At 40.7% G+C, this 243,793-nt stretch overlaps 4 protein-coding genes, 1 non-coding gene and 2 pseudogenes across 14 annotated transcripts in view; 3 read left to right on the top strand and 4 right to left on the bottom strand.

The window, feature by feature from the left end:
- Positions 1-1,993: 1,993 nt before the first annotated feature.
- On the top strand, positions 1,994-23,048 carry CCDC28A (coiled-coil domain containing 28A). Of its 2 annotated transcripts, none has more exons than XM_039467815.2 (6): positions 1,994-2,364; positions 4,601-4,800; positions 9,121-9,284; positions 14,187-14,341; positions 18,123-18,145; positions 20,701-23,048. In XM_039467815.2, the coding sequence occupies exons 1-6, from the start codon at positions 2,089-2,091 to the stop codon at positions 20,771-20,773; spliced, it is 891 nt and encodes a 296-aa protein (XP_039323749.2). In that variant the 5' UTR covers positions 1,994-2,088; the 3' UTR covers positions 20,774-23,048. The 2 variants fall into 2 exon arrangements, with proteins under 2 accessions (XP_039323749.2, XP_003926918.3); XM_003926869.4 differs by having other exon boundaries at positions 1,999-2,364; positions 22,484-23,048.
- A 2,794-nt stretch (positions 23,049-25,842) lies between these two features.
- On the top strand, positions 25,843-144,270 carry ECT2L (epithelial cell transforming 2 like). Of its 2 annotated transcripts, XM_074397386.1 has the most exons (21): positions 25,843-25,997; positions 45,653-45,821; positions 47,326-47,438; positions 73,019-73,181; positions 78,173-78,425; positions 80,219-80,387; positions 82,517-82,655; positions 87,265-87,430; positions 91,340-91,468; positions 100,267-100,359; positions 102,824-103,006; positions 107,363-107,466; positions 115,784-115,870; positions 120,553-120,767; positions 122,626-122,773; positions 125,737-125,810; positions 125,917-126,073; positions 127,706-127,771; positions 130,409-130,497; positions 140,901-141,073; positions 143,500-144,270. In XM_074397386.1, exons 2-21 carry the CDS (start codon positions 45,720-45,722, stop codon positions 143,625-143,627), a joined length of 2,751 nt encoding a protein of 916 aa, XP_074253487.1. In that variant the 5' UTR covers positions 25,843-25,997; positions 45,653-45,719; the 3' UTR covers positions 143,628-144,270. The 2 variants fall into 2 exon arrangements, with proteins under 2 accessions (XP_074253487.1, XP_074253486.1); XM_074397385.1 differs by lacking the exons at positions 127,706-127,771; positions 130,409-130,497; positions 140,901-141,073; positions 143,500-144,270 and adding an exon at positions 109,998-110,123 and having other exon boundaries at positions 125,917-126,266.
- LOC120363184 (large ribosomal subunit protein uL18 pseudogene) lies at positions 84,407-86,656 on the top strand (annotated as a pseudogene).
- Positions 96,697-96,803, bottom strand: LOC120363405 (U6 spliceosomal RNA). Its single transcript, XR_005578961.1, has one exon. It is a non-coding gene; the product is annotated as a U6 spliceosomal RNA (small nuclear RNA).
- Positions 118,369-120,648, bottom strand: LOC141584255 (small ubiquitin-related modifier 2 pseudogene; annotated as a pseudogene).
- Positions 144,271-146,666: 2,396 nt separating the features above from the next.
- Positions 146,667-226,953, bottom strand: REPS1 (RALBP1 associated Eps domain containing 1). Of its 8 annotated transcripts, none has more exons than XM_039467566.2 (20): positions 226,650-226,953; positions 192,154-192,277; positions 189,434-189,630; positions 189,157-189,310; positions 188,457-188,581; positions 187,810-187,972; positions 187,470-187,533; positions 185,257-185,411; positions 172,818-172,939; positions 169,132-169,212; positions 162,695-162,782; positions 161,545-161,646; positions 158,660-158,732; positions 156,964-157,082; positions 155,755-155,819; positions 153,468-153,653; positions 152,300-152,395; positions 149,406-149,554; positions 148,251-148,356; positions 146,667-146,938 (listed from the first exon to the last, which is right to left on the bottom strand). In XM_039467566.2, the coding sequence occupies exons 1-20, from the start codon at positions 226,800-226,802 to the stop codon at positions 146,870-146,872; spliced, it is 2,391 nt and encodes a 796-aa protein (XP_039323500.1). In that variant the 5' UTR covers positions 226,803-226,953; the 3' UTR covers positions 146,667-146,869. The 8 variants fall into 8 exon arrangements, with proteins under 8 accessions (XP_039323500.1, XP_039323501.1, XP_039323502.1 ...); XM_039467567.2 differs by having other exon boundaries at positions 158,660-158,729; XM_039467568.2 differs by having other exon boundaries at positions 169,132-169,209.
- Positions 226,954-242,714: 15,761 nt separating this feature from the next.
- The window catches only part of LOC101050323 (small ribosomal subunit protein uS8-like), a 3,451-nt gene continuing 2,372 nt past the window's right edge, over positions 242,715-243,793 (bottom strand). Inside the window, exon 2 of the mRNA XM_074397090.1 lies at positions 242,715-243,114. Within this exon, the coding sequence (XP_074253191.1) occupies positions 242,715-243,114 (400 nt within the window). The remainder of the gene's footprint in view (positions 243,115-243,793) is intronic.

Raw genomic sequence — 243,793 nt, 5'->3', positions numbered from 1 at the left:
GCCCAGTCTGGGTCTCAACTCCTGGGTTTAAGCTATTTGTCTGCCTCAGCCTCCCAAAGTGCTGTATTACAGGCATAAGCCACTGTGCCTGGCACTTAAGGACGCTTTTCCTTCCGATCATTCCATGGCTGGCTCATACACTTCATTCTTATCTCTACCTCAAAGCTGCACTTTCGGGAAGGCCTTCCCTGATACTTCATCAGTACAAACTCCTTTTGACCTTAAGCTGTTACTTCAGGACTCTTATGTCACTAAACGAAACTATTTTATTTGCATTATTTATATGTCAGTCTCTCATATCAGGAATATAAGATCTCTGACTATAAAGTTCTTGTATGATGCATCTTAACCTCCTATCACAGGGTCTAGCTAATATAGTTATTTAAAAAAATAGGTATTGAAAACCTGAATACCTATTTCTGAATATCTGAAATATGTACATTTGGAAGGGTTCTTTCCTGTGTCCCTACATCATGCTGCAGGTTGTAAACACAAATGCTACAGGGCTCAGATGGGTACTAAAGGCAAAGAAAAACTATAGCACTTGAACTGATCTAAAGGAGGCAGATGCTTTTCAGCTTGAACCATTGTTGCCAGGCTACAATGCAGATCTAACGTGGTCAGATCTTCCCATTAATTCATGAGATGCTACAGATCCATTTTTTTATTCTTTCAATTTTAACTGTTGGCAACCAACTGGAAAAAAAGTTGCATGTGAATCACCAGTTGCAAGCTCTGTTCATACAAGTAAGACAATTCGAGATTAATTAAAAGGAGAAACTGGGAAAAGATACTGAGAAGACTGGACAGTGGTATGTTTAATGGGGAACAATGGGAAACAACCTAAACATTCAGCACTACGGGGATTCTGAAATAATTTGTGGCAAACTTATTTGATTAAGTCTAGCTGTATTTATCAATGTGGCTAGATCTCAAAAACACAGAGTTGGATAAAAAAAATCAAATTGCAGATCAATACACAAAATATAATAGCATTCATGTAAAACTTCGAATGCCCAAAACCATTCTACATATTGTTTATAATACATAGTAATAGTTTAAGTATAGAAACCTAGATTGGCAAGATACATATCAAATTCATGATCCTGGTTGCCTCTCAGGGTGGTAGTAGAGTGGAACTGAGAATATGGGACACCTGCCTTATCTGTAATGCGCTATTTCTTTCATTCATAAATCTGTTCGTTCTGGATAGTGGGTGTCTAAGTGTTCACTATGTGCTTTTCTTTTTAAAACATTTCAGAATTTAAAAAAAAATTCGCGGGTGATAGAACAACACCCTATCCTAGAAGCCAGGAGACTGGAGTTGTCTTTGCTCTGCCTTTTCTAGCATGGATACAATCTCAAGATATAGTTTCCCATTAGCTAATGTGGGAGGAGTATGTGGTGTTCCTTCAGTCTCTTCCATCCAAGGCCCTGTAAATCTAAAACCTTCCCACCTCCCACTCCCACACTGGGAAGGCTACCCAGACCAGGCAATGAAACGTGGATTTCTTCCCTCCTTTAAGAGCTCTTTCTCTCAGCCTGCAATTCCTTCTCCAGAAGCTGTAAGTATAATGGAAGTAGAACTGTCTTTGGCGACAGGGAGACACCTGCATCAATGAGACTTTCTCAGCCTCAAATTCCCCATTTCTAAAAGGGGGATTATAACACCTACCCATAAAATTGTAGAGAGGTTTAGATATAACGTTATGTCTAGGGCCCGACCAAAGCAGCTATTAATAGTGATAACAGACTCTCATTTAGGGGCTCAGCATCGTCGTCGCTGGACAGAATCACACTTTTCCCACTGTCTTGGAGCCTGTTAGTTTAGCCGCGAGAAGTCCGGACAACCAATGGAAAACAATCAAGGAACAGTTGAAAGGCGACACTCTGGTTCTGCCTTCGGGTTTGCTCGAACAGCATTCTGGGAATTGTAGTTCATGGGATCTGACACTTACCGAGGGGCGGAGTAGCTTCCGGGAAGGATACTGCATTTCCCGTTTCTACGTCCACTGCACCCGTTTATTGCGTCTTGATTCTGGGTCACAGAGCCTAAAACGACACTCCCAGCCATGAGTCTTCCTTTCTATGCGCGCCGGAGTTACAGCTGAAGGCAGGACAGAAGAAGCAATGAAATGCCAAGGGCGGAGACGCAGGCGACAATGGGGGAGCAGGAAAAGGCGGGGCTTCCGCCTGGGGCATGGACACTCCGCCTCCTCACGTCACTTCCGTAAACAAAGGGAGCTGCGGAGGAGAGGGTCCCGGGATGTGACCGGGACCCTACTTGGGGTTGCGGCGGTGGCGTCTGAAGCTGTCGGGTCTTTGCGGGTTGCGGAAGGGGGCCCCAATCCCCTTCTTCTTCAGGTATGTAGTGGAAGCAAAGAAACTTCCGCAACCTGCCCCTTTAGGCCCTTCCCACTGCTGTGGTCACTGCTGGGTACCGGGCAGTGAAGGGTCAACGCTTCGGCAGATTGGGGAAGGGGAATGAAATGATGTCAAGAGGGATCCCCAGTGGTCCTGCTTGGAGGCAAAATCTGGCACTTAAAACCAGCGTGTGAATAAGTAACTATGAGCAGTTTACTTAAGCCTTCTTTACAACATTCTTTGCTGTTTAATATACAAGAAGGGTTTCGGTGCTCTTGTGACAGATGTGACTTTCCAAAAACGAGTAAATCGCGAGTGCTGGCTCCCCAGAACATTGTGGTTTAGACCAACATTAGTTTACTTGCATTGCTTTACTTCCTAGATGTGTTTTTGTTTTTGTTTTTTTTCTTGTACCACCTACTGTGTATTAGCATCGTTAAATTTCAGGCCAGCGTGTTTATGCGTATCGTAAGTTTTTACAGATCCTTGCCTCTTCAGAGAACTAATAACCCATTGTATCTATTCAGTCATCTTTCAAAGTTCTATTTAATTTGTGCTTCATGTTGAGACAACCCCACAATTACTGTTCTGCTACCAAAAATGCTTTTTTTTTTTTTTTTTTTTTTTTTTTTTTTTTTTTTTTCTCTGAGACGGAGTCTCGCTCTGTAGCCAAGCTGGAGTACAGTGGCGTGATCTCGGCTCACTGCAATCTCCGCCTCCCTGGTTCAAGCGATTCCCCTGCCTCAGTCTTCCGAGTAGCTTGGGCTACCGGCGTGCACCACCACGCCTGGCCCATACTTTGTATTTTGGTAGAGACAGGGATTCGCCGTGTTGGCCAGGATGGTCTCGATCTCCTGACCTCATGATCCGCCCGCCTCAGTCTCCCAAAGTGCTGGGATTACAGGCGTGAGCCACTGCTCCCGGCCCAAAAATGCTTCTTAAAAGAAAAATTGTTAGCCGAAGTTTAAGTGGATTTACAGTTGGTATCTGGGATTACAGACAGGGCATTGGAGCCTTTCCCAGAAAGCTCTTCTTTGGGGGTATTGTAGCTTCAGTTGTGATTGTCTAGCGTCAGCCAATTTAAGGTCAGTGGTTTCAATTCCAGTGCCAGTGGCGCTGAGTCCAGGAAAAAGCAAAAAAAAAAAAAAAAAAAAAAAAAAAAAGTATTTTCATTAAATTTCTCAAATAATTATTGTAAGCGACAGCAATGGGTTTGAACTTTTTGAATGGTCATGGCATGCTTAAATTAAACACAACATGCAAAATATGGCCTAATGTTTCTTAAGACAATTTACAGTCTGATGAGGTAGATAGCCATGTAAATTGTTCATCTTATGATACATGAAATAATGAAGAAAAATTTAACATTATGCACAAATAATACATGGAAGGGTATTTTAAAATAGATGGAAGGTAGAAAAACAGAGCTGATTAATACATAAAGTAAGGGGACTGTATAGAGATAAACAGGAGGCCTTACACATATTGCCCATGGAAGGGCCCTCTGTAACTTCACATTATTAACTTTTTTGATACGGACAAAACCAAATATATATCATAAAATTCATGTTTGTAAGGAAATGGTTAGAGAAGGCGTATTCAAAATAGGCAACAAACAAGTTTGATTTTCTAGAACTTCACTTGATTACCAAACTATAATCAGTATTAGCCCTAGCTAGAAACAGTTTCTGTTAAGTGGTTGAACTAAGGCTTCTAGTTGCTTTTTAAAATGCTAGCAAAATCCCCCTGACAATTTTACATCTGTTTGAATCTAGTTGGTTCTTCTTGAGCATACATTTTGGAAGAGAGACCTAAAGGCCATCTGAAGCTTGAATCAGGCTGGGAATATTACGTGAATCATTTGTTTATTGTTTACATATTGTTCCCCTTGTAAAATGTAAGCTTCTTGAGGGCAAGGGCTTTGTTTCGTTCAGTGCCGTCTCCCCAGTACCCACAATAGGTCTGGCTTGTGGAAGAGAATCAGTAAATATTTGTAGGATGCGGGAATAAAGAAATGGCAAAAACAAACAAAGAAAAAACTTGTCTACCAGACAATTTGCTGGGGGCTTATGGGTACATAGTAGAGTAGATTAAACCTAAGAGACCCATTTTCTAACTTCTTCTTGTGTCCTCTGGAATTCGTGATCCTCTTTTGACCCATGAAATGGGTCTTTGAATTTCTTCCATGTTTGTATACTATAGCATACATATATAATTGTTGTATTTCCTTACTTAGGTCTTAAGAAGCTGGCCGTGGTGCAATAAGGAACTTAAAACAATGGAAGAACGGAAAGTGAAGAGGAGGAGTCCTAAGTCTTTTAGTGCCCACTGTACTCAGGTTGTCAATGCCAAAAAAAATGCCATTCCAGTGAGTAAAAGCACAGGGTTTTCCAATCCTGCATCACAGGCAGCTTCACAGCGGCCAAAGTTAAAAAGGTGAATTCTGTTCTTTTTACATGTTCACAGTAAAATGTCGCTAAAGTAAATCCTGACTCAACTACTTCTTAAAACATTTTTTTAGTCTTATCTTGACTTTTGAAACAGTTGAGGCATCTATTATGTGTGATTTAGAGAAAAATATAAGAAAGTTACTGTGTATAGAGATTAGAAAATGCAAAATGAAGTATTGGTTTGAAGGCCCTTACTTTGTCTCATATGAAAATATACAAGAAAACTTGTTGACTATGTTGATGAACTAGTCAGAAATGGGAAAAGTGAAAACGTGAAATAAAGTCAGCAGGGTTTTTTGTTCTCTCTCTCTCTCTCTCTCTCTCCCTCTCTCTCTCTCTCTTCACTAAGCTGAGTGTTTGTGCCTTGGTAGTTTTTTTAAATTTATTTTTAATTTTACATAGGTATATATTTTAAATATGGGGTCTCACTGTGTTGCCCAGGCCAACCTTGAACTTCTGGGCTCAAGGGATCCGCCTTCCTCAGCCTTCTGAGGGGCTGTAACAGCAAGTGTGTGCCACCGCACCCAGCTTGCAGTTTTTATTTCTAAAAAATAATGATGTCATTGTTTTGCATAAATAATTTCTGGTTTTTATAAAAATTCAAACACAGGAAAAAAGAAATTCAAAATGCAAAAATTCTAACATCTAGAAATAATCGTTATTTGTATTTGGCAAACATTATCTGCATCCGGGATATTTAAAGGAAATAGAAGTGACAAGTTTATATTATATGTTACTGTTACATATATGTAAGTATTTTGTAGTATTAGGTATTTGGAAGGAAAGATTATAGCTTTATAGAAAAAAGTGTCATATAATGTCAATCTTTTTTTTTTTTTTTAAGACAGAGTCTCACTGTGTTGCCCAGGCTGGAGTGCAGTGGCACAGTCTCAGCTCACTGCAACCTCTGCCTCCCAGGTTCAAGTGATTCTGCTGCCTGAGCCTCCCAAGTAGCTAAAGGTGCTGGTTACCACGCCTGGCTAATTTTTTGTATTTTTAGTAGAGATGGGGTTTCACCATGTCAGACAGCATGGTCTCGATCTCCTGACCTCATGATCTGCCCGCCTTAGCCTCCCAAAGTGCTGGGATTAGAGGCATGAGCCACCACACCTGGCTCCTCTTTCTAATTATTAAATAAATTTACTCACATCCAAACTCATCCTGCTGAGTTAGTTAAGGAAATGCCTGTTGCATTCTGTAGTTGCTGGGTTTACACCTAATAAGAGATGAGATTACTGCCTTGATGATAATCTCTCTTTATGGAAGCAGAAGGGATATAGCCAAAGCCAAGAGAACATTTGGAAGAAGTATTCCAATGAGCACCAAATGATAAACAAGAGTTTTGAGGGTTTCCTTTTAATAAAGTTTCAGAATGAAAAGGGGTTTTCCTCATGGAGGAGTTTAATTTAAAGTCAGATTTTGAATAAGTTTATAGTTGGTAGAAAAAGAAAACCAAGAGATTTTTTTAAATAATCACTCTTTTCTCTATATTTTTAAAAGCAGTTTCTTTGTGTCATTGTCGTTTTTACTGGTGGTTTAATTTCCACACCGTCTTCTAGATGTAGGCTTCCTGAGGCCTGGGACTATATGCATCATCGTTGTGTGCCTAACAGCACTTACAGTGGGGCTTTGCACATAGTACAATTTCATTATGTGCTTTTGTATTGTTGAATTGTGTTAACATAAAGTGAGAGTGTGACATAACATTGAAGCAGGAATAAACAGGTTTTTATCTTTTGTGTTTGTTTTCTGAGAGGGTTTTCAAATGATGTACTAATGTGAAACCTTTACTTGGAGAACACTTCCTAATTTGAGAGGAAAACATACATTTGTCATGCTGAAACCTCACACTCTGTAATAGTTTATCTCAGATTTTAAATGTGAATATGAATCTCTCAGGGATTTTTTTTAGAATACAGATTCCACATCAGTGTGGGATGGGACTTCAGGTGAGCATTTCTAAGAAGCTCACAAGTGAGGTTGCTTCTATGGGTCATGGACAGCACTTTTAGTAACAAGGTATTACATAATGTATGTAATATATATAAAATGCAGACCTTGCTTTGGGAAGAACTGTTATTGACCTACTGTCAACAATGTACATATGCTAAAATGTCTTTCACGTTAGGAGTATTAGTTGCTTTGGCTGGGTGAGGTGGCTCATGCCTGTAATCCTAGCACTTTGGGAGGCCAAGGTGGGTGGATTACCTGAGGTCAAGAGTTCAAGACCAGCCTGACCAACACGGTGAACCCCCGTCACTACTAAAAATACCAAAAAAATTAGCCAGGTGCTGTGGTGCACATCTGTAATCCCAGCTACTCTGGAGGCTGAGACAGGAGAATCGCTTGAACCCAGAGAGCAGAGGTTGTGGTGAGCCGAGATCATGCCACTGCACTCCAGCCTGGGCAACAGAGTGAGACTTCATCTCAAAAACAAACAAAAAAGAATATTAGTCTCTTGTGTGCCCCCTCTCCTGCCTTCCCTGGGCGTGTGTGTGTGTGTGTGAACACACACACACATACACACACACACACACACACACACATGCCCTATTTATCTTATCCTTATTATGGTGAGGACAGCTGTGGGAAGATGTCTTCATTCAGCATTATGTTAAGTCGAGTACTGAATATACTTCCGTGTCAGGATTTGTAGTGTGCATTGTCTTATAAAGATAAATTACTCCTTCTCCCATTTTGGCTATTTAGCCCCTACTTGTTCTTTAAGGCTTCTTTCACTTATCACTTGTAGGAGGCCTTCTCTGGTTGGCCCCAGGCTGAGTGAACTGCTCTTTCTCTCTCTTCCTATATCGCAGTGTGTGTAACATCATCACTCAAATATTTGAGAGCCTGGTATATGCCAGACACGTGTAATAAGGACTGATTTAGTCTAGGGGTTCCGAAAAGGCCTTCCTGAGGAAATAACATTTAAACTGAGATTTGAAGATGTGTGGGAGGCATCCTGGCAAAGATGGCAGTAAGTGGAAGGATGCTAATGTAGGCAGGGGATTAGCATGTAAGAAGATAAGAGAATGGATTTCTAGGAAACTAAAGAAATTCAGTGGCTAGAGCATAAACAGGGAGAATAGGGTTTCTTAGGGATATAAGATTATATCTAGCAGGCAATGCAAAGCTGCTACTGAAGCTTCTTTTTTTTTTTTTTTTTTTTTTTTTGACACAGAGTCTTGCTCTGTCACCCAGGCTGGAGTGCAGTGGTGTGATCTCAGCTCACTGCAACCTCCGCCTCCTGGGTTCAAAGAGATTCTCCTGCTTCCACCTCCTGAGTAGCTAGGACTACAGGTGTGTGCCACCACACCTGGCTAATTTTTGTGTTTTTAGTAGAGACAGGGTTTCGCTATCTTGGCCATGTTGCTCCCCCGACCTGGGCCTCCCAGAGTGCTGGGATTACAGGTGTGAGCCACCATGCCCGGCCTACTGAAGCATTTTTAATTAAGCAAATTATATAATCTGACTTTTCTTTTTAGAAATGGACTTGGCTGCCCTGTGGGGAGAGAGGGAGATCAGGGATCACTCACAGAGATAGGGAGACTGGTTGGGAAGCTGTTTGGTTAAGAGATGGAATGGTGGCAGGGGAGAAAGAAAACTGGAGAAATTTGATGTTTTGTGGGTAGAATTGATAGGACTTCATGATTGCATGTAGGAGCCTTAGGAAGTTGGAGGAGTCAAGGATGATAACAAGTTTTTAGCATTCCATTACATGGTGATCATGAATTTAAATATCTTCCCTTCTTAGACTGGGCATTTGTGGATAATGTCAGCTACAGAGTAGGGACCCTATAACCACTTGTAGAACCACTGATAGTTCAAGGAACAAATAACTTTTAGAAGGGAAAGGTGTGACTGAGAAATGAAATGTAAAGCATAGGATCTTAAAGACTTTAGTTTTCTTTTCTGCAGTCCAAAGAATTAGCATATTATATAAATATATTAATCAAACTTTTTATATGCCTTCATAGTAATATTTTATACATTTGTTTGAGGTTTTTCACAACCTGTTTTTTCTTTTTTTGAGATGGAGTCTCACTCTGTTGCCCAGGTGGAGTGCAGTGGCGTGATCTCAGCTCACTGCAACCTCCGCCTCATGAGTTCAAGTGATTCTCCTGCCTCAGCCTCCTGAGCACAACCTGTTTTTTCTTTTGTTTTCTGGCTTGGAGTTTCTAGTTTTATTTAGTATTGACTTTATTTGATTTATTGCTTTTAAGGGAAATTCCATTTACTTCACTAAAAAATTAATATAAAATAGCTTAAAAAGATAGAATTAATGTTAATTGCATCGTATTTACAGAGTGATGAAAGAGAAGACCAAACCTCAGGGTGGAGAAGGAAAAGGCGCTCAGTCAACTCCGATTCAGCACTCCTTCCTCACAGATGTCTCAGATGTTCAGGAGATGGAGAGAGGGCTGCTAAGTCTTTTGAATGATTTCCACTCTGGAAAACTTCAAGCATTTGGTAAGCAATCGATGTTTCTCTGCTGTATCTTTCTCTACGATGTTTGCAACCTATTTTGTGTGTGTATTTTACTCTCCTTTTCAAAGTGTCAGTTTCTTTCTTAAGAAAAAAATAGCCCACAGGCATAAAAGGCAATCATTTTATCTTAGAATATAACTTGCCTTCTAAAACTTCTGGGAAAAAGTTACTTTTAAGAGGAAGGGTTAGTTGAAAGTCAAAGTAGGATTGCTATTATGAAGTAAGTATCTTGCACGTTTAACCAATAAGAGGGACAGTCTTGGTCACCTAAAATATTGTAGACTTAGTATCTTCATTTTGAAAGTGTCAAGATTATTTTCCTTTACCCTCTTATGCTTAAACTTGTTTCTTGCCCAGGATTCCTGATTTAAAGTTAGAACTTAAAAGAATCCAGTTTTCTTGTTTTCTTTTTTTTTTTTTTGAGACGGAGTTTCGCTCCTGTTACCCAGGCTGGAGTGCAATGGCGCGATCTCGGCTCACCGCAGCCTCTGCCCCCTGGGTTCAGGCAATTCTCCTGCCTCAGCCTCCTGAGTAGCTGGGATTACAGGCACGCGCCATAACGCCCAGCTAATTTTTTGTATTTTTAGTAGAGACGGGGTTTCACCGTGTTGACCAGGATGGTCTCGATCTCTTGACCTCGTGATCCACCCGCCTCGGCCTCCCAAAGTGCTGGGATTACAGGCTTGAGCCACCGAGCCCGGCCAGTTTTCTTGTTTTCTTCATGATGACATAAGAATAGTTAACTGATTGTCCCATTAAAAATTCTGAACAGGTATTTTTTTTGATAGACACAGAGTTCACAAAAGATATAGTCAGATTTTTCATGTGCAGTTTGAAACTTACTTGTAAGCTTTTTCTAATGATAAAATTATTTCCCAATATTTTAAAAAGCAATTTCAATATTGTTGAATATATATAATCTTTTAAACAAATGTTTTAACTTCTCCAATTTTTAGAAGATGCATAATCTTATAAAAATGCATAAATGTCCACATACATATTGATTTTTTTAAATATTTTTTCCCTTCCCCATGTTTTTCTTACTTGACTTCCCTGTTCCCTCCCTTATCCCTTCTGCTAATTCCACTTCCCCTCATCCCAACCATTTGTTAACAATCCAGGTATATATCTTTTCATATTTTTATTTTCATTATTTAATACAAATGGTATCTTATATAAGATATTCTGTATCTTGCTTTCCTGCATAAAGAGTATCTGATGGAACTCTCTCTAATGCGCCTCAGATGGCTCTAGTTCTTAATGGCAACATAATATTCCAAGTTGTGAATATACTCTAGTTTATTCAACCATATCCCTATTGAAAGGCATTACTTTGTTTCTCATTTTGAGCCACCAAACACAATGGTGTAGTGAACATCATTTTACATATATCCTTAGGCCGGTGCTTTTATTCTTTCAGGATTGAGTCTCATGAGTGGGATTGCTGGGTCAAAGCATATATGTAATTTTAATAGAAGTATACAGATTGCTTTGCAAAAAAAAAAAAAAAAATACTGCACTTCTAGGTTCCATCAACAATTTATGAAAGAACATTTTCCCCTGAATTCCCACCAAGCTGTAGTTATTATTTGTCTTTTAATTTTTACCGGTCTCTTGGTGTAAAGTGAGATGTCTTTTATTACAGTTGAGTTTGAAGATCCATGTGTGTTTGCTAGATTGTTTGGAAGGTCATTTTCAGGACCTTTCCTCAGTTTTCTACTTGGTTATGTATCCTTTTGTTGGCCCTTGTAAAGAGCCCTTTGTGTTTTAGACACTACCCCTCTGACCTCTATTATATATTTATTTTTGTTTACTGAATTTATTTTGTCTGTGCATTTTTTATGAGATATTTAACCTTGTAAAAGTTTTTACTTTTTGCATTCTCAAACATGTCTGTATCTTTTCTTTCATAGTTTCTGGGTTTTCAGCCTTGGTTCTGTTAATATTTGAAAAGAAGACTGAAAAGAGATAAATAATGTAAAAGTACATTGTTTAGCTCACAAAAATACTTTATTGTATCCCGACCTCCTTGCTAAGTTTAGCCCATCCCAGTAAGGCGGTATCTTCAGAATACTTTTACTTCCCCTGTCTTCCCTTCTTCCCTCCTACCCCTGAGATGTGATCTTGGGACCACTTCCATGCCTTTGCTTTTTCCCAGCACCTTTCCTCCCCTACTCCAAAAACTTTGTGTTTTTGGACTGAAGTCCTTTCTTGTCGTTGTCTGTTATCCTACTGATTACTCTTTCTAATAAAAGTATTGCAGATGAGAATTCCATTCCCAGTGAGATTCTTTCTTACCAGGTAATTTATATTTTTCTGTCTCGATGATTAAAAGATGTTTTCCTTTTATCTTTAAAGGTTAGGCATTTTCCAGGATATGCTTAGGACTGTGTCTTTTCTCATCAATCTGCCTGGGAATCAGTGAGCCCTTCATTTCTGCTGACTCATCTTTCATGTCACGTAACATATTTTCTATTGTTTATTATTTCTCTTCCGTCTCTTCTGTTTTCGCCTCTGAAGCTTCTGTTGTTCTCATGGTAGGTCACCTAGATCCGTCCTCTGATTCCCATCTTTTCGCCTATGATTTCTACCTCTTTATATTTTTACTGTACATCTGCATACATACACGCAAATATACACACAAACACATATCTGGAGATATTTCTGTTTTTTCCACTTGACCTTCCAAGTTCCTAATGGTGAAAAACATTACTAAAATAGAGAAAATATGACATTTTACTGTGAAGAAAGGACAATTTTGAGAGAGCTATAACTAGCTTCAACATTAGTAGTCCTTAACATAATGTACTATAGTCCATTTATGAAGATGTTATAAAGCCGGCTAGAGAAAACTAGTATAATTTATATTAATTCATATTCAGGATATGTACTTCAACTTTAGCTGAGGTATATTTTCCTAAAGGAAAAAGAAAAAGGTTTTTTCTTGGAAAAAAGTATACTATCAAGGGATTGCAGAGTCTGTACTTAAAATTGAAGGAAAAGATCATACATTATATGTATAAATTAGTTGCTCTGGGCAGATAATGTCACTTCAGAGGACTCTTGGTCAATACATAACATAAGACCTATCCGTTAGCAGTTAAGTTGTCTTGACAACTGTGTAACAATGAAAAATACTACATTGTGTTGCTCATGCTTCAGAAATCTTTTCATTTAGATTTCTTAGAAGTCATTATTGAATTTTTTTTTTTTTTTTAGACAGGGTCTCTTTCTGTCACTCAGGCTGAAGTGCAGTGGTATGATCACAGCTCACTGCAGCCTCCGCCTCCTTGGGCTCAAGCCATCCTCCTACCTCAGCCTCCCAAGTATCTGGGGCTACAGGCACACACCACCACACTGGCTAGTTTTTGTATTTCTTTTGTAGAGATGAGGTTTCACCATGTTGCCCAGGCTGATCTTGAACTCCTGGACGCAAGCATTTCTTACACCTTGGCCTCCCAAAGTGTTACGATTAGAGGCATGAGCCACTGTGCCCAGCCAGAACTCTTTTCTTTTTTTGTTTGAGACAGGGTTTTGCAGTCTTACTCAGGCTGGAGTGCGGCGGTGTGATCATGGTTCACTGCAGCCTCAACTTCCCCAAGCTTATGTGATCCTCCCACCTCAGCCTCCCAAGTGGCTGGGATTACAGGCATGTGCCACCACGCCTGGCTCGTTGGCTAATTTTTTGTATTGTTGTAGAGATTAGGTTTTACCATGTTGCCCAGGCTGGTGTCGAACTCATGGGTTGAAGCGATACATCAGCCTTGGCCTCCCATCATGCTGGGATTTTAGGCATGAGCCACCTCACTGGGCCTAAAACTCTTCCTTTTTTTTTTTTTTAAGACAGAGTCTCACTCTGTCACCAGATTGGAGTACAATGGCACAATCTTGGCTCACTGCAACCTCTACCTTCTGGGTTCAAGCCATTCTCCTGCCTCAGTCTCCCAAGTAGCTGGGATTACAGGCACCCGCCACTATGCCTGGCTGATTTTTTGTATTTTTAGTAGAGATGGCCTTTCACTACGTTGGCCAGGCTGGTGGTCTCCAGCTCCTGACCTCAAGTGATCCGCCCACCTCAGCCTCTCAAAGTGCTGGGATTACAGGCATGAGCCATTGTGCCCAGCCGGGCCTAGAACTCTTAATTTCACTCAAATTATTATAAAATGTTGGGTCACTCAGTTCAAACAGCAGTTGTCAAACTGGACATGATTAAATGGTGCTGTTTTGCTTTTACATATTACTGTTGAAGAAAATATATTTTCTCTACTTAAGGGATGATTTTGATTTTGATTTTCTTTCTTTTTTTCTTTTTTTTTTTTTTCTTTTTTTTTTTTTTTTTTTTTTTGAGACAGGATCTTGCTCTATCACCTACGCTGGAGTGTGGAACACAGCTCACTACCACCTTCACGTGCTGGCTGGGCTCAAGCAATTCTCCTGCCTCAGTCTTCTGAGTAGCTGCGACCAGAGGCATGTGCCACCATGCCTAGCTAATGTGTTTCTTTTTAAATTTTTTTTAGAGGTAGGGTGTTACCATGTTGCCCAGGCCAGTCTTGAACTCCTGGGCTCAAGCAGTCCTACTGCCTCAACCTCCCAAGTGTGGGGATTTTAGATACAAGCCACCATACACAGCCTGATTTTGCTTTTTAAAAAGAAATATTTCCTATATGATTTGCTTCAGTACCCAAGGTCATTTCTTAGGTTGGTCATAGTTCTCCTGGTCAGCAATTTGATTTGTTATTAAACACAGAAAATATTAATGATTATCTAATTTACAGAAGAAAGAAAACTTGTTTCTTTTAGAGGGCCTAGAGTTTAAGTGTTTTGACTCAAGGCTCTTATTTCGAACTGTCCTAATGATTATTAATGTTCTGGAATGTTCCCAAGGAAATGAATGTTCCATTGAACAGATGGAACATGTTCGGGGAATGCAGGAGAAATTAGCTCGCTTGAATCTGGAGCTCTATGGGGAGTTAGAGGAGCTTCCTGAGGATAAGAGAAAAACAGCCAGCGACTCCAATCTGGATAGGCTGCTGTCAGATGTAAGTATCATTCTTTGGCTTTGTTCTTTTAAAAAATATTTTTATTGCAAAAAATTTAGCGTTTGAACTATTTTAATTTATACAATTATGTGGTTTTTAGTATATTCACAATGTTGTGCAGATTGCTATTGAACTGCAGAACATGTTCACCACCCCAAAAAGAAACCCTGTACCACTCCATCTCTCCTCTCCCCATCCCCTAGCAAACCCTAATCTACTTTCTGCCTTTATGGATTTGCCTCTTGTGGACATTTCATATCAGTGGAATTATACAGTATGTGGCCTAAATGGGTAATTTTTTTGTTTTTTTTTTTGAGACAGAGTCTCGCTCTGTCATCAGGCGCCAGGCTGGAGTGCAGTGGCACAATCTTGGCTCACTGTAACCTCTGTCTCCCGGGTTCAGTCAATTGTCCTGCCTGAGCCTCCCGAGTAGCTGGGACTACAGGCACACACCACCACACCCAGCTAATTTTTGTATTTTTAGTAGAGACGGGGTTTCACCACGTTGGCCAGGATGGTCTCAATCTCTTGACCTCGTGATCTGCCCGCCTTGGCCTCCCAAAGTGCTGGGATTACAGGCATCAGCCACCTCTCCTGGCTGAAGTGGATAATTTTATTTAATGTTCAAGTTTCATACATGTTGTAAAAACTTTCCTCTTTTTTAAAAGAAACATATTCCAAGGAAGTTATCGTATTTACATCTAAGCATGTATTCTCAGAATACAGATACTGGCAAATCTGAAAGCAAAACATTTGCTTCTGTACAGATATAATAAAATCTTAAGATATAGAGGATAGTCTAAAACACCTTTTCTGACATGATAATACATTTTGTGTTATATACTCAGGTGGTGGTTACTTGTTTTTAAATAGAGAACTACATTTGGTGTTTCTGTTAATTTAGTACACTGCCATGTGTATGACTTTGCTAGGGCTGCCAAAACAGAGTACCACAGACTGGGTGGCTTTAACAACAGAAACTATGTTTTTAAAATTCTGGAGGCCAAAAGTTGGAGCTCAAGTTGGCAGATTCGTTTTTTTCTGAGGCCTCTGAGTTTGTAGGTAGCCGTCAGGTTCACATGGCTTCTTCCTCTATGTCAAGTGTCCAACTTTGCTTTTCCTGCCAGTCACATTAGATCAGAGCCCACCCTAATGACCTCATTGTGACTTAATTACCTGTTTAAAACCCCTGTCTTCAAATCTACTCACATTCAGGCTGGGTGCAGTGGCTCATACCTGTAATCCCAGCACTTCGGGAGGCCAAGGTGGGTGGATCACCTGAGGTCAAGAGTTCGAAACCAGCCTGACCAACACAGTGAAACCCTATCTCTACTAAAAACACAAAAATTAGCTCAGTGTGGTGGTGTGCACCTGTAATCTAAGCTATTAGGAGGCTGAGGCAGGAGTATCACTTGAACCCAGGAGGCGGAGGTTGCAGTGAACCGAGATTGCACTACTGCACTCCAGCCTGGCAGACAGAGTGAGACTCTATCTCAAAAAAAAAAAAAAAAAAAAAATCGACTCACATTTGGAGATACTGGGGGTGAGGACTGAAACATGAATTTTGGAGGGTACACATTTTAGCACATAACATGAGGTATGTTTTTTTATTATTATTATTTATTTTTAAATTTTTTTTTCTTTTTTGAATAAGAGATGGGGTTTCACCATGTTGGCCAGGCCGGTCTCAAACTCCTCTCCTCAGGTGATCCACCCACCTTGGCCTCCCAAAGTGCTGGGATTACAGGTGTGAGCCACCACGCCCGGCCGAGGTATGATTGTTACACTGAGAAATGTTAATTGAATTTGCCTTCTAAATTTTTTTGGAACTAAAATAAATAAAAATTGAATACACTTTAGTTCTAGATTCCCTACTAACAAAAATGGATAATTTCCACTGTTTTTCTCTCTTCTGAATAAGTAAATGTGAGAGAACTTGTATGCCAACACTTTCACTATTTCCAGTCTATAATCTTTGTATTTCAAGTCTGTCATATTCAGTCTTGCACGTATTTCCATTTACAGTTCATTGTTTGTTTGTTTTGAGACAGGGTCTCACTTTGTCACCCAGGCTGGAGTGCAGTGGCACTATCTCAGCTCACTGCAGCCTCAACTTCCTGAACTCAAAGCAATCCTCCTGCCTCAGCACCCCCAAGTAGCTGGGACTATAGGCATGAGCCACCATACCTGGCTAATTTTTGTATTTTTAGTAGAGATGGGGTTTCACCATGTTGTACAGGCTGGTCTCGAACTCCTGAACTCAAGTGATCCACCCACCTTGGCCTCCCCAAGTGCTGGGATTACTAGTGTGAACCACAGTGCCCAGCCTTACCAGTTCATGTTTTATATTTGTTTTCCTCTTAACAGATAGAAATATAATTTGCTATACATTTAGGAGAATAACAGTGGTATAGTGAAAACAACACTGCATTCGAAACCAGAAAGCCTTTGTTGAGTTCAGGGTCTACATTTGGGTTATAACTGAGCAACACTGAGCCATTTAGTTAACATTTTTTTGTAATTCAGATTTTTCCTTCTGTAAGATAAAAATGCTGTGGTCTGAATGTGTATGTCCTCCCCAGAAAGCTTATGTTGAATCCTAACTTAGAAGGTAGTGGTAGGAGGAGACAGGGCCTTTGGGAGGTGATTCGGGCAAGAATGTGATTAATGTCCTTATAAAAAAGGCCCAAGAGAAACCCCTTATCCCTTCTACCATGTGAGGACACGGGGAGGAAACCCTCCTGTTCCATGAACCAGGAAGAGGTTCGTGCCCTCCCCAGACGTCAGATCTGCTAGCTCCTTAATTTTGGACTTTCTACCCTGTAGAACTATGAGAAGTAAATTTCTATTGTTTGTAAGCCACCAGTTTATGGTGTTTGTTATAGTGGCCCAAACAGCCTAAGACAACTCGAGATAAATTCTACCTCAATAGAAAATTGAGTGACATGAAATCTTGCAATCTTTGATAGTTTTAAAGATTTTGATCATTTAAATGGCAACTTTTTTTTCTTTTAAAAACTGTTAAAATTAGAGATGATTGTTATTATGCCTGGTTTTAGGAATACTTATAAAACTCCAGTTTTTATCATCTGTCCTCATACTCTATTTTTTTGTAGAGACAGGGTTTTGTTATGTTGCTCAGGCTGGTTTTGAACTCCTGGGCTCAAGCAATCCTCTCCCCTCAGCCTTCCAAAGTGCTAGGATTACAGGCAAGAGCCACCATGCCTGGCCTCTCTTCTCATATTCTTGTTTCATACATGTTAATGCTACTTTATAATTATTTTTGCAAAAAGGAATTTTTCGGCCTGAAAATTTTTTGAAAGTTTTTTTCTTTCGTATTCTGCCTTTGCATTTAAAGAAAGCTTTTTTTTTTTTTTTTTTTTTTCTGAGACAGAATCTCATTCTGTCGCCCAGACTGGAGTGCAGTGGCACTAACAGAGTTCACTGCAGCCTTAAACTCCTGAGTCCAAACAATTCTCCCACCTCAGCCTCCTGACTAGCTGGACCACAGGTATGCATCACCATGCCTGGCTAATTTTTTTTTTTTTTTTTTTTTGTAGAGATGAGGTCTTACCATCTTGCTCAGGCTGTTCTGGAGCTCCTGGGCTCATACAATTCTCCTGCCTTGGCCTCTCAAAGTGGCAGGATTATAAGCACGAGTCACTGTGCCCAACACAAGAAAGCTTAAATGAAAAAATAATGTATTTAAAAACAAATAGTTAACAACTGTTGATACTGGTCTTATAAAAATTAAAAATAAATTTGTTTCTTTGTTTTGCAGTTAGAAGAATTGAATTCTTCCATGTATCCTTTGCCTACTCTCAACAGTGAAAAGTTTACAACTTATAATTTCTGGTGAATAGTCTCAATCAGGTTTTAGAAAGATGTGTTATTTAGATACAGTGAAAAGAGAGTATGATTCACTAGAGGTATCACTCTTCCTCCTTGGTTTTCTTTCCTTTCTTTGCTCTTTTCTTTTCTTTCTCTTTTTTCTTTCTTTCTTTTTTTTAGAAACAGGGTTTCACTCCATGGCCCAGAATGGAGTGCAGTACCATGATCACGGCTCACCACAGTCTCGGCCTCCCAGGCTGAAGCAGTCTTCCCACTGCAACCTCCCAAAGTTCTGGGATTACGGGGGTGAGGCACCATTCCCTGCCCACTTTGGGTTCCAAATGGAATTTTCTTGTTGTTTTCTATGCTGAAATTTTGTTTCTGGTTTATTCTGCTTTGTTTTGTACTGCTTTTGCATGTTTAAGACAAATTATTATTTTTAATCATGAGAATTGAGGATTAGGTTAGTTGCTATATAAGTTATTCTGAAGCTTAGATTCTGAGGCTTTGGCAGTGAGATATTCAGAGATAATCTACTATACCTAATTTAATATCATCACATAGGAAATTTTAGGTGAATAAAATTGAAAACTAGATATTATTAAAATGAAGCCTTTGAGGGATGCTTACACAGCTTGTGAAATGACATTTCATAATTAAATGTAGTTAGTGTATTACAGGATTAGCGTAAAGAAACCACCCAGACACATGTAGAATAGTCAGGTTTTGACATTTCAATTTAGAGCAATTATTTTAAGAACTTTTCAAAGTGTATTTTTGAACATAACAATAGGCACAATGGTAAGGTACAAAAGAACAATGAGGGATGACCTTGCCCATAAAATAATTTAATTTGAGAGGTAAGATACCTTCTTTGAACCAGTTATTAAGATACAAAGGATACTGGTTGTAGAGATTTGATGTTTTAAATTTGGTTCTACATTTTGATAATGTAACTTTGGGCAAACTGTTTAACATCTCAGAGGGTTCTCTGTCATACAGGGTAATTGCTACATGTGATGATGTGTATGTGAAATTTCCAAACTATATAAAAATTACTATTATTACTATAAGATTATATTCATACTGTTAATAACTGCTGAATTGTGCAGGAACAACAATTAAGAAATCAGGGTCAGGCATGGTGAGCCACCATGCCTGTAATCCCAGTACTTTGGGAGGCCTAGGCAGGCAGATCACTTGAGGTCAGGGGTTTAAGACTAGCCTGGCCAACATAGTAAAACCCTGTCTCTACTAAAAATAGAAAAATTAGCTGGGTATGGTAGCAGGCACCTGTTATCCCAGCTACCTAGGAGGCTGAGGCAGGAGAATTGCTTCAATCTGGGAGGCAGAGGTTGCAGTGAACCAAGATTGTGCCATTGCACTCCAGCCTGGGCAAAAGAAATCAGGAGGTATATACAAGTTCTATAATGGCAATTAATAGCTACTCTTCATGAATACTTACTGTTTTCTCAGTACTGTATAAAGTGTTTTATGTCCATTATCTTATTTGGCTCCACTTGGAAGTAGATGGTGTTATGCCCCCATTTTGTAGAGAAAGAAAATAAGGTGTTACATAAACTGTGGGGAGAGATTAATGTAATATTTCATTGTCAAGAAAGAGTTAAAACAGGGATAAGATTTGAGTTAATCAAGGGGCTTTTCTTGCAAAAAGTTCTTTTTAACTATATTCCTTCAATGCTTCATATTCTTTCTCTGCTATGACACTTTAATATCTCCTATCTTGGTTTGTGTCTTTTTTTTTTTTTTTTTTTTTTTTTTTTTTTTGAGATGGTTCTTGCTCTGTCGCTCAGGCTGGAGCAGTAGCGTAATCTCGGCTCACTGCAACCTCCTCCACCTCATTCAAGCAATTCTTGTGCCTCAGCCTCCTAGGTAGCCGGGATTATAGGCATGCACCACCACACCCTGCTAATTCTTGTATTTTTAATAGAAATGGTGTTTCACAATGTTGGCCAGGCTGTTCTTGAACTCCCAACCTTAGGTGATCCACCCACCCCGGCCTCCCAAAGTGCTGGGATTACAGGTGTGAGTCACCATGCCCGGCCCTTTTTTGTGAGTTTTTGTTAAACATTTAGAATTTTTTTTTTTAAAACTACTTTCTGTGACTCAACCTGTGGTGGAATTTACCCACCACGAACAAATCAGCAGAATATCCTGTATAATACAAGAGTGTAGGCTTTGGAATGCTTGGTAAGCAGCCGTGTAACCTTGAACAAAATTTGGCCACCATAGTTTCCTCACCTGTAATAGGTGTTCTCTCAGTACTTAAACTCTCCCCTTCTAATTTCCCTCTCTGTCATGACTGCCTCTGTCAATTCAGTCTCCAAGAATATTTTCAGATGCTTTCAAGGACCATGGCAGACACTGCTAATTAGGCATGGCATTCTCTGCCATTGAGCCTGGATATGGATATGAAATCTGTTTGCCGTCTCTTCTTTACAGTTGTCAGGCATCATCAGTATCATCAGTTCTGCTTTTATTTTTCCTTCACTGTCTACATAATCCAGGACCTCGTCACCTGCTTCCATACCTTTTCGATTTTCTCTTCCAGTTCTAGAGTTGCACTGTTCAATACAGTAGTCACTAAGACATTTCAAAGACTTAATATTTTTAAAAGAGCATAAAATATCTCAATTTTTACAATGATTACATGTTGAAATAATTCTTAAAATATTATATATTTACTTTTGAGACAGAGCCTTGCTCCGTCACCCAGGCTAGAGTGAAGTGACATGATCATGGCTCACTGCAGCCTCAACTTCCTGGGTTCAGTTGATCTCCCACCTCAACCTCCTGAGTAGCTAGGACTACAGGTATACTTTATGCCTGGCTAATTTGTTTTTTTAAGAGACAGGGTCTTGCCATGTTGCCAAGATTGGTCTCATACTCCTGGGCTCAAGCAGTCCTCCTGCCTCAGCCTCCCAAAGTGCTGGGATTACAGGCGAGAGTCACTGCTCCCAGCCTGCACTGTATTTCTATTGGACAGTGTTGCTCTAAACTTTAGACCTTGCTACAAAATTAATATTCCTGAAACATCACTTTCTCCCTGTCATTTCTATTTTTTATCAATTTTTTAAAACCATGTTAACCCTTTTAAAGGTTCTTAATAATTGGATCACATATTTTTCATTCTTTTCATTCCCCTCAGGCTGGTTTTCTGGATGCCCAAGAACACATCGTGTTCATTCTTACCATAATGGCTTTGTTCAGGTTGTACCTCCCACCTCGAGTTACTCTCACCTCCTTGTTCTCCTTACGTTACATTCAAGATGACCACTTCCATAAAGAATTTCATTTGTACCTCAACCTAGCGTTCTGCATTATTTTATTTTCTATTGATTTTTACATGTGTTAAATCTCAGCCTTGCCACTGGACAAGAATGTCTTTGATGGCAATGCTTATGTCTGTACATTTTGCATCCTCTGCCATACATGTACTGCAAGCATTTAGTTGCTTTCGGTATATTCATATCATTGAGTTGGGTCTTGAAAAATAAATAACAGGTGGATAAATACAGGTCATGAGAAAAATGAAAGACAGTGATTGTAAGAAAGGAGGACGAATACATGCAAGATTCCCATCCTATTTCCAGTCTTCCTGAGGAACAATTAAGGTAATTATAGAAAAGATTTTAGACCTGTAAAGAGTTTATTTTTGGACTTGTACACAGAATTGTTTTCCCAAAGATGATAAAGTGGTGTCTTCTCAAAAGATTTTTTAAATCTAGTGTCTTGTCGTATTTGTCTCTAATCAGCTCCTTACTATGGAAATTATTATTGATGCATTAAAAATAATTCTGGGTCAGTTGTGGTGGCTCACGCCTGTAATCCCAGCCCTTTGGGAGGCCAAGGCAGGAGGGTTGCCTGAGGCCGGGAGTTCAAGACCAGCCTAGGCAACGTATCGAGGCCCCCCCCATCCTAACCAAGAATGGAAAAATTAGCCAGGTGTGCTGGCATGTGCCTTGGGAGGCTGAGGTGGGAGGATTGCTTGAGCCCACGAATTCAAGGCTGCAGTGAGGTATGAACATACTACTGCACTCCAGCCAGGGCAACAGAGTGAATTCCTGTCTCTAAAATTAAAAAAAAAAGTATTCAAATTCTAGACAGAGTATAATGCACTACATTTTAAAATTGTCTTACCACATCTTAGTGTCTCAGTAGCAACACAGAGCTTTTCCTCAGAGCATATTTCTGTTTTAAATACCTCTTTCTCTTTGCTTCTGAATGTAATTTTCAGAAATGTAAAAGAAGTACCCTTTACAGAATGAAAATCTTAACTGATGAATCCAGACAAAAACTCCATTTGGCAGATGCACAAGATGTTCCAAATACTTCTACTAGCTAAAATGAAATGCAGTTTGCTTTCTTGTGATTTGAAGAGAAGCAGCAGTCTTTACTTTTCCAGCCAAATCCAGTAGCAGAATCATCTTCCACAAGGAATTAAAGTAATTAAAGTGCAAGTGCAATGATCATTTTCACATACTTCTTTTAGTAAATGTGACTCACTGTAACTCATCGTAACTGGAGGCCTAGGCCTTTTGAAGGCTTAATCAGGAAATGTGATGCAGAGATTGTGCTGCTATGCTTCATATTGTTGCCTTACGGGATTATACTTGAAATATATTGTACTAATGTTCTTGACAGGGCTGAGGGATTTGTCTTCCCCGAGCTCACCAAACTTATTCCAGTGTTGATTGCAAGTTGGTGATGCACAGGCGTCTTGTGGCAGTCCAGCTTCAGTTTACGTTAGACAATCAGTACACACGCTGGTGTGTTTTCCAGTGGCCAGTGATAAGAAATTAAATACGTGTCTGTGAGATTTGCTATTTTTTAATAAAGTAATCGTTTTAAGTTAGTCTCTGTTGTCTGTTTTGAAGAAATACATAGAGTCTTCAATCTGGGCAATACAAAGGTTCAATCCTTAAAAGTAAACTGTGTTTGTAAAATTTGAGGTTCTAAAACTTCTTGCAAATTCTGTGCCTTGTAGATATTTAAATACTGGTATGATGAAAGAATGTGAGCTTTAAAGTTACTTAGACCTTAACTTGAATCCCCATTCTGCCCCTTAGCTTTCTGTTAATGTGCATTTACTCAGGTTGGGTGTTTTGTTTTTTTTTTTTTTTTGACAATCTGGCAAATGAGGCCAATAACCAAGTTGGTAGTGGTTGTATGGGGAGTAAGTGAAAAAGTGCATATAAGATGTTTAGCACAGGCTGGGCATGGTGGCTCATGCCTTTAATCCCAGCACTTTGGGAGGCTGAGGCAGGTGGATCAGGGATTCAAGACCAGCCTGGCCAACATGGTGAAACCCCATCTCCACTACAAACACACATACACACAAATTAGCTGGGTATGGTGGTAGGCGCCTGTAATCCCAGCTACTTGGGAGGCTGAGACATGTGTATCACTTGAACCCAGGAGGCGGAGGTTGCAGTGAGCCGAGATTGTGCCAGTGTACTCTAGCCTGGGTGAACAGAGGAAGACTCTATCTCCAAAAAAAAAAAAAAGAAGAAGAAGAAGAAGATGCTTAGCACAATAGCTGATACCAGTAATGCTCAGTAAACATTCATTTTATCACCTTTTTAGAACACCTTTATTGAAACAGTAATTCATATGTCATAAAATGTACCCTTTTAAAGTGTACAATTCAGTGACTGTTAGTAGATTCATAGAGTTATATACCCATCACCATAATCTAATTCTAGAATATTTTCATCACCCTAAAAAGAAACCCATTAACAGTCACTCCTTGTCCCCTAAGCACTGCCCCCACCCACCCCCCAGCCTTTCGCAGCCACTAATCTACTTTCCAGCTGTCTGGATCTTCTAGACATTTTATATAAATGGAATCAAACAATATGTGGCCTTTTGTGAGTGGCTTCGTTTACTTAGCATGGTGTTTTCAAGGTTTTAAGCTTCATGTTATTGCATGTACTTCATTTTCTTTTTTTTTTCTTTTTTTTTTTTTTTGGCTGAATCATACTCCATGGTGTGGACAGAACACATTTTGTTACTTTATAGCTCAGTTACCTTTGCATTGCGGAAGATGTCCATGTTCTGTCTCCTTGTTTCCAGGCCACAGAAAGCAGCACCTGATTGGGGGAGGGAGGAGAAGGACTTATTGAATAGTTCTTAATTTTGATTGTAATAATCGTTGGCTTTTTGAATTCAAAGCATTTTGATCAGTTTATTTAATTGGTCTTTTAAATACCCATTTTAAAAATTACATTACGGAGGAAACTTCATTTGGGTTGTGAGAATAGGGATTTAAGGGGAAAAAGTAGTACTCTAGAGTTTGACAGGGTGAAAGGACACTTTGTCATGTGACACATTTTTTATAGATCGGTCCTGAGATAGAATAAAGCAAAAGCTGTTTCCTCTGCGTTATCACAGAGCAGTAGATTGACCTTATTTATTTGCTTGGTCCATTTTCCCTTTGTGTCACAGGGCCCCAGAGGAGACCAAGGTATCAAAATTTTAGCTTATCTAATTTGTATCCTTTCACACTACTTAAAGACATGTTCAAGGCAACAGGAAAAAAAAATACGGTTCCTGGGTAAACATAGGGGTGCAGTGGTGGGTGGGGCCGTGGGCCAGCAGGCTGGCTCCCTGTTGTTGGATCACTATGGAGATGACCCTGTCTCTGCCCCACCCCCTCCCTCAGCCATGAGGCAGAGGCAAGAGGATTGCTTAAGCCCTGGAGTTCTAGGCTATAGTGCACGATGATGATTTTACTGGCACACAGATGAATAAGATACTTTAAATAAAAATAGAGTGCACAATGACCAGGCCTGTGACTAGCCACTGCACTCCAGCCTGGGCAGCATAGCAAGAGCCTGTCTCTCATAAGAAATTTTACTAGAATAAAACTTAATGTTTATTACATAGACGTTGCATATTCATTGTAGAAAAAAACTGAATTACAGATGATTTTTAAAACTCTACCGGAGCAAGCCATTTCACCTATTTGTGTACATACTCCCAGATTTCTTAAACACGTTGTGAAAAATAGATTATACCATTCTGATGGTTTTTTCTAAGCTGCTTTTTGTACCTAATGTATAGTGAGCGTCTTTTCCTGGCCATAATATTACATACCAAAGAAAAAGTCAGGCTTCACAACAAATAACTAAAGACATTTTGACCAGAAACTAATGAAAGATTTTTTAGTTTTGTTTTTGCTCCTCCTGTATAATGCTGAAATTGGCAATTCTGCAATAACATTAACATTTTCTGAGGATCTGCTGAAGATGCACGTGACAAAGAGGCAGGAGCTCCACTTGCCCCATCACACAGCCTTAACATCGCTGGCTTCAAATGAGATCAAGCAAACGTTGGCTTCAGTGTCCAGGTCTCTTCTTGGGGTCCCACGGCCTTGCATCTGGCACCTCTGCTGGGTGCCTCACAGGGCTTCCGGGATGTGCAGAGACCCAAGGGACCCCTTTCTCCCACCGCAAGCTCTCTGGAGGCAGGGAAAGGCGCCGGGACCTGAGCCTAGCGGGCCTGGCACTGTGGCTGCGGAGAGAAGGGCGGTGGCCCGCAGGGGGCGGGCAGCCTCCGAGGGAGGTCCGTGTGGGCCGGGGCGCGGCAGCGGGCGGGGCTGCGGGCCTGCGGGGCGGGGTGCCGGCTCCGGGGCGGGGTGGCGGCTCCGGCTCGGAGTGTTGTTGGATCCCTATGGAGATAACCCTGTCCCTACCCCACCCCTCTCCCGAGCTGCGGGGCTGAGGGTGCGCTCGCTTTTCACTGCGCAGTTCCAAGAGGAGACAGCCGCCACTGTGCCGGGCCTTGTGACCACTTCCCAGAGGTAAAGCCTGTGATTTCTGGGCCGCGCAATTTTTTTTCTTGGGGGCGCCCGGGGCACCTCACCTGGGCCGGCTGTTTCCCAGTGCAGTCCAAGAAGACCTAAGCAGCGCTGAGGGGCGCTGGGCCCTCCCTTAGCAGCACTGGAATTAACCAAGATCCTCAAGAGGCTCTGGGGAGAAACAAAATCCACGCGTAAGGTCGGGGTTGCGCCGGGTTGTGGCAAGAAAACTCTTACCTCTCCAGAGAACTGATCTGGGATTGAAGTAAAAAGTTCTTGAGCACTTTGTAAACGTTAATTTTCATAGGTTCACACCAACACCCTTCTTACTTCTGGCAGTTCTCACCCTCTTTCCTCCTATAACCTCCAAAAATATAGGGAGGAGGGTGGGGAGTAGGTTGGGGGAATGAAGAAGAAATACAAAAAATCTACTGTGAATACAGGTCGTGGTCATAACTATAGCTCTAAGCGTTAATATGCTAAGATCTGATAAATGGGACAAATAAAACGGTGGTACTTTAAAATATTTATCGATTTGAAAGTACCGATGCTGCGCTTATTAATAGACTTGATGTATGTATCAGAACAGATCCTGACATCATCGGTATTAAAGTTCACTGCAACCCATGCAATTGTATCCCTGCTCGTTATAGTCTGTTTTGCAGGAACTGACATTTGTGCTCCTCAGAAACCTCAAAAATCATGCTCTAAAAGCAATGATTGCAGTGGGAGAAAGAAGGGTTAAGGACTTGGGAGTTTTATAGCAACAATCGCTTCTTGTTTGTTACAGCTTTAATTTCATAGCCTTAAGCTTGTACATCAGTGAGCACATCCAGCATTTGAAAATACTAGCCCCGAGACCCTAAACAGTGCTGAGGGGCGCTGGGCCCTCCCTCCAGGACCCTGGAGTCCCTTAGCAGCTCTGGAATTAACCAAGACTCTCAAAAGGCTCTGGGGAGAAACAAAATCCACACGGAGGGTAAGGTTTGCGCTGGGCGTGGCAAGAAAACTTACCTCTCCAGAGAACTGATTTGGGATCGAAGTAAAGTTCCTGAACACTTTGTAAACGCTGATTTTCATAGGTTCACACCAACGCCCTTCTTCTGTCAGTTCTCACCCTCTTTCCTCCTGTATGATCCAAAATGGTATTTTCTATCACCATCTGTACTGTCAATAGCCCAGGTTTCCTCAAAACACATTATTTTCATTATCCATTGCTTAGCATGTATTTAATAACAATTATATACTGTCATGTATTTTTACATGCCGTAAATGTGGGACATTTAACTCAACTGGAATTGTCTTTCATTTCCGTTTTTTTCACCAATCACACTCACTTTTCTTCTACTCCAGTTCTTTTCTGCAATCTTTAGAACCAGATAATTTTTTGGAGGCATATTTCAGGAAGTAAATTTTAGATAATCAAATAAAGGGATCATTGCACAATTTGCACCTGTGAATTGCCGAAACATTTGAATGTAGGTACAAATCTCTGCCAAGAAACCATGTTTTTTTTTTGTTTTTGTTTTTGTTTTTGTTTTTTTGAGACGGAGTTTTGCTCTTGTTACCCAGGCTGGAGTGCAATGGCGCAATCTCGGCTCACCGCAACCTCCACCTCCTGGGTTCAGGCAATTCTCCTGCCTCAGCCTCCTGAGCAGCTGGTACCACAGGCACGCGCCACCATGCCCAGCTAATTTTTTTGTATTTTTAGTAGAGACGGGGTTTCAGCATGTTGACCAGGATGGTCTCGATCTCTCGACCTCGTGATCCACCCGCCTCGGCCTCCCAAAGTGCTGGGATTACAGGCTTGAGCCACCGCACCTGGCCCCATGTTTTAATTTCTAATCCACTCTGTCTACTATAGTGGAGTAGGACCAGACTAACTTGCATTTCTCCAGCTGTATAACAGATCACCTGTGGAATCACAGTTAACTGACATTATGGCTCTTGTGTGTGATCCCAGTGAGGATTTAGCTCCCTGTATGGGCTGGTAGTTGTTCAGTTATTTCATCTTTTAATTTGGCTCAGGCTGTTCTGAGTGGAAAAAACAAAAACAACTTTTATTCTCTATACTCTCACACACACAGTACAACCCTTCACCTCTTGTCACCAAAGTGTGTAGGAATTTCTTCCCACTGACAACCAATTCTCCAGTGGCCATCAACTTGATGTCCTGTAATTTAACCCAGTTCTGACACTGTGTAACTGGAGTTAGTGTCAGATCCCACAGGGTAAGGGCTCAGTCCCAAAAGACCGCCCCCCCACTTCAAATGCCAATCACAAGTTGTAACTATGTATTGTTTATAATTAACCAACCAGTTACAAATCTGGATTCCCACAAGCCCCTCCTCCAGTCTGATTAATTTGCTAGAGCGACTCACGGAATTCAAGGAAACACTTTACTTATCCATTTATTATAAAGGATATTACAAAGGATACATAAGAATAACCAGATGGAAGAGGCACACAGAGAAAGACATGTGGGCAAGGGTACCGAGTTTCCATGTTCAGCCATCCCAAAGATTTCTGAATCTTGTCCATTGGGATTTTAATGGAGGATTCATTACATAGGCACAATTGACTACATCTTTGGCCATTGGTGATCACTTAGCTTGAGCCCTTTTCTCCTCCCTAGAGGTCAGGGGATGGAGCAGAAATTTCCAGCTCTATAATCATATGGTTGTTTTCCCTGGTAACCAGCCCCCATCCTGAAGCTGCCTAGTGGTCCATCAAGATTCACTTCATCTGAACAAAAGACGCTCCTATCACCCAGGGAATTTCAAGGGATTTCAGAGCTCTGTGTCAGAACTAGGGTCAAAGACCCAATACTAGAACAAAAGATTCACCCAGCATCCCTATCTACAAGAGTTTAGGAGCCTTATGTCAGGAACCAGGGAAAAAGGCCAGAGACAAATAATATCTATTTCTTATTATTCTACCGTATCACAGGTTGTAACAGAGCAGGCCCATCCTTCTTTTGACTAAGCATAGAAGTGCCAATGTCAATTGCTGAATTCCTCATCAATATGCCAAATGGATAATCAGCCACGACATAGAAATGTATTTCCAAATACATCCATAGCAGTTGTTAAAGCACACTAAATATGGCCTGAGACGGACTCTGTACTTCTATATTTGAATCCTTGTGGATGAACTGCAACCTAACTTAATAGGTAGACAAGATTGAAAACCTAACTTAGGTGTATGTGCCTGTAACAATCGCTGAGTGTTGGCCAATCCCAGGAGCCATTCTTCAACCACTTATACACTGTTGAGTGTTCAAACTGTGTTCAAATAAGGCAAATGCTGAGCCGTAACCAATCTGGCTGTTCCTGTACCTCATTTCTGATTTCTGAACATTGCTTTACTTTTTTGTCTATAAATTTCTTCTGACCATGAGGTACCCCTGGAGTCTCTCTGAATCTGCTGTGATTCTGGGGGGCTGCCCGATTCACAAATCGTTCATTGCTCAATTAAATTCCTTTAAATTTAATTCAGTTGACATTCTCCTTTTAACACAGTTTTATATCCAATTCAAGTTAAACTCACACTTCAGGAAAAATCTAGTATAATTTTAAAACTTAATAGCCAATTACTACCTGTATAGCCTTGGATGATTTTCCGATTTTTTTTCCTTTTTCTTTTTTCTTTCTTTTTTTTTTTTTTTTTTTTTTTTTCCTTTTTTTTTGAGACGGAGTTTCACTCTTGTTACCCAGGCTGGAGTGCAATGGCGCGATCTCGGCTCACCGCAACCTCCGCCTCCTGGGCTCAGGCAATTCTCCTGCCTCAGCCTCCTAAGTAGCTGGGATTACAGGCACGCGCCACCACGCCCAGCTAGTTTTTTGTATTTTTTTTTAGTAGAGACGGGGTTTCACCATGTTGACCAGGATGGTCTCGATCTCTTGACCTCGTGATCCACCCGCCTCGGCCTCCCAAAGTGCTGGGATTACAGGCTTGAGCCACCGCGCCCGGCCTTTTTTTTTTTTTTTTTTTTTTTTTTTTTTTTTGAGTCAGGGTCTCACTGTGTTGCTTAGGCTGGAGTGCAGTGGCACAATCTCGGCTCAATGCAACCGCCCCATCCTGGGTACAAGCAATTCTTTTGCCTCAGCCTCCCGAGTAGCTGGGACCACAGGCATGTGCCACCACGCCCGGCTAATTTTTTTGTATTTGTAGTCGAGACGGGATTTCACCATGTTGGCCAGGATGGTCTTGATCTCTTGACCTCATGATCCGCCCGCCTCGGCCTCCCAAAGTGCTGGGATTACAGGCGTGAGCCACCGCGCCTGGCCAAGATCATTCTTAAATGATCATGGCCAGATGCAGTGGCTCATGCCTGTAATCCCAGCACTTTGGTAGGCCAAGGCAGGCGGATCACCTGAGGCCGGGAGTTCGAGACCAGCCTGACCAACGTGGAGAAATCTCATCTCCACTAAAAATACAAAATTAGACAGGAGTGGTGGTGCATGCCTGTGATCCCAGCTACTCAGGGGGCTGAGGCAGGAGAATTGCTTGAACCTGGGAGGCAGAGGTTACGGTGAGCTAAGATTATGCCATTGCACTCCAGCCTGGGCAAGAAGAGTGAAACTCTGTCTCAAAAAAAAAGAAGAAAAGACACACAGAAAAGATGAAAAATAGTTCATAGTTTGGTTTTATACTCTAAAGTTTCGAGCCTCTCTTGGTATTAGAAGATACTGGTGACTGCTGTATTGTAATCATAATGCACAATAACTATTCTTGCCCCAGAATGAATTCTCATCTCAAATGAGTACCTTAAAATGCTTCCATTTATTCTAATGTACTGATGTCATAAAGAATAATCTGTCAAATCTACATTTAATTCAATTCTAAGCTTATTTTACCATATGACTCACTTCACATAATAATGGAAATTGCTGGGAAGATGATCACAGAGTTGATAAATTGTCACAGTTGTGACACAGTTGTCAAACCCTAACAGTGAAGGAATTTGTTTTTTTCTTACTAATAATTTGCTTTTTAGTCTTTGAATTTGGAAAATTGGCAGATGCATGTCTCTGTTTGTGCTGCTATACTAAAATACCTGAGACTGGGTAATTTACTGCTATACTAAAATACCTGAGACTGAGATTCGGGCAGCCCCCCAGAATCACAGCAGATTCAGAGAGACTCCAGGGGTGCCTCATGGTCAGAAGAAATTTATAGACAAAAAAGAATATATTTTCCACACAGTTCTGGAAGCTGGAAAGTCCAAGGTCAATGTGATGACAGGTCTGGTTAGCTGGTGAGGGCTGTTCTCTGTTTCCAAAAGGATGCCTTATTGTTACAAATTCTGCAGGGGAATAATACGCTGCTCTCACATGGCAGAAGGTGGAAGGGCAAGTGAGGTCAATACTGTGTGAAGCCTTGTAAGGGTCTGAAATTTCAGTTCACAAGGGAAGGAGCCCTCATAACCTATATGTCTTAAAGGCTCAAACTCTTAATATCATTATGTTGGCCATTAGGGCTTAACACCTGAATTTTGGAGGTGATACATTGAAACCCTAGCAATTATGGTTTGAATTGCAATTATAGAACAATTATCCATTTGTTGATTCAGCAAATACTTGCCAAATACCCATTCTATGGCAGACACTATTGTGGGAGGAAGTGTCCAAAATGCCTCCCAGTGGCCCCAGCTTCCTGGTCTTTATGCCCTTGTGAATCCCCTCCCCTTAGCTGTGGGCTAGACTTGCTTATAATACAGGAGTTGACCAACTTTTTCAGAAAGGCCAGATAATAAATATTTTGCTTTCTCAGTTATATAGTCTTTCTCCCAATTACCTAATTTTGTTATAGCAAAAAAAAAAAAAAAAAAAAGCAACCACAGAGGCCAGGTGTAGATCCAGAACTTTGGGAGACTGAGGTGGGAGGAGGATCACTCGAGGTCAGGAGTTTGAGACCAGCCTGGCCAACATGGCAAAACTCTGTCTCTACTAAAAATACAAAAAAAAAAAAAAAAAAATTAGCTGGACGTGGCAGTACACACCTGTAGTCCCAGCTACTTGTGAGGCTGAGGCAGGAGAATCACTTGAACCTGGGAGATGGAGGTTGCAATGAGCCAAGATTGTGCCACTGCGCTCCAGCCTTGGCGACAGAGCAAGACTCCGTCTCAAAAAAAAAAAAACAGGCTGGGCGCGGTGGCTCAAGCCTGTAATCCCAGCACTTTGGGAGGCCGAGGCGGGTGGATCACGAGGTCAAGAGATCGAGACCATCCTGGTCAACATGGTGAAACCCCGTCTCTACTAAAAATACAAAAAAATTAGCTGGGCATAGTGGTGCGTGCCTGTAATCCCAGCTACTCAGGAGGCTGAGGCAGGAGAATTGCCTGAACCCAGGAGGCGGAGGTTGCGGTGAGCCGAGATCGCACCATTGCACTCCAACCTGGGTAACAAGAGCGAAACTCCGTCTCAAAAAAAAAAAAAAAAAACAAAGACAAAAAAGCAATCACAGATAACACATGAATAAATGAGATTGTCTGTATCCCAATTAAACTTTATAAAATCTGGTGGTGGGACAGATGTGGCCTGCTGACTGTGTTTGCTAACCCCTGTTCTGATTAATCAAAAAGTGATAGTGTGTCACTTGTCACTTCTGAGGTGACGCCACGCAAGGGCTTTGGCTTCCATCTTGCCTGCCTCCTCTTGCCCTCTTGCTCACTCACTTGGGTGGAAGTGAGCTGCCATTTTGTGTGCTAAACTAGAGAGAGGCCCACATAGGAGGGGAGCCTCCGGCCAACAGCCAGCCAAGAACTGAGTCTCTCGCTCCAACTGTCTGGGAGAAACTGGATCCCACCAGCAACTACTGATGTGAGCTTGGAGGTTAATTCTTCCCCAGTCCAGCTGCGGCATCCCCAGCTGCCACTTAGATGGTGAGAGAACCTGAGCTGGGGACCCACCTAAGCTATGTTTATACTCGCGACTCACAGAAACTGTGAGATAATAAGTGTTTGTGATTTTAAGCCACTGAGTTTTGGGATAATTTGTTACACGAATTAAACAGTATGATAACCCCATTAGATAATCAATACCCACTATGATAGTCTACGTATAACAATGAGCAAAGGAAAACCCTGCATATTATTTTCCCCTCTTGGAGATTCATTGTGACCATTAAGCATATTAAAACATCAAAAACATCCTACAAAAAAGAAATAAGTTTAATATCCCAATCATTTAATCACAGATTCTGTTTTCAGGGGAAATGCTCATTGATATCTTATGGGACTGCTATTTGGAGGAATGTAAAATGCTAGAATAAGAAAAGAAATTATTCCACTAAAGAAGTAGCAATTGCCATCCTGCCATTTCTCCCTGGATTGAATAGCTAGTCAACAAAATTAATGTCTTAACATAATCAAAATAATCCTGAGGCAGGCAGTGCACGGTGGCTCATGCCTGTAATTCCAGCACTTTGGGAGGCTGAGGTGGGCAGATCACTTGAGGCCAGGAGTTCAAGACCAGCCTAGCCAACATGGTGAAACCCTATATCTACCTAAAATAAAAAAATTAGCCAGGCATGTTGGTGTGCACCTGTAATCCCAGCTACTTGAAAAGCTGAGGCAGGAAAATCACTTGAACCCGGGAGGCAGACACTGCAGTGAGCTGAGATTACACCACTTACTCCGGTCTGGGCAACAGAAAGAGACTCTGTCTCAAATGAATAATAATAATAATAATAATGATAATGATAATCTTGAGCTGGGAGCAGTTGGTCACACCTGTAGCCGCCAGCTACTCAGGAGGCTGAGGCTAGAGAATCACTTGAGGCAGAAGTTTGAGGCTGCAGTAAGCCATGATTATGCCACTGCACTGCATGGCTTACTGCAGTGAAATCCTGACCCTAAAAAAATAAACAGAAGGCCGGGCACGGTGGCTCACGCCTGTAATCCTAGCACTTCGGGAGGCCAAGGTGGGTGGATCACCTGAGGTCAGGAGTTCAAGACCAGCCTGGCCATCATGGTGAAACCCCATCTTAAAACAAACAAACAAACAAACAAACAAAACAGAAAGAGAAAAAATAATCCTGTTCAAATTTGTACATATATGCATGTATACACACACACATACCATATACTATACTATGCTCACATATTTAAGCCCACCAGCAGAGACAGCAATTATTCTTTCTGTAATGTTCAGCTCATTATATAACTCAGTAATCCCTTAACACAAAGTATAATAACAATTTTGAGAACTTGCTAAATAAAAATCCCATATGTTGGCTCTTGGAGGGATTTCACATACCAACAGCTGGGCGTCTTATGAAAGTAGGGATTTGTTTTCATTTAGTGTTGATTCAGAAGGAGGTATTTAATTTCCCACATTGCCAAGAGGTTTTTGTCTGAACAACACATTATGATATGTAGTTTGCCAAGACACATCGCTATCTTGCTTTACACATGAGGAAACTGAGGCCCAAATACTAAATCACTTGTAAAGCCTCAATTTTGGGGAGTCAGAACAGAGATCTAAATCTGGTGCTCACTGTTACGCTGGTCCTCTGTAACATTTCTAAAATTGTTCCTAATATGCTATATGCCTAACATATTCATTGAAAAAACGTGCTGCTTCTCTTGAAGTGTAATAAGAGCAGAGGCACTGCAAATGTCTGTCATATTCTAGAATTATTTTGACTCTTTAATAAAATTTCTAGCCAGGCATGGTGGCTCACGCCTGTAATCCCAGCACCTTCGGAGGCTGAGGTGGGTGGATCACGATGTGAGGGGCTCGAGACCAGCCTGACCAACATGGTGAAACCCCACCTCTACTTAAAAATACAAAAATTAGCCAGGCATGGTGGCCACACCTGTAATCCCAGCTACTTGGGCGGCTGAGGCAGGAGAATTGCTTGAACCCAGGAGGCGGAGGTTGCGGTGACCTGAGAGCGTGCCATTGCACTCCAGCCTGGGCGACAGGGCAAGACTGTGCCTCAATCAATCAATCAATCAATCTATCAATAAAGTTTTTTTCAGCTATACCAAGCCACGCTGTACTCTCTCTTAGAATTTACAGCAACAGAGGGTTGCTGAGAAACTTAGATGTTTGTGATGCTTTAATCCCAGCTAGAGTATCACTGACAAGTGTTTTTCCACCTTGAGTTTTACAAACCCCAGTAATGGACAATCTCTGGAGACAGCTAGAGCTGTCAAGTGATTTTTTTCCCGCTTAGATGGAGCCAAATCTTTCACTCTGACATCATCCACTGTTCCTAATTTTGTCTTCTGGGGATTCACAGACAATGTGTAATTGATTTTATAGATATGAAAAATCTTCAGATAGTTGATGTGTGTGTATATAGTGTGAGAAAGGGGTCCAATTCCTCTTCTCTCTTTTTTAAAACAGATAATCTATTTTCTATAAATGAAACAAGCCACCCTTCTCCTTCTGATTTGTCATCAAGCAAGCGCCCCTCTATAGCTGGGTCTATTTTGGAGTTTCTCTTCTGTTCCACGGGTTTATTGTCTGTCCCCTAACTAATACCTTATCATCATCACTACAGCTTTTTAGCAAGTCTTGATATCTAGAAACACGTCTCCCTTCCTTGTTTATCCAGACTGCCTTGACTGGTTTTGGCCCTTTAAAGTTCCATAAATATTTTAGAATCAGCTTTAAAGTTTTATGCGTCGCGTCACACACACACACACACTCACACACACACACACACTCACACACACACACCCCCCACAATTTGTTACTGAGATTGAGTTGATCTGTAGATCAAGTTGAGAGAGTTAATCTCTTCACTCCACTGAGTCCTCTAATCCATGAACAAGATGTATCTCTCCATTTATTTAGGACTTTAAACATATTTTTCAATGAAGTTTTATAATTTTCTTCATAAAGTTTGCCCTTTTAAAATTTTTTCTAGGTACTTAATAGTACTTGATGTTATTGTAAATGATATCATTTTATAAGCTTCTTGATTGAAATAGAGGATGTAGAAAAACATGCGGATCGTAAGTGTAGCATTCAATGAATCACAGCACGCAGGGGAGTCAAGGGCTCCCTTTCTCGGTCAGCACCAGCATGTGGAATCACCTCTTGAATCCCCTCCCAATCGTTACTCTCTGTTTCCTCCCCACATGTAAACCCTATATTGACGTCTTAAACACTACAGGGTAGAACTTCGGTAAATGAATCCACGCTGTATGTATTATTTTGTTCCCAGCTTCCTCTGTGTAATCTGCTCTGTGTGTAACTCATCCTTACTGTTTTGTGTAGCAGCAGACTGTTCATTGCATTGATATACAGTATTCTGTCACATGAATGCATGACAGTAGATTTCTCCACTGGACTACTGGTGGATGCTCGGGTTCTCTCCAGTTGGGAACGATCCAGTGCAGCATATTCTTGGTGATATATTTTAGTCCATATGTATCCTTTTTTCAGTTGGGTCAAGTTTGGCATTCCTCAGGAAATAACGCCAAATAGTTTTTGAAAGTACATACACCAATTTGCACTTTGACCAGCTGTATGTGAGAGCTCTAGATGCCTACCAACATGTGGCGCTGTCAGTTGTTCTGGGTAACAAACCATTCCAAAGGTTAGTAGCTTGAAATGGGAATCGTGTTATTTTTCACAATTCTATGGGTTGCCTGGCCTCAGTTGGGCAGTCCTTCTGCTTTGTATGTTGGGAGTTTGGGTGATTCACGTGGCTGCACTTACCTGGGAGCTTGGTTGGAACTGAAATAACCAAGATGACTTTATTTGCACATCTGGTGCTTTGACGGAGGTGGCTGAAACAGCTGGGGGCTGGCTCAAGCTCTCTCCGTATGGTTTCTTGTCATCCAGTATTCCAGCCCAGGCTTATTTACATGACAGCTGGATTCCAAGGGTGCAAAAATAGAAGCTGCAAGTCTTCTTAAGGTCCATGTCCATAAGTCACACATCATCACTTCCACAACATCCATTGGTTAAAACAAGCCAGTGCTAGTGCAGATTCAAGGAGAGGGAGAATAACAGACTCTACCTCTTGACAGAGAACTGGTCTGTGGGTACAGGGATGGGAGCAACTGTTCCTGGGCATGTGCACAGAAAATATGCTGTGTTCCTCCCTCTGGCCACAATTCACACTGGCAGCACACAGAATACATTTACTTCACACCAAGACACCACCAGTGTCTTCCAATTATGGTATGAGGCTTGAAGCCCAGTCTCGTGATCTCTGTCAGGTCCCGTTGCAAATGCGGCTTCTTGTTCATAACTCCTCTCAATCTGGAGACCTCTGGGCTCAAAAGACACATCATCTCTTTCCCTTGACATTCGGCTTAAAATGGTGGCCCAGAGACTTTATATTTCAAATTTTCTTGGTCCTTCTTATTTCAAGCTGGCCATGCTTTTGTGAGAACAAGGCTCTTGACAATTTTATGTGCTTTGTATATATCTAATTGTAATTTATTATATTAGACAGAAGCTATATTCACAGGTGAGCTGTGGATCAGGGTGCTGTGGACAAAGACTTTCAGATTCTTTGAAACTCTCTTACAGTTGACCCTTGACCAGTGTGGGAGTTTGGGGCACAGATTCCCAGTGCAGCTGAAAATTCATGTTTTTGTTTTGTTTTGTTTTGTTTTGTTTTGAGATGAAGTCTTGCTCTGTACCCCACACTGGACTGCAGTGGTGCAATCTTGGCTCACTGCCACCTCCACCTCTCAGATTCAAGCAATTCTCCTGCCTCAGCCTCTCGATCAGCTGGGATTACAGGTGCCCACCACCACGCCTGGCTAACTTTTGTACTTTTAGTAGAGATGTGGTTTTGCCATGTTAGCCAGACTGGTCTCGAACTCCTGACCTCGCGATCCACTCACCTCAGCCACACAAAGTGCTGGGATTACAGTTGTGAGCCACTGTGCCTGGATACGTGTAAACTTTGACTCCCCCAAAACATAGCTACTAATAGCCTACTGTTGACTGGAAGTCTTACTGATAACACAGTCGATTAACACATAATAGATGTTATGTGTATTACATACTGTATTCACTCAATAAAGTAGAGAAAAGAAAATGCTATTAAGAAAATCAGAAAGAAGAGAAAATATATTCACTGTTCATTAAGTGGAAATGAATCACCATAAAGGTCTTCATCCTCATCATTTTCATGTTGAGTAGGCTGAGGAGGAAGAGAAAGAGGAAGGTTGTTCTTGCTGTTCCAAAGGTAATTTTTTTTTTTTTTTGCCCCGCTAATTGTTGTATTTTTTGTAGAGGCAGGCTTTTGCCATGTTGCCCAGGCTTGTCTCAAACTCTTGAGCTCAAGCAATTCACCTGCCTCAGCCTCCGAAAGTGCTAGGATTATAGGCGTGAGCCACTGCACCTGGCCTAGGTATTCTTTATCACTAAAATTTGTCCCAAAGCTAAATAGATTTTTCAGATTAATTCATGTCTCTCACCTTGGACAACTAAAGAAGCCAATCAGCACTTTCTTTTTTTTTTTCTCTCTTTGAGACGGAGTCTCACTCTGTCACCCAGACTGGAGTGCAGTGGTGTGATCTCTGCTCACAGCAACCTCCGCCTCCCAAGTTCAAGTGATTTCCTGCCTCAGCCTTCTGAGTAGCTGGGATTACGGGTACCTGCCACCACACCTGGCTAATTTTTTGTATTTTTGGTAGAGATGGGGTTTCACCATGTTAGCCAGGATGGTCTCAATCTCCTGACCTTGTGATCTGCCCACCTCAGCCTCCCAAAGTTCTGGGACTACATATATAAGACACCACGCCCGATATAAGCCACCACGCCTGGCCTCCAATCAGCACTTTCTATATTCTGCTCACAATTTCTTTAGCCAGGTCTATAAATTCATTGACACATTTTCTATCCTCCACATTAGTGCAGGTAACAGTGTTACTAAATTTTCCGCTGCTAAGTAATGCCGGTCATCTCACTAGCCTTTCGTAACAATGTCACTGCTTTTCTAAACTCCACTAAACTGTCTCCTCTACACCCTTTTAATTTCCACTTGCCGAGTCCCAAAGTCAGTGTCATATGTTTTAAGTTATATTATGGCAATAATCTACTTCCAGGTACCAATTTTTTGTTATTGCTGGATAACAAACCATCCCGAAATTTAGTGGCTTCAAACAACAATCATTTATTATTTCCTATGGTTCTGAGGGTCAACTGGGCTCAGCTGGGCACTCGTTCTACCCCGTGTGTTATTGACAGGAGTCATCTATCCCTCTGCTCTGCAGTGCCACCCTTGACATAGGTCGAGTGTCCAAATGTATGTGAGTCTGTTTCTGGACTAATTGCTCTATTCCATTGGTTAGTTTATTCTTGTGCCAATATCTCATGCTGTTATTTACACTAGCTTTATAAAAAATAAGTCCTGCTATTAAGTAGAGAACGTCCAACCACTTTGTTCTTTTTAAAGTTGTCTTTGCTCGTCTTGACCCTTTACATTTGTATACACATTTTATAATCAGTTTGTCAAACACACACACAGCCATGCACACACACACACACACACACACACACACATGCGCACACACACACTACATCTGCTGGGTTTTCATGAGATTGTATTGAGTAATAGATTAACTTAGAAGAATCAATATCTTCCCAGATGTATACACTTCTTTAGAGCTTTAAAAATTTTCTCTGGATAAAATTTTTAGTATTCTGTGACTTGTCCCACCTTGATTTATATCAAATTTTGTTTTTAGTTTTTGTTTTTTTCAAGACAGGGTCTCATTTGGTTGCCCAGGCTGGAGGGGCAAGAAAACAGTTCAGTGCAGCTTCAACCTCCAGGACCCAAGTGATCCTCCCACTACAGCCTCCAGAGTAGGTGGAACTACAGGCATGCACCACCATTCTTGGCTAATTAAAAAAAAAATGTTTTTCATAGACACATGGTCTTGCTATATTGCACAGTCTAGTCTCAAACTCTCAGACTCAAGCAACCCTCCTGCCTCTGCCTATATTGGATTTTGAAATGCTATTATAAATGATACATTATTGCTTATTAAATGTTGGTAGTATACAGAAAACAACTGATTTCTGTATGGAAGCCTAGTGTGCAGCAACCTTGCCAAGCTTGTTTATAAAATCTGTCAATTTATCTGTAGATTCTTTCATCTTTTCTACATACAATTATGTTATTAATACATGATGACAATTTAATTTTTTTTTTTTTTGAGACAGTGTCTCACTTCGTCACCCAGCCTGGATTGCAGTGGCATGATCTAGACTCACTGCAATGTCTGCCTCCTGGGTTCAAGAAATTCTCCTGCCTCAGCCTCCTGAATAGCTGGGACCACAGGCATGTACCACCATGCCTAGCTACTTTTTCTATTTTTAGTAGAGATGGGGTTTTGCTATATTGGCCAGGCTCATTTTAAACTTCTGACCTCAAGTAATCCACCTGCCTCGGCCTCCCACAGTGCTGAGATTACAGGCATGAGCCACTGCCCCTGGCCTTTTTTTTTTTTTTTTTTTTTTTTTTTCAAAAAAAAAAAAATTATACACTTTATTTTATTGGTTTATCACATCAGAAAGATCCTCCAGAACAATGTTAAATAAAGATAGTGGTAGTGAACAGAGAGAAAGTTTTGCCATTTTACAATTACTGCTATGTCTGCTATAGGTTATTGTATTTGCCCTTATTCAGATTAGGAAGTTCCTTTCTTGTTCTGGTTTGCTGAGATCTTTTGTCATCAAGGGGTATTGAGGTTTATCAAAAACAGTTTTGGGGCCAGCTGCAAGGCTCTTAGCTGAAATCCCAGCACTTTGGGAGGCTGAGGCACAGTGGTGTACGCCTGTGGTCCCAGCTGAGGCTGAGATGGGAGGCTTGCTTGAACCCAGGAGGTTGAGGCTGCAACGAGCTAAGATCCAGCTGCTGTACTCCAGCCTGCGTAACAGAGCAAGATCCTGGCTAAACAAACAAACAAAAATTCCTTATATATACTGAGATTATCATATAATTCTCTCTCTTTTTTCTTTTGTTCATGATGAGAAGTACATTGATTTTGTAATGTCAAACAAAATTTACATAAATCCAACCTGGGGGTGATATATGATCTTTGATATATATTGCAGAGTTTTGTAGTTTCTAATATTTGGTAGGATTTTTGCATCCACATTTATGGTAATATATTTGTAATAATTCTTTCCTGTAAAGTCCTTAAGTTTTGGTGATAAGATTATATAAAGGTTGGCCAGGCGCGGTGGCTCATGCCTGTAATCCCAGCACTTTGGGAGGCTGAGGTGGGTGGATCACGAGGTCAAGAGATCGAGACCATCCTGGTCAACATGGTGAAACCCCGTCTCTACTAAAAATACAAAAATTAGCTGGGCATGATGGCGCACGCCTGTAGTCCCAGCTACTAGGGAGGCTGAGGCAGGAGAATTGCCTGAACCCAGGAGGCGGAGGTTGCGGTGAGCCGAGATCGCGCCATTGCACTCCAGCCTGGGTAACAAGAGCGAAACTCCATCTCAAAAAAAAAAAAAAAAAAGATTATATAAAGGTTATACCAACTTCATCAATGTGATGGATGGAATTTGGTTATACCAAATTCCCAGTGAACTTGGGAATCATTCCCTCTTTTTCTATTCTCTGAAGATTTTGTGTAAGTGTAGTGCCATTTCTTCCTTGAACGTTTGGTAGATACAGAAGTTGGTTCTAGGAGTAGGATGTTGCCTTAACAACAGCAACACATTCTAAATTATGTGGCATTAACATCCCATCTGGCAGCATGAAATTGTTGAAGACCTGAAAAGATGGCAATCCATGTTATGCAGGGGGAAAAATTTGTAAAACTATAGCCTGGAGTATATTAAAGGACATATCATATACCTAATGAGCTTGTACTTTCTGCAAAGAGGTAGAAAATGAACGTTGTTAGAATGAGTTTATTACTACAGGCCACGTTTGCCGAAGTACTAGAAGAAATAGAGGAGCTCAGAAAATATTTGACTGGTTTGCAATCAGGAATGTAAAAGAATTTAGCGAGGGCCTCAAAACTCAGGGATTTGCACAATTGGGAGGAATAACGGATTCACATCTTCAACTAGTAAAGAAAAGACTGAGAAGGCCTTTGAGCATGAAACGATGCTGAAAACTCTGCCTATTGGCAAGGACCAAGTCAAAAGTATGGTTGTCACACCATCGTTAGAAGCTCTGAATGAAACGAGGTGGTGCCCAGCAAATACTTTCAGCGGGAAAAACATCTCAGGGAAGGGAGACTTAGGGTTTGGCTTTTTCTAAGGAAGCCTGATAGGCTCAAAATATCTGTAGTTAACTTTGGAGAGAGGCTTCCATCTTTAGAGAGAGACACTCCAAAAATGTCTCTAAACAATTGTGACACATAGCACTGCTTAGAATTAAATACGTAATTTGGGATATATTTTGAGAAGTGGCATCGTCAAGGGAATCACTGGCATGGTCTAAAAGAGAATGTGATTGTTGGAGACAAAATGATCACTGGGCCCCAGCCTTCTGTAGCTGCATTTCAGGATTGTTATGAATCGTTGAATATGTCATCCTTCTTTAAGAATGGGACTATCTATTGCAATTGTCTGTCCCTGTTCTACCGTGATTTATATTGTTGACAGAGGCAAGGACCAGAAAACCTATTTTTTTAGTTCAAAGATATTTGGATCAAAGGGAGCTATATCTGTATCCACAGAGAGACTCTTGTGAATCATTCTTTGCTCAGGAACTCTGCGCTAAAAATATTGATGAGATGGAACTTTGGGGTTGTTTTCCTTAAAAATGTGTGAGTATGTTCTGCATATGGGAAAGGAAGGGAACTGATCCAAATGGTAAACTATGATAGGTTCTATTACTATTCATGCTTCATCTAATCCTCTTCCCTTGAATGTGGGCTGGACCTGGTGATTTGCTTTTAATCAACAGTATATAGCTAAAGTGATGAAATGTCACTTCTGAGGTTAGGTTACAAAGAGACTGCGGCTTCCCTCTGCTGTGCCCTCTTTTTTTTTTTTTTTTTTTTTTTTTTGAGACGGAGTTTTGCTCTTGTTACCCAGGCTGGAGTGCAATGGCACGATCTCGGCTCACTGCAACCTCTGCCTCCTGGGTTCAGGCAATTCTCCTGCCTCAGCCTCCTGAGTAGCTGGGATTACAGGTACAAGCCACCATGCCCAGCTAATTTTTTGTATTTTTAGTAGAGATGAGGTTTCACCATGTTGACCAGGATGGTCTTGATTTCTTGACCTCGTGATCCACCCGCCTCGGCCTCCCAAAGTGCTGGGATTACAGGCTTGAGCCACCGCGCCCGGCTGTGCCCTCTTTTGCTTTCTCATTTGCTCACTGTGATGGAAGCCTGCTGCCATGGGAGCTGTCATATGGAGAGGGCCATGTAGCAGAGAAGGCAAGGGAGGCCTCCAGCCAGCAGCTGGTGAGCACTGCCGTCCTCAGTCCAACAGAACATGAGGAATGAAATCCTGCCAACAACCACAAATGAGCTGCAGGGCCTTCAGTGAGACTGTGATCCCTGCAAACACCTTGACTATAACCTTCTCAGAGCCCTTGACACAGAGGTACTGGTTATGAACTGGATTGTATCCCCTCTTCCCACAAATTCATGTTATAACCTTAACCTCTAATATTATTGTATTTGCAGATAGTGCCTATAAGGAAATAATAAAGGTTAAATAAGGTGATGGGTTTTAATCTGAGAGGACTGGTGTCCCTTTTTTTTTTTTTTTTTTTGAGACAGAGTCTCTGTTGCCAGGTACCATGCTGGAGTGCAGTGGTGCGATCTCGGCTCACTGCAACCTGTGCCTCCCGGTTCAAGCAATTCTCCTGCCTCAGCCTCTCGAGTAGCTGCACCTAGCTAATTTTTGTATTTTTAGTAGAGACAGGTTTTACTATGTTGGTCAAAATGGTCTCAATCTCTTGACCTTGTGATCCGCCTGCCTCAGCCTCCCAAAGTGCTGGGATTACAGGCGTGAGCCACTGTGCCCGGCCGACTGGTGCAGCACACATCTGTAATCCCAGTGTTTCGGGAAACTGAGGCAGGAAGAACCCTTGAGCCTAAAAGTTTAAGGTTACAGCAAGCTATGATTTTTTTTTTAGATGGAGTCTCACTGTCACCCAGGGCTGGAGTGCAGTGGCATGATCATGGCTCACTACAACCTCCACTTCCTATTCAAGCGATTCTCCTGCCTCAGCCTCCCAAGTAGCTGGAATTACAGGCATGTGCCACTATGCCCAGATAATTTATTTTTTATTTATTTATTTTGAGATGGGGCCTCATTTCATCACCCAGGCTGGAGTGCAAGGGCATGATCTCAGCTCACTGTAACCTCTGCCTCCCAGGTTCAAGTGATTCTCCTGCCTCAGCCTCCCGAGTAGCTGGGATTACAGGAGCCTGCCACCATCCCCAGCTAATGTTTTTATTTTTAGTAGAGACGGCGTTTCACCAGGTTGGCCAGGCTGGTCTCGAACTCCTGACCTCAGATGATCCACCTGCCTCAACCTCCCAAAGTACTGGGATTACAGGCATGAGCCACTGTGCCTGGCCCTAATTTTTGTATTTTTAATAGAGATGGGGTTTCATCATGTTGGCCAGTCTGATCTCAAACTCCTGGCCTCAAGTCATCCACCCACCTCAGCCTTCCAAAGTGCTGGGATCACAGGTGTGAGCCACCACACCCAGCTCAGTAAGCTATGATTGCCTTACTGCACTCCAGCCTGAACAACAGAAGTGAGACACTGTCTCAAAAGAAGGAAAAGGAGAAGCAGAAAGAAGAAACACCAGAGATCCCTGTCTCTGCATGCACGAGGAAGAAAGGCCACATGAGGACACAGTGCGAAGGCGGCCAGGAGAGAAGCCTCCCCAAACCGATACTACTGACATCTTAATCTTGGAATTATAGCCTCTAGAACTGTGAGAAAATACATTTCTGTTCAAGTCACCCAGTCTGTGGCAGTTTGTTATGGCAGGCCTGTTAGGCGAAGACAGTACTCCCCTAAACTGTGCCTGGATTCTCGAACCACAGAAGCTTTAAATAATTGTATGTTGTTTAAAGCTGAAATTTTTTGGAGTAATTTGCTATGCAGCAATGAATAATACATTAGCCTATTTTGTTTTTCTTTATATCCTCTTTGACCTCTGCCCTGAAAAGATGGGCAGGTGGAATGTCATCTTCCAGCATTTCAAATTCTTGCTTTTGGAAAGACACAGTGGCTCTTGCCTGTAACCCCAGCACTTTAAGAGGCCAGGGCGGGCAATCATTTGAGGTCAAGGAGTTCGAGACCAGCCTGGCTAACATGGCAAAATCTCATCTCTATTAAAAATACAAAAATTAGCCAAGCATGGTGGTTCACACCTGTAATCCCAGCTACCTGGGAAGCTAAGGCAGGAGAATGGATTGAACCCAGGAGGAGAGGTTGCAGTGAGCAAAGATTGTGCCACTGCACTCCAGTCTGAGCAACAGAAGCGAGATTTCAGATCTGGGCGAAAGTACATAAGAAAAGAATAATTGCAATGATTTGAAGTTCATGGGATTTTTGTATATTTGTATGGTTTATTATATATGTATATATATATATATATATATATATATATACACACACACACACACATACACACGAATTGTTATAATTCTTTGTATATATGTTGTATGTGAATTTCTATAATTATGTAATTCCTATAAGGACATTAACATATTGGATATTTCTAGGTGATTTTAATTGCACACCTATTGAAATAAACCTGTAGTTTCTAGAAGCGGAAGAAAATTTGCTGAGATGTCAGCTGGGGGTTCTTTCTGGAGAACCCCAGAAATGGAGAGCTTCCACACGAGATTTAGTGCCTGGACACCTTTTAACAACAAGTCATTAAATAGACAGGTAAGTTACATATTTTAGAATAGAACAAGTTTAATTCGGAAGGTTAATTTTACTGTGATATATTGGGTCTCATGCTGCCATATTTTTAAAAGAAAAACTCTCTTAAGAATTTATTTGAGTCAGTTTAAACAAAAAGAAACCTAGCTTTGTCCCCAAGGCAATCTCTTCTCACCCCAGTCCTCATCTCCTACCTTAAGGGAGGTTCCAGATGGCCTCTGTTTTCACTCAGTACCTCCAGGATAAAATAGAGACCTCCCAGACATGGCTGCTATAGACAGGGTAGGAGATGGGAATGGTGTGCTTTTGGTGGGGGAGGCTGGGACCGTTCATGCCTGTGTTCCTGCGCATTTCTATAATCCCTCCTACTTCCTGTGCCAATTGGATGGTTCCACGTGGCCTGGGGATGCCACTCCCATTTTAAGGTAATTCAGGAAGTTGTCATTTAATGGCCTATGGTGGCTGTGGCAATAGAGAAGGTGAACTGGGTGCTCAGAGCTCTCGTGGGTGTTCTTGTGAGTTCAGCCTCGTTTACCGAAGAAGGAGACTAGACCCAGCTGCGACTAAAGCCTGACCTATGAAAATAACAATGAACTTGTTATCTCTATCTGAGCAAAGCTGGACCGAAACCCAGGCTTGCAGGATTCTGGTCCTTAATGTATTTCTTCCCTAGAGACAGCCTGTCTCTGTTGGCTATTTAGCAATACTTAACTAACTTTCATCTTGGTGGGTACTATGAAGATCCAGGGTTGTAGGTTAGTGAAGTTATACCTACCTCAGATGGTCCTGTTTTCACAATCAAATGAGTGTAGCCTGTATATGTTTCCTTTTTCTTTCTTTTTTTTTTTTTTTTTTTTTTTGAGACAGAGTTTCACTCTTGTTGCCCAGGTTGGAGTGCAATGGTGTGATCTCAGCTTACCCCCACCTCCACCTCCCAGGTTCAAGTGATTCTCCTGCCTCAGGCTCCCAAGTAGCTGGGATCACAGGCATGTGCCACTCTGCCCAACTGATTTTGTATTTTTAGTAAAGATGAGGTTTCTCTACGTTGGTCAGGCTGGTCTTGAACTCCTGACCTCAGGTGATCTGCCCACCTGGGCCTCCCAAAGTGCTGGGATTCCAGGTGTGAGCACACCGTGCCTGGCCAATGTTTTCAAGATGAAATGTATGGACTCTGTTTCTCTAGGCCACATTAGCCTAGGTAGAAACAAGATCCAGGAATCATCACCTCTTTGTTTTCCCGAGGTCTTTCTTGGGCCCTTCTACAATTACGTCACTGCCAGTCTTTCCCACCAGCCCTCCCAACAAGCCTGGGCCTGTCAGTATCCCCGGGTTAAAAATTTAACCTGAAAGGGGAGAACTTTCTATCTGTGAAAGCGCTTTGTGAACTGCAATGCACTTTGCAAATGTTAGCTGTGAGATTGCTGGTACATTGTCTAAAGATTGCTTGGCAATTAAAAACATATTGAACTGTACCGCAAAATGTCACTTCCTCCCCTCCCCCTTATAGCTCTTTCAGGAAAGAGTGGCTCTTATAAGTCATTGGTTTGACCTCTGGACTAACAAGCAACGTCAAGAATTCTTATTCGAGATTTTTTTACGATGCACTCACTCACAATTAAGGTAAATGTAGCCTAATTATGTAATTATCATTGCTTCTTAAAGAAATCATATATAAATGTTTATATAACCTTTAAGAGCTTTTTTGTTCCTAGGAAAAAAAAAGCGATCAATATTTTAAGGTTTATAAACAGACTTCCCCAGTGCCTGCTTCCTCCTTGAGGCTGAAGTGCAGCAGTGGGGGTGATTTAACACTTTTTTTTTTTGAGATGGAGTCTTGCTCTGCCACCAGGCTGGAGTACAGTGGCGTGATCCCGGCTCACTGCAATCTTTACCTCCCAGGTTTAGGCAATTTTCCTGCCTCAGCCTCCTGAGTAGCTGGGACTACAGGCGCACACCACCATTAGCCCGGCTCATTTTTTGTATTTTAGTAGAGGTAGAGTTTCACTGTGTTGGCCAGGATGATATCAGTCTCCTGACCTCATGATCCCCCCACCCCCTGCATCAGCCTCCCAAAGTGCTGGGACACTTGAGACACCACACCTGGCGGATTTAACGCTTTCATATCATGGTGGGACACGTAAGACACCACACCTGGCTGACTAAACACTTTCATATCATGGTGGGACTGTTTCATGTTGGCAAAAACTCAGTGGCTTCAGCCAGTGTATTTTTAACGTTCTGTTAGCATATTAAATTTTCCTTGGAATCATCAGACAGACAGTATATTGCAAATGGATGTCTGGGACATAGGTAGGCATGAATAATCATTAAATGGATGGCTGGATCTAAAAATATATAATGACAAGTGACAGTGGTTGAAACATTTAGGAATACGGGCAAGACATACAGCCATAGTCAAGGATTACCAGGAAGGTTCTTGTTCTCATTCTTTCTTATTCTCATCCTTCCCTCATGTTATGCATTTTATTTTATTTATTTTTATTTATTTATTTGAGACAGACTTTCGCTCTTGTTGCCCAGGCTGGAGTGCAATGGTGCGATCTCAACTCACTGCAACCTCTGCCTCCCGGGTCCAAGCAATTCTCCTGCTTCAGCCTCCCAAGTAGCTGAGAGTACAGGCATGTGCCACCACGTCTGGCTAATTTTGTATTTTTAGTAGAGATGGGGTGTCTCCATGTTGGTCAGGCTGTTCTCGAACTCCTGACCTCAGGTGATCTGCCCACCTCAGCCTCCCAAAGTGCTGGGATTACAAGCATGAGCCACTGTACCCGACCTGTAATTTACTTTAAAACACTCAGCATAGACGGGTATGACATCTGTGAGTTGAAGTTACACCAGGGCAGCCTGTGTTCCAGTCAGGAATGAGTATACCCTAGGGGTCATTAGCCAGCTCCAGATTGGAAGGTCATAATACCTGAGTTGTTATCAGATACTTTGCTAACTAGCATAACAAATATCAGACATTATTCTCAAAACAACCAGTGGCTTGTTAACTAGCCAGATGAATGTTAGAAACGAATTCTCTTTTGTGAAATTAAAGGTATTCAAGGTATGTGTGGACTGACGGAAAGATTCTAGAGAGCCCTCCAGCTTGCCTGGGTGTGGTTGAAGAATCCAGCCAGGCTGGTAGCGGGTACATGGCAGGATGGTTTTCCAGCCTTCAATGCTAAATAAATAGCCTATGTTAGTCTGGAGGATTTCTGGTAGCCTGAGACCAACAACGAGGGTGATAATAACAGAATACTATTTCTGAAACATCGTCCTTTCTCAACTGAATAAATCTTTTACCCAGAGGAGAGAGAGCTGGGACTTCATCATGCCGACAGAGGAGACTGTATGAAGTTGTTTGGGCTTATTTACTAATGTTTGTTTAGAAAAACTCTAGGTTTGGCATCATTTGGTGTTAGGTGCTTTTACTAGAACTTGGTGGTGAGGTTACAGGAGAGGCGAACCTTTGGATGTCTTAGATAGCTACCGAAAGTATCTGAGACTTGTGCCTGATCGAATTGGCTTATTTTATCTTGCAATACTTGCTTCTTGTTCTTTCTTACACATTTTCCTTCCAGTCCTTTTTGATCAGCCATTTTTTTTCTCTTCTCTCCACCTGTCAGCTACTCCTGCATCTGTGGGTACAAAGCAAAACTTTTGTTGTTGTTGTTTTTCAAGAGCCAAGTGCACATAGCAAAGCAGATTGTTAACGGGCTCTCCCGATGGAGTCACTGGAAGGAGACAGACATCTTACTGGCTCTGTTGAAAGAGGCTACAAAGACAGGGCACAGATAAACCGGACCTTCAGTCAATGTTGAAAAATCAGGGAGAAGGGACATTTTATGATAGTCATTGGTGAGGTTTCCTTTTGCTCCAACTTTGCAGCTTTCAAGATAAGAAAATCACAGACCAGACTTCACATTTATAACCACTTTGTGCATCGTGTTGTAGGCTGTGTATCCTAAACCCGGCAATGTCAGTCATGACCACTGGAGGTCATTAGAGATCTTGTGGCATGCTTTGAAGTCCCGTAACGTTAGGCCTGACATTTTGTCACTGGAAATGGCATCCGTGCTGTGGTAACTGAATTCTTTTTTCTGGGGGACAAAAATATAAAACTAATCTGTTCAGTGAAAGTACTTTGCCTTTTTTTTTTTTTTTTTTGATGGCAGCATTTCTTCAGAGAGCAGACGACTGTATTTCATAGTTCCATGAAAGTTAATGCAATCAACTTGCCTTTAAACAGCTTTGAGATCTAACTCACACACAATAAAAAACATCCATTTATGGGTTCAATTCAGTGGTTCTAGTACATTCTCAGAGTTGTGTGATCATCCCACGTTAAGGTTAGACCATTTTCATCACCCCGCAAAGAACCCCCATAGCCATTAACAGTAACTGCCCAGCTCCGTTCCTCTAGATCTGGGCAAACATGAGTCTACTTTCTGTCTCTATAAATTTGTCTCTTCTGGACTTTTCATATAAATGAAATTATACAGTATGTGGTCTTTTGTGACTGGCTTTTTTCATAATATTGTAATGTTCTCAAGGTTCATGCATTTTGTAGCATATATCAGTACTTCTTTCGATTGCCAAATATCCCATTGTATGGATATGACATATTTATCTATTCATCAGTTGATGGACATGCAGACTGTTTCCCGTCTTTATTTACAATAATTATTGTAAATAATTAGTATAAATCATGCTGCTATGAACATCTGTGTCCATGTTTTTGCAAAGGGATGTTTTTATTTCTGTTAGATATACATATAGGAGTGAAATTGCTGGGTCCAATGGTAGTGCAATCAATTTTTAATTATTAAGTTTTTTTTTTTTTTTCTGAGATGGAGTCTTGCTCTGTCACCCATGCTGGAGTGCAGTGGTACGATCTCAGCTCACTGCAACCTCTGCCTCCCAGGTTCAAGCGATTCTCCTGCCTCAGCCTCCCAAGTAGCTGGGACTATAGGCACACACCACAACACTTGGCTAATTTTTGTATTTTTAGTAGAGACAGGGTTTCACCATATTGGCCAGGCTGGTCTAGAACTCCTAACCTTGTGATCTGCCCACTTCGGCCTCCCAACATGCTGCGACTATAGGCATGAGCCACCACGCCTGGCCCTTAAGCATTTCTTTTGAATCATTTATTCCTGTAGTCTCACTTACCCAATAACTGTAAATAAGCTTGTTAATAAATGAAAGAAATTAGTATTATTTGAATGCTTGAAATCTTTATACGTAAACTAGGCTATATTTGTACAATATCTTTCTTTTGGTACTTTTTCTTTCAAGGTAGAGAAGCCACTGTTTTAGATGTTTTATAATTTCCAAATAATTTTAATTCAGTCAGTTATAAACAGGGTATTGCAATATTGGTGGGAACTGTTATCACAATTTTCTTTAAAAATGTCTTCTTAGGCCGGGCGCGGTGGCTCAAGCCTGTAATCCCAGCACTTTGGGAGGCCGAGGCGGGTGGATCACGAGGTCGAGAGATCAAGACCATCCTGGTCAACATGGTGAAACCCCGTCTCTACTAAAAATACAAAAAACTAGTTGGGCGTGGTGGCGCGTGCCTGTAATCCCAGCTACTTAGGAGGCTGAGGCAGGAGAATTGCCTGAGCCCAGGAGGCGGAGGTTGCGGTGAGCCGAGATCGCACCATTGCACTCCAGCCTGGGTAACAAGAGCGAAACTCCGTCTCAAAAAAAAAAAAAAAAAAAAAAAGTCTTCTTAATTTCTATGAGATATACTCAAATATTTTAGAGTTTCTTTTCTGTCCTAATAAATATTCCCTATTAAGTTTTAACATGATGTCCTAAGTGGAATTATACGATATTTAAGACATTTTTTTAAAGGTTCAGCTTCTTAAACCATCCTTCTGGCAAATTCTCCTTCTCACCACAACTTAAATGTCCCTTCTCCTGGGAAGCCTTCTCTGCTTGTCTTTTGTGCCCAGCAACTTTTACACCTCAATTGTGGATTTTCCCCAGTACGATATGGCCCCATGTCCACATGACTAAAGGTTCCCAGTGATGTCTTTCCCTGCCGCTTGACTAGGTTGACCTTTCCTGTGACTCCTTAAAGGAAACTGGGCTGCTTGTGTCTGTTGTACTTGGAGAAGCCTCTGAGGAGTCTGAATCAGTCTCCTTGCCACACTGGTGGGACCGGTTTGGAATTGCCTCTGCTTAGTGCCTGATAATTCCTCATACAAAGGCCTTTGGTTCCAGAGGCAGAGCTGCTCAAACTTGCAGCTTTCCTGGGTGGGGCAGCATTCATACAACTGCTTTCCCTAGAGGGGGATGCATTGATCCTGGCGTGTGTGCGCGTGTGCGTGTGTGTGTGTGATCATAAACAGCCCATGAAGGGTTCGCTGTTGTCACTTGTCTCCATCAGAGCAGACTGGAAATGGGGTTGGATGGAATAAAAATGTATCCACCCATGTGTATTAAGAGAGAACAGCTCCCACTCCCAGTGCAGTAACTCCTTCCCTTCTCCCCAAGCAGCCTGTGAGGGCTCACTTGAGGATACCTGCCTCAGCTGTGATCTGTGAGGCAATCTGATGTGCAGTTTTTCAGAGACAACGTACTCCTGGGTTAATTTTAAACACAGAACAGCCACATCCCTCTCAGTTACTGAATGTCCATATAAAAGGAGAGTATTTCTGTGTGGAGATGGTGAAGATGTTAAAGAAAAAAAACACTGGCCAGGTGCAGTGGCTCACGCCTGTAATCCCAGCACTTTGGGAGGCCGAGGCAGGTGGATCATGAGGTCAAGAGATCGAGACCATCCTGCCAACATGGTAAAACCCCCTCTCTACTAAAAATACAAAAATTAGCTAGGCGTGGTGGCACATGCCTGTAATCCCAGCTACTTGGGAGGCTGAAGCGGGAGAATTGCTTGAACCTGGGAGGTGGAGGTTGCAGTGAGCTGAGATCACGCCACTGCACTCCAGCCTAGAGGACAGAGCAAGACTCTGTCTCAAAACAAAACAAAGTAAAAGATAAAAAAACATCAAATGAAACTTGCTGAAGACAGTCAAGGTAGTTGTTGCTCAGAACCATGGAGCTGGGTATAGGGACTGCTGCCTGGGGTCAGGGGAGGGAGATTGGGCTCAACTCCAAATGCAACATGGGCAAGTCAGAATGGATAGCCCAGGAGCAGGGTGGGGCTCAGTGGATGGAAAATTACTCGAGGAAAGATCAGGGGTAAGCAGGGATCTGGATATACTGACCCAACAGGACTCTTGCTGAAGACAGGCCAGGGTACTCAGACAGCACCTGGGGGAAGGTGGAGGATGAGGATCCAGGTAAGATAAAGGGTGGGGGGTTCTTCCTAAACTGACTTAGCCAGGCTTTTTACTAAAACTGAATTTTATAAGGGAGTGCACAGGTGGGCCAAGGAGAAGTTTCAGAAGCCTGACTAAAGTTTGGTCAAGCAGAGAATCTTTGTCAGACAGGAGAGGGGAGTATTCAAAGCAAAAGTGCACGCTTGTATCTAAAATGACTGTTTTCCAAATATCCAAGGCAAGTCTGGAAATTCGAGCACCCTGCCTTCCCTCCCCCGAGCACAGTATTCTGCACATGTTCCGGCCCTGCTACCCAGGGGGGTTGATTAAGGACAACCACATGAAATATTAGCATTTGCAATTAGGATGGTTTTTAGAGGTGAATGATGCTCAAAAAGAAAATGATTGAGTTTTAAAAGGAAAGGAGAAAGCAAAAGCCAAAGCTCTTTGATTGTGTGGATGGAGGGAAGACGATTGGCCTATATCAGGCAGCATCGTGCAATGTAGACTCATTTTGTGAGTGCGTGGAGCTGCTCTCTCCCCCTTCCTCATGTTGAGCTTCTCTGTCTAGTGCTTGGCACCATCTCACGCTATGTGCCATGCCAGACTTGTTTATTTGCTGTCTGCCTAACCCACTAGAATCAGGGCTCCATGACAGCAAAGACTTTGGTGACTCTTTTCGTCTCTAGCTCTTTGAGCGATACCCGGCACACAGCAGTCACTCAATAAATGCTTGTTGAATGAACTCAGATATCTAAGGCACTTCTAATTCCAAAAATGACAAAAAGATAATCAGAAAATAATTTTCATTTGGTAGCTCTCTAAGAGGAAGGAGTTTTTCAAAATATTCCAAGTTTTAATTTCAAAAAATGTTAGCCAGGCATGGTGGCAGATACCTCTAATCCCAGGCTACTCAGGAGGTTGAGGCAGGAGAATTGCTTGAACATGGGAGGTGGAGGTTGCAGTGAGCTGAGATCACGCCATTGCACTCCAGCTTGGGCGACAGAGCGAGACTTAATCTCAAAAAAAAAAAAAAATCTAAGTGTTAGAATATAGGAGACTACTAAATACTTTGCTTCATTTGAGTTTTCATACTTAATTCAAGGTGGCTGGAGAAATCTCTCCCCTTGTCTTCAATTCCTGCTTACAGGGTTAGACACTGTTGATTACTGGCCCAGCCAAGCCATTCCACATTCCTCTCCTTCTCCCTGACACAAGCCCTGTTTCTCCCCGCCCAGGTACTCTGAGCTTCAGGGGTGGCTGGTTACCCCACCCTACCAAGGGTGGGTCAGGGTTGGACTGAATTCATCATGATCATTGCCTCCCCTGGATGGTGTCCGGTTTAGGAAAGGGCATACAGATATTAATTCTGCCCAAGGAGACATAAGGTGGACAGTTTTCTTCTCGCTGAAAGAAACTTTAAAAAGATATGAGGAAGAACATCTTCTCTTTCAACCTGCTAGCAGTGGTCACTGTTAGGTGAAGACCAACGCTCACAGCAGTTAGTTATTTGAGAACTATTTTGGGACAAGCCCGAGGACCAAAGCAAACTGTTGAAGATGGCAAAATGGAAACATAAAAAAAATCCTCTGCCCTGGATGACATCACTGATTCCTCCAATTTGCTAACTCTGATGCTGCCCTTAATTGTTTACAGTGAAAGGAAGAAAAATCGGTTGAAAATGGCCCATCACAGTCCATTTATCTAGCAGTCATTTCTCTGATCATCTTAACTCTCCAAATTTTATCTGAGAACCAGGAAGGAAAAAACAAAAGCAGTGAAACGTTCCAACACAGGAGAAAGGCCTTCAGATTCTCATGCATAGCCCAGATATTTCATTAATTTCGGACTTCAAGGCCTGGCACAGTGGCTCGCGCCTGTAATCCCAACACATTGGGAGGCCAAGGTGAGTAGATCACAAAATAGCTTTCACCAGCCACCATACTGTGACCCACCATACTAGTTCCAGCTATTTTTGGACCTACCCACCAAAACCACATCACCTCATTGGCCCTAAGTTACTCTGAAGTATTGCACATAGGAAGTCAAACTGCAATTATGCAACAACGATATGTCTTTGTGCGTACATTATACTTCAATTCCCATGATCCAAGGCCAGCCTGGCTAGCCTGACATATCACAGAAATAGCTATGACTGGGAGAATTGACAAAGGAAAAGTAATGAGACCTCACCCAGTCCAGAGGGTCAGGGGAAGCCGCCCTGAAGATGGGGATATTTACGCTGGAGGAGGAGTAGGAGTCAGAGAAGCCAAGACTTGGATAATGACTTTTCTATCTGGAGTGACAGCATGTGAGAGAGCCTTGGTTCTTCTCTGCCTGCTCAACACCAATACCAGGCTTTCGTAGAAGCATTAGAAAATACAGTTAAGGCTGGGCACAGTGGCTCACGCCTATTATCTCAGCACTTTGGGAGGCCAAGGCGGCCGAATCATTTGAGGTCAGGAGTTCGAGACCAGCCTGGCCAACATGGTGAAACCCCATCTCTACTAAAAATACAAAAATATTAGCTGGGCAATGGTAGCACATGCCTGTAATCCCAGCTACTTGGGAGGTTGAAGCAGGAGAATCACTTGAACCCAGGAGGTGGAGGTTGCAGTGAGCTAAGATCATGCCACTGCACTCTAGCCTGGATGACAGAGCAAGACTCCATCTCAAAAAAAAAAAAAAAAAAAAAAAAAAAAGGAAAAGAAGATTGCTGGCAAGATGGCTGAATAAGAACAGTTCCAGTGCACAGCTCCAAGCAAGATCGATGCAGAAGGCGAGCGATCTCAGCATTTCCAACTGAGGTACCTGGTTCATCTCATTCGAACTGGTTAGACAGTGGAGGCAGCCCAAGAAGGATGAACTGAAGCAGGGTGGGGCGTCACCTCACCTGGGAAGTGCAAAGAGCTGGGGAACTCCCTCTCCTAGCCAAGGGAAGCCATTAGGGACTGTCCCCTGCACTCTGGCCCAGATACTGTGCATTTCCTATGGTAGTCACAACCTCCAGACCAGGAGATTCCCTCCAGTGCCTACAACATCAGGGCCCTGGGTTTCTAGAACAAAACTAGGCAACCATTTGGGAAGATACCAAACTAGCTGCAGCAGTTTTTTTCATACCCCAGTGGCACCTGGAATGCCAGCAAGACAGAACTCTTCACTTCCCTGGAAAGGTGGCTGAAGCCAGAGAGCAAGTGATCTGGCTTGGTGGGTCCCACCCCCGTGAAGACCAGCAAGCTAAGATCCACTGGCTTGAAATTCTCACAGCCAGCAAAGCAGTCTGAGCTCAACCTGGGAGGTTCAATATCAGTGCCAGGAGGAGCATCTCCCATTGCTGAGGCTCAAGTAGGCAGTTTTACCATCACAGTGCAAGCAAAGTCACCAGGAAGTTTGAACTGGGCGCAGCCCATGGCAGCTCAGCAAGACCTCTGCAGGGCAGGGTGTAGACTCCCTCTTGCTAGGCAGGGCATCTCAGAAAAAAGGCATGAGCACATCAGGGACTTATAAATAAAGCCCCTGCCTTCCTGGGACAGAGCACCTGGGAAAAGGGGCGGTTGTGGGTAAAGCTTCAGCAGACTTAAACATCCCTGCCTCGCAGCTCTGAAGAAAGCAACAGATCTCCCAGCACAGTGTTTGAACTCTGATAAGGGACAGACTGCTTCCTCAAGTGGCTCACTGACCCCTGTGTATCCTGACTAAAAGACACCTTCTAGTAGGGGGCTGACAGACACCTCATACAGGAAAGCTCTGGCTGGCATTTGGCAGGTATGCTTCTGGGACGAAACTACCAGAGGAAGATACGAGCAGCAATCTTTGCATTCTGCAGCCCCCAGTGGTGATTCTCATGCAAGCACAGTCTGGAATGAACTTCCAGCAAACTCCAGCAGACCTGCAGCAGAGGGGCCTCATTGTTATAAAGAAAGCTAACGAACAGAAATAAATAGTTGCAACATCAACAGAAAGGACGTCCACTCAGAGACCCCATCCAAAGGTCACCAACTTCAAAGACCAAAGGTAGATAAAGCCACAAAGATGGGAAGAAACAAGCACAAAAAGGCTGAGAATACCAAAAACCAGAATGCCTCTTCTCCTCCGAGGAATCACAACTCCTTACCAGCAAGGGAACAAAACTAGATGGAGAATGAGGATGACAAGTTGACAGAAGCAGGTTTCAGAAAGTGGGTAATAACAAACTTCTCCAAGCTAAAGGAGCATGTTCTAACCCAATTCAAGGAAGCTAAGAACCTTGAGAAAAGGTTGGATGAAATGCTAATCAGAAGAAACAGCATAGAGAAGAACATAAATGACTTAATGGAGCTGAAAAACACAACAAGAGAACTTTGTGAAGCATACACAAGTTTTAATAGCTGAATTGATCAAGTAGAAGAAAAGATATCAGAGATTGAAGATCAACTCAATGAAATAAAGTGAGAGGACAAGATTATTAAAAAAAAAAAAGAGTGAAAAGAAATGAACAAATCCTCCAAGAAATATGGGATTACATGAAAAGACCAACTATACCTTTGATTGGTGTACCTGAAAGTGATGGGGAGAATGAAACCAAGTCGGAAGACACTCTTCAGGATATTATCCAGAAGAACTTCTCCAACCTAACAAGGCAGGCCAACATTCAAATTCAGGAAATACAGAGAACACCACAAAGATAATCCTCAAGAAGAGCAACCCCAAGACACATAATCGTCAGATTCACCAGGGCTGAAATGAAGCAAAAATTGCTAAGGGCAGCCAGAGAGAAAGGTCAGGTTACCCACAAAGGGAAGCTCATCAGACTCACAGCAGGTCTCTCAGCAGAACCCTACAAGCTAGAAGAGAGTGGGAGCCAATATTCAACATCCTTAAAAAAAAGAATTTTCAACCCAGAATTTCACATCCAGCCAAACTAAGCTTTATAAGTGAAGGAGAAATAAAATCCTTTACAGACAAGCAACTGCTGAGAGATTTCATTACCACCAGGCCTACCTTACAAGAGGTCCTAAAGGAAGCACTAAACATGGAAAGGAGCAATCAGTACCAGCCACTGCAAAAACATACCAAATGGCAAAGAGCATTGACACAATGAAGAGACTGCATCAACTAACAGGCAAAACAACCAGCTAGCATAAAAATGCCAGGATCATATTCACACATAGCAATATTAACCTTAAATGTAAATGGATTAAATGCCCCAATTAAAGACACAGACCAGCAAATTGAATAAAGAGTCAAGCCCCACCAATGTGCTGTATTCAGGAGACCCATCTCACATGCAAAGACACACATAGGCTCCAAATAAAGGGTTGGAAGAAGATTTACCAAGCAAATGGAGAGAAAAAAAAAAAAAAAAGGAGGGGCTGCAGTCCTAGTCTTTGATAAAACAGACTTTAAGCCAACAAAGATCAAAAGAGACAAAGAAGGGCATTACATAATGGTAGGATCTATGAAACAAGAAGAGCTAACTATCCTAAGTATATATGACCCCAATACAGGAGCACCAAGATTCATAAAGCAAGTTCTTAGAGACCTACAAAGAGACTTAGATTCCACAAAAGAGTGGGAAATTTTAACACCCAACTGTCAATATTGGACAGATCAATGAGACAGAAAATTAACAAGGATATCAAGGACTTGAACTCAGATCTGGACCAAGCAGACCTAACAGACATCTACAGAACTCTCCACCCCCAATCCACAGAATATACATTCTTCACAGCACTACATCACACTTATTCTAAAATTGACCACATAATTGGAAGTGAAACACTCCTCGGCAAATGCAAAAGAACAGAAATCATAACAAGCTGTCTCTCAGATCACAGTGCAATCAAATTAAGAACTCAGGATTAAGAAACTCACTCAAAACCGCACAACTACATGGAAACTGAACAATCTGCTCCTGAATGAATATTGGATAAATAATGAAATGAAGGCAGAAATAAAGATGTTCTTTGAAACCAATGAGAACAGAGACACAACATACCAGAATCTCTGGGACACATTTAAAGCAGTGCCTAGAGGGAAATTTATAGCACGAAATGCCCACAAACGAAAGAAATAAAAATCTAAAATCAACACTCTAACATCACAATTAAAAGAACTAGAGGAGCAAAAACAAACAAATTCAAAAGTTAGCAGAGGCTAAGAAACAGCTAAGATTAGAGGAGAACTGAAGGAGATAGAGACTTGAAAAACCCTTCAAAAAAAAAAAAAAATCAATGAATCCAGGAGCTGCTTTTCTGAAAAGATTAACAACATAGATAGACTGCTAGCTAGATTAATAAATAAAAACAGAGAGAAGAATCAAATAGATGCAATAAAAAATGATAAAGGGGATTTCACCACCCATCCTACAGAAATACAAACCACCATTAGAGAATACTATAAACACCTCTATGCTAATAAACCAGAAACTCTAGAAGAAATAGATGAATTCATGGACACATACACCCTCCCAAGATTAAACCAGGAAGAAGTTGAATCCCTGAATAGATCAATAACAAGGTCTGAAATTGAGACAGCAATTAATAGCCTACCAACCAAGAAAAGTCCAGGATCAGACGGGTTTACAGCCGAATTCTACCAGAGGTACAAAGAGAAGCTGGTACCATTCTTTCTAAAACTATTCCAAACAACAGAAAAAGAAGGAATCCTTCCTAACTAATTTTATGAGGCCAACATTATCCTGATACTGAAACCTGGTAGAGACACAAGTAAAAAAGAAAATTTCAGGCAATATCCCTGAGGAACATCAATGCAAAATCCGGTAAAATACTGGCAAACCGAATCCAACAGCATATCAAAAAGCTTATTCACCATGATAAGTCAGTTTCATCCCTGGGATGCAAGGCTAGTTCAACATATGCAAATTAATAAATGCAATCCATCACATAGACAGAACCAAAGACAAAAACCACGTGATTATCTCACTAGATGCAGAGAAGGCCTTTGACAAAATTCAACAGCCCTTTATGCTGAAAACTCCCAATAAACTAGGTATTGATGGAACGTATCTCAAAATAATAAGAGCTATATGGCAAACTCACAGCCAATATCATGCTGGATGGGCAAAAACTGGAAGCATTCACTTTGAAAACCAGCATAAGACCAGGATGCCCTCTCTTACCACTCCCTCTTTCACCACTCCTATTCAACATAGTATTGTAAATTCTGGCCAGGGCGATCATGCAAGAAAAAGAAATAAAGGGTATTCAGTTAGGAAAAGATTAAGTCAAAATGTCTCTATTTGCAGATGACATAATTGTATATTTAGAAGACCCCATCATCTCAGCCCAAAATCTCCTTAAGCTGATAAGCAACTTCAGCAAAGTCTCAGGATACAAAATCAATGTGCAAAAATCACAAGCATTCCTATACACCAATAACAGACAGAGAGCCAAATCATGAGTGAACTTCCATTCACAATTGCTACAAATAATAAAATATCTAGGAATACAACTAACAAGGGATGTGAAGGACCTCTTCAAGGAGAACTATAAACCACTGCTCAAGGAAATAAGAGAAGACAAAAACAAATGGAAAAACATTCCATGCTCATGGTTAGAAAAAATCAATCTTGTGAAAATGGCCATACTGCCCAAAGTAATTTATAGATTCAGTGCTATCCCCATCAAGCTACCATGGACTTTCTTCACAGAATTGGAAAAAAACACCTTAAATTCCATATGGAGCCAAAAAAAAGAGCCCGCATAGCCAAGACAATCTCCTGCTGCAGCCTCCTGAGTAGCTGGCTAATTTTTGTATTTTTACTAGAGATGGGGTTTCACCATGTTGACCAGGCTGGTCTTGAACTCCTGACCTCAGGTGATCCACCCGCCTCGGCCTCCCAACGTGCTGGGATTACAGGCATGAGCCACCGTGCCCGGCCTCAGGTACTTCTTTATAGCAACACAAGAAGGGCCTAACACATATACAAACAATATAAGGGACCCTGTATATTCAGGATCCATTTTTAACAATGATCAGCTCATGGTTCATATTATTTCATCTATTTTCCCAAAGTTGTAACCACCTCATAAACCCTGGATTATTTTTGTTTTTACTGTTTTTTTGAGATGAAGTCTCACTCTGTCCCAAAGGCTAGAGTGCTGCAGCACAATCCTGGCTTACTGCAACCTCCACCTCCTAGGTTCAAGCAGTCCTCCTGCCTGTCAGCCTCCCAAGAAGCTGGGCAGGCATGTGCCACTACACCCAGCTAATTTTTATATTTTTAGTAGAGACAGGGTTTCCCCATGTTGACCAGGCTGGTCTCAAACTCCTGACCTCAAGTGATCTGCCTGCCTCTGCCTCCCAAAGTGCTAGGATTACAGGCATAAGCCACCGTGCTCAAGTCCCTGGATTATTTTAAAGAAACTCTACACACATCATATCATTTTATTCCTTAATATTCCAGTACATATCTTTTTTTAAAAGGACTATTTTTAAAAATCTAATCACAATCACGTTAATAGCCTGAAAAAATTAACAATAATTTCTTAGTATCATCAAATGTCTAGTCAGTAATCACTTTTCCTCAATGATCTTATAACTTCTTACTTAAAAATAATTTATTTAAGGCCGGCCGTGGTGACTCATGCCTGTAAGCCCAGCATTTTGGGAGGCCAAGGCGGGTGGTCAAGAGATCAAGACCATCCTGGCCAATGTGGTGAAACCTGGTCTCTACCAAAAATACAAAAATTAGCTGGGCGTGGTGGTGTATGCCTGTAATCCCAACTACTCGGGAGGCTGAGGCATGAAAATTGCTTGAACCCGGCAGGCAGAGGTTGCAGTGAGCTAAGATTGTACCACTGCACTCCAGCCTGGTGATAGAGTGAGATTCCGTCTCAAAATAATAATAATTTATTTAAATTAGGATCCAATAAGGTTTACACGTTGCAAGTAATATCACTGGTAAATTTCTTTTAATATATCGGTCTTCTTCCCTGTTTTTCTTTTCTCTTTTGTTCTGTAGTTTCCCACAGTCTGCATTTTGCTGATTGTTGCCTTCTGCCTCTTGCATTTCCTGAAAATTGGTAGTTTGAGGCCTGATGAAATTCAGGTTTGATTTTTTTTTTTTTTTTTTTTTGATGAGACGGAGTTTCACTCTTGTTACCCAGGCTAGAGTGCAATGGCGCGATCTCGGCTCACCGCAACCTCTGCCTCCTGGGTTCAGGCAATTCTCCTGCCTCAGCCTCCTGAGTAGCTGGGACTACAGGCACGCGCCACCATGCCCAGCTAATGTTTTGTATTTTTAGTAGAGACGGGGTTTCACCATGTTGACCAGGATGGTCTCGATCTCTTGAGCTTGTGATCCACCCGCCTCAGCCTCCCAAAGTGCTGGGATTACAGGCTTGAGCCACGGCGCCCGGCTAGGTTTGATTTTTTTGATAAGAGTACTTCGAAGGTGTTGTTTTGTTTTCTTTCAGAAGCTGATGATTTCCAGTGGTCTTTCTGTACACTGGTAGCTGCCGTTGACAATCTTTGCATGAGTCTACTGTTTCATTAGGGGTTGCAAAATGTCGACATACTACCTTGTCATTCTTTTTTTGTTTACTAATTTGAATACTTCTATAAAGAGAAACTTTTGTTTATTAATGAATTGCTTTCCCGAGATACAGTTCATACAGGAGAGATACATACTAATTTCTTTACCAATTTTCTAACCAATAACTTGGTTTTATGTTGTCCTCCAAAATTGATCACTGAGTTGTTTGTAATATTACAAACTCATGAACCTAAGTCTTGTTACGTTTCAATCCATTTCAGTTATTTTCTTATTGGTATTCAAATTGTCCTGTTCCTGGCCAGGGGAGGCTCCTCAAGATAACTCTTGAGTTCTTTTGACATGCGTCAATTTCTCTTCTTCTATTTTGAGACAGAATCTTGCTCTGTCACTCAGGCTGGGGTGCTGGCTAAGTTTTTTAAAAAAAATTTTTTTGTAGAGATGGGAGTCTCACACTATGTTGCCCAGACTGGTCTCAAACTCCTGACCTCAAATGATCTCCCCACCTTGACCTCCCAAAGTGCTAGGATTACAGAGCGTGAGCCACCACACCTGCTGGTTTCTAATCATTTCTTTTCCTTCTGGTGTGATAAAATCTTCTGGGCTTGTCTTATCCTTTTTCTGCCTCAGACTTGAGATCACCATTTCTCCAAGGAGCCCTGGTTCCTTTTGGTGGGAAATAATATTTACTATTAGGTATTGCCCTAATAAAGCACTCTTATAAGTATCTTACAAGGCTGTTCATAGTTGCGACGAATTTTTAATATGCAGAACTAGAAAAAACTTTTTTAAAAAAGTGACAATGCATCATGAGTTCAGATCCATACTCTCAATTTAAATTCAAGTCAACAGGATTTGTATTGAACCTCTCTGTATCACATCCCTATCTCCTTTCTCTCACATAGGAAATCTTGGTTCCCAATGACAGTAACATAATTACTCCTTTTCTTTGTTCCATAACACAGGCACAACATTCCCAAAATAACAAAACCATCACTACCATTCCCAATATCATTACTGAAATCAGTTAAAAATAATGTTTGCAGCTCTAGTTGTCCTTAAGGTATGGCACATTTAGGGATGTGAGTCAAATTTGTGTGTTTCAAAATGGAATAACTTCAATCTGTATGGTTATGCAACTAAAGCAATACACAATTAGGTTTGTTTCCTTTTGCTTTTAAATTTTTGGGATGGGCCGGGCACGGTGGCTCAAGCCTGTAATCCCAGCACTTTGGGAGGCCGAGACGGGTGGATCACGATGTCAAGAGATCGAGACCATCCTGGTCAACATGGTGAAACCCTGTCTCTACTAAAAATACAAAAAAAAATTCGCTGGGCATGGTGGTGCATGTCTGTAATCCCAGCTACTCAGGAGGCTGAGGCAGGAGAATTGCCTGAACCCAGGAGCAGAGGTTGCAGTAAGCCGAGATCGCGCCATTGCACTCCAGCCTGGGTAACGAGAGCGAAACTCAGTCTCAAAAAAAAAAAGAAAAAAAGTTTAGGGATTACTCTTATCAAATTCAATTCTGTTTCGATAATTAAAGGCCTATAGTTACAGAAGTCACATCTAGAAAACAAGGTATATTCAAAAAATCTAGCTTCTATGCGTTCTGTGCTCTGTTCCCTCTCTTCAAATCTCTCTACAACAGGGCTGGACAAGTTTTTTCTAAAGGGCCAGAGAGCAGCAATCTTAGGCTTTGTGGGCTGTGTGATCCCTGCTGTAACTAAACTTGACCGGCACAGTATGAAGGAAGCCATAGGCAATATGTAAGCAAATGGGTGTGACTGTGTTCCAGTAACATTTTGCAAAAAGGGGATGTCAAAAATACATGGATATAGTCCACGAGCCATACCCCTGCTCTAGAGTCATCTGCAGAGACTGTCCCCAGATCCTCAGTTTCAACTGACCACTCACCCCATCCTAAAAGCCCATGTGGCTGAATCCAAATCACTCTTGGATTTTTTCAGTTATCTTGCTTGTCCTTTCTGCAGTTTTCAGTATGATCAAGTACTCATTCATCGAAGTAACAATCTTCCTGTGAATGCCATGACAGAAGATTCACCTGGCTTCCTCCTATCTCTCAGTCCTGTCCCTTCCGTGTTCCTTATTTAATGACAAATCCTCTACTTGTTAAATGTGGGCATTCCCCCAGCCTGTGTGAACTCGGCTTCTCTTTTCAATCTGCTCTCTCTGTAGAGCACTTAATCCATACCCAGGCTTTTATTTAATATTTCTATAACAGTGATCAGGTAATTTTTGTCTCTTGTCCAGACATTGCCTTTGAGTTCCTAATTATATATCCAGCTGCTTGACATTGAATTTTGGACGTCTTGAAAACACCTCAAAACCAACATGTACAAGCATACATAATCATCGTAGGAAAATGTGACTATATTCTCTATTTTAATAAATGGTATCACCAGCCATCCAGTTTCAAAAGTTAGAAACCCAGAGTCATCTAACGGCCACTTCTTGATTCACCCCCGATATCTCTGATGTGTGTTCAATTTTCTATGTCTCTATCAATACCCCCTTAGGCCAGCCCACCGTTATCTCTGGCCTGGGCTGTGGCCATGGCCTAATTGGTCTCCCCATCATTTTGGACTTCCTCACCCCTCTCTGTACAGCCAGTGTTGGCTTCTCAAATGGCACTGTGACCGTGTCATCATGCCAGCTTAACATTTTTAGCTTAAAAATTGTAACCTTTAACATGGCATCCAAGGCCCTGCAGGGATATGGCTCTACCCACTCCTTCAGCTTTCTCTCTTCCTCTTTCTCCAGTTCCTGGTGCTTTAGCCCAACTCACCTTCTTCCAGCTCCTCAGGGATGCCATGCTGCCTTTGCCCTTGACATTGCTGTCTACATAGGAGGCTCTCCTCCCTCCACTGCCCTCTTCTCCCAGTTGCCTTTAACCCACCTAGCTCCTGCAGGGAAGCCTTTCCACACATGTACTTTTTCTTTAAAAGATTAACTACAGTTGTAATTTTACACTTATTAGACTTTTTAAGAAATTGGTGCTGTCTTTCTAACCATACTGTAGGCTCCATAAAGGCAGGAATTGTGCCTTTTTGGTTTTCTTTTTTGTCTCATCATAACCCCAGAATATAAGAAGGGATTCAAAATCATGTTGATTTAATAAGTGAATCAATGAACTGTGTAACCACAGCAAACATGCACATACCAGGTTAGTTCTTAAACAATTTTTGATCATGAGCTCTTTGAAATGAGGTATTCAAACTGTACCAAAAATTATAAATCTCCCCAGAGAAGACTCATATGTGCATAGACACAAAATTTGCCAGACATTTCAGGAACTTTGTATGCTGCATAAAGCTCTCATATGGATAATAGTGCATGAAACCAAGTGAAATATCTTCACTTTTTTATTATTTTTAATGACTTTGGAATATTCAATGGTACAGATTTTGCTTAAGATTCTCTAGTTTTCCCTCCTTTGATTTCAAGTTTATCATCCAACTCATTCAGTTTTCTTTTAATTTCAAAAACTATGTATTTTTTACTTCAAAAGTCTGTTTATTCTTCTTTTCCAAATGAACATTTTAAACATTCACTCCTGTTATTACCTTGATTTCTCTTTGAGTATTTTCAGCATGTTTGTGTTAAAATCTCTTGGATTATTTCATTACCTCCACCTCTTGAGGTGACAGATCTCTTGTTTGTTTCATTTGCTGGCCCTCCCTCATGGTGTTTTAATCTGAGGTTATTTTCCGTGGGAAGGATAACTGCCCTGGGTTGTGGAGGCACACAGGATGGTTCACATTTGTACCTTCCTCTCTAGGAACCCTTCAGATTTCTTATTTTCTCACCAGTTTTTATGTTTCTGTGGTAGCCCAGGGTCTCTAATGTGCCAGAAGATTTAACAAGGACTAAAGCCTATGCAAGGTTCAGGCCTGTTCTGATTTCCCCCACGTCTCCCTTTTCTTTAGCAGCCCAGGAGAAGGTAGGCTTCCTTGCTTCTTCCCTGCAAGGTCTGAACTCTTGTCAGTAGGAAAGTTTAGCACTAATCATCAAGACTGGGCCCAATTATCCTATGAATTTCTCAATTTCAGCTACCACTTACTGCCCTGGTGTTTAAAAAAAAAAAAAAAAATCTATAACTCGTTGATTCCTTTTTTTCATTACTATTCCTTTTGAAGAGATTATGCTTTATAAGCCCAGCACGTTTAGCTGTTTGAAATTAGTTCATAGCGTATTAGTCCATTTTCACACTGCTATAAAGAACTGCCCAAGACTGGAAAATTTATAGAGAAAAAAGCATTAATTGACTCAGTGTTCACATGGGTGGGGAGGCCTCAGGAAACTTACAATCATGATGGAAGGGAAGGGGAAGCAGGCACAGCTTACATGGCGGCTGGCAGAGGCAGAGAGAGAGAGAGAGAGAGAGAGAGAGAGAGAAGGAGGAACTGTCTAATGCCAATAAAACCATCAGATCTCATGAGAACTCACTATCACAAGAACAGCATGGGGGAGACTACCTCCAGGATCCACTCACCTACCCCCAGGTCTCTCCCTTGACATGTGGGGATTATGGAGATTACAATCAGAGATGAGATTTGGGTGGGGATGCACAGCCAAACCATATCACATAGATTCCGCTTGCAGCTCAGTCTACTGATTTCTAGGAAGATTAGATTTTATAGATATGCCATTACTTATCTTGGACATTTAGCTTGTTTTCCCCACCTTTTGCTACTATAAACAATCCTTAGAAAAACATCCTTTAGCTAAATCCTTAGACGCATCTTTAATCATTGTTTTAGGAAAAACCCCTAGAAGACAAATTGTCAGATCCAAAGGCACATTTGTACGGCCATTGGTATTTGTCACTTGCCAATTCTCTTCCTTTTTTATGCAATTCAGGAGTTGCACAAATACCTATGGGTGCCCTTGTTCTTGTGTCATCTCCTTTCAGCCCCATTAAAACATGCACCAGGGGATCACCTGAGGTCAGGAGTTCAAGACCAGCCTGGCCAACATGGCAAAACCCCGTCTCTACTAAAAATACACAAATTAGCCAGGCTCGGTGGTGGGTGCCTGTAATCCTGGCTACTCAGGAGGCTAAGACAGGAGAATTGCTTGAACCCAGGAAGCAGAGGTTGCAGTGAGCAGAGATTGTGTCATGGCACTCCAACCTGGGCAACACAGCAAGATTCCGTCTCAAAAATAGTTAATTAATTAATTAATTAAAAACAACCCACCATGCACCAGGGACTGAAACGGGGGGATGAACAGCACCGCAGACCCTGACCGAGCCATAAAGTGTTTGCAAAGAAGCCACCAGGCAAGACTTAGAGGTGCTACCTAGGCAACCGGAAAACAGGGAACTCTGCCAGATCCACTCTCCCCTCCACAGGCCTCTCTCCAAGCTGTTCTCTAGTCATTTTCGTCACAATTTTGGCAGCCTCTTTCTAGTTCTTATCAGAAATTTAAGAGCAGAGAATTAAATTCAAGTCCCGCATTACTAAGCTTTGTTATTTTTGCAAAGTACACATTGTACATTCAGTGGCACACTGCAAAGCATTATCATGAATTATTTAAATGAAACTATCCTTGTCACAATAAATGAGCAAAGCACATTTCGTTCATTGTCTCCTTGCATGTTGTCATTTCTCTTCACGGATTTCTTACTTTGCAACATTAACTAAAATGTGATAAGCCTTGCGATGCCATTGCTACAGACTACCCTACCTTAGTTCTGCTGCTCATGTATGGAAGGTTTTTTTTTTAATGTGACTGAAGCATTTTCCTTTCTTCTTAAGATCCATTATACTCAAATGTGTCCTTGTAGCAGCATAGAATAGGAACAAATATAAAATATGTATAACTGCAGTTTACTTTTGGAAGTAATTCATATTCAGTTCTCCTTTGCTCTGTGGGGATGGAACAATAGATGCTGTAGGGTGGGAAAAGAAGAGACACGAAAATCTAAAGCTACCGGGGCCCTTCTTTGGAAAGGAGGCTTCAAACATTTCTGTTTTGCTTCTTCTTTTATAAATCTATCTTATAATTCCAAGTAATGAGAGTAAATCTTACCTCAAAGGTTAGCAAAATGCCCCTGAAGTGTACCTCAGGCAATGAGGACAGTAGTTCATTAGAGATTAACTGTTCTTGGCATTGTCACAGTCTGGTTCAGCTTGAATGTTAATCTCGATCTAAGGAAATGACAGTTATGACCTGTGCTTTATCGTTGATACTGACAAGATCAAGTAACACTTCTGTCTGTGGATACTACATGCTACCCGTACAAGGCCCCACTTCATTCTTTGCCCCCATTTACACACACACACACACACACACATACTCTCACTCTCACTCTCTCTCTCTCTCTCTCTCTCTCTCTCTCTCTCTCTCCTCACACCAGCATGCCAACAGGTTCATTTTAGGCCACTCTGTTTTGTCTCAGAATGTGACAAGGCTACATGGACAGGGATCAAAAAACAGTAGTGACGTAAGGCCAGGGGAGGAGGAACACAGACAATAAATCAGCAATCATTAAAACTTGGAACTAAAGCAAACTTTAAAAAAATTTTTTTCTTTTCTTTTTTTTTTTTTTTTTTTTGAGGCAGAGTCTCACTTTCTTACCCAGGCTGGACTGCAGTGGTGCAATCCCAGCTCACTGCAACCTCTGCCTCCTGGGTTCAAGCAATTCTCCTGCCTCAGCCTCCTGAGTATCTGGGATTATAGGTGTTTGCCACCAAGCCTGGCTAATTTTTTGTATCTTTAGTAGAGACAGAGTTTCACCTCGTTGGCCAGGCTGGTCTTGAACTCCTGACCTCATGCTCTGCCTGCCTTGGCCTCCCAAAGTCTTGGGATTACAGCATGAGCCACTACACCTGGCCTAAAAATTATTTTAGCCACTTTAAAAAAAAAAAAAAAAAAAAAAAAAAAAAAAACTTTTCATTTTGCAATAATTTTTAACTTACAAAAAAGTTGGAAGAATAGTACAAATAATGTTTTTATCCCTTTCATCTGGACTTCCCCGTTTAGTTAACATTTTTGTAGTTATGGCCAAGCACAGTGGCTCACACCCACAGTCCCAGCACTCTGGGAGGCCAAGGCAGGCAGATCACTTGAGCTAAAGAGTTCGAGACCAGCCTGGACAACATGGTGAAACCCCATCTCTACTAAAAATACAAAGAAATTAGCCAGGTATGGTGGTGCATGCCTGTAGTCCCGGAGACTTGGGAGGCTGAAGTAGGAGGATTGCTTGAGCCTGGGAGGTGGAGGTTGCAGTAAGCTGAGATCGCGCTACTGCACTTCCCGCCTGGGCAACAAAGCCAGGCTCTGTCTTTAAAAAAAAAAAAAAAAGTTAACAGTTTAATAGCTAACATTTTATCATTTTTGCCTTATTTAGAATCACTTGAGAGCACATTACAAACGTGACACCCATTACTTTAAGTGTGTCAATGTGTGTTTCCTAAAACACAAGGACATGCTGCTGAAAAATTAAAGTACATCCAGCATTACCAGAAATCAGCACTGATACAATAGTACATCCACCCGCAGACTTCATTCTCATATTCCTGATCGCTCCCGCAATGTCCTCTGTAGCCACCGTTTTCTTTTTGGACCAGAATTCAGCCCAGGGTTATCTACTATATTTAGTTCCCATGTCTCTCGATCCGCCTTTGATGTGGAGCAAATTCTCAGATTTTCCTTGCCTTTTATGTCTTGACACTTTAGAAGAGCACAGGCCTGCTGCTTTGTCAAATGACCCTCGATTTCTGGTTGGGTGACGCTTCCTCAAGATTATGTTCAGGTTATATTTCCTTGGCAGGAATAGCCCAGAAATGATGCTGCATTCTTCTCAGTGGACCGCATCGGGGGACATAGTGTGTCAATTTATCCCATAGCTGGTGATGACTATATCCCTTAAGATGATTATTTTGTACTTTATATTTGATAAACAACTTTAAAGTATTTGATTAATTTTAAAGTAATCAAAAACTATTTTAATCTATGTAAATATTCTGTTTCTTATCAAGCCTTCACCCCTATTTTAGCGATTCATTGATTTTTTTTTTTTTGAGATGGAGTTATGCTCTTGTCACCCAGGCTGGAGTGCAGTGGCACAATCTTTGCTCATTGCAACCTCTGCTCCCTGGGTTCAAGTGATTCTCCTGCCTCGGCCTCCTGAGTAGCTGGGATTACAAGCACGCACCACCACACCTGGCTAACTTTTGTATTTTTAGTAGAGACTGGGTTTCATCACATTGGCCAGGCTGGTCTCAAACTCCTGACCTCAGGTGATCCACCCACCTTGGCCTCCCCAAGTGCTGGGATTACAGGCGTGAGCCACTCATTGATAATTCTTATTTAAAGCAGTGATTTCCTAATTTCTGAATTCCTTTTGCATGTATTAATCGGTATTCTTTTGTGAGGTAGTTTCCTTCTCCGCTACTTACTTATTTATTCATTCATAGGTATGCTTATGTCAGTATGGACTCAGGGATGCCTATTTCATTCAATAGGCTATATTACATTCATTATTTGATACTCAAGTTATTCCATATTTTGCCAGTGGGAGCGACTTTATTAATAAATTGGCTTCTGCATTCTTTTAGTATGTCCATGATTCTTTAAGTATTTCCTTATTTTCTGGTGTCCCCAGATGTTCCAGACCCATCCTATACTTTCCTTGCCCCTGCCCTGGCATCAACCATTTCCCAGTAAGCTCTGGCTTATTATTTTTTTGAAATGGAGTTTCGCTCTTGTTGCCCAGGCTGGAGTGCAATGGTGTGATCTTGGCTCACTGCAACCTCCACCTCCCAGGTTCAAGTGATTCTCCTGCCTCAGCCTCCTGAGTAGCTGGGATTACAGGCATGTGCCACCACAACTGGCTAATTTTTGTATTTTTTAGTAGAGATGGTGTTTCACCACATTGGTCAGGCTGGTCTCAAACTCCTGACTGTGTGATCCACCCACCTCAGCCTCCCAAAGTGCTGGGATTATAGGCGCAGGCCACCATGCCCGACCTGCTCTGGCTTATTTTATTAGGGAATGGAATTGAGAAACCAAGATCTGAGTTGATGGTATGTTCATTGCTTCTGGGATGTCATTGCTGTTAGGTGCCCTAAGTGGAGATGAAATACATGTACACACGTGTACATATACAGCCATCTGTCTCTATTTGTATATCATTCATTTATATACATATTTTAAAACATGAGATTTTACAGTGATATCTCCAATTTCTCTCTAACTCCATCTAGATTAGTCCAGCCTTCCTCCTTTACGTATTTGTAGATCCTTTTTCACCTGGCTCCCAGACTCTTTAGATTTTTTTTTCCGCGAACCCCCCTGTAAACAACCAATCTTCCAGCCATTCAGAAGCCACCACCTCTTCTTCCTCCCCTTCTGCACATGGCTCTTGCCCTACTGAGTATCTCCACGCTCTTCCTGTGGCCACGCCAGGCTGAGCAAACCCTGTTACTGACCCGTAACAGCAGACTAGTTAGATTCTTCCAGACTAGACTAGCACACTAGAGCAGTCTCTTCTATACCTGCTACCCAATCAGGAGAAATGATTGGCATTTCAGAATATGGCCAGCTTTGTGTCAAAAGGAGGATTAAATAAATCACATAATATAGTGTGTTAGCTCCAGTAGGGAAGAGAATTTAGTCTTGTAATAGAAACAGCCACTTAAAAGGAAAAAGAAATTTATTCTAGAAGCACTGGTCTCAAAAAAAAAAAAAAAAAAAACATACACACACAAGAAAATCTCCATTAATATATCTTTGCTTTGAATTTCAACTCCATTAAAAATCTTGAGTTGTTTTAAATTGATAGTAAAAAGGTTTTATAGCCTTTTCTCTTGAAAATCACAGCAAACTAGATTTACTCCAAGATTTTTTTATTCCTGTGAATTTTAGATATTATTTGTCTTCCTTTTTATAATGAATAATTCAAAGTGAATGCATTTTTTTTTTTTTTTTTTTTTTTTTTGAGACGGAGTCTCACTTTGTTGCCCAGGCTGGAGTGCAGTAGTGTGATCTTGGCTCACTACAACCTCAGCCTCCCAGGTTCAAGTGATTCTCCTGCCTCAGCCTCCCGAGTAGCTGGGACTAACAGGCATGTACCACCATGCCCGGCTGATTTTTTTGTGCTTTTAGTAGAGACAGGGTTTCACCATGTTGGCCAGGCTAGTCTTGAACTCCTGACCTCAAGTGATTCACCTGCCTTGGCCTCCCAAAGTGTTGGGATTACAGGCGTGAGCCCTGTACCCAGCCTGAATATATTTTCTAAAATCTAGATTTATGTTTTTTTGGGATTTAATTATTTTTTATAGGTATAACTTTGGAGAAAGAACAATGACCAATATTTATCCTGGTTTTTTAGTCAATTTTAGACATTCGTGTTCTAAACTAAATTTCTCTTTCTTTTTAGGTTTGTCCAAGACTGGTTTTCAGAAAGGAAGCAACTGGCCAAAGTGGATTTCTCTACAGTGTTACCACGCTTCATTTCTCTATACATCTTTTCCTTTCTGAGTCCCAAAGATTTGTGTGCAGCCGCCCAAGTCAGCTGGGCCTGGAAGTTTTTAACTGAACAGGTTTATTACTTGTCACTTCCTAGTAATAGAGCACAAGTACGACTGTCATCTGTAATGAGGGTTCCAGGGTAGCTCCCTTAGGGTACCCGATCCATCATTAACTTACCCTTGAGAGAAGAAGTGGGGATAAGTGAAAAACAATAATGTATTTCTGAAAATAAAGAAGGAACATAGACTAGTCCAAAAATTCATGTTACTTTAAAAAATCTTTAGTCGGGTGTGGTGGCTCAGGCCTGTAATCCAAACACTTTGGGAGGCCGAGGCAGGTGGATCACGAGGTCAGGAGTTTCAGGCCAGCCTGGCCAAGATGGTGAAACCCTGTCTCTACTAAAAATACAAAAATTAGCTGGGTGTGGTGGCAGGTACCTCTAATCCCAACTATTTGGGAGGCTGAGGCAGGAGAATTGCTTCAATCCAGGAGGTGGTGGATGCAGTGAGCCAAGATGGTGCCACTGCACTCCAGCCTGAGCGACAGAGCAAGATTCCATCTCAAAAAAAAAAAAAAAAAAATCTTTAAATACTCAGAATAATTATTTAGAGAACATTTTATCTTGGTTAAAAAAGTTCACTTTTCTTCATGAAAATTTATTTGTGCTTTAGGTTTTGTATATTATTTTATCTCTAATAACTCAGCTCTAGAAACTGCTACCCGACCACCGCCTCACCTGATCCCTTACTGTCTAACACCTGTTAAAGAACACACATTGAGATCGGTTCACAGCAGTTGAAAGCAGTTCACAGCAGCAGCTGTTTAAGTGTAAAAAATAAACAACACAAACACATCTCACAAATCTTTTTTTTTTTTTTTTTTTTTTTGAGACGAAGTTTCGCTCTTGTTACCCAGGCTGGAGTGCAATGGCACAATCTTGGCTCACCGCAACCTCCGCCTCCTGGGTTCAGGCAATTCTCCTGCCTCAGCCTCCCGAGTAGCTGGGATTACAGGCACGTGCCACCATGCCCAGCTAATTTTTTGTATTTTTGGTAGAGACGGGGTTTCACTATGTTGACCAGGATGGTCTGTATCTCTTGACCTCGTGATCCACCCGCCTCGGCCTCCCAAATTGCTGGGATTACAGGCTTGAGCCACCACGCCCGGCACAAATCTTTATTACTATTGATTTATGTCTTCAATATTTATACGTAACCATAATTTTTTTTTTTTTCTGTAGCTCCTTTTCTTCTGTTCCTGCATCTCTGAGTTTCCATTTGGGATCATTTTCCTTTTGCATTCTATTTCATATTACCTCTAGTGCAGGTGTGCTGCTGATAAATTCTCTTAGTTGTATGTCTGAAAGTATTTCATCTTTATACTTAGACGATATTTTAATAAGAAATTTGAATTCTAGGTTGACACCTAATTTTTTTAACAGAACTTTGAAAATATTCCACTGATTTTTTTCTTGAGATGTCAGAAGTTTTATTGTTGGTCCCTCAAAGGTAACATTTCTATCATCTCTAGCTGCTTTTCAGACTTTTTAATTTTCAGTAATGCTGTTGTGATATACCTAGGGGCATGTGTGTGTCTGTGTGTGTGTGCACACATCTATCTTGTTTTGTGTTCTGCAGAGCTTTTTGAGTCTGAGACTTAATGTCTTTCATCAGTTTTGAAACGTTCTCAGATGTTATTTCTTCATATTGATTCTGCCCCATTCTCTTTCTCCTAGGATTCTAATACTTATAGGTTGGAAAGATTCACCATGTCCCATAACTTTCATATTCTTTTATACGCATTTTCCATTTCTGTGACCTTCACTATTTCAGTCTGGGTTTTCTTCAGACCTATCTTTCAGTTTACTATTTCTTTAGCTAGATTCTAATATGATCTTAAACCCATCCATTGAGTTATACATTTCAGTTATTATATTTTTCAGTTTTAGGATATTGATTTAATTCTTTTGCCAAAATTTTCTACCTAGTCATTTATTTTAGATATATTAATTATAGAGTATTTACTTCCCCAAAGTTCATGTCTGATAATTACAACATTTAGATTACCTGGGGATCTCTCTACAGTTACTAAAAACCAGAAAGAAGAAACAAAAGATTTGTGTCTATTGTGTGTTCTAGTTGATTTTGATTGAGTACCAGATACTGAGTTTACAAAATTGACGTGATCCTTTGAGTCTCTAGGTGATGTTATCTTCCTCCAGAGAGAATTTCCTTTTGCTTCTGGCCCGTCTAAATGCTAGGAACAGGTCATACAAATCCAGTCAAGGAATGAGATATTTCAAAGCTGAATTCAGTCTTTGTGAGAGTTTGTCTAATTCAGTATTATCCTTCCTGAAAAGAATTTTTTTCTTTTAATTCAAGACAGAGCCTTGCTCTGTTGCCCAGGCTGGAGTGCAATGGCATGATCTCAGCTCACTACAACCTCTGCCTCCTGGGGTCAAGTGATTCTCCTGCCTCAGGCTCCCGAGTAGCTGGGATGACAGGCATGCACCACCATGCCTGGCTAATTTTTTGTATTTTTAGTTGAGACTGGGTTTCACGATGTAAGCCAGGATGGTCTTGATATTCTGACCTCGTGATCTGCCCACCTTGGCCTCCCAAAGCAGAATAAAATCTTAGCTGAAAGCTGGTATGATTACCAAGGCTCTCCTTAATGGGCCCTAAATTTCCATTTGTGTCTTCTCTTCCCTGTGAGAATGCCTAAGATTCTTTTTTAGCATCTTTTAGTCATAACTTTCTGTTCTGCTTCTCAGGATAACAGGCTTTACTTTGGAACTGACAAATGCTTTGAAATAAAAAGTGATACCAAATATCAGGCTCTTACCTCTCTGGGTTTCCCTTCTTTCTGGGGTCTTGGTTGAACAAGTCCTTATTGCATTGATAGCTGTATAATATAGACTTCAAATAACTGTTTTTATAATATTTGGTCTAGATACTTCATTAGATCAAACCACATGAAATTTTCTGTCTTCATATATCAAAATGGTTGCATACTGGCAATATTATATGGTTCAGTCAAAATTATTGTCAATGAGAGAGTTAATCTGAAATGAACTATTCCACTATTGCTAGAAGCTAAATTATCAGAATCTAGGGTTAATGTAACCAAATGCTATTGGAATATTGGATAAGTGTTACAATGACTAATATATACATTCACATATAATATATATATTCATCAAATAGTATTTTTCCTGTGGAACAAGATATGCTTCTTCAAAGTCAAGTTCAGATAGTAAGTCAGTAACAGCATTTAAAAACCTTGTATCTGGACCGGGTGTGGTGGCTCACGCCTGTAATCCCAGCATTTTGGGAGGCTGAGGTGGGCGGATTACAAAGTCAAGAGATCAAAACCATCCTGGCCAACATGGTGAAACCCTGTCTCTACTAAAATACAAAAAAAAAAAAAAAAAAAAAAATTTGCCAGACATGGTGGTGCGCGTCTGTAATCCCAGCTAATTGGGAGGCTGAGGCAAGAGAATTGTTTGAATCTGGGAGGTGGAGGTAGCAATGAGCCAAGATTGCATCACTGCACTCCAGTCTGGTGATAGAGTGCGACTGTCTCAAAAAATATATATATATATGGCCGGGCGCGGTGGCTCAAGCCTGTAATCCCAGCACTTTGGGAGGCCGAGGCGGGTGGATCACGAGGTCAAGAGATCGAGACCATTCTGGTCAACATAGTGAAACCCCATCTCTACTAAAAATACAAAAATTAGCTGGGCATGGTGGCGTGTGTCTGTAATCCCAGCTACTCAGGAGGCTGAGGCAGGAGAATTGCCTGAACCCAGGAGGCGGAGGTTGCGGTGAGCCGAGATCGCGCCATTGCACTCCAGCCTGGGTAACAAGAGCGAAACTCCGTCTCAAAAAAAAAAATATATATATATATATATATATATAATTAAATTAAATAAATAAAAACCTTGTATCTGGCCAGGCATGGTGACTCACACCTGTAATCCTAGCACTTTGGAAGGCTGAAGTGGGCAGATCACTTGAGGTCAGGAGTTCCAGACCAGTTGGCCAAACTCTGTCTCTACTAAAAATATAAAAATATGGCCAGGCTGGCCGGGCGCGGTGGCTCAAGCCTGTAATCCCAGCACTTTGGGAGGCCGAGGCGGGTGGATCACAAGGTCAAGAGATCGAGACCATCTTGGTCAACATGGTGAAACCCCGTCTCTACTAAAAATACAAAAAAAATAGCTGGGCGTGGTGGCACGTGCCTGTAATCCCAGCTACTCAGGAGGCTGAGGCAGGAGAATTGCCTGAACCCAGGAGGCGGAGGTTGCAGTGAGCCGAGATCGCGCCATTGCACTCCAGCCTGGGTAACAAGAGCGAAACTCCGTCTCAAAAAAAAAAAAAAAAAAAAAAAAAAAAAAAAAAAAAAATATATGGCCAGGCATAATGGCTCATGCCTGTAATCCCAGCACCTTGGGAGACCAAGATGGGCAGATCACGAAGTCAGGAGACCAAGACCATCCTGGCCAACACGGTGAAACCCCGTTTCTACTAAAAATACAAAAATTAGCTGGGTGTGGTGGTGCATGCCTGTAATCCCAGCCACTCGGAGGCCGAGGCAGGAGAATCACTTGAACCATGGAGTTGCAGGTTGCAGTGAGCCGAGATCACGCCATTGCACTCCAGCCTGGTGACAAAGTGTGACTCTGCCTCAAAAAAAAAAAAAAAAAAAAAAAAAAAATTAGCCAGGGGTGGTAGCATGTAAGTGTAATCACAGATACTCTGGAGGTTGAGGCAAGAGAATTGCTTGAACTCGGTAGGCAAAGGTTGTAGTGAGCTGAGATTGCACCACTGCACTCCAGCCTGGGTGATGGAGTGGAACTCCATCTCAAAAAATAAATCAAAACCTTATATCTTACATAAACATTGTAGAAACAAATGAATTTCCATACAAATTTGCACAGAGGAGATTTTAGTAGCAGAAATCTCAGCGTAATGAAAAAGGTATCTGTGTACCTGAAAATATTATTACTGGAAAACTGTCTGAAAACAATTTGTGATTCCTCTTCCTCTTGTTTCTGCAGGATTGCTTATGGATGCCCAAATGTGTTAAGTTCGGATGGTTTCTGCCCTATACTCCAACAGATAATGAGTATGGTGCTTGGAAGCGCCATTACATTGCTTGTGTGTCCCACTTAGACTGGCTGACACCCAGGGAGGCTGCTGCTACTTACGGGACGCTGAATGAACCCAAAACAGAAGATGAGGAACTACTAGAGAGACATAGAGAAAAGTGCCTAAGGAAAAGAATTTGGGAGAAAATTGCACTACGTAGGAGTAAGTAGCATTTTAAAACTTTGTATCTTATATAAATATTGTAGAAACAAATGGATTCACATACAGATTCCCACAGAGGAAGACAGCCCTATCTTTCAGAATACTCTGTGGGTGGCAGTCTTAAAAGTATTTTCAGGATGAGCTCTTTTTTATTGTGTATTTCAAGTTAATTGACAAGAAAAACAGAAAAACAGATTTCAGACAAAATAAGTTTAAATATCAGTGCCTCCATTGCTATTCTGGCTCCTCTGAGGCTCATAAGACCAAAAACGAGGAGGTGAAACATGTTTGAACATGGGCAAAAAGCAAATAAATGGGTCCAAAACAGAGGAAGTGGGAGTGGTGAAAGGAGGAGGAGAAATGAAAATGAGAATGGAAGCAGGAAAAATGGCATTTAAAAAAGAGAGGAAAGAGAGGACAGCTCTCCTTTTTTTTTTTTTTTTTTTTTTTTTTTTTGAGACGGGGTTTCGATCTTGTTACCCAGGCTGGAGTGCAATGGCACGATCTCGGCTCACCGCAACCTCCGCCCCCTGGGTTCAAGCAATTCTCCTGCCTCAGCCTCCTGAGTAGCTGGGATTACAGGCACGCGCCACCATGCCCAGCTAATTTTTGTATTTTTAGTAGAGACGGGGTTTCACCATGTTGACCAGGATGGTCTCGATCTCTCGACCTCGTGATCCACCCGCCTCGGCCTCCCAAAGTGCTGGGATTACAGGCTTGAGCCACCGCGCCCGGCTCCTTTTTTTCTTTTTTTTTTTGAGACAAAGTCTCACCCAGGCTACAGTGCAATGGCATGATCTCAGCTCACCGCAGCCTCTGCTTCCCAGGTTTAAGCTATTCTTCTGCCTCAGCCTCCCGAGTAGCTGGGATAACAGGCATGTGCCACCATGGCCAACTAATTTTTGTAGTTTTAGTAGAGAAGAGGTTTCACCACCTTGGCCAGGCTGGTCTTGAACTCCTGACTTCTGACAATCCATGCGCCTCAGCCTCCCAAAGTGCTGGGATTACAGGTGTGAGCTACCACACCCAGCCATTTCCTCTCTCTCTTTTTAAAGCTCTCTCTTCCAGTTAAGCCCCCTTTTGATTTTTGATTTTTTTGAGACAGGGTCTCACTCTGTCACCCAGGCTGTGCAGTGGTGTGACTGCTGGCTCACTGCAGCCTCAACTTCTGAGGCTCAAGTGATCCTCCACCTCAGCCTCCCGAGTAGCTGGGACCACAGGTGCATACCACCATGCCCTGCTAATTTGTTGTATTTTTAGTAGAGACGGGGTTTCGCCATGCTGGTCATGCTGGTCCTGAACTCCTGGGCTCAAGTGACCCACCCACCCTGGCCTCCCAAGGTGCTGGGATTACAGGTGTGAGCCGGGACGCCCAGCCTTGGGTAGGCCTTATGCTTTACGCAGTGTATAAAAGAAAACGGCAAAACTGATTTGAGTTCTCCCATGCTGTCTTCCAATTAACTCACCCTCTGGTGAGATTGTGATACGTAGGAAATTGCTTGAAGACAAGAAGGGCACAAATGAATGTGACACTTATCAATTGATTAACTGGTCTCCACAAGAAAAGAGTTACTTGTTCTCTGAGCTTTGTTTCTTGACCTGAAATGGCTGGTAGCTCACAGCCACAGTGCCGAGAGGATGAGAAATCCAAACCGAGCGTGTGAAAATGGCTGTAATTATTGTCATTTGGAACCTTGCCCTGGTACAGCTTTAGTTCTGATGCCTTTTTCTGTGTGGACTTGGCTGGGAGAAGCATGAAGTAACCAGCCCCGCTGCTGCTCTTTGTCTTTCAGAGGAGTTATTCAAAGTTCGACCCCCTTGGGTGAGTGGAACGGGCCGCTCTAGCGTGCTAAAGCCCAGATGCCAACCACGCCTCTCCCAGACTGTAAGGGAGCGAGCAGGATCACATGAAGCTTTGGAGAAACAGCTTGTTTTGACATCGTTAGAAACCTTGCCCAAGCAGTAAGTAAAATTCCATCTACTGAAGGCTCAGCACCATCCCCTGATACCAATGATTCATTCTACAATAATTTAGCTAACATGCAGAAATCTTGTGTGGCTCATATCCCATGAAATATTGGTAGAGATAATTTTCTTCTTTTTTCTGAGATGGAGTTTTGCTCTGTCGCCCAGGCTGGAGTGCAGTGGCGCGATCGTGGCTCACTGCAAACTCCAACTCCCTGATTCAAGCAATTCTACTGCATCAGCCTCCCAAGTAGCTAGGATTACAGGCATGTGCTAATATACCCAGCTAATTTTTGTATTTTTGGTAGAGATGGGGTTTCACCATGTTAGCCAGGATGGTCTTGATCTCCTGACCTCATGATCCACCCACCTCAGCCTCCCAAAGTGCTGGGATTACAGGCATGAACCACCACACCTGGCTGAGATAATTTTCTAGAACAGTGGTCTTAAACATGCTTTCTGAAGAGGTAAACATATAACATCCAAAACTTACATTTTAAATATTCTTTTATTTGTTTTTGAGATGAGGTCTTGCCACATTGCTCAGGCTGGTGTCAAACTTGTAGGCTCAAGCGATCTTCCCACTGGCCTCCCAAGTAGCTGCAATTACATGCATGCCACCGAGCCTGACTTCACATATTCTCAACTCTGCAGTGAAGCTATATTGTGGATGTAGAATATTTTCTGAATAAAGTGATTGAGCAAAAATTGCATTTTTCCACAAGTGTTTTTTATGAAGTAAGAGTATCCAAATGGTATCCAAATATAACTTCCATTTATATTTGTATGTACAAATATAATTTTATTACCCAAAATAGAGAAACATCAGCTGCATTCAGTTACCAAATCATACTATACAGTGAAATTACCAGAAATTCAATTCCATCTGACTCTCATAACCATCACAATTGTGCATCTACTTAGAATTTCTTTTTAACTTTTAACTTTGGATTCTAGAGATCATGTAATCTCACTCACCTATGTTTCAAATGAGGAACTTGAGGCCTAGAGAGGTGACATGACTTACCCACATGTCAAAGTGTCAAACACTAGAACCTAAAACTCTAAAATTCCAAGTCTTTCAACTTCACCCACTGATGCTACCTGCGTAGGATCTCTATATGTCTGAACATTTGTGATTGTGTGTACGTACATTTACTTGTCCAAGGCACCTAAAGAATTTTAAGAAGCCAGGCGTGGTGACTCAGCCTATATTCCCAGCACTTTGGGAGGCCAAGGTGGGAGGATCACTTGAACTCAGGAGCTGGAGACCAGCCTAGGCAATATGGTGAGACCCCATCTCTATAAAAAATAAAAAATAGCTGGGTGTAATGGTACGCACCTGTGGTCTCAGCTACCTGGGAGGCTGAGATGGGAAAGATTGCTTGAGCCTGGGAGGTTGAGGCTACAGAGAGCTGTGATCACACAACTGCACTCCAGCCTGGGTGACAGCAGGACCCTGTCACTTTATATATATATATATATATATATATATATATATATATATATACACACATATATATATATGAAGTGTATACATACACACATAAAAAGTGTATATGTGAGTGTGTGTGTGTGTGTGTGTGTGTGTGTGTGTGTGTGTGTATGAAGAGATTATTCAGGAAAAACTGAGGCCTAGAAGGAAATTCAAAATCTCTCAGCTACTTTTTAAATATCTTAAATATCTTTTGAACTCCCAAATATGTCATTACATTCATTTAAGTGCCCAATATAAGCTAAGTAAGTTCCAAGAGACTGTTGCATCCCACATGTGCAGAGGAGAGGCTCAGAGAGCAGATTTGGCCTACCCCACCCAGGAGCTCCATTTGCTACTGGCCCCTCAAAACTCAGGGAGAAGCTAAGGCATGGAGGCCACATGCCTTGCAGAGTAGAGCTGATGCCCAGAGCACATATGCTACTCACTTACCAAAACTCAACGTAAAAGAAAATTAAAACTTCATGTATTTCCAGCCGGGTGTGGTGGCTCACGCCTGTAATCCAAGCACTTTGGAGGCTAAGGTGAGCGGATCACCTGAGGTTGGGAGTTCAAGACCATCCTGACCAATATGGTGAAACCCCGGCTTAAAAAAAAAAAAAAACTTCATGTATTTCCTTTTTCTCCTTAGAAGCAATATTTCTGGAAGCCATTCCTACCCTTTATTATCAAAGAAAAACTGGCATGGAGTGTATAAAAATGATGACAGCTCTTCATATGCTCTCCGGCCACACTTCATATTAATATCCTCTCGGATTCCTGCATATGAGGTAGAGTATGTTATGAGACCAGTCCTGTCCTGATTGGTTTTTTAAATCTAGACTAGAGGGGGGGTGACAGTCTTTTGACCACCATGTGTATGAAAAATGATTCAACTTCTAAAAGGAAAATCAAGCCAGGTGTGGTGGCACATACCGGTAGTCCCAGCTACTTGGGGGGTTGAAGTGGGAGGATCACTGGAGCCCAGGAGGCGGAGGCTGCAGTGAGCTGTGATCACACCACTGCACTCCAGCCTGGGCAACAGAGTAAGACTCTGTTTTTATTTTTTAAAAAAATAATAATAACAAGAGCGAAACTCTGTCTCAAAAAAAAAAAAAAAAAAAAAAAAAAAAAAGCCAGGTGTGGTGGCTCATGCCTGTTATCCCAGCACTTTGGGAGGCTGAGGAGGGTGGATCATGAGGTCAAGAGATTGAGACCATCCTGGCCAACATGATGAAACCCTGTCTCTACTAAAAATACAAAAATTAGCTGGGTGTGGTGGCATGCGCCTGTAGTCCCAGCTACTCAGGAGGCTGAGGCAGGAGAATTGCTTGAACCCGGGAGGTGGAGGTTGCAGTGAGCCGAGATCGTGCCACTGCACTCCAACCTAGTGCCTGGTGACAGAGCAAGACTGCCTCAAAAAACAAAGAAGAAAAATCTTCATTTTAGGCTGGGCATAGTGGCTCACGCCTGTAATCCAAGCACTTTGGAGGCCAAGGCGGGTGGATCACCTGAGGTCAGGAGTTCAAAACTGGCCTGGCCAACATGTCCAAACCCCATCTCTACTAAAAGTACAAAAAAAAATAGCTAAGTGTGGTGGCACAGGCCTGCAGTCCTAGCGCTACTCAGGAGGCTGAGGCATGAGAATTGCTTGAACCTGGGAGGCGGAGGTTGCACTGACCTAAGATCAGGCTACTGCACTCCAGCCTGGGTGACAGAGTGAGACTGTCTAAAATAAAATAAATAAAGTAAATTAAACATAAATAAAATAATCTAAGTGAAAATGTATAGACCTGAAATAGTTTTTAAAGTCAGAAGTAATGAATGTAATCATAAATCAAAATTATTTGGAAAAGTATTAAAGGCTCAGACTTTTAACTGAAGCCTTTTGAGAGGTAACAACTTACTCAAGTGTCAAAGTTTCAAACACTAGAACCTAAAATCCTAAAATTTCAACACTCTTAGCTTCATCCATTGATGCTACGTGTGGATCTCTGTGTGTCTGAGCATTTGTGAGTGTGTCTGTGTATCAGTCTGTTCTCGCACTTCTATAAAGAAATACTCAAGACTGGGTAAGTTATAAAGGAAAGAGATTTAAAATTGACTCAAAGTTTCACAAGGCTGGGGAGGCCTCAGGAAACTTACAATCATGGCAGAAGGCTAAGGGTAAGCAAGGACCTTCTTCATATGACAGCAGGAGAGAGAATGAGCAAGAGAAATGCCAGACACCTATGAAACCACCAGATCTCATGAAAACTCACTCAGTGTCACGAGAACAGCATGGGGGAAACTGCCTTCATGATCTAATCGCCTCCCACCAGTTCCGTCCCTTGACTCTGGGGATGATGGGGATTACAAAGCAAGATGAGATTTGGGTGGGAACACAAAGCCACACCGTATCAGTGTGCATGTCCAATAAATTTTTGAATTTGTTGCACTTAATCCAAAAAACGAGCATACTGATTAAGAATTACTTTAAAACTTCTCTGGAATTCTCAAATAATTTAATAGTACTATGTAACCACCATCTCACAAAAGAAGAATGTCAGAAATCCTGTTTTATGATTTAATTAAGGTACCATTAAACTAAAATATGCTTTCTTTATAATGAAGTTATAGATTTTAATTTTAATATGAATAATATGAAGTTACAGATTTTAATTTTAATATGAATAATATAAATTTAAAGGAAGTACAAAGATGATCTTGGAAGACAATAGTATTTATATATGTGGGTGTATATGTATGTATATACCTGTAGGTATTAATATGCACACATAGGGACATTTACTTAGAAAAGTTCCTATTTGTAACAAAATGGCTCCTTTCAAGATATGAGCTCACTTCTTCCGGGCATCTGGGAGTCAGCTCTAATCACTGACAACTGGTGAGTTCAGTGGATCCACATGAAAGCAAGATCAGAGCCTTGATCTCCATGTGGGCCATAGTTTCCCCAGTGCTTCACAGTGCATCATGCTGGCTGGGTATGGTGGCTCACACCTATAATCCCACCATGCTGGGAGGCCAAGGCAGGAGGATTGCTGGGACTACAGGTGAATGCCTCCACCACCACACCCACCTAATTTTTGTATTTTTTATAGAGACTGGGGTTTCACCATGTTGCCCAGGCTGGTCTCAAACTCCTGTGCTCAAGTGATCTGCCAGCCTTGGCCTCTCAGAGCGCTAGGATTACAGGTGTGAGCCACTGCACTTGGCTTGTATTACATTTTTTTTTTTTTTTGAGATGGAGTTTCGCTCTTGTTACCCAGGCTGGAGTACAATGGTGCGGTCTTGGCTCACCGCAACCTCCGCCTCCTGGGTTCAGGCAATTCTCCTGCCTCAGCCTCCTGAGTAGCTGGGATTACAGGCATGTGCCACCATGCCCACCTAATTTTTTGTATTTTTAGTAGAGACAGGGTTTCACCATGTTGACCAGGATGGTCTCGATCTCTTGACCTCGTGATCCACCCGCCTCGGCCTCCCAAAGTGCTGGGATTACAGGTGTGAGCCACTGTGCCCGGCAGCTTTTATTACTTTTTAAAAGTTATTTATCCTTTCTGCTCCCTAGCACTGCTGGGCCTGCAGGTATCTTTTGAACCGCTTACATGGGTCTCGTTTTGCAGGATGGAGTTTATTGACGTTGTTCATGAGGTCAAGAGATCGAGACCATCCTGGTCAACATGGCGAAACCCCGTCTCTACTAAAAATACAAAAATTAGCTGGGCATGGTGGCACACACCTGTAATCCCAGCTTGGGAGGCTGAGGCAGGAGAATCGCTTGAACCCGGAAGGTAGAGGTTGTGGTGAGCCAAGATCAAGTCATTGCACTCCAGCCTGGGCAACAAGAGCGAAACTCTGTCTCAAAAAAAAAAAAAAAAAGGCCTACTTTAAGAGATACCAGGTGAAATTTAGAAGACAACCAGAGGGTAAAAGTGATTACTATGCTGGGAAATGCTTGGTGATACAAGATAAAAATAAATGCAACACACCCAAATACAGGACAATTCATGTAACAAACAGAGATATCATTTGTCATATTGCTTATTCCCCATAGAAGGGGATACGACAGTCTGTGCAGCATATGCGCATGAACTGCCAAAATACGGTGTGAACGTTGGCCTGACAAATTCCGCTGCAGTGTACCGTACTGGCCTGCTGCCGGCCCGCAGGCTTCTCAATAGGCTTGGCATGGACAAGATCTAGGAAGGCCAAGTGGAGGTGACTGGTGATGAATACAACGTGGCAAGCGCCGATGGTCAGTCAGGTGCCTTTACCTGCTATTTGGATGCAGGCCTTGCCAGAACTACCACAGGCTATAAAGTTTTTGGCACCGTGAAGGGAGCTGTGGATGGAGGCTTGTCTATCACTCACAGTACCAAACCATTCTCTGATTATGATTCTGAAAGTAGGAAATTTAATGCAGAAATATGCCAGAAGCACTTCACGGGCCAGAATGTTGCAGATTACATGTGCTACTTAATGGAAGATGAAGATGCTTACAAGAAACAGTTCTCTCAACGTATTAAGAACAGCGTAACTCCAGACATGATGGAGGAGGTGTATAAGAAAAGTCATGCTGCTATACGAGGGAATCCAGTCTGCGAAAAGAAGCCCAAGAAAGAACTTAAAGAGAAGAGGTGGAACTGGCACAAAATGTCCCTCGCTCAGAAGAAAGACCAGGTAGCTCTAAAGGCAGCAAGCTTCCTCAGAGCTCAGGAGCGGGCTGCTGAGAGCTAAACCAAACCATTTTCTATGAGGATTTTTCAGATAAAGACAGTAAACTATGGACAACAAAAAGAAAAGAAAAGGTTATTTATATGTCTTTGTGCATGGTGTGCACAAAGATAAAAAGGTTGAAAGAAAATAATCTAATTTTTTTTTTTTTGAGATGGAGTCTCGCTCTGCCACCCAGGCTGGAGGGCAGTGGTGCCCTCTCAGCTCACTGCAACCTCCACATCCCAGGTTCAGTGATTCTCCTGCCTCAGCTTCCCCAGTAGCTGGGATTACAGGCACGTGCCACCACATCCAGCTAATTTTTGTATTTTTAGTAGAGACGGGGTTTCACCATGTTGGCCAGGATGGTCTCGATCTCTTGACTTTGTGATCTGACCACCTCAGCCTCCCAGAGTGCTGGGATTACAGGCATGAGCCACCGCGCCTGGCCTAAATTGTGAATAGTATTTATCTCTGAGTGGAGTTACATGCTCAATTTTCTCCTCTTATAATTAGAAATAAACTAATTTTAATAGAAACCAAGGAAGGAGGAAGCTTATCTTCTTCCATATTCTCTGAAAATTCTTTAGAAATCATGGCATATTTTGTATCCATTCTATTTCTTTCATTAATAAATATTCTAAAATAGTGGGTCTCAGCTCCTACAGCTTTGGTTTCATTTTCCAGATGGTGGTGGAGAGCGTCAAGGCTGGTGTCGTTTCTGTGGTATACGAACACAGCGTAACCTTGGAGAGCCTGCTTTATCTCACAGAAAAAGCTCTGGATGGGCAGAAGGCACAGAGCATGGGAATATTTAGCGATGGAGATAGCAGAGAAATCAATTTACTCCAAGGTAGGTCTGGGGATTGGTGACAAACCACCATGCAACTTCGTACTATGCAGCGTTTGTCCACAGTGTGACTTTCGGAGGACTGTTTCAGTTCCAAGTTGCTAAGATGTATTGATTTGGTCTTTATGAACACAGTGAAGTTTTTTTTTTTCTTTTTTGATTCAGGGTCTTGCTCTGTCACCCAGGCTGGAGTGCAGTGGTGTGATCATGGCTCACTGGAGCCTGGACTTTCCAGGTTCAAGTGATCCACCTACTTCAGCCTCCTGAGCAGCTGGGACCACAGGCATGTTCCACCACAATGAGCTAATTTTTGTATTTTTTGTAGAGATGGGGTTTTTCCATGTTGCCCATGCTGGTCTCAAACTCCTGGGCTCAAGTGATTCTCCTGCCTTAGCCTCTCAAAGTGCTGGGCTTACAGGCGTGAACCACCACGACCACCTGTTGGTTTTTTTTTTTTTGGAGACAGAATCTTGCTCTGTTGCCCAACGTGAAGTGCACTGGTGTGATGATCGCTCACTGCAGCCTCAAACTCCTAAGCTCAAGTGATTTGTCCTCAGTGTCCTGAGCAGCTGATGCATACAATCATATCAAGCTAATTTCTATTTTTGTTTTTTAGAGGTGGGATCTTACTATATTGCCCAGGCTGGTCTGGAACTCCTAGCCTCAAGCAATCCTTCCATCTTAGCCCCCAACGTGCTGGGATTACAGGTGTGAACCGCTGTGCTTGGCCTTCTTAAAATTGCAGACATTCTAATGGATGTAGTATCTCATTGTGGTTTTGATTTGCATTTATCTGTTGATTAGTGATATCAAGCATCTTTTCATATGCTTGTTGGCCATTTGGATATCTTCTTTAGAGAAATGTCTATTCAAGTCCTTTGCACATTTTTTTAAATTTTTATTTTATTTATTTATTTATTTATTTTTGAGACAGAGTTTCACTCTTGTTACCCAGGCTGGAGTACAACGGTGCAATCTCGGCTCACCGCAACCTCCGCCTGCTGGGTTCAGGCAATTCTCCTGCCTCAGCCTCCTGAGTAGCTGGGATTACAGGCACGCGCCACCATGCCCAGCTAATTTTTTGTATTTTTAGTAGGGATGGGGTTTCACCATGTTGACCAGGATGGTCTCGATCTCTTGACCTCGTGATCCACCCGCCTCGGCCTCCCAAAGTGCTGGGATTACAGGCTTGAGCCACCGCGCCCAGCCTTTTGCACATTTTTAAAAATTGAGTTGAGTTTTTTCACTGTTGAGTTATAGGTGTTCATATATTCCAGATATTAACCCATTATCAAATATATGATTTGCAAATATTTTCTCCCATTCCATAGGCTTTGTTTTTACTCTGTTGATTGTACACTTTGATGCACAAAAGTTTTAAGTTTGATGGAAGTACAGGAATTTTAATAGCAAATACCAAGATCTATAAATTAGTGCATACTAACATTTATTATATTCCTCCTTGACTTACACTACAAAGGAAAGGAATGACTGATAACAGCAACTTGTTACAGGGCAGCTATCAAAAACCTCAGTGGGGTGGAGCATGGTGGCTCACACCTGCAATCCCAACATTTTGGGAGACTGAGGTAGGTGGCTCTCTTGAGCCCAGGAACCCATATCAGCTTGGACAACATGGCAAAACCCTGTCTCTACAAAAAATACAAAAAAATTAGCTGGCTCTGGTGGCACACACCTGTAGTCCCAGCTACTCCTTGGAAGGCTAAGGTGGGAGGATCCCTGGATACTGGGGCCGGAGGGGATGGGGGCAGACGTTGCAGTGAGCCATTGAGCCTCTGCACTCCAGCCTGGGCTACAGAGAAAAACCCTATCTTAAAAAAAAAAAAAAAAAAAAAAAAAAAAAAAAAAAATCCACCAACCCCCCCAAAAACAAACCTCAATTGTTACCCTTTTTTGGGGGAAAGAGATGATGAATGTTTTAGAAGCAAACTTCTAGTTTCTTTTTCTTATAACTTGCATTCTTTTTTATACTTAAAGTAAAATTGTTTTAAAACTTACTCAAATGAAATCTTCCATCATTGTGGGATGAGGGGAGAGAATGAATAAGATGGTCCCAGATACAGCTGGAGTAAACCAGCAAAATGGCAGAGTGAGTCCCTGAGTCACCCATCAACTTGCCATCTCTGTGGCTGGGACTTCATGTACTTGGAAAGTTTCAGTGAAATTTCTCATTGGCAGAAATGAATTGCCTTTTGTTTCACTTAACCTTACTTCTGGTTTTCCTTGTTTAGCTTGCCTTTGCCTGGGGCAAGTTGTGTTCCATATCAGTATTCTATGTCCTCCCAAAGTAAAGCACAGATACTATTTATCTGGGGTTTAAATTTACAATTAGTTACATCATAACTCTTTTTTAAATGTTGCAGAGATATACACAAGTTTATACAGTGGAAGTAAGTTTATCTCATGTGGAATGTCCTATTAGGGTTTCTTGATCTCTGCCTTTATGTTCTCCAGGTAAGAAAGTTTTCAAACTCTGCCTTTTCTCTGTTCTGGTTTTTTGTTGTGTTTTCTTTTTTTTTTTTTTTTTTTTTTTTTGAGACGGAGTTTCGCTCTTGTTACCCAGGCTGGAGTGCAATGGCGCGATCTCGGCTCACCGCAACCTCCGCCTCCTGGGCTCAGGCAATTCTCCTGCCTCAGCCTCCTGAGTAGCTGGGATTACAGGCACGTGCCACCATGCCCAGCTAATTTTTTGCACTTTTAGTAGAGACGGGGTTTCACCATGTTGACCAGGATGGTCTCGATCTCTCGACCTCGTGATCCACCCGCCTCAGCCTCCCAAAGTGCTGGGATTACAGGCTTGAGCCACCGTGCCCGGCTTGTTGTGTTTTCTTTGTTTTTTTGAGATGGAGTCTCGCTCTGTGGCCCAGGCTGGAGTGCAGTGGCACAATCACCCAGGCTGGAGTGCAGTGGCACAATCTCGGCTCACTGCAGCCTCCACCTCCTTGGTTCAAGCAATTCTTTTGCCTCAGCCTACCGAGTAGCTGGGACTACAGGCGCGCACTACGATGCTCAGCTAATTTTTATAATTTTAGTAGAGATGGGTTTTCACCATATTGGCCAGGCTGATCTTGAACTCCTGACCTTGTGATCCACCTGCCTCAGCCTCCTAAAGTGCTGGGAATACAGGCATGAGCCACCGTTTATTTATCCTTATTCTGTTTTTTTTTTTTTTTTAAGTAGTAGTAACAATAACAAAATACCTCAAACAACCAATTTCCTTCAATATAATTGTGGTGTTTTCTCAAAAGCTTTTGCTTTAAAATCACCATCAAAACCAAGTTTGCTACTCTGTCACATGAAAAAGTCCTTTCTAGCTATTTAGAAAATATCTAGACTTCCCAGTGGGAGGGAGTGAAACACCAGAATTCTGTGCCTATTTTCATTTCATCACCGGAGCCTAGGATTGTGGAGTTTCCAGGACTCCTTTAGAAATGGGTCCAGACCCATGAAGCTTAGTGGAATCATCACACAAAATTGTTGGGAAGTGAGAGAAAAGGAGCATTTCCATGGATGTTTACCATCTCTGGGAGCCTTACTTCTGCTCTGCACTACTTATTTTTTGATTGACAATCATGGGAAACATTTCTACTTTGGAACTTGGTTGCAAAATTCCAGGACTTTCTGGCCAGCCACCCTAAATCCTGTGTGCGCGTGTTATCTTACCCTGCTGCATAGCGGAGAGAGAGATGCAGCGTCGTAAACCTGAGTGCACAGTGTCCAATGTACCCAGGATGTGAAGGATGGTGCAGGAGGAAGCAGAGATGCCTCGATGTCTTGGTCTTAAGGCAGATGGCGTTTTGATTTTGTGCTTACATTTTCACAAACTGCTAATAATTTCTGTTCAGGAGTATGTCACAAACTAACATGACATTTTGATTTTTTTTTCCTCAGGGTATAAAATTGGTGTTAAAAATTTACTGAAGCCTGAAGTGAGAGATTTCTGGGAGAAATTAGGAAGCTATGTGGCCACTGAAGACGAAGGAGGCCACGTGGACTTCTTCGTGCCCCTTGGAGCATCAGGTCAGCTCAGACACCTTATAGAGAGGCAGCAGCCAATGCCACTGCATGGGGACATGTTGTGAATTACTGAAGTGCCCCTGGGCCAGATGATTCAGTCACATTTTGCTCTTCAATGTCTTTTTTCTTTATACTTCCCATATCCAGGTATTTCAGGAATGTAGGAGTGAGGGATAGTGATGAGAGTGACCTGTGTCTGCAGAAGTACAGTCCCTAAATGGCAAGACCCAGCAGCATGATTTATATTTATCCTGGAAAACACAATAAAACCAGCCTCCAGGATATAAGGGAAGGTGCCTGACCATCATAGGAACCATAATCATTCAATCTGAGAAAACACCCCCTGCCGCCTTCTGAACCTGGAGTAGGCATGAACTTCGGTGACCAAGAACCTGAACTTGAGTCTCATCCATGTCATTGTTTAGCTTTGCGGCATTAGGCAAACTTGTGGACCTCCATTTGCTCATATGAAATTTAGAACAACAGTACCTTGGCGAATCTTTTTTTTTTTTTTTTTTTTTTTTAATTTTGAGATGAAGTCTCACTCTGTCACCCAGGCTGGAGTGCAGTGGTACAAACTTGGCTCACTGCAACCTCCGCTTCCCGGGTTCAAGCAATTCTCCTGCTTCAGCCTCTCAAGTAGCTGAGACTACAGGCGTGCACCACCATGCCTGGCAAATTTTTTGTATATATAGTAGAGATGGGGTTTCACCATGTTGGCCAGGCTGGTCTGAAACTCTGACCTCGTGATCCACCCACCTCGGCCTCCCAAAGTGCTGGGATTACACATGAGCCACCACGCCCAGCCAACCTTAGCGTATCTTAAATATGCTAAGGTGAAAATCAAGATGGCATAAATATTTAAATACTAAAAATAGTGTAAATTCTTAGATAATATTAAAAACAGTGAAGTGCTTTGTAAAGATGAGTATGGCTAATGATGACTGAGGTTGCTGGTATCATTTTATAAGTGCCTGCCTGTCTAGGATCAGCAACTGTGATTCAAAGTTGATTTCTAGGCTTGAAAAGAAACTCCAGCAGCATTAAGTCAGATTCACTCTTTGGAGATCTATTCAATAAAAGTTCTGCATTCATGGCCGATGTTTTACCAGGCAGAGCTGGGGGAGTGTGAAATTAAATTTTCTCACAATGTTTTCTTTTTGTTGTTGTTGTTAGTCATTCCTTGGGGAACTGTGAGTTTTAAAATTCTTTCTACTCCTCAAATTTCACCGGATTGTTCAACATGTACAAAGCAAGGCCTTGGCAGGCTTCAACCAGGGGACAGGAAAAAACAAAAAAGGAAGGGAAAGAATTTTTTTAAATGTGTAAATAATTTTACCAAGTTATTCCAATTATATTTACATACAAATATATATTTCTTAAATCTCAGCTGTGTAGAAAATATGCTGGCCAGGTGCGGTGGCTCGCACCTGTAATCCCAGGACTTTGGGAGGCCGAGGTGGGAGGATCAACTGAGTTTAGGAGTTTGAGACTAGCCTGGCCAATATGGCAAAACCCCATCTCTACTAAAGATAGAAAAAAATAGCCAGGTATGGTGGTGGGGGCCTGTAATCCCAGCTACTTGGGAGGCTAAGACAGGAGAATCGCTTGAACCTGGAGGTGGAGTCTGCAGTGAGCCGAGATCGTGTGACTGTATTCCAGCCTGGGTGACAGAGAGAGACTCCGCCTCAGGAAAAAAAAAATATGCATAGAAAAATGTAGGAGGAAATATACCAAAATATTAACAACATCTGTTTCTAGATGTGTTTTATGTTTTTTCTACTTTTGAAATTGGTTTTAAAAGACTAGGTTATAAAGAGTGTGGATGGTGTGATCTCGTTGTTTAAAACATGCATGTGTGTGAGGTGGTGTATGTATTTATAGAAAAATATTTGGAAGGATGTATACCAAGGTATCGACACTAGTTGTCAAAAACTCACTTATAAGTGAGTTTTCCTTTTTTTCTCCCTTTTAAAAAATCTCTTTTGTTTGCCTCAATTTCCTTTAATGAACTAATATTACTTTTATAATAAGAACAAAGCAAATATTTTAAGTGGCGTAGAAGAAAGGACTTGGGAAAGCACTGAAGGCAGAATAAGAATAAAGGAAGAAAAGAACGGTGGGTTTGGTGACGTAAAAATCATCTCAAGTGAAACTTAATGATACTCAAAAAATAGACTTCCTGTCGCCATTCTGGGCCCCCAAATTCTCATCAAATGTAATATCCACCTGGATGCATCAAAGATCACGGACTTCTCAGTCCAAATACTTCTTTTCCACAACTTCAGGCATCTCTCTTAGGCTTGTTAGCCCAGTAGCTGTATTACCCCTAAAATCTTGATTTCAAGCATTTATCTTTGAGAACCATTTTCAAATCATGTACTCAAACAACCCCACTATAGCAGCTCCTTGTCTAAGACCTCCAGTCTACACGCTCCAACTTTTTCACTGTCTATCACCACATCTTCATTTTTTGCTCCCTTGTTAAACCTGGATTTAATGGCCCAACTTTATCACCACTTCCTGGCAAAAAATCTGAACTTCCTTTTCTCCGTTTTTTGGCTAAATCCCAGTGTTCGTTACAACAACTCTCTGCACAGGCTATTCCTGTGGGTACTAGAGCAGCTAAAGACTTTTGGAATAAGTGATACAACTGCTCTGATTGGTCCAACTTTACTCTGGTGACGTAACTGTCAAATTCTGATGCAACACGGATGACCATCCTACTGCATTCCTTGGTAAATTCATTTTCACACTCTTAGAGATGACAATTTTATCTCTTCTCTTTAGACAGTCTTTCAATAACCCTGTCTCTCAGCTTTGACCTCACCTTTTACTTCCCTGAGAAAACTGAATCACACAGAAACTCCCCAACTGTCCTCCCACCAGCCAATTCACCAGCAGCTCCACCTCTTACTTTTTAGTCTCTGTCTTCCCTTCTGCCCAGATGGAAGAAGCGCCCCTGCCCAAACAAGATCAGGTGCTGCACTTGGAATCTATCCCATTGCCTTTCATCTTCTCCACACTCCTCTACATCCAATCCTCTCCTGTGGCCTCATTTCTCTTTATTGGGTTATTTCTATCAAATCAGGAACACCTGTAGTATCTCCCATCTTTAAAAAAGGACAATAAACTTTCCCTCACCGATTTTTAATTGGACAAGACTTGAGCACGCATCCATATCACTGGAGGGCTGGTTAAACTACACATTGCTGGGTCCCACCTCGAGCTTCAGACTCAGTTAAGTCTGGGGTGGGCCTGAAGAATTTTCCTTTCTAACAAGTTTCCAGGTGATGTTGATGCTGCTTCTAGGCCTGCCTTCCTTACCTCCCACTGTCTCCTCAAGCTCCTCCAACTGGTTTGTCTCTACTGACACTGCTTTTGGAAGACTGTCAGTGACTTCCATGTGCTCAAATCCAGTGGTCCCTGCTCCATTGCCACCTCACTTTGACCTTTGACTTCTCGGAAGCATCTGATGCCGAGGAAAGCCCCTTCTGGAAATACTCCTTCTCTTGGTGTCCCTAATACCACACTCTCCCTGTTTCCTCCTGCCTCAGTGCCTCTTCTCAGTCTCCTTTGCAGGCTCTTCTTTCTCTATAAGACCCTTAAATATTCCCCAGGGCTTGATCCCAGCCTCTCTCTCCTTTTCCACATATGCACTCTCCCTAGCCAGTCTCATTTTCCTATGTTTATTAGTCCACTCTCACACTGCTATAAATAACTGCCCGAAACTGGGTAATTTATAAAGGAAAGAGATTTAATTGACTCACAGTTCTGCATGGCTGGAAAGCCTCAGGAAATTCACAATCATGGCGAAAGGGGAAGCAAATACGCTCTTCTTCACGTGGTGGCAGGAGGGAGAAGAATGAGAGCCCAGCAAAGGAGGAAGCCACTTACCAAACCATCAGATCTCTTGAGAACTCAACTCACTATCACAAGAAGAGGGTGGGGGAGAGTGCCCCTTAGTGAAATTATCTCCACCTGGTCCCACCCTTGACACGTGAGGATTATTACAATTCAAGATGAGATTTTGGGTCAGGACACAGCCAAACCATATCAACGACTATACACGTAATTTATATGCTGAGGACTCCCAAATTTATGTCTCCAAGGCTGAAATCTCTGAGCTGCAGATTCATATCTAATTCCTACTTACCATCTTCATACTGGATGTTTAATTTTCATGTCTAATAGATACCTCAAAGTTAAGTCAAACCCTTGATTGCCTCCTCAGTACCAAACCTACCCCTTCCCCAATTCCTCAGTAAAAATATCATCATTCAAAAGTTATTGCATAAGCCAAAAATCTAAGAATCTAAGATTTATTCTTTGTGGCATTAAAAACATTTTTAAACAGCATTATTGAAATATAATTAATATACAATAAACTGTACATAATTAAAGTGTATAATTGACCAAATTTTGACATATATTTGCCTACTCCATGAAACCATTTAAAAAATCCAGAAAATGAACATATTCATTAACCCCAAAAGTTTCCTCATGCCATTCTGTAATTCTGTAATTTCTCTCTCCTGCTTCTCCCCACTCCCAAACTGAGCAACCACTGATCTTTCTTATTTCACATATATTAGTTTTCATCTTCCAGAATTTTCCTTTGTTTTTTGAGACAGGGTCTGCTTTGTTGCCCAGGCTGGGGTGCAGTGGTGAAATCACAGCTCAGTGCAGCCTCAACTTCCTGGGGTCGAGCGATCCTCCGACCTCAGCCTCCTGAGTAGCTGGGACGGCAGGCACACAACACCACGCCTGGCTAATTTTTTTATTTTTTATTTTTAGTAGAGACAGGGTCTCCCTAGGTTTCCCAGGCTGGTCTTGAGCTCCTAGGCTCAGGCAGTGGGATCACAGGTATGAACCATTCCACCTGATTTTCCTTTTTTTTTTCCTTTCTTTCTTTCTTTTTTTTTTTTTTTTTCTCTGAGATGGAGTTTTACTCTTGTTGCCCAGGCTGGAGTGCAATGGCACGATCTCAGCTCACTGCAACCTCTGCCTCCTGGGTTCAAGCAATTCTTCTGCCTCAGCCTCCCAAGTAGTTGGGATTATAAGCACGTGCCACCATACCCAGCTAATTTTGTATTTTTAGTAGAGAAGGGATTTCACCATCTTGGCCAGGATGATCTCAATCACCTGACCTCGTGATCTGGCTGCCTCAGCCTCCCAAAGTGCTGGGATTACAGGTGTGAGCCCCCACGCCTGGCCTTCCTTTTTTCTTTTTTAATATGGAATAATTCAAAAATTTACATGTCATGCTTGTGCAGAGGCCATACGAATCTTCTCTGTATTGTTCCAATTTTAGTATATGTGCTGCCAAAGTGAGCACGGGCCTAGAGTCTTCTATAAATGGCATCACACTAGGTATTCTCTGTCTGACTTTCTTCACTCAATCATTATTTTAGATTTAGCCATCTGATGTATGTATCAGTGTCTCCTTTTTACTACTGGGAATTATTATATTGTACCCATACACCACAATTTGTTTATCCATTAATTTGTTGATAGATATTTGAGCTCTTTCTGGTTTCTGCTTTTACAAATAAAGCTGCTATGAACTTATGCTTTCATTTCTCTTGTATGAATTCCTGGGCGTAGAGTGGTAAGGTTATATGTAGGTGTATGTTTAACTTTATAAAAACACCAGCTAAACTGATTTCCAAAGTGACTTTACCTTTTTACATTTTCACAAGCAGTATCTGAGAACTCCAGTTGCCTAACACTTGGTATGGTCAATCTTTTTTATTTTAGCCATTCAGTTGGGGGTGTGATGGTATCTCATTGTGGTTTTCATTTGCATTTTCCTAATGACTAACGAGGCTCAAGATCTTTTCGTATGCTTATTTGCCATTCTTTTGCCCATCTTAAAAACTAAGTTGTTTTCTTATTCAGCTTTTGAAACCTTTTTATATTTACTGGATAAGTAATTTGCAAATGTTTTCTCCAGTCTGTAACATATTTTCCTTCACTGAAGAGTTTCCTTTAAAGCACAGTTCCTTTTTCTGAGACGGAGTTTCGCTCTTGTTGCCCAGGCTAGAGTGCAATGGTGTGATCTCGGCTCACTGCAACCGCTGCCTCCTGGGTTCAAGTGATTCTCCTGCTTCAGCCTCCTGAGTAGCTGGGATTACAGAATTACAGGTGTCTGCCACCATGTCCGGCCAATTTTTTTGTATTTTTAGAGACAGGGTTTCAGCATGTTGGCCAGGCTGGTTTTGAACCCCTCACCTCAGGTGATCTGCCTACCTTGGCCTCCTAAAGTGCTGGGATTACAGGCATGAGCCACTGCACCTGGCCTGAAGCATAGTTCTTAATTTTGATGAAATCAAATATGTCAAGTTTTCCTGTATAGATCATGCTTTTATGTCATATCTAGAAACTATTTACCTAACCAAAGGCCACTAAGATTTTCTCCCATGTTTTTTTCTAAATGATATATAGTTTTAAGTTTGACTTTTAAATCTGTGATCCACTTGACTATTTTTTTAATGTAATACATGAGATATGGATAGAGGTTAATTTTTTTTTTAACATATGGCTAATGTTTCATCACCATTCCTTATAACTACTATCCTTTTTCCGATTAATTTCATTTGCACCTTTGTTGAAAACTATCAATTATATATGGGTAAGTTCACCTTTGGACTCTCTATTTGATTCCATTGATTAATTTGTCAATGAAAGTACTGTAGACATCAGTAAGTGAGAGACATCCAAACTTTCAGCTGCTATCATCCTGCTTCATGCAGTAATTGAAGCATTTTGGAGTATCTATTTATTCTTGGACCACAAATAGTTAAAATATATTACCCATTCATTCCAAGTAATTCAATCTGTGTGTTGAATTAATAATTCAATCGATATGTTGTGTCACTTAAGGGGCTAATATTTTTTTTTTTTTTAACTTTACGTTCCTGGTTACAAGTGCAGTGTGTGTAGGTTTGTTACATAGATATATGTGTGCCATGGTGGTTTGCTACGCCTATCAACCCATCATCTAGGTTTTAAGCCCTGCATGCATTAGCTATTTGTCCTAATGCTCTCTCTCCCCTTTCTCCTCACCCCACAACAGGCCCCAGTATATGATGTTCCCCTCTGTGTATCCATGTGTTCTCATTGTTCAACTCCCACTTATGAGTGAGAACATGTGGTGTTTGATTTTCTGTTCCTACATTAGTTTGCTGAGGATGATGGTTTCTAGCTTCATCCATGTCCCTGCAAAGGACATGAACTCATTCTTTTTTGTGGCTGCCTAGTGTTCCATGGTGCATATGTGCCACATTTTCTTTATCCAGTCTATCACTGATGGGTATTTGCGTTGGTTCCAAGCCTTTGCTATTGTAAACAGTGCCACAATGAACATACATGTGCATGTGTCTTTACAGTAGAAAGATTTATAATCCTTTGGGTATATACCCAGTAAAGGGATTGTGGTGTCAGATGGTACTTCTGGTTCTAGATCCTTGAGGAATCACCACATTATCATCCACAATGGTTGAACTAATTTACACTCCCACCAACAGTGTAAAAGCATTCCTATTACTCCACAGCCTTGCCAGCATCTGTTGTTTTCTGACTTTTTAATAATCACCATTCTAACTGGTATGAGATGGTGTCTTATTGCGGTTTTGATTTGCATTTCTCTAATGACCAGTGATGATGAGCTTTTTTTTTTTTTTTATGTTTGTTGCTGGCATAAATGTCTCCTTTTGGGAAGTATGTGTTCACATCCTTTGCCCACTTTTTGATGTGATTGGTTTTTTCTTGTAAATTTGTTTAAGTTCCTTGTAATATTAGACGTGTGTCAGATGGGTAGATTGCAAAAAGTTTCTCCCATTCTGTAGGTTGCCTGTTCACTCTGATGATAGTTACTTTTGCTGTGCAGAAGCTCTTTAGTTTAATTAGATCCCGCTTGTGAATTCCGGCTTTTGTTGCAATTGCTTTTGGTGTTTTAGTCATAAAGTCTTTGCCCATGGAAGGGGCTAAATTTTAACCATCATATTCCATCCTATGTTTAATCTTTTAAAATCTGTCCTCTTAGAATGAGACTCCTCCTTTAAGTGAGACTATTTTAGAAAATATATGTAGATTTTTCTCTGTCTTTAGGCTGAGTATTACAAATCTGGAATAAGCCCCAGTTCAAACTCCACGTCCTCCTTCCGCATCCTGTTGTTTAGTCCTCAGACTGTTTCACCTTCATTATTTAGGGGTGAACTATAAAGTGTTCATGAACTGTTCAGTGGAGAGATCTGAATAGAAGATGAGCTGCTAGTGGCCCTTCTTGACCATCTCTCTAGTGCCCCTAAGTAATATTTAACTGTTCTGTATTAGTCTGTTCTTGCAGTGCTATAAAGAAATACCTGAGGGTGGGCAATTTACAAAGAAAAAAGTTTTAATTACTTCATGGTTCTTCAGGCTGTGTAGTAACCACAGCACTGGCCTCTGCTTGGCTTCTGGTGAGGCCTCAGGGAGCTTATAATCGTGGCAGAAGGTGAAGGGGCAGCTGGTGTGTCATAAGGCAAGAGCGGGAACAAGAGAGGGAGGAGGTGCCACACACTTTTAAACAACCAGATGTTATGTGAACTCAGGGTGAGAACTCACTCATCACTAAGGGGATGGCACTAGCCATTCAGGAAGGATCTGACCCCATGATCCAAATACCACCTGCCAGGCCCCACCTCCGACATTGGGGATTCAATTTAACATGAGATTTGGAGGGAACAGATATCCAAATTATATCATGTTCCATGGCAAAAGATATGAATAAACTAATTAAAGTATTTTTGACTATGCAGAGGCAGGAACTGAAGTTCTTTCTCAGCTGTCTCAACTAACTGGCACATTCTTTACGGCACCCACTGGGATTGCGACTGGCTCCTACCAGCACAGTAAGTGTTACGGGAGCTGTCGGCCATGTCCGATGACACAGGCCAGCTCCAGGACCACCAAAGAACAAAATCCAATTAATAGTACTGGTATGGCTGATATTATTACTCCCTTTCATTCCTCCCCCTGAAGGAGCACTATTACTTCCCAAACTAAGTAATCTCATATCATTTAGTCATTTGCTTAGATTATTTATTGTACATATTTGCCTCAATCCATCATTTGCAAAACCTCTGTTGAAAACATAATCTTTAACAGTTAAGCAAAGTTGCTAATCTAGAAGAATAAGTACAAAGAATAAGTTTTCTTAGTAAAATATGGTCAATATGGCTTTATTTGGAAAAATAAATTGTAGCTACGAAGAGATGGCAAAAAGGCTCGCTTAGTTTTCATTTCAGTAGCATTATCTGAGAGGAAAAATGATCGGAGAAAATGCACCTGAAAGCAAACTTTCATTTAGATACTAACACTGCAAATTTGAATTAAAATGTAACATGGGCTGACCAACAAGAGAACCAAATTGCTTTGTTACACTGAGGCCAGTCATTTTCCCCTTGAATGCACCCTTGATTCCTATCAACGAGGGCTGAGAGGGATGCAGAAACTGTAGAAATCATTGCTTCTCTACTCCTAAATGCCAGGGGCCTTTTAGAATTTAGGAAAACTGGTACAATTGTGAAATCGGTAAGGGAAAAGATTCTTTGTAGATATAACAAAGTGCATTGACCTAATATAGTTTTGAAGCAGAGGTCGCTTGCTAGTTTTAGTTAATATAGCAATATCACCAAATGATAGCATATTTGGCTCTGTGGAGAGAGGAACTGGCCTTGCAGAGCATAGCAGGGCATAGACACTGTTGCTGGTAATAGGGGACAGGTTTTCTCCTTTTTCTCCTCCTCTGCCTTCCCTTTCTCCTGTTCATCCTCCTTTCCTCCTCTCTTCTTCTCATTCTCCTTATTTAAAAGAAAAATGTTGTGGCCAGATGCAGTGGCTCATGCCTATAATCTCAGCACTTTGGGAGATTGAGTTGAGCAGCTTATCTGAGGTCAGGAGTTCGAGACCAGCCTGGCCAACATGGGGAAACCCCGTGTCTACTAAAAATACAAAATTTAGCTTGGCAGTAGTGGCACGCATCTTTAATCCCAGCTACTGGGGAGGCTGAGGCACGAGAATTGCTTGAACCCAGGAGGCAGATGTTGCCGTGAGTCGAGATCATGCCACTATACTCCAGCCTGGGTGACAGAGCAAGACTTGGTCTCAAACAAAAACAAAAACATAGCCGGGCGCGGTGGCTCAAGCCTGTAATCCCAGCACTTTGGGAGGCCGAGGCGGGTGGATCACGAGGTCGAGAGATCAAGACCATTCTGGTCAACATGGTGAAACCCCGTCTCTACTAAAAATACAAAAAATTAGCTGGGCATGGTGGCACGTGCCTGTAATCCCAGCTACTCAGGAGGCTGAGGCAGGAGAATTGCCTGAACCCAGGAGGCGGAGGTTGCTGTGAGCCGAGATCGCGCCATTGCACTCCAGCCTGGGTAACAAGAGTGAAACTCCGCCTCAAAAAAAAAAAAAAAAAAAACAAAAAAAAAAAAAAAAAAAAAAAAACATGTTATGAAGCTTTTCACATCTATCTTTTCCTCTATAAAAAATAGAGGAAACAAAGCAAACAAAGATCTCTCTCCATTCAGAACAGAAAATCAAATTTAACATACCACTGCATCATCCATTAATTGCTTTTTTTTTTTTTTTTTGAGACAGAATCTCTTGGCTCATGGCAACTTCTGCCTCCCAGGTTCAAGCGATTCTCCTGCCTCAGCCTCCCAAGTAGCTAAGACTACAGGTGTGTGCCACCACACCCAGCTATTTTTTTGCATTTTTAGTAGAGACAGATTTCATTGTTAGCCAGGATGATCACGATCTCCTGACCTTGTGATCTGCCCGCCTCAGCAGTAATTGCTTTTTAAGAAGAGAAACTTTCTGTAAGCACCTGCTATAGTCACATAGATGATTTTTACAGCAAGGTAGCAGTTTGACATAATTTAAGAAAGATATAGATTTGGCTCTGACAGGGTTGCCTTTCAATGGTTTGATGGGGAAGCCATGTACCATGGGATTTCTTGTGTTTTCACTTTTAGACTGGAAAGGTAAAGCAGTGCATTCTTCCTTAGATGACTGCTCAGCTTCCCAATGCACAGTCCAGCAGCTGTTTTTTTAAACTTTGAATGGAATACATCAGCCTCACCTATCAAAGAGTAGAGATGCATTTGAAATGATTCATTGAATCCGTTTTGAGTTTCTAACTTTTCCTTTGAAAACAGAGGATGGGTGTTTGTCTTAGTCTTCTAATGAGAAACTGTAATAAACTCTAAACAAATGCAACCAAGTTTCTGTTGTACTTTAAACAAGACATAGAATTCTTTCATTTGAGCTCAAGCCTGCAGGAATAACAGAAGAAAATCATGTCAGTTCTTAGTGATTGGCTGGGAGCCCAATGGGGAAAGGCCCCCTCTTCCATCTACTTCAGCGAATCAAAACTACAGACATGGTGCAGCTTCACAGACTTCCTAGAAGACACCTTGAAAAGGGTAAGGAAGCAGTTGTGTCCTCTCTTCAAGGAACTGCAAAAGAGCATCAGTGGCAGGATGATAGGTAAGCAGTCCCGGTACTTCTGTTGCAGGTTAATTACCAAGTTGCCTTCATATCCCGAGTGAATACAAGTTTAGTTATGGTGCAAGTAAAATTTAACTCTTTAACACTTCAGTAAAACTTTATCTCCTAGTTTGCTCACATTGGCTTTCAAATATAATGAATACTCCCTAAGAACAGATATATTCAGGTTCAAAATGTTGAAGTTGGTTCTTATTTTAAAATTTTACCACCTTGAGCCGGGCACTGTGGCTCACGCCTTTTATTCCAGAACTTTGGGAGGCCGAGGCAGGTGGATCACCTGAGGTCAGGAATTCGAGACCAGCTTGGCCAACATGGTGAAACCCTGTCTCTACTAAAATATATATATAAGCTGGGTGTAGTGGTGGGCACCTGTAATCCCAGATACTCGGGAAGCTAAGGCAGGAGAATTGCTTGAACCCAGGAGAAGGAGGTTGCAGTGTGCAAATACGGTGCCACTGCACTCCAGCCTGGGCAACAGAGTGATACTGTGGCTCAAAAAAAAAAAAAAAAAAAAAAAAATTTACCACCTTATTAATTCTTGTTTGTCAATTATTTGCCTAGACACAATTTGCTGTTTGCTAAGCCAGAGAGCTGTGTACTTTTTCCACTAGAATTTGCTCTAAAAGTTAAGCACCTCTTAAACCCCAGCACTTATTACATAAATTCTTCTACAATTTAAGTTATATTTATTTTCTATCTAAAATATGTAATTTATTGATGGGTTCCATGGGCCTTTGCTGAGCCTACTGGACATGGCTGAATGAATTTTTCCATTCACACCCCATCCCCATGATCGAATGAATGACCACAGCAGAGCCCTTTGAAAACAACTTACTGCCTTAACTTTGCATCTTTACTAAAGTAGTCCATTCTTTTTTTTTTTTTTGAGACGGAGTTTCGCTCTTGTTACCCAAGCTGGAGTGCAATGGCACGATCTCAGCACACCGCAACCTCCGCCTCCTGGGTTCAGGCAATTCTCCTGCCTCAGCCTCCTGGGTAGCTGGGATTACAGGCACGCGCCACCATGCCCAGCTAATTTTTTTGTATTTTTAGTAGAGACGGGGTTTCACCATGTTGACCAGGATGGTCTCGATCTCTTGACCTCGTGATCCACCCGCCTCAGCCTCCCAAAGTGCTGGGATTACAGGCTTGAGCCCGGCAAGTAGTCCATTCTTTAAGTATATTTCACTCTCTGGGTAAAAAGTTTTTCTTTTTCTCATCTGCAACTACTAATATCTATTCAATTTTTCCCCTAATACTTCCCACCTGACTGAAACACCATATCAATCAAATCATCCTGTACCTATGCCTTTCTTCTTTTCCTCTGCCCAGTTCCATATTTAAGGTCTGTTTACATAGTTACCATCTACACAACAGCTGCCACACACAGCGTGCATGCAGATATCTTGTCGATGTCTGTCCTACATCTCTTTACATAAATGCCTCCAAAACAGGGATTTGCCTTCCTGCTAATTTGTCCTACCCACTCTGTCACATTTAGGAGGTGTTCAACCATTGTTTAAAAATAGTTATGAAGTGGCCGGGCGCGGTGGCTCACGCCTGTAATCCCAGCACTTTGGGAGGCCGAGGCGGGTGGATCACGAGGTCGAGAGATCGAGACCGTCCTGGTCAACATAGTGAAACCCCGTCTCTACTAAAAATACTAAAAAAAAATTAGCTGGGCATGGTGGCGCGTGCCTGTAATCCCAGCTACTCAGGAGGCTGAGGCAGGAGAATTGCCTGAACCCAGGAGGCGGAGGTTGCAGTGAGCCGAGATCGCGCCATTGCACTCCAGCCTGGGTAACAAGAGGGAAACTCTGTCTCAAAAAAAAAAAAAAAAAAAAAAAATAGTTATGAAGTTATAAACAGGGAGAAATTATTTCTTTCTGGGTTTTTTTTTTTTTTTTTGAGATGGAGTTTCACTCTTGTCTCCTAGGCTGGAGTGCAACAGTGTGACCTCGGCTTACTGCAACCTCCGCCTCCTGGGTTCAAGGGATTCTCCTGCCTCAGCCTCCCAAGTAACTGGGATTACAGGCACGCACCACCACACCAGGCTAATTTTTTTTTTTTAATGGAGTCTCGCTCTGTTGCCCAGGCTGCAGTGCAGTGGTGCGATCTCGGCTCACTACAACCTCTGCCTCCCAGGTTCAAGCAATTCTCCTGCCTCAGCCTTCCAAGTAGCTGGGATTACAGGCATCTACAACCACACGCTGCTAATTTCTGTATTTCTAGTGGAGACGGAGTTTCACCATGTTGGTCAGGCTGGTCTCGAACTCCTGACCTGAAGTGATCTACCCGCCTTGGCCTCCCAAAGTGCTGGGATTACAGGCACAAGCCACTGGTGCCTGGCCTAATTTTTGTATTTTTAGTAGAGACGGGGTTTCACCATGTTGGCCAGGTTGGTCCCCAACTCCTGACCTCAAGTGATCACCTGCCTCGGCCTCTCAAAGTGCTAGGATTTCAGGCGTGAGCCACCACATCTGGCTCTCCTATTTCTTTCATAGATATTAAGGACTAGAAAGAAAATTGGAAAAGTAAACTTTTTAAAGATACAATTTTGTGTGTTTTGGTTTTTTTAGAGACAGGCTCTCTGTCACCCAGGCTGGAGTGCAGCAGCACAATCATAACTCACTGCAGCCTCGAACTCAAGTTCAAGCTATCTTCCTGCCTCAGCTTCCCCAATATAATATATGTAGACAATGAGAAATCAATGGAAAAACAATTTTTTTATATAACTGCATGGTGTTAAAATTTTTAAAATTAACAGATTTCTGTGTATGTATGTTTGCATGTTATTTATTTTGGGCTTTAAAATATTTATATTTTGGTGAAACCCCATCTCTACTAAAAATACAAAAAAATTAGCTGGGCATGGTGGAGTGTGCCTGTAATCCCAGCTACTCAGGAGGCTGAGGCAGGAGAATTGCCTGAACCCAGGAGGTGGAGGTTGCGGTGAGCCAAGATCGCGCCATTGCACTCCAGCCTGGGTAACAAGGGTGAAACTCCGTCTAAAAAAAAAAAAAAAAAAAAAAAAAAAAATTTATATATTTGAAGCCTGATATGGTGGCTCATGCCTATAATCCCAGCACTTTGGGAAGCCGAGATAGGTGGCTCAGGAGTTTGAGACCAGCCTGGGCAACGTGGAAAACACTGTCTCCACAGAAAAATATAAAAGTTACCTGGGCATGGTGACATGTGCTACTGAGAAGGCTGAAGCCTGATAATTGCTTGAGCCGGGGAGGAAGAGGTTACAGTAAACCAAGATCGCGTCACTGCATTCCAGCCTGGGTGACAGAGTGAGATCCTGTCTCAGAAAAAAAAAAAAAAAAAAAAAAAAAAAAAAAAAAAAAAAAAAAAAAAAAAAAAAATTGGCTATTTGAGCACAAAGATAAAGGGGAATATAGAGGAACTTTTGGTAGGATTGAGACTCTAACATTTCAATTTACTGAGCTCCTTTTCTCGTGTTCGCTCCTTATTGTCCAATTTATACATTTCATTCAATATCAGTTTTGCCAGAATGGGCACTTTTTATATGCTAGACATTTAAATTACTTTGGTTCTTTTTGTATTTTATCATAGTAGAAATTTTCATGGTGTAATAGAATTTTTAACCTCTATTCTTTGCATTTTTATCCACTGAAAAACAACTGTGGGTCCAGTATGGTGGCTCATATCTGTAGTCCCAATGCTTTGGGAGGCTAAGGTGGGCAAATTGCTTGAGGCCCAGAGTTTGAGACCAGTCTGGGAAACAGAAAGACCCCATCTCTACAAAAAATTTAAAAATTGGCTGGCGCAGTGACTCATGCCTGTAATCCCAGTACTTTGGGAGGACGAGGTTGGCAGATCACTTGAGGTCAGGAGTTCGAGACCAGCCTAGCCAACATGATGAAACCCCATCTCTGTTAAAATTATATAAAAAAAAAAAAAAATTAGCTGGGCATGGCTACTTGGGAGGCTGAGGCAGAAGAATTGCTTGAACCTGGGAGGCGGAGGTTGCAGTGAGCCCAGATAGCACCACTGCACTCCAGCCTGGGTGACAAGAACGAGACTCCATCTCAAAAAAAAAAAAAAAATTAAGCAGGCGTGGTGGTGCATGCCTGTAGTTCCAGTTACTTGAGCAGCCGAGGTGGGAGGATCACTTGAGCTCAGGGAATCATGGCTGCAATGAGCTATCATTTTGCCACTGCACCCCAGCCTGGGCAACAGAGTAAGACCCTGCCTCAAAAAAAAAAAAAAAAGAAGAAGAAGAGGAATTGTGAGGACCGAGTTGTTGTTGTTTTTAAATCACATTTCTTCCATAAATCGACGACAGGGCATGTGGCCTTTTATTGACAGGGCAGTTTATGTTTGATACCATGGGTATGAGCGACATTCTGAACAACCAAGAGATCGCACACGCTCTGACAGATGGGCTGATGGAGTTGTCAAAAGAAGATTCTGTAAGTGTTTCTTTGAAGAAAGTAAACTGTGAAAACCAACATGTAAATCAATTCTGTTTGCAGGTATTATTAATTTTTTTGACCAGTTTATCCCTTTCAGGCACAATCCCTCCGAAAAATTACATCAGTTTCTAATAACAGCCACTGAGAGATTCTGGGCCCAAGATGTGTTAAGTACACAAAACAGACAAGTAGGAAAATCTTCTAGGTTATTTCAGGTTTATTACGTTGTGCCCCGTTTCCTGCCTTGTGCTTAGTTTCAGTCAGAAGTGACTTTTTAATATATAAAACATGTTAGTGGCTTTATATTTCACATAAACTTTACTCAACAGTGAAACCAATTCCTAGTTTGAGGAGAAGCCTGAGAAAATGTGACCCTGATGTGAAAAGATGAAGGGAAAGGGGGCTAGATGAGAGAGGAAGGGAAAGAGAACACAACAGAACAGAAAGAAGCAAATCAGTCATTCAGTTGGGGATGGCTGTAGGAGAAGCCCCAGGAAACAATTTCATCAGACACGGATCCAAGGTACTCTCTCATTAAGGTCAGTCCACATTTCAGAAAATGGTGAGGAGAGGCCAGGCTCCAGGCAGCTCTCCCAGCTCCAAAGAGGCCAGCATAGCTATAGGAAAACTGCGATGTGGCAGGGTCGCGGTGGCTGACGCCTGTAATCCCAACACTTTGGGAGGCCAAGGTGCATGGATCACTTGAGGTCAGGAGTTGGAGACCATCCTGGCCAACATGGTGAAACCCTGTCTCTACTAAAAATACAAACATTAGCTGGGTGTGGTGGCAGGCACCTGTAATCCGAGCTACTCGGGGGGCTGAGGCAGGAGAATCCCTTGAACCTGGGAGGCGGAGGTCTCAGTGAACTGAGATTGCGCCACTGCACTCTAGACTGGGTGACACAGCGAGACTCTGTCTCAATAAAAAAAAGAAAAAAAAAAGAAAAGAAAATGCAGCATGCAGCTCTCTATCTGAGGGAAGTCAGGAATAAGATGGAGCTAGGGCTGATGTTAACATATTCAATAATCTAAATTCTCTAGTTTTCCAAGGAATTCTCAAGGAGGTTCTGAAATCTTTCTTTTCCACCATCATAACTCTACTTTGTGGGCAAATTTAACATTGTCTCTGCACACATCTCTCTCTCCTTATCATCGAGTATCTGCTCCTGCTTCAACGTGGCTTCCTGGGTTTGCACCAGGCATCTCTGGGCTTAGCTGTACTGCATTGGGTGTGGGCTGCAAAGTTGCATTAGCTGTAGTTAGTCTTCTGTGAAGTCTCAGCTCTGCAGTGAGACTCAGGCAGCCTAATGATGAAACGCCTTTGGTGAGCCTTGCTGATAAAATGAACAGGGATAGGCTCACTGCTGTAATCTCAGCACTTTGGGAGGCGAAGGTGGGTGGATCACCTGAGGTCGGGAGTTTGTGACCAACATGGAGAAACTCCATCTTTATTAAAAATACAAAATTAGCCGGGCATGGTGGCGCATGGCTACAATCCCAGCTACTAGGGAGGCTGAGGCAGAAGAATCACTTGTACCCAGGAGGCGGAGGTTGCAGTGACCTGAGATCATGCCATTACCCTTCAGCCCAGGCAACAAGAGCGGAATTTGTCTCAAAAAAAAAAAAAATACTAGAGCAGGGATATTCACAGAGATGCCCCTGCACTGTCTCCCAAAACACCAAAGGATTACTCAGTGTGCTGGTGTAGGTTCAGTGTACTTATTTCCACCTAATTATTTAAAAATAACCAGGTATGATATAATTTTCATGGTGCTCAAACCTGTAGCCTGAGAGGGAACCAAATTTGAGAGCCTCAGCATGTTTTTTCCAGCAATTCTACTACTGCGGCCTCTCTCCCAGGCCTTCTTTCCCATGAAAAACAACAAGATCCTGCCTGTCCACTTTCCTCATTTGGCCAAGAGGCTGGTGTGGGCCACTTTGGTTCCAAAGATCTTTTTTTTTTTTTTTTTGAGACAGAGTTTCGCTCTTGTTACCCAGGCTGGAGTGCAATGGCGCAATCTCGGCTCACCGCAACCTCCGCCTCCCGGGTTCAGGCAATTCTCCTGCCTCAGCCTCCTGAGTAGCTGGGATTACAGGCACGCGCCACCACGCCCAGCTGATTTCTTTGTATTTTTAGTAGAGACGGGGTTTCACCATGTTGACCAGGATGGTCTCGATCTCTCGACCTCGTGATCCACCTGCCTCGGCCTCCCAAAGTGCTAGGATTACAGGCTTGAGCCACCATGCCCGGCCCCAAAGATCTTGAGAGACCCTCCTATCAAATTCTGGTGTCTTAACTGGATAGGGACAAATGTATGGTAACTGGGATATGAGATTGATCAGAGAGTCTTGTGTACCGACTCACATTAAGTACTAGTCACTTTGTTTTCTGGACACGTAAATTCGTTAAGTAGAAAGCTGAAATCCCTGCTAAAAAGTCTCTTCTCTCTTCTGCTGCCCTATTGACACCTGTATTTCAGATGAATGTTTTAAACAGGAATTTTTCTTGGGGGGTGGCATTTTTTTAGGACAAACCTCTGGAATTTTTGTCATATTTTCTGCTGAAGAAATGTGGTAAAAAGATCAAAGAGTTTGAAGAAAATGTTATTCCAACAAAATGTGACCCAAAGACAGCATTCGGCTTATTGATGAAGGTAAAGATGCTGCTGAATTTTCATGCCATTGCTTTTCTGTAGAGTCAGGCACATGTGATGAAGAAATTTATAAACCATAATATGAGCTCTACTGGGAAGCTTTAATGTACCATTTCTCCTAAGAATTTTGTTTTCATGAAGTATTATTAAAAAGGGTGTTTCAGCCAGGCATAGTGGCTCACACCTGTAATCCCAGCATTTTAGGAGGCTGAGGTGGGCAGAGCACAAGATGAGGAGTTCAAGACCAGCCTGTCCAATGTGGTGAAACCCCGTCTCTACTAAAAACACAAAAATTGCCAGGTGCGGTGACTCACGCCTGTAATCCCAGCACTTTAGGAGGCTGAGGCGGGTGGATCACGAGGTCAAGAGATGGAGACCATCCTGGTCAACATGGTGAAACCCCATCTCTACTAAAAATACAAAAATTAGCTGGGCATGGTGGCGCGTGCCTGTAATCCCAGCTACTCAGGAGGCTGAGGCAGGAGAATTGCCCGAACCCAGGAGGCAGAGGTTGCGGTGAGCCGAGATGGCGCCATTGCACTCCAGCCTGGGTAACAAGAGCAAAACTCTGTCTAAAAAAAAAAAAAAACACACACACACACAAATTAGCCAGGCGTAGTGGCATGCACCTGTAATCCCAGCTACTCCGGTGGCTAAGGCAGGAGAATTGCTTGAATCAGGGAGTTGGTGGTTGCAGTGAGCCAAAATCACGCCATTGTACTCCAGCCAGGGTGGAGGTTGCAGTGAGCCAAGATCAAGCCACTGCACTCCAGCCCAGGCAACAGAGCGAGACTCCATCTCAAAACTAAGAGTGTTTCGTAGTTTTGTAATATGAGCAACATTTAAGCCACTTAAAAGCATAAAATTACACCACGTTAACTTGAGTAACACTATTGGATTATGGGAGAACGTTCGAAATTTGCATTTTGCTTTGCCATTTATACAGTTGAGCCACCGTGCCCAGTGAGACACTTTCATTCCTGGACGTTCCTCGATTTCCTCTGCCAAATAAAATTCACACTGAATGAAATCTTTTTAACAGGCTGTTGACCTGAACAGCTAATCATGTTCAAAAGATAACGCATGAAATGGCCGAGTGCAGTGGCTCACACCTGTAATCACAGCACTTTGGGAAGCCGAGGCAGGTGGATCACCTGAGGTTGGGAATTTGAGACCAGCCTGATCAACGTGGAGAAACCCCGTCTCTACTAAAAATACAAAAAATTAGCTGGGCATGGTGGCACATCCCTGAAATCCCAGCTATTTGGGAGGCTGAGGCAGGAGAATTGCTTGAACCTGGGAGGCAGAGGTTGTGGTGAGCCAAGATTGCACTACTGCACTCCAGCCTGGGCTACAAGAGTGAGACTCTGTCTAAAATAATAATAATAATAATGCATGAAATGTGGGCTTAAAGTTTCTCATTGCTGGAAAGCAGGCCCTCTATTGCTCCACTGTCTGCCTATAATAAAACTGGAGAAATGTAAAACTCCTTAATGCCTGGAAATTTCTTTGATTTTTTTTTTAAGTTGAATTAGGAAAAAATATATATTAGATTCTCATTTGGTTCTCTACTATCTAACACTAGAGAGCTTAGGCACAAAGCCCACAAAACAATTGCAGAGACCTCTAGGACAAAAAACCACAGCTAAATGTCAGTGTTGAATTAAGATAAAAATAGAAAAGCTGGCCAGGTGCGGTGGCTCAAGCCTGTAATCCCAGCACTTTGGGAGGCTGAGGCGAGTAGATCACCAGGTCAAGAGATCGAGACCATCCTGGTCAACATGGTGAAACCCCGTCTCTACTAAAAATACAAAAAATTAGCTGGGCATGGTGGCGTGTGCCTGTAATCCCAGCTACTCAGGGGGCTGAGGCAGGAGAATTGCCTGAACCCAGGAGGCGCAGGTTGCAGTGAGCCGAGATCGCGCCATTGCACTCCAGCCTGGGTAACAAGAGCAAAACTCCGTCTCAAAAAAAAATAAAAATAAAAAAATAAAAAAATAAAAGCTGATTTTCCTTACATCAGGGTTTATTTTTAAAACTGGATATTCATTCAGAAGACTCAGGAGACAACAGAGGGGAAAGTAAAAAATTCTCTGAGATAATTGTTTTAAAGACCCTTCAGCCAGGCATGGTGGCTCATGCCTGTAATCCTAGCACTTTAGAAGGCTGAGGTGGGCGGATCACCTGAGGTCAGGACTTTGAGAGCAGCCTAGTCAACATGGTGAAACCTTTTCCCTACTAAAAACACAAAAATTAGCTGGGTATGGTGGTGGGTGCCCGGAATCCCAGCTACTCAGGAGGCTGAGGCAGAAGAAATCGCTTGAACCCAGGAGGCGGAGGTTGCAGTAAGCCAAGATTGCGCCATTGCATTCCAGCCCAGGCAACGAGAGCAAAACTCTCTCTTAAAAAAACAAACAATAACAACAACAAAACCCTTCCAGAGAGGCTTGAGAGTGTGTGTGTGTGTGTGTGTGTGTGTGTGTGTGTGTTTGTGTGTGTGGTGTGTGTGGTGTGTGTGTGGTGTGTGTGTGTGTGTTTCTATCCATGTATCTATCCATCCACATACCTACCTATCATCTTGCTGCCCAATCATTATTTACTGTTGATCTTTGTCTGCCTATAATGTTTACACTGATACCATGCAAACATGGTGATGGCTGGTAGCCAGAATTATAGTTGTTCCTGAACTCTACTTGTCATTTTCACAACTATTTCTGTCCCCTTATCTAGGCAGCTGAGTGTTTGCTGGCAGAAGCATCAGCAATGACTAAAACGTCTCTGGAAAATAGTGTCTGCCTAGAGAGCAATTCCTAACATGTGGTCAAAGCCTGGTTCTGCGAGCTTATTTTTTTTATGGTCTTCATACGTCCTGGGGAGCCAAGGCAAAGACCCATCAACCCAAAATAATAGTTGTCTTATAAATGTCCAAAGTTTCTGCCCTGTTACTTTCTCTGAATTCATCCATAAAAACAAGTAAGAAGGCCGGGCACGGTGGCTCACACCTGTAATCCCAGCACTTTGGGAGGCCGAGGCGGGTGGATCATGAGGTCAAGAGATCGAGACCATCCTAGTCAACATGGTGAAACTCCATCTCTACTAAAAATACAAAAAAAAAAAAAAATTAGCTGAGCATGGTGGTGCATGCTTATAATTCCAGCTACTCAGGAGGCTGAGGCAGGAGAATTGCCTGAACCCAGGAGGCGGAGGTTGCAGTGAGCCGAGATTGCGCCATTGCACTCCAGCCTGGGTAATAAGAGTGAAACTCCGTCTCAAAAAAAAAAAACAAAAAAACAAAAAACAAGTAAGAGATAGTATCTGAATCTAAAATTAAGCTGTAAAAATTCTGGCAATTAAACATATAATATAAAATGAATGAACTTGGCAGTTTTAGGTTCAAACAAAATTACTATGCCAAATCAATGTCCTCTCCACAAAGGAAAAAAAATATATTTAAAAAAGTAAGTTGCTCCTGAGCCAGAATGTGAAACAAAGCCCAATTGTAAGCAAGCAGGTTCCAAAATAGTCTGGGGTCCATGCTGACACCTGGATTTTAATGCGTAAATTTTCATGTGAGCCTGTGCAGTCAGGTGATGTCCCAGAGAAAGATGGTTCCCTTATCTCTGAGATTCATGACACAGTTTTGTACTGTTTGGGTTATCCTAATCTTGGCCCAAACTGAGAGTTTTTGTTTTTGTTTTTTGAGACAGCCTCACTCCATCAGGCTGGAGTGCAAGATACTGGCTGGGCACAGTGGCTCATGCCTGTAATCCCATCACTTTGGGATCCCAAGGCAGGAGGATCACTTGAATTTGAGATCAGCCTGGGCAACATAGTGAGACCTTGCCTCTAAAAAAAAATGAACAAAATTAGCCAGGCATGGTGGCTTGTGCTTATAGTCCCAGCTACTTGGGAGGCTGAGGTGGGAGGTCGAGGCTGCAGTGAGCCAATATTGCACCACTGCACTCCAGCATGGGTGAAAGAGTGAGACCCTGTCTCAAAACAAGACAAAACAAAGTAGATCTCCTCCCCTTGTCCAAGCCATACTTACGGATACATGCCAGGCTGCTCTGAGACAGCCACAAGTGCAGAGGACAAAATAAATTATTAGAAGACTCCCTGGAGCAGACATGAAGCACTTGGGGTCAGGCAGGACCTCCTGCCATCTAGGACTAGAGCTAGCTGGCAGCGGCTTTGCAGATCAGGGCTCTTCTGCAGAGGCTCAGGCTGCCATAGCAATGTGGCATCTCCAAAAAAAAATCATTTTGCCTCAGTAAAGTAAGACAAAAGGAGTCTTGGTTACAAATTGAAGTTATTCTTCCAGTCAAATTCCTGGACATCCGAGGGTTTCATCTTTGATTAGGAAGGCAGCAGTAACGACCATTAACCATCATCATCCCTCAACATAACCATAGGACCAGGATCATTGCTCCCTGCTAGCGTGGACCCTGCGGTGCTGCAGGCAGCAGGGGTAGGGAAGGAGGGCTTTAAAAAAAAAATGGGCTGAGTTTTAGGGAGGCCACAGCAAGAATAGTTAACAAGGTAAAGTAAAGCTTTATTTAAATGTGCAGGTCTAGAAAGGGTATGTGAACTGTTTATGACATATTTTCACTTTGTGGAAAAAAAAAGAGTGAGTTTTGTGAGCTTTTCCTTCTGGCATCTTAAGAGTAAAATAACCTATTTGCCCTCAACTGAGAAGGAACAGAGCAGAGCTGAGGCAGAAACCTGTTACTCGGCTGGGTGTGGCAGCCCATGCCTGTAATCCCAGCACTTTGTGAGACCAAGGCGAGCAGATGACCTTATGTCAGGAGTTCTAGACCAGCCTGGCCAACATGGCAAAACCCCATCTCTACTAAAAATGCAAAAATTAGCAGGGCATGGTAGCAGGTGCCTGTAAGCCAGTTACTCAGGAGACTGAGGCAGGAGAATCACTTGAACCCAGGAGGTGGAGTTTGCAGTGAGCTGAGATTGTGCCACTGCACTCCAGCCTGGGTGACAGAGCAAGACTCTGTCTCAAGAAAAATAAAAATAAAAGAAGCCTGTTACCCAAGAATGTGTGTGAGCCTCTAAGCCTGGGAGGAGCCCCGGCACACCATCCCTTCCCTGGCTCCCAGGGAAGAGGGAGCTTCACTTAATTTAGTTCTCAAGTATAGTATACTTCGAAGGAAGCAAAGGCTATTTTTAAAAAACATAAAATTTAAGAGTGGTGGGCCGGGCGCGGTGGCTCAAGCCTGTAATCCCAGCACTTTGGGAAGCCGAGTCGGGTGGATCACGAGGTCGAGAGATCGAGACCATCCTGGTCAACATGGTGAAACCCCGTCTCTACTAAAAATACAAAAAACTAGCTGGGCATGGTGGCGCATGCCTGTAATCCCAGCTACTCAGGAGGCTGAGGCAGGAGAATTGCCTGAACCCAGGAGGTGGAGGTTTCAGTGAGCTGAGATCGCACCATTGCACTCCAGCCTGGGTAACAAGAGTGAAACTCCATCTCAAAAAAAAAAAAAAAAAAAAAGTGGCATCCCATTTGCAAGCACTGATGTCAGGGAACACTGTGGCTGGGCCTGAAGGCAGATAGCTTCTGAGGGCCTCCTGTGGGCACAGTATTGAGTTTTCAGAGATGCCAAGACCTGCCTGAAATAACCAAGTTTCCATTCAATCTTCAGGAAAGAAATGGTGCAGAAGACAATTCTTGGGACACAAAGTCAAGACTCAGCAAAAATGATTTAAATTTTGAAGCGCTGATTAATCTGGTAAGCTAATTATTACATAATGTAAATTTACCATTGGTTTTGCTCCCGACAATGAAATTTCAGCCTTTTTTTCTGGTTAGTTCTTCATTTTCCTTGAAAATTTCTCTTTGGGGGATTTTTAAAAACCCTCAATGTAATCCCAGCACTTTGGGAGGCTGAGGCGGGTGGATCACGAGGTCAAGAGATCGAGACCATCCTGGTCAACACGGTGAAACCCCGTCTCTACTAAAAATACAAAAAATTAGCCAGGCATGGTGGCTTGTGCCTGTAATCCCAGCTACTCAGGAGGCTGAGGCAGGAGAATTGGCTGAACCCAGGAGGCAGAGGTTGCGGTGAGCCGAGATCACACCATTGCACTCCAGCCTGGGTAACAAGAGCGAAACTCAGTCTCAAAAAAAAAAAAAAAGAAAAACACCCTGAAATATAATTGGGGAGAATTCAGCCAGCAGACTTTTCTTTTAAATAAGCCCCAGACTGAAAAGTTGAGCCCCAAGGATAGCAGTGTAACATACTGGAGCAAAACCAATCTGTATGTTACTCCCTGACTTTCCTGTATGGTACTAGGATGCCTTTTAAAGAAATGGCACATGGACAAAGGCTCACAGTTTCTAATTAATCTAGCAACTTACAGTCTGACTTCAGAAGTTGAGTCTAATGAATCCAATGTCTAGGGCTCCGTCTTTCTGTGTAAAGTGTGGAGGAAGCTGCTGCCTCAGCAGAGGCTGGTCCCATCCTGTGTCATCCACGGCACTGCATGTGGTTTTATTTTCTTCAACACACAAACACATTTATTATCACCTTTCATTCTCAGAATCCTATAAAGGAGACATTCCTAGCCACATTACAAGGAACTAGAGTTAAGAAAGATTCCATGGGGGAAGAAAAAGTTAAATGGTTTCCCTAAGGCCAGACAACTGGGCAAGACAAATCTTAAGTCCTGCAGCCCCGAGCTCAGACTTGGGGCTCTATCCCGGCCCCAGACATCCTGGTTGTGTCTATCTGCTGCAGACAGTGCAGGCTGTGAACCCGAGGGCATGGGTGTTCGCTCACCCCAAACCCATCCCTAGGAACACCAAGGAAGAGTGTGTTTCCATCGAGCAGTGAATATGAGAGTTTCTCATCTATCGGTAATAATACCTGACAGTGGCTTTAAGATAACAACAAAGGGCTTGACAATGAAAATCTTAGTTCGAAATGATTAAAAACATTCAATAACTCCAATATTTAAAAATATATACATACGGCCGGGCACGGTGGCTCAAGCCTGTAATCCCAGCACTTTGGGAGGCCGAGGCGGGTGGATCACGAGGTCAAGAGATCGAGACCATCCTGGTCAACATGGTGAAACCCCGTCTCTTCTAAAAATACAAAAAAATCAGCTGGGCATGGTGGCGCGTGCCTGTAATCCCAGCTACTCAGGAGGCTGAGGCAGGAGAATTGCCTGAACCCAGGAGGCGGAGGTTGCGGTGAGCCGAGATCGCGCCATTGCACTCCAGCCTGGGTAACAAGAGCGAAACTCCATCTCAAAAAAAAAAAAAGAAAAAAAAAATATATATATATACACACATACAGAAATACACATACAATATTTAAAAATACATGAACTGTAAGCCAACTGCGAAGTGGGATGCAGATGTATTTTTTTTCTTCATTAGATATGTCTAAATAGGCATTCTATACAGACAATGTGTTTGGAAAATAAAAAAGAGTTTGGTAGCTCATGCTTGTAATCCCAGCACTTTGGGCAGCCAAGGCGGGTGCATTGCTTGAGCAGAGGACTTAGAGACCAACCTGGGCAACATGGCAAAACTCTGTCTCTACAAAAAAAAAAAAAAAAAAAAAAAAAAAAAAATTAGCCTGTTGTAGTGGCTATTCTGGTGGCTGAGGCAGGAGGTTGCTTGAGCCCAGGAGGTCGAGGCTGCAGTGAACTATGATTGTACCACTGCACTTCAGCCTGGGTGACAGAGGGATACCCTGTCTCAAAAAGAAAGAAAGAAAAAAAAAGAGTATATTTATAACATTTCAAATACAATGATTTCTCATTTGCCTCTTATTTTTACATTATAATTCCAGTGAATGCAATTATGGTTAATTCATCTCGGTGAAGCTCACATAGCATTACACATTTTTTTCATTTTAAACAAGACACTTATTTAAACAACAGGGTGTTTTACTTGAAGGAAAAACTATCTGGGAATCATTTTTATCAACTAATTGATCCTCACTTAAAGACAGATTGCCCTACATATAAGAGGTATGTATGAAAATGCTATAAAATAGCACTTTGTTTTTTGATGAAAAATGAGAAACATTAGCATTCTCCAATTGAACAAGGTATGCAAGAATTTATATATATGTATATGTTATTGTTGTTAAAACAGTGAGAGCAAAATAACAGATTGGAATGTAAAGATAACAGCTGAATCAGCATGCCATGGAGGGAGAAAGGAGGCTTTTTTTTTTTTTTTTTTTTTTTTTGAGACGGAGTCTCACTCTGTCACCCCAGGCTGGAGTCAGCTCACTGCAACCTCCGCCTCCCAGGTTCAAGTGATTCTCTTGCCTCAGCCTCCTGAGTAGCTGGGATTACAGGTGTGTGCTACCATGCCCAGCTAAGTTTTGTATTTTTGGTAGAGATGGGGTTTCACCATGTTTGTCAGGCAGGTCTCGAACTCCTGACCTCAAGTGATCTGCCTGCCTTGGCCTCCCAAAGTGCTAAGATCACAGGCATGAGCCACTGCGCCTGGACAAGGAGGTCTTTTCACAGAAGCATTTTTCCCCTTCTCATCTCCATTTGATGTTGATCAACGCATACTACTCACCACTACTTTTTAAAAAATGCTTGTGTACATTCATCAGTTACCTTATATACAATAGAGGAATAGGGAAGGAAATGAAAGAATAAAGAGAACTATACTGTAGTAGGTAGGATGCAGTGGAACAAAATAGCAGTTCTCTAGTTGAGAACGCACTCTTGGTCTGCTAGAAGAGCCTCTAAAGTAGCAGGTTCTCTTTTTAGTGGACCCCTCCCATCTGCTGCTGAAACACATCAATTGCATCTGCAGCCTCCAGTTCCAACTCTGCAGGTGTGTCTGTTTCATTGACTAGCCATCTGACAAATGGAATCTGATCTGCCTCATTGACAAGCCCTGTTATTTCCAATAGGCTTTCATTAGTTTACTAAGTGATGTATGTCTGTTCATCTTAAATTGCACCAAGGAGCCATCCTGCCCACCACCTTAAAATTAATGTGGGCAGTTCTGACTCCCTCCTTGAGCTTTTTGTTCACCATGGTGAGTGCTGGAGTCACCTTCAGGTCCACACTGAATGAGCACACAAGTAGCACCAGGAGTGACAGCAGCAGTATTGTCATATTTTACTGGGGGCAGTGTGGGGTATACTTAGGGCTGGAGGGAAAATATTAATTATTCTAGGCTCAGATTGAAGGACATTATGTTTTTAAAATTTAGGTACTATAAATTTTCTGGTATAAAGATGCTCATTTTATAGCTTTTGAAATATACAGGTAAAAGAAAAAAATTACCTAGTACCAGCAATAAAAATTAATTTATCTCTCTATATGAACATAGCACACACAACATCAGGGTATGGAATTTCCTTAGGCCAGTGTATGGTTTTTGCCTCTGCATTAAAAAATAAAACAAGAGTTGGAAACATAGGAAAGCAGCACATCTGGCAACCTGGCTAAACAGGAGAGACAGGCTTATGGCTCAAAGCCTATCCTTAATACTGAAGGTAGATCCTACTACTAAAAGAGGAGCATATGCTTCAGTTATTTCATATGTCAGTTGGAGAAGCAAATTAGCTAATAATGAGAAGGCGTCTTCACTGGTTCTTGCTGTTGCAACAGAACACTTAAGACTGGGTAATTTACAAAGAACAGAAATTCTCTATGGAGTCTGGGAAGTCCAAGATCAAGGTGCTGGCATCTGTCAGGGGCCTTCTCTTGGAGTCCTCACATGGTGGAAGGCAAGAGAGGACCAACTTCCTCTGCCAAGCCCCTTTATAAGGGTACCTGATCCCATTCATGAAGGAGGAGTCCTCATGACCCAGTCACCTTTTCACGGCTCTACTTCTTAATACTATCACATTGCTAACACGTGAGTTTCAGAAGGGAGCCATTCGAACTGTAGCAAAGGGCCAGCTCATTTCAGTTCTTCTGTCTGCAGGATAATCAATAAAACACTACTGGGAAAAAGAAATAGGAAAACAAACAAGGGTAGACAAGCCAAAGGCTTCCTCACTAGACTGTAACCTCCACGAAGACAGGACTCCGTCTTGTTCCCATCATTACATGGCCAGCAACAGCATAAGACACCTAATATGGATTTAGATGGACAGATGGATAAAAATAAACTTTCAAACTGCCTTCCTTTAGATCCAAGATTAAAAATCTCCTCTCTACTTGGGCGTCAGGCTAGCCTGATGGGAGAGGGGCTCTTTGGCAATCCTGGGGAAAAGTGATGGACAGCAGTGTCTTCCACAGCCCCCTGTGAATTCCCCTTCAACCTGCATAGCACAAACCAGCAAAAGGGGATCTCCATGTAGCTGCCTGACTGCTCAGCACTTCCACTTCTCTATCACTGACTTTCAGGCTTCTGGAGGCTATAAGCCTGAGAAGAATCACTGCACTTCTTCTGTGAGTTCTTAATCCTTCTCTACAGGAGAGAATGCTCCAGAAAGACTCAGCAGAAAAGCGAACTAGAGTTGTCAGGGAACTCTTACAGAGTGAGAGAAAATATGTGCAGATGCTGGAGATTGTGAGAGATGTTTATGTCACACCACTGAAAGCAGCACTGTCATCAAACAGAGCAATTCTGAGTGCTGCCAATATCCAGATCCTCTTCTCTGATATTCTGCGGATTTTAAGTCTCAACAGGTAAACTATGAATATATGCTTTTTAAAATATTCACTGTGCACTGAGAAGCCCATGCTTTGTTGTTTCAAAAGCAGTCTGGAGGTGCAGTGATTCTCTGCCCCTCTTGGGGACCCTGATTACAGTGGAGAGATCCTCATTACATTACCTTCTGGGCTACAACCGGTATTGATTCCCAAGGACAGCCCTTCCCCCATTCATAGCCATGGTGCAGGGAGTGGAGCTCAGGACCTAGGCATTTTATAACCCAGTGGTCCCCAACCCTTTTGACACCAGGAACCAGTTTCATGGAAGACAATATTTACACAGACTAGGGGTTGGGGGAATGGTTTCAGGAGGATTCCAGCACGTTACATTTATTGTGTAATTTATTTCTATTATTATTACATTGTAATATATAATGAAATAATTATACAACTCATCATAATGTAAACCAGTGGGAGCCCTGAGCTTGTTTTCCGGCAACTAGATGATCTCATCTTGGGGTGGTGGGAGACAGTGACAGATCATCAGGCATTAGATTCTCATAAGGAGCACACAACCTAGATCCCTTGAATGTGCAGTTCACAATAGTGTTTACACTCCTGTGAGAATCTAATGCCACTGCTGATCTGACAGGAGGTGGAGCTCAAGCAGTAATGTAAGCAATAGGGAGTGATTGTAAATATCAATGAAGCTTTGCTCACTCAACCGCCACTCACCTCCTGCTATGTGGCCTGGTTCCTAACAGGCCATGGACCAGTACTGGTCCATGGAGGAAAGCCATATGTTAATTCTTAATCAGCAATGCTCAGTTAAGCAATGGGAAAAAAACAGAAAGCTTTAACGGGATTAAGCCACCAGGACACTTAGCTTAGAAAGCCCAAGGCTGGGGGTCAGTTTAATAACAACATGTACATATATATATATATATATATATATATATATATATTTTTTTTTTTTTTTGAGACAGAGTCTTGCTCTGTCACCAGGTGCTAGGATGGAGTACAGTGGCGCAGTCTTGGCTCACTACAACCTCCGCCTCCTGGGTTCAAGCAATTCTCCTGCCTCAGCCTCCCGGGTAGCTGGGACTACAGGCACATGCCACCACACCCAGCTAATTTTTTTTTTTTTGTATTTTCAGTAGAGACGGTGTTTCACCATGTTGGTTAGGATGGTCTCAATCTCTTGACCTCGTGATCCACCCGTCTCGGCCTCCCAAAGTGCTGGGATTACAGGCTTGAGCCACCGCGCCCGGCCAATAACAATGTATTTTCAAGTTCATAACACGAAAGAGAAAAGTGATCATTTCTGCCTGTGGTAAAGGAAGGCAACCTGAGTATGTCTTCTCTGATGGTAATTCTCTAGGTAACCCGGAACAAGTTCCCTCTCCTCAATGGACCCCAGCTCCTACCAAGCGAAGAGGTTGAAGCAGGCCTCTTCCAGTGTTCACGGCCTGTGATGGATGAATGAGGGATTTTCTTAGAGCCATGGGGAAATGGGCCAAGCAGGGGTTATGGCATTCAGCTTTTGGAGACAGTGGAGCACTCTGCTCTAAATACTGTAAGAGCTTTCACCCACCTGCTATCTGGAGACAAGAGAACGGGACATTAGGTAGCAGCTGCATTGTGGCCAGTGTGTGGTTCTGACCCAAGGAATCGAGGTGAAGAGGTGGGATTCTACCCAGCCAGCCTACTTCTTCATGTCCCAGTTCCCCTTTCCTGTCAAATCTGCACTTCTCTGTGTTAAGAAGAAATGACTTGACCAAAACCCTACTGTAAAGGACTAGGCTGAAAATGCTTGCACTAATGACAATGGATATTTGGGTTTATAAGTTATCACAAATTAATATTTCATACTTACGCTTTTCTCATACCGCAGGCAGTTTCTAGATAACCTGAGAGACAGACTGCAGGAATGGGGCCCAGCTCACTGTATTGGAGAAATAGTCACAAAGTTTGGAAGCCAGTTGAACACATATACCAATTTCTTCAACAATTACCCTGTCGTTCTGAAAACTATTGAAAAGGTAAATGAGTTTCAATCCCATCATTCTATGAGATCTGAGCTAGAAAGGAAGTTATGTGTGGGACCCAAAAGACTAGCGTTAATAAGAAAGGCTTCTCTTCTCTTAGCTCCCAGCTCTCTTCCCATATACTGTGACCTCTGAGGACAGGAGCGCTGACTTAGGGGCTAGCAAGATATTTGCCACACAGCATTACCAGTAATTGGTTCTTGAACTGAACTAATCCTCATACAAGTTCTCGGGCTTTCACTTGCCCAGATACCTTCAGCTTACAGGAAAATGCTCAACAGTTGAGCTTGGAATCCACTCTGCTACTACAATCCTGTGTGTCCTTGACAAGTTCACTCTCTCATGTAGAAAATAAATGAATTATCCACATCTTTCTTGGAAGAACAATTAATTTATGAATGTCACTATGAAGTAAGAAGTGTCTTGGTCTTACATTTCCTAGAGAGTAAATTATTAACAGTTTTCTTTGTTGCGATTTCTGCCATTATTTATTTATTATTTCTTTTTGAGATGGAAGTTTCACTCTTGTTTCCCAGGTTGGAGTGCAATGGTGTGATCAGCTCACCACAACCTCCGCCTCCCGAGTTCAAGAGATTCTCGTGCCTCAGCCTCCCAAGTAGCTGGGATTACAGGCATATGCTACCATGCCCAGCTAATTTTTGTATTATTAGTAGAGATGGGGTTTCTCCATGTTGGTGAGGCTGGTCTTGAACTCCTGACTTCAGGTGATCTGCCCTCCTTGGCCTCCCAAAGTGTTGGGATTATAGGTGTGAGCCACTATGCCTGACTAATTTCTGCCATTATTTAATCTGAGCAGGAATATGCAGTTCCCTTCTGTACCATTTGCTGCTCTTGTTGGGATATCTTCTGATGGGAATAAAATCCCTCTTTCTTCCCCTCTTAGTTGGTATCGAAAGCCTAGAAAAGGCTACCTTGTCACATGGCAGCACACTTCTGCCAGAGTCCACTGTGGCCTTGTCTTCACTGAGGCCCTGCAGGAAAGGCCTGCGGGGTGGGAGGCCTCTGGAGGGCTCCTGCCTTTGGACAGCTTCCTTTGTAGTATTCCTTCTACCCCACCCAGGGAGTCTAGTCACTGCTGGACAACTTCATGATTCAAAAGTTAGATAAATAAGGTAATGTCTTACAACTGACTGGTAATACAAGAATTGGAGCAAAGCATGACACGGTATCTGGGAATTTTTATAGCTATAGATAACGATGCCTATTTCACTAGCACAGTGTGTGCATACAAGTAAGTACTTAGCTTGAATGTTAGCTATTTGGTTGTGGGGTTTTTTTTTTGAGACAGGGTCTCCCTCTGTCACCTAGGCTGAAGTGCAGTGGTGTGATCACAGCTCACTGCAGCCTCGACTTCCCCAGACTTAGGTTATCCTCCCACCTCAGCCTCCCAAGTAGAAAGGACTACAGGTGTGTGCCACTACATCCGGCTAATTTTTTTGTATTTTTTTGTAGAGATGGGTTTTACCAGATTGCCCAGGCTGGTCTTAAACTCCTAGGCTCAAGCAATCCATCTAACTCTGCCTCCTAAAATTCTGGGATTACAGAGGTGAACCACTATGCCAGCCAATGTTAGCTATTAATATGACTGAAATCCACGAATATTTGCTTGGTCTTAGCCAAAAGTCTGAGAATGAAATCAGTGAATATTTGATTTCTAGAAGTTAGCAGTGTTGAATCTTTTAGGCACGGAATAAAAGGTAACTTCAGGGCCGGGCGCGGTGGCTCAAGCCTGTAATCCCAGCACTTTGGGAGGCCAAGGCGGGTGGATCACGAGGTCAAGAGATCGAGACCATCCTGGTCAACATGGTGAAACCCTGTCTCTACTAAAAATACAAAAAATTAGCTGGGCATGGTGGTGTGTGCCTGTGATCCCAGCTACTCAGGAGGCTGAGGCAGGAGAATTGCTTGAACCCAGGAGGCGGAGGTTGCGGTGAGCCAAGATCGTGCCATTGCACTCCAGCCTGGGTAACAAGAGTGAAACTCCATCTCAAAAAAAAAAAAAAAAAAAAAAAAAGGTAACTTCAGAGGTGTTCTAATAGTGATAAATGAATACCTTTTAAAATAGATATTAACCGTATCTGAGTCACGGCACCAAAGAAAATAAAAATAAAAGTAAAATAAAATAGATATTAAGGCTGGGCTTGGTGGTGGCTCAGGCCTGTCATCCCAGCACTTTGGGAGGCTGAAGCAGGTAGATCACCTGAGGTCAGGAGTTTGAGACCAGCCTGGCCAGCATGGCAAAACCCTGTCTCTACTAAAAATACAAAATTAGCCAGGCACAGTGGTGGGCACCTGTAATCCCAGCTACTTGGGAGGTTGAGGCAGGATAATCACTTAAACCTGGGAGGCAGAGGTTGCAGTAAGCCAAGATCACGCTACTGCACTCCAGCCTGGGTGACAGAGCCAGGACTCTGTCTCAAAAACAAACAAATCAAAACAGATATTAAGTACAGTGGAACACCTGTATAATAAACATCACTATGGAAAACATAACAGAAATATTAAAAGTGAATACCATTAACAGTTAAGATCTTACAATATTGAAGTAACAGTTACTGTGTGACAGGCACTTTATGGGTAGGATGTTTTTTCCCCCACACCACAAGCATTAGAGATGGTATCCATGTTACAGATGAGAAAGCTGAGGCTCAGAAAAGTTAAGTAATTTGACAAGTTTATATACTCAATGTATTCTAATTTGTAAAGTACATTCTTATTTGTCTGTGTGATTAAGTTCAATGGATAGGTTCGGGTCTGTGTATAATTAACACACATTCTTATTAGGAAGACACCAATGGCATTACTAATAGTTTGACTGGTTAGACATAGATGTTGCCCTTTTGCTTCAGGCATTCCATAGATCACACTTGCTCAGTGGAACAGTGGACTTTACAACTATCTCATAAAATTTTGACAATATAATCCTCACCTTTTAGTGCAGAGAAATGATACCAGCCTTCCGAACTTTCCTGAAGAGGCACGATAAGACCATTGCTACCAAAATGCTGAGGTATGTTCTGAGGGAGAGCAGAGCAGGTCTCCCCCACCCCTCTGCCCCAGACAGGGTATTCTTGGGCCTTCAGAGACCAGAGTTCTCTTCTCTATGCCTTGTACAGTCTGCCAGAACTGCTGCTGTACCCATCACGAAGATTTGAAGAATACCTTAATCTTCTCTATGCTGTCAGGCTTCATACTCCTGCTGAGCATGTTGACCGTGGGGACTTGACCACTGCAATTGACCAAATAAAAAAATATAAAGGTTATATAGATCAGGTTGGTTGCTGATAAGAATCTGTGTCCTTAAAAATGTTATAGAGCTTTTGTGGCACTCCCACTCAGAGATCCTAGATACCTTATCTTCTTGTGGTGTTTTTTGCTTTGAAGTCTTTCATCCTTTTAGTGCTAAATCAATAGTTGTGTTCGGTGATTTCCAACACTAAGGGCATCTATTCTAAGCCAAGCAACATGAGACAATGTTTTCAGATTTTTGTAAATTTTTTTTTTTTTTTTTTTTTTTGAGACGGAGTTTCGCTCTTGTTACCCAGGCTGGAGTGCAATGGCGCGATCTCGGCTCACCGCAACCTCCGCCTCCTGGGCTCAGGCAATTCTCCTGCCTCAGCCTCCTAAGTAGCTGGGATTACAGGCATGCACCACCATGCCCAGCTAATTTTTTGTATTTTTAGTAGAGACGGGGTTTCACCATGTTGACCAGGATGGTCTCGATCTCTTGACCTCGTGATCCACCCGCCTCAGCCTCCCAAAGTGCTGGGATTACAGGCTTGAGCCACCGCACCCGGCTAATTTTTTTTTTTTTTTTTTTTTTTTTTTTTTTTTTTTGAGATGGAGTCTTGCTCTGTCACCAGGCTGAAGTACAGTGGCATGATCTCAGCTCACTGCAACCTCTGCATCCTGCGTTCAAGCAATTCTCCAGCTTCTGCCTCCCAAGTAGCTGAGACTATATGCACGAACCACCATGCTCAGCTAATTTTTTTGTATTTTTAGTAGAGACATGGTTCCACCATGTTGGCTAGGATGGTCTTGATCTCCTAACCTTGTGATCCACCCGCCTCAGTCTCCCAAAGTGTTGTGATTACAGGCATGAGCCACTGTGCCCAGCCTACAATAAAATTTTTATGTAAGTTTGAAGAATGAAATACTTGGACTGATTTTTTTATTTTTGTAACTAAAAGGCAAAAAAAAAAATCCTTTGTTTCTGAAAGTACTTTCAATGCATGAATTAGCTTTCCTGCCTTAGTGAGTACAATGGTCATAATTATTCTCTGAGGAAGTAATTAAGTAGTTTGGAGTACAGTACTATCATTCTGAAAATATCATTTTATTGTGCATACTGTTAACAGGCATCTAGGCCGAATGTAAGCTACTAACACATTTTTTCCGTGAAGATACCTTTTTGCATACAGTTTTGTCATTTGCCTTTGTTTTAAAACACTAGGTACAAAAAATTTGATTTTTTTTTTTTTTTTGAGACATGGTCTGGTTCTGTTACCAAGGCTTGATTATAGTGGTGCAATCTCGGCTGATTGCAACCTCTGCCTCCCTGGTACAAGCAATCCTCCCATCTTAGTCCTCCGAGTAGCTGGGACCACAGGCACAAGCCACCATGCTCGGCTTTTTTTTTTTTTTCTCATAGAGACAGGTTTTCATCATGTTGCCCAGGCTGGTCTTGAAATCTTGAGCTCAAGCTATCAACCTACTTCAGCCTCCCAAAGTGCTGGGATTACAAGTGTGAGCCACCACACCTGACCCAGAATTTTGAAACTTTCTATTATAACATGTGAAAATACCAAGCCCTATATCAAGTGCCATAAAATATTTTAAACTATTTCTTTTATGAATAAAAATGTCACAATTTTGGTTTGCCTAAAAGTACTTTTTTCCCCCTAGATGAAGCAAAACATCAATATGAAAGATCATCTGTCAGATATACAGAGAATCATCTGGGGATGCCCTGTATGTATTCTTAGGAACTTGCTCTATCTCATGCTCATGAATACAACCTCCAGTCATTGGCAAAAGAAGACCTACAGATCCCAAGGCAGCTACCATTTGTGGAATGCCTGCTACATGTCAGGCACTACCATGCTCTTCCATTTCACATTTTTCTTTTTTCTTTTTTTTTTTTTTTTGAGACGGAGTTTCGCTCTTGTTACCCAGGCTGGAGTGCAATGGCATGATCTCGGCTCACCGCAACCTCCGCCTCCTGGGTTCAAGCAATTCTCCTGCCTCAGCCTCCTGAGTAGCTGGGATTACAGGCATGTGCCACCACGCCCAGCTAATTTTTTGTATTTTTAGTAGAGACGGGGTTTCACCATGCTGACCAGGATGGTCTCAATCTCTGGACCTCGTGATCCACCCGCCTTGGCCTCCCAAAGTGCTGGGATTACAGGCTTGAGCCACCGCGCCCGGCCCATTTCACATTCTTATCTGCAAGGTTGCTTTATAAAAAGAGGCACAGTGAGCTTGCCCGGATCCCATAACTTTTCAGCATTCTTTGCTCCTTTATTGCTATGATCATGATGCCCTTTGAGGAAAGGGGCCATGTGTTCTACTTGTTTTCTATCTCCCTACAGTACCTGGTGCAGGATTCTGCACACTGATGGTATCTGAAGAAGCTGTAGAAGGCCTGTGTTAGCTACCTGTTAACCTATAGAATATCATCTGGCCCCACCCTCCCTTATCACTTACAGTTTCCAACTTCCCTAAAGCCATACCACACAGATCTACTCATGATTCTCTAATGTTAACCTCTCCTCACACATCTGTGCTTTGCACATACTCTTTCTTCTCTGAAATTGCCTTTCCTATTCCACTGGCTAAACTCCTATTCATTCTATAAAAATCTAGTTCAGGCCGGGCGCGGTGGCTCAAGCCTGTATTCCCAGCACTTTGGGAGGCCGAGGCGGGTGGATCACGAGGTCGAGAGATAGAGACCATCCTGGTCAACATGGTGAAACCCCATCTCTAATAAAAATACAAAAAATTAGCTGGGCATGGTGGCTCGTGCCTGTAATCCCAGCTACTCAGGAGGCTGAGGCAGGAGAATTGCCTGAACCCAGGAGGCGGAGGTTGCGGTGAGCCGAGATCGAGCCATTGCACTCCAGCCTGGGTAACAAGAGTGAAACTCCGTCTCAAAAAAAAAAAAAAAATCTAGTTCAATCGTCATCTCCTTTGCAAAGTTTCCCCCAGCATTTCCATCTGTGAGTGGCTTCTTCCTAGGGATTTTGCATCCTGAATAACCCTGTTACATTTTACTGCAATCCTTTCTTCACAAAACTAGGAGCTTCATCATGTGTGAGCTATGATTTACTTGCCTTCTTGTGTCTGGCACATAGGAGGAGCTCAGGGTGTAAGCTATGTTGAATTAAAGTATCAATTGATTAGAAATGTTATTTTTATTTGGTCAAATTGGGGAAGCAAGATGAAGTTGTTTTGTCATAATTTTGGCCTGCACATTTTGTAGGGAAAGATAATTGAGGTTGATTGGATTGCAAAGATCCAAATTCTTGAAATTCTCAGGGTTAACAAAACTCTGTCTCTGAATCACTGTTCACACCAAGAGATCATCCCCATGACTAGATCAATATAAAGGCTTGACTTCTTATTCCGTACTAATTCATTCACTTCTTTTCCTTTTCTTTTTTCTTTTTGAGATGGAGTCTCACTCTGTTGCCCAGGCTGGAGTGCAGTGGCATGATCTCAGCTCACTGCAACTTCCGCCTCCAGGGTTCAAGCAATTCTCCTGCCTCAGCCTCCCAAGTAGCTGGGACTACAGGTGCGCACCACCACATCCAGCTAATTTTTTTGTATTTTTAGTAAAGACAGTGTTTCACCATGTTGGCCAGACTGGTCTCCAACTCCTGAGCTCAGGTGATCCACCTGCTTCAGCCTCCCAAAGGCATGAGCCACCGAGCCGGATCACTTCTTATTCTTAATAGCTCCCTTTTTTTTTTTTTTTTTTTTTGAGACAGAGTCTTGTTCTGCTGCCAGCCATCAGGCTGGAGTGCAGTGGCGTAATCCGTGATCTTGGCTCACTGCAACCTCCGCCTCCCGGGTTCAAGCAATTCTCCTGCCTCAGCCTCCCGAGTAGCTGGGACTACAGATGCGTGCCACCATGCCCAGCTAATTTTTGTATGTTTATTAGAGATGGTGTTTCACCATGTTGGCCAGGATGGTCTTGATCTCTTGACCTTGTAATCTGGCCGCCTCGTTCTCCCAAAGTGCTGGGATTACAGGCGTGAGCCACCGCGCCTGGCCAATAGCTCCCTTCTTATCCCCCAGCCCCCAACTTTGTTTCTGATATTAGGAAAGCACTTACCGCCCTCCACCAACAAAGGAAAGCACTTACAACTAAAACTATAAATTCAGTAGTTTTAAAACTTTGAAAAAAATTATTTTTTCCCTTAAATATAGTTTTGTCAATATTCTAAGAAAGCCTGTTTCATAAACAGTGAAAACATTAACTTCTTCATACTTGAACTGTGTTTTAGTTAACATTTGCATATTATGGGATATAAAATGATTCGTAGTGAGATTTATTTATTTAAAAGAAATTTATATGTGCTTCTAATTTTGTTTTTGATTTTATAGACTCTCTCAGAAGTAAACAGATATCTGATTAGGGTCCAAGATGTAGCCCAACTTCATTGCTGTGATGAAGAAATAAGTTTCTCTTTAAGGTAAACAGCAGTTAACTATCCTAAGGCTGTGAACACCTTACAAGCAATGACTGTCTTACTCATCCTGTAGCCCCGCATTCAGTACAATGTCTGGCACAGTAGGTTTGAGATAAATCTATGCATTGGACTGAAAAGTTACAAACAACTCCCTCGGGGATACTGTAGGGTATTTTATCACCATGTTCACCTTCTAGCCAGCTGCTGGGTAGAATGGGAGAAATAAATTGTTTCTGCCAGAACCACAAACTCCACATAAGCAGGCATTCTGAAGGTTGGCCACTTGTTTGTTTGTTTGTTTGTTTGTTTTTTGAAATGGAGTCTGACTCACTGCTGCCCAGGCTAGAGTGCTGTGGTGCAATCTGGGCTCACTGCAACCTCCACCTCCAAGCAGTTCTCCTGCCTCAGCCTCCAAAGTAGTGAGATTGCAGGCACTCGCCACCATAACCAGCTAGTTTTTGTATTTTTAGTAGAGACAGGGTTTCACCATGTTGGCCAGGTTGGTCTCAAATACCTGATCTCAAGTGGTCCACCTGCCTCAGCCTCCCAAAGTGCTGTGATTACAGGCATGAGCCACCACACCTGGCCACTTTTCTACTTTGGTAAGCTCCAAGTGTTGTGGGATTTTAACACCAATGATCGGCTCAACTGTAAGAAAAGGAGGACCAATTTATTATCCTCAGACAGTTATTGAGGTCAGTTTTTTAAATGACCTTATGCTATTTAGTTTGTACAATGCTCAGAGTGGCATAAAAAAAAAAGATAGAAAGATGCTAATTTTTATAAATTAGTATCCCCTTCACTGCTTTAGAACAAGGATGGGCAAACTTTTCTATAGAGGTTCACATAGTAAATATTTCAGATTTTGCTGGCCAAAGGATGCCTGTGGCAACTACCCAACTTTGCTATTGTAAAACAAAAGCAGCTATATCAATGACAACACATAACAAATAATACACTATTCATAAACAGTACAAGATCTAAATGAACAAATTTGACTATGTTCCAATTAAACCTCATTTGCAAAAACAGGGGTGGGCCACAGTGTGCTAATAATCTCTGCTTTAGAAAACTGTTCATCAAACTATGAATAAAATAATAGAAATAAAATAAATAACAACAGAATAAAATTCTATTCTCAAACATTCTTCCTTTCTTTACACAAGTTTGATTTTCAGTATTAATGACAGAGTGACTCAACAAACAGCTACCAAAGGGAGGGGAATTAACTTAATTTGTTCAACTCCAATAAACGTAATAAAAATTGATTTATTTCAATGAATATTTGAATAAATGTTCCTCAAAGGCACAGGATAGCAGGGTAGGGAGAAGAAATCAGTCCCCTCACCTCCATCTTCACCTAGACTAGATCTTAAATGAAAATCAAATCACACAATGTATCACTTTTCTCATTGTCATGACATTTTTGTTTTCTTTGATCTTGGTGTTTTGGTTAGTAGCAATAGAAGAGAGCTACAATGATGGAAAGAAACTAGCTACCAAACTCAATTCTAAACACGCTGGTTTGGTAGAAGACATTCTATGATTTCCAGTTTTTGATTATTAGATTATTCTACATTCGTGTATTCTTTCTCAAACATCCCTCCTTTCTTTACGTCAGTTTGATTTTCTATATCATTTTCCTTCTCTCTGCAGAACTTCTTTTAACCTTTCTTAATGTTCTAACTAAGGTCTATTGGCAATAAATTCCCTCAATATTTTTGTGTGTAAAAAATTTATTCTTCATGTTTGAAGGAAATTTGGCTGGATACAGAATTCTAGGTTGCTGGGTTTTTTTTCTTTTAACACGTTGCTTATTTCATTCCACACTTTTCTTACTTACATGGTTTCTGAAGAGAAGTCCAGCATTATTTTTATCCTTATTCCTCTATAGGTAATGTAAACCAACCATAAAATTCTAAGCCCCCCCACAGCCGACTGAATGGACTCCTCTGGACCAAGAGAATTCAAGTAAATCCGAAAAACTAGTTCAGGCCATGACAGGAGGTGGGGATTGGACATGTCTCATTATATTCTCCTCCCTGAAGAATTCAGGAGCTCCCCTCCCCCCGTCCTTCCCCCGCTTCCCCGCCTAGGGAAAAAAAAAAAAAGAATTCAGGCACAACTGACCAATATTAGCATTACAACAGAGATCTTAAGACTGATAAAATGAACTCCCTGTAGAAATAAGATACCAAATTCCAACCCAACTCTAGTATAGTATCACATGACAGATAACAGACACTGAAATAAATCAGAGTATTTTACCTCAAAATATATTTCTCTGACATATTTTGAAATGGCCCCGAAAAGTCATCTCTTTTGGAGAAAATTTCCATTCTGTAGAGAATCTCCTCTTTCCAGGTCTTTTTCTGATCCAGGAGAGATTCAGCTAAGAGAATGGTATCTGTTAAGGTCTGATAAGAGACATTTACCATCTATTCTTCCTGAAGCCTACTACCTGGAGCCTTCATCTACATAAGAACGTTAGTCTCCACAATCCCTTATCTAAAGCCTGACACTCCTTTCAACACTGATTCCAGACCTTTAGATTTTAACTCTTTCAACCCATTACTAATCAAAAAAGCTTTTGAATATGCCCATGACCTGAAAGCCCTTACTTCAAGTTGTCCTATCTTTCTGGAACGAATGAATTTATACCTTACATGTATTAATTGATGTTTGCCTGTATAACTTCTGTCTCCCTAAAATGTATAAAATCAAGCTGTCACCCAACCTTCGGCACATTTTCTTAGGACTTCTTGAGACTGTGACTCAGGCCCTGGGCACTCATATTTGGCTCAGAATAAACCTTTATTTTACAGAGTTTGACTTTTTGTTGTAAGGTGGGTTTTTGTTTTTTTATTATCTGAAATGACAAAGATTTTCTATTTGTCTTTTATTTTCTACATCTGAATGTACTATGCCTAGGTATAGTTTTTCCTTTTTGGGGGTGGGGGGAAGTATCTATCCTGCTTAGTGTTCTTCGAGCTTCCTGGACCTATGGTTTTCTGTCAATTATTTTGTAAAATCTCCAGCCATTATTACTCCAAATATTTCTTCCTTTCTTCTTCATCTGATATTCCCATTATGCATATGATTTGCCTTTAGTAACTGTCCCTATTACCTGGATATTCTGTTCCTTTCCCCGGTAGTCCCTACCCGTTACCCCGACTTTGTCCCTGGTCTTTTTTCTGATTTTCAGCTTGGCAAGTTTCTACTGACATATCTTCAAGCTCACTGATTCTTTCCTCAACTGCGTCCAGTGTATTAATGAGCCTACCAAAGGCATTCATTTCTGTTATATTTATTTCTGGTATTACCTTTTCTTTCTTAGAGTTTTGGTCTCTATTCTTACATTACCTATCTGTTCTTGTATGTTGTCCACTTTTTCCATTAATGCCCTTAAGTTTCTGGTCTGAATAATTCCAAAACCTCTACTATATCTGAGTCTGGTTTTGATGCTTATCCTTTCTCTTCAGTCTGTGTATTTTGCTTCTTAGCACCCCTGATTTTTTTTTTGAAAGGAGCCTCTGTCACCCAGGCTGGAGTGCAGTGGTGTGATCTCAGCTCACTGCAGCCTCCACCTCCTGGGTTCCAGCAGTTCTTCTGCCTCAGCCTCTTGGGTAGCTGGGATTACAGGCACACACCATTACACTGGCTAATTTTTAAAATTTCAGTAGAGATAGGGTTTCACCGTGTTTGCCAGGCTGATCTCAAACTCCTGACCTCAAATGATCCACCTGCCTTGGCCTCCTAAAGTGCTGGGATTACAGGTGTGAGCCACCATGCCTGGCCAGAATAAGGATATATATATATATATATATATATATATATATATATATATATAAACATAAATATATATATATATATATATATATAATAATATATATATATATATATTTTTTAAATCAGGTCTTCATTGCAAGAATCTAGTGGGCTCCTAGAGGCAAAACTCATACCAGTGTGCAAGCCCAAAGGTATTAAATTCCAAAGCTAGTCCACATTCTATCTCTAGCAACTAATCCAATACTCTTAAAGTATCCCTACTCCATGCAGGCACTTCCTGTTCCTGATAAGCTTTGATTCTTTGTAGCAGCCTATCATTCCAGCTTTTGGGATGAGTTTACCCTGCCACTTCAATTCTGTGACGGATTCTGAGTTCTTTAGCTCCTTTTAGTTGTTGTTGTGAGGACAGGACTGACAACTTCCAAGTTTTTTGCATGTGTTTTTTCATTTTTATTTATTTTTTGTTTTTCTGAGGCAAAGTCTTGCTCTGTCACCAGGCTGGAGTGCAGTGGTACAATCTCGAATCACTGCAACTTCTGCCTCCAGGGTTCAAGCGATTCTCCTGCTTTAGCCTCCTGAGTAGCTGGGACTACAGGTGCCCACCACCACACCCAGCTAATTGCTGTATGTTTAGTAGAGATAGGGTTTCACCATGTTGGCTAGGCTGGTCTTGATCTCTTGACCTCGTGATCCACTCACCTTGGCATCCCAAAGTGCTGGGATTACAAGTGTGAGCCCTAGCACTCAGCCTACAACTTCCAAGCTCTTTACATGTGGACTGGAAGCTCGAGGTCTAGTTATTAGAAATTAGACTTCTGTCTTCAGTATTTGGACAACAAATGAGAGTACTTTGAAGATTTAGGATAATCCAAAATTATTTTACACTCTAATTGTGAGGTACCTTTATATTTGAATAGGCACTGCTCTGAGCTATGAGAGGCCCAGAGAGACAAGAGTACAGACTCTTCAGTCACATCTCCCAGCCATGCCTGTCTGGGGGCAAGTGTTCCTGGGCTGCCTCATCCATTATCTTCACATTCCTGGAATTTGTGGACAAAGAACAATTACAGGCAATCAACAGCTTGTGCTATTTTAGTGTTAAATCTTGATAAACTCCGGAACTGTTCTTTAAAAATCCACTTGTAAATGCTACTTATTGGAGGGTATATTCCTGGTAATTGAATTTATGATCCAGGGTTGCAGTTCCCAAGCTTGGCCCAACTCAACTCTCCTTATATTGATTTTGCCTCAGCTTCTTCCTTTTAGGTCAATAACAGTGTCTCAGTGATTATGTTTATATTATTTGCTAATAAATTTAAATATAATTTCAAATTAATTGGATGGGTGTGGTGGCTTGTTCCTGTAATCCCAGCACTTTGGGAGGCTGAGGTGGGAGGATCACTTGAGGCCAGTAGTTCTAGACCAGCCTAGGCAACATAGTAAGACCCTATCTCTATGGGGTGAAAAAAATTTCTTTTTGAAATTAGGTAAATGCAAACAGGCTCATATTCCAAAAGCTATCACACAATACTCAGCCTGCAACCTTGTTTTCTCTCATTTTGGAAAATCACATAAAACTCAAGGAATGCCATCCTCATGATTTCTACCAGGAATTTTTACTTAAACATACTCTGTATTTATACATACAGTACCAAATATAAGGCTTTACTCTTTACCATATATGTTAACGTCTCTCATTTGATAAATTTAATTACAATTACCTGATAAGGCAGGTAGGACAGGAACCACGTTATGGGTGGGGAATCTGGCTTACGTAAGTTGCCTAAAGTCAGGCTAAGTGCTGGTCTGGAATTTAGAACCAGGTGTCTCAGTGCACAGGCAGTGGTGTTTCCTGTGATTAGAAGGTAGAAAGGTGAACCAAGCCTTCCTCATAATAATCTCACTAACATAGTAACAGTTACTAAGCAAGTATCTTTTCTTTTTCTGAAACAGAGTCTTGCTCTGTCACCCAGTTGGAGTGCAGTGGTGCGATCTCGGCTCACTGCAACCTCTGCCTCCCGGGTTCAAGCGATTCTTGTGTCTCAGCATTCCACAATAGCTGGCAATACAGGGATGTGCCACCATGCCCAGCTAACTTTTCTGTATTTTTAGTAGAGATGGTGTTTCACCATGTTGGCTAGGCTCATCTCAAACTCCTGGCCTCCACCCATCTTGGCCATGCATGAGCCATTGCACCTGGCCACAAATAACAAACAAGAACTATGACACAGAAAGAACAAGTGTTTGCATTCAAAATGAAAAAAATTTAAAATAGAGGTGAAGTCATACAATCATTTTAAGAGCTGGGAAATTCAGAGGGCAATTTGTTACTCTGGGGACATGGGCCATTATTTCAAGCATTTTAAGCTTTTTATGATATATTATGTATCTTGGAACTTCTGTATTATTGTTTTTTTCATAAACACTGATTTTCATGTCTGTGATTTTAAGCTTAATTTTTTTTTTTTTTTTTTTTTTTTTTTTATGAGATAGGGTCTTGCCATGCTGTCCAGGCTGGTCTTGAACTCCTCGGCCCAGATGATATTTCCAACTCGGCCTCCCAAAGTGCTGAGATTACAGGAGTGAGACACTGCACGTGGCTAAAACTTGCTCACTTTTAGGCATGCTTTTTTTCCTCCAGTGGAGTCTTGCCAAAGGTAGAAAAGTGGTGTCTTCAGGACTGGTAAATACAGGCCTGGCCTTGATCATCAAATAGAGCCATCAACTTCCCAGACTAATTTTCCTTGGGGAAATACCCTATTATACTGCTAAAAAGACATACTGTAAACTTTCTTCTTAGCTCTCCCCAAAGGGATCTACAGTGACTTAGCATTGCAGAAAATGTACCCAGGTTTCTCAGGGATACTAGACTTTGGTCCAGAATTGACACATTTTGGGGACCCCAAATGCCACTGTGATCCACTAGGCTAGGTGATAAAAAAGTTTTGACTCAGGTCAACTCACAGTGGGGTTGATGACCTGCTGTTGTCCATGTACTGTAATTTTTTTTTTTTTTTTTTTGAGATAGTTTCACTCTTGTTGCCCAGGCTGGAGTGCAATGGTGCAATCTCCACTCATTGCAACCTCCACCTCCTGGGTTCAAGTGATTCTCCTGCCTAAGCCTCCCAAGTAGCTCGGACTACAGGCACGTGCCACCACACCTGGCTCAGTTTTGTATTTTTAGTAGAGATGTAGTTTCACCATTTTGGCCAGACTACTCCCGAACTCCTGATCTCATGATCTGCCCGCCTTGGCCTCCCAAAATGCTGGAATTACAGGTGTGAGCCACCATGCCCAGACTAAAACTTTCTTTTAAAGTTTTATATATTTATATAAATTGGGTACTTCCTGCCTTTCTGTGTCTCTTGGGCTGGCTAATACAGTAGTTTAATAACAGTAACAAAGCATTTCTAGAATGGAGTTAAGAATTTACATTATAGTAGCTGTGTTCCATTTCGTAGAATCACTGAACCTATTTGTAAATAGGCAAAGAAACTCTATTCAGCTTCAGAACAAAACCCACCACTGGAGTTGGTTCTGAGTGTGAGCAGAGGCAGATTTCTGAAACACTAGTAGGGGCCACTTCAGCTGCTCCATTATGTCAACGCTAAAAGTGAAATTACAGCCGTATCTGCAGGCTCCACACCGATGGGTTCAACTGAGGATGGAAAACATTAAAAAATAAACAAATACAATTAAAAAAACAAAACCCCAATATAGTATAAGTATTTATGTAGTATTAGATACCATAAGTAATCTAGAGATAATATGCAGGTTATATGCAAATACCAAGCATCCTCAGATTTTGGTATTTTCAAGAGGTCCTGGAACATATTCTCCATGGATATCAAGGGATGACTCTATTTGCTTTTGCCTATCTAGAGGAACTGCTAAATTTTTAGTGTTTCTGGTGTTTTGTCTGTGGATAAAAATGGTTGGAGATCTTGAGGGGCTTAATTTAGTAAATGGCTTTTGAAAAGTATTTTTAACAGATAAAAATCATATATAAAATAGCCCTCTCAGAAACAGAAACTCTTTGTGTGTTTCTTTCCCTCACTCATGTGCTCAGATTACAAAAGACTCAATTCCAAGCTCCAGTTAGTGTGGCTGCTCCATCCTTTCCTGGGCCAACCATCTACCAGGTCCAAGTGGGTCACAAAACTGGAATTCTCTGTCATTTACCTCTAATATCCGTGTTGTCCCTTCCAAAGGAAAAAACTGATCAATTTACCAAAGCAAGTACTTTTTAAAATGCTACTTTTTCAAACCACTCTGTTGGCATATTCCCTGATAATTCGGATACAGCAAAGTTCTATTACAGATTTAAACAGTTATCTAAACTTTTTTTTTTTTTTTTTTTTTTTTTGAGATAGAGTTTCGCTCTTTTCGCCCAGGCTGGAGTGCAGTGGTGCAGTCTCAGCTCACTGTAACCTCCGCCTCCCAGGTTCAAGCAATTCTCCGGCCTCAGCCTCCAGAATAGCTGGGACTACAGGCATGTGTTCTCCACCTAATTTTTGTGTTTTTAGTAGAGACAGGGTTTCACCATGTTGGCCAAGATGTTCTTGATCTCCTGACCTTGTGATCTACCCACCTCAGCCTCCCAAAGTGCTGGGATTACAGGCATGAGCCACTGTGCCCGGCCCACACACACACACACACACACACACTGTGCTTCCCCTTCCCCCAAAAAAGCAAGATCATGACAGAATTCTTTTGCCTATTCAAAATGGCCACTCACCACATACTGCCCCTCACACACCTCTTGCCTTTCTTGCTTCCTCTCTTTCTCATCCTTAGTTCTATGCACTCCTTTATTCTCAGAACCTATTGACTTGATCTAGCACAATATTTCTTGCAAGATTATCAGTAAATATGAAAAGCCCCCCACTCCAGCTTGGGCAACGAGTGAAACTGACTAAAAAAAAAAAGTTTCAGTACATGGATAACAGCAAACCATCAGATCCACTGTGAGTTGACCTGAGTCCAAACTGCTTATCACCTAGCCTGGTGGATCACAGTGGCATTTGGGGTCCCTACAATTCTGGATCAAAGTCTAGTATCCTTGAAGCCTAGGAACATTTTCTCCAATGCACATTCTGCTAACTGACTGTACATCCCTTTGGGGAGAGCTAAGAGGAACACTCCTACAGGACAGATAACCCACACTAGAGTACAGTGAGGCCAGCTAAACACAGCAATCAGGCTCCAATGACAGAAAAGCAAAGAGGATAACAGATGGGAGGTTGAGGACACCAAATTTTGCCCCTTGATAAATACAGCCTACAGTTGACCATGGTAGCAACCTCAGTGAAAACAAGGAACTATTTAATTTTTACCTTTCAAACTGATGAACTGTATTGGGTTATCTACTAGTTACTTTTTTTTTTTTTTTGAGACGGAGTTTCGCTCGTTACCCAGGCTGGAGTGCAATGGCACGATCTCGGCTCACCGCAACCTCCGCCTCCCGGGTTCAGGCAATTCTCCTGCCTCAGCCTCCTGAGTAGCTGGGATTATAGGCATGTGCCACCATGCCCAGCTAATTTTTTGTATTTTTAGTAGAGACGGGGTTTCACCATGTTGACCAGGTTGGTCTCGATCTCTCGACCTTGTGATCCACCCGCCTCGGCCTCCCAAAGTGCTGGGATTACAGGCTTGAGCCACCGCGCCCGGCAACTTCAATTTGTTATTCCGTTATTTTGCAGGGGCGGGGGGATGGAATCTCAATCTGTCGCCAAGGCTGGAGTGCAGTGGTGCAATCTCGACTCACTGCAACCTCCGCCTCCCAGTTCAAGTGATTCTCTTGCTTTAGCCTCCCAAGTAGCTGGGACTACAGTTGTGCACCAGCATGCCTGGCTAATTTTTCTATTTTTAGTAGAGATGGGGTTTTACTATGTTGGCCAGGCTGGTCTCGGAACTCCTGACCTTGTATCTGCCTGCTTCAGCCTCCCAAAGTGCTAGGATTACAGTAAGCCACTGTGCCCAGTCTTGTTATCCTTCAAGGTGAAACAAAAAGGTCAGGAGTTTGAGACCAGCCTGGCCAACATAGTGAAACCTCATCTCTACTAAAAATACAAAAATCAGCCGGGTATGGTGGTATGTGCCTGTAATCCCAGCTACTCAGGAGGCTGAGGCAGAATTGCTTGAGGGAGGTGGAGGATGCAGCGAGCTAAGAGCGAACCACTGCAGTCCAGCCTGGGTGAAAAGAGTGAGACTATGGCTATTAAAAAAAAAGGGGGGGAGGGGAACAAAACAAATACTTAATTTCTTCAGATTGCCCAAATACTTCAAAATACTGACAAAAATTTAACAGCACAGATATAAAGTAAATCATTTCATAAAGAAGGGAAAGTCAGTGTTCATTTTTTCCACATGGATTATGAAATACTTGTTCTATGGACAAACTCAAAGTACTTCACCAGGAGACCTGATGGCCCATAGTACCGACCTCAGAGACACAGGAAGGGCGAATCACATCAGAAGGAATACTACACTGAGAACTCCAACCAGCCATTCAAAATGTCAGTAGTGAGGTAAAAGCCTTGACTATCAATTTCAAGATAATTAACTATGTTAACAAAGCACCTATGTATTACTGCACCTTCTCCATTTTAATACAGGCTCTATGAACACATCCGCGATCTCAGCCTTTTCCTCTTCAATGATGCACTGCTGGTTTCTAGTCGGGGCACATCTCACATTCCATTTGAGAGGACTTCAAAAACCACCTACCAGTTCATTGCATCAGTGGCCCTTCACAGGTTATTCATAGAAAATATTCCAGATTCCAAGTGTATGTATTCTTTTCCTTCCAAGAGACAGATACCTTCAAAAAGCTACATAATGTAAAGCTCATTAATAGAAAAGTAGAAAAAGAACTGGAATTATAATTTACCAGGATGCAAATAATTCCCCCAATATTAGAATTTCATTAAGCAATGTAAACTTTCATCTACCTCTGAAATGGTTAAAGACAGGGATTCTGACATTCAGACTTGCACCTTAAGAAAACAGCCCCCCCACCTTTTTTTTTTTTTTTGAGATGGAGTTTCACTCTTGTTACCCAGGCTGGACTGCAATGGCACGATCTCGGCTCACCGCGACCTCCGCCTCCTGGGTTCAAGCAATTCTCCTGCCTCAGCCTCCTGAGTAGCTGGGATTACAGGCACGTGCCACCATGCCCAGCTAATTTTTTGTATTTTTAGTAGAGACGGGGTTTCACCATGTTGACCAGGATGGTCTCGATCTCTTGACCTCGTGATCCACCCGCCTCGGCCTCCCAAAGTGCTGGGATTACAGGCTTGAGCCACCGTGCCCGGCCTTTTTTTTTGAGATAGAGTTTTGTTCTTGTTGCTCAGGCTGGAGTGCAATGGCACAATCTTGGCTCACTTTAACCTCCACCTCCAGGGTTCAAGTGATTCTCCTGCCTCAGACTCCCGAGTAGCTGGGATTACAGGCATGCGCCACCACGCCCATCTAATTTTGTATTTTTAGTAGAGACAGGGTTTTTTCCATGTTGGTCAGGCTGGTATCAAACTCCCAACCTCAGGTGATCTGCCTGTCGCAGCCTCCCAAAGTGCTGGGATTATAGGAGTGAGCTACTGTGCCCGGGTGGAAAACAGCTTTCCAAAATCACAAAGGGAAGCAAGGCTCCAAATGACTGTGAGTTCTTTGAAGATCTGGAGCTCTTAACCACTATTCTATACTGTCTGAAGGTGCTACAGTCTTAAAGCATATTTTAAATTTTTATTACTTTCCCATTCTACTAGGATTAAGTGATTATTACATATTTGACACATACCTTTTTTTCCTTAAGTTTGCATCTAACCTGGGAGTTGTTAAATAAACGAATTAACAGATATGCAAAGGATGTTTGGTAAATTAAACATTTCACTTACAGTAATTCCAATAGAAATATCATTTGTCACAAAAATGATTTTCTACTTCAACCCTATTGTACATATTTATAGTTATTATCCTAAACTTTACTTCCCAAGTTTAAAAGTTTCTATATCTTAGCCCTATGTTTCTTAGGCAAGACAATCTGAATGTAACATCTCTCATTCTCATGTCTTAAGGTTAAAGCTGGAACCCAAGACCCTAGAGAAGTACCAAACTAAATAAAAGGGCTATTTCCCAATAGCTTCAGCCCCATCCTAAATCTGAGCCTGAGAAAAAATTTATCACCTAGAATACAAACTCAGCTTAAAAAGGCTTAGTTACCTATAATCATTGGGTATGGTGAGTGTACGAAACATGTCTCCTTCAGTACCCCTCCCACCATGGCAATCAGCTATGAGCTGTGTCAAAATAGTGTTATGTAATCTAATAGATAGTGGGCATTCAACTAGGTAGTTGGCTTGATTCTGTCACTGGCTCTCATACTGAGGTCGTCTAGTCTAGCTCTTAGAATCTTTATTTATAACAACTATCAGTAAAGACTGTTACTGATTTCAGTTCTTTCTGGAGTAGTTGAGACAAGTAATTAAACAACATTCTATCATCCTATCATCTATCCTTTAGTTTTTAAAATAATTGCTATTACAATAACTGTAAGATAAAGACATTATTTTACATTGTATTTGAATTATTCAGTAATTTTAGGAAGTTATATTCTACACTGGGTATGTTTTTCTTTTTAGGTTTTAAAAATTCTTTTTTTTTTTGAGACAGAGTTTCGCTCTTGTTACCCAGGCTGGAGTGCAATGGCGCGATCTCGGCTCGCCGCAACCTCCGCCTCGCCGCAACCTCCGCCTCCTGGGCTCAGGCAATTCTCCTGCCTCAGCCTCCTGAGTAGCTGGGATTACAGGCACGTGCCACCATGCCCAGCTCATTTTTTGTATTTTTAGTAGAGACAGGGTTTCTTTCACCAGGTTGACCAGGATGGTCTCGATCTCTCGACCTCGTGATCCACCCGCCTCGGCCTCCCAAAGTGCTGGGATTACAGGCTTGAGCCACCACGCCCGGCCCTTAAAAATTCTTAAACATAGTGATTATTAAAATTTTTTCTTGGCCAGGCACGGTGGCTCACGCCTGTAATCCTAGCACTTTGGGAGGCCGAGGTGGGTGGACCACCTGAGGTCAGGAGTTCAAGACCAGCCTAGCCATCATGGTGAAACCCCATCTTTAAAAAAAAAAAAAAGTAAAAAAAGAAAAAATTTTTCTCATTTTGATTGTTACCTGCAAAGATTAATTAGTATACCTCAAATGCTTTTACAGATGTCAAGAATGCATTTATTCTTCAAGGTCCAAAATATAAATGGATTTGTGCTACAGAAGCAGAGGATGATAAGTTCCTATGGCTGTCAGTACTTCAAAATGCAATCAAAAGTAGGATGGAGAAGTGAGACTGAACTTGAAAGCATCAAGGGTACCAATTCTACCCAGCAAAGACAGACAACATGTATTTTCTGTTCCAAAATATCCAGTAAGAAACAGAGTAACTGTCATGGACCAAGATGACCCATAGGATCCTTCCAACTTTTAAACTGTATCATTTGTGCTCACTTATGAAGAATGTATAAGAACACTTTGAGTCCAAAAGTTTGAACTACTTCTTTTGGTAGCTATATTTCATGGGTAATCTGATGTGACGAAACCTAAGACAGCGCAAGCACATTGTGTATAGCTTTGTTTTGTGATCTCATGAAAAAAGCAGAATTAAACTGTTTCTTAAATGATCAGTCTAGAAAAATATTTTGTTGGTGATTTACCATTTTTAGTATTTTCGAGAAATTATTAAGCTATAAATAACAGGGCCAGGCGTGGTGACTGACACCTGTAATCCCAGCACTTTGGGAGGCCGAGGGAGGCGGATCCCCTGAGGTCAGGAGTTTGAAACCAGCCTGAACAGCACGGAGAAACCCAGTCTCTACAAAAAATGCAAAATTTGCTGAATGTATTGGCGCATTCCTGTAATCCCAGTTACTTGGGAGGCTGAGGCAGGAGAACTGCTTGAACCTGGGAGGCAGAAGTTCTGGAGACCCGAGATCGCCCCATTATACTCCAGACTGGGCAACAAGAGTGAAATTCCGTCTCAAAAAAAAAAAAAAAAAAAAAAAAAAAAGGGTAAGAGGCCAGATGCAGTGGCTCATGTAATCCCAGCACTTTGGGAGACTGAGGTGGGTGGACCACCTACGGTCAGGAGTTCCAGACCAGCCTGGCCAACATGATGAAACCCTATCTCTACTAAAAACACAAAAACTTAAGCCAGGTAGTGGCACACGCCTGTAGCCCCAGCTACTTGGGAGGCTGAGGCAGCCAGGAGAATTGCTTGAACCCAGGAGGCAGAGGCTGTAGTGAGCTGAGATTGCACCATTGCACTCCAGCCTGGGTGATGAGTGAACCTCTGTCTCCAAAAAAAAAAAAAAAAAAGATAAATACAAATGGCAATTTACTCAAAAACTTGTCATACGTATCCTTAATATGAATGTACTCCTCTAGAGCACATTAAAGATATACCACTACAAAGTACTAAAATTTGTTCTATAATTTTTAAGTGTTATTTACTGCAAGACTAAATTCTAAGAAGCTTTAAAAATATTTTTGACATTGTTACATTAGAAGGCTATTTTTTTTTTTTTTTTTTTTTTTGAGACGGAGTTTCGCTCTTGTTATCCAGGCTAGAGTGCAATGGCGCGATCTCGGCTGACTGCACCTCCACCTCCTGGGTTCAGGCATTCTCCTGCCTCAGCCTCCTGAGTAGCTGGGATTACAGGCACGCGCCACCATGCCCAGCTAGTTTTTTTGTATTTTTAGTAGAGACAGGGTTTCACCATGTTGACCAGGATGGTCTCGATCTCTCGACCTCGTGATCCACCCGCCTCGGCCTCCCAAAGTGCTGGGATTACAGGCTTGAGCCACCGCGCCCGGCTAGAAGGCTATTTTTAAAAAGCAACTTTTAAAAAACAAAAATAAATTGAAACAGCAAAACTTGCTTAAAATGAAATTAGCTGTAAAAATGTTTCTTTTAAAACAAAGAAACAGCAAAATAGGTATTGAGTAATTTCCTGGGCCTTTAAACTATTACTTAACAACTAAAGGCATACTGATAGCCACTTGGAAACTTTAGCTGATGTGTATCTTTACCTAGATATTGCTAGATAAAAATTACATTAATCTTGGAAGCTTAAGGTTGTCAGTTTCTTTTGTTCTTCAAATTCTTGTTTATAGTAATACAGTCTATTGGTACAGTTCAGGATAGTGAACCTAAAGTATTTAAACATTTTTTCTTTCGGAAATGAAAATACAAAATCCTCTATTTCTTTTTTTTCTTTTGAGACGGAGTTTTGCTCTTGTTACCCAGGCTGGAGTGCAATGGCGCGATCTTGGCTCACTGCAACCTCCACCTCCGGGGTTCAAGCAATTCTCCTGCTTCACTGGGACTACAGGCACGTGCCACCATGCCCAGCTAATTTTTGTATTTTTAGTAGAGACGGGGTTTCACCATGTTGACCAGGATGGTCTTGATCTCTTGACCTTGTGATCCACCCACAAAATCCTCTATTTCTTCAAACTTTAAAGGCTTATTTAAAAAATGAACAAAAGTTAAAATATTACACTGTTTTGTGTAAAACCACACTTCTGATTCTTTTAAGATATATCCATGTAGTTTAACATCTATGATTCTACAGACAGAATAAATCTTAAAGGAAGTATCTGCTGTTAGCAATGGGTCAAAATGTATATATAATATTAAATAAAATCTAAAAGTGTATTCTCCTCAATAAGGCATACTCCAGAAACTCATTAATAGGAAAAATTTGTCTATACAGCAAAAGAATGACAAGATGGCTAAAGGTAAACTAGAAATCTTAAGGAATTCCCCTTTATTTTGTGAATAATCGATATCCTCAGAAGTTTTAAAACAATACTTAAAAATAATTAAGAAAGGTCATTATTCATTCATATCTATTTCATAAGTTTACAAGACTAATGAATTATTCAATCTCACATAAAATAGTTCTAAGTCACTGATGAAGTTGATCACATTTCCACAAGGAAAATATAAAATCTAACATGTTTATATTTGTCACAAGTTGACACGTAAAAGAGGCGTGAACATACCACATGATTCGTGAAGAATGTATATTACTGCAGAGAGTAAATTAGCTTATGGTGAACACTGCCTTATCCAATATAATTCTTTAAAATAAAAAATTAAATGGGAAACTTTTAAAAGACTTTTTATGGAATACAGATGCTTTATGTAAAATATTAAACATAAAAGAGGACAAATTGACAATTTATTTCTGAGTATGTGACTGAGATGTAAATGAGCCCATTCTAGAAATCAAATCGGTGTGTGGTTTAAGCCATAGAAGTATTATGTATCCTGGATGCTATGGAACAGAAAAGGTGGGTGTCCCAACAAACACGATATACCCTCCAGAAAACGTCATCCTGACCTTTTTATTGTTGAAATTAAAAAATAAAAGATACTTAAATACAATGGTGAACATACAGGGCAAAACAGAATCATAAAATTTAACGTTGAATTAAGCAATGAGCTGAATGTTTGGGTCTCCAAACTGGCTTTAAACCCAAAATCACTTAAAAACGACTATGTTCACAGTTAACGGCAATTGGCTTATAGGTGAGAGAATGGTCGAAGTTGTTCCAGTTGAACTTCCAGGGAAATTCTCTCCTCAAGAACATCCTGAAAAAGAGGCAAAGTCCAAGTTATGTTTCAAAGTATATAAAAATAAAGGAACATCTAATAACACCTCTGCTTCAAGAAAGCAATTTAAATTTGTCAAGAAGACTAAGGGAGAGCTTATTTGTGTTTTAAAAGTATACTTCACTTTAGAAAGGTGGATTCTTTATATCTTTTTAATATTAAAGAAAGATCCTGGTAATTTCAAACATTTTATTACATAAAGCAGGGTAACAGAATGTCTAGTTATCAGAAAAGTCAATGTTTGCAACAAATGGGTATTAACAACGGAATTTTGCAATAAGTCTGCCCTCTGAATTAATTGTAGATGAATTTGTTAATATAGCTTCTTTTCCCTAGTGATGACATCTGGCTACATCGACTCCTAGATCTCATTTTGAGCTTTAGTTTCACAAAGAGTAACTTTGCATTCAGAATTTTAAATCAATGCTGATTTTGGACAGTCTTTCTAGTTAGCCACCAAATTCTAACTTACTTTCCTTTTTTTGTTTTCTCTATCATGCTGACAGTACCTTATTTTACCCAGAACTACCTCTTTCTATTTTGTACCTTACTTCCTATTTTCTGTTCTCAGAAGTAATAAAAAGGGAATTTTTCAAAACAGTTTCTATGTACTTAATGGTTTTCCTTGGTTCAGAAAAACATACATGACCCCAGGTTAACATGACCCCAGGTTACCTGTATAAGCATTAAGGTTTGAGAACCACTTTTTTAAAAAAAAATTTTTGTAAGACATGAGTACCTAATAATGCTGGGAAGCCATAAGTGAGTCTGGGAGTAATTTTTTTTTTTTTTTTTTTTTTTACCCAATAAGGAAGGAGTAAGTAGAAGTAATTTTATTTCTAGGGATGCAAAGAAATCACAGTTAATAGAAAATACACACATTCCTCTCAGGTATTGCCTTTTCTCTTTCCACATGCAACATGATAGAAATTGCTGCCATCTCTCTTCTTTAGATCTGTTTAAATCCCTTTAATGGAATCTGAGTTGTCTTTGATAAAAGGACAAACTACAACCTGGATGCAGTGGCTCACGCCTGTAATCCCAGCTACTCAGGAGGCTGAGGTGGGAGGACAGTTTGAGCTTGAGCCCAGGCTGCAGGGTGACAGAACAAGACCTCTTAAAAAAGAAAAGGAGTGGGGTAGGGCAAGTAAACTAACCACAGTAAAAGCATCTAGAAAATTAGAGCGGAGAACCATGTATGTGATCTTGGAGGTTATCTGGGGTCACATTTCTTCCTTTAGGTTTCTTTACTAAGATGAGGAACATTATAAAGATTCAGAAACTATATTACCTTTAACTGTTGCTGCAATTCACTATTCAATCTGGCCAAAACTGTGTTGGTTTCCTTATTTCGTCTAATTGATGCCTGAATAGCTTTCTTATCTTTCCCAATAGATCTGAGAAGACAAAGAAGGCAAAACAAAAAACAAAAAACAAAAAACAAAAAACCATAATCTTTGTTTCTTATCTTAAATCCTCTCTATTCCTCCCTATTTTTGAACATGAAAAGTTAAAAGGAGCATCTTTTTTCTTACTAGTACAGCTCAACCTCACTTGCTCAGTTGCAGTGATAAACCAAAAAATAAATTATTAAATAAATTATTCTTCTGTAGAATCACCTGAATTTAAGAAGAATAGTCTAAAGTAGGTATTGGCAAACCTTTTCTGTAAAAGACCAGATAGTAAATATTTCAGGCTCTGTGGGCCACAGAGTTTCTGTCTCATATTCTAGTTTTTTATTTTTTCTCTCCTATTCTTTCTTCTTTCTTCTACAAAAAAGAACAAATCATTCTTAGCTCATGGGCTATACAAAAATAGGCCATAGGCCAAATTTGGCCCATAAGACTTAACTTGCTGATTCCTGATCTAGAATACCGTAACACGAGTTTTAGTATAAACTATCAAGTTTAAGAAACCCTGTATTGCTACAGGGTTTGAAACAGGGTGTTAAAATGGAATTGGAATTCAATTTAATAAAGGGGAAAAAATGGGAAGAATACCTACCCATACATGACAAGGTTCTGCTTAACTAAAGAACTAGTCTGACCATAATTTCTTTCAGTCTGATTATTGTTATCATTATTATTTTCTAGATGGAGTCTTGCTCTGTTGCCCAGGCTAGAGTGCAGTGGCATGATACTGGCTCATTGCAACCTCTGCATCCTGGGTTCAAGCAATTCTCCTGCTTCAGCCTCCCAACTAGCTGGGACTACAGGTGTGAACCACCACACCTGGCTAATTTTCTTATCTTGTTAGTAGAGATGGGGTTTCACTATGTTAGTCAGGCTAGTCTCCAACTCCTGACCACAAATGATCCGCCCAGCTCGGCCTGCCAAAGTACTGGGATTACAGGCCTGAGCCACCATGCATGGCCCATTTGATTATTTTTAATTGCTGTGCTTTTTCTTCCCAGTAATTAAATGTGTCTAGGAATAGCTTTGATTACCTGGGAATAGAAGGTTGTGATGCAAGAACAGCAGCTAAGACACCCGTCTTTTGTGTATGTTCATCAACTTCTGGCCTTAATTCATCTTCTGATTTTAATCTTCTTCGAACAGGTTTAGGTGGTGGAGCAAGAGGTGTTGTGCCTTTGCTCTTTAAGACAAGAATTCCATTAATAATGAGCACTTCTGAAGACATTCATAGTTAGTTAGCACTTTGCAACACAATTTGCTTTCTTTAAGCCATTTGCTCTTGGAAAATCAAAGTTTGTCCTACTTTAAAGCCATGTTATTTGTAGTAAGAACCAACTTAAATCGCAGTGGGAAAGGATGTCTCTAGTTGACACCACAATCATGAATGTACCTGCAATATAAATTTTTTTAGAGTAACATATTGATGCAAGACTGTAACATTCAGTTTTAACATAAATATTGTACAGAATCCTGTTCAACAATAAACAAAGGCAGTCTCCAGAAATATCTATCCGTTATCACCACAGGCTTTCTTACTCAAAAATACTAACACACATCTTAATGAATATATTGACATTATAAAGTAATGGAAAGCTAGGCAATTCTTAAAAAAAAAAAAGCATCACTATTAATATGCACAGTAATTATAAGTTTTGAAAAGGAATTGACATTTTGTTGGAGATTATGAATCTGCCCCAACAGAATAAAAAATGGTGTTTTGGCATTTACTTGGTTTTTACTTAAATAAAAACCATCTCTTTAGTTAAATGCTATTTTTAATTTGTTGCTGTGAGTTGATAAAAAATAAAGTTCTTTACTTAAAACTTACAGGACTACTAATGTAATACAACATAGTGATACAGTTTGGCTCTGTGTCCCCAAATCTCACCTCAAATTGTAATCTCCATGTGTCAAGGGAAGGACCTGGAAGGAGGTGACTGGGTCATGGGTGGTTTCCCCCCTGCTGTTCTTATGGGAGTGAGGGAGTTCTCAAGAGAGATAATGGTTTTAAGTGAGGCACTTCCTCCCTCTTTCTCTATCCTGCCACCTGCTTCCCCTTTACCTTCCGCCATGATTGTCAATTTCCTGAGGCCTCCCCAGCCATGCAGAACTGTGAGTCAGTTAAATCTCTTTTGCTTATAAATTACCCAGTCTCAGGTGGTATCTTTATTGCAGTGTGAAAATGGACTAATACACAGTGTGTGTCCAGAAAGCAGAATTTAAGCACTTCAGAAACACATGCTGTTTTTATACCTACTGGAATGTCCAGGTAACAGGGAAAAAAAAAGTTAACCAAAATTATTCCCTCAAGGAGAAAATGTGCTGATAGTTGCAATCTGAAGTGCAATGATATAATTTAGGTATTTGTCCCCTCCAAACCTCATGTTGAAATGTGACCTCTAATGCTGGAGGTGGGCCTAGTGGGAGGTCTTTGGGTCACGGAGGTAGATTCCTTGTGAATGACTTGGTGCCCTTCTCACGGTAATGAATGAGTTCTCACTCTGAGTTCATGCAAGAGCTGGCTGTTTAAAAGAGCCTGGCACCTCTCCTTGCTCCCTCTATCACCATGTGACACAATTGCTCCCATTTTGCCTTCTGCCATGATTCGAAGTTTCCTGAGTCTTCACAAGAAGCAGATGCTACCACCATGCTTCCTGTATATTCTGCAGAACCATGAGGTAAAATAAACCTGTTTGCTTTTTTTTGAGACAGGGTCTCACTCTGTCACCCAGGCTGGAGTGTAGGACACTATCTCAGCTCACTGCAACCTCCACCTCCCAGGCTCAAGCAATCCCCCAACTTCAGCCTCCTGAGTAGCTGGGACTATAGGCATGCACCACCACACCAGGCTAATTTTTTTACTTTTTGTAGAGACAGGGTTTTGCCGTGCTGCCCAGGCTGGTCTTGAACTCCTAAGCTCAAGTGATCCATTTGTCTTAGCCTCCCAAAGTGCTGGGATTACAGGTTTGAGCCACTGTGCCCGGTATAACCTCTTTTCTTTACAAATTACCCAGCCTCACCTATTCCTTTATAGCAATGCAGACGGGCTAACACATACATAAAACAGATAAGGACTGACAGATGAATGGAAGGCATGGAGAGATATGTAGTAAAGTATAATAAAATAATAATGGTACATAAGGTAGTGGATTTACTGATATACAATGAAAAATTGCTTCAATTTTTCTGTATGCTTAAACGTTTTTCATAATAAAATGTTGGGGAAAAATTATCCCTAAAACAGTTAAAGAAAAAGTTAAGAGCACAGAGAATAACAATAACCTTAGAGGGTTCATAATTTTCCTCTATTATATTCAAGACTACAATAAAAGAAACTGAATTTCACCTATAAGGAAGTCCTACTTTATATAGTGGGAAGAATGTGATAACCACTTAAATTCTGAGAACCTGTGACAAATATTTAATATAAGATTACAGAATAGCAGCCCGGGAGTGGTGGCTCATGCCTATAATCCCAGCACTTTGGGAGGCCGAGGCGGGTGGATCACGAGGTCAAGAGATCAAGACCATCCTTGTCAACAAGGTGAAACCCCGTCTCTACTAGAAATACAAAAATTAGCTGGGCATGATGGTGCATGCCTGTAGTCCTATCTACTCGGGAGGCTGAGGCAGGAGAATTGCTTGAACCCAAGAGGTGGAGGTTGCGGTGAGCCGAGATCGCGCCATTGCACTCCAGCCTGGGTAACAAAGAGTGAAACTCCATCTCAAAAAAAAAAAAAAAAAAAAAAAAAGATTACTGAATATCATCTCCATCAAATAGGCAGACTTTGTTCTGAGATAGACTGACTATCCTACAGGTAAAGGCAGAGAAATGGGTTAGATGACTTCTGGTTGACCTTATTTCTAAAAATTATTTCACATAACCTATAATGTACAAAATTATTATAAAAGACATTTTGCATACCACATTGGCGGGAGCACTAGCAGCTGTCTTTTCTTCAGTTTTACTATCTGTTTTGGCAACTCGAAGAGAACTTGCAGGATCAGAAGCTTTTTCAACCTAGAATTGAATATGTTATCACTATTAATTACATAACATATAATTATGCATAAACATAGAATATGTAACCAATCAGAGCAAAATGTTAAAAAAATATTCTGACAAGAAATCTGAGATGATAAGGAACTTGAAGGAACCTTATTAAAGGAGCTTTCTCTGCTGCTGAAAGGCAGTGGGGGCAGGTAATAGAGGTGTAAGGGAGAGGACGACATGGTAAGGATGCACCTGCTGCACTGAATCTCTAAGTAGTTAGTCTGGGAAATCCTCATGGTTGGGAGAGGGGAGGCATCCACCCAGGGGAGCGAGTCCGGTATCCTCTGCACACTTCTACATGCCCACCCCAACCCTCCTAGATGCAGCCCAGTTCCCTAATGGGCCTGGCAGAAAGTTGTAGGTTTGACAAGGGAGCTAGTAGGAAATTTTCCATGGCTATGATCTATATGACAAGAGATTTCAGAATTCCTCTGGTTTCTCCAACTCCACATTTATGCTCAGCGATTTAGGTCAGAGATTCCTAGAGAAGTTCTTGCCATTGGAACTACAATAGACTCTCCTAGAACACTGTGAATATTAAATTTTGGTATCCTGTAGTCTTTGCTTAACTAAGGAAACTTACTCTCATACAAATTTTAAATGCTTCAATTAGAAGTTTGGCTAAGATTTAGTTCTAAAGTTGTAATTATATACAGAAGTTATGTCTAGAGAAATTATCCTTGGGAAAAAGTTGCAGTGAGTGGAGCTATGGTAACCATGGCCTCTTATCACATGGAAATCTTCACCAAATCATGCAGTCAGATGCTTAGCATTAAGACAGAAATACCCAAAGCAGTGTTTTAGCAATGGCCAGGTTGTGGTATCTTTTCATGTGGTAACAATCCCCCACCCCACCAGACTCTGAAACTTAGTAAGTATTACACTACAACCAGCAGATATTGGAGGCCAATACAAAAGGCGAGAAGCACTGACCTAGGGAGTATTTTACTGATGTCCCCTCTAATATCTGCTAGGTTGACAGCACATGGTATAGGAAGAGACTGCCTGCAGAAAATTAGCCAAGCCCTTGAAAACTGACCGTCAGGACTTCTGGATGTTTCTCAGCTTCATCATCTTGTTCTTCATTTACATTTGATGCAGCAAATACTTCAAATTGGCTGAAATCCGCAAAATTTGGTTGCTCTGGTATCTGCTGAGGTGAGGTACTAGTGTGAGTCATGAGGCCATCGGCATCCACTGGGCGATGCACAGCGGGACCAGGAGCCTGTGCAATGGTTCAGAACAGAGAATCACACATTTTATCAGCCTATCAGTGTCACAGAGTACTCTTCTTCTCTTTGAAAATTTAGTATATAAAGATGCCCTGTTTTATTAACTGTTAAGTTCAGAGAGGTGTATTACAGTAACCTTTAGCTCTAAATAAATGATTGAACTATAAGTGAAAAGCTAAGACACTAAAAAAAATTTAAGATAATAAACCTCCAATAAAAAGATATATATATATATATATATATACATATATATATATATATTTTTTTTTTTTTTTTTTTTGAGATGGAGTTTCACTCTTGTTATCCAGGCTGGAGTGCAATGGCGTGATCTCGGCTCACCGCAACCTCCGTCTCCTGAGTTCAAGCAATTCTCCTGCCTCAGCCTCCCGAGTAGCTGGGACTACAGGCGTGCACCACCATGCCCAGCTAATTTTCGTATTTTTAGTAGAGACGGGGTTTCACCATGTTGACCAGGATGGTCTCGATCTCTTGACCTCGTGATCCACCCGCCTGGGCCTCCCAAAGTGCTGGGATTACAGGCTTGAGCCACCGCGCCCGGCAAAAAGATATTTTTTCAAAAACTTTATTGCAAAGAATGTACACTGAAGGAGAGGGTGGGTCTGGCCCTACCTTCACTCTCCACTTGCAAGTATTTTTTTCTTAATTGGGCTAATGCACAATAGCTTGTTCCTTAATTTTTTTTTTTAATGTTTCACTATGTTTCTTAAAAAGGTTGCTTTTTTTAAAGTGTGAAAAACACTATTCTAACTATTCTCTGAACATGTCAGAGCACTTCCCTTCAATTCATTTACCACTCCTTTGCCAGACCAAGGCTGCTACATCTTCCGTCTAAAAATTTATTTACTGAATATCTACTTGTGAACAAAACAAGTAAGGCCCACTCACATCCTAATAAAGCTGACAGTCCATAGCAGAATAAAAGAATAAGTACCTAAGAAATTAGAGTGTGAGATGTTTTATGACAAAGGAAGTAAAGGATACTAAAGAAATAAATTTGAAGTCTCTTCCTTTTAAAAATTCTTCATCCCCTCTAAGAAAAACTCTATCCTTCTTACTATGATATGGGAGATGCTCTGCCTCCCCCTCCCTCTCTAGTTTCATTTCCCATCACTCCACATATCTACTCCTGTTGTGCTGAACTAATCTGTTTTCCCCTGAGGAATGTACCAGGCTTAACACATACCTCCATGGCTTTGTGGATGTTACACCTTCAGTTTGGAATGCCTTCTCCCCAATAAATTTCACTTTCAAAGTCCCTGCTAAATCTCACTTCCTTCATTTTACGTATGATGTGATCCTTAACTTTAGCCACTAAGGCTATCCCAAAGCATTTTATACATAGGTCTACCATAGCACTGTAATTTTGACCTGGAAGGGATGCAAAGGTCATTATACTTCCTTAACTTATGTAGTAGCACATCCAGAGAGATGCAGTGAGGTTATTTTGGGGTATATTTTGTTTTGTTTTGAGATAGGGTCTCAGTCTGTCACTGAGGCTGGAGTGCAGTGGTGCAATCACAGCTTACTGCAGCCTCCTGGGCTCAAGAGATGGTCCCATCTCAGCCTCTCAAGTAATTGGGACTACAGGTGTACACCACTATGTCCAGCTAATTAAGTATTTTGTTGTTGTTTTTAGAGACGGAGTCTCACTATGTTGCCCAGGCTGGCCTGCAACTTCTGGGCTTGAGAAATCCTACTGCTTCGGCCTCCCAAAATGCTGCAATTACAGCTGTGAGCCACTGCACCCAGCCCAGTGAAGTTATTTTGTGAGCCACTGTTAGACCCTGGACATTAATGGATATCTCCTATCTCCCAATCCATTGTCATTTCCACTAAACCTTTCTCTGTCAAGACATTATCATTTGTTTTACTTTTAAGTTTTCTTCCAAAAATAACAGATCATTCTTGAAATGTGTATCTTTCAAAATTATATTTAGCCTCACTGAACTAAATGCTCATTAAGGATTACCATCAGATCATTCCTGACCTTCCAAATAATTTGAGAATAGAATTAAAGACTTAGCAGACAAACTGATCATAGGACATTCAGTAATAAATACCTTGGAGAATTACCTGTGAGGGCTGTGGTCTTGGAGGCACTGCAGGAGGATGGGCAACAACTCCAGCTTGTTGTTGTCCTGCATGAATACAAAAGTCTTCTTTTTAGTAACTGTATAATCACTTTGTTAATAGAATAGGCTGAATGAATGTGACCACATGATAAAGATTTCTAAGAATGTCTTGTAAGTATTGGAAGGCAGATATTTCTGGTTACACAGTCTGTATGTAACCTAAAGACCAAATCCCAGAGCATTTCATCAGATCTCATTTTGCTTCTTACCTCTATTACATAAAGCCCTCCTGGCATACTCCTGCCTGTTTCAGTGATAGTATACAATCTTGATTTTCTTCCCGTATCTCTGACTGCTTTCAGGTATCAAACGAAAACTTCCAAATTTTCCCTTTCACTTAACACTGCACTCTCCCATTTGTATGTAAATGAATTCGAAATAATGTATCACTCTTTCTTAGCCAATGGTGTTATTTAGCCTTTTCCTCACCACTCGAAACTCGCAGTGACTAAAATATAACATCATCATCCTCTGCCCTAACTTTTCTATTTTAACTAATGTAATAATAATACTGCCAGTTCTCCAAAAAATTGAAAACCTGAGAGGTAAGTTATGATTCTTCTTCATCAGCCAAATTGAGACCTATCAGTTTTCCCCTCTTGATATTACAACGTCTTTCTTTCAAAATTTCCTGTGACATCTCTCAGGTTCCCACCTTCATCATTTGTATTCAAACACAGTTTAAGTAGTCATTAAGAAAAAAAAATTGTCTCTTGTCTGCTATCTTTTTAATCCAAAATTTATCTTCAGATAATTTTTTCTTTTTTTTGAGACAGGGTCTCACTCTGTCGCCCAGGCTGGAGTGCAATGATGCAATCTCAGCTCACTGCAACCTCTGTCTCCCAGGTTCAAGGGATTCTCAGCCTCTCGAGTAGCTGGAACCACAGATGAGCATCACCACATCCAGCTAATTTTTGTTATTTTTACTAGAGATGGAGTTTCACCATGTTGGCCAGGATGATCTCGCACTCTTGACCTCAAGTGATCTGCCTGCCTCTCAAAGTGCTGAGACTAAAGGCGTGAGCAACCACACCCAGCCAGATAAATATTTTTTAAAAGACATATTAAGAGAACAAATATAAATGTGTATGTGTCTTGGATTAACTTTAAAATTTAATGATCATGTATATTATGGTTCTCTAGCCCCTACCTGTGGTGACTGTAAAGGTCCGATTCATATCTAAAGATGATGATCTAGAATGAGAGGGCTGTGGCCTTGGAGGGGGAGGTGGTGGTGCAGTGTTATCAGGCGACGTTCCTGAATGAGACCTGCAAAATTCACCCCATCATAATTGGTCATACTACTGATATTGGAGCTTTTTTCTTTTTAAGCATTCAAACTTGGCTAAGCAGCAAAGGATCTTATTAGCATGACATTTTCTCAAGTAGGTATGTAAATGTTACAATAAATTAAGATAGCACGTTTATGATGTACCCTAAACAACTGATTATTTTATATGGCAAATAATTTTTTAAATAAAGTTATATGCAAAATTTCAAAAAAGTCTTCTTCTTTTTTTTTTTTTTTCCTGAGACAGTCTCACTCTGTTGCCCAGGCTGGAGTACAGTGGCATGATCTCAGCTCACTGCAATCTCCGCCTCCTGGGTTCAAGCAATTCTCCTGCTTCAGCCTCCAGAGTAGCCGGGATTACAGGTGTCTGCCACCACGTCCGACTTATTTCTGTATTTTTAGTAGAGACACGGTTTCACTATCTTGGCCAGCTGGTTTCGAACTCCTGACCTCAGGTGATCTGCCTACCTCAGCCTCCCCAAGTGCTAGGATTGCAGGTGTGAGCCACCGTGCCCAGCCTCAAAATTTTGAAAAGAAACTTAGTTGTCAACATGGTACCATAATAGACTACGTATTTAGTGTAATGCTTTCTCATTCAATTAAAGGTAATAATAGTCTGAAAAACTAATTATAAAAAGAGAAAATCTACTTTCAGGAACAGTTAGCTTTCAATCTATTAAGGTCTGGAGTTTAGTAAGTTGAAATACCCTTTCATGTGTCCGCACAGGCCATCTCATTTTAGAGGTGACTATACTCAAACTCAACTCATCCTAGAGATTCACTTTTTTGCTACCAAAGTCTTTCATATTCTGAAAAGAGTCTCCAGGACTCTGATCTTCACATATGGGAATAAAGAGCAGAGTAAAATCCAAGATTACTGAGAATGCTGAGAAACACAGGAAGAACTACAAGAGGGCTCAGAAAGGAAGATAAGCAGCCTTCTGACTCTAAGCTCATTGGAGAATCTGGATCCTCACTACATCATCCAGGCGTACAGCAAAATGATACTTACCATGTGCAAAATGTGAGGAGAGAAAGATGCTTCTGTCTTGCACACAGCTTTTAAAGGATAGTAAAGCCCTGGGAGACAAATCTCTTGCCATCCTCCACTCTATCCCACCCCTTTCTTGTTTGTGTCTGAAAGGTTATTATGAAACACAGAACTTCAAGGTGGAGACATGGCCCACCACTGGGCTGTGCTTTTGGATGGTGTTTTAAAACACAGAATTCTTTTGGTACTTGCCATAAGGTTATACATGTATTACTTAATAGACTCTCATTGTTTAGGTACAAAAAGAATTATATAAAACTTCTATCACCAAGAAGTTATCACCTCTTTTTAGACCTTCTACAAAATAACTACTTAGAAAATCAGGGTTCTTTCTGTTTTTCTATTCAAGTTGGAAAGGATCAAAATTACTCTCTTTTACATAAATTGAAAAGTAACCTAACAGCTTTCAGAGAACAAAATCATTTGTGCTTGGTTCTAAATAGTTTTAAACATTAAAATGCAGCAAGATATTTTAACATGCTTTTCATTGACAGAAATACTGACCTTTGACGAGTTACATTGCTCCCGATCTGTTCTGGGTCAGAAGTAAAAGAGTCTGAACTACTGTAACCATCTGCTGATAAATGGGATATGTCCTATTTAATAATAATCATTTCTTTACTTTTTGCTCTATCTACTCCAAACAAATATAACTGATATGCTGTTTCGAGCCAGAGATAGTCAAAGATTGGCTAGTAGACTAACAGTTCATCCCAGCTGTTATTAACTGTAAAAACTACAAATCAAATAAATCATGGCATATTTACACAGTAGACAAAGCAAGTTATAGTCTAGAAAAAATAATACTTAATGATGCAGAAATATTCCAAATAAGCCACAAAATGGTACATATACAATCTGGCCCTTCAAATCTGTGGTATGTATCTGTAGATTCCACAGCTGAGGATTCAACCAACCGCAGACAGAAAATAAAGTAACAATACAACAATAAAAATAACAAAATAAAAAACCATACAGTATGACAATTTTTTTCTTCAAATACAGTGTGTGTGTGTGTGTTTGCTTTTTGGTAGAAATGAGGTCTTGCTATGCTCTAACTTCTGAATTTAAGCAATCCTCCTGCCTTGACTTCCCAAAGTGCTAGGATTATAGGGTGTGAGCCACCAAACCTGGCCCAATAAAACAACTATTTACATTGTATTAGGTATTATAAGTAGTCTAGAGATGATTTAAATTTGCATGTGCATAGGCTACATGCAAATACTACACCATTCTACATATCAGAGAGTTGAGCATTCACAGATTTTGGTATCGATGGGGGTCCTGGAACCAATTCCCTATACATATTGAGGGATGACTGTATTACAAGTTCACATTACATACAAACATAATTTCTGCATGTGCAGAATAAAAACTAACCTTAACAATGAATCTGTTAACTATAGACTTGAACGGAATAGCGAGAATATGATTATTTCATTTTTACTGATTACACATTTATAGAATAAGTAACTTAACTTTTGCAATGGACAAAAAGGTCACTTTTAAAGAACAAATTAGAAATATTTTAAATAAAGTAATTTTAAAATTGTTAACGTGAAAATTAAAAATTTGACACAGGAATAAAATGTGCTTATACAATAATAAAATTTATGAAATTAGCCAAGGAAACCAGATTTTTCTGCAGAGGAAACATTCATTTTCAGTTTCCTCAAAGTCTTATAAGCAGATGAGAATCCCAGAAATAGACTAAGAGTTGTGACAGAAAAAAGAAATTTTAAAATAGAAACTCGAGGGACAATCTGAAGGAATATTACTACAGAAGTTCAAGAGTCATAACCTGAAGGGATTATTTTAGTTTTATTTTAAAATGTATCTCTTTCCTTTTTCCTGTAAATCATAGAATCATCTAGTTGATATAAGAATGACATTAAAATGAACATATTCCCATCTGGATATTTTAATAGGCACCTCAAGTTTAATGTATCTAAAACTGAACTTGATTTTTTCCCTACAAACCTGCTGCTACCATTTTTCCTCATTTCCCTGTTGCTCAGGCCAAAAACCCTGGAATCACCCTTGGCTCCTCTCTCTCTTACATCCTGTATCACACAGGTAAAAGAAACTCCTGAGGTCTTTTCCTACGCAAGGTACACGATATAGCCAGAGTCCAGCCACTTCTCAGCACTTCTACTGCTTGCACCCTAGACACCAAGCTGTCATAATCTTCACTTGCCTGATTACCCCATCCTCTAAATTGCATGCTGTTTTCTCTCGCCTTCTTCTGGCCTATCATCATTAGGACAACCAGAGTGACCCAATTAAAAAGGAGGCTAAGATCATGTCACTACTCCATTCAAACCTTTGACTGGCTTTTCCTCTCACTAAGTCAAAGGAAGTCTGACACTGCCTCCTGTTACTGTTCTACCACTGCTACCTTTCCCTGCCAAACTTGCCATCCAATTCTGTTCCAGGTATTTGTTTGCTATTCTAGTAGAAGCAGTCCCTACTCTACATTTGGTGCTTGCTGTGCCTTGATTTTCCTTCTTTTTTTTTTTTTTTTTTTTTTGAGACGGAGTTTTGCTCTTGTTACCCAGGCTGGAGTGCAATGGCACGATCTCGGCTCACCACAACCTCTGCCTCCTGGGTTCAGGCAATTCTCCTGCCTCAGCCTCCTGAGTAGCTGGGATTACAGGCACACGCCACCATGCCCAGCTAATTTTTTGTATTTTTAGTAGAGACGGGGTTTCACCATGTTGACCAGGATGGTCTCGATCTCTTGACCTTGTGATCCACCCGCCTCGGCCTCCCAAAGTGCTGGGATTACAGGCTTGAGCCACCGCGCCCGGCCTTGATTTTCCTTCTGAATTCACACAGCTGAATTCATCTCCTTCAAGTCCACTCAAATGACATTTTTTGGTAAGGCCTTCCTTGACAATCCTATTTAAAATGGCACTCCTCCTACATTTCCCCGGATTTACTTTTATCCACAATGTTAATTACTTTCTAACATGAGTTATATTTTATTCCCCTTTTATCTCCCACACAGAATGTAAACTCTATAGCAGCAAAGACTTTTTTATTGTTAAATCCCCAATATCTAGAACAGATCCTGGCATACTGTATCCAATTAACACTGGCTGAATGAATGTATACAGAATTTCTTGTGAGAGAGAAAAGGAAGGAACTCACTGGAGAAGAGCCGTAAGACCAAACCTGGCTACACTGAAAGGGATGGCAAACACGAGGCCTGCCTTGAAGCAGGTGTCAATGGGCAACCATTTATTCATCGATAGGACAAAGTGTTCAAAAGGGGTCACTCTCCTCTACTTTATCTAGTGAAGACAGTATCAAATGGGTACACATCCGAAATAGCCTCTAAACCCAGATCGGTAAACTTCAAATGGAAGACGTAATACTTCACTTACCTACAGTATTACCAGAAGCAAATTTCATTGATGAATTTATCTTATTTTCTTCTGAAAGGTCAGGTGGCTTCACAAGTAATGGGCTAGTGGGATTTGTATGATCTAATAGAGAATCAATAGGTAAAAATACAAGATATAGGTATTTGAATCGATAAATTCATAAAGCTCAGACTATTAAGACTTCATTTAAATATCAAAAGAAGTGGCAGGTAAGTCCATAAAATGTAAGACAAAATAATATTTTTTTTTTTTTTTTTTTTTTTTTTTTTTTTTTTTTTTTTTTTGAGACGGAGTTTCGCTCTTGTTACCCAGGCTGGAGTGCAATGGCGCGATCTCGGCTCACTGCAACCTCCGCCTCCTGGGTTCAGGCAATTCTCCTGCCTCCGCCTCCTGAGTAGCTGGGATTACAGGCACGCGCCACCATGCCCAGCTAATTTTTTGTATTTTTAGTAGAGACGGGGTTTCACCATGTTGACCAGGATGGTCTCGATCTCTTGACCTCGTGATCCACCCACCTCGGCCTCCCAAAGTGCTGGGATTACAGACAAAATAATATTTTTAATAAAAATAAATGTAAAACTGTTTATTTAGAATTTTGTTTTCTGCCATAATAGAAACTAGTTTATAATGAAAGTTTATTTGCATGTTCATACTTAAATTTTATTCCTGTAGCACACTTACCTAAACACTACATATAAGCTGTAAAATAAATTAATTTATAATACTGACTTACACAGAAAATAAATCTATGTTTCAGAAACCCTAAAACATTTAGTCTAAAATGAGACTTTCCAAGAGTTCAAGCAAAATATATAATTTCCAAGCCAAAATGTATTTTAACATGTATCTCTTCAGTTAAAGTTTTAACATATTTTAAATGTAAATTTACAAGGGTGACCATAAAAACCCAAAGGGTATTAGAAATGTCACATTTTCAAATGCCTGTATTTAAAAACTTTATAATTTAACAAATTCCCTTTAAAAACTGCAACATAAATAAATATGCATGAAAATACACTTAATTGTAGAAAGTACTAGCTTAAAAAATAAGCAATGATGAAATAAATTTGTACCTTAACAGAATAATTACTTACGTATTTTAGTTTGATGCAAAACTAAAATACAAACCAGCAACAGCTTCCTTACTTACCACTGCCAGTTCTTTTAAGTTCCATTTCCTGCATGTGGATTTTGCTTGGAGTCATACGAATGGGAACTGGATGAACAATAGCAGTATCCTAGAGACAAATGTGAGGAAATACAGAATTTGTATCAAAGTCAAGTTAATGCCATGCAATAATCAAAACTAACAAAACTGTTAAAACCAGTGCACAGGCTTTCCCATTTACACTAAGGCAGGCATGAAAATAAGCTTTTTAAGTTAAAAGTTCTAAAACGGTATTTAAAAATCAAGCTCACTATACATGCCTAAAAATCTGTTTAATTTTAGAAAACCACATTTTAAACGGAATGATTAAAGATTTATGTGAAGCCTGGGCATAGAGTCTCACACTTGTAATGCCAGTACTTTGGGGGGCCAAGGCAGGAGAATCACTTCAGCCCAGAGAATCCCTAGGCAACAGAGTGAAATCCTGTCTATTCAAAAAATATAAAAATTATCTGAGCATGGCCCACGACTTACAGTCCCAGCTACTCAGGATGCAAAAGTAGGAGAATCCTTTTTCTTTTTTTTTGAAACAAGAGTCCGCTCTGTTGCCCAGGCTGAAGTGCAATGGCATGATCTCAGCTCACTGCAACCTGTGCCTCCTGGGTTCAAGTGATTCTCCTGCCTCACCCTCCTGAGTAACTGGAATTACAGTAGCCCATCACCAAGCCCGACTAATTTTCGTATTTTTAGTAGGGACGGGGCTTCTGGCCAGACTGATCTGGAACCCCTGACTTCATGATCTGCCTGCCGCCTCGGCTTCCCAAAATTCTGGGATTACAGGAATGAGCCACTGTGCCCTGCCAGGTAGGAGGATCGTTGAGCCTGGGAAGGAGAACCTGCAGTGAGCTGTGATCATGCCACCTCACTCCGGCCTAGGTGACAAAGCTAGACTCCATCTCAAAAAGTGTCTGTGTGTGAAACAGAGAGAGAAAGATTTACATTTTAAAAATGCTCTTATAAAAACACAGTTCAAGACAATATATTCATAAGTGAGGAATGGGCCGGGCGTGATGGCTCATGCCTGTAATCCTGGCACTTTGAGAGGCTGAGGTAAGCAGATCACGAGGTCAGGAGTTTGAGACCAGCCTGGCCAACATGGTGAAACCCTGTCTCTACTAAACATATAAAATTTAGCCAGGTGTGGTGGCAGGTACCTGTATTCCTAGCTACTCAGGAGGCTGAGGCAGAAAAATTGCTTGAACCCAGGAGGGAGGTTGCAGTGAGCCGAGACTGCACCACTGCACTCCAGCCTGGGTGACAGAGCAACATTCTATCAGGATGGGGGGTGAGGGGAGTGAGAAATTACACGATAAGATTATGTAAATGTGAGCCTTAATGTTAAACTATTTCATGAGAATCCAAGAACTAAGAGACTGAAAACTCATTTTTAGTAAACTGCTCAAGAAAACTTGACACTTTTTAAAACCTGTAACACAGAGTTAATGAGATGCCTATTGCATTGCAATAGTAGGCACAATACACACTTCCTACAGATTAGTTCAAAGTGGTTAAATTTGATTGTCTCAAAATTTAGCATGAAACTGCCACAAAGGAATCCATTTTTTAAAAAAGCAGAGTAAGTAAAACTCTCATATTCTAACATGCTAATACTGTTCTTAAGCCTTTTTCATGACTGTAATACAGCTAGTATTTCTAAACTTCATGAGAGTCTAGTCTAGTTAGAGGAGTAAAGGAACTGAAAGTAAAGACTTGAAAAGAATGAAAGCACAAATGCAAGGATGAGAGAATGAAGACAATAGTAGCCTGTCGGAAAAAGAAGGAAAAGGGAGGAGTGCCTGGGACACAGATAGGCCTGGTCCTGGGGACTGAGACTCCCAGGGGAGAGACCAGACCAGACCAAGCATCCGGCTTAACAGCAATAGATTGGCTGAGAAACATCACCAAGGGGGCTTAGCTCCTTCTATGAGGGGTCAGTTCACACTCTGCATGTACTGCTACTAAAGACTGAACTTGAGGTCCTAAATTTTGAATATATATATATATATATATATATATATATATATATATATATATATATATATATTGAGACAGAGTCTCACTCTTTCACCAAGCTGGAGAGCAATGGCACTATCTCGGCTCACTGCAACCTCCGATTCCCTGGTTCAAGCGATTGTCTTACCTCAGCCTTCCAAGTAGCTGGGACTACAGGCACGCACCACCATGCCCAGCTAATTTTTATATTTTTAGTAGAGACAGGGTTTTACCATGTTGGCCAGGATGGTCTCAATCTCCTGACCTTGTGATGCACCTGCCTTGGAGTCCCAAAGTGCTGGGATTACAGACATAAGCCACTGCGCCCGGCCAATTTTGAATATTTGGTAATGAATTAAGTTTATAATTTAGTGAGGAGGATACTGTCCTTTCAGTTTAAGTTGCAAACTGTTTGGTGAGACAGTACTGTGCTAACACCAAGCTCCTGCTAGAGAAAGTTAAGTTCTAGCATACCCTCTCCTATCTGACACATTTCCTTGGCTTATGCTCATAATCTCTGAATTCTAACTATTTATAACAAATTCTTTTTTTTTTTTTTTGTCTTTTTGTTTTTTTCCTTTTTGTGGAGAACGGGGTCTCGCTATATTGCCCAGGCAGGTCTCGAACTCCTGGGCTCAAGCTATCCTCCCGCCTCTGCCTCCCTAAGAGCTGGGATTGCAGGCGTGAGCCACAGCGCCCGGCCAACAAATTCTTTACATCTATTATACTAACAAGTTCATTCAAAGTAATTTCTTTCCTCTGGGAGAATCTGGACAGGGTTCATGTACTTAACCAATCAACTTCATATTTGCCCTACAACTCTAAAATTATAGTTACAAATAATATTAACATTATAGATGGAAGTTTAGATTTATCATATAATAATGAGTCATTCTCAGGAAAATATTTGTAAGAATGTCTTAAGATATTGTTATATTTTGATTATAAAAACATGGCTTTAGGAGCAACTCTACTATTTTTTTGATTTACATTTAATATCAGAAATAACAATTATAAAAATCATAATTTACCTTTATAAGGCAAGATCAAACGAGGAAAATATGATGGTTCATGAGAAATTAAGTTCTTATTACAAATACAAAACAAATTAGAAATTAGAAACAGGAAAACTTTTTAGATGCTTAAATTTGTAACATTCATCTAATCTGTATTCTATGTATGTATATGTGTACATAAAATCAGATTTATAAAGCCTGGAACAGCTGGGAATGTTAACGAGCATTTTCATATATTTGCAGTACAATAAATCATGGCAAAAACTCATACATTACACTTCTCATTGATCTACAATTTTCCTCGTGTTTTGATTCATGTATACCCTAGCAGAAGCAGATTCTATCAAAGGCTATTAACTGACAAGCAGTTCAAGAAAAGAGATCAAGCTTCTGGAAACAAGACCATCAGAATCTCAATTTCATCAGAACTATGAAAGCTTAATAACTAACCATCTGGTTTGCAAATGGGGTCACTGCACTGTGTAGTGGCTGTCTCTAAATGCTACAGACCAGTTTGGAAACTTTTTTTTTTTTTTTTTTTTGAGACGGAGTTTCTCGCTCGTTACCCAGGCTGGAGTGCAGTGGCGCGATCTCGGCTCACCGCAACTTCCGCCTCCTGGGTTCAAGCAATTCTCCTGCCTCAGCCTCCTGAGTAGCTGGGATTACAGGCACACGCCACCATGCCCAGCTAATTTTTTGTATTTTTAGTAGAGACGGGGTTTCACCATGTTGACCAGGATGGTCTTGATCTCTTGACCTCGTGATCCACCCGCCTTGGCCTCCCAAAGTGCTGGGATTACAGGCTTGAGCCACTGCGCCCGGCCCAGTTTGGAAACTTTTACAGACTTTTACTGAGCAAATGACTAATTATTATAATTTGGTTTCTTTTTAATAGTCCGTTAAATATTTCCAATACTCTAAGAAATGTTAAATTCATATTAGAAGTGTAGTTCCTCCCTTCCCCTGGCCAGGTGATTCCCTTCTAATCTGAAAGTGCCTTATTTGCTTACTTATAATGCTCATTTCTATGAAGCCTTGCAAAGGATCATGTGGGATTGTGGCTACAGCCTGTGTGGGTCTGTAGACGGGTAATACTTCAGGTAAGTATTAAATGCAGGTTAAGAAACTTAGACAACGTAGAACAAAAAGCAGGCTACTCTTCTAACTGAAAATTTAAAGTAAGAATACTGGTTGGGAAAAAACGTTCAGATTTAAGTTTGCCACCATAAAAGAAATAAGATACTTCTAGGTATTAGATTATAAATATAAATATTTAAGAATGACAATTTATCAAATTCAGAGGTCTAAATTGAAGTTTTAAATGCAAATTAACCACCCTATTTTCCTCAAGCCTCCTGACACACTAGAGGTAACAAAGGATACTGAGCCACATAATTTTAAATATAGAGCTGGCATTCCTAAACTGGGATATTATTTCCAAGAAAAATGGAGAATATCACTGCTATTCAACCAACTATTTGTATACATTTCTTGTCAGTCATAGGTCAATTTATTTTGTTTCTGAGTTCTAGATTTTTATACATAATGTTCTTGCCTGGCCTGACAAAGAATCACAATACTATGAGTGATTATTGTCACTGTTTTTTAGGGTTATTGAATAGTTTCTTTATTGTTACATCAAACCTTCCTTCCCATATAAAGTACTTTCATATTAACTGTATAATAATGAGACAGGAATAATACAGAGAAGCAAAACTTAAAGTTTAAAGGTAAAACCTTAAACTTAAAAAGAAAAACATAACGGTAAAACCTTTAGTTTAGAGAACTTTTCATATCCTAAGAGATCTTAAGCTGCCAGTAGCAGCAAAGTTTTCAAGCATTGCCTTGTATTTCCTCCTACATTTCTCAGAGATTAAAATAAAAAATAAATGCCTTAAATGTAGCAAGAAATGAGAAGCAAAAGGCAGAGATAATCTACATATCAACTGGTCCTTGAATACTTAATAGGCTATAAAATAAACATTTTAAAAACAAATTATCTGCTTGAATTCAATAAATATAATAGCAGCCTCTATATTTCATATAAATTCTTTAAAATGATAAAACACATCAGGCTGGACATGGTGGCTCACACCTATAATCCCAGCACTTTGGGAAGCCAAGGTGGGTGGATCATTTGAGGTCAGGAGTTTGAGACCAGCCTGGCCAACATGGTGAAACCCCACCTCTACTTAAAAAAAAAAAAAAAAAAAAAAAAAAAAAAAAAAAAAGGTAGCCAGCTTGGTGGTCGGTGTCTGTAGTCCCAGCCACTCAAGAGGCTGAGGTAGAAGGTTGAACCTGGGAGGCCAGGATTGCAGTGAGCTGAGATCTCACCACTGCACTCCAGCCTGGGCAACCGTCTTGAGACTGCACTCAGTCTCAAAATACAAACACAAACAAACAAACAAGACATCAAAGGTCCATTAATTTAAACTGTTGAAGATACTTTATCTTTAAATGCCACTTCTTCAAAAATGGCAAGACCATTTTTACATTTAATTAATAAATGCTGGCTGTCTTTGATCAGAAACATCTAAAAAGAATGTCTTATGTCATTTTTTCCTTATCTTTCTACTCAGCTCATTTTTAAAATCCTGCCTTTATACTCTTCTTCACTTCCTACTTACTACCTCTTTTCTTTTTGGAAAGTGCTTATTAGCATGTCCTTGTCTTTAAAAGAAAACAAGAAAAAGAAAAAGCAGAGAAGTGAACAGGGAGAAGAACGATTAACAGCTAAGGTTTTCAAAAACCCCAAGGGACAGGTGGAGTATATATAAAATTAACTCTATAGAGACAGATTTTTTTTTTTTTTTAAATCAGGATGTGAACTTTGTAGCATTTTCAAAGCAACACAGTAAACCACAAGAAGACAAGACAGAGGCTCCTTTGCAAAAGGGGAATTTTGACCAACATCTTGTATTGCTGAACTTGATTCTCTCTTAACAGAACTCAACATGCTAATTAAATAAAAGCTATGTCATTTGGCATGTCAAAATAAAAGATGACACTGCATAAGTAGTTACATATGTAGTACATATTACATGATATGTAAGTATACAAATAAAATAGTATTTACATAAATTGTCACTACACTGAAATAAATAGTATGTATATAAAATATATATTTAATTAGCAAATGACAAGGTTAATCAAATAGACTGTCACAAAAAATGCTTTTCTAGACACATGTACCAGATTTTAAAAACGCAGTTTTCTCTCAACAAAATAACTGGAAAAACGGAATGGCAAAAAATGTTTTTCCCACCATTAAGCACACAAAAACTGAAAAGCCTGCTGCCACTTCCCTCTAAGTACTCCACTGAATCATGCATATCAGCTAAATACAATAATGAATGGAAATTTGGGTTAATAAAATTAATCTCAAACAAGCAAGCTAAGTGATTGACTTACAGGATCAGCTGGTGCAATGTTAGAATCAAATTGGGTCAGAGTTTGTGAGCTTGAAGAGCGTTCACTAAATGTCTCCCACTGCTGAACAGACAGAGGAGAGACAAGTCAGCATGATGAGAAAGATGGAGTAAAAGATCACTGGAGAAGATTTAGCAAAGTAATTCAGAGGTTGCACTGCAAGTTGTGTTTCATAGGTTTAACAAAATTCTGTAATTTCTATTTTTCCATCAACATTTTATATTTATCTATTCTGAGTCATCTCGTAATGTAAGGTGAGGAGCTTCACAATCAAAAGTATAGTCATAATTTATTGCAATCTCTATGGAAGAGATTTAAAGCTTTACAGAATTAAAATAAAACACAATACAGGAACAAAGTCTAAGTGATATAACCGTCTACCAAGTAAAAATGTTAAAGAGGCATCAAATCCTTCTTTGAACATTCAAATGTTAATGTACTGATTTTATGATCATAACGAATCAAAGTTTTGGTCAAAACAAAGCAAGTCAGTGTGACTTGCCAGTGCGACCCCTGAAAGATGATTCTATTATGTACGTGCATAAATTTTACACGTATGTATATTTAATAAAATATAATTGAGATAAAATGCAAAGAATTGTGGAATTAATATATGTTGAGCTTATGTCAATCTGTAGCAAGTCAACCCCGGCAATCAGCACTACAAACAGGGCCATGCCAGACCACAAGACAGAACTGCCAATCAGGCACCCCCACTTGCCCACTCCCCACCCCATGCTAGAAAAATCAGAATGCGGCCACAATGAGAGCAAATCAAGCATCTGAGCATGAGTTATATACAGAAGATGTATTTTGATATGAAACACTATTCTTCTAAAAGAGGTACACAAAAAAAAATCATACCTCTTAAAACAGGTGGAGTGAGATAAGTCAACATTAATTATAGTAAATTCCATTTGTTTTAGAGATCTTAGTAATAAAATGGTATAGAATTTTACATGAAAATTGTATTAAAATTATCATTTAAATCTGATTCTTAAGAATTATCAGTTATCCTCTAAAGAGGAAAAAACATCTACACACATACAATGTATACACACGAATATTCACACAAAGACAAAACTACCCCATAAACCAAAATCCTCTTTGGGAAAGTATACATTTTTATGCTTCAAAGTTCAACTTACTATTTGAAATAGTGGCATTTAAGTTTAGAAGATACGTAAAAATGAAATATTAGCAAATGAACACACTGGTGAAAATTACCTACATAAATGGCTAACACAGTAATTCAACAATTTTTCCTACAGATCAGTTTTCATATGAAAATTAAGATATTCTGAGAAATATTATTGCATTCAAAGTATTTCATGAATTAAAAATCCCACAATAATTACTTTTATCATGTGGCATCACTTCAGCAAAGTGACTTATCAGTATGTGTTAATTTACTTAGTTTTTTCCTCAAAAATTATTGTTACAGGGACACAGAAGCAAAATTTAAAATCCTAATTATCTAACTGTGGAGAAAAGTTTAGATACAGAAGATTCTTGCCAAAAAGAAGGTATTTACTTGTTTAACTCATTTGGGCAGCATGAAGTTTTAGTTTCACAAGACTGCATGTAAGCTACCTGGAGGGCAAAGGGACACTCTCTATCATCTTCATGATTTAAAAAAAAAAAAAAATGAGACGGAGTTTCGCTCTTGTTACCCAATGGAGTGCAATGGCACGATTTCGCTCACCGCAACCTCCGCCTCCTGGGTTCAGGCAATTCTCCTGCCTCAGCCTCCTGAGTAGCTGGGATTACAGGCACGTGCCACCATGCCCAGCTAATTTTTTGTATTTTTAGTAGAGACGGGGTTTCACCATGTTGACCAGGTTGGTCTCGATCTCTCGACCTTGTGATCCACCCGCCTCAGCCTCCCAAAGTGCTGGGATTACAGCCACCGCGCTTGGCCATGACTTAATTTTTAAGGGCACAAAGCTGTGGAACCAGACTACTGGAATCCCAGTTACGCTGTGCAAACTTGGGCAATTACATAACTTCTCTGTGCTTCAGTTTCTTCAGCTATATCACAATTATCTACTGCATAGGATTGTTCAGAGGACTAAAGGAGGAAATATACATAGTTCGTCTTTTTTTAAAAAAACATTTGACATATCAAAAGTGCTCCACAAAGGTTAGAGATTATCAGTGTCATCTCCTGTACTGTCTTCATCCATAACCACAAGTGTGGAATAAATCTATGTTGAATGATTACTAGTGATTTGTGGAAGACAATTAAAATGTAACCTAAATTCCATATCCTAACTAAATATTTTAAGAAATATCATAGAAAGCATTTTTATTTTTCACACACAGAAAAAAATTATGCTATTTATGATATCATTACCGAATAATATAAACTTGATATGAATATTTCAGTAGGGAAAATGCAACTACTAAAATCTGAATTTAGAAGGGGCTTCCATCTCTACTCTCTAATGATCACATGTGATTTAGAATGAACATGGGCTTTAGATCTGAGATGTTTTAGAAAGAATTGCTTTTATTTACAGACTGGTATCAATAGAATAAAAATATTATTTTAATATAATACCGTTTTTTAAAAAATGACAGAAAATAAATAGATGCAGCATAAATAGTAGTGTCTCAAGAACAATTACCTTACTTTCCAAGTATCTTGGCTCTGATTATGTCATAAAGCAGGAAGCAGTGTAAAACCACTGGTTACTTTTGTTTTCCAACTATCCAAAATTATTAATAACTAGCATGCTCTTTAATCCAGCACTCTTAAGACATGGAAAGGACAGAAGCTTAGAGCTTCTTCCTGAAAGTGAACAAACTTTTATATTTTTAGCATTTCCTACATCCACAAAAAGAAAAAAAAAAAAACATAAGAAAAAAAATGTAACTTGTTCACAAAGAAAACTGCTCTAATAGGCTAGAGCAGTGGTTTCCAAATGGAGTTCTCCAGAGCACTAAAATTTAACAATGGGGCCTAAGCAGGTATTTTCCGGGAGGCAGGGCCTCAGGTCCTCTTCACTTATTCTCATCAGTGCTCTTTTGTTATTTTAGATAATGGAGTTCCAAAGAAATTGGAGAACAGTGCATCTGTCCCAAATCCCATTTTGCATACTGTGCTTGGTCATATATGACACATCTTTAACACATATAGTATGGTGAAACATTCTATATTGAATAAAACTAATTATACAGAGTTTTGGGTTTGTAAAACATATTTTCTTCACATGGAAACTGAATTAGTCACTTCTCTTATCATTTCCAATGCTAAGATTCCAAATGTATTATTACATACCTTGTTTACAGGACTGAGAAGGCAGTGTGACATGGTGGATGTGGCAGTTCATTAGGTATCAAAGGACTTAACGTTCAAATCTTAGCTCTTGTCCCTCACTGGATATGAGATCTTGGCCAAGTTTAACCTTTTGATGGTTAAACTTTCTGAATCTGCCTCTTTAAACTCACAAGATTTTAATGGGGATAAGTGGTGGAAATCAAATGATGGAATATATACTTTGAAAACCTCAAAAAAGTCACATAATTACTAACATTTATCATAGTATAATTGATATGGTCTTCTTTCAATTATGCATGCAGATATAGATTGAAATCACCCTCTTTGGAACATCTTACCTTAAAAAGAGTTACTTTTAATGAAAGAAAAGGAAAGCTGTGCTAACCTCACTGCTCTGATTCAGCTCAGGCCAAGTCTGGTTTAGTGATGGCATCGATGGTGACTTGCTTGGAGGAGCTTCGGCAGGAGAGCCTGAATAACCTACCTCACCTGGCTGATCCCCAACATCTGCAATGTAAAAATAGAGAAATTCTCTATAAAGAATACACTGTAGTTTATTTTAGGCACATTTACTTATTTAAAAAAGCTAAAAGATGACTTTCACAAGTAGTAATATATAATCTAAATCTCCTTTCCTTATGTTTTCAGAGTCGGCATTTTAACAATCAGACACTACTTATTCCTGCTACTTATGGTCTACCCAAAACCATAGCTTTTCATGAAAATAAAATCTATTTTATTTAGAAATAAAAAGAAAAAGGTTATATACAATAATAGTGTAATAGGTCACATGCTTTAGAGATTTCTGATAAGAGAAATAGATTTATACCAGTTTCCAAAGTGCATGCTACTCTATGGAATACTAAACAGTAAGGTGGCTTTGAAAAATTAGGTTTTCTGCTCAAGTAAGTTTGGGGAAACAGTAATTCTCTGTTGGAGCATCCGTACGTACATCTGTATATCAAGACTTGTGATGTCTCAAAGTAAATAAGCTTTGTTTAAATCATTTTTTTTTTACCCAGACACACATCCTTTTCATCAAATAGAATCCCTCAGTATTCCCCTGGAATATGCTGATTTATACTAATTCACTCAAATTTTCTCTACAAATCTCCCTTGTTAACAAAAAGCAGCACATACTTGCAAGGCACACAAAAGGAGAGTCCCCAGCCACAGGAAAAAAGCAAAGTCAATAAGCCCATATGAAACTTAACGTTTACCATTAACCTCACTGGCACTTAAAGACTTAACTGAGATAGTTACAAATCCATGATACTATTTCAAAATGGTTTTTAAAGTATTTCGAGGTATTGTATTCTACTTTTAAGCATAGTTACACCATTCCAGTATCACTGTCTGATCATGAGCAAGTTGAATAAAACAGCACCTGAGTTTCTCCATCAGAAAGCTGCCACTAATTGTTAGCACTATACTTCAGATTTCTAAATATTCAGCCATATAACCTAGCAATGTATAGCTTTCAACTTTTCAGTCTACTCATTAGTAAACCCTTTTAGTGCCTTAACCCTTTAAGTTTTAGTGCCTAACACAGGACTTAATATATAGGAGCACTCATATATTTACTGAATCAGCTGCCTTGTGTATTTTTTTATTTAAATTCATTGTCCTTTACTGCCATTTTCCTAGAACCACAATTAAGTACTGATAATTGAAAAAGTTCTCAAAATGTCCCTTCTGCCTATTCTGTTACATGCTTCCCTCAAAATATTTCCTTTTTACTTACTCAGACGTTATACTTTTATAATTATACCAAATTGCAAGTTCTAGTCTGCAGTCCAGAATTGCCATCTAATTTCTGTTTTCTAAGATCAGAAATTATTTCTTTCTTAAGTCCTATATCTTCTCAACAGAAGCATCCGGGTACTACAGAGGTAGGAAGCCTTCAGATATTATCCTATGAAGACCTCAACTCAAAGTTCTTTTTTTTTTTTTTTTTTTTGAGACAGAGTTTCGCTCTTGTTACCCAGGCTGGAATGCAATGGCGCGATCTCGGCTCACTGCAACCTCCGCCTCCTGGGCTCAGGCAATTCTCCTGCCTCAGCCTCCTGAGTAGCTGGGATTACAGGCATGTGCCACCACGCCCAGCTAATTTTTTGTATTTTAGTAGAGACGGGGTTTCACCATGTTGACCGGGATGGTCTCGATCTCTTGACCTGGTGATCCACCCGCCTCGGCCTCCCAAAGTGCTGGGATTACAGGCTTGAGCCACCGCGCCCGGCAACTCAAAGTTCTTAGAGAAGAACTTACAAAAAAATTATTTAGGATAAATAGTAGTAGCAAATTCCTCACTGGATAGTTTTCAGTGGGGGAAAAATTATGAACCTTTATCCCCAATGGTAACAAGAGGAAAGGAGGACAGTAGCTATAAATTTGACAATTTACTGAAAGTCTACTAGAAGAATAATAAAGAAGTATCTTTAAGGGATTCCCCAAAGCAGGTGAATATTGAAGAAAATAAAAATAATCAGAATTAAAACAGTTTTAGCTACAGGATGACTAATTCTCAAAGGAACTTATTTAAAGCATGATTCTATTACTTTATTTTTAAACATCAATCTTAGGGCAATCTGGAGGTCCTGATTGGGCTTTCAAGTTCCCGGTTCTCATGATTTCTTCTACTGATTAATTTAGGGCCAGGCTGTACCACACCCCCACCTCAGGGAAGTTTCAATTTGGGACAGATTCCAGGAATATTTCTGATTCACTGGTACAAAGCTACAGTGGGTCTAGCCACTTGAAGCTAAGAAATGAATTGCTAGTCACCCAAATAATTGTACTTTATAACTATTCCAATACAGTTATTTTCCAAGAGTTGTAGTCCTCAAACTGTGGACTATAGACTCCTCCCTGAGAGTCCCCAAGACTCTTTCAGAGATCTGAAAAGTCGAAATTATTCTTGTAATAATGCTTTTCCCATGTTGACATTTGCACTAAATACAGTGGCAACAAAATATATTGTACTCTTCACTTACAGTTATTGTATTCCCTAACCCCCCCCACGTACATAAGTATTAAATATAAATAAATGAAAATAAACATGCATGCTGATCTCACTGAATGTTCATGAAGCAGTAAAAATTAATTTTATTAAATCTCAGCCCTAAAAACACATCTTCTTCTATTATGTCAAAATGGGAAATTATATACACAGCATTTCTGCTGCGTAAGAAAGTAAAATGGTTGTCTCACAGAAAAGTACTTGTGTGATTCAGCTGTAAGGTGAACATGTCACTTTTTTCATGGAACACCATTTTTCCTGAAAGAACAGCTGATTATAATAATTCAGACTTGGGTATTGAGCAGGTATTTTCTCAAAAACGAATGAAGTGAGCTTGTCATTTCAAGGAAAGAATAGTTTTCAGTATTTGTTTCTAATGTTTACTAATGACAATGCTCAAGCTTTCAAGGTAAAACTCAAAATTTTTAAAAATGTATATCCACGTCCATAATCTCAAGAACTTCCAACACTTAAAGGCTTCTTTGATAAGACAGGTTATGAAATCAGCAAATATACTTAAATATTTTATAACAAAATACATCAACATCTGAAAGATGTATATAACTCAATGAACTGATATTTTACAAATATCCAATGCATTATGGCATAAAACCAAGTAACTACACAAAAATGCCTTAAGTGGCTTCAGCTTCCACACTGCAACTAAGCTTTAAGAAAGTACCTTTGTGCCGGGTGCGGTGGCTCAAGCCTGTAATCCCAGCACTTTAGGAGGCTGAGGTGGGTGGATCACAAGGTCAAGAGATCGAGACCATCTTGGTCAACGTGGTGAAACCCCGTCTCTACTAAAAATACAAAACATTAGCTGGGCATGGTGGCGCATGCCTGTAATCCCAGCTACTCAGGAGGTTGAGGCAGGAGAATTGCCTGAACCCAGGAGACGGAGGTTGCAGTGAGCCGAGATCACGCCATTGTACTCCAGCCTGGGTAACAAGAGTGAAAACTCCGACTCAAAAAAAAAAAAACAAAGTACCTTTGTGCCAAATTTGATGTAGTACCTAAGAATATCTACATCATCTGACAAAGCCATGAAATAGTCCTTCCTTTTATTGTGTGGGCTAGATGTTATTTGGAAACTTTTTTCTACTTAAGGCTGGATAGTAACTATTTTAGGTTTCATGGCTGTAAAGTACCTGTTGCAACAATCCAACTCCACCATTGTGGTGCAAAGGCAGTCCTAGACAATTCATAAATGATGAGCACTGGTGGGTTTGAATACAATTTTTATAGACTCTGAAATTTGAATTTCACACAATTTTCAATGTATAATAAAATATTACTCTTTTCTTTTCCACAGTTAAAAAAAATTCTTGGCTTATAGGCTAATAAAAAATGGGCAGTAGGCTGGATATATCCCATAGGCCTTAGTTTTTAGACCCCGATATACTTCAAAGAAAACAACATATCCAACAGACAATGTGGAAGCAAATATGACAATTTAGTTGTCTTATATTAAGCCAGATGTAAAATAAATTTGCAAATATGTAAAATAATGCTATCCCTTTTAGAATTTTTTCTTTAATCTTGGTAGAATACAATTATTTTCCTAAAAATATTTATGCCAATATGTAATAGATTTACTTTATTACATAAAGTAAAAACATACAAATTAATCAGTTTTAATTTCTAGTAATGTAACTATTGATAGAGTTAACCATGTAAACAAAGGCTCTTGGGGTCCACAATTTTTATGAATGTTTAAAGGGGTTTTAAGATTTAAAAGATTGTTCCACACTGAAACAAAAAACAACAACAAAAACCAAACAAACAAAAAATGATTTAAAAGTCTGAAAAATTACTGTCCTAGAACATCCAAAAATTATTTCTGCGATAAATTAGCAAAATTACACATTGCTTCTTTCCTATGTTCTAGAAACCAAAAGTCTGTGGACAACCATTCAGTCTGGAAATAAGCTATACCTCCTTCAACTCTGCTCCATGTAAGTACTCCAACAAAGAGCTTCCTGCCCACACACAAACGTTAGTCTTTAAGACTGTATTTTTCCGGAGGCAGGGGTGTAGTTTTACTCTTACCTGATGCAGTGTTCCAACCTAGCCTCCTGCTGGAACACTGTGTCAACCCTGCCTCCCTCCTGTGGGTTCTGCTCTGCCCCTGACATCATCAGAGCATCAGGGCTGAAAAAGAAGAGCATGAGCCTAAATTATTCGTTAAAGTTAACCCCAAAAGGGCTGTTATGCAAAAAGTATTTCCACGTATAAAAGTGTGTCTGAAAGAGACAACCCAGTATGATCACACTGATCTATGGCTTATTCTACATTTATTCTAAGTTTGCAAACACTGGAAGAAGTTTTCCCTTCTCTATCCTTTCAAAGAATCTGGAAAGTTCCTAGATTCAGTTCAGTACAGTATACCTGCTAAACAGTATCTTTTTCAAAGAGCTTTAGTTTTATTCTACCCTTGTAACCTATCCATCCTAAATTTCTATTTTCTTAGTATTATACATGATATACTAAAAAAATTATCTCAAAAGTTGACTGCCAGCTGTTATTAGTCTTATAGAAATATATATACTTCCTTAAAGTCTTACAGTTTAAAACTTATTTTACTTTAAGCAGCAAACAAATCTAGAAGTTATTCAATAATGAAGGTTCAATGTTCCAACCTCATTAAATAACTTCATCAAGGCAAAAGTAACTTTTGTTTAGAGTATTATTCTTCTAAGAAAAAAGTATGTATGTAAAATAAAAAACAAACAAGTGTAGATAAATTTTAAGTCTTCAAGGAAAACTACATATGGTAACTTTTTCATTCATATTTAAAAGACAGGCATAGCAACGCATATGCAGAAAGACAACATTTAAGATATGCTTTGTTTTTTCTTGAATATTATATGCATCAAAAATCTAGGTAAGTTTTATTTTCAAAATGAACTCCACTTTTCTCCAACACTTCACAAAATGGAAACTTACTGAGTATGACCATCTTAAAAGAGGATCTATGTAGAAGACTGTTTTCAATTAAAAACAAAGGTTTAAAAAAAAAAAAAAGTAAAAATGTATTCTAGGTTTGAAAAGAAACAAACTATTCACCCAAAATTCTAATGAAACTGAACTTGCTGACTTCTTACAGTACTGATCAACATCTGACTCAACTGTCACAGTTCAAAGAATATTACCTACAATATACAGGAGGTTCCCATTATCCAAAGACAGGTACATATGGGAAAAGAAATCCATTCAAAGTTAATCCATTCAAAATAAAAACTAAAATTCTATAAGGAGAAAAACAGTTAATTGGAGCTTTATCTTAAAAACTTACAGAGAAAATAGTGTAAATGGAGCATAAAGAACAAAGAATGAAAGATAAAGGTTGGGCATAGTGGCTCATGCCTGTAATCCCAACACTTTGGGAGGCTAAGGCAGGCAGATCACAAGGGCAGAAGTTCAAGACCAGCCTGGCCAACATGGTGAAACCCCATGTCTACTAAATTAGCCAGGCGTGGTGGTGCATGCCTTGAAAGACTGAGGTAGGAGAACCGCTTGAACCCGGGAGGCAGAGGTTGCAGTGAGCCGAGATCGTGCCACAGCGTTTCAGTCTGGGAAACACAGCAAGACTCTGTCTCAGGGGAAAAGAAAAAGGAAAGATAATGTTACTTTTTGGGGGAGGGGGGCATAATTTTGTGGCAAAATTAGAAAGCACTAAGTGGATCAGTGACAATTTACTGAGGGCCTATAGGGTTCCAAGCTCTCAAGATCCCGTGCTGAGCAAGACAAGGGTCCCAATCCCATGGAGTTCTCTTTCTTTTTTTTTTTTTTTGAGACAGAGTTTCGCCCTTGTTACCCAGGCTGGAGTGCAATGGCGCGATCTCGGCTCACCGCAACCTCCGCCTCCTGGGCTCAGGCAATTCTCCTGCCTCAGCCTCCTGAGTAGCTGGGATTACAGGCACGTGCCACCATGCCCAGCTAATTTTTTGCACTTTTAGTAGAGACGGGGTTTCACCATGTTGACCAGGATGGTCTCGATTTCTCGACCTCGTGATCCACCCGCCTCAGCCTCCCAAAGTGCTGGGATTACAGGCTTGAGCCACCGCGCCCGGCCGGAGTTCTCTTTCTAACAGAGGGAGACAGAGACGTTCATCTTTCATTCACTTTTGACTTTCACAGCACAGCTGCAAAGGAAGAAGGTCGCTTCCGTAAAAAATAATTATGAGTATCATTAATTACTCCCAAGGACATGTACTAATCCACTGAATCTGAAATCACAATTTTTTTTTTTTTTAAGAGACAGGATCTGACTTTGTCACCTAGGCTAAACTGCAGTGGTGGATCGTAGCTCACTATAACCTCAAACTCCTGGCCTCCAGTGATCCTCCCACCTTGGCCTACCAAAGCGTTACTGGGAGCCACTATGCCCGGTCAAAACCGTAATCTTTTAAAGCCTCCACTACTGTCATCATCCTCACAGAGTTTTTGCCCTTCAGGTATTATCTGCCTTTACTTGTCAATGTCTGTCAGGATTTGAATTCTATTTATTCTGACCAATTTCATTAAATGGTGCATTTTTATTAATATCTGTAATTCAACTGTACTGATTTATCAGCTACAATACCCAGATATCTGGAAAGAAATGCCACATAACAGAAAGAGATAGGGGGCGGGCGGAAGACAGACAGGGATAGAGTATGTTTGGGGTGGAGGGGTGGTTTGAGACGTGATTTCTTAATTAGAAAGTTAATGACAAGCATTAGTGCATATTTTCATTATTTTTTTCCTCTGCAACTAAAGGTACCTGGATAATGAATTTTCAAAAACAAAGATTCTGGGTTATTCATTCAAAACAAAGATAGGTATATATAAATATAAATATATAAAAGCATATTCACTGCAGCAGTGTTTTAAAGGCAAAGCCAGAAAACAATCCAAAATCTATCAATAAGAAACAGTTAAATTAAGGTACACATGGTATTATGGAATACCTTGAATGATAAATGTGATAGCTCTATATATTATTGTATTAGTCCATTTTCACACTGCTGACCCAAGACTGTGCAATTTACAAAAGAAAGAGGTTTAATGGACTTACAGTTACATGGCTAGGGAGGCCTCACAATCACAGCGGAAGGCAAGGAGAAGTAAGTCTTATCTTACATGGACAGCAGCAGGCAAAGAGAGAGCTTACTCAGGGCAACTCCCTTTATAATAACATCAGATCTTGTGAGACTTATTTACTACCACGAGAACATCATGGTAAAGACCTGGCCCCATAATTCAATTACCTCCCACCAGGTCTCTCCCACAACACGTGAGAATTCAAGATGAGATCTGGGTGGAAACACGGCCAAAGCGCATCAATTATAAGTAAAAACATGTCCAACATTACAAGAAAAAAAAAATCAAGGATGTATAGTACGATTGTATCTGTATATATACCAATACCTGTGTGTAGGTTTTTATATACACGGTAAAAATTAATGGATGAATATAAGAGAAACTCCCAACAGTAATTTACTTGCACCAAGGTAGTCTTGAATCTGAATTTACATGTTTTCTAGTAAACTATTCATGGAAAGACCCATGTGCCTCTCTTCTCTGGCTTAAAAAAATTCATGTTGGAAATAGTTTTAGAGATTGTGGATCCATGCAATGCACCTTATAAACAACAATGAAACATGTGCCCAAATCTACTGTGTAAAGTAGTGATCCTGCAGAAGGAGATGTAGATAGGGAGCTCACATCCCTTTCCTTCTTTCAGCATCTCAGAGATTGCCGAGCTGCATATGTTAGCAGTGTGGTGTAGAGCTAGAAAACAGTTAAAAATCATTGGCTCAGTCACTTAATCATTTCAACAATCTGAATGTCTGTCTATTCCTATACTCAATTTGCACCTTGCCAGGCACTGAGATACAATGAACAAAACTGATCCAGTTACTACCTTCCTAGAAGGCTGTAGTCTAGTTTGAGAGAAAGGTACGTATCAATCACAAAGTCCATGGAAGATTGCAACTGTGCTTCAAAGGAGAAGATACTTTGGACATTAAAATGTATAGCACCTCAACCTGTTTGTAGCAGGTCATCTTAATCTTTTATTATTTATTTATTTATTATTTTGAGATTTATTATTTTGAGATATATTATCATGCTCTGCCACCCAGGCTGGAATGCAGTGGCGCCATCTCGGCTCACTGCAACCTCCGCCTCCTGGGTTCAAGTGATTCTCCTGCCTCAGCCTTCCGAGTAGCTGGGACTACAGGCACCTGCCACTGCACCCAGTTAATTTTTTGTATTTTTAGTAGAGATGGGGTTTCACCACTGTGTTAGCCAGGAAGGTCTCAATCTCCTGACCTCGTGATCCGCCCGCCTCGACCTCCCAAAATGCTGAGATTACAGACGTGAGCCACAGCTCCTAGCCAATCTTCTTCTTCTTCTTTTTTTTTTTTTAAGAAGACAAACATTCTTAAAAAGATAAATATTCTTCAATTCAGCTTCAGAAAGCTCACTCTGCAGATGAATTTTTGTATGCTTTCTTCCATAAGACAACAAAAATCAAGTTTCCCATTCTATTTATTTTAGGTGCCAAATTCAGTGCTGATGTTATTTATTAAATATTCTAATTCAGGTCTACAGAAGTACTTCTACCTATAATCCTTAATAGTTCTATTTTATCTTGATTTAACTCTGTATACCTGTTCAAGTAATTTTGGGAAAAAATGCACATTTACCCACTCATGTTTTCATGTCTATAGAAAGCCTAGCATGTTACTCCAAGGAGTTGTAACTCAAGTGTCCACTGCTCACCATCTATTTGCCTTTAAGAGTTAAACTGTAAGTAAAGAATATTTGTAGAACTAATGCTTTAGTATGTCCCAACATCATAAATTTAGAATAACAAATCACTATATTTTCAAAGGTAGAGAAATGTTAAGAAAGATACCTTTCTTTGAAAATGGCACACATATAGAATTAATTCACCCAATATTAGCGCAGTGCCTGGCAAGGTGATAGGTTTTGAACATACTACAATAAATAGGATACATTTCCCTCGTTTCAAGGAATTCAGAGTATAGTGATAGAAAGAGGGGGGAAAAACAGGATTTAGTGTGGTATGTTTCAGTAATTAGGATGTAGGAGATGCTATGAAAGATCAGAAAGAAGAGAAACTGCCTCTGACATAGTCAGAAAGGCTCCACAGAGGGAATATTTACAATAAATTATGTTATCAGTGAAAAGAAACTATTTGAGTATTACTCTCTTAACTGTGACCTTTAAAAACACAGCTATTTTTACAATGATATTTATGACTGACCCACAGTGTCACAAGATAATTTCTATACTCAAAGGACTTTTTGTCATGTGAATCTCAGGTTTATGATAGGTGAAAGAAAAATTATAATTTATATTGGCTCATCCCAGAATCAACAGAATTCCAAAATTTATCATTTGTAAATATGTAAAGCAGATTTCAATGTAATACTGTGTGATCCCAATATTTACAGTAAGTTTGGTCAGAAAACCATATGTTGGGAGGGAGAAAAAACTATCTGGGACTATGATACATTTAAAATTATATTTAGAACAATAGTACACAGATATAAACAGGCAATAAAATCAGTCTCTCTTTGTTAAACAGATGTAACAGGTGTAAAATTAGACAAAAAGAGAAATGCCCAGAAAAAAACTTCTTGAACCATCAACCTTATAGATCAAATTTACCTGATTTTTATTTAAATTAAATAAAGGAAAAAGAAACCCATTAAATATATGCAAAAGCCAGATTCATCAATGAATATAACAGACGACAGAATCAGACAAGCCTCTACAAAATCACCTACAACAGATAAAACTTTGTTTAAATTATTTTCTTGTATTATTATGCTATCAGTTTTCAAAGGCCTGAAGTCATATAAAAGCCGTAGGTACAAGTACAATTTTTAAATCAGTGATACTGAAAGTATGAAGTTACCACATTTTCTTCTTTTGTTTACTATCACAGCATAAACAACAAAGAAGTTGTTATTATTTCTTAAGTAGTAAATCAAAGTTTTTTGAAGCAAAATTACCTAATAAAGATACTTAGCTTTCAGCTCAAGTTCGAGGATGACACTTCACAACTACCTGAAATGATCCCAAAATCCTAGGATTCTCAAAGAAAAATTTGCTTAAAAAATTAAAAGCAATGCTATATTTTTAGAATCAACCTACTGGTTGATAGAACATCAGTGTACAATTCAGCTCCTGAAATGTGAATGGCATCAAATCCACATTTCAGGTGGAGAAACAGAAGGGGAAAATACAGTAAATGATCAGAACTTGCCCAAAGTCACAGGCAAAATTAGCAAAACTAGAAGAACATTCAGATTGTGGACTCCAATGAGACTGTTCTCTTTGTGACAGTAAATTCATGCATCTGATTCCTACTAAGTCAGACCCATGTACATTTTTAAAGACATACTGCTTGATAGATAAATGCTCCTTTCAGAGACAAATTCTATTTTAACTTCCCCTTTAAAAGTATAAAATTCCTTCCATCATCATCTCCAAAAGAGAGTTTAGATAGACACACTGAAGACTATAATTTATTTTAATTAGGCTCATTAAGAATTAAACATTAGGCCGGGCGTGGTGGCTCAAGCCTGTAATCCCAGCACTTTGGGAGGCAGAGGCGGGTGGATCACGAGGTCAAGAGATCGAGACCATCCTGGCCAACATGGTGAAACCCCGTCTCTACTAAAAATACAAAAAATTAGCTGGGCATGGTGGCACGTGCCTGTAATCCCAGCTACTCAGGAGGCTGAGGCAGGAGAATTGTCTGAACCCAGGAGACAGAGGTTGCGGTAAGCGGAGATCACGCCATTGCACTCCAGCCTGGGTAACAAGAGCGAAACTCCGTCTCAAAAAAAAAAAAAAAAAAGAATTAAACATTAGATTTCCTTTTATTTGCTCGGAATTTAAGAAAAATTTACTAATTTTTAGGCCCCGATTTTCTTTTTAAAGAAAGGTCCAGGCTGGGCATGGTGGCTCACACCTGTAATCCCAGCACTTTGGAAGGCCGAGGAGTGCGAATCACAAGGTCAAAGGATCGAGACCATCCTGGCCATCATGGTGAAATCCCATCACTACTAAAATTACAAAAATTAGCTGGGTGTGGTGGCATGCACCTGTAGTCCCAGTACTCAGGAGGCTGAGGCAGGAAAATCACTTAAACCCAGGAGGCGGAGGTTGCAGTGGGCCAGCATCTCGCCACTGCACTCCAGCCTGGAAACAGAGTGAGACTCCATCTCACACAAAAAAAGGTCCCAATAAATATGAACATTTAGCATTCTTATTGACAACACAGCATGCTCTAAAATCAAACGTAAAAGTCCAGATTTCTTCAGAGTCTGCAGAAGAGAGCTTGGCATTTTAAAGGAAAATGCTCACAGCTATAAAGGTCTAATGATGAACCAAGTAATTTCCCTTCAACAAATTAAGATGTGTTAAAGAGAAAAATGTTTATAATGAAGATGGGCTACTTTACCCACTTGATACAATATATATCACAATTAAAGAATAGCAAAGTAAGACAATGAAATGCTCTTCAAATCTCAGCAAGTCACAAGTATAAAGGTGAAATAGTGGTACATATTACTTATCTTTATTTTTTAAAGTAGACTGAATAAGACAAATCCAAGTTTAGCCCATATATCCTATTCTGATGACAAATCTATGTACACTTGATGAAATATCTAAGCTGCTAATCTAAGGTTGACCTCTACCTTGATTCTTTCAGAATCAAGCGTTATATTTATCAAGGCATGCAAACACAGCTCTCTTCAGCTCCCAATCTTACCTGCTGAATCTTCCAAATCAATCAGTTTGGGCATTAAGCTTTCAGGAAGTTTTTCTGGTAAATCATAGCCATTCTTCCTAGCAACCACCAGATGAAAAGCAGCACAAAACTCATCCAGTGTCAATGCACCATCTTTATCAAAGTCTGAGAGTTCCCTAGAAGATAAGTTTATTGTGAATATAATCACATTCCACTTTGGATCCTTTTATTTCTCAAAAAAATAAAAAATAAAAAATAAAAAAAATAAAAAAAAAAAGCAAGACAAATATTTTCCATGAGAAAGTGTAAAAAGTCACTAATTCTGAAAATCCCATACATGAAAAGATGTGTAACACAGCAAAGGTAGCAAAACGTTAACTGCAGAATCTAGGTGGTGGCATATGAGTGTTCATGGTACTTTTCTTTAAACTTTCCTGTGTGTTTGAAATTCTCTAAAAAGTGGACCCAATAATTAAGGCCACCAAAAAGAATGACCTATAACTCACACACATTTTTAGAAGTAGGGCATATGTAGTAAGTTAGTGACATTTTTAAAATGTTTTTGTTAGCAAAATTCAACATTTATGTACTTTATCTCATTTTTCATTATTTTTTTTTTGACACAGTCTTGCTATGGCCCAGGCTGGAGTGCAATGGCACGATCTCTGCTCACTGCAACCTCCACTTCCTGGGTTCAAGCGATTTCCTTGCTTCAGCCTCCTGAGTAGCTGGGATTATAGGCATGTGCCACCACACCTGGCTAATTTTTATATTTTTAGTAGAGATGGGTTTTCACCATGTTGGCCAGGCTGGTCTCGAACTACAGACCTCAAGTGATCCACCCACCTCAGTCTCCCAAAGTGTTAGGATTACAGGTGTGAGCCACTGCACCTGGCCAATATGTATGTACTTTAAATCATTGAGTAGAATTGCAAGGCTTAAAACAAAAATACAGTTTCTCCACCTTGCTGTCTATACCCTTTCCTAGCTACACAGACAACCACTTTTGTCTTTATTGCCTTAAACTATAAATAGCATACATAATATTACTATTTTTGAGTTTTCAGTTTTAGGTGTTATCTACCTACCTCGTACAGCATGTCACGGTACCAAAAACCTATTAAAAATGATTTAGAATATAGAGAAATACATTGATATACAGTGGAATTAACATTTATATTTATCTGATAACCATTGATTTGTTTTTGAGACAGAGTCTTGCTCTGTTGCCCAGGCTAGAGTGCTATGGCATGATCTCAGCTCACTGCAAGCTCTGCCTCCTGGACTCAAGCAATCCTCCCACGTAAGCCTCCCAAGTGGCCAGGACTACAGGCCTGCACCACCACATCTTGCTAATTTTATTTTTCGTAGAGACGGGGTTTCGCCATGTTGCTCAGGCTGGTCTTGAACTCCTGGGCTCAAGCAATCCATGTGCCTCAGCCTCTCAAAGTGCAGGAATTACAGGGGTGAGCCACCACACCCAGCCTTTTTCTTTTTTGAGACAGTCTCATTCTGTCACCCTGGCTGGAGTGAAGTGGCACAATCTCAGTTCACTGCAACCTCCACCCAAGAGGTTTAAGCGATTCTCATGCCTCAGCCTATCGAACAGTTGGGATTACAGGCATGCGCCACCACACCCAGCTAATTTTTTGTATTGTTAGTAGAGACAGGGTTTCACCATGTTGCCCAGGCTAGTCTCAAACTCCTGGGCTCACGCAATCTACCTGCCTCGGCCTCCCAAAGTGCTGAGATTACAGGCGTGAGCCATTGCGCCCAGCCCCAGCTGCTTTTTTTGTGATTGCACTTTGTGTTCTATGGCCAATTCCAACAATATTCCAAAACGGCTATTCTCAGTCTCTGTTTAAATGGAAGCTAACACCATTCCTAATCTTATGGCATGGTATAGGACTTACTAAACTTGATAAAAAACCGAATGGGATAATATAACCATGTATGTGCAAACTAACTTTTACCTCACGCATTAGGCTAGCAACAAAAAAACACCTGAGACAGCTTAAAGAATTTTAGCTCTTTATAAAGTACTACTTTATCAGTTATTACTTATTTCTTTTTCTGCAGAATAAGAGAGAAGCTGGCTATTGTAAGGCAATACTAAGTTCTTTGACAACATTCTAGAAGGTGGTAGTCGTTTATTTTTTAAGGCTCTAAAATCTATCTATTAGAAACTCCTTGGAAGCAACCCAGTTACCCAACTAATGATATACCACACTTACCAAATATGAGAAAGTTCAAGAATAGGAAGTTTTGATTTTGTAAAAAACTCTTTAGCTGCAGATCCTGAAATATTAAAACAGTGCTGTTTAATGTTATTCTGAACTTACGGATCCATGAACAGAATATAAGAGTCTTACACTTTTTCAATTGGGGAAAGATATATTTAATATGTGAATATGTCATGTTTTTGGCCCCCAGTGATTATAAATTTTTAGAAAATTATTTGATAATTATCTTGTATAATTAAAATCTATGACCAATAAAACAATGTCTCTGGGATTATGAAATTGAGACTTTGTCCTGTCCCATCTAGAAGAACTTCTGTTTTCAAAAACTCACCTGGAATAAATCCGTTTAGATCAGGCTGAATGGTTTTAAACTGATTTACATAATACTGTCTTTGTTCATCTGTTATTTTCCAGGGATCATCATAACTACTGGATTGCCTACGAATTTCAATGGCAGTTGTAGCTGATGCTACAGTTCGTACTGTTGTCTGGTCCTGTAATGAAACATTTTTTCCTCAGTATAGTATCTACCTACATGACTATATGGACCAAGATTGCTAGGTTATTTATCTTTGAAAGTAAAACTTGCTTTTTGTGGACATTTAAAATGTAAAACCACGTATTTGTTACAGTCAGATTATTGGATATGTTTTTGTACAATGATTATAGAAATGTATAGAATGATAGCAATTATGTAAGCAACAGAAAGTTATGAAAATGTGCTAAGAAAGCCAAGCAAATATATTTCCAGATGCAGAAACCTTTCAAAACTTCACTAGGAAATCAGAAACAGAAATAAAATCGCTGAAACATTCCAATGATAACAGACTTGAAATGCACAGAGCAGAATTTTGCTTTTTTTAAATAAATGAGTAAATTTGCATTCATAAAATCTGCAACAGCAAAATATAAAAACAATGACTGCAGCAACACTTTGAATGAAGCAAATAAAAATGCAATACCAATAAAATGTCACACCTGGACAGAAGCAGGATGCATGGTTAAAAGAGTACTGGTTGGTGGAGTATCTGCAAAACTGACCCAGTTTTCTTGAGGTGGAGGTGGGGAATGCCCTGACCACACTGCATCACCGGCAGAAGAACCTATAAGGAGAATGGGTAAACATGCTGACTCATGTTTGAAGAAAAAAACTTACGGTATCAGGAAGTTTTCTTTCAAACCATGAAGAAATCTAACAATTTCCAAAATGGAATCTTTTCTGTTCAATTACAAATTATACCTCATTTAAATCTTTTCAATTATTTTGTGCTCTCCTTGACAATACTAATAAAATTTACGTGTTATATATATAATATTCTGGGAAATAATTATTTTACACCTTTAGAGAATCTGGTATCCATAAATGCAATTACTACTTTTCAAAGCAATGTATCCACTTAAAAATTTCCATAGTTGGTTTTTGCTTCTATTTAATTAAAAACTGTCCTGGAGGTCACTCTTGAAGAAATATTATCAAGTTTCTTTCAGTTTACAATCCAAAATAATTGTTACTTAAAAAAAAATCTCTAAGCCAAGTTCTGTGGCACAAGCCTATAATCCCCACCTACTTAGGAGGCTGAGGCAGGAGGATCATTTGAACCCAGGGGTGCAAAACCAGCCTGGGCAACACAGTGACACTCTAATCAATCAATCAATCAATCAATCAATCTCTAAATACCTGACTGTGCTTCACCAAAGGGAGACCAAAATGGCCCAGATCCTGCAAGAGGCCTCTCACTATTCCCACCGCTGGGATGACGGCTGTGCTTTCTCCATGTGTGTGGAGAAGTTGGTGGAGATTGCTGTGGTGAAACTACTGGGGATGCAGGTTCCTAGAAAAGAATATTATTTTAAAATTTTCAGGAGACATTTTAATTATTAAGGTTGCAATAAACATTTTAGTGTTAGCATTTGCAGAGGGCATCTGCTGCTACTATTTACATGCATGTGATTACCTGTGCATCTGCAGATGTACGAGGCTGAACCGTATCATGGGTTACAGATCCCTTTTTCACTTGCCCCCTGCCAGGTGGTGGGGGAATTACACCAGAATATGACCCTTGATTTTCAGAATCTGAAGAATATGAGGCTGCATGGCGAGATTCCTGTTCATTCTTTGAAGCAACAAATCTTGGCAGAGGAAGATCCTTTACTGTTAACCAAAAAATAATTATTACTTTAAAATAAAAAAAGGACACATACATTAAAAACTAAAGTAAGACATGAATTAGATATTAGAATTTTTGTAAAATGGATACAGAAACAACAGTCGCAAAATGTCTATCACTACAAAATTTGGGCCATCATCTCCCTTAACATTATTTAGGAAGACTCTACCTAGAAGGAAGTAATAAAACCAAATTGTCCTTCTAATGAGTGATAACAATAGCTACATTAAACGTCTACATATGTTTGGCCCTATACTTGACATTGAATATTTATTTCACCTAGTAACCACAGTACCCCTGCAAAGCCCCTATTTACAGATAAGGATACTGAGGCTCTATGATGTCAAGGTCCTTCTAATGCATAATAACAATAGCTACATTAAGTGTCTACATATGTTCGGCCCTATACTTGTCATTGAATATTTATTTAACCTCGTAACCACAGTACCCTTTCAAAACCCCTATTTACAGATAAGGAAACTGAGGCTCTGTGATGCCAAGCTCATGCTCGTAGTGACTGACAGTTAGGATATAAACCTAGGTCAGTTAGACCCCAAAGCCTAGGCTGCTTCTACTCACACTGGGCCTCTAAAGTAAGATTTTAGAGCTCTAAGTAAAACACAGAAATGTCACTAAGTCTGAGACTAGATTTACAAATTTTCATGGCAAAAATTCCTAAACATATCTTACTGTTCACCTACCAAAAACATGGTACAGAGTATTCTATCTATCCACTATAGTCTGGTTTATGGCTCTCCTACAGTCAGATATTCTACATTCAATTTCAAATACAGGAGAAAGAAGAAAGACTGAGAAATTCTTCAAGTAAATCGGTAAGTCATACTTTTAGCCCAGAACAAATACAGGTGCAGAATTATTTCAGAGGAAAGCATACTTACCTCCATTACATGATTACCCTCGTCTCTCTTTAGAACCTCCACATGAAGGAGGAAAACTATTAAGCTTATTCAATATACATGTGAAAGAATTCAAAATTAACTGAAAAGAATGTAAACTCCTAACACTAGAAGAATGATGTGTGGCAAACTAGAGGTCCACAATGAAAACCTCTGTTGACCAATAAACTAAAATGGTACTTAAAACTATTTCTACAAATTATGTTATTTACAGAATTTTTATAAAAATTTTTCTGTAATTCACAGATTTAAAAAATCTTAATTTTTGTTTTTCCCCTTTACTCTATGAAAACAAAAGAACCCCCTGCATTTAAATGCCTATCTTTATAGAATTTCTATCTTCTTTCACATCAATAAGCCATTAAATACTTGAAAAACAAATTATCTGATATAATACTTTAATATGGTTTGGTTCTGTGTTCCCATCCCACATGGGGGGGTGATTAGATCATGGGGGGCGGGGTTTCCCATGAGAGTGAGTTCTCATGAGATCTGATAGTTTAAATGTCTGTAGCAGTTTCTCTCTCCACCCCCACCCCCACCCCCCGGCAGTGTAAGATGTGCCTTGCTTTCCTTCCACCTTCTGCCATGATTGGAGGTTTTCTGTGGCCTCCCAAGCCATGTGGACATGAGTCAATTAAACCTCTCTTGTTATTGTAGGTTTCCTGTGGACTCCTGAGTCACATGGAAGTGAGTCAATTAAACCTCTTTGGTTTATATATTACCCAGTCTCAAGGATTTCTTTATAGCAGTGTAAAAACAGACTTATACAAACTTGTAATGTGGTCAGATGTCTATAACTAGATTTTAGTCTGCCAATATTTTAATACTGTCTCTATCAACCAGAAAGTTTAGGTTAATTGTTACTTCTCTATTTTAACTGGAGCCTCCAAAGACTTCCCAAACAAAAAAATACAAAGTATAATGTTGTTTTACTAGAAATGAAGAAAATAGGGAAGCTATATATGAAGACGGTAGCTATAATTTATTATTTACCTTAATAAAACTATTCACCTAAAATATTTTTAAACAACTTTAAGTAATTCTTAAAAAAATTGCCATTTCAACAGTGAATATAGTCAAATATGGATGAAATACATATACTATGCCATAATAGAAGATAGACTTTTTTTTTGAGATGGCGTTTTGCTGATGCGCAGGGTAGAGTGCAATGGAGCATCTCTGATCACCGCAACCTCCACCTCCCGGGTTCAAGCAATTCCCTTGCCTGAGCCTCCAGCTGGGATTACAAGTATATGCCACCATGCCTGGCTAATTTTATATTTTTAGTAGAGACGAGGTTTCACATGTTGGTCAGGCTGGTCTCAAACTCCTGACCTCCGATGATCCACCTGCTTCAGCCTCCCAAGTGCTGAGATTACAGGCGTGAGCCACTGCACCCAGCCAATAGACATATTTTTCTAATGTTTTCAAGTGAAAAATGCAAGGTAGTGGAAATAAAGTCATGACACTTCACTCAAGGTCACACAAGCCATTATAAGACCAGAAAGACACAAGAGTTCTATTGACTTGACTTCATTTGTAATAGAAGCCTATTTTCTTTCAGTTACTAGTGTACTCCATATTTACCTGTATTTATACTTTCCACTCTTAAAGGGAAACCAGACTGGGCAACAGCTACAAGTTTCAATGCAATGTAGAACTGACTTCTTCCAAAATAACCAAGTCTTGTTGCACCACAAAGCTCCATGATCTATAAAAGAACATAATGTTAACGTTAAGATTCACGACAAAATTCTCCCTTCAAAAATAAGCAGCTACCCAACTGGTTTGTAACTTCTCAAAATGTCTAATAGATGGTATAATTCTTTCAACTGACAACTCACTTCCTCAAATTTCAGGTTCATATGTTTAGAAACAAGAAGTCACTGCTTTACAATAAGAAGGTAATCATTTTACTATTTATCAGAATCCATATGATTAGCACTAAAGAGTCACATTCTTTAAGAAACAACATACCACCCACTCTTCTTCATAAGCACTGCACATAAAATAGGATCATGTGACTAAGAGTCTAACATGCAGCCATTTAAAGTGGTAGCCTTTAAATGATATAGCAACATGGTAAAATGCTAAGGATACATCGAGTGGGGAAGAAGAGAAAGATATATAATTTTTACCACACAAATACAAATTTGAAAACTATTAAAAGTCTATCACAGTTTTTTAGGTGAGATTAAGAGTAGGATGTTTCCCTTTTATTTTCCAAATGTATTTAACATGGTTACACTACTCTTCTTTAAAACAAACAAAATTTGTCTTTTTTTTTTTTAAGCATGAAAGTGTTCAAGGATCTACATTAATCATTCCAGTCTTTCAACAAGCATTTCTAGACTTGCTAGCACAAGTAAATATTAGACTCAAAAAAGAGGATTTCAGATTACAAAATTGTAACTCTAAAAGCTGGAGATTTCTACTATGCAGATATTACAATCTTATCTCAAAATAAGCACTAGGCATCCCTGCTGCATCGTTTCAAATAATACTACTTTTTGTATAGAGAGAGCAGCTTTAGTCTATTTTTCTAAAATATTCAAAGGAAGATAAGGTATCTGAGATGTTGTGGTATTAAGTCTGAAGAAAAGTATTCATAGAACTTAAAAAAAAAAAAAAGAGCACCTATTAATGATTAAGTTCCTTTGTCACAACAATAATAACCATTTGTTTACATGCACAAAAAGAGTCCTTTTTGCTGACTGACCAGCACTGTTATGAATAAGTTCCTGTTCCTGCCACTAAGGGGTATGTTCTTCTGAAGAAATTTAAAAGGGCAAAGAGAATAGAGGCAGGTTAATACCATTAAGGGAACTATGAGGAAAAGGAGAATTTAAAAAGCAAGGCTACCCTACACAGCCCCAATCCTCTACTCTTTTCTTCCCACTTGACACCTCTTAGAGGATCATTACACATCTTAGATACTTCTGTTTACATAATAATGCATCTAATATATGCCAGGTATATGCTAGACAAAGGGAAGTCCTAAAAGGAAATCACAGTATGTAGTTTGTTGACATTTCAGGAAGATATCAGGGAAACGGAAAGAAATGAGGAGGTAGTGTTCAAGATGGGAGACAGAATCTCAATGCTGTTTTAATTGGTATTTATTAAAAGTTTTATATTTGGTAGCCATTTGCATTTCTTTTCCTGACTTGCCCAACTTTAAACGGATTGTCTAAGTCTTTCTTAAGAAGTTTTATTATGGCCAGGGGCGGTGGCTCACATGTGTAATCACAGCACTTTGGGAGGCCAAGGCAGGCAGATCACTTCAGGTCAAGAGCGCAGGACCAGTCCGGTCAACACAGTGAAATCCAACTCTACTAAGAATAAAAAATTAGCAAGCTGTGGTGGTGTGCACTAGTAATTCCAACTACTTAGGAGGCTGAGGTGGGAGGTTCACTTGAACCCTGGAGGTTGGAGGTTGCAGTGAGCCAAGAAAGCTCCACTGCCCTCCAGATTGGGTGACAGATTGAAACTGCGTCTCCAAAAAAAAAAAAAAAATTTTTTTATTACATTATAGATGTTGACCTGCAAACTGTCATGGAATTAATTCATTTAATCAATGACTATTTACTGAGCACTCTCAGGAAGGAAAGACCGGAATGTAGCTCCAAGTGTGTGTATGGAGCTGATGGATGACTTAGGCAGAAACCAGATCATATTGTACATGTTGTTTTCCCAATTATCTGTTTTTCATAAAAAGCTGTTTTAGGGGCCAGGTGTAGTGGCTCATGCCTTTAATCCAAGCACTCTGGAGGCCAAGATGGGCGGATCACCTGAGGTCGGGAGTTCAAGACCAGCCTGACCAACATGGTGAAACCCTGTCTTTAAAAAATTTTTTTAAAAAGCTGTTTTGTTGGTACAGAATTTACCAATTTTTATACAAGTCTGTCATTTACCTCTTTAGGACTTTTGGGTTTGCTGTACTTAGAAAGGTCTTTATATACGTTTTCTTCTAGAATATCTATGATTAATATTGAAAACATACAAGTCTCACCAAACTGGAATTGGAATGAGAAGCAAATTAGGTATCCTTTTGATCCTCCTCAGTAGTTAACCACTGAGGCCAGGTGCAGTGACTCATGCCTGCAATCCCAACACTCTGAAGGCCAAGGTAGGAGGACTGCTTGAGGCCAGGAGTTCAAGACCAGCACTGGCAATATGGTGAGATCTCACCTATATATAAAAAAACTGAATTAAATTTAAAAGTAGCTGGATGTGGTGACACATGCCTGTAGTCCCCACTACTCAGGAGGCTGAGGTGGGAGGATCACTTTTGCCTATGAGCTCTAGCGAGGCTGCAGTGAGCTATGATGGTGCTACAAAGCAAGACTCTGTCTCACTCCCACCAACAAAAAAGAAAAAGTTAACGATTTATTAAAAAATTCATCCTTTCTCCATTAACTTGAAAAGCCACGCCTATATTTATACGTGCTTATTTCTGGGCTCCTTATGTTACAGTTTTGTATGCTATTCTGGACCTGTAACCAGTGTTTTAGTTACTTTAGCTTCAAAATACTTAAATAATCTGATAGGATTAGTCCACCCCTCAATTTTTTCCTGTTTAGAAATCTCTCATATACTTATTCTTCTAAATAATCCTAAGAATCATTTGTCAGAATAAACTGAGATTTTACACAGGGCAGCAACTGATTTACGGTCTTGTTCCAAACTTTAACAAGATCATTTCTAGTGTTTTATCATTAAGCATGATACGGGCTAACACTCTGCCAACACCTTTGTTAAAGAAACTATTAAGCTAGTTCTGTTCTTTTAAGAATCTTGTTTTGGATTTTATATTTTCAAAAACTACATAAAGATGTTAATTTTATCATATCTGGATTTTCGGCAGAAAACTAAATATCATAAATTTTCTCTGGTCCATTGATATTAGTAATTACATTAACAAATTTCCTAACACAGAACCATTCTTTGATTCCTGGAATGAATTTCATTTAAACATGGTGTATTACTTTTCAAATAATATTTATAAAATATTTTAACCACAATCTTAGAACAATTAAATTTTAAAGCATATGTAATCTTTGATATGCTTTGGAGTTGGTGTTATATTGGCCTTTTCAGCAGAACTAGCAAACTACTTTTTTCTCTCTGCTCTGAAATACTTTAAATAGATTAGGAATTAATGTGTTTCATGATGATTTGAAATAATTCATCTGTGATCCAGGTGAGGCAACAGCTCTCATATGTTTCTCAGTTTCTTCCATTCTATTTGAAATAAACCAGGTTTTCTATCTCTAAGATTTGATAATTTCCTAGAGAATCATTTATCATTTCCAAATTTTATAATTTCTTAGTTGAGCATCATTCAAAGCAGTCTTATTTTTAAAATTTCCTTTCTATGATAACTTCCTCTTAATCTTAATTATGCATATTTGTATGCAGTTCACTCTTTCTCTAGTACAGTTATCTGACCATGGGGACCACTTGAAACATCTGTTAGGGTACAGATTCCCAAACTGCTCCCATTAGATTTCTAACTCACCAAGGAAATCTAAATCACCAAAGGCCAGTTAATGATTGCTGCTATAATACTGATAATTACTGAAAATTATCATGCTTTGTTTTGTTAACACTATAAAATGTACATGCTCAGGTAAAATAAATAAAATGGTAGTTAAGGATAAAGAATTAAAAGTCCCTACATTCCCCATCAGACATATCAATTCCTCCAAGCAAGGGCAGTTAGGTAATAGAAAGAAAGAAAGGGCATTCAAACTGTTTGAAAGGAAGAAGTCAAACTGTCCCTGTTTGCAGATGAAATGATCTTATATAAATAGAAAAATCTAAAGACTCTACCAAAAAACTCTCAGATCTGATAAACAAATTCAGTAAAGTTGCAAGATACAAAAGTAACATACAAAAATCAGTAGCATTTCTATACACAAACCACAAAGTAGCTTAAAAAGAAATCAAAATGACACCACCATTTACAATAGCTACAAAAAACCCCACAAACTTAGGAAAAATTTAACCAAGTAGGTAAAAGATGTCTACAAGGAAAACTTCAAAACACTGACAAAAAAAAAAAAATGAAGATACAAGCAAATGAAAAAACATCCTATGCTCATGAATTGAAAAATTAATACTGTTCAAATGAGAATACTATCTAAAGCAATCTACAGATTTAATGCAATTTCTATCAAAATACCAAAGACATTCTTCAGAGAGAAAAAAAAAATCCTAACATTTGTATGGAACCACAGAAGACCCCAAATAGCCAAAGCAGTCCTAAACAAAAAGAAACAAAGCTAGAGGTATCACACTACCAGAACTCAAAATATACTATGAAGCTCTAGTAACCAAAACAGCATGATACAGGCATAAAAACAGACACATAGATAAATGGAACAGAAAAAAGAACCCAGAAATTAATCTACATATCTACGGCCAACTAATATATCTATTTCTTGAGACAGAGTTTCACTCTTGTTTCCCAGGCTGGAGTGCAATGCCATAATCTAGGCTCACTGCAACATCCGCCCCCACACCCCCACCAGGTTCAAGCGATTCTCCTGCTTCAGCCTCCTGATTAGCTGGGATTACAGGCATCCACCAACACACCTGGCTAATTTTTGTATTTTTAGTAGAGATGGAGTTTCACCAAGTTGGCCAGGCTGGTCTTGACCTCCTGATCTCAAGTGATCTGCCTGCCTCAACTTCCCGAAGTGCTGGGTTTATAGGCATGAGCCATTGTCCTCAGCCTACAGCCAACTGATTTTTGACAAAGGTACCAGGAACACTCAACTGAGGAAAGGACAGCCTCTTCAATAAACATTGCTGGGAAAACTGGATATCCATATGAATTATATATTATATGAATGAAATTAGATGCCTACCTCTCACTCTATATAAAAATCAACTCGAAATGGACAAATACCTAAATATAACATCCAAAATAATAAAACTACTAGAAGAAAAGACATAGGAAATGCTTCAGTACATCAGTGTGGGCAAATACTTTATAAAAAAGATCTCGAAAGCAGAGGCAACAAAAGCAAAAATAAAAAATGAGTTTTGTATCAAACTTCTGCACAGCAAAGAATGCAATCAACAGAGTAAAAGACAAACTACAGAAAGGGAGAAAGTATCTGGACACTAACCATCCAACAGGAGATTAATACTTAAAATATATAAGAAGCTGAAATATCTCAAAAGAAAAAACAAAACAAAACAAACAAAAAAAAACTGATTTAAAAATGGGCAAATGATCTCAAAAGACATTTCTCAAAGGAAGTCAGACACATAGTCAGCAAATATATGAAAAAATGCTCACCACTACTAATCATCAGGGAAATGCAAATCAAAACCACAATGACGTACCATCTTACCCCAAGTAGGTTGGCTATTATCAAAAAAATAAACAAAAAATCCAAATGCTGGCAATGATGCAGAAAAAAGGGAACTCATTCTGTTGGTGGAAATGCAAACTATTTGAAGAACACTATGAGGTCCCTCAAAAAGCTATGAATAGAACTACCATATGATCCAGCAATCCTGCTACTAAGAATTTATCCAAAGGAAAGGAAATCATTATGTCAGAGAGGCACTGCACGCCCATGTTTACTGTGGCACTATTCACAAGAGCCAAGATATGAAATTAACCCAGGTGTCCCACAACAGATGAATGGATAAAGAAAATGTGCTATATAATACACACCATGGAATACTATATAGCCATCAAAAAGAATGAAATCCTGTCATTCATAGCAACATGGATGGAACTGGAGGACATTATGTTAGGTGAAATAAAAGCCAGTAACAGAAAGTTAAACTCATATATGGAAGGTAAAAAACAAAACAAAACAAAACAAAAAAACAGTTGATCTCATAGAAGTAAAAAGGAAAACAGAGTATACCAGAGGCTAGGAAGGGTAGACAGAAGGGAGGAATAATGTCTACCACTCTAGGATGACCACAGTTAATAATACATAGTTTCACATAGCTAGAAGGAGGATATTGAATGTTCCTAACACAAAGAAATAATAAATGTTTGAGATTATGGACATGCTAATTACCCTGATTTTATCACTGTATGTTATTATTAGGGGTGTCCAATCTTTTGGCTTCCCTGGGCCACACTGGAAGAAGAACTGTCTCGGGCCACATATAAAATACACTAAAACTAATGACAGCTGATGAGACTTAAAAACATCTCATGATGTTTTTAAAAAGTTTACAAATTTGTGTTGGGCTGCAGGCTGGACAAGCTCACATTATATATTTGAAACATCACTATGTATCCCAGAATATGTACAATTATTCATCAATTCTTTTAAATAAAATTCTAAAAACGTGATTACGTAAGACAGGTTAACTTTTTAATCGCAAGGTATACTATTAGCTATGCAATATAAATCTGAAAGCAACTTTTAATAAAGCCACCACATGGGTAAACTTAAAGTAACACTTCCTTTCATATATTCTAATTTTTTTCTACATGTATACAAACAGCACACATAATACATAAATCTTACACAAGTAGGGTCACTGTACATGATTTTTTCATATATTACTCAAAGATCTTTCCATACCCACATTGTTAAATACAGTAAGAAGTTCTTAAAAGGTTTAAGTTTCCTTGTTCTTTGTTTCCTGCTTTCAAGGCCAGACTTCCTTACTCTGCGTCTCTCTGCCCTGGTCTCAGTAAGCAACTTCCCCACCAGTCTGCATCTATAGGACCCACATTCCACTCACTCTGCAAATTACCCCTCCTGCTGCGACAGTTTCTCCCTTCGAAACTGTCCTTGCTGTCAGTATAACCCCCTCCCTGCACCCTTCAAATTAGCCATTGTGTCGTCCAGTTCCAGCCAATGGAAACAAGACACAGCGGTGGAAACCCACTGCATTAGGAATAAAAACCTCTGCTTTCCTTTATTCATGGTGCTGTCACCACTGCTCCATCCACAAGATGCACTCTTCTATAGAAGTAAATTTGCCTTGCTGAAAAGATGTATGTTCAAGTGTTATTTCTTTTGCAGCACTGAAAATCTGTTTCTAACACACATACATCTCAATTTTTTTTTTTTTTTGAGACAGAGTTTCGCTCTTGTTGCCCAGGCTAGAGTGCAATGGCGCGCTCTCGGCTCACCGCAACCTCCGCCTCCTGGGTTCAGGCAATTCTCCTGCCTCAGCCTCCTGAGTAGCTGGGATTACAGGCACACGCCACCATGCCCAGCTAATTTTTTGTATTTTTAGTAGAGACGGGGTTTCACCATGTTGACCAGGTTGGTCTCGATCTCTCGACCTCGTGATCCACCCGCCTCGGCCTCCCAAAGTGCTGGGATTACAGGCTTGAGCCACCTCGCCCGGCCCACATCTCAATTTTTTTAATAAAACATTTTGTTGTGTGGATGGATGTGCCTATCACGAATTAACCAATCCCCTACTGATGGATATTTAGTTTTTTCCAGAGTTCTATTACAAATATCGTAAACATTTTTGTGCACGTCTTTGTGCACTTGTACAACTATAGAACAAATCTCTAGAAATGGAATATGCTTTAAATATATAATATAGTCCACCAAGTATGATGGCTCACACCTGTAATCCCAATATTTTGAGAGGCTGAGGCAGGAGGATTGTTTGAGGGCACCATTTCAAGATCAGCCAGGGCAATGTGGTGAGACCTTGTTTCTACAATACATACAGACATACATACACACACACACACGTACGTATGTACATATGTGTGTGTGTGTATGTATATGTGTGTGTGTGTGTGTGTGTGTGTGTGTGTGCTGGGTGTGATGGCATATCTGTAGTGCTAGCTACTGGGGAAGCTAAGGTGGGAAGATCGCTTGAGTCCAGGAGTTCAGCCTGGGCAACAGAATGAAATCCTGTCTTTTTTTTTTAAATGTGTGTGTGTGTGTGTGTGTGTGTGTGTGTGTGTGTGTAAGTAAACAACAGTGAAGTACTAAAAACTATGAGTGACAATTACATCTTAAATCCTGGTTAAACTTAAAGTAAAGGCTGTGTGGTCTGAGAAGAGAGGGAAGTTAATGTTTTCCTTAACTTTACTGGCTTTACCAAGGAATATCAGCCTAGAGAAGTCAGTATTGACTTCTTTTCTAAATGTTTCATTCCACAATATTTACCAAAAAGCTATTAACTTCTAGGAAAAAAGACAGACTGTAGTTCATGTAACACCTGCACAGATCAACACAGCTAGAAAATCATGGTTTATGCCATTCATATAGTACTTGGGCAAGAACTCAACTTTACTGTGCCTCAGTTTCCTCATATGTTAACTGAGGAAAATAATATAATACACTATCTCATTCAGTTGCTGTGAGCGTTCAGTGAAAACTGTATTAAATAAAACACTTCAACAAGTATCTGGTCCAGAAATATCATTATTACTTTCCATTTACTTCCCTGATCATGGTGGACTTTATATAGTCAGAAACTTCAAAGACTAAAGTCATCCTTGAAAACCACATTTTCTTGAGAGCCAAGAGTTAATGCCTGTAAGCACTAAGATGAGTGTTACAATTTCTGATGGAAAGCCTTCTAAAATAATAGGATGCTCTCATGTCTTCCTAAGTATTTGCAACTTCTGGTTTAAGACGACACTCTGAGCTCAGGATTTTACTTGCTCTCCTTTCAGGACTCTCATTAAAATGACAGTAAGGGAATAAACCCACAATAATAAAGGGGAAGTTAGCTGACAGAAAATATCAATAAACTCTTGCATTCAGAAAACAGAATAATGAGTAATGAAGCAAGGTGGAAGAAACGAGTGCCAAGAATCCTCATGGAGAAAAACCAATACGCCCCACAAAATCCAGACTCACCCAGCAAAGCCAGGTATGATTAGGGATGGGACTGGGACAGAGAATGAAGATCCGCATCTCTACGGCTGCTCACAGATACTAGCAACTTGACCCTACCCTCCAAACAAAAGCAAACAGACAAACAAGCACTGGGAAATGTATCTAAAAGAATGAAATATTAGAGAAAAACTAGGACAGTTGGTATAGACAGCTGCTGTTGCCCGTTAAGTCTTTCCAAAATTTACCAATCCCAATTAAGAATCAGCACCTGACCCAGCCCACCTAAAATAAGACTGCCTTTTAAGAAGCTATTTCCCATCCCGTCAAAAAAAGATAAGCTACACCCAAGTACACAGAACTTAAGTCAGTTTTTCTATTGCCTCATCTTCAAATATGAACAGCTTACCAAAGATCAATAAGCACCTAGGGAAAGCCTATAAAGTTAAAATGGACTGCCAAATTTACAAACAGAAAACACACACACACACACATACACACACACACACACACACACACACAAAGAACCTTAATACTCTAGCGTGTAGCCTCTGACAGATTTTAGAAAATACTCCATTCGTAAAAGGAGAATAAGATAATACATTAAAAGAACAGAGAACAAGATATCTTGAAATATACAAAGCTCAACAGAAGTATTAGATGATAAAAATGAGAAAAACGTCTCCAGAAGTAGCAAGATTAAAGGTAAATTAGGAAAAAAAAAATTTCATCTAGAAGGACCAAATTTTAATTAAAATAAGGTCTACAAAGAATGCAGAGAAAACAGAAGAGTTCATAATTAAAGTAAGAGGTTTTGCCCAAAGCTAAAGGGCACATGTTTTCAGATTATAAAGCTCCACTGAGTATTCAACCCAATGGGAAAAAAATTCCTAAACATATTACTGTGAACTTCAAAACAGCAAGGAGAAAACAAAGATCCTAAAAGGATCCAGAATAGCAGTGAGAGAAAGGAATTTCAATAGACTTAGCAGTAACACTGAATATTAGAAAACAATAAAGCATATCCAGAACGTTCAAAGAAAAAAATAGTTTTCCACCTAGAATTCTATATCCAAACTATCATCAAGATCATGGAAAGAATGGACACTTTCAACCAGCCAGAAATTTTTAAAAGTTTATATCCTGTGAACCCATTCTTGGAAAAATATTGAAGGATGTCATTCATCAAAATGTGAAGATGGAGCATCCAGGAAAAAGTAGAGACATGCCAAGAGAGCAAAGAAATAAAAGTTGCAGGATGTCAGCTATGCAATGGTCTACAGAGCGACTAGTCCAGATCAAAGTACAATGCCAGAAGTCTCCAGGAGGAAGCTTTCAGGAAAAAGAAAGAACTCAACGGCTGCTAAGGCAAACACTGAGAAAAAAGGGAAAGACAGTTAAGAAACCCCAGGGGAAAAGCTGTAATCATAGTACAATACTGAATACTTGGCTCTACTGTGAAAATATTTATATAGTCAGCACATGAATTTTATTGGTTCATTTTCAACTTTTAGATTCAACCTGAAGTCAAAACATATTAAACAATTATGGTTACAGAACAATATAAATGTTATTAATATTAAATATGTGAAAGTACTGCTAAGAAACCAAGAGGGAGTAGTATAAGAAAGGTGAAAGGAAAAGGCATTGGTTCACATTCTCAACTTAGAAAAGTGTTAACAGGATGAGAAGTAACTAAGTTTCCAAAGTAACAGAGAACCTGACATGAAGTTTGAGGGAACACAGAGAAGTAACTTGAATCTTCATTTATTGTTTATATTTGGATAATGTCTATAACCTAGATAAATTGGGGTTTTAAGAGATATGGAAGTGATTACTGAAGAACGAGTTTAATAACTTTGAAGTGCTTTTTGCAGGAAACAACATTAAGTAATACAGGTAGAGGACATTGCTACTTTTTATTGTTAAGTTCTTGTGACCTATTTGATTTTTTTAAAACCATGAGCAGAAATTATTTTTATGAAAACCATTTTTACTATTTGATTTTTTAAAAACCATGAGCAGAATTTATTTTTATGAAAACCATTTTTACTTTAAGTTCCAGGATACATGTGCAGAACATGCAGGTTTGTCACACAGGTTCTATGTGTGCCACGGTGGCTTGCTGTACCTGTTGACCCGTCCTCTAAGTTCCCTCCCCTCATCCCCCAATCCCCAACAGGCCCTGGTGTGTATTGTTCCCCTCCTAGATGTCCAGTGTTCTCAGGGTTAAACTCCCACTTACGAGTGAGAATAAAAGCATATATATTTTTGACAATGCAGATTTTGGAAACGTATTAGTACATTGTTCTATACTGCAATTATGTATTCAGGGCCTTTAAAAAAAAGTAGAATGTTTCTCTTGCACATAATTAAATAACACTATTAACAGTGTTTTTGTTTTGTTCTTTGTAATAATCTGTGACTTTTTTCTTGTTGCGAAACTATCATTTTTTGCTTTATCAGCAGTCTCTAGTTGTTGCCCTTTTGCCTTGCATGCCATAGGCTTAGAAACAGAAATAAGTTTTTAATACTGTAAAACAAGAATAGTTCTTTTATAAGGACCCAAAGAACTCTCCAAGGAGCAAATTACATGAGCATCTATGTTTACTTCCAAATATACAATTATGGGGGGAGGTCAACATTTATCGAGCATACACAATGCTAAACACTCAAGGTATTCCCATCTAATTCTTAAAAATAATGGAGTAGAATTGGTATTATCATTTTACAGAGGGAAAAAGAGAAAAGTAACTCACCTATGGCCAGAGGGCCCAATGGAGGGCAGAGTTATAATTCAAATGTATGTCTTTCTTTTTCCACCATGACATGCTGTACCTGGTCTTTCTGCCAGGATAACGTCAGCTTCCTCAGGGGAAGTACCCTCAAAAAGTCCTGAAGCATGTTTTTATTTTCCACAGTCCCTAGCATATAGTGACAGCAAAAGTATTTAAGCGCATAGGGAGGCTCTCTATTCCTATGCTCATAATGAGGCTTTAGGGAATGCTAAGAACAATAAAGGTACAAGGAAGTTACTTCTTTTTTTTTTTTTTTTTTTTTGAGACGGAGTTTCGCTCTTTTCACCCAGGCTGGAGTGCAATGGCGCGATCTCAGCTCACCACAACCTCTGCCTCCTGGGTTCAGGCAATTCTCCTGCCTCAGCCTCCTGAGTAGCTGGGATTACAGGCATGCACCACCATGCCCAGCTAATTTTTTGTATTTTTAGTAGAGACGGGGTTTCACCATGTTGACCAGGATGGTCTCGATCTCTCGACCTCATGATCCACCCGCCTCGGCCTCCCAAAGTGCTGGGATTACAGGCTTGAGCCACCGCGCCCGGCCAGGAAGTTACTTCTTATTCCAGGTGAGAAAAGACCAAAGTCAAGTAGACGCCCAATTACATGTATGCACCTGAATCCATGAGCTGAATCACAAAACAAAAAACCTCAAAAGACACAGTGACAAATGCATTGGAACTATACATAATACTGAGATAAGCTGCCAATATCCTCTCCAAAACGAAATTTTATGAATTAGTTTAATATATAATGTAATCAAACTTAGGATCTTCCCTATTCAGTTATTAACAGATTAAAAATGAGAAGTTTATTCTACTGCTTTCATTTTTGTAAAAATTCTTCAGTGTAAATGGAACTGGGTCAGTGGGCATGCTACATTGTTTGGAGGCTTAAAAGCCTAGTTTGACCTACCTATAAAAGTACAACACTGGCTAGCCAGTCACTATAACTTCTATTGTTCTACTAACTTGTTAGACTAGGCCCCACAATTCTGACTCACTAGCTTAAGTAACATGGGAATTGTTGTAATGAAGATTCACATCTATAATAAAGGAGAAAACAATTATAGCAAGAACCTATTATTAGGAGTGTTTATACTTGTTATTCTACTTAATGCTCAGAACAATCCTCTAATGTCGGCTAGCATGATTCCCAGTTCATAGGAAAGAAAACTGAGGCCAGTAAGTGGCAGAGTTAGGGTTCAATGCCAGGGAAGTCTGAAGACTCCCTGTTCTCACATGCCTCTAAGACATAGCTACACAGAACTTCAACCATGGCTTGCTTATGGAGTAGTAGTTTCAAAATGTATTCTGAACAATACCAGTTCAGTTAAAGGTTCTGCAGTCAAGTAAGCTGAGGTATATAACAGCCTCTGTGGAGATTTCAGAATGCATTTTTAGCCCATAAGAGGTAATTAAAAAAAAAAAAAAAATCCTACCATCTAGAAACAAACCTCCTGTGGTTTAATACCTACAAAAATGCTTTAGAGCCAGTGGTCCATGTATCAGACACTCTACACAAAACACTCTGGGATTCAATGTTGTAGACTCTAGAACAGTGATTCTTAGTAATTTTGGCTGCAGGATCCCTTATACATGCTTTAAAAAACTACTGAGAACCCCTAAAAGTTTTTGTTTTTGTGGATTACATTTATTAATATTACCATACGAGAATTAAAAATGGGAAATAAGAAAAGTATCCATTTCATGTGAAACAATAATCCTATCACATACAACATAGTTTTATACAAATGTTTTCCAAAAATTAAAAAAAAAAATCAACTGAGAAGAATGTATTATGTCACAAATGTGCTAATTTCCTTAATGTCTAGCTTTGTTAAGGTTCTCTTATCTGCCTTTGTATTCAATTTATTGTGATATGCTGCTCATTTAAAGTGTAGAGGAAAACTCACACTTCACACAGATTCATGCTGGAAAAGGCGACTTTAGACAGCTTTTCAGGTAATTTTGATAATTATTTTTTGATACTACATCAAAATTCAACAAGTGGCAGTTACTTAAAGGTTAGCTTCAATATAAAATCCGAAACCACATCAACAAACTTTTCTAAATGTGACATATTTTGCTTATAAAATATTTTAAATATCACATTTGTTAATATCACCACTGATCTCACCAGAAAAGCCATTAAGTATTGGGAAGTATCTGTACATGGTAGCAGATACTTGTTCTTTAAAATTATAATTTTCATTGGAAAGCTTGAATTTTATCATTAGCACCAAAGAGCATCAGCTGTTTACCTTAAATTGCAGGCCCACTTCCTTCATTTTCAGGAAACTATCTGCCCAATACCTAAGTCAGTTATTCCTTCAAGAAAAATGATGTTCATGAAAAAAGTGGTTACTTTAACTCTTTTTTTTTTTTTTTTTTTTTTTTTTTTTTTGGAGAAGGAGTTTCGCTCTTGTTACCCAGGCTGGAGTGCAATGGCGCGATCTCGGCTCACCGCAACCTCCGCCTCCTGGGTTCAGGCAATTCTCCTGCCTCGGCCTCCTGAGTAGCTGGGATTACAGGCACGCACCACCATGCCCAGCTAATTTTTTGTATTTTTAGTAGAGACGGGGTTTCACCATGTTGACCAGGATGGTCTCGATCTCTTGACCTCGTGATCCACCCGCCTCGGCCTCCCAAAGTGCTGGGATTACAGGCTTGAGCCACCGCGCCCGGCCTACTTTAACTCTTAACACAAACAATAATGTAAGTACCTCTCAAGACAGGCATTATGGAACCAAAGTGTTTTATGCACACTTAGCATTTTATGACACAAAGCATTAAAAAGAAGTATGCTTAGGGTCAAGTTTTAATAAAATTCATAATTTTTATTGCTACTCAAAGGGCACTCTTAAGTGAAACTGCTTGGCAGTCCAGTAAACAATACTAACACAGTCTGGTACTACTTCCACAAATTCTGTCATGTTCATGAACCACTTGCACCATTATGTATTTAGTATTTTTTCTTTAAATGAGATGCTTTATGTTAATAAACTTATTCTAAAAGAAACTTTGTATGATGTATAAATGGAAAATTCTACTTCACTTGAAATAGAGATTTAAAAAAAAAATATTCAATGAAAACAAAACTGTAATTTCAGCCAAATACTACTGTCTGCTAAATGTGCTTACAGCCACATCGCAGTCTGCCTGTCCTTTATTAAAAGAAGAGAGCAAATAATATGAGAACAGTGTTTTTTTAAAAAAAAAACCTACTAGCTCCAAGCTAAACTTTCTCCATAATCAGATGTGAAAAACAACAAAAAAGAGAACAGCTTCTTCACTACGTGCATTCATGTCTTGTTGGGTACACATCTCACACTTGGGGAACAAAACACAAGGCTGCTCTACTGCCTTTCCTTAAGTACGCCGCCATATCTGCAGTCTGTCATGTATTCTCAGTATTGTATACAATGTGCTAACACTGAGTGGCAGACTGGTTATTATACTTAGCAGCATTGTAAAAACATCTCATCAAAATCTTCTCCTCTTAAGTACTAACATATAATGTTGAAAATACATACCTGGCCCTGGGACCAAAACAAAATTTTAACACACAACTCTTTTTCTCAAGAACTTTCTGTTCTAGCTGCAAAAAACACACAATCTATGATATAAAGCTATAATTTTTTTTTTTTTAGATAGGTCTCACTCTGTCTCCCAGTTCTGTCTTCCAGGCTGGAGTGCAATGGCATGATTTTGGCTCACTGCATCCTCAACCTCCTGGGTTCAAGCAATCCTCCTGTCTTAGCCTCCTGAGTAGCTAACAGGCACGTGCCACTGCACCCAGCCAATTTTTGTATTTTTCTTTTTTTTGGTAGAGAGAGGGGTCTCACTATGTTGCTGAGACTGGTCTCAAACTCCTGGGCTCAAGCGATCCTCCTGCCTCAGCTTCCCAAAGTGCTGGGATTACAGGCGTGGGCCACTGTACCCAGCAAGGCTCTAATTTTAAGCTTCAAAATAGTTGGGAATCTGAGCACAAGTTTTGCCATTACAAAAAACTGAATTTGAGCCCTAGCTAATGTTGTACATGCAGCCTCTCTGGAGCTCCAGGTTTCTCAGTTGAAAAACTGAAATAATACCTGTCTCTAAATGTAAAGTTAAATATATGTCAAATAGCTCAATGCCTGGCCAATTGCAAGTGCTATACAATTAGCACCTGGCCACTATAAGAATTAAAGAGGCAGGTTACTGTGGGTTAGGAATTTTTTTTTTTTTTTAAGTAAGTACCTGATCTCTAGACCTTAAAGAATGGGCATGTTTTTGATCAGTCAAAACAAAAGAGGCCATCCAATTCAGGGTGTCAACTGGGCAATGCAAGGACTATAGCGGTGGCCAGATGGTGAAGGCTCTAAATGTCACGTTCATTTTCACTGAACATTACTAAAGAGTATCATATAATTTTTAATTCACTAATCTATTCTTTAGCAATTACAGAAAAGCTTGCTAAGATTTAGAAGGCCACTATAGTAGTTTATCAACAAGGCATTCAGAGCTGGGATAAGAGTAACACTAAGAACAGAAAAGAATGATTGGCTAAGACCTTTCAAAGAGAAACTGGAAAACTTTGTAAGTTGGATAAATGGAAAGGATGAGTCAAAGTTAACTCCAAATAAGATAGCAGGAAGACAATCAGGCTGTTAAAGACAGTATTTCAGCACCGTGATAAACAAGAAGAGACAATATCCACCAATAAGTGATTCATTGCCAATTGCAAGGAAAGTGATATAACAGAATAAGACCTAAGAAAAGGTCGCTGGATTTGGTGATTAGAATAAAAATGAACTTTAAGAATATCTTTTTTTTTTTTTTTAAAGGAGGGGGATATAAAAGTTAAATTACACCAAGCACAGTGGCTCATGCCTAAAATCCCAGCAATCTGGGAGGTCAAGGCAGGCAGATTGCTTTTAAGCGGAGGAGTTCGAGGCCAGTCTGGCCAACATGGCGAAACCCTGTCTCTAATAAAAATACCAAAAGAAGGCTGGGTGTGGTGGTACACACCTGTAGTCCCAGCTACTCCGGAGGCTGAAGTGGGAGGATCACTTGAGCTCAGGGGATAGAGCTGCAGTGAGCCAAGATCGTGTGCCACTGCACTCCAGTTTGCATGACAGAACAAGATCCTATCTCAAAAGATAAATAAGCAAATAAAAATAAAAGTTAGATTGCTAGTGCTTAAAGAGAACAGGCCAGGGTACAGGCAGTAGAGAAGAAATCAGGTCATTTGTTATTTGGCAGTAAAAGGAAAAAGAAAATAGGAAGGCAGCTAGATGGGCGTGCAAGGTCAAATGCATAACACCAGAAGCAAAAAGGAAAAACCATGATGCAATACATTTAGTAACTATGACAATTCCCTTTTTGCCATTTGTTAGGTACTAGTGAGATACACCAAGTTTGGATCCACTCCAGAATCAAATCTTAGAGGGAAATGTACTTAGGGAAGTAAAAGATTTCTATCTCTCAGGTTCTAAATTGTGGATGGTAAACAGAAAATCTAACCATAAGCTCCCTTCTGCCAGCCATTAAATCTTCAGTGTTCTGAATGAAGGCAGAGAATACAGTGGGCCATTAGCTTTCAAAGATGTAAGATCCACCATTTCTACTATTCCTATGAGATAATGACAAGCAGTATGATCTGTAATTCTAACGTGGCATGTCTCAGTGCCTGTGCTAGGGAACGTGTGAAATCCAGTGAGTGCCAACCCACCATCCTCATCTCTAAATTGACTGTGGGCCTCCACTTGCAGCCAGGCACACTGCAAGTCTGTAGAAGTTGCGCTTTGTTAAATTTTATGAAAAATAGTATATGCTATAGTGCCAAGGTATCCAGATTCTACCATAATTTACTTTTTCTTAGTTGCCAATAAATTCCCAGTTCTTAAAAATTTTCTTACAATTACTCTGCTATATATTTAAAAAGTGGGGGTAGATAAGGGGAAAAGATCCTGAAAGGGAGAAAGGGGAAAGCAGCAATGTCTTGTCAGCAAAACAGCAAAGTCAGAGCTCAGAGAATTCTGTGCTATTGTTCCTGTCCCTTTTTCTCTTCTCATGCCCAGAATGTTGATTGGGGTGGGGAGAGAGTACTCATAATGCTAGGCAGTGGAACATCCAAGGCTTCAAGCTTCACTACCCCCACTTTTCACTTCCCTGAGTGAGGAGCCCAGAACTGCCTTAAGTCATCATCTCAATCACATCTATGAATGCACAGCAAAGCAGGGCTAAGCAAATGGCGTGCCCTAAAAAGTTGCCTATGTTTTCTAAACATCTACTATGTGTTTTTGCTGTTCTGCACATCATGAAATGAAAGAAATCTGAGTTTTATTCACAACTCACTTATAATATTGCTGGGATATAGATATACCAGAGAAGCAGCCAAGCAATGGCATAAACATGCCAAGCAACAGCATAAATGAACAAAAATCAATATGGTGCAAAACACATATAAAAGGATAGACAGGAAAGAAATCAATCTCAGTGAGAGTGAAGTTGTTCAAATGAATTTCCAAAACCTAAAAAAGTCAATTAAGCCATGTTTTGAAAAGGGAGGAGGAATAAGCATGGAAGTAAGGAGAGAATCCTGCAGATGAGGTAAGTAACATGATGAAAAAGAACAGAAAAAGAACAAGTAAGCTGTGTGAGAAACAGAAAAACAGATTTGCTGGGATGGAATACAAAGTCCCTATTAGGAGAAGAATCAGCAACAAGACAGTGACATGTAGCAGTGGGTTGGTAGAAGTTATTAAGGCTGGTTAGGCACGACCACTCAGATTTGAAATGCTCTCTGTATCACCAGAGTTAACTAAATTAAATGAGAAACTCCATTGACCTGTTTTCTTATTTAAATAACATGCCTGTCTACCACTACTTGCTCATTGTCAAGTTCAATAATGGAAAAATTATGCCTCTGCAGGGCAGAGAAACTCATAGTTTACTCCTAAAGTCCATGATACCACTAAAAAATAAAATAAAATAAAATAAAAAAGAGAACAGCCTTGATCTAACAATTCCTTAAAGTTATTAGCACACAGCCAGGCATGGTGGCTCATGCCTGTAACTCAGCACCTTCAGAGGTCGACGCAGGTGGATCACCTGAGGTTGAGAGTTTGAGATCAGCCTGACCAACATGGAGAAACCCTGTCTCTACTAAAAACAGAAAATTAGCCAGGCGTGGTGGCACATGCCTGTAATCTCAGCTACTCAGTAGGCTGAGGTAGGAGAATAGCTTGAACCAGGGAGGCAAGGTTGCCGTGAGCCTGCGATGAGCCGAGATCATGCCACCGTACTCCAGCCTGGGCAACAATAGCAAAACTCCATCTCAAAAAAAAAAAAAGTTATTATATATAACCGGCGTCCGCAAACTACGGCCCATGGGCCGCATGCAGCCCCCTGAGACCATTTATCCGGCCCCCCGCCGCACTTCAGGAAGGAATACCTCTTTCATTGGTGGTCAGTGAGAGGAGCATAGTATGTGGCAGCCCTCCAACGGTCTGAGGGACAGTGAACTGGCTCCCTGTGTAAAAAGTCTGGGGACGCCTGATATATAATATATTATATATAGCATGCATGGTCAGCGTATTTGACTAGTGTCACCTGACCAACTTTAAAAGTATTAACGAGAATATTCAGCCTAATTGAAAGCACTACACAATCTGGTCTCAGTTTTTCTACTATTCAAAAAAACTCATTAATTTATCATTTGGAATTTTTTAACTGGTATGATAAAATGAAAAGGCTAGGCTAGGATCCATCAATGTACTGATGAGGAATGATGTCCTAAACCACCAACTAATCAGTCTAACAGGTTTTGAATGAGTACCTAACATGAATAAAGTGCTAATCAGGTAAACAAACAAGGCCAAGTTAAAACTTGCCCTCAAGTTGTTTGCCACCTATCAAAGGAAACACATACATAGGAAGAATAACTTAAAGTACAGATTGTATACAAGCGCATACATACAGAACACTGTTGGAAGACTACAGAAGGAGGGGTTATCTGGTTGGGATGATCAGAAAAAAGTTCAAGGATGTCAAACTAAAAAACAAAAAAACTCATGGCATTTTATGTGAAAGTTTAAAAATTATTTCAAAGACCTTTCTAATTCCATGCATGATGATATAACATTCTAGAGATATAACTTGATGATTCAGATTTAGATAAGTAAGCCTGTGATAAAAATTATAAAGGAAACCAAAGCACTGTAAAATGAATTAGTCTGTAAATACCTTAATATAGAAAAAAATTCATCATAGGAAGGATTAGCTCTGGATCCTAAAAATAAAATACAGTAAGTTTAATAAAACCTGTGCAATAATGTAGAGACTGTAAAACAATATTCTACTGGGAATTGGTCAAAGTCTGAAGATAAACATTTTTTAAGGTGTAATACACAAGCTTCTCAGAAAGTAATCTGACTTTCACTCTTAAGCCTCCATGAAACGGTGTAGTAGTTAAAAGCAGGACTACTTAAATCCCAGCTCTACCACTTACTAGCTGTGTAATCTTAGAAAAGTTACTTATGTTGTATCATTTTAAAAATAGGGATAATAAACTGTATCCACTGTATCAGCCACAAACAATGCTGATACATTAGGCACTACATCAGCATTAATTATTACTATCATTTGAATTGGCTGATAATGCATATTAAGGTTAGAGATAAGCAAACATATTTTTTGGGGAAAAAAGATAAACCATGTTCAATCATTCAACAAATATTCACTACTGACAATGTGGCAGGAACACAGTCATGAACCAGACAGATACAGTGACCCCTGCTAGATTCTTGGAGCTTAGAAGATTCGGTTTTCCAGTAGGACAGTAACCGTGTCTTCACTCATCTCTGAATACCCAGCGCCCTTCATGCATACCCTATGGCACAGTAGGTGTTTAATGGGGTTTGTTGAATTAATTAAAGGTGTAATTAGAGGACAGTAAATTGAAAACAAATTCTGACTATACGGAGAACAGGAATTCAGTGGGACCATCCCCTGAACAAATGGCACAGCAATGCCACAGGATAACGAAATCTCAAGGAATCTGTCTGTAAACCGTCAAGAATCTATCAATCATTTGAGTATCCTAAGAACATACATTTTCCTACTAATGAAACAGAGATAACAATACCTGGCACACTCATTACCAGAATTAAATAAGATCCCGTGTTAAATGCAAATTACAAAGCTGCAATGAGATGCTGATGTCAAGAGGTAGGCTAGATTCTTCAGCTCCTAGGCTCACTCCTCAGCTACATACAATTACTATGTGTCCAGGTGTTTAAGGGTTGCTTCTACAAATAGCTAAACCGTCTTACATTAAATGTGCAAATGTGTTTTGGGTTTAAAATGTAATGTGCCTTTGGGTTTAACATGCAAGATTCAAGTCTTTAGAGGCTGGCCTAATTTCAGGTGAAGAGATATTGTTATTTCCACACGCACATGTCCTTCCTAACAGTTTCAAGAAAAGTTTCAGAAAACTCCTGAGCTCTGAAGTGAAAACAGAAACCTAAATCTCTGGGACAATTTTAGAGTTAATTCAGTATTAACTCTGAAAGGACATTTAAAATATAAAGAAGTTAAAGCTGGACGTGGTGGTTCACACCTGTAATCCTCACTTGAGTCCAGGAGTTTAACAGCTAAAAAATACAAAAACTAGCTGGGCGTGGTGGCATGTGCCTATAGTCCTAGCTACTTGGGAAGCTGAGGTAGGAGTATCCCTTGAGGCTGGAAGGTTGAGGATGCAGTGAGCTGTAATCATGCCATGCCACTGCACTCCAGCCTGGGTGACAGAGTAAGACCCTGTCTCAAAAAAAAAAAAAAAAAAAAAAAAAATTTAAGCTTGCACTCCACATTTTTAGTGAATGGCCTCATTCAGGAACCACCAAGTCTGCACATGCTTCTAAAGCCACACGGTTGCTACTCTCGAACTTTCAAATGCTCACCTAACTCTGCTGCCCAGAAGGAACGAACATGGCATCACAAGGCACATCCAAAATCCACCACATTATCTTCTCCCCAACCCCTCCCACCCTGCCCTCTGCTTCTTTATTTCCATGTTAATGGCATCACCATTCTGCAGGCTCAAAACCTCAGAATCATTCTTTGAGTCCTCTATAAACTTCACTTCAAGAGAGCAAACCCTCAAATTAATTACCCAGTAAAAGGACAAAACAAAAGGCTTACTGACAGAATCAAAGGGTTGGTGGGGAAAGCATTATCAAGTTCACACAGTAAGAACAACAATAAGGTATAAAGCTAGGTTTGAAGAACAACAGACAATTTTCTCTAAAGCCAAGATTCTATGAATTCTGAGTTTTCTCAAATACAGCAGAGCTTGAGTGAGTAAAACTTACTTGATCACCTTATAAAAACCAGGCACTATCAGTTTGGTATTATTAAAACTTCAGAAATGGCTGAGGTGGGTGGACTGCCTGAGGTCAGGAGTTCGAGATAGCCTGGCCAACATGGCGAAACCCTGTCTCTACTAAAAAAAAATAAAAATTAGCAGGGCGCGGTGGCAGGCGCCTATAATCCCAGCTACTTGGGAGGCTGAGTGAGGAGAATCGCTTGAACCCGGGAAGCGGAGATTGCAGTGAGCCGGGATTGTGCCATTGCACTCCAGCTTAGGAAACAGAGCAAGACTCTGTCTCAAAAAAAAAAAAAAACCTACTTCAGAAATGATACTAGCTTAGGTTTACAGCTGCGCAACTCAAGAGAGGTTAAGTACATGCAAAGGGTGAGAAATTAATATGCACCAACTAGAGATTCAAAATCTGGAACTGTCATATTCTAGTCTATGCTATTTTGACTAAACTCAATACTTGCTGACACAGAAAATTACTAGGGTGTTGTAATTACTTCTCTATGGAATATAATAAAGTGCTTTAAAAATATATGCATTCTTCTAAATCAGCTATTAATAATATACAATATCAATAAACACTCTGAAGACAAACCTCTGATCCTTCTAGTCACAAATGAGACATCAAGAAAAACTAGTATACTCTTAAGTTTCTAGACAATGATTTCTTGTTTCAAGGATATAGCTATTTCTATTTCCACATGTCACATTTTATATAACCCATGGGCAAAAAGCGGCAATAATCACTCTATACAATTGTCTTTTTTTTCTCCAAAGGAACATGCTATTATAATTGTAAAGACTGGCCCAATATCTAGCTACTTATGCAAACCTAGATTGACTATAGCTACTTCAAAATACAAAGACACCAAATCAGTCCCTTTAAGTAACATGAGAATAGCCCACAAAAAGATCTGATAGTGACAGTGATTATTCCAGTAGACAAAGAAACCCAAAATAGTCCTGTAGATTGAAAATGCTATTTCATTAAAATTATTGTCAGGCATGATCACTTCAAACTTGCATTATGTTCTGAGGTATTATATTTCTGTAATTTCCCATAATGTTAATTAAGATATCTGAGTTAAGAGTACATAAGGCCGGGCGCGGTGGCTCAAGCCTGTAATCCCAGCACTTTGGGAGGCCAAGGCGGGTGGATCACAAGGTCAAGAGATCGAGACCATCCTGGTCAACATGGTGAAACCCCGTCTCTACTAAAAATACAAAAAATTAGCTGGGCATGGTGGCGTGTGCCTGTAATCCCAGCTACTCAGGAGGCTGAGGCAGGAGAATTGCCTGAACCCAGGAGGCGGAGGTTGCGGTGAGCCGAGATCGTGCCATTGCACTCCAGCCTGGGTAACGAGAGTGAAACTCTGCCTCAAAAAAAAAAAAAAAAAAAAAAGAGTACATAAATTCAGCATACCATCCAAGGTCAGTAGATGGAAACTGGTCTTCATTCTAAATCATATTATTTTTAGCCCCTTCTAAGGTCAACAAATAACGTACTTGTAAAATAAGTTAACACATATAAAGTATGCAGAGCAGCCCCCTTCACACAGAACAGTGAATAAACGTCAGCTTGACGCTTCATGTAAATACAGTCAGTTCTAATGAATGAATCTTGGAAAACGAGATCTACGAATCTCCTCTACACATAAAAATCTATCAGTACATAATCTTTCAAAACTTAAGTCCCTTATCAAATGCCAGATTACATTATGTTGAAATTTTGTAATTAAACTGTATAAGCAGTACACAGTCCATTCTGCACCACTCTCAACCTTTACATTCTCCGAGATGACTATTTTATAATTTTTAATTCGTAGCTCTGAGGTATAATTTATACACCATAAAATTCAACCATGGAACATGTACAATTATTGAGTTTTAAGAAAATTATAGAGTGTATAGAGCACTATCACTACAATCTAATTTCAGAATCTTTTCTATGACCCAAGTATTTTCCTCCAGACCCGTTTCTCTTGCTCTCGCCTCAGGCATCCACTAATCTGCTGTATCTCTATAGTCCACATAAATGTGACCACACAATACATACTCTTTTGTATTTGGTTTGACTGTTAGCATGTTGTTATTACAGATAAGGTCTTGCTCTGTCACCCAGGCTGAAGTGCAGTGGCATGAGCCCAGCTCACCGCGGCCTCAAACACCTGGGCTTAAGCTATCCTCTTTCCTCAGCCTTCCAAGAGTAGCTGGAACTGTATGTGGGTGCCATCACATTCAGCTAATTTTATTAATAAATTTTTTGAGATGGGGTCTGGCTATGTTGCCCAGAGCCATGTTTTTGACATTAATGTTTGTTATAACATTTATCACTAATTTGTTCCTTTTCACTGCAGAACAGTATTCCATATTTTATGTATTCAAACACCATGTGATGGATATTTGAATTGTTTTCCAGTTTTTGACGATTAGGAATAATGCTAACAGACATGTACATACCATTCTTTATTTATACATGTATTTTCATTTCTCTGCAGATTCCTAAAAGTGGAAATACCAAATTTATGCTTAACTTTTTGTAATTTTTTTTTGTCTTTTTAGTAGAGACGAGGTTTCAACATTTGGGCCAGGCTGGTCTCAAAACTCCTGACCTCGTGATCCACCCACTTCAGCCTCCCAAAGAGCTGGGATTACAGGCGTGAGACGCCCCACCCTAACTTTTTAAGAAAAAGCTAAACTGCTTTCCATAGTGGCTGTGCCATTTACATTCCCAAGAGAAGTGCCTAAGGGTTCCAGTTTCTCAACAATATAGATACTAGGTATTGTCAGTCTTTTAAAATATAGCCATTCTGGTCAGTGTGTGATAGTTTATCACTGTGATTTAATTTGCATTTCCCTAATAACTAATGATGTTGACATCTTTTGGTATAGCTTATTGGTCATTGTTATTATTGTATTTGGTGAAATACCTCTTTAACGGCTTAAGCCTAAGAATGAAGTTTTGCCTATTCTTAATTTTTTTTTTCCTTTATAAGTAAGAGTAAGATTTTAAAAATGCATTCTAAAGACCTTTACCATGTTAATAATGTAAAAATATTTCTCCCTAGTCCGTGGCTTTTCTTTTCACGCTTTCTTAAGTATCCTCTGAAGTGTTAAAGTTTTTTAAATGTTTAATAAAGTCCAATTACTTCTTTCTTTTCTTTCCTTTTTTTTTTTTTTTGAGACATGGTCTTGCTCTGCTGCCCAGGCTGGAGTCCACTGGTGCAATCTCAGATCTCTCTAACCTCTGCCTCCCAGGCTTAGGCCATCCTCCTGCCTCAGCCTCCCAAGTAGCTGGGACTTCAGGTGCACACCACCACACACAGCTAATTTATTTCTTCTTTTTTATAGGCAGGGGTCTCCCTATATTGCCCAGACTGGTCTCAAACTCCTGGGCTCAAGTGATCTGCCTGCCTCAACCTCACGAAGTGCTAGGATTACAGGCATAAGTCACTGTGCCCAGCCCTGTTTTGTAGTTTTTAATATAAAAATCTCGGTGACTCTTAAGTTTATTCCTAAGTATGTTAGGCCTCTTTGAAGCTAATGTGAATGTTCTTTTTCTTACTTTCATATTAAGATTTTTATGTCACTCCTAAACTGTTAATCTTGCCTCAGTTTGTAGAAAAAAATAAAAGCCATTAGCCCAGAACATCCTCTCACTAAATCTATATTCTGCCCAACTTGCCTCTGTAACCATGTTCTTTATTCCCTACTGTTAAAACTGTTAAATCAAAGGACTCTGTGCAGTCAGGATCCTGACTATTCCTGCTTTCTCAAGGACTTCTTATCTCCCTTCCTTATCTTAGCAATCCTAACAACTAAAATCATTTTGCAGATTTTCTTACATTCAAAAAGAAAGAAACAAAAATATTTTCTTTATATTCCCATACACCTCTAGCTTCCACACTGTACTATTCCCCTTCATAGGCAAACTTCTTTACAAGCTATCTGTATATCCTATCTCTCATTCCTTAGCCACCATTTATCCCTCAAACCACTCAAATCTGGCATCCATCTACACTAGTCCATGAAACTGGCTCACTGAAGTTACTAATAAACTCCAGGCTGCCAAATCCAATGGCCACATTCCTGCCCACATCTTCTCAGCCACTCAGTGAAACTCAATACAGTTGACTACCCCCGCCTTGAAATACTTGCATTATTTAGCATCTATAACATAATACTGTACATTACACATTCCCAATTTGTACTACTCTGGCTGTTGGCTTCTTAGCCTTCTTCCAAGAGGCCTTCCAGTTTACCCAACTTAAGAAATGCTCAGCATTCCTAAGGATTCCAACTCTAGCCACTCTTTCTTTCTTCTTTATAATCTCTTCAATTATTTTATTCATTTTCATTACCTTAAATATCACTAATATAGTGATAATCTTCAAAGTGACATCTCTAAGCCAAGTATCTCTGAATCCCTCAAGACTTACAGATCTAACAGGCCTACCTGACAATCTCACATGCTTCTGAGAACTAAAACAAAAGGTGAACAAATTCCTGAATTCACCCTTACCCCTCCCACCGAAACAACATCCCCAAAACTCATTCCTCTCCCAACCACCCAATAGTGACAACTTCCAGCAACATCCTTCAGTTCTTTCCCCTCCCTTATGTTCCATATCGGACCCATTACTATGCCTTCTTATTTCTACCACCTCAAAACATTCTCAGATAGGTCCACTGCTCTCAATCCTACTGCCAAGACCTTGCTAATCTAAACCACTGCTGTCTCCTGCCTTGACTGCTGTATACCCACTGGCCTATCTGCTTCTACTTGCCCCCAGTATTCTTTTTGCTGATAGATCATTCAGGGTGATCTTTAAAAATATAATTCAGGTGATGCTACACCCTCAAACAAAAACTTTTAGTATATTTCCACTAAAATCCAAATTCCTTATCGCTGAGTACAAGGGCCTGCCTTATGCAGTCCCTGCCATTCTCCCTTCTTGCCCATTTTTCAGTTCTTTAAGCACACTGCGCTCTTCACAGCCTCAGGCCCTTCCCAGTTGTCTCTATGTGAAACATCTTATTCCTCCCCCACTCCCATCCAGGCCTCCTCTAGGTCCCCACTACCTCCTCACCCAGTAATTCTCTATTATTATACACAGTTCTTTTTCTTTCTCTTTCTTTTTTGGAGACTCACTAAGTCGCCCAGGCTAGAGCATAGTGGCACTACTATGTCTCACTGCAGACTCGATTTCCCAGGCTGAAGTGATCCTCCTGCCTCTTGAGTAGCTGAGACTACGAGTGTGGGCCACCATGCCTGGTCACTTCTTTCTGACACTGGCACAAGTCAGAGAAGATGTCTTGATCCTTCACCACTGCATATATATCCCCAATACAAAGAACAGCCACAAGGAAGTCTTTGTTGAAAGTATTTAAAACTAATTTAAGACAGAGAAATGTCTAGCATTTCACAGGTCAGCCTGCTCTTCCTTAAAACTGAATTAATGTAGAAGTTCGTAAGATACGCTTGACTCAACGAGGGGAAGGCTAGAAACCACAAATTACATGCAAAATTCTGTGGAATTATGTTTTCTTAGCAGATGTCCAGTATGTGCACCAGAGTCTCAAAAGAATCAACAACCCAAAAGAGTCAGACTAATAAATTCTTCATTATTTAATGAGATAGACCCCAAATTCAACACATGGCTAATTCTTTAAACAAAATGGAGAAGAAATGTATTTTTAATTTTAAAAAGCCTTAGTCTTAGAATTTATCAAATCTCAATGAAATGTGGTATATGGTTTAACTTCCATTAAGACAAATCTCTTATACAGAGGGAAAAGATGAGTGAAGACGCATCTATATTAGAAAAGGTTACAGAAAATAAAACATATAAGAGAAAACATCAGAAATGACAAGTCTTATCACCCATTTCAAATTCTCATGGCCTTGAAGAACCAAGCACCCATGGATTTATTACCTTTTCATCAGTTTCCTCTTGTATACATCTCTTCTTTACCTTCCTCAAAGAATGTCAAGATAGTGGGGCAATTAACCACAAGACTGTGCTACTTTTTAAGGGGTGTGGCTGGAATAGATTAGCTACTCCTACACAAAGATACTCTCATTTGAGTCAGAAATCATGAAAACCCAATCCCATAGCAAAACCAGACATTCTGTGATTTGTTCAGGGTTACAAAGTTAGCAAACACCAGGACTGAAACTTGCCTCCCACAGTTAGTGCTCTTCATACCAGCTTCTCGTGCTCTCATGTCACTCCATCAAATGTTTGGCATGAATTCCCAATATACGAAAACTCTAACTCTGGGCTATTGATTAAAAAAACAAATAAACAAAATGACTAAAACTAGCATAAGAAACTCAAGAAGACAAATTTTAAAAGTAAATAAAGAGGACATTACAGAAAGACATTAACTGTGACTTCTTTCACAAACTATCTTTTTCAACTGTGTATAGATAAGTGATTAAGGCAAGATTATTTCTGTAGTTCATTACTATTATTTTAGTGAGTCAGAAATCACAATAAAAACCACTACTCCAGAATAACAAACCTGAGATTCATTAAGTTGATAACTTTCAACACACAAATGAGCTCTGCTTTCCTATTTTTAAACTTACCACTAATGACAGATCTTGTCATTGATTTAAACAAGTTTCGAGAAACACAAAATGCTTTGTTTCACTGTTGTTTCTTTTCCTCATTAAATTTATGTGTGTTATTCAAATATTCTACCAAGATATTGCTCAACACAAATGATCTAAAGATTTTCAGCTTCATTAATAGGGCACATTGCTTATGAACCTCAATGAAAGAACAGTTAGTACTAGAACTTTTTATTAACTTATTATGCATTCAAAGTCTGTATGAAATGTTAAGAGATTTCCCAAAACAGAAATATCTGTTTGGTGAAAGCAAACATTCTGATTCGTGTGGTAAAGAGTATATCTTTCCTAGTCTTCAAAAAATAAAATAAACTGCTTCACGAAGAGCTGACTATTAAGCCACAACACTTGAATATTTTCTTGCTCAGCAGATAGCAAAATTCCTCGTGATTAAATCCTAGGAGCCAGATTTTTCTCCCCCTCATCTTGTTCTTATGTGGCATGGAGAAAATTTTACAAAGTATCCACTCCTTCACTTTGTCTATTGACATTCTGTCTTCAAAAACAAACAAACTCAGAATAGATTTTCCTCTGCTATTCCAAAGCAAGTGTAATGGAACACACCTTAAAATCTGACAGTTGTAATAAAAAAATTGTATCTGTGTGTGCCCTGGACACCAACTACAAGAAATCTCCCTCTTTCTCTGAAGTGGCTGTGTTTCAAGACATTATTATACATTAAACTACTTACTATGCAAAGGAGGAAGTTGATACGTAACTCAAAGTCAAATATTCTAAAATCCCTACTATTCATAAGAACTATGGGCACTTCAAAATCAGACCAATTAAATTTATTCCTCGCCTTGCCCCCAAACCACATGAACAGTGAAGTGAAGGTTAAGAGCTGGGACGTGAATAATGGTACGGGAGAGATATGAACTATTCACAAATAAATTATTTAACTTCTCTGCTATCAAGATCTTACTTAATAAACAAGAATAATACCCACTTCACAAGGTTGTTGCAAGGATCAAATGAGTTTTTCCATAAAAATGATTTGCCTGGTCAAAGGAACATAATATGCTACTTGATAAATGCCAGCTCTTTCCTCATTCGGCTCTGGGCTCAGTATTCTTTGTTCTCTACGGTCATTCTCCCAAATTACTCAGTCCCCTCATTAACTTTTATTAACAAACACTGAAAATTACTGTACCAACCAAGGTTCTGACATGTATGTGCATGCTCAGTCTATGTGACACTGTCTCCTGTCCCTGAACACTTAGGTGAGCAAAACAGAGGAATAGACTCTGACACCTAAAACCTGAACTGCTGTAAGAACCAGCAGTGAGGGTGGACAAATCTCCACCCACTTCCAACTATCTTCAAGAGATTTGAATTGCCATCTAAAAATGCCCGAAACCAAACTCATCATTGTCTCTTTAAAAAAGTAAGCCCTTGGGTCAGGCACAGTGGCTCATGCCTGCAATCCCAGCACTTTGGGAGGCCGAGGTGGGCAGATCAAAAGGTCAGGAGATCGAGACTATCCTGGCCAACATGGTGAAACCCCATCTCTACTTAAAATACAAAAATTAGTCACCCGTGGTGGTGGGCACCTGTAGTCCCAGTTACTCAGGAGGCTGAGGCAGGAGAATGACTTGAACCCGGGAGGCAGAGGCTACAGTGAGCCAAGATCATGATACTGCACTCCAACCTGGGAGACAGAGTGAGACTCTGTCTCAAAAAAACAAAAAGTCAGTCCTCTTCCTGCCCCTTTTCTAATTGTGAGTGGTATCCAACGGAGAGTAATTCTTGCCCCATTATACTCTCACCAAAATACTGCCAAGTAACCCAGGCCTATCAAGTTTACCTTCATAATTTCTACCATATCTCTTTTTATTTTGGGGGGAGAGGGGGGGCGGAGAACCACAGTCTTGCTCTGTCGCCCAGGATGGAGTGCAGTGGCATGATCTCGGCTCACTGCAACTTCCTCCTCCCAGGTTCTAATTGATTCTCTTGCCTCAGCCTCCAGAGTAGCTGCGATTACAGGCATGTGCCATCACACCCAACCCATATCTCATTTTTAGTCCCACTGCTGTCCAGGTTGGGGTTTCTCAGTCTCAGCACTATTGACATCTTGGGCACCTAATTCTTGTGGAGGTTGTCCTGTGCACTGCAGGGTGTTTAGCAGCATTTCTGGCCTCTACTCACTAGATGCCAGTAGAATCGCTCTCTCCCCTCTTGTTATGACAACCAAAAATGTCTCTAGACACTGCCAAGTGCCCCTTCCCCATTGTCACCCTCATTCCCATGTTTTAGTACCACTGGCCCAGTTTCTCACTTCATATCTGCCATACAAAATCAGCCCCCAAGTTAAGTCTACAGTTATATTCCTCTAACTCCTGTGTCCCTGACAAAGGACTCCTAAAGCACTGCCTTATGAGTCATTTCTCTGAAATCTACTACTCCCTGTTACCTTCATAATTAGTTCAAAGCTCTCCATCCAACCTTGATAATCTGGCCACAATTAAACATTATTCCACAAAGCACCTGATACAGTGGCTACCCAGCAGTCCTTCAGTAACATATCCAGTCTCTCCCTTCCTGTTCTACTGCGTCACCCTGGTTGGATGTCCACGACCTAGTATCCAATCCGGATCACTGAATGAGTCTCCTTCCCTACCCTCTCTGCCACTCAAACATTTTTGGATGGGTCTCCAATGCCTGCTGAAATATTTTATCTGCTGCCCTTCTTCAGGTCTTTCCTAATATAACCTCTTTCTAATTCTGTGTTCCGTTATCCCGAAAACACTAGTCCTTGAAAAGGCTCCTACACTTTCCACTTTTTTTCCTCTGCTTGGAAGTCGTCATAATTCCACTCCTCTCACTCCACCCTGATTTAAAAGTCCATTTCAATTAAGTCAAAAAGCCTTTCTTGGTCATACCTCTTTTGTATTTACATAACACTTGGCACCTCTCCTATGGCATACAATCTACCTTATGATATACATGAGTATTCCTATTATTGACACAAGATCCTTAAGAGCTTCTTACTGCTCTTCTGATGCCTGCAACGCCTAGCCCAGTGTTAAGCGGAGAACGCGGCATTAGATAGGAGTTGCCCCAAATGTTTCTCACTTAGAAAGCAACAGAGGACTGTGTTTTCAGACAGCCCCAAACTGCCTTAAGTTTTGTCTTTTTTTTTTGTCTCTTATTTATATATCTTAGACCAATTTTTAAGTAAATTGCCTTCAAGATATCTAAATTGGCCGGGTGCTGTGGCTCGCACCTAGCATTTTGGAAGGCCAAGGCAGGCAGATAGCTAAGGTCGGGAGGCAGACCAGTCTGACCAACATGAAGAAACCCCATCTCTACTAAAAATACAAAATTAGCCAGGTGTAGTGGTGGGTGCCTGTAATCCCAGGTACTCAGGAGGCTGAGGCAGTAGAATCGCTTGAACCCAGAAGGCAGAGGTTGCAGTGAGCTATCACGCCATTGCACTCCAGCCTGAGCAACAAGAGTGAAATTCCATCTCAAAAAAAAAAAAAAAAAAAAAAAGGAAATAAAAAAGATACTTAGATTGCTATTTAGTATACAATACAGTTCTGTTTCTGGGAGTTCCAGCAGCTTCTAACTTGTAACTAAACCCTGAATATTTAAGCTCTTTATGCCAAGAGACAATAGAAATTTATTTTTTGAATGTTAGTAAAATTGAGGAAAACATAAAAATAACTTGCATTGGATTAAACATGTTTCAAGTAAAGATTCATTAATGCTAAAGTGTCTGTCCTAAAAATTACATTTAAAGTTCTAAAGTCTTCTTGTATCATTAAAAAGATTTAGTCAGTTTTATTTCAACTCTTTCTCATCTCAAAGACAAACCAAAATAGAACAGAGAATACTTTTCCTTAATTTTATTTAGATCCTAACTTGAAGGTATGTTTTGTTATTTCTTCAAAAGGAGCAAAAAGAGTATCACTAATGAGCACGTTCTGACCAGATCTTTAAGTCCTACCCCAAAGCTATATACGAGGCAGCCCACACCACCAGCACCCTTCGTTAGCAGGCTACAAATTCTGTTTTGTATATCCCTGAGCTAAGAATGGTTTCACATTTTTGTGTTTTGTAAACACAAAAACAAAGAAAAATATGCAAGAGAGCATATATGGCCAGCAAAGCCTGAAATATTTACTGTCTCTTTTCAACAGGGTGAATTTGGGACTTCTCGTTGCCCTCCACTGGCACATAAGACACCCACCTTTTCCTCCCGAGGTTTTAAAAAAGCAATATAAAACACAAGAACGTGTAAAAAGATCGAACTCGTTCAACTCAGTCATAGTTAATGCAGACATAACTTCTAACAGAGGCCCATGTGTGGACATTTTCATATTCACAGAATTCTTGTTAGAAGAAACGTGCCTTCATTCTGTAGATGAATATACTTACGCTTGAAGAGGGTAAGTACCTGATCCCAAGTGACACTGCTGTTTAACAGCAGAGTAGGGTCAAGGATTCAGCCCTCAAAACCCTGGTCCAATGCTCTGCAATCCACTGCATACGCTGTTACATGTGCCTTTAAGTTTTGGAGATACGTATAACTAGCTTGGATCAGTATAAAAGATGAAAGCTTAAAACCTGTTCCCAATACGCTGTTTAGATAAGACTCCTACTAGCAGCTATGAATCATTAAACAGAGTAGCATTAATGCTCACCACACACATGAGATAAGAAGAACTTCTAGGAAGTCTTCTGTTTTAAAAGAAGGTATGATAAAGAAGGCTTGAAACCGATAGGGCTTGCTCCTCCAGGGCTTCACATTAGGGCAAGCACGCACGTTTGCCTTCCAGCTGTTCAATGCTCATCTCCCAACCCAAATCCACAAGTTCCACAAATGCTTTCGAATGCCCGTTGAAAAACAGTTCAGTCTCAGCTCACACACACGTTCTATAGAAAATTACAAGTTCCTGGGTTCTACTTGTAAAACTACTAACCAGTTCGCATTTTTAAAAATCTCCCTACGAATTTTGCTTCTTTAAAAAAAAAAACAAAAAAACAAAACAAAACAAAACAAAACCTGCTTCTTCGATTCCTAAATAAAACTTTATCGCGTCTCTCAGTTAATTCAAGAATTTTTTTTAAAAATGCCCATACTGGCAACTTCACTACTCTGCAGGATCCCAAGAGCTCTGTGTGTACCAGGTTCTAGAATTCATACACATTAACAACCTAAGATCCTTCACGTGAGGTAGCTCTTGCAGGGTAGAGCACGGATTCTCAGGGTGGTGGGGGATACCGGCTGAAGCTCCTCAGACCCCCGCCACGGGAGCTCCGTCCTCTAAGGGCCACCCCCTCCCCCTCGCCCGCGGCGCGAGACCAGGCCGCCCCGGCACCTGCGGCCCCGGCCCGCAGCGGGGACCCCAGGGAACCAGCCCCGCGCCGGGCCCCAAGGAGTCGGCGCCCACTCCCGCTCCCACTCCCACTCCCGGAGGCCGGCGACTGCAGGCCTGAGCCGCCCGCCGACCCCGGACGCGGCGTCACCTGGAGGACCACGTCGTTGGGCAGCTGCGCGGCCCGGAACAGCTCCAGCACCCGCCCGTTGACCACCACCTTCTTGGTGCTCTCAATGTCGCAGTAGGAGAAGAGATCTGAATAGTATTTCTGCTCCGCATCGCTCAGCGTTAAGCCTTCCATCTTCGCCTCCGGCTCACGGCCGCCCCGCCCCGCATGCACTACCAGGGGCCCGGCCCCCGGACGCTGGGCCGGCGGGGGCTGTGCGCGGCCCGGCCTCCTCCTCGCTTCCCGAAGCCGTCGGCCCCGGCCTCACACGCGCCAGGTGCGCCCGAGCAGCAGGGCCAAGAGGTCGCGCGGAGAGGGCCCCGCTGAGCTCCGCGCGCCGCCGCCTGCGAGGCCCGGCGCAGCCCTGGGGTCCGCGCGGAGCGCGGCTGCGGCTGCGACTCCCGCCCCGGCCCCGGCCCCGGCGGCGGCCGCGGGGAGGGTGGAGAAAGAGGCGGGGGCCGCGGAGGCGCGAGGCACTGGCGGACTCCGCCCCCGCCGCGGGTTCGAGTCTCCCCGGCTCCCCGCCGCGTCCCCCAGACTTCCCGCCTCAGCTTCCCCTTCCGTCCACGCCTCCGGAGCGGCAAGCGCTTCCCGGAAAGTTGTGGGGCTTCGAACCTAAAGTTTCGGGGGCTCTGGGCTGAGCGTGGCCGCCGCTCCGCCTCCTTCCGCCGCCATTTACAGCGCCCCGGCCCGGCCCCAACGCGCCCGCACCAACAGTGACAGCGGCGGCGGCCGCGCTCCAGACCCGGATGTGAGGCCGGGAGGAGAGAGCGCGAGAGGGAGAGAGAAACACCCACCGGGCTGGCTCGGCCGCTCCCGGGAGAGGGAGGGGGCCGCAGCGCCCCCTGGTGGCCGGCGCCCGGCGGCGGGATGACCGCGCCGCCCTCTGCGCGAGGACCTGGGCAGCAAGACCCCCGGAAAGCGGCGTGCAGCGGGTAAGGCGGGGGTAACTTAGATACACACGGGTTGCAGTGTTTATGTTTCGCAGCTTCCGGTCCTCAGCGTCTAAAATAAGTATTGGATTGGAAGGGGAGCCTCGCCGAGGTGATGACCATTCTCTCTGTCCCTTTTCGGTGTCAGGCAGGACTGAAGGTAAACGCGGTATTTCCATGCGCTCTGCAGGGCTCTGGACGTCAGTCTATCCGGGAGCGCTCCACGCGGAGACGCCAGCTTTGAGGCTTCATCTCAGTCGTGCTCCAAGCCACTGTTTACCTGAGACACAGAATTCGCTGAGTAGAGGGGAAGAGTGGCAAAGTTGTCCTCTTTGCTCGCGAGGTCATTCTGGTCACGAAACGTAACACTATACTCTTTTTTTTTTTTTTTTGGGAGACGGAGTCTCGCTCTGTCGCCAGGCTGGAGTGCAGTGGCACGACCTCAGCTCGCAGCAACCGCCGCCTCCCAGGTTCAAGCGATGCTCCTGCTCAGCCTCCCGCGTAGCTGGGACTCTCCGCGCCCGCCACCACGCCCGGCTAATTTTTTGTATTTTTAGTAAAGACGGGGTTTCACCGTGTTAGCCAGAATGGTCTCTTATCTCCTGCCTCGGTCTCCCAAAGTGCTGGGATTACAGGCGAGAGACACCGTGCCCGGGCAATACTTTAATATCATCAACTCTAACATTACATTACATTGTACTCATACCATTTACATTTATATCATCAACTCTATCAACTCATGTAGGCCCGGGCTGCCCACAGGGGCTGCCATCCCTTATTTCCTCCTTTGTGAAAATCGTGGAGTGGCGCTCTTTTAATCTACATTTGTCTCAAAGAGGGGGTTCTTAAGCTATTTCAAGTAGATTATCTTCGCCGGATGCGGTGGCTCATGCCTGTAATCCCAGCACTTTAGGAGATCGAGACCATCCCGGCTAACACGGTGAAACCCCATCTCTACTAAAAATAGGAAAAATCAGCCGGGCGTGGTAGCGCACACCTACAGACCCAGGTGCTCGGTAGGCTGAGAGAGGAGAATCGCTTGAACCCAGGAGGTGGAGGTTGCAGTGAATGGAGGAAGTGTCACTGCACACCAGCCTTGGTGACAGAGCAAGACTCCGTCTCAGAAAATAATAATTATTATATTTGTTTTTTATTTTAAGACGGGGTTTCACCATGTTGGTCAGGCTGGTCTTGAACTCCCGACCTCAGGTGATCCGCCCGCCTTGGCCTCCGAAGTGCTTGGATTACAGGCGTCAGCCACCACGCCCGGCCGAAAATGGAAGCTGGCTGCTTTGGAGATGCCGGGGATTGAACCCGGGACCTCACACATATCTTAAGAATTTACACTTAGCAAATATAAAATATTTCAAAGACAGTAGCTAAGGCAGAATCACACAGATTTTTGGTTTTTATTTTGTCTTCTACAGGTTGTTTCCCAGAGTGCGGCTCCTATAGGTGGCACATATGAGGACATTATTACAGGTAATAGCAAATTCAAAGAGCACTGAAAACCCAAAGACTTTTTTGTAACCCTTTGGAAGTAAAACCTGCCCCGCCTCATTTGGAGGCAAAATCTAAGCTAAGCTTGCATGAAGCTATTTCTAGCCTTTGTGGATGCCGCTTAGTGTCAATATTTATTCATTTCACTCCAGGCCTTCACGGAATGTTAATATGTGCACAGTCACAGGCATTGTGTTATCTATTTTTTAAAAAGATAAGAGATTGTGGACCTGTCAATATCTTCTGACCTGACTAGTAGCATGACAAAGGTAAGTATATACTATCCATTAAGCTTATTTCCCATCTCTAAGACTTTCAGTTTGCTACAGCCAGCCCCTCATATGTCCTTTTAGGGCACCCGTAGGAAGTGATCAGGGCCCCCCAGACAGCTGCCTTCCAAAGGTGTAATAAACAGGAAGAGCACAGCGAGGTAGGGACTGTCTCACAACTGTCTTTTCTCTGCCACCTTTGCTAGGCCTTGCAGCTCTTGTCTGTCCCAGGGCCTTTGCTCCTGTTATCTAAAATAGTCCTTTCACAAACCATGGCATGGTGTATTTACTCACGTGGTTTCAGGTCCCTGTTCATATGTCACCTCCTCAGAGCAGCCTTCCTGCAACAGCTCCTCTAAAACAGTCCTCTTATCTGAATTCTTTTTTTTTTTTTTCTTTTGAAACAGGGTCTCCCACTGTTACCCAGGCTGGAATGCAGTGGCATAATCTTGGCTCACTGTAGCCACAACCTCCCAGGCTCGGGTGATTCTCCCACCTCAGCCTCCCAGGTAGCTGGGCCCACAGGCCCAGGCCACCATGCCCAGCTAAATTTTGTGTGTGTGTGTTTTGTAGAGACAGAGTTTTGCCATGTTGCCCAGGCTGGTCTCAAACTCCTGGGCTCACCTGCCTCAGCCTCCTAAAGTGCTGAGATTACAGGCATAAGCCACCGCACCCAGCCTGAATTCTTTTTCTTTATAACACTTTTCACTACCTGACATTATGTTTATGTCTGTTACATTTCTAATAACTAATTATTGAATACTTACTAAGTTTCAGGCATTGTTCTAAAACTTTATACTAATTACCACATTAATCACAACCCTATTAAGTAGGTACTATTAGGGTTTTTTTTTGACAGATTAGGAAACTGAGGCAAAATGGGTTAAATATTGTGTAAGTCATGTTGCTATTAAATATCTGGATCTGGGATTCAAACTCCAGGCTGTCTCAACTCTAAAATCACTACCCTATATTGCCTTTCTTATTTCCTTATTAAGTTTGTCATTAAGAAAATATTTCTTGGCCAGGCATGGTGGCTCGTGCCTATATCCCAGTACTTTGGGAGGCCAAGGTGAGTAGATTGCTTGAGCTCAGGAGTTCGAGACCAGGCTGGGTAAAATGGTAAAACACGATCTCCACCAAAAATACAAAAATGGCCAGTCATGATGGTGTGCACCTGTAGTCCCAGCTACTCGGGATGCTGAGGTGGGAGGATCACTGAAGCCTGGGAAATAGAGGCTGCAGTGAGCAGTGATCACACCACTGCACTCCAACCTGGGTGACAGAGCAAGACTCTGTATCAAAAAAAACAAAACAACAACAACAACAACAACAAAACAAAAAGAAAAGAAAAAGGAAGGGAGGAAGGGAGGGAGGGAAGGGAAAATATTTATTCATTGCCATGCCAAAGCCCAGTATGTGACACATAATGTGTATCAACAATAATTTGTTGAATGAATGAAAGCATGAATTTCAACATTGATGTGATAAGCCATTCAGTACAGTAAGTCCTCAATTAATGTTATTGTGGATAAGTCCTTGAAAACTGATTTTAAGCAAAACGAGGTATTATAACCAAGTAGTTTAGCTTCAAAACAAAACTTTTTTCTTTTCTCCTTTCTTCCCAGCCTAAAGATGTAACTTTGAAACAAACTGTAGAAACCTTTTCTCTTTAGTCTTAAAATATAGCCTTGAAGCATACTTTGAAACTATGCTCCCTTTCATTTCCCACAGTGTACTCCCTTACCCAATACACAGTGAACTAACTATATGCTTCTTAAAAATTCCAGGGGCTAATTTAAAATGAACTAGGCACAAAGGCCCAGCTGCAGAATTGTCCCCCACTTAAAGATTGCCTCAAGGTAGTTAATCTGCAGCCTGGCCACAGGCGAGCTGACACCAGCCTGCATTTTAGGTGGACCATAACTCAAGATAGGTATTGAAGCAAGACTAACAGCCCCTGCTCCCTGCACAACTCCTGCACGTCTCCCATCTTGAGCTTCCCTTTTTTAAACCTCTGCCTTCAGCCCAGACTTTTGAAGCAGTTTCCAGAGGTATACTGGCTATTTCCCCACTGCTAGCTTTGAAAAGTAAAGTAAAATCCCAACACTTTGGGAGGCCTAGGTGGGCAGATCACCTGAGGTCAAGAGTTCAAGATCAGCCTGGCCAACATGGCTAAACCCCATCTATACTAAAAATACAAAAAATTCAGCCGGACATGGTGGCGTACACCTGTAATCCCATCTGTTCAGGAGTCTCAGGCAGGGAATTGCTTGAACCAGGGAGATGGAGGTCACAGCAAGCTGAGATGGCACCACAGCACTCCAGCCTGGGTAACAAAGTGAGACTCCATCTAAAAAAAAAATTGCTCCCTGATCTGGTTTGGCTGTGTCTTCTCCCCAATCTCATATTGAATTGTTTCCATAATTCCCAAATGTCATGGGAAGAACCCGTTGGGAAGTCAGAGAATCGTGGGGGCAGTTACCCCATGCTGTTCTTGTGTTAGTGAGTGAGTTATTGGGAGCTCTTATGGTTTTTTAAGGGGCTTTTCCCCTTTTACTCAGCACTTTTCCTTACTGCCACCATGCGAAGAAGGACATGCTTACTTCCCCTTCCACCAAGATTGTAAGTTTCCTGTGGCTTCCCCAGCCATCCTGAACTGAGTCAATTAAACCTCTTTCCTTTATAAACTACCCAGCCTTGGGTATGTCTTTATTAGCAGCCTGAGAACAGACTAACACAATAAATTGGTGCTGCAAAGAGTGGGGTGCTGTTGTAAAGATACCTGAAAGTGTGGAAGTGACTTTGGAACTGGGTAACAGGATGAGGTTGGGAAAGTTTGGAGGGTTCAGAAGAAAATAGAAAAATGTGGGAAAGTTTAGAACTTCCTAGAGATTTTTGGAGGGCTAAGCACACAGGAAGACGTGGGAAAATTTGGAACCTCCTAGAGACTTGTTGAATGGCTTTGATCAAAATGCTGACAGTAATCTGGACAATAAATTCCAGGCTGAGGTGGTCTGAGATGGAAGTGAAGAACTTTTGGGGAACTGCAGTAAAGGTAACTCTTCCTATGCAGAGAGACTTGTGGCATTTTGCTCCTGCCCTAGAGATTTGCGGAACTTTGAATGTGAGCGAGATGATTTATAAGCATCTGGCAGAAGAAATTTGTAAGTGGCAAAGTGTTCAAGAGGAAACAGAGCATAAAAGTTTGGAAAATTTGCAGCCTGATGATGCAATAGAAAAGCAAACCCCATTTCCTGGGAAGAAGTTTGCATATATAACAAGGAGCTGAATGTTAATCACCAAGACAATGGGGAACATGTCTCCAGGGCAGGAGAGAGATCTTTGCAGCAGCCCCTCTCACCACAGGCCCAGAAACCTAGGAGGAAAAAATGGTTTCATGGGCCAGGCTTCAGGCTCCCCTCCTGTGTGCAGCCTGGAGACTTGGTACATTGCATCCTAGCCACTCCAGCCATGGCTAGAGAGGCCAAGGTACAGCTCAGGCAGTGGTTTCAGAGGGTGTAAGAATGAAGCCGTGGCATCTTTCGCATGGTGTTGAGCCTGCAGGTGCACAGAAGTCAAGAATTGAGGTTTGGAAACCTCTGTCTAGATTTCAGAGGATGTATAGAAATGCCTGGATGTCCAGGCAGAACTTTGCTGCATGGGTGATGCCTTCATGGAGAACCTCTGCTAGGGCAGTGCAGAAGGGAAGCGTGGGGTGGGAGCCCCTACACAGCGACCCCACTGGGGCACTGTCTAAGGGAGCTGTGAGAAGAGGGGCACCATCCTCTAGATCCCAGCATGGTAGGTTCACTGACAGCTTGCACTATGTGCCTGGAAAAGCCACAGACACTCAATGCCGGCACATGAAAGCAGCCAGGAGCGGGGCTGGACCCTGCAAAGCCACAGGGGCAGAGCTGCCCAAGACCATGGAAACCCACCTCTTGCATCAGTGTGACCTGGATGTGAGACGTGGAGTCAAAGGAGATCATTTTGGAGCTTTAAGATTTGACTGCTCTGCTGGATTTCGGACTTGCCTGGGACCTGTAGCCCCTTTGTTTGGGCCAATTTCTCCTATTTGGAATGACTATATTTACCCAATGCCTGTACCCCCATTGTATCTAGGAAGTAACTACCTTCCTTTTGATTTTACAGGCTCATAGAAGGGACTTGTCTTGTTTCAGATGAGACTTTGGACTGTGGACTTTTGGATTAATGCTGGAATAAGTTAAGACTTTGGGAGACTGTTGGAAAGGCATGATTGGGTTTTGAAATGTGAAGACATGAGACTTGGGAGAGGCCAGTAGCAGAATGATATGGTTTGACTGTGTCCCCACCCAAATCTCATCTAGAATTATAGTTCTCATAATCCCCACATGTTGCTGGAGGGACCCTGTGGGAGGTTATTGAATCATGGTGGCAGTTACCTCCATGCTGTTCTTGTGATAGTGAGTGAGTTCTCACAAGATCTAATGATTTTATAAGGGGCTTTTCCCCTTTGGCTTGGCACTTCTTGCTGCCACCATGTAAAGAAAGACATGTTTGCTTCCCTTTTTGCCATGACTGTAAGTTTCCTGAGGTCTCCCCAGCCATGCTAAACTGTGGATAAATTAAACCTCTTTCCTTTATAAATTACCCAGTCTTGGTTATGTCTTTATTAGCAGCACGAGAATGAACTAATATGCTCCTTATAACCTTCAGGTTCTCCTCAATACCAGCACATAGTTAGTATATTCAAAAATGTACTTTGAGCATCTTGTGCCAGTGTAAAACAAGCTTCATAGTCTTGTCCTCAGGGATCATACAGTTCAGGGACCTTGTTGTCATTATGTCCAAGGTACTTTGCTAGCACCCTTGATTCCTTCATGCCCTCCTACCCCCTCCCCCAGCCAAATAACTGAATTGGCCACAACATGTGCATTATCAGATTTTGAGAGGGACTCTTCCAGTGGTTCTATTGCTCTGTGAGACTTTCCTAATGTAACAGGACATGGATTAGTTTTCTCATTGACAGCCAAGGCCAAGTTGAAGACCAAAAGTCATGAGAATCACACATTCCAAAGAAAAAAAATAAAGTCAGACCCCTTTCCTTATGGGCTTACTAAGAAGCAGCTGAATGAACCTTACTGCCAGCAACCACTGCCTCAGCCTGCAGACACACTTCCCTGGATGGAGGCAGAGTCCTAGACATCATCGATATATGAGAAGCAATGTGTCTGTGTGAGAGCCCTCCAAACAAATATATCCTCCCCCATGGAAGCAGGAGCTCAAAAAGACAAGAAGCCTGAAGAGGTAGAGGCTGCCTCCTGGATTCCCAGATGAATACTGGGTGGACTGAGTGGTAGAGGGCTTAACAGTTTCACAATGAATGAAATTTTTTTTCTATATCTGTCACTTAAATTTATATTTCCAAATATAAAGGAAAAGAAATACAATGTAACACATTGGCCCTTTGAGTTCAAGTCTAATTTCTTTCCAATACATTTTTAGTAATATCAGTTTTTCAAAATGACATAATGAGAACGCTATTTTAATACAGGTGTTCTATAGTATATAGCTGCAGATTTTTAAATGCTGGTTTTCAGGCAAAACCAACTAATTGGTTACTGTCAGCAAATGCATCAGCTGTTTAACTGAAAGTCTCTAATATAGTTTTTAAGATAAATAAATTAGATACAGTAAAATTTGACAATGCAAACAGTCATGCAGCCACCGCCAAAATCAAGATATAGAATTCCATGATCCAAAAAAAATTCCTTTGTGCTGCCCTTCTGTACTCAGCTCCGCTCTGCACCCTCAGTGCCCCGGCAACCACTGATTTGTTTTCTGTTCCTATTCTTCTGCCAAAATTGTCATATACATGGAATCATGTAGGACGTAGCCTCTTAAGTCTGGATTTTTTTTCACATAGATTAATGCATTTGAGATTCTTCCATGTTCTTACTTGTATCAGTGGTTTAAGTACCGAATAGTATTCTGTTGTATGGACGATTACAGTTTATTTATCCATTCACTAGTTAAAGGACATTGGGGTTACTTCCAATTTGGGGTGATTATTAATAAAATATGTAGGAGTAGGATTGTTTGGTAAGTGCCTAACATATGTCTATTTTAAAAATGCCATTAGTACCGTTTTGCATTTCCACCAGAAATACATCCGAATTTTAGTTTTGTTCCACAATCTCTTAAACCATTCTAATGTCATTCTAATAGGTGTGTAGTGGCATCTCACTGTAATTTAAATTTGCATTTCCCTAAGACAAATGATCACCACTTCATGTACTTACTTTCCATCTGAATATCTTCTTTGGTTAAGTGTCTATTCAAACTGTTTCCCATTTTATATTAGGGATTTGTTTTGTTTTGGTTTTGGTTGTTTGATTTAAGACAATGTTTCACTCTGTTACCCAGGCTGGAGAGCAGTGGTGCAATTTCAGCTCACTGTAACCTCCGCCTTTTGGGTTCAAGAGATTCTCTTACCTCAACCTCCCAAGTAGCTGAGATTACAGGCATGTACCACTAAGCGTGGCTAATTTTTTGTATTTTTAGTAGAGACAGATTTCACCATGTTGGCCTGGCTGGTCTTGAACTCCTGACCTCAAAGGATCCACCTGCCTTGGCCTCCCAAAGTGCTGGAATTACAGGTGTGAGCCACTGTGCCTGGCCTGTATTGAGTTCTTTGTTTTTTTATTGCTGAGTTTTGAAAATTCTTTTTTTTTTTTTTTTTTTGAGACAGAGCCTCGCTTTGCTGTGCAGACTTGCGTGTAGTGGCACAATCTCAGCTCACTGCAGCCTCTGCCTCCTGGGTTCAAGCGATTCTTCTGCCTCAGCCTCCTGAGTAGCTGGGACTACAGGTGCATGCCACTACGCCAAGCTAATTTTTTGTATTTTTCATAGAGACAGGGTTTCGCCATGGTGGCCAGGATGGTCTTGATCTGCTGACCTCTTGATCCACCTGCCTCAGCCTCCGAAAGTGCTGGGATTACAGGCGTGAGCCACCACGCCTGGCTTTGAAAATTCTTTATATATTGTTGATACAAGTATTTTTGTCAGACATGTGGTTTGCAAGTATTTTCTAGCATCTGTGGCTTGCCTTTTTATTCACTTAGAAGTGTCTTCTACAGAACAGAATAGTTAAAATTTAGGTTAGCCCAACTTGTGTTGGGGCCTAAGGAACATTAATGAGGGGAAATTTACTGGGGAGGGTTTCAGTTAAGGCACCTAGTCATTCACTTTGTGTATAAGTGGCCCAAGATAAGAAAATACATTAAACCCAGGGACAGGAACAAAGAGTTTGGCTGGTTGGTCAGGGGCTTGGAAGGAGACAGCTTGGAAGATCAGAGAAGAGGATGTCTGGGGAAAAGCATGCGGTTGAGCTATGAATGGGACTGGAGTGGGAATCTCTTTGTACTACGTGTTCACACCCAACAGAAAACATCCACTATAGAGAAGGCACAAGACAACCAAGCAGAGAAGATGACCTGGCCAGTTGCTGTCAGGCAGCCCCTGCAATCCGCCATCCCCAAGCTGGCATACTGGGTTCAGGACTGAATGGTTTCTGCAGCAGCAATGCATGAACCCCACACCATAGATTTCCACTTACCAAGACCACATGTCCAGCCTGCCAGCAATGAGACCCAAGTTCAGTTCCCGATACAGCACATTCCTCAAGGAGACCAATCGGATACTTGGTGACAAGTTGTAATCAAATATATTCTGGGCATATGTCTGCCTTTCTGCCCACCAGGCCTCGGCCGGCACCAGTATGGGAGGGTGTTTCACCAGAATGTTTATATTACCAATCTGAAATCTGTGTAATATTGCTTCAGAACAAGAGACCCCATTCACGTCAATGAGAGGTGGCCCAAGATGAGAATATACTTTAAACCCGGGGACAGTAACAAAGTTTGTGGCTGGGTAGTCAGGGGCTTAGAAGAAGACAGTTTGGAAGGTCGTGGCAAGACCACAGGTGATCCTCGGTGTCTCCTTTTTTCTTCTCATTCTAGATCCCTTTGCCCTCAGCCAACACCTCTGCTACTCAGTGGACATGTGACCACGGGACCTCTCACATACTATAGCATCCGGAAGCGGCTGACCAGAGAGAGTAACACAATGATCTTTTGAAGATGTAGCTATGTGCCAGTCTGAAGATGATACTCTGCCCAGAGAGGACCCTAAATTAATGACTGTATATGCTACGATGTCCCTGATCGGTGGGCTCTCTATGAAACAGGGAACCAACAGGTGAAAGTTAGATTGGCCCCACTTGCCTTTGTTAGGAGTGACCCACTTGGAGACCCCTTCTTGTACCCTCAGTCCTAGGCTTTGGGCCTCTAGAGGTCCTAGTTGTCAAAGAGGAGTGCTTCCACTATGAGCCTTATTATTAGTCCCATTAAACTTTCAGCTACAAATGCAGTCCAGTTACAAAGGGCTCCTTAGTAGAGAAACAAAATAATTAACACACCTGAGGGTAATTGAACTTATTCATAGGAAGGAAATACACTTATTTTATACAAATCAAGGCAGGAAAGAATAAGTTAAACACTGGAGAGATCTCTTGTGGCTATCTCTCATTACCCCTGACAAAAATTTTTGGCTTGGCCAAACTTTAGTCAGGCTCCGAAGACTTCTCCTAGGCCCATCTGTGCACTTCCTTGTAAAATCGTTTTACAAAGAACCTGCCAAGTCTGTTTAGCAAGAAGCCCCCACCCTCAATATCCGATCAACCTGGAAAATCCGACCAACGTGGAGAGCTGATCCTGATCAATCTGATCAACCTGGAAAGCTGATCCTGTTCCTCATCATCTACTTTCTCCCCAGGTGATGTCTGATCATCCTGCCTTGTCTTCAGCAAGAATCCTGTTTGGTCGGTTGAACCAGAGTTCCCCGACCCTTCATGTTTCCTCTAAGTAATTTTCCTCCACTGAGTCCCACCCTGCTCCTTGCTATAAATTCCCACTTGCCCATGCTTCATTTGGAGTTGAGCCTAATCTCTCTGCCTTAACGCAAAATCTGATTGCCGAGCTTCCTATGCCTCTCTCAATGGTCCCAAATAAAGTCTGTCTGACTGTGCTTTAACAAATGTCATTGAATAATTTTTTCTTTAACACTCCCCTGTTCAAGTGTTGATGGTAAATGGATAAGTGTAACTGCCAAAGTCTGAGAAGGGCCTGGTCACAAGGGACTCAGACCACCAGGGGGACGAGAGTCTGGGTCACCCTGCAAGGTGAGCCACCTAGAGCAGCAGAGGTGTTGGCTAAGGACAAGGGGGATCGGGAATGAGAAGTAGAAAGGAGACAATGAGGATCAGATGCGGCCTTGCCATGAGCTGCAGGGGTGGCAAATGTAGTTCATTCCACTAACCTTCCTCTTGTAAAAATTTCTGGGAAATGAGACCAATTAGAATGCTACAAGAGTTGTTCCCATATGGGGTGAATCTATAAAGCATGTGGATCTGTGTGGTGTAAGCACTGGCTGTGTTGGCTGCTGGCCGTGGCATGCAACCCACATTACCACACCTGCCAGGATGGAGCCATTCATATTTTTAGGCAAAAAGTGTTGAGATGTCAAGGACCCATAGCTGAATCCCTCTCCAGGAATTGCCCTTGGGAGAAGGAAGTTGTCTAACTCAAGTTATACCCCTGCCACAGGGCCAGTCCACACCCAATAACTAGTCAGTGGATTTAGGACCCTCAAGGTCCTTGCGTTGTTTTGGGACAACTTTGAAGAGTCATTTCAACTTCAGAGATCTTCCAGGGACTGGTGGGGGCCTCCATTGCTACCACATTAGTTTTCCCTCTGCCCAATTCTGGGCTTTCTTCACTTCCTTATGAGTGTTGTTCCTGACAATTATCAGTGAACCTCCTATCTCCAAATCTCCATCAGATTTCCTGGGAAACCCCATCTAAGCCACCTACACACTTCTGCTCCCATTAGTTGAGTTAGCTGGTGCTTACCAGCCTCTTATACTTATTATTGTAATTATTATAATTGTATTACATATTACATAAACAAATTAAGTATGCAAACAGAAAGATGAGTTTTGTTTCTACACAAATCAAGAATGATGCTTTGGGAAGACACCACAATGGTAAATTGCTAAGAATAGTTTCTGTTTAATTGTCTGTGGCATTTTCTCATAAAGAAAGACTTGGAGTTGGGGCCAGGCACAGTGGCTCATGCCTGTAATCCCAGCACTTTGGGAGACTGAGGCAGGTGGATCCCTTGAGGTCAGGGGTTCAAGACCAGCCTGGCCAACACGGTGAGACTCAGTCTCTACCAAAAATATAAAAATTAGCCAGGTGTGGTGGTGGCAGGCACCTGTAATCCCAGCTACTTGGGAGACTGAGGCAGAAAATTGCTTGAACCTGGGAGGTGGAGGTTACAGTGAGCCAAGATCGCACCACTGCACTCCAGCCTGGGCAACAAAGTGAGACTCCATCTCAAAAAAAAAAAAGACTTGAAATTGGGAAGAACAATATGGTGTCTAGGTGTTTAATGTATGCTTCCTGTTTGATGTAGAATTTAGGATGGAATGTAATTTCTTACCAGTAATTATAATTTCTGTTTTTTATTTTTGAGAAATCTATTACTTTTGTAAAAATAAACATGTTTATTGTAAAAACTCAAATAAAAAATAAAAATTACCTGTAATCCCATAATCCACAGACAACCTCTATTAACATTTCAATGAATATCCTTCTTAACATCATTTGTTTAAGAAAAAAGATATACACATACAATGTCAAATAAATGGATGTGTTATACATATAAATAGATACACATTACATCCCATATACATGTATGTATTGCTATATATCATATAATCAAATATATCAAATAAATGCATTGTATGTATTACAATACATAGGTATTACATGTTAGATACATATATTTGTATATAAAATGTATCCATTTATTTGACATTAGATGCTTGTTGCTTTGTTATATCTTTTGTAGTAGATCTTGTGTTCTCAACTATGAATCTTACTTATTTTCCTCTTCTGAGGTCATGAATATAAATGAGACAATACGATTAACTTAAGAAAAACCATTGTATTCTCTAGAAACCACATGAGGCAAATTATATTATATTACTAATGGGATATATTTTTATTACCTAACTAAAAGAGAATCATAAAATTATTATTTTTTGGATGTTGCAGTTGTAAATCAGTTTAATCATGAAACAGAAAATGCCAGATAAAGTAAAGATCTCATATTAGCATTAGGTTCATCAGGAGCAAAGGCCTTTATGAAACTGTTGGTTAAACCAAAATAAATCAACTTTTTGTATAAAAAAAATTATCAGTAGAGATTAACCAAAAATTAAAAAAATAATTTTCCTTCCAATAAAAATCAAACCAACCAATGTTTATGACTGATCTACTCTACGCAAGGCAGTTTTCCTCTAAGTTTCCTTTGTAAATATTCTCAATTCAGTGTGCTTTCAGGACTTTGAATATTTATTCATTTATTTATTTAGAGACAGAGTTTTGCTCTTGTTGCCCTGGGGAGTGCAATGGCATGATCTCGGCTCATCACAACCTTCACTTCCCAGGTTCAAGCAATTTTTGTGCCTCAGCCTCCTGAGTAGCTGGGATTACAGGCATGCGCCAGCACACTCGGCTAATTTTTTGTGTTTTTAGTACAGACAGGGTTTCTCTACGTTGGTCAGGCTAGTCTTGAACACCCAACCTCAGGTAATCAGCCCACCTTGGCCACCCAAGGTGCTGGGATTACAGCCTGAGCCACCACTCCTGGCCAGGACTTCAAAGTTTTAACCTGAAAAAAGTCAAGGTGGTTTTTCTTAGCCTTTATAATATGGGGACTGAAACATGCAGAAGTAGTAGTAGAAAAGCTAAATGCATGTTGCTCACCATTAGTCGTGTCTTCGAAAGCAAAAACTTTGCACTTGGATAGGATCATCTCCAAACACCGAAACTTATCAAACTATTAACAACAAAAAGTAACCTGACCTTTGTGCCACGTCTATAACCTTCACTATTTTCTTTAACTCCCCATGGTCCCACCATGAAAATACTTACACTGTTACGTGTTTCGTAACCCTTTGTGGTGCTTAGAGCTATAGTTTATTTGCTTTATAAAATCTATTTCCATTTTAATCTATGGCATGCTTTGCTATTGTCCACATTTCAATTTCCAAGGACTCTTGGTAGTGTCTCTGTGCCATCTTAAAAACTAAAACTGTGGAAAGTAAAAACGAATATTAATCTTGGTTGACTGTAACAATAAAAAGGCAACAAGTTGGAAGAGAAACAGAATGGTCTTAGTCTGAGGTAAAATGCACCTAGTTTGAAGCCTAATTCTGGACATTATTAGCTGAGTAATTAGGGCAAGTTTAATCTCTCTTAGCCTCAGTTTCTTCTTCTGTAAAAAAGGATGCCTTATTTGGTCAGAGTAAGCATAAGAGATAATGTGTATCAAAATTGTTATCTAACTGGTGTTTAACAACTGGCAGCTATTATCAAAGACAAACATAATCAATGAATATCTGGATTCTTTATATTTGTTCTTGCTTATTGTTCAAATAATTTAAACAACTAAGAGGAGATCCTCTACTAAGACACAAATAATTATTTACAACATGTCATCATCATCTATAATATCTATTTCTTCCTACTCTTTAAGTTGTTACTGTTCTGTAAATCCACCGCACGAAGAAAGCCTGATGTCATCTAGTAATTTGGGTACTATCAACAAGTGCAACAGCCTGTAAGCATTTAGTACTTAAAATCTACTTGTGTTTTTTTAACAATTATTTTGATGCAGGTACATAAATGTGATGGGGCCAAACATTTTAAACACTATGTAGCTTTAAAAATCTTCTCTAGGAAATATAATCTTCCTCAGTAGCAGCAACCCGCTAGAACTTAATTTTGTCACTAATCCTATCTCAGGATCTTTCTGTTAACTTGTAATCATTTAACTAACACACTATCTTTCACTTATAGCTCAGCCTCCAGCACTTCCTCTTTTCCTTGCTCTTCTCCCAGATGTCATGGTGGTCAGTGGAGGTTAGGGGTTGAGATCAGCTTACATGATTTCTTGTCTGGGAGGGAGAAGGGGACATACAGCAAAGACACTCAAGGTCCAATAAGAAGCCAGTAAGCATCCTTAGTCTCCGTGGCCCCAGGATTCACAATACCCATGTTTCCTGGAACAATACTTTGATTTATAGACAGAAAGTTTTTTATTTTACCAAAGTATTTTTGGGGTGGGGAGGGGGGAGGGTGGAAATCTCTTCTAATTCAATAAACCAGTTTACTCATTTTCTTTTTTTGTCCATGAGGCATTTTGTTTGTAAATATATATATATTACATCCCTAGAAAAAGAATCCCAGGATTTTCCCTCTTGTGTGTTTTTGTCTTGCTTCTTCACGGTCCATGATGCCAGCTGAGGTTGTCAGTGCAACGAAACCAAACTGGCAGGATGGAAGCAGATTATTCTGCCATTTTTCTAGAGCTTTGAGTTGCACATCAAAGCTGGGGCTGATCACGCCACACTTGTTTAGCCTGCCTGTGAGGTTCACAACAATTTTCCCAGCTCTGTGATCATCAATGATTTCAAATTCAGCAATGTAACCATGCTTCATCATCACAGCAAGAAACCGGAAGATGACTTTGGAGCACAGCCTAATCACCTGGCGTTTGCCTCTTTTTTCGGCATTGTTGATGTTCTTGAGAGCATCAGCCAGGACATTCATGTGCACTACTGTGGCGGCGCTGAAAGATGGCGGAAAGAGAAAGTGAATCATTTTCTTTTTCTTTTTTTTTTTCTTTTTTCTTTTTTGAGACTGAGTCGCCCAGGCTGGGGTACAGTGGCGCAATCTCCGCTCACCGCAACATCCACCTCCCAGGTTCAAGCGATTCTTCTGCCTCAGCCCCAAATAGCTGGAACTGCAGGTGCACACCACCAGACCCGGCTTATTTTTGTATTTTTAGTAGGGCCGGGGTTTTGCCATGTTGGCCAGGCTGGTCTCGAACTGCTGACCTCAGATGATCCACCTGCTTCGGCCTCCCAAAGTGCTGGGATTACAGGTGTGAGCCACTATGCTTGCCCTAAAGTGCATCATTTTCAAAGGATTAGTTGTGAGGAAAACAGTCATTAAGATAACCATTATTATGTGCGGAGAGAAAATGAAATAGAGAAATGCAGCTACAAAGTCAAAAATAAAATTTCCCTTAAGTTGCTTGAAAACCAAAATGACGTTTGTTATTCGGTTAGCTCAGCTCAGTGTTTGTTGTTGATGATTGTATTTGTAGAATTGGGGAACCTTCAAAAACAAAAATAAATAATTGCTTAAATTTCCTACCTTACTCTGCAGGCTGCAACATATCGTGATCTTATGACGTTGGTCTCTCCCACCTAAATTCAAGACATGCTTCCTAATTAGGTCACTTC

This window comes from Saimiri boliviensis, chromosome 4, assembly GCF_048565385.1.
Source record: "Saimiri boliviensis isolate mSaiBol1 chromosome 4, mSaiBol1.pri, whole genome shotgun sequence".
In the NCBI taxonomy this organism is placed as follows: domain Eukaryota; kingdom Metazoa; phylum Chordata; class Mammalia; order Primates; family Cebidae; genus Saimiri; species Saimiri boliviensis.
This window is presented reverse-complemented; position numbering and strand designations above follow the sequence as displayed.

What these genes read in the sequence shown, in the direction of transcription:
- ECT2L (XM_074397386.1), top strand. Translation starts at nt 45,720, where the DNA reads ATGTCAGCTGGGGGTTCTTTCTGGAGAACCCCAGAAATGGAGAGCTTC. An exon ending in CTCGGATTCCTGCATATGAG is followed by an intron (nt 82,656 to 87,264) that starts GTAGAGTATGTT and finishes TTCATTTTCCAG; the next exon opens with ATGGTGGTGGAGAGCGTCAA. An exon ending in GAAATAAGTTTCTCTTTAAG is followed by an intron (nt 130,498 to 140,900) that starts GTAAACAGCAGT and finishes ATTTTAATACAG; the next exon opens with GCTCTATGAACACATCCGCG.
- CCDC28A (XM_039467815.2), top strand. Translation starts at nt 2,089, where the DNA reads ATGCGCGCCGGAGTTACAGCTGAAGGCAGGACAGAAGAAGCAATGAAA. An exon ending in CAGCGGCCAAAGTTAAAAAG is followed by an intron (nt 4,801 to 9,120) that starts GTGAATTCTGTT and finishes TCGTATTTACAG; the next exon opens with AGTGATGAAAGAGAAGACCA. An exon ending in TGGATAGGCTGCTGTCAGAT is followed by an intron (nt 14,342 to 18,122) that starts GTAAGTATCATT and finishes TTTGTTTTGCAG; the next exon opens with TTAGAAGAATTGAATTCTTC.
- REPS1 (XM_039467566.2), bottom strand. Translation starts at nt 226,802, where the DNA reads ATGGAAGGCTTAACGCTGAGCGATGCGGAGCAGAAATACTATTCAGAT. An exon ending in TGCTTCTGGTAATACTGTAG is followed by an intron (nt 158,733 to 161,544) that starts GTAAGTGAAGTA and finishes CCCATTTATCAG; the next exon opens with CAGATGGTTACAGTAGTTCA. An exon ending in TCACAACCTTCTATTCCCAG is followed by an intron (nt 148,357 to 149,405) that starts GTAATCAAAGCT and finishes TTGTCTTCTCAG; the next exon opens with ATCTATTGGGAAAGATAAGA.